At 43.1% G+C, this 288358-nt stretch overlaps 4 protein-coding genes and 1 long non-coding RNA gene across 17 annotated transcripts; 3 read left to right on the forward strand and 2 right to left on the reverse strand.

The window, feature by feature from the left end:
• The first annotated feature begins 11199 nt into the window (after positions 1–11199).
• On the forward strand, positions 11200–12195 carry LOC113983278. The gene is made up of 2 exons (XR_005562794.1): positions 11200–11581; positions 11844–12195. It is a non-coding gene; the product is annotated as an uncharacterized LOC113983278 (long non-coding RNA).
• Positions 12196–30615: 18420 nt separating this feature from the next.
• On the reverse strand, positions 30616–70004 carry HMG20A (high mobility group 20A). Of its 5 annotated transcripts, XM_027712267.2 has the most exons (12): positions 69264–69381; positions 67824–67933; positions 50024–50162; positions 48168–48260; positions 45970–46117; positions 44597–44812; positions 42354–42486; positions 41957–41988; positions 37514–37589; positions 36435–36650; positions 35658–35801; positions 30616–33395 (listed from the first exon to the last, which is right to left on the reverse strand). In XM_027712267.2, the coding sequence occupies exons 4-11, from the start codon at positions 48254–48256 to the stop codon at positions 35665–35667; spliced, it is 1047 nt and encodes a 348-aa protein (XP_027568068.1). In that variant the 5' UTR covers positions 48257–48260; positions 50024–50162; positions 67824–67933; positions 69264–69381; the 3' UTR covers positions 30616–33395; positions 35658–35664. The 5 variants fall into 5 exon arrangements, with proteins under 5 accessions (XP_027568068.1, XP_027568070.1, XP_027568066.1 ...); XM_027712269.2 differs by lacking the exon at positions 50024–50162 and having other exon boundaries at positions 44597–44809; XM_027712265.2 differs by lacking the exon at positions 50024–50162.
• Positions 70005–70260: 256 nt separating this feature from the next.
• Positions 70261–182970, forward strand: PEAK1 (pseudopodium enriched atypical kinase 1). Of its 9 annotated transcripts, none has more exons than XM_027712278.2 (9): positions 70269–70356; positions 76637–76780; positions 119083–119253; positions 136779–136864; positions 146369–149641; positions 156324–156440; positions 158227–158423; positions 165562–166310; positions 175671–182970. In XM_027712278.2, exons 5-9 carry the CDS (start codon positions 146481–146483, stop codon positions 176829–176831), a joined length of 5385 nt encoding a protein of 1794 aa, XP_027568079.2. In that variant the 5' UTR covers positions 70269–70356; positions 76637–76780; positions 119083–119253; positions 136779–136864; positions 146369–146480; the 3' UTR covers positions 176832–182970. The 9 variants fall into 9 exon arrangements, with proteins under 9 accessions (XP_027568075.2, XP_027568083.2, XP_027568082.2 ...); XM_039379265.1 differs by lacking the exon at positions 76637–76780 and adding an exon at positions 90350–90555 and having other exon boundaries at positions 70276–70356; XM_039379264.1 differs by lacking the exon at positions 76637–76780 and adding an exon at positions 101222–101364 and having other exon boundaries at positions 70278–70356.
• A 17272-nt stretch (positions 182971–200242) lies between these two features.
• TSPAN3 (tetraspanin 3) lies at positions 200243–222441 on the forward strand. The gene is made up of 7 exons (XM_027712284.2): positions 200243–200397; positions 211387–211578; positions 212613–212687; positions 216286–216387; positions 216718–216870; positions 217142–217225; positions 221462–222441. The coding sequence occupies exons 1-7, from the start codon at positions 200335–200337 to the stop codon at positions 221552–221554; spliced, it is 762 nt and encodes a 253-aa protein (XP_027568085.1). The 5' UTR covers positions 200243–200334; the 3' UTR covers positions 221555–222441.
• A 10052-nt stretch (positions 222442–232493) lies between these two features.
• On the reverse strand, positions 232494–283059 carry PSTPIP1 (proline-serine-threonine phosphatase interacting protein 1). Its single transcript, XM_027712315.2, has 15 exons — positions 282870–283059; positions 264977–265077; positions 261479–261553; positions 252045–252079; positions 250891–250997; positions 248980–249042; positions 247891–247989; positions 246182–246227; positions 245277–245356; positions 243142–243240; positions 241696–241792; positions 238578–238662; positions 237006–237076; positions 235705–235805; positions 232494–234164 (listed from the first exon to the last, which is right to left on the reverse strand). Exons 1-15 carry the CDS (start codon positions 282900–282902, stop codon positions 234033–234035), a joined length of 1224 nt encoding a protein of 407 aa, XP_027568116.2. The 5' UTR covers positions 282903–283059; the 3' UTR covers positions 232494–234032.
• Positions 283060–288358: the final 5299 nt, after the last annotated feature.

Raw genomic sequence — 288358 nt, forward strand, 5'->3', positions numbered from 1 at the left:
CCAGTAAGAAGATAGAACTACCTCCAGTGGCTTCACCTCCATAGCAAAATCACAAAAAACACCTCTGTTGAAATGATTTGTTCTCAGATTTGAGATTGTTCTTACCTGAGAGATCAGCCTCTTTACCAAAGTGTGTCCACTCCACGAGGAGGTTTAATTATTTCTTTTCTGCCTGGAACAGAGTAAATGCTCTTTCTTTCTCAGCAAATCCTCTTCTTGGGAATGCTCTGCCCATGGACGCAGATTGATTTTTTTTTAAAATTATGTTTTATTTTTCAAGTCTGTGCCACATTCTCTAGCCTCTGGAATAGGTGCTTTCTCCTAAGAAGCACTGAACACAATGGGAACGTCCTGTATGACACCTCCATCACATATCCTAGTCACATTATTGTCATTTTCCAAAATGAGCTTTATGCACCCAACCTATTGGGTTGAAGAAAGAAGGAGAGAGAGGACCTCAGAGTCTGTGAAAGTCTCAGGAGTTCTGCTCCTTGGTGGTGGCATCAGAACCAACAAAGAGATACTTCCCTGCCATTCATGAGCACGAAGCTCAGCATAGCTTTACCTACCTGTAATTTGGAAGAAATCGTTAGCCTGACTACCAGAGATCCTAATATTTTTATTGCAAATCTCACATGCATGATGTTTTCTGAGGGCAGCAAGGCTCAAGCAAGCTGGGAGGAAACTAGATGGAGGATGGCCTAGGCCAGAAAGGTTGCTTAGGGACAAAGTAAGGCAGAGAGAGAGCATGTGGTGAGGCCAGGTTTGAGATGGAAGCTGGAGGGGCAGCAAGGAGCCTGGCATTAGCATCTCACTGAAATTCCTGAGACATATCCCCTGCAGGGAACCCAGAGCTTCACACCAGCACAATGGACTCCTGTGACGCAAATGGGAAGAAAGCCTGGCAGGTGTGAAGTGCAATTCCCAGGTGAGGTTCCTCCCATCCCTTGCCAAATAGTCCTTTCCAGCTGCCACGTCCATTTGCCTGAGCAGTGGAACAAAGCTGGTTACGCTCTCACCAGTAGAGAATTAGCAATTCCTCTACTTGCCCTCTGCCCAGAGCATCTACGGAGTCTTTTCTGAATTTCTGTTAAAAATAATAATGCATTTTGTTCTGCTTCACAAGGCCCATTGCTCACCTGCCTGCATCTCTTTCAGACTCCACTAGTTCCTCTTTTCTTTCACTAGCGTAATCATTTTATGCTCTCATCTTTTCCTTACATTATTTGGGTGATTGTGGACACATTTTTATTGCTGAGATTTACAAAAGAACTCAGTCAACCCTTACACAGCAGAGCTGATCCTGCTCTAGAAGTGGGAAGGAATGACTCTGTGAGTTGGTCCCCACACCACACACATGGCTCTGGAGATGCAGCCAATCAGCCTCAAACCTGGGGCTCCTTGAGCCCCACCACACCACAGAGCCCAGGGCTGGTGTGCACAGTGCTACACACACTCCTGGCAGGGCTGGGAGGGAGTTTGTTCTGGTGCGTTGCTTCCTCTGCAAGGTTTGATGTCCTCATACAAAATTAGCACACAGTAAACCCAGTCTTTTCAAACCAAGGAGGAAACAAATGCCCTCTGAAGGACCATGACAAAACTAAGCAAAATTAGGAGATTCCCTGAGGCATCAGCTCCCGGTGCCTAGAGACCAGCTGAGCAGTGAAACTCCCTCTGGAGGCTGCTAATGCCTTCCTCTGCTCTTCGAAAACGATGAGAGAGGCAGGCTCGCTCTTTCTTCCTTTTCCTCTTTATTCATTCACCGGCATCTGCATTGCGTGCTAACACAGCCTGCACTGTCCCTGAGCATCCAAGGGAAGGCGGGAGGAGCTCCAGCCAAACCCACGGTCTCGGCAGAGGCTGCACTCACAGCCTCGGTGAAAGCTGCCGGCGGGCAGGAGCTGATGGAAAGAGCTGCCAGAGGAAACCCTTTTTCTTGGCAGAGCAACTTCTAACACTGCCATAAATTTAAGAAATGAGTCTGCATATATTGTAACATGCATTGTAATCTGCTAATAATATGGATAATGTACATTATACGAGCACGTGCAACAGATATCACATACAGAGATGTTGTTAAGACAAAAGATGATAAAGTGTGTCACACATACCTAATTACTAGTCATTACTCCAGATAAAGCTGGTTTTGCCTATGCCTTTTTCTTCAGCATTCACATACTGTGCCTTAGGGGTCCCAATTTTCCTAATCCTAATCCTAAATGTAATCTTTAACTTTCCTTTTAACCCTCCAAAATTGCTGCCCCGAATGCCTCCTGTGATGCTGTTACTTATTCACAGTTAAAGAGAGCATTATTTCAGCAGCCCATCTACCTCTTGCTCTCCTGATTCTCTCTATTCACAGGCAGCTTTGCTTCTTTCCTTTTTCTGTTCATCTGGAATAGTCCATAATGGCTCCCCCATGGATCCTCACTACCCACCTGTCTTGGTCCAAGCAGGACAGCTGGAATCAAGTGCCTTGCTGAGACCAGGGACTGGTGGTTTTTATGAGCTGAACTGTGCACAAGGCAGGTGGTGGCTTCACCAATTTTTGCCTTTTTTTTCTCTTCTGCTCCTACAAGACCAGTCCTATAAAAAATGAGGGAGGCCCAAGCACAGGTACCTTTAAAACCACACCAGATCCTACACCTCAGCAACCAAACGCCTCTTCAATCAGACAAAATAGAAGGAAAGAAAGAGAATGAAAAACAAGTAGCAGTTAGCAGAACTGGGCTACAGAGAGAGACCAGCAAGACAGGAATTTCATTTTCCAAGGAAGAACTTAAACTGATTGGCTTCTAGTAGCCTGGAATAAATGTTGACACCAATTTGACTTAAAAGCTGCCGTTATTTTTTCAAAGCCATTTTCCCCAGCTGCCAGAAAATACAGCCACATTCAAAAGCTACAAGCAAGCATATCAAGTTTCAAGCAACTGAACTGCAGCCAGGTTCCCATGATGGCACCTGGCATGGACCACATCAGAACAAAGTCATGGCACTGAGCAAAGCCCAAGTCACAGAGCAAAAATGCTTCTTGAGTTGGATCTCTGTAGCACCAGCCATGCCCATACCAAGTCCATATTGCCCTCAGGCCACATCCATAACTCAGCCTCCTGCAGATAAAAAAAAAATAAATTTGGGTGTCTCAGCACCAACTCAGACCATTTGTGTCTGGGCAGGGACTGATGATGGAGTCTGCACAAAGCAGCCAGTGGAACAGACCCAAGTGTATAGAGGGCCATGTGGACAGACCAAACCCTCCTGGACCAAGCACTGGGCACTGTTATACTCTCCCAGCTCCCACTGATGGCAGGGAGGTTACACAAACCTGACCATGAGAGATGGTTTAGGATTTGGGGGTTGGTATTGCATTTCTGAAAGGCTATTTCTGACAGTCCCTGTCTAACCCATTCAAAGACCATCAGCTTGTGTAACAGAAACAGAGTTGAGACAAGTCCCACGATGCACAGATACTGTTTTCTGGCCATAATGTCATGTTTTCCTTGCAAAAAGTCAGTTTCAGAAAACAGGAAAAAGCAAGAGAATGGTTATTACAATATCACTGTATCAGATAGAACAGATACAACTCCCTGAAAGGAGGTTGTAGCCAGGTGTGGGTCGGTCTCTTCTCCCAGGTAACAAGTGACAAGAGGAAAACGCCTCAAGTTGCATCAGGGAAGGTTTAGATTGGATATTAGGGAAAATTTCTTCACCAAAAGGATTGTCAAGCCCTAGCAGAGGCCGCCCAGGGCAGTGGTGGAGTCACCATCCCTGAAAGGATTTAAAAACCACGTGGATCTGGCACTCAGGGACACAGTTTAGTGGTAGACCTGGCACTACAGGGCTAATGGATGGACTTGGTGATTGTAGGGGTCTTTTCCAAGCTAAATGATTCTATGACTGGGAAAAAATAAGACAGACTATCATGCTACATGAAGTCTGCCCAGCATGGAGGGAACACTTTGGCTGTCTCCTCTGCATCAGGCTGTAGTGAACACAAAAGGGCAGCAGTTTCTAGCAGAGCCCTGGAAGAGATGTTAATGTCTCCCAGCAAGGCAGACACAGCTCCACCAAAGCATCCCTGATGGCAAGTTTATTAGAGCCAGACAAAGACTCGACCTTGGCAATGGCTGAAACAGCCTTTCCAGAAGGTGAGACACTCAGCCTTTTTCTGGACACCAAATTGCAAGGAAATGAAAGCACAGGGAGTTGGCATGACCTCAAACAGCAGCTGGCATTAAAGCTTCTTTTACTTATATCTACACAAATGTAAGAGCAGAGGAGCTTTCTAGGTTGCTGTCCCTTCAGTCAGTGGTACATTCCTGAGAACATTCCTAAAATTGGCATTCTTTTGCCAGTCCCACATTTTGCCAGGAACTGTCTGGGAGGGGAAACGTGCTGGGGCAGAGAAACCCTAGCTGAGGCAGCTACTCCGGGAGGCACTGGGGTCTGTGTCCCACAGGGGTGAACACAGCAGGCATCTCTATCAGTGACTCTGCAGCCTTCTGGTGGCACGCTGTCATGGGAGGGAAACCTGTCAGAACAACCAGGGCTGTAATTAAAACGTCGTTTTTACACGTGGGGGGGGGGGGGAAATGTACTCACAGACGGGGAACACGGGAAAATCCGACGCGACTTGGAGCTAATGGAAGGAAACAGGATTGTTTTAACAGCAGCAGCCACTGGGTGGTAGAGTCTGCTACCAAGAGAGGTGGCCAAGGAGGCGCTGCTGCCAGGGGCCACGGTTGCCTGGGTAGAGTAGTCACTGCTAATGCAGGGATGCCCTGAAAATCCTGGGGTCAGCTACCCCCCACTGGTCCTCTCAGCCCCGCTCTCACAGTTCACGTCAAATCAAAGCAGAAAGAGCGTGTCCTTGGTTACACTGAACCCCCCAATTACACTGATGCAAGATGGGTAACAGAAAAATCAGCTCCAAGATCAATATTTCTATTAATTTACAAGCATAACAGGGTTAGAGAGGTGAACAGAGTAAATAATTAACTCATTTACAGGTGGTGGTTTGGTTTTTTTAAACAGAAAGAGTCGTTTTATTCTCCTGGGCAATTAGCTATGCAGCTGACATTAATCACAACTACAGCAATTATTTGAAGTATTTGATTAATCAATCCAGAGAAAAAACAGAGCTAGGCCAAACTACCCTTGCTGCACAGCCCTGTTGGTCAATCAGTCAATACACAGGTGCTGGCTTTCAGAAAGGTGACACGTTTCCTGCTGGGTACAACAAGTCCTCTGGCTGGCTGGATACAGCAGTAAGATGGATATAACCCTTCAGATGGGGAAGATGCAGCCCCATGATGCTTTCCAGCTGAATTAAAGAGTATTTATTAATGCCAGACTTGCTGAATTGGGACTCTCAGCACTTGTGGCCCTCCAGCAACCAAAGCACAAATACAATCAAATGCTTGCCTGGACCTGATGCTACGCATGAAAAATACCATTACAGAGCAGTGTGTGTCAGCCAACACTGGCAGTGGGCTAAAAGTCCTAATTATTTCCTTCTCATCTATAATATGAGAAGTTATTTCAATCAAGGAAGAATGATGAGCATAGAAGGTGGTCTGAACGTTATTATTATTAAAAAATTAGGTTAGAAAAGCTCAGAGGTATGGGGGTTTTTTTCTTGCTATTTTTTTCTTCTAATAATCATGCTGTAGTGGAATTCCAGTTTACAATTCCTGCTACTCATAGCAGTGATCTTCAGGCTTAATTGGACAAAACTGCAGACTCTTGGAAAACCACCCAAATCAAATTTCAGCACTTTTTTGACAATTCTCACACATACCAGTAGACAGCTGGTAATGGGCTGTATTAAAGTACATTCTCATCTGGTTTTGCTCTGGATTAGGCTGCTGCTTTAAAAATGTAAATGTTAACTCCCAGAACAAACTTGGCTTGATGATGTTAAGCTTATGTGTAAACTGAAATGCAGCAGACTTTCATTACAAGAACTCAACCATTTAAAAAGATGAAAATTACAAGATGGGGCACATTTTTTAAACAAATATTGGAACATTCAACCTGCATTTTTTTATTATGTTTCCCCATCTAACACTTCTATTGCTGCATATAAATGAAAACTAATGCTTCTTTAACACAAAAACTGTAACGGATCAAAAACCTTCTGGACTGCTACAACTCCTGCAGGGAATCTGCCTCATGGTTATGGCAAAGCAAACTTCTGATGTGTGGCAGCTGATTGCACTCTCTTCTGAGCACCACCCAGGAGAAAAGCAGGCTCTCCTGCATACACACAGGGCACCAGAGTGCCACATTCCCAAAGCTTTTGTACACAGCTCCTCCACACACAAAGCCAGGAGACTCCATCCCAGCGTAGAGGACGCGCTGCAGGAAGAGAGGCAGGGTCTAGAATAAGGCACCACGTACGTGCTTTTGGTAAGATCAACCACTCCAAGTTTTTTGTCAGCTCCTCAAGCAGCATATTTCTTACATCTGGCATGCAAAATACTGTAATAGTGAAGAACGTCCCATTTTGATTTAAATGAATGCATTTATTTCCAAATGGGAGACCGTAAGTTAAACAAACACATTTCTCTCTTTGCACATGAAAGCATTGTTTTGTCACAGATGTACAGTATAATACATTTATTTTCTCAATTGTTTTGTATTTGTAAGGCACTGCCAGTTATTTGGATGGGTTTGTAAGGATGAAGCAAATTGCTCTGTGGGGCTCTATTCAGGGAACATAATATTCCCACAAAAGCACCATAATTCTGCATGCAGCAACACAAACTGCCACCACATTGCAGCAGCTGGCAGGGTGGATAGAGTTAGCATTATCAAAACCAGCATGACAACTCCCCTCCAAAACCCCCTTACATGCATAAATTAATGATGAATGTACATTGATTAGCCCCCACCCAGACTCCAAGGAACCCTGCCTTCCCTGCAATATAACTTGGAACCTCACCACAGTTAGTTTGGCCATTCACAAGGCCTGGGGAGCACTTCAGCTTGTACTTGAATTGCACTGGCCTTGCCCAACCCCCTTGAGCCCCACTTGAATATGTTCACTGGGAAGATTAGGGACTGTGGAACAGCCCCCGAGCCACGGGCAAGAGCCAAGAACACAGAATATCATCAGCCACATGCCAGGAGGTGCATTTTGGGAGGTTTCCCACACAGAAAGCTGAGAGGAAGAAGATCCTGACAGGGACTCTGTCTTTGTTCTAGAAGTTAGATATAAATTCAGCTGCACCTGTCCTTCTGACCAACTGCCTCCCTGCTCCAGGCAAAACAACCTGTCACAGAAACACTTCACAAGACTTTGTTTTTCATCACAACTATAACAAGCTGGAAGTATGCACAGGCTCAGTGGACATTGCTGCCCTCAAACTCTCAGGGTTTTCCATCCATTTGCCAGCTTCCTCCACAGCTCTGTCAAACCAGTTCCCACCTGGCACACTCTGGTTTCCTGAAACTTGACCAGAAAGCTCTTCCTATCCATTTCTAAGTCCTTCTGGTTACACAAAAAAGGGTTTAAAAAAAAAAAGGAAAGAAAATCTGTGTTCTTAATGCAGGCTGACTAACCCATGTTAGCTAACCCAGGTTAAAGCAGTGAAGAGCAGACAGCTTGTCCTGGAGGCTCAAGCAGAACATAACAAGGTAATTCACATTCCAAGTCAGCTTGTCTTGTGTGATATTGAATTTGAGTGCAATGCCTTTAGCATGCATAGGTAGATAGGTAGGCTTGTACTGAGTATATAAGACAATAATAATGATACACAGGCAGAGTGAATACCTAGATCTGATAGGAAAGCCTCCTGTTCTACTGCTATCTCTCTAAAATATTGCTGCAGTTTCCTATCAGGTGACTTGACCTTTAAATGCACATCTTCACTTTGTGATTAGTTTCTGTGGGTCATCTATGGAGCTGCTTAAGCCAGGCTTCACCTTGCATACCAATGACTCCTCTCAGCCTAGGAATATGGTCTTGGGTGCTGCTTCTGTTACCATACCCAAACTCAGCTTGAGAAAACCTTGCACAGCCTAGTTTATATGAGCAGGTGCACTGAAATTCAGCAAGAGAGGAAAATCTGTGTCAGCAGGAATATCAAGAGAGGAGCAGTGCAAGGAGGCCTTAAAGAAACAACCACCCCTTGCTTTATACACGTTGTCTCCTACAGACATGAGAGCTGGAACTTCCATGAAGAGGTCTAACAGGGATTGAGACACTAACTTAAAGGTCTAGTCTCTAATGGAATCCTTTTTCCAGCTATAGAGAAGTTGTTTGGGATCCCATTGCTCCTTTAAGCCCATCTTTCCATCACCTCTTTGTATGCAGCATCATTTAGCAGCTTGTCTTCAAGCAGTAACAGCTCATGACCTCAGAAAATTTACTACTTATAGCACTAACAGATAAAAATAAAAACAATGCAGAAGGGAATTTGGGCAGAAAAGAAATCTCAGCTTTCTAGATTTTTTTGCAGGATTGTTTTAGCTTTGATCAGTCAGCTCTACTGTGGAAGCCAGGGAAGAGCTGACTCAGTGAACACACTAAGTGGTGATTACACACAGCAACCTAATGACGGCAAGATGATGTTGTGGTCACTTGTGTACAACTGCTGAGCATCACTGGGAGAGACAAAAGAATAAGGAAGAGCCCTGCAATTTATTGCTGTGCTTCCTAATAGACCAGTAAAATTCCTGTTGGCAGAGTCCTGAGGGAGGTCTTGAACCTTTGCTGGAGCTGGTGGCCGGCAGAAAAAGGCAGTGTCAGATGAGTTCTCTAAGCTCTTTGCAAAGGTGAGCCAGACCATTATCCTTGTTTTGCACATCTCCATGTGATCAGCCCAAAGTGACTTAATCAAAATAGCCACCCCTCAAGATGTCCAGCCCATCTTTTCTGATTCCCAGGCTGTCATTCATCAAGCTGCAACAACAGATCCCTGGAAGACTACAGTCTCTGACCACTGAAACGGCAGTGAGCAAATCCCATAAAGAGCACGAGAGCCGGGATGATTTTCCTGCTGCTGGTTGTTACCTGAGAAACTTCTAGAGAGGCTGTTCTCACAAACAGGACAGGAAGGCAGTGCTGTTACAGAGTCCACTGCATGGGTGGGTTGATCTCACTGCCAGCCACAGCAAAGAGAATAATTACACAGAAACAACTCCATAGGAGAAGCAGATTATCTGTGCATTTGCTACCAAGGTGGATGAGGGTGTTGCAGAATCGTAGAACAGTTTGGGTTGGAAAAGACCTCAAAGACCATCTAGTTCCAAACCTCTGCCATAGGTAAGAACACCTTCCACTAGACGAGGTTGCTCCATGCCCTGTCCAACCTGGCCTTGAACACTTCCAGGGATGGGGCATCCACAGATGCAGAGTCTGTGAGACCCCCATGCCAGGGTCTCACCATCCCCACAGCAAAGAATCAGATCAATTAAAGGTGTTTACCAATTCAATTACACTTAGACACTGAGGAGCAACAGAAAAGAGGTAGATAGTGTGGCTGGCTGAGAGCATAAGGGCAGGTCAAACAGATTTAAAAAGAAGATTTGAATTATGAACTTCTCAGCCTAAGGCAGCAGTTGCAATGAAATACACCAGTATCACATGGCAACCAATACAGACTGAAAATGGGTCAGTTTTACAAAACACCTCCCCGTTTCCAAGTGGATCGTTAAGGAACAAAAAAAAAAGGGGGGAACTATTCACTGCAGTTACCACAGCTGACACTGTCTAGAGCTGAAGTCATTACATGACTTCATGTCTGAAAGGAACAAAAAGAAAACAGATCCCTTTTTTTGGAGCCCTGCGTTGAAACTGCCAGTCTGACTCCCAAAACAGGAGAAGCAGATTATCTGTGCATTTGCTAGCAAGGTGGATGAGGGTGCTGCAGAATCCTAGAATAGTTTAGGTTGGAAGACACCTCAAAGACCACTTAGTTCGAAACCTCTGCCATAGGTAAGAACACCTTCCACTAGACGAGGTTGCTCCATGCCCTGTCCAACCTGGCCTTGAACACTTCCAGGGATGGGGCATCCACAGATGCAGAGTCTGTGAGACCCCCATGCCAGGGTCTCACCATCCCCACAGCAAAGAATCAGAAGTGTTTACCAATTCATTTACACCTAGACACTGAGGAGGACAACAGAGAAGGGGCAGATGGTGTGGCTGGATCAGAGCACAAGAGCAGGTCAAAGAGATTTAAAAGAAGATTTGAAGTATGAACTTCTCAGCCTAAGGCAGCAGTTGCAACGAGATACACCAATATCACGTGGCAATCAATACAGATCGAAAATGTGTCAGCTTTACAAAACACCTCCCCGTTTCCAAGTGGATCATTAAGAAACGGGGAAAAAAGTGGAACTATTCACTGCAGTTAACACAGCTGGCACTGTCTAGAGCTGAAGTCATTACATGACTTCATGTCTGAGAGGAACGACTGGAAAAGGAAACAGGTCCCTGTGCGCGGGGCTGAGCCGCCGCTTCCCCGGGTGACCGCGAGGGGTCTCCCCCGCTCAATCCCACCGCGGGGAATCTTCTCCCTATCCCGATGGTTTGTCATCCCAATCCACCCCTGCCCCCGCCCCAGGACACCTAACCATCGTCCCCGAGCACCAGGCCACTAACACCTCACAGCTCCTCCCCAGGCTGAAACCGAGGGGTTGATGACACGTCTCTCTGTGGTTTTACAAGCGTGTAATCCCACACGCAACCATTCCCGGGCGAGCAGAACAGACAGAGCCCCAGCAATGAAGCCACAACCTGTCTGCATGGGCACAACATCTGTAGCTGCCTGAGACGTGCACACATCACGAGTGTGCCTCATGTTAGAGGCAAAGACATCGTTGCTTCTTGGAGGCTGCAAGCACCAGTGAGGCACCAGATTTCACGGTATGGATTGGAGCCTCACGACTCCAGGTGCAAGGACAACAAAGGGGAATGCCAGTGGTTACAAAACATGGGCTGTAAGTAACTGGTAGGTAATTATGGAGGGACGTGTCTGTGTGGCTCAGCTCCAACATCAACAGAGGGAAGAGCCTTGCCTATTGAGTCATCAGCAGCATTTCCTTCCAGCCCCTGGGTTTTCCGACAGGTCCCCTCTGAGTTGCTATCCCAACCCACAGTGGTTGAGCTCATAAAGGCTGCTGAGCTCACATCCCCAGGGAACAGGGCGCCAGTCCCCCACGGCCAGGAGAGGTTTCCTGGCCACAGCCATGCTTCAAGGACATGGTGCCTCACCAGCCTCTTTATTACAGCAACTGAACTGAATACCAACAACATTCCAGTTCCAGCCATCACAGAAGCTTTCAAGACACCCTGTCATAACCAGCCCTGTCATAGCCAAACAAGGGCTGCTGGAGTCACACAAGAGTTTTGGTGCCCCACCCCTTTGGTTATCCATGAGTCCCAAACTGTCCACAGCCCGATTGCCCCCATGTAGGAACTAGGTCAGCACTTCCTCTGCAGGATGAGAATTTGGCTAATGAGAGGTTGTTAAATGAGAGGAAGATGTTTCTTAATCAGGGACCAGATACCACCTAAAAACTGCAGAAGTGTGCCAGACCTTTGCATTATCACAAGGGGAGTGAATACACGGTGGGGCATTTTTACTGTACCTTCTTGGTTTGCAAGGCCACCTGAATTCTTCTACACTTTCTTCATTTCTGCTATTTAATATGGACTTTTCATTCATTTTCCAGTTTGTCCTACTCTTTCCTTCTGTTTTTCTTTTCTATTCTTTTCTCAGTTCCATGTTCTGTTTCTACTGCTGTCCCCAACCCTTCCAACAGAGCTGAACAGTGAAAACATACTGATCTGTCTGTTCCATATAGTTCCCACTGTAATTTTCTCTCAACAGATTTGTTACCTCATAAAAAAATCACTGAAGGGCTTCAATGACATGCAGGACCTTAGGACTCTCAAAACCTCATCTCACTGGATCAGGTGCCAGGTCACATGAACAAAGCATCAGGTTTGATGGGGACCAGAGGGTATCTGCCAGGGTTCTGCAGAAAAGCACCTGCTCAGCTGCCTGTGGGCTTTTCTATACTACTGCAACAGCACCTTTACATCTCTACCAGAGCAGAGTAATTCCCTAGGTCTGCAGGACATCTGAAGACATTTCTGAAGACCAGATAAGAGGAAGCTGAAAAATTCAGCTTCAGAACCGCACGTGTCTCTGAAACAATAAATGTTTTGAGTGATCAGCATTTCTAGGCAGTGAAACAAATCAGTGTTTCCATTCCCGGGGGAAGTGGGAAGCAAGCAAACTCCATTCCTCTATTCCATAGCATACAGGAAACCTAAGTGATTGATAGCAGCAGTAGGGAAATGCACATTCAGCTTCTATTTCCAATGTAAATGACTTGCCAGCTCACCCCTCTGCTTCCTGTTCCTTCTCAGCACGCCCCCCCCCACACACTCCCACTGATCGATGTAGTGTGTGTGAAGCTGGGAGGAAGAAAGGAAGAAGGACTTGTTAGACTGCTTCCCCCCACCCCAATTTAAATGAGAGATAACATGCAAAACCAAAAGGCAAACAGCTGTTCAGGATTGAGCTCTTTTTGCCCACAGACCCGGGGTGTTGACATGGGGAGGGACTAAGGAATCCTCCAGCACTGCTCCCAGACCCCATCCTGTGTCAGGTGCAGAAGGCCCCTGCTCTTACAAAACATCTCCTTGTATTACAAAGGTCAAAGCAGTAAGCAAAGAGGCTTTTTAGAATGCTGCACACCGTTTGTGGGACCTGCCTGGCTCACAGGGACGCCGAGACACAGCGATTGCCAAGGCAAGAGAAGGAACGCGGCGAACATCCGCTCGCAGGAGGCGTGCCCCTGTTCTTTCCCAGGCAGCTCACTGAGAGGTGCTTATTTTTACAAAGCAGGCTCTGAGATCTTAAAGAACCAATGTTGTCGTGGTGCCCTAAACCAATGAGTATGTGACCTACTCGTTCCCACTCTGTCCCTTGACCTTTTCCCATAGCATTCTCCAAAAGCATCACGTGAAAAATAGCCCTTTCTCAGCTCTCCAGAGGCTTTGGAGACAGCATCAAAGCTCTGTGCTTATAAACAACTCCAGCTAGGCCAAAATGCCATTCCAGCATCAGGGGTCCCAGGATTTGTAAGCCTGTCACAAGGAACTGGAGGGAGAGGGGGCAGGGGAGAGGCAGCATGTGTTGCCAAGAGAAGGGGGAAGCAAGAGCCAGGCAGCTGGAGTGAGAGCTGAGCTCCATGAAAGCCCCATGGGCTGAGACAGGGTTTGCCCACACACCTCAGGGATCTTTTTACCTCCTTCCTTATTACAAATAGCTCTCTGAGCATAGGCTGAAGGATCATTTACCTCATTGACCCCTCAACCTAATTTTCCCATTCTTACACCCTTCTCTCACCTTGCACATCCACTAACACTCCAGCATCCACTCTGGAGGAGAATTTACAGCCCAAGTGAAGACAGAATTCAACAGACTGCAGAGCAGCAGTCCTTGGGCACCAAGATTAGCTATTTGTTGACTCTTCAGGATTTAATAGCAGTTGGCCAACAAATACCTACAGGAATCCCTGTCAACTCCCCTGGTGTCTCACACCATCCCTAGCACACTGCTCCTGCCTTTTGCTGAGAAAATTTCAACTGTTCCCAGTTTTTGTGTTTCCTCATAGCTCCAGATCTAGCTTCCCTTGGCAATGTCTGCACACACTCCTTGAATACCTCCTGGAAAGCAAATGCCTCAGAAGGCACTCCGTAACCGAGTGAGACTTCTCCTCAACCATCACTCTCTTCCTCTGCCTTCAACCCATTCTTCATTTTCCCCTTTATTTGTCCTCCTATTCCTACCACAGGCTACAGGCAAGGCCTCCAGTCGGGCAATCCATAGCAAAGGCTGTTCGATGATTAATTACAGTTCAGGGACCACAGTCCCTTGTTTCAGTGTACCACTGTTACCATGAAAACAGCAACATGCAGGAAAGAAAGGAGATAAGTCCCTTGTAACCACCTACCAGCACGTCACCACTGTGCCTGGAGCTCCAGCACTCCATGGTCACATATTCCGTGGTACAGCCCAGCAGCCAAGGAAAGTCATTTTTATGTCTGGATACGTGAACCAGTGGCAGCGGCAGCCAAGCAGGCTGGTGTTTGTGTAGCTCTTACGTGGCAATAGGGACAATTATTGCCCTCTTGCAGGGCAATAATCTCAGTCCCAACAAGGAAACTGGATAATTAGAGAGAAAAGCAGCAGGCGCTTCAATCATTCCGACCGCGTCAGGTCTTTTTTCAAATGTCACGAAAAGAAATGGTGGGATAATGAAGGCCTGGACTCACTTTCAAAGCACCTGATAGGACAGCCAAGAGGAAGTAACAAGGTTAGGAGGGCTCCATCATCCTTCCTGCTTCCTGGGGACTGACCCTCGAGGGTGGGAGATCTGAGACAGGATGGTGTGATCATAGGATGGCATAAAATAGAAATACAGCCATGTGAGTTCTTTTGCTGTAGATGTTTCCAGTTTAAGAACAAACCTCCTGACTTAACTCTGGTTGATCTTTTTCATTTTGTATTTTACCTGTAGCTCTTCTTCACCATTTTCCCTTTTATATAGCATCAGAAAAGCATTAACTCATGACTTTGTTTCATTCCATTGACATAACTGCTTAAATATCCTTCCTGATGTTTTGACATATATCACTTGGACAGACACTTAGAAATTTAAACCATGGAAGCGGGAGGACATTTTAAAAAATTAGAAAATATGTGGACAATTCCTCTGTTATTTTAACAGTATGAAGACTCAACACTTGTGTAACTCTGCCAGCAAATGCAGGGAAATATGTGCTCACATGGCACAAATATAAAACTGAGCACATGGATTTTTAGACATAAGCCACACTTTTGCTACACACCCTGCACACACGTTGTAAGCCCCATGTTCACAAACACACATTTACAGCACATAAGGCAGGCACAGATTATTTTCAGTGCAAAGCACCTTTTTCTATAGACAACAGGAGCATGTGTACCAAGGGAGCACACATACACTGAGCATGCAAACAAGACATCCATTCATTCCATGTAACAAAATTTAGGTCTACTGAATGAAGAATTGCACCTGTGTATCCATTTAGAATAAATCTGACATTAGCAAATGTACAATTGCTGTGAAAGGAAATAATATATCTGATGCACTCAACAAAACACCCATAATTGTTCAGCCCAGAAAACAGGAAAACAGAACAATCAAACGAAATGACACACACACATAGGCACTGCATGTGTACAGAATGTACACTGGTGAAAGCACACCATCATAAACAAACACACTACTCCCAAAAGACTTATCCATACCCTAATGCTGTGCTAAAATGCACACAGGCAAATCCTTAACCATATGCTCACCTGCACAAATATATATCAGAAGAACAAAATCCCATTGCACGTAATAAGGAGTCCAAAATGCACACTTTAAGAATGAGGAACACACTACACAAATACACAAATACCCAACTGGTGCATAAAAGTGTTATATATGTGCTCCATAGGAGATAATTCATATGTCTTAAGTACAAGCTGGAGATAACAAGCCTAATGCACTGGGGGCTGCATTTTGCCCTGTAGTTCACAGCACAGCACACAGACGTGGGGCTGAGGTCACATCTGGCCCCACACAGGTTCAGTGACTATAGTTCACATGTAGAATCAGATTTTCTCCCAGAAGAAGCACCTGCAATGCTGCTGTAATTGCCCAGAGCCAGCCTAGAACTATATAAGCTACTATGTCTGGACTGCCATTCTGCTGCACCAGCCAATAAGCCTTTTGGAGATTCATTGGCAATTCTGCCATTTTTCCCCCTGTCTAGGGTACTCAAGAATTCAAGTTTAAGGGGAGTAAACTACTGCAACCCTTACATGGGGTGCCCTCCCACCTTACTGCCTCTACACCTGCAGTGGAGGGCAGTCCCTAGCTCCACTACAGCTTGAGTCAGCATCTGAGCAACAAAGCAACTGCTGGAGGTGGGGGATAAAGGCATTTAACTCCCCTATATTGCCCAGATAAGACCTCTGATAATTTTACAGTGAGACTATCGAGTACCTAAACAGGAACAAATGCACCTGATCAAACGCATCGCTGGGCAATGCCAGACCAGCCAGGCAGGACTCCAGCATTCATCAGAAGCATGAGGAAGAACACACTGCTGCATGCCTGAGGCCTAGAGACAGTCTTCCACTTCAGAAAGGTTTGCATACAGAGAAAGCACTCCTATTCCACAGCTTCTGTCCACTACAGGCTAAATGTGAAATCCCAGTGACCAGCCTGCAGCTTGAACACCAGACTCTGCTTCAGCTGCTTCACTTTCCACACCCACTCCAGACACCCAAAAAATCCCGTGGTATGTGATCATGTCATCTATTGCAGCTTGTTAAGAATGCCTGAGCTAAACTCACCATAAAGGCTTAGAAACAGCATGTTTGCTCCTGCTTCCAGAAATGTCCATTTCTCTCTACTGTGATGAAATCTAGACTTGCTTAGATACAGCTGTCCACGTTAAGTGACACAAAAGGCCATCCACGTCTCTCCTTTGGTCCTCCATCAGGGAAATGGGACTCAACATCGCTCCATTAGCTCTGCCAAAACTTACAGTCTCTCTAAACACTGTGAACTGCACAGCACCACACGTGGAAAAGGATCTCATCCTGCTATCACAGCCCAGCCTGATGGCAGAGCAACAGGGTAGACAGCACTTGGGTTCTGCCTCATCCCTCCCAAATGCCTCTGACCAAGCAAAAGCTGTGGAAATCCAGAAAAACAGGAAGTATCTTTTTTTCTCCAGGTGCTCTATATGGTGAGTAGAGGTAACCGAAAGAAAAACAAAACAAATCAGGAGAGACTAATGAATAAAAATAACAGACTCTCTGCTTTTCTTCTTGTAATTTCCCCACCCCAGACAGCTGTAATGTGGAAAGTATTGAAATTTAAATCACACCTCAGCCTAACCTCAGCTGACAGGCTGCCGATGCAATAATCTCAGCCTGGCTATCTTCTCTCAGGGAGAACGACAAACCAACTAAAACAAAGTGATAAATTTTCAATTTTATTTTAAAATATACCAGATGGGAGATTTTATTTGAGTCATAAATATGTCAAAAGCAATGTTGGCATATGATTGGAGATTGCCCCCACCAAGGGAACAGCTCTCCTTGTTTAGAAGTGCTATCAGATTCTTAATAAGAGGCTCCAGTTACACTGCAGCAAAATAGTCTGTATATTAAGCCAATTGAATATCTATTTGCTAGACATCTTTTTTCTCCTCTTTGCCAACCTCACGTTCCAAAATGCAGGAGAAATGAGGGTGTTGAGGTCAGACCTAAGCATCACCAGTCTGGGTTCTCATTTTGTTGTTGGAACATGGCTGAAAAGCATTTGATTTCTCGCCAGTATTTGAAAACTGAATTTCACATCAGTCAATGAAGCTTCCTTTGATTTCCTAGAATCCCAACCAGTAGATGTCAACCGAGTTCAGCCTCAGATTTAAAGTAAATCAAATTCAAGCCCTTAATCCCAGCCATGGGTCAAACGCAAATTCCGGAAACAGTGCTTGGCCTCAGTCCCAAAATTTCATGTGAGCTAAAACCAGTTCTAAATCCCACCAGCCATTTGAAGAAATATGAGCTGTCTTTTGTAGCCTCTGCACCTCTCCTCCTTCTACCACTGGTGCTGTGACAGATCACAGTAGTCTAACAGGAAGAAGTCTGATATTTTTGCCTTTTCATCATTTCAAAGGTTATAGACTGGCTCTACCAGCTACGTCTCTGAGAATGTTTCCAGCCCTCCAGCTTACTCAGGAAATCCTCATACCATTAAATTCAAATCAATCAACTCTACCACCATTGATTCCCATCACCATAGAATGTAGCTCACTGAACTCTTGACACTGAAAACTGAATGCAAAGCAAGTGAAAAAACCCAACAATCTGTTATTTTATGGTTTTTTCATATAAATGCTTTGCAGATTTAATCTTTCAGCCACAAAACTGTAAAGAGGGGTTAGAGAATTAGTAAGAGATCTGGTACATAACATACTACAGAATAATATTCTGCAGTTATAGCCAATGTAACAGAAACAGCACCACAGAGGGGAAAGCAAGAAAGAGGCATAAGCAAAATATGGCCTAACTTTGCATTGGTTAGAGGTGTGTGGTCTTTTTAGACTTTGCTTGTTCCTCAGAGTCAAAGCAGCCCTAAATGCTCTTTCAGCAATCTCTCTACCAGATTGATCATTTGCTGTGGAAGGCTTTTAAAAAACTTTCTGAACATAAAACACCATCAGATACATTTATCACAAAATATCATCCTCCCACCCGCAGCCTCCAGTCCTGGACATGCCATTCATTGGCCATGAAGCAGCAGATGCATCAAGACAAAGCTGAAGCTTTTTAGCAGCTTTTTAATCTGAAGGAGCAGATTGAAATAGAAGAATCATACCCATCCGTTTTAGGCTTAAAATATTTGACTTAATGTAGTACACAGTAAAGCTGGCATTCCTCTGGCTTCTGCAGTGGTTTTGATGGGGGCTTGTACAATCCATCATTGATTGGCACAAGGTCAAGGGAATCGGGCGAAGTACAAAACAGCTGGGAAAGAATTCAGCTCACAGTAAAATGCCTTTGACAAAAGAGAACCCCATGCTGAGGACATGAAAGAGGATGGCCTGGCTCTACCCTTCTACCCTCAGGAGGACTCACTGAGAAAGCAGAATTGACCAGTTCCAACCACACTTGAAACTAAGATTTCTTAAAATTCTGTCTAACAAGCCTCAGCACTAATAATGCTGGCAGAGCACGGACAGAGCTGAATTCAGGAACACTGCTGCCTTCACAGGTTAAAAGGTCTGTGAGGCCATTTCCATTACGGAACCATGCAACTATTTTGGGCACTAATGCCTAATAAGGTTGCTCTAATGGGTCATTGCCCAGTACAGTGAAGCTGTAACCTGTCCAGGACAGAGACTGCAGGTTACTGTACGTCTGTACAACATCCAGCACAATGGAGCTCCAGCTCTAATAACAGCCTCTAAGTGTTATTGCACTACAACAATAGGCAGTGATAACTCAGATAGTAAAAATAACATATGCATCAGGAGTATCTATGGCATAATTACACAGTTTATTCAAAGCACCTAATCAAATTGTTCAGCAACTTAACATAAACACAGGCACAGAGGCAGATACTCCCAGATGAAGGAGCAAATTATGATTAGTGCAGGTATAATTGCCTTGAAACTCCCCACATTTTCAGTCAGGCCAAGGACCAAGCAGCAACATGTTCAGGCAAGCATGTATTTCTCCTTGGGGAACATGAGTCCCACCACTTGTTTAAGAGCAGTCTGAAAATGCAGGGATCTGTGAGCACTTCATCTTGGATCCCAGGAGAAAGTAACCTCAGGCAGCTTGGTAAGCTTCAAACTAAGATGTCTTCAGGGCAGTCTCTAGTTAATATGCTGCACTAATAAAGTCTAATTATTTGGATAAGTTTTACTGTTTAATAAATCGCTTAACAAAGGAGGGGACTCATTTAGGTATTGGCTGGTTAACCAACCTGGCAAACAAGTAACATCCAGGCAAGTAAGAATGTTACTTCACCAGGTCCCACAGTTCCCACTCCCTCCCTGCTGTCTCACTAGAAAGCTGTCCCATTAAATCCTTGCAGCACATACTATCCATAAAGGTCTCAGAAGGCTTTACTACTTTCCTATTTGGTAGCCACATGACATCAGCCCATGCTGACATCCAACATCACATATCCCATCCAGCACAGGATGCCCTCCTTTCCAGCACACTGCTGAACACCCTTCCAGTGCTGTCAGATGTCACACAAACTCACTTGTGCTCCTGCTGCATGTCTGTCTGCCTTCAGGAAAAATATAAGCATCAATTCACATGTAGAGCTGGAGGCCTGAAAACACACATCCACCTCTTCATGAATTAGCAGCACCAGGAACAATCCACAAGGGTGGAGAACCAGCAAAAAATGGTCTGCAACCAGGTCAGCTCCCATAGTCCTGCTCCAGACCCCTCCTTTTTGTTTCCCTGATAGTCTCTTCCCTCTCTAGCACCAAGCCAGGACCTGGACACATGAGCAGGTACAGGCTTCCCTCTGATGCAGGAGCTACCTTATAAATTATACAGCAAATTAAAATTACTTTATCACAGTGATAACACCATCATCTGTAGTGTTTATGAGTTAATAAATTGCATCCATGAATGAATACGTGCTGACTCACTAACTAAGCTGCAAGTGAGAGCTGTTCATCTCCTCTGCAGTACCCTGAAAACCAGTGTCCCTCCTCTGCCAGGGAATTCATTTTCCCTGCTTTGGACAGGGGAGCAGGAGAAGGAGGGAATTATTTCCTCTTGCTGGCTTCCCGCATTAGTAAAGCCCTGGAGGTTATTTAAATGGGAACTTCAAAGGAGGTATATGATGGGCTGTTTACTGCTGGAGGAGGCTCATTTTACACTCAGATTTAAAAGCCTCTCTGACTCAGAGGCAAACAGCATCACTTACAGGCTTGGGAGCCTCTCAGATACAGCCAGCTCAGGTGCAGGGGACCAGGAGGAATGGGATGGACAGAGAAAAATTTATTTTTTTTTTTAATGTTGGACAGGAAGGATTTTCAGGCTCTGTGGGGAGTGAAAGGGAATCGTTCTGTATGAATAGAGAGCCTAAATGCTCCAAGTGGGGAGGAAGAGGCTGTTTGGTCTTTAGGACAGTAAGGGAAGGGAATTATGAAAAGCTGTTCTGAAGCACAGGGACAGTTATAGAGGGAAGAAAATCAGAGATTCTCATGTACTGAGCCTCCTGCACATTTATCCACCATGTCTTTTCATCAGGTCTTGAGGCTACTCTGTATTAGCTGCAATTCATTCCTTCCATCACCCTTTTCCTCCTGGGGATGGCTGTGGGTCAGGCAATGACTTACCCTGGGAAGCCTTGTTAAGTGGATTCACTAATACAGGAGGAAGATTAAAAAAAAAAATGCTCCTGGCACTTGGGAGTGGAAGCTGCATTTGTGATGAGTCTTTGTTCTCCTAAGCAGTGATTTCTCAGGCTGACACTACTGGTGGATTTGGAAGGGAGATGAGGTTTAGAGATAAGGTAATTCCCCTCCCACCAGATTAGATCCAGCTGGTACAACGAGCAGTCCATATCACAGCAGTGCAGCACAGTTCCTTAAATACACCCTTCCCACTGCCTCCACAGCCCCACTTAGCTTTGGTCCCAGAGAACCTACCACACATGTGAAATTTAACTGGTTAATCATGATGTTCATAGGTGTGGAGTTTTGTTTTCTTCCTGAAGGCAGAGATATACTAGGAAAAGCTCCTCGTGTCCATCTGCTTAAGCAACCAAGCACACAGAAGAGGCAAGATCAAAGAAACTGTCTCCCTGGAGAACCTGTGGGTACAATTTGTAAATACAGAAGCTTCTGCAGTTTGGGCATATGGACCTGCCCCTAGAACTCATGCTGGTCAAACCTGAGAACTATGAATTTTCAAGTAAATTATGCTCCCCCCCCCGCCAAAGGCATAACTAAAACAGAATTTTCTGACAGAAAGGCATTTTGACAAATTTTCTGACACATTCTCCCTAATACTGCCTACAGCAGGAAGCAGCAAGATTACATGGTAGAAATATCACCTTGTGGGATAAATAAGCTTCAGGTAGTGCCAGCACTTACATGTGGTTGAATATAACTGCTCCAAGCATATTTCGACTTCTGTCTCCATCAGGCTGGCAAATTACTGCATATATATTCATCTGATACAAAGAAAGTGGGCTCTGGGAAGGACATTTTTTTTCTCCTCTGAAAAATAAAAAAGGGTTGCTTTAATTAGAACCTAGTGACTAAAAGCCTTTTTTTTTTCCTTTGGAGCAATTGCATCAATTTTGTTCCATTAGCCACCATATGAAGCTGGGTTAGGAAATAACTTGATACGTAGTTGAGAAAAGAAAGGAAATGAGACCAGAATAACAAACCCCACTGCCTAGAAGCAATCACGCATCCAAGAGTATTAGGGGGGGTTGTGATGAATGCACACCCTTATTTATGCATTTCATTCCTTTTCCCAGGATTGCAATGCATATGAAAGCAGAGGTCCCAGAAGAGGTCACAACCACAGCATGTCTGTCCAGAGAAGGCAGGTACATCTGATAATCCTCCACCCCAGCAGATCCCTGCAGTTCCCAGGCAGCCACTCCAAATGCCCTACGAGCACGTGACAGATGTGTTTGCTCTCTCCCAAGTTCATCAAGAACCTCCTGTACTGAGAACACTGCCCAGTCAACTTTACTCTCGAGGCAAAATTGCAGTATTATTGGTTCCACCTGCACTTCCACTGCTTGCAGTCAGCACATTCAAGGGTGCACAGGAGATCAAAATTCTGCTCGGGTTCCAGATTGTTCAGGCTTGCATGTGACAATGGCTGGATCTTCAAAGTGTTCTCAAAGAAAGCAGCTGAAGAGCATGGACATGTTAAACAAGGCACTGCTGCTGCAGAAAGTTTCTGCAGAGTTGATTCAGACAGATGGGAGGGCTGTCCTCTGTGCAAGGCCACGTTCTAGGAGCTCGGAGATGAAAAACAAAATGTAAATTCAACAAGTGAATATTCATAAGATGAAAACTTCACAAGACTATTTTATATTTAGAAGGCTTTGCTTGAGAACATACCTCCCCAAACCAGACATTTAAACTACTGAACCATCCAGACTGACACTAGCTCTGAACCTTCTCATCACACCAGCTCAGCAAATGTCTCTTGGGAGATGCAGAGCTGACAGGAAACTTTCCCTATAGGGCAGCAATCAAGTCAGCTCTAGATCTACCAGTGAAGCCTAAATCTGATTTGTTTACTCCTGTTCTCTTCTTCAAACTTCAGATGGAGTTAATGAAACAAGATTTCTCATCTGTGACTTGCCCCTTGTGTGGGAAAGAAAAAGTGACTTTGACTGACTAGTTTTCTCTTACATGCAGCTCCATCCTCTGAGCAGGATGACCAACTCCAAACCACAACACACATTTCCTGGCAGTGCCACTCTTTCTTTAGCTGAAACAGCACCCAGTGTCCTTCCCTCCCTAGTTAAACCCCTTGGTTTAAGCCTGTCATTTGTTCTAAATCTTAAAAAAAAAAAACCAAACCAAAACACCAAACAGTGGAAACACGTTTCATCCTGACCCAAGTGAGGAGCAAGACTGAAATTCAGAAGAAATTAGGTAGCCCGGTAAAGAGAAGATATAGATTGTGGAGAGCAGTGAATTTAGGATCCCAAGAAATTATTTTTTTGCAATGGTTATTATTTACTATGCACAGTCTTGTCTGTAGACAACGAACCCAGACAGGGCTCATTGGTATGCTAAAAAAAATCAGCTTTTAGACTGATACAGTTATATTATGTAAGACTATGTGGATACTGGTTTTAATATTGGATCATTTTATTAATGCATCCCCACCAAAATTGAGAATTTTGACATAAATGTACATCTAAGCAAGCTACACCTTTATGCTTAAAGATGGTATAAAATCACACTTCCATTACATTGATAATTTCTGTCTAGGTGAACAAGCCCAGTCAGGAGGTTATTTCTGGCTGCTGCACTCAGTCATGTCATTCCTTTTCTTTTATCCTTTATTCTTTCCTGATACATTTTCTGACTACTATGTCTTGCAAACAAAACAGGATTGTTTTCAAAAGGCTACACAAGACCTTTGCAACCTCCTTGTATAGATATCAGTTCTGCTTGTGTTCTTAAAAGGTCAGAGCTTGCAAAAGAATAATGAAAATAAGATTTAGCTGCAATATTTGCACTATTTCAGGCAGCACAGCTCAAACAGAAAAAAAGATACCACAAGTCTACCTTAAACAATAATTAAAAAGCCAACAAGAAATTACCATTTCCAATCCCAAATCCTCTTAACCATATCCAAAACTACCATTGTAGGTAAATGAATTAACAGAGCAAAACCTATAGATTGCAGTTCAGATCACAGTGGTATTTCCTGAACACACAGCCTAAAACACAGCCCCTTTTTCAGGCAGCTCTGTCTAAATGGATGATGTTTACTCTTCATTTGCACAATGAAGAAGTGAAGCAGAGAAAAACAAACCCCACTGCCCAGGAACTCTGTCTACATCAGTTCTTTTATCATCTCCATTACTGAACTCTCTGAGTATCTTTCATTAATATGTTGACTAGGCCACAAAGCAGAACTAGTACGTGTCACACACAGGAAGTCTGTCTCAGAGCCTGGAAAACAAACCTCTGGGATGCAGGCTCAGCCTTCCCACCTCACCCTCAGGGCACCTTCTTTGCATTGGCCCTGGGTAGTGAAACAGTGGATTCAGGGAATTTACCAGTAAAGAACTTGAAAATCCAACTGAAATTTCCCATCATTAAGAAAAAGGGGCAGCAGTGACAGGAAACAACAGAAGTGTTTCTTTAAGTGACAGGACTGACATTTTGGTGATGTGAAGCCCTCTCACTGCTAGGATCTGAAGTGCTGAAATTTTATCATCAAATTGGAACCCAGCTAGAAAGTATCAATAACATGAGGAACTCGGCAGAGAAACAGTGACCCCATTACACGTGAGAGAGCACTGCTGCTTGAGCTGAGGAAATGTTCGCTTTGTCAGCCGGGCAACACATGGCAGGAATTCCTCTTGGATTTTCCTTAGGGTAACCCCCCGTGCATATTCCTCAGGGAATCTGCAGGATTAGAGACATTGGATGAGCCCAGGAAAAGCTGTAGATCCAGTTTCAGCTTCCTTATGGGCTCATAATCCATAACCACACATAGAACTGCTGGAGACTGCAGGTGAAATCCTGGCTCCAGCAAAGTCAGTGATTAAATTTTCATGAATTTAGTCCACTGAAATTCCACTGAAGCTTTGGCTCCACAAAACAGTTGATCTAATGGTGAAGTATTTCTTACTAGATCAAAAATGTCAAACCCCCATGACAACAAACTGAACTGAGACACACAAACCTGGTACACTTGGTATTAGTTCAGGCCATAGGTGTGCTCCAGAAGTTTCTGGTGAAGTGAGTGAAGTCTGCCCTCCAAAATACCACATACAAGTGACACTGTGTGTCTCATTCACACTGAACACATACTGCCCAGTAATGTAACATCCAAACGGTTTTTTAATGTTCACAAAACTGTTATCTGTGCTTTTATGACAAAGAAGTTGTAAGACCACCTATGTAAGAGGACTGAACAATTGAGCTTTGTGTCCAAAGGCATCGATGCTGATCCACACCATCCTCCCTCACAGAACAGCCACACCCAAGAAGTCTTAATAAGAAAGTCTGTCACACTGCACAGCCTGCCCACTTCAAGTTAATTTTTGATCTCTGTCTTTGATTTTCCCTCTGTCTTTGTTCTGTTAGTGCTTCAGCATTCAAGGAACCCATTTCTCTGACATTATAATAGTTTTGGACTGTAATTCCCTTCAGGTTCTGCTGCAGCATCACTGAACTCTTACCAAACAGCCTCATTTGTAAAATCTGACTTCAGAATCCATTATTCTAATGCCTGTCTGCACTGCCAAGAACATTTGACACAGCTTTGGGAACAGACCAGATGCAATACCTATGGATCCATCTCCTCAAGGAAGGGAGATAACCCTCAAGCTCAAAGCAGGACTACCAGGAAAATAGATGCAAGAGTTGTGATGAGAATATAAACACCAGAAGTGTATCCAGGCAGCATTGCCAAGCTCAGCAGGTATGTTACAGAGCATACCTACACTTCATCTGGCTTCAAATTGCTCCTTTTGCAGGCAATAAAATTACTGCAGAAATCCCAGAGAATAAACTGAGTTAACACCCCATTAAATACAACAGACTTCCAATTGAAGGTAAGGACGTGCCCAGATTAAGCTACCCCTGTACAAACTGGCCCAGGGGTAAAATACATCACTTCTACTGACTTACAGGCTGAAAGAAAGCAAAGAAAAAACTGACATGAATTTCTACAAGGTAAGAAAGGATTTGTTCTTTGAAGCATGCTTAAACAGCACAATGTATTCTTCCATAAACATTCCTTCTGCAGTTGGTCGCACACCCGAAGGGAGAAAGCCAGGAATTTGTTATTTTGTGTATTTTCTTTTATCAGTAACGTGATCTTGGCCCTCACCCCCCTCCCCCAGATTAAGCAGTCTTGATTTTATCCCTTCAGTTTGTTTTGTCAGCATCTGGTTTGGAAAGTGGTACCAGAGAGAATGGGTGCTGTTGCTGGGTTCATTTGTTGCCCCTGTTTCACAGAAAAAAAAACAATTTAAAACACTTACTTCCATAGTTTTGCCTTTTCTAAACACTTCAATTGCAGTAGTTGTGGGCCCCTTCCAAATTCACTACTCCTCCAGTGACATTTGTAAAAAATAAAACTTTCTTTATAAGAAAAGTCTTTGCTGGCAGAGGCACTCAGTTTTAGCTGGGTTTAAGTTGAGACAGCTCAGCACAAAGGAATAGGGCAAGGGAGGGAAATAAAGGCAGGACAGGAAAACATACAGATAAGGGCAACAGCATGTAGTCAGGAGTTAGATTTTGATTGTCATGTATTTACTGACAGCCCTGGGTGCTGAAAAGGAGATAATTCTCTAGTCTGTGCTCCCACATCATTTCAGTGTGCAGTTTCATGAAATGGTGAACCAAAATGCAAGCAAGATACCTCCAGAAAGGAGTTCCTGCTTCTCTTCTTCTATCCTCTACTTACTTCACACAAACCCAAGTGCTTGCCAGACCTCAACAGGGGCTCAGCCAGTTCACAAAACACAGAAGATTTTCACACACACAAGAAGCTGGGTAGTTTTCTATTATTTTGATGTGTTAGTGAAGCTCAGAGTTGGGCAGGGGTGTTCCTGGCTGGAGTTAGACCATAGGGAAACAGCTCCCACCACGCTGTACATGCTCTAGCTCCAGAGAGCTGGCAGTGCTGGTGAGGTGTGAAGCTGCTGCAGGCTCCCAACTCAAAAACCAGCTCTGCAAAGACACGGTACTATGTAAATACCAACAGTTGCAAAGCTTCCATGACATGGATTTATGTATCCACAGCTCCTGCTGGTTCGGAAGCAGGAGAGGTCAGCTGTGCCAACTGCGCATTTCAGTCAACACACAGAGTCAGCCTTAGCCAACCAAAAACCTTCATCACAGCCCTTCCTGGCTGTCAGAACGACAACTTCAAACACAAGCAAGCTCAGTCCATGTTTTAGACGCTGTACCAGCGTTCCCTTGTAACACAGGAATACTTGCTGTACCACTTCCACCCTGACCAGCTCCCAAAGTGTGGTAGGAAAACAGTAACATATCCACATGAAACAAAGCTAGGAAGTTATTAAGAAAACCCCAAACACCAAAACCCCAAGAAACTGCCATCTGCCTAGAACCAAATCAGGGAGTTGACTTAAGCAGACATGCAGAAGCTCTGGCCCACACTGCCAGGCTTTCTCACTCTCACTCCGAGATACCATGGAGATACCAAGATGGATCATCAGAGGGCACTGCTCTCCCCAGCAGAAAATGGGTTCTTTTCCTTACATGGATAGAGATTTCAGACATCTGGAAACGCACATTTACCATGTAACTGTGAAGTCCTGAAACTAGGGTGCAGCTGGAATTCCATTTTCACATTTGCTATTTTTCCTCCTCGAAAGCACTTCAAGAATGTATGGAATTTGCAGGCCTGAAATCAAACTTACTGAAGCTGAAAACTCAATCATTTCTGCACTGGCATTAGGTGAATATGAACCTCAAGAATAAAGGCAAACTCTATTCCTGTATCCTCTTATTCCTTCTGCCTTTACCCTACAAAGTCCCTTAACAGATTTTTAATGGGGTGAAGGTGGAATGTAATTCTTAACCACCTCTTTCAGGAAAAAAATTGGTTGTAAACAGAATCTGTGCATTTACATATGCCAGAACTACTCACTATTAATGACAGTAAGCAAAAGAAAACTTAAGCCCTTCCACCTGCACATCAAGTCCATAGCTTGTGTTTGAAAGCCACGTGCCAGTACACAGCAATATTTCTTTTACAGGAGCAGTAAAAGTGCTTTAAGAGAAGGGTAAAAGTGTTTTAAGAGAACAACCCCTGGGAGGACCACATGAATCCCCTCCATAATCCCTCTTTAAACACAAGGAACACAGCCTGTGTACTGCTGTTTCAAGGCATATACACCATTTATGGTGAAAGCACCTCAGTCCTTTCCAGGGAAGGTGTTAAGATTAATTTTCCAGAGGTTTTCACTCTCCTGGACTCAGCCATCCTGTGCTCCTGATAAACTTCCTGCATTTCTGCCCCCAGCCCAAGCAGTTGACTTCTCCTCCTCCAATATTCAAGAAACAAAAGTAACTTGGGCAGAAATTTGAAGTGTCACTGAGGAAAAGAAACTTCCTCTGAGAGGAATTATAATACTGATACAGTTGTTAACATCCATTTTGAAGGGCGAGCGGTTGAAACTGTATTTATAAGGCCTCATATTGCAGCAAGGGATTTCTCTGCAAGTATCCTGGGCTTAAGCAGTTTTTCAAATAAATTAGATGAGGGAATTCTCTCTTGATTAACACTAGAACAGATTTAATAAAACTAAAACCGCCAATATAAGACAGAAAGAGAAATCCCATGGGACTATTATTCCAGAATTAAAACTAGAACTCTCTCTGTTCCCACCCATCCATGTATTTGGTTGATGTAACATTTTTCTACTCAATTCAAGGAAACCAGATGGATATCTAGCAGCCAAAAATTTGGACAGGCAAAACTCTTCATACCTAAGTATTTAGAATCCAAATTTATAAAAACAATTAGATGGATTTCAATGCACATACTTCCAGGGAAAAGTAAGAATGCCTTTCACCTTCCAGAGGATAAGTGACCAAAGTTAAACAAACCTGTAAACAGAATATTTAGCAACTTTAGGAGAGGAACCATTTCATCAACGACAAAAAAAACAGCAGGTTGCCTCAGAATCACCCTGTATCTTAGAATAAGTTGCATTTTTATATCTTCAGACACACAAACCATCAGTGTCTACACAGTTAGTTGTTAAAAAAAGCCAAACCCCCGCATCACAAGAATTACAGGTTTATTAATATAACCCATAAATCAGTTTGTATAAATGCTATTCCTTGTATTACACATAATGGATGTGGCTACTTCACCACACACCAAAATGAATACACACACGTATTCATTTTGTACAGTACATACAAAATCCAGAGATTTTGCAGTTAGGATGGCAAATCATGAGTATATTTTAAAAAAGTTAAAAAAGCTTTAAAAACCTCAATACTACTAGCAATGAGGAAGAAAGAAGCAGCAAAACTATTCATGGTTCACAAGCAGAAAGATTCTATGGTAGGAGTAGAGGATAGGCCTCAATGTGCTCCTGACTGAAGGATACAAATGAACTGAAGCAGAAGATTAAAAGGACCTAATTTCAGCTTCCAAATACATTATCAACAGGAACCTGCCTGAGAAAAGAGGAAGTGATCTCTTCCTCTTAAGAGCCCAAAGGCCTCAGATCCCCCTAACTTCCCTGGCACGATTATTAATCATCGGGCCAATTGACCAGCTGCAGAGTAAACAGGGGGGAACAAACAGGAACAAACAGCGGAAATATTACACCACATTGCCTCAAATTGAGCATGAGTTACCACCATCTGCTCCTGGTGCCACGCACAGGACCACAGGTTAGAAAGGAATTACGTCTTTCTCTTATTATGAGCTCATTGCTGCTTTGCACTTATTTTTTCCTCTGGGTATGCACCTGTTTTGCTGTTACTTTCTCCAACTCTGGACCAGCCAGTGTCACACAGCAGCTATTCTCCAATATAAGCTTTCCCTAATTTCCTTCTGCTTTTAGTATCTTTATCATTACATAATTAGTGTTTTAAAAACAACTCCAAGGCATTGTAAATCTAAAGGTATAGTCTGTCCCAGGTAGCAGGCAGTACTAAGCCTGTTGGTATAAACAGACCAGGCATTAATTTGGCAATCAAAATAACAAGATGTGAACACAAAAGTAACAAAGACACGGCTGTTTACAGCACTGTGACCTCACAAGGAGCACCAGTGCAGGCAGAAGTCATCTAAACTCCCCTACAGAGGGCCTACATCAAGTGCAAATGTCATGAGGCTACAGTTTTGCTTCATTCTCAGTGAGCAGCAGGAAAGAGATAATTAAAAATTCAGTAGGGGAAAAGAAAACCAAGTAGAGAGGAAGAGGTATGATACAGAAGGTTCTTACAGGAAAACAAAATCAATATGGTGGTGGGAAATTGGGGAGGACAAAGGAAGACAAGGATGTCAAAAGAGGGCTCAGCAAGAGATATGATGAATTTGAAGTTACACAAGTTGGGGAAGGACCCTGACAACCATTAGCTAAAACCAAAGATCTGAGGTTTTCATGATTATAAATAATAACCTAAATTCCTTTGGTTTTTTCAGAAGGAGACACTTCAGATGGAGAGGGGGAGGGGGTACATCATTTCCTTTCAAAGGTTAACATGCAGGTGCCAAAATCTCTGACAAGAGATCGATGCTAGTAATAGTTCTTTCGGAAAATGCAGTTAAAAGTGAATCAGAATGGATTCAACGTTGAACAATTTTAATGAAGCAAGTGTCAAACAACAACATCAACTTCTTAAAAACAAAGGAGCTCCAAAATTTAATTACAAAAACATTGTACAGAAAACTTGGCATCTCAACAATTCCGAACACATTAATCCAGCAAATGGATTCTGTTTTCATATATTTCTCTTAACATTTCTTTAAGTGACAAAAGCATTTTATTCCACTCTTCTCCTTGACACACACTTCATTTTTTACTTCCTTTTTCTAATCAGTCAACACTGAAAACTGTAAACTGAAGTGACACTCTGAAAACACTGGAAAGAAAATCCATTTTATAGGGTTAATCAATGTAAATAAGAAGCTTCTTGATGAGACAAAACATCATCTGTCACATCACCAGAGAACAAGAACTTAGTCTTCCCCCAGATGCCTCAGGATGGATAATCCAACTCCCTTCCTTCCTTGTGGGAAAAAGCAAGAGGTTTGTCAGCCCCAGCTAATATCACCTTAAATTTTCTATCCCGTAACACTTGCATGCTGCTCAGCAGAGTGATGGCTGAGCAATGTGCCACGAGCCAAGAGCTGCCCTGGGCTTCTGCAGCCACCACCCCTTATTGACAGCATGGATGTGTTACAGCCTGGAATTGCATCCTTCCGTCACCTCACATGGAATTTCTGGAGTCTTTATGGGATACGACTCCAGGAATTAGGGAGGAAGCCACAGACCTCAGGGTTTTGTAAATCAGCTTTTGGCTATGCAGTGCACTTTGGCCACTTTCTACAACAGTCAAACATCACCAGTTCTAAAAAAAACAAGATACACACAGGAGATTAAGGTATTGGTGCTTCTTCTGGAGACATTAACAACCTGTAGGATTTACAACATTCATTAGAGAACCCACTCATGTCAACATCAGCTGGTCTCATCTATGTTACAGAAAGCAGAGGTCAATGCAACAAACTGAGGCTCCTTTTTGTGAAGTCTTGAAAGCAAACAGAAGACACAGAAAGGAGTTTCCTCCCTGAAGGAAGACTTGAATTTACCTGGAAAATCCCTGCTGCTTGGCTACAGCAATAAGCCCAGGAGTCAGCAGAGACCAGGGTATACAATATGTTGACCTGGAGATGGCTTCAGGCCAGCATGAAGTCCATGTGTACAGCACAGGAAGAGAAGAAACTGCTTTTTAATCTTCACAATATTTGTGTCACAGATACATTAAAGTGATGGTGTCTGCAACACACTCCAGTAATGAAAGCAACCTCCAATTTACAAAGGGAATTTTAAAAGACATCTTATGCAGAAGCAAAGAGATTGTCACGTGGAAGAAAGAGCATTTCAACCACTACCATAAAGCCCAGAGATGTCCCACAAGTGCTGAGCCAAACCAACAGTTTGACAGGAACCAAAGGGCAGCAAATGTTTTGCATAAGTCAGTGCAGACAGTGGGTGCCTTCAACTTTCACAGGAGGTGTGGTGTAGCTCAGCAAGGTTCCAGACTCAGGCATGCAGAGCTCTACTTGATGCAACTCAAAGGCCATTTAGGTCACACTGGAACATGAAATGCTGAATGCTGCAGGCTCCACGGGCTGTACTTGAACTGTACAAAAGGTGAGAGCACATACAGGCTGGAATGCAGAATTCTGTGGGCTGCTATGTGGACCTAGCTGCTAACAGCTTTCTCTGCTCTAATAATTCATGCAAAAATATATGTGCTGCTTCCAGGCACCTGGCTTCCCAGCACTGATTTCAGGAGGGCAGAGAAATAAAAAAAAAAAATGCAATCCACCTGCTCATTTCTCTTTTTAGAGAGAACTGTTCTCCCCATGAGATCACCCTCTCAAGAACAAGGCAGTAACATTAAATTAGAGTGAGCCATGTATCAGAGGAAGGGCAAGCTTTGTGGTTTTAGACTAAAACAGAGAATCCTATTTATCCCTGCTGAGAAGAACTAACATTGCACTTTCTATCTTGATTTCCACTGACCTTTGTGATAGTAAAATGCTCTGCAAACATTTTCAAGAGATAACAGGAGACTTTCACAGAAGAGCAGGATGCTATGTGCAAGAGAGGTGCTCAGAGAGAAGGAGGAGAGAGGAAGTCTGTCTCATAGTAGAATCAAGTCACAAAGCATCAGCCACAGCCAGTCCCTAGCAGGGAGCAAACTCACTTGGTAGAAATTGCAGGCTAACACAAAAAAACCCCCAGGATTCTGCTTAGGAAAAGCTTATATAAACATAGCAGGCAGCATAGGACAAGACAGTGTACCAAGGAAGACTCCCTGTTACAGCAGAGAGCACAAGTGCTGCTATCCAGGACTGCAAGAATCAGTGAACCAGATCAAAAGAAGAAAACAAGTGAAGGAAGGTAACCCCACAGGATAAACATGAAAACAAAAAGACACTAGAAGACATCAGGCAATATAACACATCGAAGTTATCACTACAACACGTACGCTGACTTCATTTCACGAGCTGAGATTCCATCTCCACAGCCAGCCAGTCCACAGAACGCAGGCACCCTCACACCCAGCAAAACTCAGCAAAAATGTAGATTGCACAAAAGTTGCATGCTCGTAAATGTTCACACAGAGGACAGTTCCAAGTGTTTAGTGGGCGGTGTCCGTGGCTTCTTAAGACCTTTTAATGCATTGATCTGTTTGTCTCCCTGACAAACCACATGGGAAGGGCCCAGGACAATCCTGCCATCCTCCCTCCCACCCTCGTCTTTCCCTCATGGCTTCTTATTCCACACTGGCCAAAAAAAATTTGTAAAGCTTCCCCGGGTCACGAGACCTGCAGACAAAACAGAAAATAAGTGTTAGAAGACTACAATCTGCCAGGACTAAACAGGCACTGTGGCGTCATTTTCTGGATGTTTTATCCGAAAACACAACGTTAAGTATAGCAAAGCAGCCTATAGAGACAAAACTGAACTGAGTTTCTGTTTCCATCCAGATTCTAAATAACAAAACCCTTCCTCTTCTCCCCTTCTTCTTTGCACAAAGAAGTTTTTACCATGCAGTACAGAAAAACCAAAGTACTCACCAGTTTAGTCATTTATTCCCTAAATACAATGCACTAAGCCACCAAAAAACACCTCAGATCTGTGAAATACAGTTGTTTTCAGGAGTATCATAACAGTTTTCTATGGTATTGATTTGTAATGTGTCTCAGCCTCAAAGAGATCATTTGGTTGACAGAGATGACATTCAGAATTAATATACTTCATATGCATGTTAACAAAGGCACACTGATGATGACAGTTTGTTGATATGGTTTATCATGTACCAGGTGAACCTTTCTACACAAAGCTTCCTTGCTTTCTAGGGAATCTCTACCATTTTCTAGGTCTGTATCCAACAAAACCCAAACTTCTTCCTTCCAAAATTGTCAGAGAATATAATCATTGCCAAGTGCAAGTCAGTGTGACTAACAGTCCCAATGAATTACTAGACCATTATATTTAGTTACATGTGTGTCTTTATATAGTGAAACTAGGTGACTATAAATCACATTTTTAATTACTTCACACTGTTTTGCTACTGAAAAGAGGAAAGGTCTTGGTGGGAAGGGGAAAGTGAAAGGAGTACTATTTTTCAAATTGAAAGTAGAAACAGGAATTACGATTACAGCCCAATCCAGTTTATCCAAGAAAATTATACTTGCATTTTTAGGAACACAGAAAGTGTCCAACATTTAGGAAATATGAAGCCATCTGACAAGAGAATGAAAGTCTAGATTTTAGTAGCCTTGAGATACAATTTCTCTGGCAAGGTGCTTAGAGGACAAATACCCATTTCAGGGCCTGGCACGCCCTTCTAATAACTGATGGATGAGAAACTGCTTTCCCTCTTATCCTTTCTGTAAAACCTCCCCTCCCCCAGTTCTTCTGAGCTTGAGTGCTAATTGAAAACAGTATACGAAAATGAGGAGGTTGATGAGCTGCTGAAAAATCCCAGACCTGGATCGACAAGCTGTTCCCTTCACAAATAGCAGCAGTAAAGGCACTTCTTTATTCTGCTGGGAGCTCAGTCATCTCTTAGAACTACAGTCCGTTCCATCTGGCTACCCTCTGGAAGGACAATGATCTTCCAGCTCAAGCCACACTATAATGGGAAATGTGTAATTAACTGTTCTACACAGTATCACAAAAGGTCAGAACCAGAAAGGATGAAAAGCCCTGTCTTCATATTTGCAGATGGTACAAGGCAGCTGTATTTGCATTTCTAAACACTATTCAAGACATGTGCAGTAGATCTCTACATAATAAGTGCCCGAAGAATGCAGGTATGTACTTTGTTACAACAGAAATGGGCAAACTCCTCGTGGCTGCCTGGTGCTGTGCACCATGGGGAAGTGGGGGAGTAGGAGGTGTGGGAAATGCAAAGCAGCACAGTAATGCAGAAAGACTGGTATTTATGTCTTTGTAGATTTTCTACTCTGTTCTCTATTACACTTTCCTAAGCTGTTGAACAGGAGCAAAAATACAGAATCGTGAGCGCAATAATAATCTATGCAAAAGCCACATGAAATTAGAGTCTCAGCAAATGCTATGTATAGCCCAAACCATACATCACTGCTTCATTTACATGTAAACCTTCATAAACAGAAGAGCTGTGGTACAGGTGCTACAGAGCAGGTAGTTGTAGAGTATTTTCAGTTTATAAGAGTTGAGCTCCCCTGTAACCTCTTGAGACAAATAAAATTTCCCTGTAGCCACCAGATTCTACAATTAATGCTGCATTTTTCTGGTTTACTTCACTCAAGAAAGGAATCTCCCTCTAAATTAGTCACCCTGTTACCATTCTGTCAGTACTTTTACTCACCTCATACAAATACAAAAAGATTTTGGAGCTAAGGGGAATTTCAGAACCCTTTAATGCCGTTGGATACTTTCAACCCAATTTGACTTTCATTAAGACAACTTGCTCCCGCGGCTTTGAGGAAGAAACCTTTTTGACTGTACAATATGGTGATCAGCACAAGAATCAGCGTCAGAACAGGTGCCAGAGGTACAGAGGAGCTGCCAGGAGCAGCCTAGGAGGGAACACTTACCCAGTCACTAGCGCTCCAGCCTGTTCACCACGTCCCGGACGGTGGCAATGAGGTTCTCGTTCTCCTGTGGGTTTGCCAGAATAATACTGTGCAGTCTGTTCATATAGGAGTCAATAGTTTCCATCGTGGGTGTTTCCCCGCTACCTGTAGTTAAGGCAGTTAAAATGAGCCACAGGGTATTTCCATGACCACAGCAATTCCAAAAAGTTCACACTAAGGGTGATTTGTGCCAACGCGCGAACTGCTGTAGGAGGTGATTTTGCCATGCACCACCTCTTGTGACAGATTCTGTAAAACAATGTCCCCCTAACTCCACAAAGTGAGTAATCCCAAGGATATGAGGACTAATGAAGCATGGTTCTCTTTGATTTGGGTCTCACAGTTGATTATAACAAACTCTCTCAGCTGGGCATTCATAGTACCTAAGTGGATTCCCTGGCAGCTGACAATACAGACACAGCCTTTCTTTTAATCAAAGAACTTGCAGGTCCTGTCTTCTCCATCTAGTAACATTTTCATAAGTCAAGTAGAGCAAGGACTGAATGCGCGTCTCACTTTATTAGGAAGAGTAAGAGCACTAAGAAAATAAATGTCATGTTGAAATAAAGCACTGACACTACACTTCCCCCTGCCTGCATTTTAAATATTTCATCATCTACTACAACAAAAGCTCAGAAACAGCCAAGAGCACAGAACTATCACAGCAGGCCACGTGCTCTGAGTTCACAACATGGTATACACGCAAGCAGTTAAATTTAACACGCCAGACAGTCTTACCTGGCAGTGGGACCCCAGCGAAGCTGGTGGTGAGTGCCTGGCGCAGGGTCTCGAGGTGCTGCTGCAGCACCGTGTTGCGGCTGCGCTCCTGGATCACATCCACCTCCAGTTTCTCCACGGCAGTTCTCATGCTCTCCACGTGCTTCTGCAGGGCAGCGTTCCTCTCCTCGAACTCCATGTTGGACTTGCGCAGCTGCCGCAGTTCAGCCTCCCGGGCTGTGAACATCGACCCATTCCCAGGGAGTCAAAAAACTATTACAAACATACCTAGGATGAATGTTCTAGAGTGCTCAACTAACGACTGTAAACAGTGCAGCTTTGGTTTATAGATGAAAAGCATCATATCACAGAGTGTCAATAGTGCCTACAGTAGCACTGAAGCAGACTTAAATTTCTAGAGAGACAGACAAACTAGAAAACATTCAAAGCATCAGAATGGAAGTGAATAGGGGAATTGCTTAGGGAGGAAGATGGCAAGACTAATTTCAAATGCATTCAGAATGACAGAGCTTAGCAGCAAACAAGATATCAGTTACAAAAATACTTTTCTACAGATCATCACGAAAAGTAACTGAATCTGAATTCTGTTCCATCAAAAAAATCTCCAGGTAAAAAATACTAAGCTCTTGGGACACACAGCTATGAAAAAAAAGAGTAACAGAAAAAGTATCAGTGGATTCTTCCACATAGTGGTGGTGGTGGGGATAAAATACTGCTAACCAGCTTGAATCATCATCATGCTACATCTTAGGTGTTTCTTGGAGCTAGCTGATCTTTAAGGTCCCTTCTAATCAAGGCTGCTCTGTAGAACAGTAGATCCAGCTTGGACTGCCTGGAATAACAGCAAAGGGAGCTTAAACATCAGAAACATTCTCTAAGTAGATTAATTAGGGAAGACAAAGCAAAAAAAAAAACTGCTTTGCAGCTACTGTGTTCATACAGAGGTAAGATAAAAGCAGAAACTGTACCCAAGTCATTACCTGAGCTGAGATGGGAGAGTGCAAGGACTCTCCAGCCAGGCAGCATCTGGCAAGAACTCTAGAAAAGCAAGGAAAGGATCCTGCAAGAGTCTGACTTACCTTTACTATGATTCAGGAACTCTTCTGTGAAGATTGGAATGTCAAAGACAGATCTCTCCTTTGTATCTGCTTCTTTCTGCAAAAGGAAGAATAATAACACAGCTCAACGCTTTGTTTTCAGCAATTCATTTAACTGTTTTGATCATGAAAACAGAAGAGCAGGGAGACCAAAAACTGAGGCAGCTAAAAAGCTGTATGGATAAAAGACACTTCCAGCTTCTACCAAGACAAGTCAAAGGGTATATCTCAGCTAAAGATACAGGTTTAATCACAGCCAAATACCATTATCAAGAAATATCGTGTAACATACTAAAATACACCCTTTCACTCTAACAACATTACACACAAGAATGATTCAGTTTTAAAGCTATGTGAATGTATTTATATTTTCCACCATCAACGACACATTCTGAAATAGTCTGTACAGAAATGTCAACAAACAGGAGACAGAGTAAGGAAAATGCACAGCAAGTTTCATGATTCTTGGCCTTTCACCACCAATGCAAAAAACCCAAAACACACTTTTAAATCAGGAAATGCTCTATAACTCAGTCAAAAAAGCCCTAAAAAACTCGATTTGACTCAAGGCAAAAAACCCCCTACTATAATATACTTCAGTCACCACTTCTGCGTGTCAAAGGGCAATTAATCCTTACTTTAGCTCCTGCACTGTTATTGGCAAAGCCAAAGAAAATTTGGTTTGATAAACTGCAGCAACTACAATCAATCTGTACCTTAACACAGAAACAAAGTTAAGCATGCAAGAATGTCTGTGGAGAACAAAAGCTTTTCAAAACTCTCCAACACCGTGATTGACAATGAACCACAAACTCATGGCCCAGAACTGCAGTGTTACACATGATTTGGTGTCCAGCAGGCAACCTAAATGTTTAACAGCTGAGAAGGGAATTCTGGCCCCTGAGCTCAGAGTATCATATTGGTGTCTGCCACATAAAGGGGCTAGAGGGGGTGAGCTGAAGGCCATTTGGCAGTCAACCAACCAGGTACTCTGTCTTTACCTGAAGAGACAGACTGTCAATTGATTGCTTTTAAAGATAAGCTGACTTTTATTGTCTGGTAGAATTACAGCTGAGGAGCTCTGTATTTATTGAGTGAGAACTCAAATCTCACTTGGCATGGATCAACTGAAGACACAACACACTAGAAACAGGCAAGACTAGAGGAAGGGGTAACAAACCTCCCCAGCTCTCAGAGGCACAGCAGGGCTTCAGTTTGGGTTCCTGATCACACGTGCTTTTCACTGAAGATTTTATACATGCTGCTACAGGGAAAATGTCTCAAGAGTACATATTTAGAAATGAGAAGTCATGTACAGAAATGTGAAGAACTTACTCATTTTCTCTGAACGCTCCCTAGATAGCTAGGAATTAATTTCACCCCAAAATCTAGGATCTCAACATTAATATGCACTAAATGTTGGCAGTTAGAACACCTACAGGATATCCATCTGAAACATTCTAATTCATGCTTGCCATTGCTACCTGGATGCAAAGAGGCACGGGCTTGGATCATCACTGGTTCCTAGAGAACAGATGGTGGAGGAGAGAGTACTACAAAGAGAAGAGGGTATTCTATTGGCAGCCCTAGGATACAGGTTCTTCAGGTAAAAAGCAGGAAATGTTAAGGCCATTAGATGAAATTGTTCAGCTTCCAAAAGGCAACCAAGAAATTCTACTAAACAGAAGCGTGATAATGAAAACCATCAGCACTCTCCCACTGCAGAACACACTACCCAGCATGTAAAAGATTCTCCTGAGAACTCTCAAGTGCCTAAGCCACTCTGAGGTTCACTGAAGATTAAAATCACAAGGCTTTGATTACCTCCTATTGAAAAAGCTCCAGCCTGTTCAGGTTATGTGTCTTTCAGCCATCCCCTCAAACCAAAAGAGAACCAAAACTGTTTCTATCGTTTGCCTTAAACAAGACTGATATACTTCCAGATTGTCAACAAATGGTTATTAAACCTGAGGTTGAACTTGGAAGGTTCTGGAACAAATCAGACTTGAAGTTCTCAGAGACATGGTGAAGTATGGTAAAGAGAAAGCTGAGATTTGGGGGGTTTAAGGTCACCCTTCCTGGTATGGTCAGGCTACAGACAATGGAAGGAACAGATACAATAATCATACTACTTCATTAAGTGTTCTCAGAGAAGATGGTTTTCCTATGTGCTCCTACTACAGCAGCCATTTCCCTGTCTTCAAAGGCTGTGGATACCACCAGGAAACACCTGATCTCCTTGACATGTGCATAAATCTTAGAAATCTTACCACTAAGAAGTGTAACAGTCTGCATGAAGATAGACCTACTTGGAATCGAGCAGCTTGAGGAAATAAAAAACACCAGAACAATGGAGAACAATTATCAAGGATTTCAGTCACTGCTGATGACAACAGTTCCAGTGTATACTGCCATATGTTATATGTATGAAACTAGAATTTGGAGGAAGAAAAATGTTCTATTTCATGCCCACAGATGAGCTCATGAGACAGCACATCCATGTTTTTCAAGTCTATATCGATTAAATGTTCTCTCTCATCCTTTGGTTATATTATAATTCATATCTGAATTGCCCATTGCAATACTTTTTAGAGGTCATCTCTATATATACAATGTTTAGAATGACTTCAACAGTGACTCACAGAAACTAAATCATGAACACTGAAGTGGAGCAAGGGGAGGAAAGAGGTTTCCTTGACCTTATTTTCTTATATTCTCTCAAGACATAATTTAATCAGCTCGTACCTACTAATCACAAACACAGGAACAATAGTCAATGTGGACAGGAGAAAGCAGCAAGACAACAAAAAGCTCTAGTCTCACTTCCAGCAACAACTTGAGTACATATTTCAAAAGCAATCCGAGATTTTTCTGCTTATTCCTGTACAGGACTATAATACTTGACTTCCCTGCACAAAGGATATGAAAGCATATTAGGTGATAAGTACATGGGATTTTATATTATAAAGGTGAAAACCACCAAGTAGTCAAAGGCACAGTTTCAGAGAAGGATGTCTAACATGCTGTTAGTTCAACTATGTCATGGTGTTCAACTGTATCTGAGGAAGCTTAAAAGTCCCACAGAGTGAAGAGGACTCCATTTTAACTACATTTATGATGTGAGATAGCAGCAATGATGGCTTAAGTGAGAAGGATAAAAGAGATAAGACTCTGAATTTGTAGTTTGCCACCTGTATAATTTAAAGGTTATGCAATAGTCACAGTCAACCTAGAACTTGAAGCCTTCAGTAACGTGTTTTTATACAATTAAAGAGAAACTTTGATTCAGTGACTGTAGAATCAGAAAACTTGGGGACCACGTATTTCTAAAAGTTCATCTTACCACAATTTCCTTTAAAAGTTAATACAAGGCATATCAAAAACATCCTACCAAAGCATTTTCCTGAAAGTGAAACTTATTTTCCTTCAGGTTGACAAGACCAGTAGCTGCCTCTCAGCAGTGCACAGCCTTGTCACCATTGTAATAAACACATTAGAAACCAACTGGATTGCTTTCCCAAGGCAAAAAGCCTCACCAAGAAAAACAGATCTTTCAGAAAGCCCTACTGCTTACAAGTGAAGAGGCTGTGTATAAACAAGATTTTTCATTGCTCTTAGTTTGCAATTTATTGGTAACCATGAAAGAAGCTCTGTGGCCCCAGGTAATACAACTGGAGAAAGCTGCAGCATTTCGAGGGGAGAGAGACCACAGTCAACCAGGATGCACAAAATTTGTTACATGTGTCATCAACTTAAGCAAGGGCATTTTATCTCCAGAGATTATCACTCTTTTCCAATATTTACATATGCAGAAGGAGGGGGAGGGCAGGAGGAGGTTTAAGCCAAATGTTTTCCAGTTATTGGTTGCTTTACCCATTTTCCTCTCAAGGAAGACACGAGCATTTGTGTTGCTGCAGAAAATCAGTACCTCAAAATAGCCACCTCAAGGTGCTAACCTGGCAGATTTATCAGGGTCTCAAGCTATCTGGTAGTTTTATCTCGATATTTACTTACCAAATAATAAAAATTCTGTGCTTCAAAAAATTTTTAAATAAAAATTCTGCAAGTTGAACCTCTAAAACACCAGGTAAAGGTTCAATTATACTGACTTGCACCCAGTGACTGACTTAACATCACAAACAGACCCTTAACAAAACAGACCTATGTTTTATGTGTACCCTGTTTCACTTCATCTTAGATCATTCACACCTGCCCAAGACTTACGAGATTTAGTTTTCATCACACTAATGAGTATAAGAGTACTCAGTTGTTTCTAAACTTTTGATCAAAACCTGCATAGAAAGAAAAATTCACACTCTTCTGATTAGGGTTTCAACTGGCATAAACTGGGGGTTGACTTCACTAGAAGTTTTTGTCACCTGAAAATCTACCCGCTGATGTTAAGTGTAGAATGAAGGAGTTTACCTCATGATCATGAGCTGGCTGTCTTGCTCCATCTGAAAAAGAAAACAAACAACCAGTCTCCCAAAATACACAAGATTTGAGAAAACAAGAACCAAAGAATGAAAGCAGTTACACAACCATAATCACACAACAATTCTAGACAAGGCAACTTGTGCAGCTTTCCTGGAAAGCCAACAGAAGCTGTGTCTAACTTTGATGCTTTCGGTGCACATCCTCCAACACAATCTAGACACAGCTAAATTTACATCAATCTAATCACTTTACACACAGCTGATGTAAATGCCATGGAAAGAACACATTCACTTTTATTACAAAAGCTTTAAATGAGTGTCAGGGCACATGACCAGCTGGGAACCTTCTGCTCTAGCTCGGCACATTTTTCTGTCCCATTCGATACCTTGTCTGTGGGATTTGCCTTTTTGTCTGTCCTGTGCTTTCCTGCTGAAGACTTTGTAGGCTTCAGTCTTCTGGTACTGCTCCAGCTCCCGCATGTAACGCTCCTTATCTCGGTCTGCTTCGTCCAGGTAGCGCTGAAACAAAAAAGTCCAAGAGTTTCAGGGAGTTTCCTCCCCTTTGGGAAGAAGGAAAGAAAAACAACTTGTCAGATGAAGTTCTGATCCATGTCACCTCTGCAAACAGGAAAGGAGTGAAGAGACAATGAGAACGTATCTGAGATGCAAAGACATAAATTTTCTGGATAAAATGACTGTATGCTGGTGTCCTATTTTCTCTTTTTTTTTAAGGCAACTAACTATTCTGTTAACCCTATTTTTGTTAGAGCTAGGAGTAATTTGCCACTAAGCTACTCTATTTAACTGAATGCTACCTATACATTATAGACCAAACATTTCAGAATTCCTTTTCTGTGGCCAGGATTAAGTGCTGCCAAACGAGAACACCTTATCAGATGATGCTTTATGGTTCAGACCTGTGACAGTGGGGTTCCAAATATACTCTTGTTTTTCATGCCTCACAGACAAAAAGCATCACCATGCACTTGGCACATCTGAGAGGTGAACAAAACATGATGGCTATTGCCAAGAGTAGCATAAAGTAAGAGCCTGGCTTTAAGTGATATAACCTGTCCTCATTTGGGTTGATAGAAACCTTTCTTATTGGGCTGAGGGTATTTCACACATCTGCATGACAGAATGAGCTTCCCTGGAGACTTCTTTAAGGGAACTAATGAACTGAGAAACATTTAATGAATGGTCACAATGCTTATTAATGGTATCCTTTCAAGAAAAAAGATGCCTTCCCATTTCTTCCTCCTAAGGAGTTTAAAATTCAGTGGATGTAAGTATTAAATCAGACTGAACCTTAGTCAGCCTGGTATGACTTACTTTCATTAAGTCATCACAACAGTACATATAAGTTATAAATTCCATGCATTTGCAACAGTGTTTTGACCCTGCTGAGGACAGTGTTAACATTCTGGATTGGAGTGCAAATTTGGTGATGCTGGGCTGGCATTGCTTTTGGACATGGTATTCTTCCACGAGATATTCTTTTTTTCCATCTCCAGCAATGTGTTGCTGAAAGGGCTCAGCAGTCTTCCTCTGACCTGCTCTAAGTTAGAGACTTACAGCTTTACTCAAGGACAGATTCCCTGGGGATTTAAAAAGCAGTACACAGAATAGAGATCTGAACTCAATTTCCTTTTTCCTGGGTTAAAAATCTGCCTCAGGCACGATAAGAATATGTTAAAGGCAAGGGACTGAGGGGCAGAATGTCTTTTTCCCTTCTCTCCCAGCAGACATTTCCATCAGGAGTATGTTGCTGCAACACATCCTCTCCACGGATCTAAGTTTCAAACCTTACTTTAGGGCAATCCTGATTTTCCTCCAAGGAACATCATTCTCACTGTCTGTTACCAAATCAACTGCTTTGCCTTGCCACACATTTTCCATTATGGTTAAATCACTATCCCTATGCACCATTTTATATCATCTCTGCATACCTTGTACTCTACAAGCTTAGTAAAAAGCAACAAAAGAAAATTTTGTTTTTTGAAGCATCTCATTTTTCATTCATAAAAACTTTAAAGTATTACCTTACCCTTGAAGTACTTTTGAGAGTTCAAATATCCTGATCAATTCATATAAGAGCATCAAGCTGCATTGTGATTTAAGAACTGCTTTGCTGTAATATCCGACTGGCAATCAGGTGTGGATAGTAAGACATCCATTAGCAATTAACCCAATTAACAAGGTCCAGTCCAGATGGCCTTGGTCTTCATTCACTTATCAGACAGTGCAGAAGGCCACAGTAGTCTCAATTAGAAAACACCACATCCCAAGGCTTTGACCTTACAGGTCTCAGCTGTATCTGAGTTGAGCACAGCAGTTACTCCAGATGGATCCCATAAACTGTGGGATGTCTCGTTAGAGCAATCCCCCCCATCCCGACTGTATTCTGGCATTACCTAGAGGATACAGTTCTCAAGTCACACCTGGATGAGATGCTATGGCCCTACCAAGGTTCACCATTGGAACTCAGGAAAGACTTGTGCCCCTTATTTTGAAACATCCTCCCAAACACAACTTCAGTCAAAAGCCTATGTTAACTTCCTCACTGAACAACAATATTCCCATTTAAGAGTAATCATAATCCAAGAAGGAAAAGGGAGTTGAATGGTACCCGTTTCTCCTCAGGAGGCAGTTTACTCCATTCATTGCCCAGCATCCTGGTGATCTCTGGGAAAGGCACCTCAGGCCTCTTGGCTCGAAGCTGCTCCCGACGCTCGTTCATGAACCGCACGTACCCTGTGAGGGGGGATTTGGGGGCATTGCTGTCCCTGAGGGGTTTCTTCCTCTTCCTCCCTTTGGCCCAGCCTCCTCGTTTGGTCCTTTGCTGCTGCAAAATGAAAACACAAGACAATTCAGACTGGATGAAAACAACCACCTCTGGAAGGAATAAACATCCGTGTCTCAAACAACTTCATCAGGAATACGCTGCTGCAACACATCCTCTCCATGGATGTAGGCTTTAAACCTTGCTTTAGAGGAATCAGGACTTTTCCCTAAGCAAACCCAAAGAAGTCTCATTATGAAAAGTTCTTTACAGTATTCCCTGATCCAAAGGGACAACAAAATATCATTGGCATTAACTTGATTGTAAAATCAAAAGAATTGATAATCCGTGACATGATCATCTTAGCTAAGGCAACCGCAAATATTTTTATTACTTGTTTGCTTGTTTGATTTAAATTTACTTTGGTTTTTAATTATTCTCATCCTCCCAGTCATTTACTTCAGTATCACTTTTGGAGAGATTTTGGGTAATTAGTTAGCAGTTGATAACTAGTTATTTTGCCCCTTCCAAATCGTTCTCCTTCATGTATAATGTGCCCAAAATGTGGGGGTGAGGACAGCATACAGGCTTTTCTATTCTCATCTGTTCTGTAGGCTCTCTTTCCCACTAATCACCTCCAATGGAGCAACCAACAAACTCCAAAGGAGGGAATATTGTAAGATTTGCCTGGGGCACACCGTGAGCTCACAGGAATAGTATCATTATCATTCATCCTCTTGGCTTCATACTATTTCTACAGCAATCTCTGGACAACACTATTTTCTAATGCTGTGTACACACAACTATTTTCAGTACTTCTAATCTTTCCCCAGACCAACATGTTCCTGCCATCATGTTAGTTTTAGTTTCCCTCCTGGAATTTTACTACATAATTAAAAAAGGACCTCACAGCTGAAAACAATCTACAAGGAGGAATATCAAATGCATCTATCAAAAGAAAAAAAACCCCAAACCACTTTCTTGTCAAACTTCAGCTCCTTCTCAATTTAGTCACCAAAAAATCAGTGCTGTTCTCTGCACATTCTAATTGCCAGCTCTGCTTGGCTATCTGTGTGCAGCTGGGCAGCACAGGAGAATGAAAATGGCACACAGTGAAGATATGTGATCCTGTAAAAAAAATTCTGAGTAGGTAAGACAAACCAGAATGAGAAAACTCCACATCTTTGCTTCCTTGAGAAGTCACTATTATTTCATCTCACCTCCTCCTCAGGCTTCTGCTCAGTGGTTTCAGCAGCATTAGAGGACTCATTTTGCAGCTGCTGAGCCTGTGACAAGTCCTCCACCAAATCTGGGTTATTCACAGGCTGTGAAGTTCCACCACTGAATGAACTCTCCGAATTAGCTAATCTGAAAAAGCACATAAGAGCAGAACAAAAAATTTAATCATCATATTGCTAAATCACTTCCTCCCTAATCTTCTAAAACATGCAAAAACGTTGCAAATATATTCATTCTCACACTAGCAAGAAAAAAGGAATTTTAAAGTGATTTTTGAAGAACTGGCTGTTCCATCCAAGCAACTGCTATAACTACCAGAGCTACCATAGGCTTTCAAAGACAATTTGATTTTTGAAGTGTTATTTTGTTTCATTTTTAGTGAAGTATTTCATTATACAAATAACTGTCAGTCAAATATATGTTTGGATCAGACACCAGAGAGCATGAATCTACCCTTCTTCAAAAATACCATAAAGAATTTGAAATGAATAGTTTCATCATCAACCAATATACACCTTTTGGGATGTGTTTAATATATTTCTCCACGAATACATTTACAGGTCTGTGGTCGTGTATGATTTTGGATTGAACTTTATTCCACGTAATCTCCTGCTGATACATGTGGGTATTTAAAACACAAACACGACGAGCTCCCAACAGGCTCTGGAATGGCCATTATTTGATTTTGCTGCAAGAGCTGTATCAATCTACCTTCCTCCAGGAAAGGACAAGCTGTCTGGAGGCAAAAACAAAAGCAAGCCCACAGAAGTATTCCTGAAAGTAGACTGAGAAATGAGCACACATTTTGGGACATTCCCCCCTGGACATTCTCACCACTGTGCTCAGTGGGCAAATTAATAGAAGATTTTTGACTCATCTCAGGTTCTAAACTCTTCTTGAGCCAGGCTAAAGGTAACTCAGCTTTACCCAGTTACATTCATGAAAATTCCTTTATAGCACTCTGTGCTTCAAGCCTCCTTTGTTCATTTACTCCAGTCTACAGCTCCTTGTGTCTATGGGAAATTTTAAATATTCAAAATAACTGTTCCTGTTAATGTAGAGTACATCCACAGAAATTTGAGCTACATTAACACAACTGTTAGTTGAATGCCCATGGGAAAATTTGTCTTTGGAGAGAAAAGCATATTTTTATTACTACCATCAGCAATTGTGGCATAATTACTGGTAAAGACACAAGGGCTGGGGAGATCCACACCTGACTTTCAGACACCAGGGTGAGTTCATATTACTGGCAGTTAGAGAGGGAGAAGGGAACAGGGCACACACCCTCCTGTAAGTGAATTACATTTGCTATGTGTCAAACTGAATGATACAGTTCTGGATTCACTTTTATGGTTTGAAGAACATTTCAGCTTTCCTATGTGTTCCCCCTTGGCAGGGAAGCTCTAAACGACACATCCAGCAAAAACTTCCATGTGATGCAGCCATTTGCAGCAAACACTGATGAAACCTCAGCTGACACATCTTAAACACAAGCCTAATCTGGACATGGGTCTCATTTGGCACCAGAAAGTTTGAAATCCCAGATATATAAATCCAAATTCAGACCCTCTTGAAGCAAATGTGTCCATGTTCGTTTTTACAGCTCTTTACCTGCCTAGAAAGTCTGAATTTTATTGCTTGGTGCTTTGCAAAATGGAAAAGAAGTTTCAAGTACACAGCAAGAATCTCGAGTATTCTTAAAAGACAACTTCTTCTGGCATTGTAATTTTAAGAGGCCATTGTTGCAGTCTGTAAAAGCAGAGTCAGTCTGGCAAAAATGAAAGTCATGAGACTCAGTGATTTTCAGAGATCAGTGATGAACAGTGTATCTTTAATGGAAATAAACTGAAATTACTACAGCCCACAGATACATCCTCCCTCTCTGCTCCCATCATGTCCCTTGTCTTAGACTAAAATCCTAGAGATTTACCTTTTAAAGGTAAGAGATATTAAAAAAAAAGTTTGTGACCACTTCCATCAGTTCAGAAGAGTCCTGGTTTCTCCTAAACAGAGTCCTGTGATGTTCTATCAAGACCAAGGAAATGTCAAAAGATTGATTTTTGTTGGGTTTCTTTTTTGTTAAAAAATTACTTACAATGCCCTCCTTCCACTGAAACAGTTTCCCTGGCAAGTCCAGACATAGTATCTACCAGCTGAAGGTGAAAGAGTTGCTTACCCAGTTACATTGATTTCACCACCTTCCTTGGATCCATCCTCATCTGTAAAAAGTGGAGGAAGATTGGAGCCAGCTACCAAGTTCTCCATACCTCTGGGGGAAAAAAAAAATAAAGGTAAGAAAGGTTAAAGTATCTCATTGTTTCTCTTGAGCAGCACTTCAGTTCAAACATCTTAACACAGCACAGATCTCTTTACCCCGTAAGCCAATTGGCAAGTCATGGCTGGTTGGCTTCAGGACAGATCCTGTGGGCAGCTGTGCTTAAGGTCAGAGAAGAAACATCATAAATGATGCTTCAGTTCAGAGTTCCCCTTTTAACAGAGCCCTGTGCCAAAGCCACAGTGTTGCTGGAAATCACTGCAGCATTCTGTTTTATCCCTCCGGATAAATTTTCATTCATCAAACTGAGCACACAGGTACATAGATCCTGCTCTTCCAGTCCACCTGCCTGTTTATTCTCAAGTGTGCCCCCTCACCAGAGGTTTGTGTGAGCCCAGAAGAAAACTGAAACCAAGTCCCCCTTCGAAGTTTCAAATTAAGGTTGTACTTGATAATTCCTTGTGCACATTTTCACAATTAATCCATGCACACTGTTACTGCTGAGTAAGAGAACATAGCTATGTTAAGACTATTTTGACCTTTGAGTCCTACAGAACAGTTACAGAATCAAGTGCTTTAAGGCACTATATACTTCTCATTCAATACAAACTGCCCCCCAAGTTACAATCAGTTCCTTTTGTAACCTTGCTTCCTGCCATTGGAATTTAAGGTGCGATATGAAATCCAAAGCATCACTAAATTTATTCATCCTCTTTCTTACTAAAACACAAAACTGTTGTATTTTAGTGAGGAAAAAAAAAATCCCAGAAGACTTAAACTCACTTTAAGATTATGAGTTGCCCATTTTGAAGGGCCATACTAGGTAAACTGCTGTTCCTTCAATTTAGGAGTCACTTTTGAGTACTGCTATCCCTTTCAGCTTGAGTACTGCTATCCCTTTCAGCTTGAGTACTGCTATCCCTTTCAGCTTGAGTACTGCTATCCCTTTCAGCTTGAGTACTGCTATCCCTTTCAGCTTGTACACTTGGGCTTGGAGGGACTGATGAGAGCTATAATCTTATATGGCTTTCCCACGGATTGGTGTGCTTTCCACTCAGTATTGAAATCTAAGTGATCTGAGACATAAAATCCTGCTCTGTGTTTTTAATATTATATATTTTCCCACATCCCGCCCCAGTTCCAGAGATAAAGGTTTTCTACAGACAAAAGTAGTGATACTGCTTCTTGCATCTTACAGACTTTGCAGATCTCTGTCACAAGTACTACATTCACCCTTTTCTCTTCTGCTTCTCCAACTGCCAAGATCCTTAGACCATCCTTAAGAATGGTCATTCTTAGTCCTTATCTAGAAAATAATTAAAGCTAAGCAGACTGGTTCAAGGTGCTACAGACATTGACCCCTGGCAGAGAAACTCCCTTTACTCCTGTACAGGAAAGGGTCAGCAAGAAACGAGGAAATCCAATTCCTGCCCTACCATTACAAACCACGGGCTGAGGACAGTTTTGGGGGCTCAGCCTCAGAGCTGTGGCACAGCTGGAGACTGACCAGCAAAAGGCTTCCAAGGTGCTCAGGGATCAAGAGCACCTGCCTGAATAAGGGGTGCTGAGGAAAGCAGGCTTGCTCAGGCTGGCAGAGGGAGCCGAGGGCAAATCTAACAGGTGCCTAAAACTGCCGGGTGGCAGAGCAGAGATGGCAGAACCAAACTCCTTAGATTGGCTGGGCTGGTTGTGTTTCCCAGGGAGGTGCTGATGGAGTCTATCCTGGCAGATCCCAAATGCTAAAAGCTGGAACTGACCTCAGCTAGTGTTGGCAACAGTCCTGCTCTGAGTGGGAGGCTGGACTAAGATGACCTCCCACCAGATGTCCCTTCCAAGCAACATCTGCAGTTCTCTGAATCACAACTCCACATCATGTTTTCTTTCAAATACTGGCATCTTTGACACAAAAAGGAAGAAAACTCAAATAATATAATACTTTTAGGTAACGTGGTGAGATATTCTGATGGAACAAAGAAGATTTTAATCCTTAAAGGAGGCAGCACAAACAATACTCCCCTACATATAGAAAAGAACCTACATCAAGGCTGGGACTTGATACATCACAAGAAATCTGAACATTCCCACTGGTTTGAAAAATGAGCTCTTCACTGATGCCCAGAAAGCTGTTTAAGGACAGCTACTAAATATATACAACACAAATTGCTTCATGAAGTTGTCAACTAAGAGAGAAATGAAGTTCTGCTTTATGTTACACAGGCTTTGTTTTGTCAGTCAAAAGTTCTAAACGAATATTTTCAAAAAAGGAAGCTTAAGCATGACCTTCTCACCAGGTCCTGGTATGTCTGCTCACATCTGGCCCTAGGCAGCAGCTGTAGAGCCTAAGCTCACTTTCAAACTGCAGGGAGGCAGATGGACACCAACTTTAACAACACAGAAACAGAACACAAACACAGGAAGCTGGGAGAACACACACTTATTTTTTTTTATTTAACCCATATGTTTTAGATATTAACTCTCTCAGATGACTGAGCCACATCCTCAAGAAAATGTAACATCACTGAAGTTACAACGGCTTCTAATAAGTTCCAGAGAGCAAGAAAACAACAGTTCCCCTAAAGCTCACTGAGAACAGATGGGAACCTACACAAGTCTTTCAGTCCCATTTCTCAGGGACAACTCCCTCATACCTTTGCTCCAAAGTCACTATGCACTAGTTTCAACCCCATGGCAGAGCCACATATTTATTTCAGGGATCACACAAAATGGCCAAAACAATAACCTGAGGAAAAGAACAGTAGTGGGGAAGAAAAGAGATCACTGCTTCTCTAACTGGAGCCTTTATGGAATTCAGAGGGCTTGAAAAGGACAGTTGGCAAGTCCCATCTAGATCTGTTCTGAATATTTGTGTGGCTTTGTCAATGTAAACTCTGCCCAAAGCATCTCGTGTGACACAACCAGCTAAATTCAAGGCACAAGAAACAACATACACTTAGTTTTTTAATGGTTCACACATATACTCTATTTTCATTTTTTAACTATGTCCACCCAAATGCAAAAATAAAATTGAAATTCATGTTAAACTCTAAACTTTATCAGCTCTACAATTCAGTGCAAGGAAGCATCTCTTCCAAATAAAACTAATTCAAACTAGAGCAGCTCTGAGTTCACTGTACTGCTACACTACTAAGTGTGTTGCAACCACCTAAGCAGGAATAAAGAGACTGATTTATTTCTTAACAGCAGCATTTGATGATTTAAAAGGTTCAACCAACACACACACTAACATTAGTTAAATCTCTTTAGGAGCCTAGAGAACATCCTATATTATCAAAAACGTGGCTTAATTTATCTTTTTCTTTCCCTCTCTTCCCTCATTAATCCAGGAAACGAAGACTTCATGATCCAGAAAACATACAACAGTATTTTGCAACTTCCAGTTTAAATTTTTTAGCTGGACACTTTGGTTGCATGCCATAAGAGATAACACTTGTACATAATTGTACAGAGTGTACCAACACAGCCTGAAAGAACTACTCAGGAGATGAAAGAAAAAATCTTCTACAACATAAATATCTAAGTGCTACTACACACACCAATGCACAGGGGAGAATGAAACCGTGAGTAATTAAACACCATTCAAAACCACAAGTATGTTTAAGCTTTCTTAATTTCTTCTCACATTACCTTTTGTAGGCCCTGACATAACTTATGTTATTCTACCAGGAAATAAAATAGCTGAGTTGTGTTTTGAGTAGACTGAAAGCTACTGTTGGATTGAATTTCTAGTCACAGCTGTACAGTAGAAAGGAACAATTAAAAGAAGGTAGTTGAAGAATCAGGATGAGAACAAATCCATAATTGGAGCTAGACAGAATGACTGGCTTTTCCATAACATCATTACTATGGCTGCACTATTAACAACACTACTAGAGGGCAGCAGAAATAAGCACAGGGGTGATGAATAATCTAAAGTTCAAGAGCCTTTTATGCATGCAATGAATGAAAGGTCACAATCAACCTCTTGAAAGAATCAGATCATTTTACTCCAATAGCAAGACTGTATTAAAAATGTGCAAATAATTTCATCTGGCAAACCAACTCAGCACAGCACACCTGCATTCTTATTTTTCAGGAGACAAGCAGAGTCAGAGCAGGATGTGTTCATGGCCACACTGTTACACCACCAGCCCCAGGTTCTAACACTTCTTAGTTAGTTCTTCTCTAACACTGAGCACTCCTGCCTCGTGACTCACCCCAGATGAACAGTCTCTTCCAGACCCGAAGCAAAACAATCACTGTACTCTCCAAAATGTTCATGGCTTCCACAAAACACAACCTGCTTCGTTTGTGTGAAGTCATTCACAAGGTAAGTGAAATAAAGCTGGACTCTATATATAGTCTGCACAGGTCTGGTCATGGAATGAGTCCCTGTCAAATCCAGACTGACTTTCTTCTCATCCCAAGGCCATGCCAAGTCTTAACATGGCCCTAAACACTGGGAAAAGAGCAAACGTTGTCTTTTCAATGACTACATTGCAATAGATTGAAGGTTGAAAAAAAAAATAAATCACAAATTTCTAAACTATTTAGCCCTCCCAAGGTAAGGTTATAAATACGTATTATTTATTACAGCTAAGCATATTTAAATATGAAGTCAGTCAGAAATCCAACTTACAGTCTGATTATAAAACACTGCAGGAGTCCCAATTACCTCATTGCCAGCTCTAGTTTTAGAAACGTTACTGCTGAGTGGAGGATTTTTCTCCTCAAGTCTTTCATCCTTCTTTGCCAGAATAAATAGCTCCAAACTTTGCCATTCAGAGGATCCCAGATTAAATTAAAAAAAATATATATCATCTGCTGTGTCACAGAAGAGCCACAGTATTCCTTATCTAAGCATCAGAACCCAAACGCTTCATCCTGTAAACAATCTAAACTCAGATGATTTATTGAGGAAAAAACCCCACAGGACCATCACTTTCCCTGTCCATCCACATGTAGCCAGAACATCAGAAAGAAAACTGAAGCAAGTCCATCTCCAATTAAAACCAGAACACTTTTGGAGTTGTCAGAGGAAGTTCAGATTCCTTCTGACAGCAGCATTTTCTTCCATCAAGCTGGAGCAGAAGCATGTTATCCAACATACTTGACTGCAAAAAGTCAGATTTGATTTTTTCCCCTACAGGCAACTCATTAGACAAAGGTTTTTGTGACTTTAGGAAAATTGCAAGCCAAACCTAATGGGACAGAGGTTTTTCTGTCAAACTAGAAAATATATACCAGAGAACAGCCAACTGCTTTTAGTTTTACTTCTTGCCAGTAAAAACAAAGCAACACTAGAGACCAAAACAAAGACTTGCAACCAAAAAGTCCAGAGTTCCACTGCATTTCCAGGCAGCTTAAGGAAAGAAAGGAAAGAGGTAAAGCTGAGGTTTAGGCTTAGTTTGTCTGAGTCTCTGCAGCAAACACTAACAAAGCTATTTGTACTCAGACCTTGGAAACAGCTGCCAAACATCTGCAAAAATGTATTTTTAAAAAACATGTACAATTCTGTATTCTACTCTTACTTGTATAAATGCTTTAGGATGAGACACATCTAAGACATTTCATATATATTAAATCCTCCTGTTCTCTGGAATTTAAGCCCACAGGAAAGGTATATATTCAACTCTGTAGACAAAGGCAAGAACAGCTCCCCGTTGATTCCCTTCAAACTCATGAAAGAAATTATTCAACTTTTTACATCAATTGAGAGGAAAGAAAACCCCACCATGAGACAACTGTACAAATAATTGTGCTATTTGCCCCTGGACAGCTAAAACCAGTAACTGTGGTTACCTCTGGTACCCAGAGGGAAAGCTTTGCTACCTACCCCTTCATTGCAGGTATTAAGCACCTGTAGATTAGGACAGTTCATTTTATTCTGAGTTAACTTTCTTCGTGATAGCATCAGCTGCCATTTAAACTAACACCACTAACAAATACAACCCTGCAAAATTCATTGAATTCCCATGTTACAGATCTCACATGAGAAAATATAAACCATTCAGATCACAAAAAATAAGTCTCAAAATAAATCTTGAGAATACTTTATTTTTATTAATACTCTACCTAAGGTAAGTCCAGTATTTGACTACCAGGGATAGCACTGGTTTTTGTAATCTATCCATAAAAATCTCTTCTGAATTGCCAGTTACTACAGGCAATTTAGTCTACCTCTTCACCTGCTCTGCCAGTTGAAAATTCCTCTGGGATCTGAGGACCTCATTTCACAGGACAGTTTTCCAACAGCTACTTTCACATTAACAAGGCAAAGGGGATACCCCATAAAAACCCACAACCAGCAGCTACATTAAGAGACACAAACCACCCCTGGAGCACAGACACTTCTCAAACCACAACCACTATAAATCATCCAGGACCTCACCAGATCCTGTTCACAGTTACTTTCCTGCAAAATTAAAGTTCCATTCCTCTGATCATTTCTGTCTGTAAAACTCAATCACTCGCTGTTTGTGGAATGCAAACATAAAAGTGCCACGAGCAAAGCAGTTTATTAAAAAATGTAAATGTACAGACTGAAGTTTTTCATGGTGCTTGCCCAGGTCAAACATTTACCAGCACCACACAAGTGAAACAAGAAACAGTATTAATTAATGTTCGAGGAGTACTTTGATTTAAAATACCAAATGAGTATTCTGAACTAGAGAGAACTTAATGTTAGGGAATCCTGATCGTGACTGGCCAGTGAAATGCAAAGTTACATATTCAAAAGTAAAATAATTGAAGAGTGGATACACCTGATGAGATTGAAAGGTTGGCTTCAAGCTATTTTAGCACTTTTGCTCTCTCTCAAAGCCTTATTCATCAAGAAAGTTGTCAAGGAAGTACAGCATATACTCCAAGCTCACTTAAATTCTGGGACAGGAAACTCGAGCTGCTGCCACAGAAGAACACAGACTGGAATTTTTCATGCACATACCCACCAAAACAAGCCATTTTACAGAATATGGGGTCAAATACTTTGGATGTGAGAATACACTCAAAAAGGGATTGAGTATATGGTTTAAAAGTGACTCACCACAGGCTTCATGACCCAACACAAAAGCATCTCCTCTGACCTCAAGAGCCACAAAGACAGCATGGAACTGGATATTTTAAATGCACTGATATGAGTACAGGGACAAAGGTTAGAGGAAATGAAGTGTGGGAAGAGTCAGTGATTCTCACACAAAACAAGCAACTCTTTCTGCCTGTTTTCAGAGATGATCCATCTTTAGAAAAAAAGTATGACATGCCAGCTTCCATACATTTTTGCTCTTTTCTTGCTATTGCCTTGTGTATTATAAAACAAAGGAGTTTGAGCACTCAAACCCCTGTCATGTAGAAGAAATCTCAATTTTTAGATAGCCTTACTTGTGCAAAACAACAGGCATATAAACCTTCACTTTGATAGGCTATTTCTTTCCCTTTATAAAAACAACAGAACTGCTACTAGGAAACTCTTTCTCACAGCAAGAATAGTGAGGAACTGGGTTGGGTTGTTCATTTCTAATCTGTTCTTAAAGCTCTCTGGTAATAGTTTAATATGCACCAGAAATGAAAGTTTGGAGATATATTGCCTGAAGTGCACAGAAATCCCTTTTCAGCCAAGGCTCCTCTAAGAGTCACACAGTACCATTGGCACCCTAGGACAGAAATTGTAAAGACCTTGGGAGCACACTGAGGGAAAAACTAACAAGGAAAAGAAGCACAAAAGACCAGACAAAAGGGTCAAGTAAGTACCAATGTCAATGGACACTGCTTACAATACCTTGTCTGGAGTCCTGAAAAGAAGAGAAACAGAAAAGATCCCCCATTCCTGCCAAAGCATCCTCTCCAGGAGCAGCAGACAGCTCCTTTGACCAGGGCTAACAAGATTTGAAAGCTGTCTGAGGCCACAGTGTTAAAATAAATACTATAGGGAACGACTACACCAAAGAAAAAGAAATGAGAGAAATTTTAAAAGACTGAAACTTTATGCTCTAAACTAGGCATATACCAGGATCCCCCCCTCAGCACAAAAAGAGAGAGCACACAGAAAGTTTCAAGTCATGTGGGAACTCAGGTACTTCCATGGCTCCATAAAAGTAACTTAAATCAACATCAGAATGTAGAGAAGTTAAAATAAAGCTTTACCTACCCTTATCTTCACCTAAAGGCAACAGGAAATGATACTGTTTAGCATCATGAACAGAAAACAAGGGGAAAACCCAATGGCATAAGCCCAGTGGAGTGGTCTGCCTGCTCTCCAGTGTCAGGCAATACACAGGACACCCAGAGATGTGTGAGAGGGATGGGAAAGGGCAGGCAGGGAGCACATTCCTGGAACACCTGTAGCACATGGAATGAAAATAGGTAATGTTGGAGCTGAAGTAGGATTGAGAGGAAAGCATCCATGCCAGCAGCACGCCCAAATATCCCGGGCTGAGTGTTCAAAACAACAGCTAAACTTCTGCAATATTGCATCTGATCCCCAAACCATTTCCACTAGCCCAACTGAACTGCTGTGAGGGCAGTGGCTCACTTCTTTCACTGTGTTCCTTACTGATTCTGCAATCTCCTCTTTGTGCCTCTGTCATGTCATAGGTGAGAAGTCAAAAGAAGGAAGGAAAAAATGTTGACTAAGAGCAGAGCATCACAGCCTAGAGGTTGGAGCCAAACAGCAAACAAGAACCTGGGAAAAGGATGTGCAGGACTTGTATTAATCTGCTCTTCCAACTTCCCCCTTCCACAGCTGCTCCTCAGATGGGAAACGGGTACAAGCTTTGCACACCAGAGTTGATCTATGTACACAATAAATTTAGCCCTAAAAGAGAATGTAAATCTTTTCAAATAGGTCGATGACTAAACAGAGGTGAGGATGGAGGTCTTGCACAACACAAAGCCTGAAGCATTTACATTTGAAAAGATTCCTAATTCGTGTCTAGTTACAAGTGTTCTGAAAGATACTTGGCATTCAGGTTTGAGTATTTACCATATTTAGCAAACAGCAAAGACTTATACTGCTTTTACATTTCTTTTGGATGATTTCATTTCTATATATATTTGTTCAGTAAACATGGTTCCTCTGAGCTAAAGCACAAATATTATCCCAACACCTCTATATATGGGTAAAGATACATAGCTGGTTTGAAGGTCATAAAGGAAATCTCCAGGAGCTAAGAATACAACCAAACTTCAGAAATAGACTTTAAAACACTACCAATCTTAACCTTTTTATTCTGGACATCTCAACTAATTGTTAGTCTTTGCTTGATTTCAGACAACCAGAAGTCGCTCTGAGACTCTGACCTGAATACACATCATGCAATTCTTACTGCAAGGAGAAATAAGAACTACAGCCTTCATGATCTGTGACAAAAGGTCAGCAGCTCTCTGCTTTACACAGCGTTAAACAGTATGGAAAGTGGAAAAACACTGCTATTTTCAAAAGGACTACAGCATAGACTTCACCTCAGTACAACCTCGTAATCAGAAGTTCATTGCCTCGATCAGAAACAGGCCAAGTCAGCTGGGGGAAACAAGAATTCAGGCACCACAGCCTTTTTTCATTTGTGGAGTCTAAACATTTTACAGCAGAAGTGCCAACAGGGGAAACTTACTTTCTTTGGTTACCTTTTGCAGTCTGTTAGAAGCAAGCACACAGATTACCTGAGGATCCACCACCACATTTAATCCCCGAAGTTAGCTCGAGGGCTTGTTGAGTTAAACAACTGCCTTCTTAGTCACCAGCACTCCCTTTTTATTTAAAAAGACTCCTCTGAAAAAGCACTTATCTGTATTTTGCTCCCCCCCCCAACATTTCCCAAAACAAAGGCAAAAAAGCATGGCATTGCTTTTTAAACATTACATTTTTAAAAGCAGAATGTATTCAGCTTTTATGAAAACTTCAACAATCATATTTGAGCTTACAGACTTCCCAAGAAAAAACATTTATTACAGTAATGGAAGCTTGTCCTTCCAGGATTTTAAGAGTCTCCCAAAACAGCTTATTCCCACCCTAGAAAGGGTCATCTATGTATAACTCTAGACAAAATATGCTCATAGCATTCCAAAGCTCCGTGGTAAGATCACCAAAATAACCCAGCAGGTTCAATTCACATCTCAGTGTACTTTGTTTTCTGTGACAAGATGTACACTCAGAAGAAATAGTTAAGTCAGCCTTGAGTAAACCCTCACCTGGCTGCCCAAAACAGCACACACCCATCCTTCAGCAACGAGGACACTTCTCAAAACACTCCAGTCACCTCTCCTACTGCTGCCTGATGAGTGACAGCAAGGAGTAAACCTCGAGCAGGTTGCACTCCTGAGAGACCAGAGAGTACTCCAGCAATCACCACTTAACATCCCCCAGCCACAGCACAAGGAGCCCAGATCTTGGAGTTTAACATGTAAAAAAAACAAGTAAGAAGTTTACTATTTGAAACTATGCCAAGTAACCAAGCTGAACAGGAATGCCTGATTGAAATTTCAGCTTGTAAAAGCTGTGGGGTTTGACAACTGAAGTATATCTCACTTAGAGCTAACAGCTCAAGTAACAAGAAGCAAAAACATTCATCCACTTGACAATGAAATTTTCTTCTACTCAAGTATCCATGTCTTAGTCATCATGAACTTTTCTGTATTTCTATTTAAAATGCCTTTCTCAGTAGCAATTGCTAACATCACCTGATAGTCACGCATTTTATGCATAAGTATCTTATAAGCATATAAAAAAATCTGCAGATTCCAACTAGTTTTGCTGATTAAGATCCACCCAGCAAAGCATTAATGAGCAAGGCAAATGTCTTGTCACCACAGTTTCTTTGTTGGTTGTTCCTGCCTGGCTGTGGGGAAAGAAAAAAGGAAACAATGTAAGACATGTCCACATTTTCTGCTATACTGAATTAATCCTACTCCCATAAATCAAGAAATACACCTCTTGCATCATTCACATTTAATGACTCAAAATTTAGACCAGAAGTGACTTCTAGAGGTCAGCTGGTCCCAATACCTACTCAAAACTAAAGTGAAGTTCATCCTCATGGCAGACACCATGTTAGACTGTCTGGCTCAAAGCTTCTGGTCAACACTGACATAAACCAGCAAATACCCTCAACTGCTTTGGTTTTTTGACAGGAAGGTTTCCAATTGTTGAAGAAATAACCACTGTTTGTTTTCAGGTCACAGTGATGGATGGAAGACAGGACATAAAAGCAGTTGAAACAACACTAAGGATGGCCACAGGAACACAGATATATCAGACAATACCTCTCTCAGTCCTGACAAAGCTGGAGAGACAGAAGAATAAAAAGACACCAGAAGAGAGATGGAAAGTGTTCACCTTACTCATCTATTAACCAGAAAAAAAAACCCATCAGGAACAACCTTATCAAGGAATCCAGGATCTGCTCTCCAATTAGTGAAGCTAGAGCTGGACTTCCAATATATGATATTGCCCCTAACCAAAGATTCCCTCACGCTTTGTATTAATCTCATTTACTCTCAATTCTGAATACAACAAGCAGTATTTACCCAAATCCAAATAAACAATGACAAGTTGCCATTTCCAAGAGGAGTTGTGTGTTAGGCTCACTACAGAGAACACAACTTCCAGCAGTTTCAAGGAGGTTTAATTCAGTAGCAGTTTTAAGCAGGTTTTTCTTTTCTTTAAATGGAAAGCTTAGCTCAGGGTTGCTGTGTTTGCCACTCCACTAACTAGCCCACTTGTTCAATACATTCTGTCCTTCAAGTGGAGGACACAGCAAAATGAACTGCATACACTTTCACAAGATTATAGGGGCAGATGACTGAGGGACCAAGAAGATTCTGTAACATCAAGCCCTTCATGCCATATAAGCAAAAGAAGTTCTCATTTTTAGCCTCACAGAGGATATACTGTTATTTGCATGACAATAGGGCATTAAATCTGAAAAGAAAGTCTCCACTATATAAAAAATTGAAAAGACATTCTGTGCCAAAGCTGGATTATGATTCACCAACTAATACTCCTGCCACTGGCAACGTGGAACCATCTCCACAGTGATCCTCAAGCCCTACCTGAATAACCACTGCAGTACTTAGCACTATACACCTGCAACCCTTCCTCTATGTTCAGCATCCAAACAGCAACTGATTTGTCAACTATCTCATTGATTTGTCATCTCAATTCTTCCAGTAAACTGCCATTCTAATTCTTTGTCTGTTTTTGCTGATGCTGTCTTGCATCTTTGGAGTGATTGCTTTGCATTTCATTTACCTTTTAAACACCAAATTATTTAACGGTAGGAGGAAGTCACAGCAAATGCCAGGAAACTTGTTCATCTGATCTGCAAAACCTCCCGCTGGTCAGATTTCTGTATTTTTAATTACAGTGGTATACAAATACATCAACAGAACTGAGAGGCTACCAAGCAAGTTCAGAACCAGAGACACTCAAGTGTCAAAACTGGAAGACAGATACACTTCTTTTTATGCACTGACAACTGATTTGAGTAAAATTTGTCTACATGACAGACCCTGTTCATGATAACTTTCAGTTAACACGTTGCTGCATTACCACAATTCTGACTCATCACTTGCCCAGAGTATTCCACTGGTCAGGCACTGATCCACCTTCACACAAGCTGGAAGGAAGGAACACAACCATGCAACAGAGCTACAGACCACTGAGTTCCTACGTTAATACAGCATCACTTAAATGTCTCCATGAAAAGTAAATTACAGACATTTAGCTGACAAACATTACTGACTCAGACTCAGAATAAGGAATTGTGCATCAGTAAAGGAAAACCACTTTTCTCAGTGTAATTCCCACAAGTCACTAAGTGGGAACTAAAGTGTCACTAAAGACACTAAGATAAAAAGCTGAAGTTTTTTTAAGTTTCCAGCCCTTACTGTGCATTTGAAATCTCCTGCCTTCCCACTCTTTCTCACTATAAAAATTTAAACCTTCTGTCTGTGCTTATTTGAATATCAATCCTTAAAAACACTCTTCCATGTAATAGCAGTGCGAGAACACAAACTTGAGGAACATGTGAAAAGTTCCTTGTGATCTGTTATTTTCTGCATGCCTTGCAAACCCCTCCTGATAAATGTCTGTTCTACAATTCCCTTGAGAAATACTTTGTTGAAATGGCATTGGGACAGAATGTGTGTTTTTACAAGTGGCAACAAAATTATTCAAGTAGCTTGCCTAAAAAAATCCAAACATATAAAGCATTTTTCTATAGAGAAAATGCAAGTAAGCCATTTATAACAGAGTGCACATTCTTTCATACTTGTAATGAACTGTAAGTTTTCTAAGGTTAAAACAATATTAACAGAAAAGATTTCTCAAGTAAGAAAAATATCTTTGATATTAGGACAATTTTCACAGCACTACACGTTCAAAACAATTCATGTAAAGTCTCACAGTCTAAATTTAACACACAGTTAATAATTCTACAGCTCCTTATATCCAAATGCAAACAGATGAACATTCAAATCTTATATCTAGACAAAGACCACTTTGCTTAGTCTAATACAAATACTTGTAAAAATTCTGTACTTTTTACAGTACAAATTTTTATACTTTTATAATTAGAAAATTTCCTGGGCTAGAACCAGAAAAGCTCATTTCCTGCCTGCAAAGCTGCAGTGCACCACCCACATGCACAGGCCAGAGGGGATGAGTGTGATCACTGTGACCCATTTTGCATCAGGCACCTGCCCTCTGCTAAGAAACAGAAACAAAGAGGATCTCAAACCCACATCACGGTTACCCAAACTTTTTGAGAAGACTGACAGTACCAACATCACCCCACCAGCTGTCCCACGTGGCACTTACACACACATTATATCTGCACAACTCCCCATTGCAGCAGTCACTTAGATTTTGTTACACTTCTGTAGGTTAGACCCTAAAGCTAAGAACCTGTATCAGTAAATTGATTGGTTTTGAATAAATGTACCATTTCAAGAAGTTAAACAAATGCTGCACCTGCCTTTATTTTTAGGACTGAAAATATGGCTTTAACTCATGTTCAAACTGATCTTTCAGCAACCCTTTCTGAATTCCAAAGCAGCTGTAGCAGTGCCAGCTGCAGTAGACACATATTTTACCTTTCCTGGTAAGACTCCTGCTCTCATTTATACCTAAGGCTTAACTGCTCAAGCTTCACTAAATGCTAATGTTCCCAAGCTGGATTATCCAGTCACCTCCAACACTTCTTCATGTCACTGCTTTCCAAGGAAGTCTTCCCAAGCCTACACCTGTCCCGAGGTATGTTAGTTTTATTGTGATCAAATATAAAGTCTGGTTTGCTTGAATCCAGCCTTTAAAAACAAAAAGCTAAACCAGGTTAGTCAAGCACAAGTACTGAAAAAGCAGTTGTCACGTTGCATCTCCCTAAATAACCAAGAAGTTTTAAATTGATGTCATTTTCTTCAAAAACATAAAATTTCAGAAAGCAGCATGAATCACGCACTATTTGTGACTTTAAATTGACATTTAAAAAGCCAGGGATCAAACTGATATGATTCAGAAGCTTTTTTCCTCACTTTCTTTTTCCTATACTAAGGTATCTAAAAAGAAAAAAATATCTGTGCTTCTACATTTTGATCAAGTGTGTGGTGTTAGTGGACAGTTTACAGCACCCTGGTGATGTCACACAATGATTTATGAATTACTGTCAAACTGGTACAGCAGAATGGGAAAACAGCAAAATATTGGTGGCCTAAGATGAGCATTAGACAAATAAAATTTTCGTGCCTCTTTCAAGTTCTGCATATTGTGATACCACCTGGATTTAAGGAGAGCTTACAAAGTAGTAGCTTCTTGCTGCTAAGAAGGGAAGGTCTTACTCCCTTCTCCTTTCACAGCTGGTTACAGCAATCTCCACAGCTTATTGGGCATTTTATAGAGCTGCTTAACTTCCTAACTCTTCCCTTTGGGAAGCTGGGTATCTTCTACCAGCTCAAATACATAGTTGAAAGGACTCAAGGGGCTGAAATAAATACCAGAGCTTATCAAAAAAGGAATGTGTATGGAAACTCCCACTTCCATGCAGGGTAAAACCGGTCATATTAAGCTGTATGAGCCACCCCCAATCACCCAAGATAACTTTTTGGACTCTTTCTGCTAGTAGTGGGCTGTAGTTTTCACAGGATGTTAAAAGAAGCATCCAGAAAGGTCCTCTGGCTGCATGAAGACAAGCCAGAGGTGCAGACAACAGTTCTCCACTGCCTAGGGCTACAGTTTCCTGGCAGCATAAGCCTGCTGAACTACAGCTACTCCTACAGCAGCATCTTCAGCCTGGCACTTGTGCACTGGACCAGCCACATGGTGTTTCAGCATGCTAAAGAAACACAAGAGCTTTTAGTTCATTTATCAAATTAGTTTATGCCAAATTAGAGGGTGAAATGGCTCAGCAAAGGATCCAGCTTTGCAGCTGGCAGCAGAAAAAAGGAGGCAAGTAGCACAGCCAGGAGCGAGCAATGCACATTACTGTGACTCCACAGCTCGCAATTCAACTCTCCCTAAGATTCCAGTGGTGCCAGAAACGAACATTTGAAGCTATTCCAGAAACAGAGGGCCCCAAAATAGTCTTAAGTGGGACAAAATATGATTACCAGAAAAAATTAGGATTATATCATAAGCTGACTTGACATTTTCAGGTTTTCTCTTTCCAATCTAAAGCAAAACATTTATTCTCTTGATGAAAGATAAGACTCTTCTACATAAGTCTGGAAAAAGAACTTGAATTCCATAAATTTTGATTCCTTTACTCTTATTACTTATTACACTGGCTTGTCATATCTTACAGGAATTGCAGCAATTCCTCATCCTAACTCAGTAATGAGTAGCTGGGAGTCTGTTCTGTCATGCTTCCCACATATTCAAACAGTGAGGATTTAGTCAAGTCTTGGTTATCTTGATTTCATTTCACCAGCAACGTGAGTTATGTGCAGCAGCAGCTCAAACACACTGCAGTAAATGCACCCCAAGCCAGAAATCTCCTCCAAAAGACTTTAGTATGGTTACCTATGATAATCACTGACTAAATGTCAGGGCTGAAAAAACCTGCATTCTAATATGCTTACACAGTTCAGGACTTTTGGAGGCTCTGAAGATTTGCTCATCTGCTCTAGAAATCCTATTAGAATTTGTGATTAATGAGATATTTCAACAAGATGCTTGTATTTTTGAAGACATGGTAGCTTAAAATGAAATATCCTTCTTCAGTAAGTCTTACTTTTTATCCTTTAGGTATCAGAAAATGTCTTTGCCAATGTGCTGGATAAGTGAAAATGCAAACAAGGCAGACTTCTTACTTCTTAAAGTAAGCTGGAAAAAGTGAGAGATGAAAGGAGCACTGTACCAAGGGAAAAGGTTTAGAATGCAAGTAAAAAACCAACACCCTGAAAACTAAACTGTACACAAAGCCTTCTCTTACCTTTATGTGCCACTTATCCTGCACTGGGAACACTCCCCCTTGCTCCCCAGTTTTCTTGGCAGAAATGCAATGTTAGCAAACTCCAGATTTCCAAGTGTGAAAGAAGATTCACAGTTTGCTGTTTTCAGTGCTTTGCTGGGTGCTGATCTGCTTTCTCTGCTTTATCCTCTCATACCATTACCAGAACTTGTCTTGCCACAGCTCCACTGCTGTTCCAGCTATGGAGACTGACACCTTCCCTTTCCATACACTGTCAGGCACAGCATATCCTGAATACTAGGATGGGCCACTAACTCCATTATACCAGAAATGCAACCTTTGATGAACATCTAATTACGGCCCACAGGCACAAGCCTGAGATTACTCAGCCTATTCTTACACACACAGCAAAGTCCGTTCTTCCAAAAACATCTTTCATTTCCACTACTGATGTTTTGTTAATTACTAGATTTCAGCAAACAGTACTCCAAAATTAGGAAACAATACACCACCTTATGCCCAAGGCTTTGAAACAGCAGCCAAGGGAATTCCAAGAAAAACAAATGGTTCGTTTCTTGAGTAACAAACACAAAAGCTCACAAAAAACCCCACTAATTCATGCCATACCACTTACCTGAAATAAAAGGAATTACAGAACAGACATAGCTAAGTCAGACCTGCTTTAACAACCACTGGTTAAGACTGAGAACCCATCCAAATAAAGCCTAGCAAGTTCTAGAGATGACAGGTATTTTGAAGTTAAAAACAGTTTGTTGAGTTTCTTCTGGCTGCAAACAATCCTTAAGACACCACTGTATAATTAAAGCTTTGAATTTATCTTTTCATATTTGAACACAACCATAAAACAAAAGCAGACTTTCCCCTGGCAACTCACTAAACTGCTGAGAAATCCTCTGTGCTTTGCACTTGTTACCAGAAGAAAAAAGTGGAGGAAAGATTCAGAAATAAATTCTGTCAGTCTTAAGTCCCTTGAATTCAACTAACAACCAACACTTTCACTATCCTCATTCTCTTAAGGCACTTCACAGTTTCATCAGCAGTGACAAGACTTTATGCCATTTGATCTTTTGACTAAAACACTCCTTCCTAGTTTCATGCTATAGCAGTATTTTCAAGTACAGGCTAAGGGTGTCAACTGCTCACCTCATTGCTTATCCCAGCCACGAGGCACAAAAAACACATTCCAATGTCTTACATGCCCTTTTACCTGAAGAAACAGTATAAGCAATCCAAGTCATAAGAACTGCAGAAACAGTGAAGTGTAAGGTTTATTTTTTTTATTCATTGTATGCCATGCAAGGGGTATGGTCCAAAACACTACATCAGTCAGCCAAAGTCAGTTCCTGCCATTGTCTCCTGCAAAGCAGAGCAGGATTATTTGTTTCTAGAATCAAAATCATCAATAGGCCTTTTCTGAAGACAACTTAGCACAGCTTCCTTTTAACATATTTACTATTAAAAAACTGTAGTCAGTAATTTTCTTAACGTCATTTCTGAAAGACAGGTTTTCTTCCAAGTGCATCAGCACTTGCAAGAGCAAGGCCAAGGAACAAGGAAGATTTCCTAATAAATTTAGAACTTGGAAGTATTCAGGTAATCTACAGTGATTGGTTTTATTTCCCTGTAATACAGAAAGAAGATTTCCAGATAAACAGTCACTAAAAACTACCTGTAGCTGCAACTCAGCTGTCCAAAATCTGTCCTTATCAAACAGATATCGAGTAGCCCTTCAGAAATCAGGTGCCTGTCTCACCTCTGCCCCTACCAGGTATGAACAAGGCAAGTTATTCCTTTAATAAGAATTAACCCTCTGTGGGATTAACCTGCATACAAAAAGCTTTAGCAGATACATCCCAACAATCCAATTATGCAAGAGATTATTATAAGGCTGGTCTGTTTTAAAGTGCTTATCAGCTGACCTGTCCCACTGACAGTAACACTGGCAGTCCATGGACAAACTCACATCCAGCTGTTTTGCTCTCAAAAATCAAGGACCAGTACCAGACTACAAAACTAACAGCCAAGGGCTCTGCTGTGGGTGCTACTGAAGCAGGAACAAGCCAATCCTGGAGCAAGACAACAACACATGGCCAGCATTGCAGATCTTGCCAATGGAGCCTGACTTACATCACTAATAAACCACTTGACTCTGTATTTCAAATAGCCACCAACTAGCCTTAGCTGCTTTCATGAACAAATCCACTGAAAAAACAGTGTTTTCTGAAAACAAAGTGTTCTTAGTAATTCATACATAGTAATTCATACCTGCTGAACACCTGGCATTGAAGTCTTTTATCCAACCACTCTTCATGTCTTAAAAAAATAACTGTTTATCAGTTCCCTGAACATAAACATCCCCTCTCTCTTTCTAAGGGAAAACATGGAAGAAAAAAAAAAAAAAAGCTAGAAGGAATGCAGAAAGCAACCTAGTTTGGGGATCTCTCCCAAGCCAATCACATTACAGATGGAAAGAGCATTTTATTAAGGGTATATGAACAACTGGCAAAAAAGAAAAAAGACAACCTTTCTGCATTCACCTACTGTCCTGGAAACTGGAAAGGCATGTTCCCTTGAGTTACCCCTCTCCCCCACAGGTCATTACCAAAAGAGTGCAGCCTCTTCACCTGTGCCCTAACGATTTCTCACAGCACTGTGAGTGCCACAACACTCATAAAAACCAGCACAGCTCTGTGAGCACTTCAGTAACAGTGAGTGGGAATACTGAAATTTTTCAACCACAACCTGGAGAGGGCAGGACGTACAGCAAGAATTTAGAAACTTGTATCAGCCTGTTTTAGGGAGACGTGCTCTGAATTCACCTGCAACTTTGCCACAGTCAATGGTAAGCTTAAGAAAAATCTCATCCAAGAACTAGTCCTAAAACAAACCCTATTTAAGCAAGGAGAAATATTTACTATGGAAGGCTGAGCTTGCTTTGGCAGGTGAGAAGATTCACACCTTGCTAATTGCACACACCTGGATGCTGAGGGACCCTTTATTTAAATACATTGTGAACAGACACAGTAACAAAGCAAGATTACAAAGTTAATTTGAACACGTCCATTTACTATTTTCTCCATTCCTGTTGCTCTGATACTGAGAACAAGGTGATGTAAGACAAAGCAAAACCCCAGCTCACAGTCAGTGCTTGCATTCAGCAGCCCAGCAGGGAAGTCAGCAGGTCTCCTCAGGTCTCCAGGCAGCCCTGGCCATCAGACAGAACACCTGAGCTTGGCCAGGGCAGATGTCCTGCAGGAATAGAAGGTGGAAGACAGTAAAAATCTCTGTCCTTGTGGCTGCTTTATTGCAAAGTACTAGAACTTGTTATTACAGTCACCTTCTAACAGCCAGGTGCACACAGAAGAGTCGAACCCCACTCTCAGGTGCTGAGGAAACATCACTGTAATAAACACAATCCTCTTCTCCCTTTTCTAAGGTGCACCTGTCACCTTACCCTCTATGTGTCACACCAGGAGGAACCAAAGGAAAAAAAATTCAATTTACAATCAGGACAGTGGGGGTGGATCACACAATCTCCAATTTTCTATTTTGAAAAGTCCTGGGTATCCCATACAAGAGCTAACTTGGGAATTTTGAGACCAACCCAAATACTCTGCTTTAACCACCATTTCTAAGACCAAATCTCCTTCAAATTTGTAATCTCAGCTTCTATTTCAGGACATGCCAGATTTCTAAGGACAGGAAAAAAATTTTATCACTTTCTCTCAACTTCCTAAACTCTAAAGTTACATTATTTGCCAGCAAGTGATGTGGTTCTAGCAATGCTGAGATCTCATCCCTTCTAACATGTATATAATGTAAGGGTGAGAGAAAACAAGAGATGATAAACCAGTATTTCACTACCATTTCACTACCTTCAAATAAATTGTGCCCCTGGATTATGGACTGAATGAAAAAAAAAAAAACAGGCTATGAAAACAAATTGTTTTCAACAGCTGATTATGTTTGCATTCTTACAAAAATAAGAATGATCACTTCAGAATAACATACATGTGCTATAAAAGTGGTCTCTCTAGTAGGTCACACATGCAAGGCTGAGGAGTGGGAAAAACCCACACCTTTCCACTCGGGGTGGGAAAAAACATTTTTTTTTGTAGCATTGAGAAACGTTTTTAAATAGTGTTTATTTCATCTTTATCTTATCCTTTCTCAATTTCCGTTCAAGCATACTTTCTAACACATGCATCCGTAGAGCAATACCTGCATACAATCGATAAATCAATAAATATACACAAGCGGGAGGTGCACACTAAGAGCTGTTTCTACGATAGGCACGTGCAGCCAAAAAAGCTGGAGGCCACTCCTCTAGGAAGCAGCTCTTCTTCTCCGAGAACAGGATTTTCCCCTCTTTTCCACTGAGTAAAAAGCCCTCCCTCGTTTTTTTTTTATACATGACTAAGTTATCAACAAGTTACACCAATTTTTCTAGCTCAGAAGGTGATTTTGGGGGATGTTTTTCTTAGAGTATCTCCCACGGGCAGCTCCACGCCTCCTCCCAGCTGCCCTCGAAGGACACCCCTGCCCAGTTCCCAGTTTCCCGGGGCAGGGAGGGCCGTACCGGTTTCACTCCGGCGCTGGTGTTCCAGAGGATCGCAATGAATGGCGCCTCGCAAGGCACGTGGCTCCGGTGTTTTCAACCCTGCGCTCGGGGCTTTTTTTTTTTTTTTTTTTTTTTTTTTTCCACCTCAAGGATAAGAGACTTCAGTTCCTCGGGGACAGGCAACAGAATGTAAAGACCTGGACAGAAGTATCAAAAAAAAAAAAAACCACCACGCTATTGGTGGTTGACAAGGGAACGTCAAGTGGACGTGATGAAAGGATAAATAAATACAATTAAGGAGCCATTAAATATTATGGCTTTGCAGGGACCAAGGGAAGACGTGTAAGGGAGAATACTGAAGCCAAGCGCTCAGACCCTCACCCAGCTTTTCCCCCTCGCCCCCCCGAGCTCCGGCGGCTCCCCCAGGCCCCCTCACCGGTGGCCCACAGCACCCACAGCCGCCCGCCCTCCGCGGACGAGGAAAGGCGGCGGGCCCGCGGTCCTCGCCACTGACCTGCCGGCGGCGGCTCCCACGCAGGGCCGGGGCGGCCGCGTCCCCTCAGCCCGCGCAGCCGCCGCGCTCCCGCACGCGCAGGGCCGCCTCACCCCCCCGCAACCCCGGCCGCTCGGATCCCTCCGCTCCCACCTCACAGCAGCCCTCCATTCTCCTCAGGAGGAGCCTAACGGGAGAACGCCCGGCTGGGTCGGGAGCGCCCAAAGACCACCGCCCGCCATCGCAGTTCCCTCAGCGACCCAGTGCGGGGCCGAAGCGCAAACAACACACCGGGACTACTTCACGTCCGCGGACGAAAACACGCTAGTTCCAAACGCGCGGAGGCCGACGGGACGCTTTTAAAGGGCCGCGCGGGGCACGCCGGGAGCTGTAGTCTTCCCGCAGAGGCGCCACGCCCCCTCACGGCCGCAGCCAATGGGCGGGCGGCGGGCGGGGCTCCCCCGCGGTGCGCGCGCGAGGGGCGGCGCCTGGAGTTGGTTGTTGCGCGGGCGCGGCGCTCGCAGCCCCGTCCCGGGAGCCGCGTCCTCGGCGGGGCCCGGCGGGAGCGGGACCGGGACCCCGCACGGAGCCGCCGCGGGACTGGGGAGCCCCTGCCAGGTGAGGGGTGGCAGGGGGGTGGCAGCCCCTCGCGCCGCCGGGGGAGGCCGGGGGGCGGCGGCGGCGGCGGTCGGGTTCCCTCGGCGGGGCCCCGGCGGGATGCGGGGGGAGCCGCGGGCGCAGTTGCCGCCCGCCCGCCCGCCCGCCCCTTCGCGGGGGTCCCGCCGGCGCCCCTCGCCGCGGCCCCGCCGGTCGGAGCGGCGCCCGCAGAGCCCGCCTGGCGCCGGCACAGCCGCGCCGGGGCCCCCGCGGGGCCGCGCAGCGCCCTCGCCCCCGGCGGGGTCTGGGGCCCCGGCTGTGTCCGCCCGGCTGTCCGCCCGCAGCCCCGGGCGCTCCCCGTGCCCGCCCCGCCATCCCCCGCCCTGCCGGGGAGCGCCCGCCGCCGCCGGGCTGACACCTTCGAGGAATTCCCCGGGATGGAGCCGCTGTGGGTGCCGGGTGGATGCTGTCCCTGCCGGGGCTCTGCCCCTGCTCTGTTATTACCGAGAATTCCTGACTTGAAAGGCTTTGCGCGTTGCTGTGTACGTGTGTAGCCGCATTCCATCCTCCCTTCGGTGCTTCCCTTCCTCTCCAGGGTTATTTTGGACTTGCAGGTGGGTCGATCTGTTCGCCAGTTTTTACAGCGGGTGAAGTTGACGCTAGCCCGGGAAGGCTGGGATTTGCCCTGGGACAGCAAGGGAAGCGATGTAAGCACTTTGCGATGGTCAGTTAGTTATGGAGCAGCTGGTACCTGACACAGAATGTCCAGGCTGCCCCTCCGTGAGCACAAGGAGGAGCAGGAGCGTTGTGTGGTGGGTCTCTGACCTCGAATTTAATAGGGGTCCCTTCTTAGAGAACGTGATTTCTGTTTATTTTAGGTCTTTGCCGTTTAATTTTGTAGGGCTTGGCTTTCGTTCTTTAATTGCTTCTTAAGTGCCTCCAAAGTTTTTCCCCTTGCTCTTTGTGGCTTCATGGCTGTCTCATGTCTGCTAAAGTACTTTATTCTCGGATATTTAGAGAAAAAATAATACACGGAGATGTATGGGCAGGAAGGAAAGAACATGGAGTTGTTTTAGGAGCCAAGAACTTTATGGAATTCCTGTGATTAGGTTCTATAGTTAGAGAGTTAAGTTGAACTTGTTTAAAATTGCTGGCTGAGTGAGTACCTTTATTGCAAACTAGATGTGCTTAATTCTGTGTGACTTTTGACTTACAGTTTCATCTAGACAGTTTGATTCCAGTGGTGTAGCAGAGCAGCAAATACTTTTGGAGATTTTCTTTGGTCGTTTTGACCAGTTAGAGCTCGTAATCTAGTTTCACAGTGGTTTAAAAGGTTTTGTCTGGAAAGTAGCTAAGATGATTTATCCAGATGAAGCATCTTCCTGGCAAAGTTACTGCTCTGTGTGTTTTCAGGCAAATCTCATTTTAGTCTCTAAAATGTAGAACTGTGCAAGAAGTGAGTTACCAGTTTTTCCATGAGTAACTTTCCATGATTAATCATCTGTGTTCATTTCTTGATGGCTTTACCTTCTTGTTAGGATATCTCATGTAGATAACCTAATTCGCAGACTTCTTAAATGACATTTTTTGGGCAGTTCTGTTTGCCTCAAGTGCCTCACCTGAACAGTAGTGGCAGGTAGGGGGTGATTCCTGAGCTTGGGCAGGAGGCACCAGCTACAGAGCAAGGAGCCAGCAGACTTTCCTGCCTGGCCTTGCTGCTGGTAGGCACTTCTACCCAGCTGCAGTTGATAATGGATGCAATGTCTGCATTTCCTTCTATTTTAGAACACGCATTAACTATGTAAATAAATATACAGTTATTTTGAAGCAACAGCATTCCCTATGTATGGGTAAGAGTTATGGCTGCTTCTGTGAAAGAGAGAGCAAGGAGGCAAAGTACCATTTCAACTTCTTGGGTAATTTGTGTTTCTGACTTTTCAGCTCCTTAGAAAATCCACTTGCAGGCATGTTTACCAAAATACATATTCTTTTCTGTTTACTCTCCAAGTGAAGGAATTGGTTGGAATCAGTCATTTAAAGAAAAGTAAAGGGCAGATGCTGTTTGTCTAAATACCTCCTAAATATTGATTTCTTTTGCCTAAACGGGATAGTAAAATATAATGATAACTATTGTAAGTTATTGGTTAGGGTCACAGACATTCACTGTTAACCTTCTGTATCAACGCTAGGAAAAATATGTATGCGAAAAGCTTACTCTAAGTTAACAAGTTGTAACATGTTTTTCTCTACTTTGTTTCTGAATTTACACTCCTGTGTCTCTCCTTTCCTTTTCCCTTTTCCTGTTTAGTCTTTGCTCTTAAACTGCCCTTTTCCCTCCAGCTGCCCCTCATCCCAGTTTAGGATTGGCCCCTCCCATCCCTGCTGGTTGCCCAGGTTTCCTTTGCCCTTTTCTCTGTAGGGATCTGCAGCTTTACTCCTCGCCACTGCTCTTCTTGTTCTGGTTGCTTTCTGATGAGCTCGGGTTTCAGGTGGTGTTAATAGCCCTTTCTCTTTTTCTTGGACCTTCTCTTCCCCAGCCCCTGAAAACAGAGCCCCAGAGGTCCACTGTGGGATTGCCAGGTAGGGATCTGGGATGAGGGCTGTCTCCTGCCAGCTTCCACAGTGTTCCCACTTCCCGTGCTGCTGCAGCTCCCCAGGAATCCTGCCGGGCTGCTCCCTCCCGTGTAGTCGGTGTGTCAGAGCTGACAGTCGGGTATGGGGAGAATATTGAAATGCAAATGACAGTGAGGAGAGGGTGCTGTGCTGGTGAACAGCAGCGAGAAGGTGGTGGAGCGAGTACCTTGTGACGTGAAAAGAGCTCGCAGAGAAAGCACCTGACACGGGGAAGCTGAAATGAAAACCTTCTTATCTTTCTGCTATTAGTACCTCCAGATGTTTTTAACCTACTTAGAGTACAAAAATAATAATCTGTAAAACATGTTTGGGTTTATTGGTTGAAGCAAAGTGCAAAGAAATAATGTAAAGCTATTTGGGAGCCATATGCAGCATTTACTGGCTGCTACTGGCAGCCAAAAATCACCAGTGAGGCAAAATCCACTCTCTGTGCCTGTAGAGTAGCATGGATTTTGGAGGAGGAGATGTGGGGCTCCAGTCCCAAGAGGAAAAAGCTGTGGGTTCTCCATGCTGATACCCAAAGGAGCTTGGTGCCAGGTTCTCTGAGTGCATTACCTGTGACAGGCGGGTGTGGGGACCTTGTACAGAGCCTTTATTGGCATCACCAGTCCTCCCACCCTCCTGTGCTCCCACATGACTGCTGTGTAAGGACTGAGTATTGCTCTGGGATTTACACTGGCCTGAGGCTGAAATGCCTGCATTGTTTCATATGTATCAGCACAATAATATACCATTGCCATTACCATACAGTTTTAAATCTAGGGTGGAAAAATACAGGCTGCAAACTGGAATAAGACTTGCTAGTTGACTTTCACTGTTTTAAAGCAGGGTAAAGTGGAGCAAGTCAACAGTATACACTGAGGTGTAAGTGACAACTTTAGAATTTCTGCAGTGTTAGCAGCAAGGAGAAATGACTTGGTTTTACTTGGTAACAGTTCTAGTTAGTTGTCCAATATTTGAGCTCAAATTTCCATAAACTGTGGTTTAGTATTGCGGGCTCTGTATTTTCTTCTGTGTTTTCCAGATCATAAGCAGAAATTATCAACCATGTAAGAAGTTTTCAGGCTTCCTTTTTCCTAAGATAAGTGCCTGAGTCACTAGAGCAATTTCTTTCCCAATATCTCCTCAAGTGGACTGAGTTAACTTGAGATTGCCTGATAGTTGAAAATATGGATAGAGGAAAACTACTTGGTGGGTGTGACTCTGAGGTCACCTTCTGCAAATTGAATTTCTTTTGGGACCCCATCAGCTATTACAAAAGTTACCCTGTTAGCTCACCAAGTTACAAAATGGCTTTATACCACATATGTTTTTGGGGTTCTTCAGGTGATAACGATAACAGCAGAATTTCAGAACCCCTCAAAGCCTCATTCATCATTTCTCTCCTCCCAGTAATCACATATTGCTGGGCAGGATGAGGATAAAATCAGTTTTAAACCACACCACTTGGAGAAGTATTTCGTAATCAATCTCTAATGGATTTTCTTTGTTAAGTCTTTGATTCTGGGGAAAATTGTCACCCTGACTAGTTTCCTTTCTGTGTGAGTACTTGGAAAAAATCTCCAAATAGGTCCCTTAGGCTCACTGCCCATACCTGCTATGTATGGGCCTGCCCTTAACTGAGATGCTTTTGCATAAATTATAGTCACAGTAACCAGGATTATAATGACCTTTATTGAACATCTGCACTTTGATCACCAAATAGTTATGTTTATGTTTAAAAGATGGGCAAATATGGTGTGTAAAAAGTATTTAAGAGCATTAGTTTGTTATCTGAATCTCAAAATGCCTTCAGAGTTCTTGCTTAGGAATATTTTTCTTGGTTGGCAGGTTTTAGAGCAGAGGATGGATAATTTCCCCATGAAATGCTCAACATGGAAGGGAATGAGTATTTCATCCCTTTAAAGTGCAAAAAATTATAAATATTAACTGGGAAAGACATTTTAAAATCTTCCCATTTGTAGACTTTACCCCACATTTTACTTGAGAGTAATATTTCGGTTTAAAAAAAAACCCTTACATGCACTGAAACATAAATGCTCAACTGTCTTAATACACTCCCTGTTGACTGCAGGAGGTGTTTTTAGCAAAGTTTTTGAAATCACAGTAAATAAATGGATAAAAACCCTGCCAGGCTAAACATTGTAGGCTTCTAGCAATACTTGTTTTAGCAACATCTTGTCTGAGACACCAGTTCGGTGCGGTGCTAAAAAGTAAGATCCCTGACTTGATAAAGTCAGTGCTATTTCAGAAAATACTGCTACTAGCACACAGTTTGCCAAGTGCAACGTCCTGGGTGTTTTAGCAGATTTGGATTATTGCATTGTTGGATAGAGGTTCTGTAGGAAGCTGTTCAGTGAAACATTCGCCGTTTGACCTTTTGTGTTTTTGTAAAACTGATGTCAATCCTAAAATGTTCCTTCTTGGATACGTGCCTGTATTTATACAGGCCTCTCTGCAAAGCTCACCAAAGGAGGAAGACTGTATATAATACAGAAGATGTAAATTTTGCATATATATATTTAGATATATATACACATCTTTCACCTCTGAGGGTCTTACTGTCAGGAAAACCTTCATTCACATTAAAAAGACATTTAAATCTAGGTTATAAACACGAACAAATATAGACATCATTCCACACTGACTTCACATCTATTCCCTCTTGGTAAGTCTCTGTGTATATCACAGATGCTCTTGCTGCCAAGTTGCCTCTTACTGTCATTGTTTTGCTTTTATACTTGTTGATGTCCTTTCTGTGGACTTTTTTAATGCAGCAAGAGGAAGGAGAATGGTTTTAAAAATATGTAATCTCCCCCCAAATTGGCCAGTAAATTCAGAAACATGCATGTCTGAAGGTAATAGAGACACTCAAAATTACCACAGTTCTTGAGTTGAAACTGTCCTTGGGTAACTCTTAAGTCTTTTAGCACCTCCTTTTTTATTTCAAGCAAGTACTGCCTTTCTCTCTACCTTGTTTTATATCCTAGTAGTCTTCTGCAGAGTGACCCCTGAGCCTGTTTGGAACCCCGTTAAAATCACTGACTCCCTCTGTAAAGGTTCACAATTACATCAACATAGCTTTAATAAACTTTGAAGTTAAATGCAAATATATACCAGCTGAGAGAGAATAAATATTAGTATAGGAGTTTTCCATGGGGGAGTAACTCATGTTGTGTAATTGTTTTTCCATTTGCTTTGAGCCTTGCTAATTGTCCTGCTCTGCCTCCCTCGTCCAGATTGGGTGGTTTTGCTTAAAAACAGGTTGCACAATATTGCCCAGTCTCAGACTTTTGAGTCTGTAACTTATATGGTTAAGGAGGGTGACTCCTGCTGTTTGGAATGATCTTTGGAGAAGACAGTTTATTTAATGACTTTGGTACTGTAAACTGTAGACATTCTCAGTTTTTAGAAGCAGGGAGACAGCTCACAGTAAGGATGTAGGGAGTGAGGGGCACATGAAAGATCTCTGTATCATCAGTGACACAGGCTGTGATTGTGCAACACTTTGCTGTTGGTTGTAGTCAGTGGAACAGTTCACTGAACTTGCTGTTAAACATACATGCTGTTAAACAGCCATAAATGTTGGCTATTCTAGAGCTTTATAGACATGAAATTGTGTTTTCATACTGTGATTTATTTTTTTTTTTTAATTTAACATACCAAGGAAGGAAGCCAACCTGCAAGGAAGGAAGGCTCAAACCTGCTCTGCTGCTAATGAAGCTGTCGATAACGTACCTTTCAACTACAACAACCAAATTTTGGAAGTGCCATTGCAGGCCTTAACGTGAGACAGATCCATTGTTTAAAGGTCAGTGTTTTTGGCTAGAAAAGATTGCTTGGGAAGTGCAGAAAACGGAGGCGTGTTAGGACAAAGCTTGCTGAAGCTCCAAGGGCCCCTGTGCCTGTGAATTTTGCCTTGTAAGTATTCCTTGTGCAGCGAGGGCAGCATCCCTGTGAGAAAAAAACGTCAGTACAAGCAGAGCTCAGAGCTTAACATGTGTTTCGTTTACCCTGTGAGCTGTATCAGTCCCAGCTGCCATATCCCAACTGGCATCTTGCTCCATGAACCTGCTGGCAGGCAGGATGCTGGTTCACGGGCCCTTACAAGTTAACCCACTTATCTTCTTAGAGCGAAAGCAAATCCCTTCCAAAGGTGGTTCTTTTAGAGGAGTTGTTCAGTAACTGGTACATCACAGGAGTGTTGCACTCTGGTATATAAAGTACCTGTTTTTAGCAGTTGATAAGAGAGACACTGTTAGTAACAGTTGCCATGAAAAACCTCCTGCGACAGCTTTGCAGGTTTAAGGTGAGATTGCAGAGTGGTTTAGATGGAGATTCCTCAGCTGCACTGGAGCTTTAGTCGTGGTGAGTTCTCCTGTGTTCTGCATAATTGTCTCTGTTGTTCTGCTTGTTGGAATGTGAAAGTGTCTGATTGTTTGTTGCTTGCAAAGAGAGAAGCTGAATCAGGTCCCTTTCTGAGGGGAATTGCCACTCAGCAGGGTTCAGCAAATACATTCTTTAAATACACTATTGCAAATAATACTGGATTGCTTGGTGTTGGAAATAGCAAGAGGTGGTTCATTAAAAAAAAGACATCCAATTCTCACTCCCCACCTTTTTTTATTTCCCCCCAAGGCTGTAATTTTTCTTTGTAGTACATAATGGTGATAAAATTGCAGGCTTTTTTCCTGCTCTGTCCTTTGCAGATTGACTTCATTGCCTATGGTTGTACATTATCTTTGTTTATCAGTGTAAATCAACACAGCTATTCCTGAACAATGGAGATAGCAACACACAGACCTTTTGAAGCCAAATTTGCAGAGTGAGAAACAGTGCTGTATAGAAACATGTTGAAAAAGATAACCAGCATGGATTATCGGGGCAAGGGGGGGTTCCTGCTCAACCTCCCCAGAGGGGATTATGGAAAAGGCTGTGGAATTAATAGTATTTTCTAAAACATTCCTACACAACTGCCAGGGCACCTGATGGAAGGTTCGTGCATACACTAATAATTCTTAGGGGAAAAAACAGTAAACAGGTGATATACCAAAGCAACAGCATTTAAATCATTGGGAATTAGATTTAAGATATCAAATGTTACATAATTGGGTTTTTTCCCTGGAGTTCAGTGCCTGCAATTCTTTGCATATTAAGTGTTGTTCTGTGTGCATAGAAAGCTGACTTGGGGTGCTTTCGTGAAAAAGTTGTTACAGAGCCAAACAAAATGAAATCTATAGAATGCAGGAGGAAATATTAATCCATATAATGAATATTGTCTTCAGTGGTAAGCCCCCCTGCTGACTCAGGGGTTATAAGTTCAGCCAATAGTCCCTGCAACTGTGTTGCATGGGTAATTCACTGAACATTTTTTTTTGTCGTGCTGACGAAAAGAGTTGATGTACTTTTTCCATCAAGTAATCTCAATAAAAGATTGAAAATGTACTGGAAAAATAAGCAGCCGGGTTTGGTTCATAGTTGCTGTTGATTGTGCTGGATGCAAATAGCTGAGCTGTGGTTAAAAAATTACTGAACAAGTGAAATAATTGAAAATCAGTATCAGTTTCTAAACAAATGAAAGCTCTGCTTTCCCAAAAAGGATGGCACTGTCATTAGTGTACACAACGTAGAGGAGCCATCTCTTATCAACATCAGTCTCTCTACAGCAGGTGGATGTGGCTTCTTGGGTCTTTCTTGCTTGTAATAAGCCAGACACTTATGCATTCAGGCTTGTATTCAAGGGATATGGGAACAGTTATGATTATAATTTAAAAGCTCTGTTTCTTTCCTTTTGTGAACATAAGGCAAAATGGGGGGGGGGTTGTAATTTTTGGCTTTCTCCTGCCAGTTTACGAGTGTCTGTGACTTAGGTATTTTAGATCTGTAGATTCCAACTCCTTGTAATTGGTTTTGTCACATGGGTCAAGGTTTCATTCCCATCACTCTTTTCCCTTGGCTTCCTCCAGAAGTTGCAGAGGTAACTGTTCTGCAGGGAAGGCAAATGTGTATCAGATATATAAATGTTCACTGGATGATGCCCAGTCAAATATTTGCCCTGCCTGCATAATCTGTTACAAGAGTTCTGAAAAATTCTATCCAGGGGACAGCTAAAAGCCTGAGCAGGTCCTGGATCCTTCCTGGGACTCATCAGTACAGGACTTGCTGTCTCAGAGGTGCTTTTGCAGTCATCAGTCTGCACCTATAACAGTTTTTCTTGAACACACTTGTTTTTTTTCTTGGCAGTGGTTTTATGATCTAGTTTAGATGGGAGGGCTGTCACACCACAAAAAAGAAACTCTGTTCATTAATTTGAGAGATGAACTAGACTCAATTTGTATTCTGAGAGCTTAAAAAAGCAGGAGAATGGACAATCATGTCTTCCTGAGGTGCTTTTCTCAGGCTTGAGAAAAGCATCCTTGAGTGCACAAAACAGTGCCAGGTAAAACCAGAATATGCAGAGAGCAAAAGGGATATGGTTCTTGAAGTTAATTGCAAAGCACCTGAAAAATCAGAAATCTGACCGTTGGATAAGGAAAAAATGTTGAAATATAGGTCTGTCTTCTTTATTTTCCCCATGAGAGAGAAAAATGAAGACTTCTTGTGATGAAGATGACTTGTCTCTCTGGATGCTGCTTTGCTAATTGGTGTGACCCTGCTGTGTCTGCACTATTTCACAGGGTCTGCCAGGGGCTGTGATAAGCATTTCCTTTTGGAAAAGCTGTACACAATGTGCAGATAGAGGGGACCTGGTCTCTTCAGCCTGTTTAAGATGTGTTGGAATAAATATGTTGTTTGGAAAGGTGTTTTTTTGGGTTTTTTTTTCATATTTTTCAGATGAACAATTCTCTTGAGCTTTGTGCTTTTTGTTACATAACACTGAAGTTTTTTAAAGTTTTGAGCATGACCTCAAGGTTTTGTCTTGGCTTTGCTAAAGTATTTACTGCTTGTAGCCATGTAAAAATGGATATATTTTCCTGTATTCTTGATCTTTAAGACCAATAGGCCCCTATAGTTCGTAGGGGAGGCTTAAATTTTCTTTAGTGCTTACAGAATTCAAAATCATTAGAATTTTCTCTGTATAAAGTTATAACTTCCTGAGGAAATATTGGCACAAACTGTGGAAGCCGTTAGGTTTTGGAAATTTTGCTCAAGTTACTCATTTTCTCTGCATTATTTCTTCTTTCTCTTCATAATTAGAGGCTGGTGGACAAAGCAGACTTGGGGCTGAAGGGCCTTCTTTGGAATCTGGCAAAAAGGCAGATACTTGGAAAAGAGAATGTCTTTTGAGTGGAGGGAAAAAAATGTACTTGGAGAAATAATTTTAGGTGCTGTGGCTTATTTTGTTGTTTGGCTCTGCAGACTAGTCAGTCAGTTCTGGCATTTCCATGCAGCCACTTCTGCTGGTTCATATCTTACATATGTTAATGTGTTTATAGTTTCATAGAAAATACTGACAGGTCCATTCTAGTAACAGTAAAAGCTGAGCTATATGATTTCAGTCAATAGCTCAAGAGGAGTGATTGTGATTATCTTTGGCCATGAAGATTTGGACAAAAATGATTATTCTACACTGTGTTGCTCTGAAATCCACAGGTTAAGAAAGTATTTATATCCCCAAATCAACTTTTTTTGTATTATTGGGGAAAAAAATATATTCTGCAAACTTTCATTCAAAGAAGAGACATTTTCTATTTTCATACTGAGAATTATGTGTGTCTGAGCTCAAATTTATGTGTATGTGTATATCTTAGAGATATATTTGTTTCAAGTGGCTATTAATGCTGTTTTAGGAAGTGGTGTTGAATCTCCAGCTATATTCATATTTTGGGAAGAGTCCATTTATATCTGCAGAGTAGTGCAGGAGAAGGTAGTGGTGATTTAAAACCTCCTCATGGCAGCACAGGGACCCAGCGTTTCACTGTGGGGAGAGTGGCTGAAATTCCCACCTTTCCAGAAATTTGCTGGGACTTGGGTTTGCTGAAGTTTTTTTTCCTTTAAGGTGCTGGTTGAGGAGCCATTTAATGAGCATCCCAGTTGCCTGTGTGTTGGAAGCAGATAGGCAGTGGAGTGAAATGGCTTTTTAACTCCACTCCTATCAAAACCCAGAACTCCATAATTTTACTGATTTTACAAATAAGAGAACTAAAAGCTTGGCTTGCCTGAAGTCAATTATTCCAGTGTTTAAAAGAGGATCCAGAACACTCTCGTGGTCTTAGTCACTTTGCTAACCCAGCCTTCTGAAAACAGCCATGGTAAATATTTATTTAGTTGCCATAATACATTACGGGTATGTCTTTTAACCTCAGCAGTTAGGCTGAGTTAGGCTGCTGCTTCTAAAACCTTCCAGTCTTTAGTCTGAATGTTAAAGATTTATGGCTTTACATCACAAATTGTGTTTCTAAAGGCTTATCCTGGCGCTGCTGTGTTTTGGTTTTCTAACTCTGTTGTATTGTCATCTTTCTTGAATGACTTGCTGTCAAAGCACATGCCAGGTCATGTGTTACAGTCAGTCCAGAGAAACTGTACATTTTGCTAGTTAAATATTTCTCCCTGTGAGCTGGAAGGGCTGCCTTGCATATCAGAAGCTTGGGGTCAAACCTGCTGATGAGTATTTACTTTTCTCATGGCTGAATACTTGAAGTTAGCATGTGATTTGGGGGTAATCTTTGGAATTAATTTCTGTATGGTTCAGAAACAGGAAAAACTTGGAAACTGGGATAATGCTTAGTTTGTTGCTCGGTTTTTCAGATAGTTTTAATAAGAAATTTAAATTTTTAGATAGGGGAAGAGCACCTAGATAAAAATAGATTTGTGCTATTTTTAGAGCATGGCTTTATACTGCAAGTCAGAGACCAAAAAGATACTTTTAAAGTAAGGAAACACTTATTTTACAAGTCTTATTGTTGACCTCAAGACCATATTTTCCATCATTTGGGACAAGGGATCAAACAATCTGTCTGTAAAACAGTAAAATGCCTTCAAGTCCTTTGGTATTGTCAGGTCATGACAAAAGCTTGGTAAGATGAGAATGATTGGCAGAATGATGTGCACCCATAATTTTTTTAACTCTTGTGTAAAATATACTGAAATCTAAAATAGGGCATAGTCTTCCCCACAAAATGACAAAAAAATTTGCCAGTGCAAGCATTCCAACTCATGGAGCTGAATCAGTTGAAAAGAGCAGCCAAAAAGGCAATGTGGAAATACCAGTAAGTTGCCTGAGACGTTTAGCAGCAATGATCTTCCTTAAAATAACTTGGTACAATTAATTGGTGCTTTTTGTCCTTTCTTTTGCACAGCAGTCTTATCACAGCCTTATCTTAAAGCGAGGAAATGAAGCTCTTTCTGCACCGAGGTTCTGAAGCAGGCTGAGCTGGCTGATACTTTACTGCAGAGATTTATTTCTTAATCTGCACTGGAGACTTTGAAGCCTGGTTTTTTAGCAGGCTGATTGAGTTCTTGTTTGATTGAGGAATATACAGAGTAGGACTGCCGTAATTAGAGCTTGGTGGTAGCTTTTGGCAAGCCCTGAGTTATTTGTGCAGTAGCACTGTAGCGAGGACACGATGCATTTTGAGGGAGGGGAAATCAGAACAATGTGCTGATTTGCTTGTGTGGGCTAACATGACTCTTTTAGAACGAACTCCTTTAAAACTTGGGGTTTTTTTTTTTAGGAAAAACTGACAGGCTAACCTGGGGTTTCAAATCAATTTAAATTGTCTTGCAAGCTGGAAGTCTCCATTCGATCTGCAAGGCCCTCGCAATTCCCCCTGGTTTGGGGTCAGCAGTTTACAAACAGTGCCTACACCAATGATGTGTGAAATCAATCTTTCAGTCCTGCTGCTGCTGCCTTTGAACAGGTTCATTGCTGACAAAGTGTCAGCCTCGGGATGAGAGTATAAAAATTCTAAAGCTTAAAAAATAGAGAAGATGAAATGTTGATGCTTGGAAGGTTTCTCTGTTCTTGGAATGAGAAAGTTTTGGTCCTGATGTTTTCTGGAGGTGTGTTGCAAGATCCTGAACGTGATTATGTTGGTAGTGTGGTGCTATTGCATAAATATATTGAAGACATTTTGCCCATCTTTCAAACTGAAGCTACTGAATGAATCAGTCTCCTGGCTGGCTAGTTGCTTGTTAAAGCTCATATTTTGTGGGTTCAGAAATACTTAACATCTTTTATTTTGTGAGTGAATGAGCTGGATTAATTTATATACAACACTTCCTAGTTAGTGAAAAGTCAGTGGCATTAAAGATGTAAGTCCAATGAAGTAGTGGTTATACCTGCCACACAATCTGCTCCTCTTGTTGAAAACAGTTCTTTAAAGCTGAACTATCATGTTTTTTTCACATCCAACTTCTTACCTCCATTCGTAAAACATGCTTTCTGTTGTTGCTTCAAACATCTGCGACAACTGGTTTATTTTTCCCATCCAGTGTCCAGTTGTGTTTCATATTAAATACTTTTTTTTTTCAAAAACAGTTGTTTTGGGTGGAGTTTCTTGCATACTGACTCCAGCTACCACGCTTCAGTCCGGCTGTGTATTCAGATATCCCTGCAAAGAGTCGATAATCTCCGAGCCATCTCTCATATTTTGCACTTTTCTCCCAACGCGGCGTGGTCTGAAATATCTATAAGATATTGCGTATTCTGGCTTGTAGGATTCACTTCCCTGTGGGTGAAGAGCTGGCGTTATGAAAAGTTCTCTCCACGCGGGCCGAAAAATTGCGGGAACCTGTTACAAACTTGGGAAGCGCCGGGGAGCTGATGCTCGCGGGCCTCGGGAGGCACACACAGGACGCCTCCCGCAAAAAAATCAAGCTGGGGGAAAGAATAAGAGCAGCTGTTGGAAGTGTCCCAGCGGGCCTGGGACGTGGCCATACAAGGAGCCCTCTCTGCACAAAGCTGCTCTGTCTGGTTCGTGTGTTGCATGTGTGTTAAAGTTCACCGGGCTCTTTGTCTTGGGGGTCCTCTCTGGGTGCCTTCCATCCCCGAGGTGCCCGAAAGCATCCCTAGATATTATTAGAGCGGCAGAAAGGAAGTGGAAAAGAGGGGGGGAAAACAGGCTTACTGAATATTTCAGCGGTTCTTTGCCAAATCGCATTTTGGGATTCGTTTCTATTTTAAATACTCCAGCGGCTGCCAAGGCTGGCAAACTGCGATCCCCTTCGGAAGGGGGAGGAGACCTCGGTACTTCTCTGCGGAGGAGGAACATCATTTTCCTGCTGCTTTGTTTTTACTTTTGGAGCGAACAAAGAAAATCTGCGGGAGAAAAAGTAGAAAAAGCCCCGTTTTTCAAAGCTTTATCCAGAAATTTTACTAAACAATGGGTTTGATTTGCACTTTAAGTGTGGTTTCCTGTCTTCTCTCACGTCATTTGCATACCTTTAAAAATTGTTTGGTTTAACTTTATTTTATAGAAATGTGTCCTTTCCTCAGCTAGTACTGGTTAGGGTATTGTTTCCTTGATTGTTTCCAAGTGCGTGTAGGCAAGAAATGATCAAATTTAATCACCAAACAATTGGTCACGTTTGCAAAAAGAAAAGCCGATTAGAATCGCCAAAAAACCAGGCTGAACATAGAATAATATCTATGCTTAAATAACTAAATCCCAGAGTTTAGGAAGATAAGATGACTGAACAGCAAAAAAGAAAAAACTGAGAGCCAAAAATATGAGTTTTCTTCCTGCCTTTGTCATGCCTCACTTGTAGCCTTGGAAACTGAGACAAAGAGGTTAAGAAACTTGCTCATTCTTAAAATGGAGATAAGATACAGTGTGCAGCTTATTTTAGTCTCACTTATTCCTCTGCAGAGTGCTGTAAGTGAGCAGTGCTGGGTTTTTAACTGTATAATCTGTACAATGAACTTGTTTATTTAGGATTTGAGCCAATGAACCCAAGTTGAGTTGTATCCCTGTGCCTACCTGTGGGGCTGATGCCTTGTTTTGATCTGTCAGTCTTTGCAGGTTATTTCTTCATCTCTTCTGTCAGTCTTTGCAGGTTATTTCTTCATCTCTCCTGTCAGGAGGGTGGTGGATGTTTTGGTCAAACCAGATGACTCTGGAAGGTGGGATGCTCAGTACCTGCAGGCCATGAGCACAGTGCAGAGGGGATGGTTGGCTCCTTGCTTTTCAAACAAGCTCTTGTTTTCCCTCCAGGCATCTAAACCAGGAATTCAAGATTGAGGGATCAAAACACTGGAAAGGGTTCTTGGCAAATTGATCAACTGTGAAATAGTTACGAGCTCTTATTTTTTAAATCCGAAGGTGCCACTTTTTAGTTAAGGTCTGTTCTTAGGGCTTTTGTTTTATAGCCTCTCTGGACATTCCTGCACTGTTTATATTAATGCAGCTCATTTGTAGGCAGTGCAGACACTTTTAGAAATTGTAAGACTGTGGAGACATTTAATGGCTGAGGATAAATTGCACAGCTGTGGACACTATTTATACTTTCCTCTATAGAAAAGAGTCTGTATCATGAAATAGGCATAGCTCAATGTTGTGAGTTATTTTTCATGTTTTTCTAGTCTTGGGAGGGGGATTGCCAGCTCTTAGTTTTACATGTTAAAAAGTCCATAGCATTTCCAATATTCTAAGAAGATAAAGTTCATGCTTTACCCATTAAGGAAATAGATATTGAAGAAAGGAGAGACAAGATAGATGGGCTGAAGTGTTTCAAAATGTTAGTAAGGAATTCTAGGAACACTGCAGAAGATTTCTGGGCTGAGAGTAGTTCCTAAGTGTGCAAAGGGAAACTGTAAGAATTTAAATATGATAAAAAATAACCAGGACTTGATAGAAGGTAAACAGTAACTCATGCAACAAGTTAGTTTAAAGGTTAAACATCTGAAACCTCTGCAAAGCACACATCCCTTCCACAAGAAAGAAGTGTCCAAGCCCACAGCTTGAAAGAGAAATTTAAAGCAATTTCCAAGTTATTAAAATATATAAGAAAAAATAATTATAACTTTAATAATTAGATCTCAACCAAGGGACCCAGAAAGGGAGCAAGTTGTTTGTTCTTTGTAGATCTGTTAATGATGGGAATCTTTTAGAAGTCAACTTTAAAGGACAAAAGGACAAACACAATTATAGGATGTGTAAAATGGAAATTAGGCACTGAGACAGAAACTGAATTGCTTCAAAGATGAGAGGCTAGGATAAATTAAGAACTAGCAGATACCATCTTCGAAATACTGGAATCTAATATCTTTGACAATTACTTTGAAAAAAGTTTGCTGAGAGAAACCATAGGAAATTGCAGGCACTCTGTAGTTCTGTGCTCCTGGGTTTTCTGTCTTGCACGTAGACTGTGGATAACTTTGAGTTGCCCCTCAAGATTCCATAAAATTATTCTGTTGTTTAAAATACCTCTGAATGCTTCTACATCCTCCAGAGATTTGGTTGCAACACTGTAGTTTGTTCCCTTTTCTCCCTTAATGCTCTAAAATCCGCAGGCTTGTTCTGTCTCAGATTGTTGTCTGCTATGGGAACCAGGGGATAGGGTTAGTGGGTGAATTATGAAGTAATTTGATCAAGGACTCAGGAGATACGATCTTTCCTCTCTTTTCCTCCCTTGTAATGTCAACACTGTGGTTTTTAGAAAATAATAACTTGCACGTATGCTCTAAAATTCCAACTTTGGCTCCGACTTGTCCTGAGCTGTTGCCACTTTGCTGGGGTTGATCTGATATGGGTTACTGTTTGACAGCTCTTGTCCCTCTAAGAAACTCATTTCCAACTTATGTATTACAGAAGTTTGATCAAAAGATAAAGCTTGAACTAATAAGATTAATAAGTTACTGACATCAAAGAGAAAATGGAATGGTGCAAAGCAAATGAGAGCCTGGAGCACTGATGTATTCACAAAATATTTCTGGTGGATCACTGTTACTGACCATTGTGTGTGTCTCCTTGCCACTGCTATTTTTAAAACTTTGACCACTTACTACCAAAAAAAAATCATTTGGTTAATAAAATTTTTTTTCAGAATATTTCATATGTTTATACTTTTATTTTTAATTCAGATACTTATGAAGTTCTTAGACCTGCCAGCAACGTTCCTTCAATTCTGTTCAGCTCTGTTAACGCAGACTGATAAATTCTTTCTATATCCAGTTGGAATCCATGAAAAGGACATTATCCCTTACCTGTCAGTCATCCCTCAGCTCCAGGTTACTGCCCTGAATCCAAGGTGCAGAGTGGAGCTGCAATGCCTCTTAGTTGAATTCAGCACACAGTGAAGCAGATCACTTTACTTAGGGATTTAAACATCTGAAATCTAACTTGCTTTACTGTGCCCTGAAATGAGCTTGTACAGTCACTCACTGTATTCCTGCAGAGAGACAGTAGCTTGAGAAATCACTCATCTGACAAGAGCAAGTTTTTACTTCTTGCCTGGTACCTTCAGCCCACTCGCAAGTGAGGTGGTTTTTTTCCCATTCTTCAGATGACTGGTTATGTAAGAAAAGAATATGTGGATGCAGTGGGGAAATCAGTCAACCTGCTTCTTTAGGACAGCAGTTGTCGGGCTGAGTGAGCAGCTGGGCTGTGCCCCGTGTTTGAATGAACCCACAAGGGGCTTCTGGCCTGGGCTTCTGCGGCTGGTTGAGAAGAATCCCTTTAATTTGTTGCCATCATTTGAATGACACTTTTAAGCGATATTTCCCTGAAACATTTCGATGTGTTTATACACGCATGTCTCTTTCTTTGCATATTTAGCTTTTCCACACTGTGGGTTTCGGTCCAAGAACGCGTGTTTGGGGAGATCCTGGCAGATTGCTTGGCTGGCTCCACAGCCTGATGGGGCCCTGCTATGGAAAACCTGCAGCCTCTAGATCCTTCTTAAATTGCACAGTGCTAAGTGATTTGTGATTCCAGTCTGAAAAGCCCTACTGCTACCTTAGACTGCTTGAAAGTGAGACAAACTAATGTTTTTCTTATTGCTGCTGTGTTAGAGAACCACTGTAGGAAACGTGCTGCAAATTTAGCTCGTGACTGAACAGCAACAGCTCCTTAAGCCTCACTGTGCTTCAGATACGAGCACAAAGGTAACTGCATCAGGTCAGGTCCTAGTGCAGCAGCAGTTTGCTTCTGCTTCTGGGGCGATGGGAGAGATAAGATGCACAAGTGGCAGAGCACGAGCTAATTAAATGTTCTCTAGATGTCTTTGAGTACATAAATGGTCAGCACTGCCCCAGTGACTGTACAAATGCACCAACAGAATAATGCAGCTGCAGCTGTGAGGTTCTGGGCTATCACGTTGCAGAACCTTTCGATGATGAGCCCCTTGGTGTTTCTTGGTTTGCTTGCTCTGAAACAATAAGTAGGAATATTTGTTTCACTTGTAGGTTTTGAAAACAGTCCTTTTTATTGAATGTACTGAAAGTTGCTCACTTTGTTAAAGGGCTAATATCAAGTGTGCAAAAACCGAAGTGGCAAAATTTAATAAAACTTGGAACTTGCTGGCAAAGGAAGGGATAACACCTCATACTACAGTGGTTTCCCAAGCATAATGAAGTTGTGTGTGATGTAGCACTAGTTAAATGTGGACTGCAACGTTTCAAATGCAACCATAGCCTGGGCAGTCAGGCTTTTACGTTCCAAAAACTCTTCATCAAAGTAATAAGGTTTTGCAGATCACTTCGTGTAGCCTTGGCTGGTCGATATCTGTGGGGACAAAATAACTTAAATGGACGTGTGTGGGAGGAAATAAGTTCTTAATAAATTTTTTTCATAACTTTTTATTAAATTAAGGAAAATAGAGGTATAATTCTCAAGGGGTTTTTTTAATGGGAATTTTTAAATAAATTTGAATTGAGCGGATATCTCTAATTATATAAAAGTGTAATTAAATATTTGTGATACTGCGAAATCACGCTTTCCATATGCTTACCACAAAGCCAAGCATACTTTCTGTTTTCCTCTTGTGTATTTCTGTTCAGAGATTTGTGGTCAGGAGTAGATGGATGACTTTTGTGTGTGTCCAAGCTCTTGAGCCCTGTTTTACCCTCTTCCTGTTGTGCAATCCGTTTTCCCAGGATTTTGTCAGTCACAGCAGAGTAATGTGTATTTACTCCCTTAGCTGGGTTAACATTTACTCCCAGGACTCTTGGGGTATTTTATGATTCCCTTCTGGAAGGCACTTGTAGTGTCATTATGTATAGTCCATCAATATTCTCTGGAACTTCTTTTACCCAAGGTAGAAGGCAATGTGAGAATCGTTTTGAAGAACACATCATGTGGAGAAAACATATTTTTCTCCAGAAGGATTGTGTGGGCGTTTAATACCATCTCAACTCCATGACTTTCATAGGAAAAATTTTAAAGCTGAAGGAATGAGATCTATGCTTTGATTATTACAGTAATATTTGCTGTTAGGGACCCAGACTGGCTAAATCTAGATTAGGAGCCAAGCCCTTCACCAGGGTTTGATAATCCTGATACACTGGTGTTCTGTGATACTGTGGTGGGAATGAAAACCCCCCCAAAGTCTGACCAACCTTTTGCCTGTATCTAAAAGGAATAAATTATGTTAGGAGTCAGAAACAGATTAAGAAGAGCTTCAATGTGTTACAGTCTGAAGGATCCATAAAAATCAATGTTGCAAGATGGCAGTAAAATTTTCTTACTGCCTTGATGCTGAGCTCCTGCAAGCAGACACAAAATCAAAGAGGAGGAGGAGGAGGATTGTTTTTATGACATGCAACTGTTGCCATGAGATTCTTGGTTGCCATCAGAAAGGTAATTTCACTTAATGGCTCTGATAAGCTACCGATTCAGACATACCAAAGCATTGCATTAAAACAGAATTCTGTCCGTTCCTGTGCACCTCTCATCTTTTATCCCAAATAGCTGTTTAGCTATCCAAAGAATCAGAAGCAAGAAAGCAGGTCCTTTCAAGGTTATAGCTCGTCATGCTTGGATAACACGATTCAGAAGTGCCTAAACACAACAAATCAGAAGCTGTGAAACGATGCATGGCTTCACGCTCCTGTAGGTTTGAAAAAGTGCATATAGATTTCTTCCATTCCAAAGAGCCCTTGAAGTATGTCAAGTATTTATAGCTTTGGATGTCTCACTTGTGCATGCTACATGCAGGAGTTAATGACTCACACCTTTCCCAAACAATTGAAGTGCTTCCTGAATAGTAGAGAAAACATTCCCTCCTCTGCTCAAGCACTGATTCATGTTCTGATTCACATTTGTTTGTTGTCATGTGGCAAACACCATTTGGCATGTTTACTCCCAGGTCTTAATTACCCTGCAGCAGTACTTTTCTCTTTATAGATCTTATTTCCCTTCCTTCTCTCAGCTGTAGCATGAAACAGCACCTAAATTAATCCAAAAATAATAGCTTAGTTCTTCCTCCCTTCACTCCCCAGCTGCAGGCTTCTGCTTCTTCCCGTGACACCAGCACCTGTGGGCCCTCCACTGAACTGCAGTCGAGTTGTTAAAGCAACAGAAAGTTAATCCAGTGAAGAAAAGACACTTTTAGCACTAGGTTTGCAATTCACGTTGGCTCGGATAGGAGGCTTATAAACATCAAAACCAGCACAAAGGAGGGAGTCACACTGGCACCAGGAACAGGGTAAGGTGAAGGAATCTGTGCAGTAGCTCTATGTTTAACATAATTAAAAACAGTAAGCTGTTAATTCTGCTTAACCATAACTTTTGTTAAAGATTTGTGCTGCTTTTTCTCCCTGAAAGAGCTTCTCTGAGTCAGGTGAACACAGGACTGAGGCGTGTGAGAAGGTAACAGAACGTGCTTTGGGGCCAGAAGGGAAGGAAATGGCACTCTGGGTTCTGGCTGTGCCCAGACAGCCTTTCTTTAGCTGTTACCCAGATCTGCACCCTCACACTCCTGAGTAGTGTTTTAGCAGACATCTGGCATAAGCCAGCACATGTACTCACGTAGCTCTGTCAAGAAATGGATCCCAGAAGAACTGGGAATGAGGTGAGTGCTTCTTTAGCTGAGTTTGTGTTGACCCCACGAGCTCAACCCGTGGCCGTGCAGAGGGATGGCAGCATCCAAGGATGGCTTAGGGCACGCTTTTTTTTTTTTTTTTTCCATCTGCTTATCCCAGATTTGTTGCCCTCTCATTTGTGCTGGAAACAGGTTCATAGGACTGTGCTGGAAAGCAGGCCATGGAAACCTTGTGGGCTTAAAACCTGGAGCGGGGAGCTGTCTGTGGAGCAGCAGGTCTGCAGAAGGGTAGCAGCAGGAAGAGCTGGGTGGGGAGATGACAATGTCCCGAGCTGAGTTTGTCACAGAAGAAAATATTCATTTACCCGTACTCTCAGATTGTTTGTCTGCATTTCTGATGCTTTTATTTGAATTAAAAGAAAAGTTGGAGGCGTAGCCAGTAGTTGGTTGTTGAAAAATGCAACGGAACATTTATAGGCTAAACATAGCCTATAGGATGTGGTTAAAATCAAGTTATTTGCAGGACTTGGGCTTAGTGAAGCAGCATGCTTTGAATTTTAAGTCCTGTGTGCTGTTGTAAATGCTGTCTGTTCTTTGCAGAAGAATTTCTAGCAGCTAGATCAGATCTCTCCAAGATGGTCCTCTTTGCATGGGTTGTGTTACTCAATCACCCTTCATTCTATTCATTCCTCTGCCCTTTATTTAAGCCTCTTCCTGTTTTTCCTCCTCCCTCCTATATGCTTGAATGCATATGTATTTCCCTTAATGTACCTCTTCTATTTAAATTTACTGGTGGTACTTATTTGTTTTTCTCCCACACCCAAACAACACAGATTTGCTTCCCCTTTTTGATAATTTTTGCTGTTGATCGATTGCATTGATGTGTTATTTCTGCTTCATTAATTTCACAAGTTAAATATTTTAACAGGTAATCAATACTATAGACAGTTTTGCAAAGCAATTTAGCAAAAACACTGGTAGGAAACCAGCAATCTTCCTCTGCCCAAGTAAACTAATATACAAACCCCAAGTTTCCCCTCCACATCCCGCACACACGTCTGTCTTCACACACAAATAAAAATATTTGAAATACGATGAGATTCCTGTGGGTTCTTTAAATGAAATGACCTTCTCTCGCTATCCCAGGTTTTAAAAAAATAACCATTCGAAATCCAAACTGCTTTCCCTGAATTATTCTGACTAGACCACACAGATTGCAGCTTGCATGTCCTAAGGACAGGGAAGGGTTGTGCTGCAGTGGAGCTTATTGGGGAAATCTGGAGTGAAGGCATCCCCAGACTAGATGGATTAGGAGCCTGATGGCTGGGAGCTGTTTCTTTCTGTTATCCTTCTCTACAACATTTGAAAAAGAATTTGAACTAATATCCCTCATACCTCGAAGCTGTGCCTTCAGGGAGCCATTATGTTCACTGCTCTCGTTGCACAGAGGCTACATTTATTTTATAATCAAGTGTTGTTAATGCAAGGAAAAACATCTGCTTTTTAATGCTGGAAAATGAGCAGAATTTGTCTTGTGAGTGCATTGCGAGTGGTGCTGCAGTTCTGGAAAAATCATTAGGTTTTGGGAGTTTAAAATAATTCAAAATTTTAGGAGTTTCATCTTCGTGGAATTAAGAATTTAACAGAAAAGGTTGGTTTATTTTTAGAAACTGAGAAGGCTGCTTGTTGGGGTACCTTTTGACTTGTTCTTTGCTGCTGCCTACAAACAAATGTAAAACTTATCAAGGTGTAATTGCTGTCTCCAAAACCAGTCTTTCTCACAGGCTGCATTGTCCATCAGATATCTTGGATTATCTTTGTAATCCTTGGAATGGCTCATTTTTCACAAGTGAGGTTGTAACTCCTTGCAGTCCGTGGTTGTTCTTGCTGGGTTTGCATTATTAATGAAAATCAGAATGAAAAGCCTGTCTGCCACTTCCAGGTTTTCATAGAAGGAGCTTTGCCTCCAAAACACTTTGGCAGGATTATTTAGTGATTTCATTCTGATGTGTCAAATATATTCACATATTAACAAACAAAATTGGCTATGATAGTAAATATTTGTTTATATAATGCATTGCAGTGGTGGTTGTATTTTGGTGACTTGCTGTTCTTTTCCTTCCCTTCCTTGGTTGTTAGATATGCAGAAATAGAAATGGATTGTCCTTTATCCATATACTGAGAACTTCAAGTTACCACCTCCCTCCAGGTGCTAAATTGTCATTTTCCAACAATTCAGCTTGGCTAATATGGGAGGTGGACTCGGTGGATCTGTTATCCTAATGACTCAGTCCAAACTCAGAGCCACAATAAAAATGACCCTCCTGGTATTCTGTGTCTCTGCATCCTTTTTGTGAGAGGCTGGGAAAAAAGGGGAAAATTTCTCCCCAGAAGAGTTTCTTTAGGAACTAGCTGCTGGTTTTGGATTTTGTCCAGAGAACTATTCAAACCTGACCTTCAAAACTGAAAGCCAACTATTAACATGTATTCAAGAGACTGGCTGTTGCCAGGCTAGGAAAATTACTTCAGTTTTTCTATTCAGGGTGAAAAAAACACAAACCCAAAACTGAAGTGACCAATTTAAAACAATATGAGCATTTTTTCTTGTGACTTTCACTGTGTATGTGTAAGAAGGAGGAATTAATGAGGTGATTTGGTGAGAATTTTTCAGTTAAGTGATCTGTAAATTAACCAATTATTCTTCTGCAGATTGATTATATTCTAAATAAACTGCAGTGATTCAAAATATACCCCAACTTCTTGTGAAATCTTGAAATAATTCTTGCAAGAAATGTGCTGTTGCTGTTGGACCAGACTGCCTAATTGACTTGGTGTTTGATAGCCACATATCAAATGTAAATAAATATTTTATAGTTATGGATCAGTTATTCAATGCATTCTACAGTAATGGATCTGGTATCTGTTCACATGGAGCTTTTATGCTGTTGATTTTGTTTTGGGGACTTACAGGGAAATGGAAGCACTTGAGGTCACTGGAAAATTTTCAATGTTAGGGTGGAAAGTTAAGACTTAGGGGGAGATGCAGGTCTGTTCATGTTGGGAAAAGGTGGATAGAATGAAGTGAAAGTGTCAGTTTTATGACCAAAACGATTGACAAAAGTGCATTAATTTTCCTGAGCTACTTTACACTTCACTTACACTTCATTCCTCCTTTTTTTTTTCCAGAAGAGTTGAAATATGTTTTGTTGACCCTGTTAACTTTGAACTGTTTAGTGTGATGGTATCACTCAGTGTAAGCACAACACTGAAAAAAGCTGGAATATCTAATTTATTAGAAAATAAGCTTTTACTCCTCTCAGTTTGGGCAGAAAACAAGTTCTTGGGAAACTGGGATTTATGGGGATTTTAACCATCTCTGAGTAGAGGAGGGAGCTTAGTTTCCAATACACTTTACGTTTGGTTCCTCATTTCTTCTCTGCCAAAGACAGGACTTGAACTCCATCAAACCTTCCTCAGCTGCCTTTTTTCTTTCTGCTTTACTAGACAGTACATTTACTTTTTTTCAAAATTTGCAGATTTTTAAGACATATTTGTAGTTCTAACCCTCCTTTTATTTGGTTGGCAGTTGTTAAGGGAGGACACGTAGCAACAAACTTCATTTTCTTAGAATACCAGTATGGACATGTGGTTTATAAGAAATTAGTACAACGAAGCAAGTCTTAGAATTTGTTGAGAATATGTTGTTATACCATGCCCAACTCGAGTTTTTACCTAAGAATTATTGTAATTTCGGAGGAGTGTTTCTCTAAATGTGTTTCCACGATCAGAAATAACTTTAAAAAAAAAAAAAGAAAGATTCAATTACATGCTAGGAAATCAGAGTTGCCTCTTGTATATAATAATAAGTAATATTAGAAGCATGAAGCTGTTTACAAGTGGCCTCCCAGAGGTCCTGAGCTGTGGCTCAGCACATGCAGGCCCCTGACAGCTCCAAGCTGATCTTTGGCAGGATTGCCCAGGGGAGGGATCTGAGCAGCATCAGCACTTGTGCAGATGTGACCAAGCTGAACCAAGTTCCCAATCTGTCTGGAAATTTCCTTGGGTGGGGGATTAGTTTCCAGCCAGATTAGGAAGCACATCTACCCAGCTGATTATACAACCCAGGAGCACTTTCGTCAGCTACAGCTGCCAAAGAAGTGGCAGGATAGTCCCTTTGACCAAAAGTGCAGATTTTTATCTTCTTACACAGATTGTAAATCTGCACCTTAAGAAATATTTTGTTAACGTGCTCACAGGCTTAGCTGCTTCTGTGCAGTTTAAAGAGGAAAACAAAGCTCCAAAAGCTTGGCTTTAAACATTTTGTAAGTAAATTTATTACTGAATAACTTTGGATGTTTTGGAGCAGAATAGCTTGAAACGTGTTTTGTACCTCAGCAAGCTAAAAAAGGCTCTATTGCTCATAATGTTTTTACACTGCTGCATTCATACTGCATAACTTTTGCCCAATTTTTAACTTCAGTTTACAAGTTTGATACAGATGTAAAGATGTGTAAAATACCGGAATTAGAGGTGTCGGTGTATCACAGTGAGCTGAAATACGGTGGATTAAACTGTGGTTTTGTTTTATTTTTTTTTTTAGTTAGATAGTTATACCTTAAGATCTGATCTGTCGTTCTAGATTCTTCACTTCCATTTCAGTTGATTTCTCAGGTTCATCTTGGAGGACTTATCTTAGAGAGGGCATGGGAAGGGAGGTGACGAGATGCTGGTGATAGTGGCACCACTCCAGGAGCTGCGAGGCTGTTTTCCTGGTTTGTAAATTTTCAAGCTCAGTTGGTTGTTTTTTTTTTTAAATGGCATTGGTTTCTGTTCCTCGTTCCTTTGGGAAGTGCTGCTTAGGCTGGGCTGGCACAGGGTGGGTTTGGCTCAGCTCTTTCCACTGCCTGGCATTTCTTCCTGCCATGGCACGCTCAGGTCCCAGCATTCGCTCGCTGCACTAAATAACTGAGATGATGAAGGTGCTGAGCACTGGCTCCATCAGGAAGTGTATTAGATATTCCAGTATGCTTTGGGGCAGGGCTGTAGGCATATTGCTGTGTGCCTGATTAAAAAAAAAAAAAAAGGTTTCTTGCCACCAAGACACACTAGAAACTTTGACAGGTTGGGTCCTTTTGTTTCTCAGTTTCTTGCTTATTGTTCCCTTGTATAGTTTCAATGTGCAAAACACTGTCTTGTCCTGTTGAATGTCATTCGGTGTTTTTCACCAAATGGAGGTTACTACAAAGACATTTTTAAAATGTTTAAGCTACAGCAGGTAATGAATCTTTTCTTAATAATACTGTTTGTATTCTCAGGGCCCTTTGAGAAAAGCTATCTCAGGGGTGTTCAGTAGATGATACAACTGTGATAATGAGGAATTTGCTTTGATGGACCTGATTGTGAAATAATTTTTGCCTTCTGACGCCCAGTACATTTTCCCTCTGAAGTAGTTGTTCTTCAGGATGATTTGTTTGTTCTTTGGTTGAGATACTCTTAGTCAAAAGTGTCCTGTGGTCCATGTCCACCTGCAGTCTGCTTTGCCATCAGCTGCTGTCCTCAGCAGCCAGCAAGTCACACTTGAGGGAGCACACTTCAGGTATTTTCTCATGCACAGAGTCTCCAGCCTGTGCTCAGGCAGGAGCTTGAACACAGTAATTACACACTTGTTTTGGGCCTCAAGTGAGCATTTGCACTAGGAAAGGAGCAGATCAAAACTGAGCATCTTTCTTAGGTACAGTACTTTTTTAATTTTAATATTTTAGCAGAATAATCATTTAGGTTAATGTTTGACCATTGATGGTTTGAATGCTCAGGAAAGGTGTGTGTGGCTTCATGTTGTGCAGGAGGGTGAGGGATGTGGTGTAGTTCTCCTTCCCTTAAAAATACCTGTACAGGATTTCCCTTTGTGCAAATTCCATATCCACAGAGAAATAAATGACTGCTGTGTGGAGAGATGAGGATTTAAACAAAATATTGGTAGCTTATTAAAAATCTCCTCTGCAGAGGGGTAGCAGTTTTGTGTTTCAGTAAGATTTTTAGGTTGTTGGCTGCTGCAGTACTTCTTATTCTTACTGTGAAAGTGTGGAGAAAATGATGCTGAATTGTGACAGTGTAGCCCAGTTTTTTTAAGGATGCCCTGCTTAAGGGAATATTCATAGGGCTTAATAATGTATTATTCAGCTTTAAGGTTTATTTGTGGAGATTTGAATTCAGGAAATGGCATTGTTATGCAAGAACTGGAGCAGCTAAAAGGAAAGGAGATTAATATGCTAAGATTTGGAAGGAGAAGCTGGGGTTGGAGGATTATGTTAGCTCAGGCACTGATTTTCATATTTAACTAAGAAACTTTCTGTAAAACTTTTTTTTTTTTTCCCCCTTTGGAGCAGAGTAGGTATTCAGGATCGAAAAGATGTTATTGCTGTATAGAAACTGAAGATGTTTCTAATCCTTGTGCAGAACTTTTCCCCCTGATTCAGGAGATCTGGGCATGCTTCACTGGAGGCGTTTCTTTCCAGGGACTCATTAAAATGAGCACACAAGTAGCACCAGATCATTTTTATTCAGCTATGTTATTAACAAAATAGAAAGCTGGAGTGATTAAGCCATGAAACTGTAACTGTCCCTCGGGAACAGCTCAACAATTGTGCCTCAGAATGTTTCCTACTTGATTTCCGTGCTTACTTTCACCAGAGGACAGAGGTAGAAGTCCAGAGGTGAGCTCGTGTGTGTCTACAGATAAAAAGAGTGGCATTTGCAGAGGAGCTTACATTGTGTTATGTTTAAAATGGAGAATTTAACATCAGGGGTTTTTTTATAAAGATGATATATATTTTAGAGATTTCATTTTGATGGTATATACAGTAACTGCAAATCATAAAAAATGTCAAAGTAAGGTTTCATGCCATAAATTATATCACAAAATACTGTACAAAATTCCAGTATAAAAAACCCTGGTATCTCCTATATAATTTTCTCTTCCTATGGAAAAAAGCATAGCATTACAGCTTTGATATTATGTTAGTTTTTCACTGGGGGAGAAAAATCTCTTTGAACAGAAGAATGAGTTGTAAAGGAGTAAGACTGGAGAAAATTAATCTATAGTGATGAAGTAACTTAAGATCCTCAGGGAATACCTACCTTGCCCTGTTAAAAAAAAATAAATAAAATCCCTGTGGTTTCAGAAAGGGAAATAAAGATGGTCAATGTCTTAATGAAGGAAGTACCTAATAAAATGTTAGTATTGAAAAATACTGGCCTGAAAGCCAGTTAAAAGATTAGTTTGTACATGTAATCTTTCTTACCTGTCCGTGACAAAACCTGGGGCTCTTCATGGATAACTTATGTCCTGTATTCTGTGTGTGCACCTTGTGAGTTAATGTCTCTGTGCTGTAACTTCCAGGAAAAGAAATGTGCATTGTGAATGCTGTGTCCCACTGCAGTTGGGCTGAAAGGGCTTTTCTGGCACTCTCAGCTGGGCAGGTCCTGGAGACCTTTGTAATTTATCCAGCACGTCTTGGAGCCTTCAAAACACCCGAGATGTCGAGCTGTGCATTTTGTGTGTGGTCTAGAGGCAAAATGTTCTGACTCTTATGAATGAGAAAGTTGTTGTAAAACTTTGAGTGCCTGGGGAGAGGAGCACATGTGAAAAACGAGGTTCCCAACTGCACAAATTCCTGCTGAGCAGTGTCAGGCTGGGAAGGGGAAAGGTGAGATACTCTGGAGCACAGTTACACTCCATTCTGTATAAGCATATGTGGTATTTGTGTTTCTTGACTGCACATACCACAAAATACCTAATGTTTGTGGCCCATCATTGTGTGTTAGGAAGTGCCTGACAGGAGTGTGTTGTCTTTTAAGACTTTAAATTCAAAACTTGATAATGGAACGTGCAAATAAAATTGACTGAGGACTGAGACTTCGAGGCAGAAACCTCAAAACTTTGGGAAATACTGATGTAGAAAATTCTGAATAGCATTCACAGGCACAAATGTGAATCTTTAAAGTGTTAACACAGATAATCTCTAACTTGCAGGTAGCAAATCTTTAAAGATCTGTGGAAAAAACAAATGGGGAAAGGCAGCTCATCTTAGTAGTCTAATTTAAAAAAGGAACATTTCTGTGCCATACCTTGGACAATTGTCATTCCAGAAAAAGCAACAGTAATTTTCACTCATTCAAACTTTGCTGCCATTAAAGAATACTTCTTGGTTTTCTGCTGTTCCTCCTTTAGAAGTGTTTGTTGCTTTTGGCAGGTGAGTACACTAGAAAGCTCAGGATGGTTTGGTTATTTTGGAGGAGCTGGAGATGTTTGAGAAGATAGGAATTTCTGTTTAGAATGGAAAAGTGATCCTAATGGTCTCTTTGGAGACTGAATGGTCTCTCAAAAATTCTTTTGCTTCTGTATATTAGAAAAGCACTTTTCTGTGGAAAAAAAAAGGTTTGTATGTTGGAACTGAAATATGGAGCCAGTGAATACGTGTCCAGATAAATTCCACTAGTACTGTTTTCAGTTTTGATTAAAAGTAACCTTAAAGATTTCTTAGTGTTCACAATGCCAGGGTTAATCTGGCAATACCTGCTTTTCTCACAGTGTTTATACTCCATCCACTGTACACCCTAATTCTGTATATCCATCTGTCCATGAGGTGGGACAGGGTGAGCGTCCCTGAGCATCAGCAGCACTGTCAGGACACTGATCCCAGTCTCTGTCACCCTGCAAATCATCCAGAGCTGGATCAGGGCAGGAGGCACTTTAAACTAGCAGCTACACTTCAGCTTTTCCATCCAAATTGTTGCTTTTAAAGACAATGAGGAATGGAGGTTAGTAACCTTTTCTTTTATAATAGGAATAATGTTTAATTAGACAGGACTGGTTGGGTCAGGGAGTGATATTTATAGGCTGAGGTATTGTTGTGTTGGTCTGACAAATGAATATGTGAAAATTTTTATTTTTAAGTTTTTATGCATAATGAACTTGATATAACCTCACGAAAGCCAGAAGGAAAACCTGTATTTCTTAACATGACTTCTTTTGATTTTCCTTCCATGGACATATGCTACTAATATTTAATCTTCAACATGTCCTAGATCATACCCTGAAATAATAATTTTACCCCATCAGATCACCTTTCTTTTAAGATGTGGGGTTTTTTTGACTGCCTGGAATTAGTTGGTCTGAATTTAGTTAGGTTTAAGCATTAAGGATACACTCTAGTTGCAAAACAAAATCTGAAAAGATACCACGTATTTCTTAAACTTTGTGTGCTGTTTCAAAAGAATATGCAATCCAAAACCTCAGTACAAACTCTGGTTACGGGAAGATAACAATTTCTCATTTGATTATCTATATCAGTACTGCCTATTTATGGAATTTATAGTTATCCCTTGTTTTAATTCATGGTTCTTCTGGTTTTTAATTTTAAGTAATGTTTTTTCTCCTTGTAGTCCCAAAATGTTATCAAATAGCCTGATCAGTTGAACACTCCCTGTATTATGGCACACTGTGTAAAAGCCTTAAGTGGAAGGTAAATCTGAGTGTGGTAAGAGAGAACTTTAGGGAAGAACAAGTATCAGACACACTTAGCTTTGACAAGGCAGCGCAGTGCTGCGGTTCACTGCTTGTAATAGGAACTGGTGTGAGTAAAGGGACATTTTATAAAAAGGAAATTGTAATTAAGGAAATAGCATGTTCCTTAATTACTGTCATTTCAGCATGATCTACAGTGAAATGGTAGTTTATGTCCTGCTTTTTGTAGGATTGTGACAGGCATGGGCTCCAGGGCACATCTGTTTTTTAAGCATTTTTAACATGTAGTAGTTCTGCCTCTTGGTTTCACAGGTGGAAGGCAGAGCTCCCTAGTCATGTAGATAAGGAAGGGAAGATACAATAGCTCATATGCAGCATCTGGGGAAAAAAAAAATCTCTTCCAAGACCCATATGATTAATGTAAATGGAGTGAGAAATGAGGTGGAGCACCTAAAGCTCCCCGGCTCCTTTTCCTGCTTAAAAAAGCTGGGGAAGAGCACAGGACATTCTCCTTTCCCACAGAGCATGACTACTCCAGCATTTAGATTATCTCCTTTAGGAGGACTTCAAAACCAAGGATGGGATGAGATACAAGTGGAGATCTAATTAGATCACTTCCCTCTGCAGGCAGACCCTCGTTGCCAGTGAGTGTTTGTGCAGAGAGAAAGGCAGTTTCGTAGCAGGAGGCACCAAGAAAACCAAGCAACTTGTGTGTTAGGGTTGTTTTTGTTGGTTGTTTTGTTGGCAAATCTGGCCATCACAAGTAGACCTAAGTATTGCATAATAATAATAATTCCTTTCCAGATACTCTTACCAATCAATCCCAGTGTGCCTGGTGGGAATATGGATCACCCGCTTGGCCAAGTACAGAACTGAGTGTTTAGTCCCAGGACAAGACCACAGGCTGTCTTTCCCTCTCTTCTGGTTCTCTGTGTTGTGCTGCCAAAGTGAGTATTTGATGTTGGATGTGAATTCTGTCCCTGGGCACACTTGACATTTGCAGAGGGCTGGTATTTTATTCGATGCACAACCAGACCGGACTGGTTTTGTCTACTTAAAATAGCAAATTCTAAAGATCTTTAGCCTTTGCCATATTAAATAATTTTCAAACCTTTTTGATCTAATTTTTAGCAGTACCTCAGTTCCTTGAGGTTCCTGATGTTTTGTCTCTAATAATGTGGGCTTTTTAAGATGGATGGTTCTTTGGCTGACAGGTTATTCCACGGAAGAACATTTGGAGAGTATTTATTGACCGATAGATCCTAATGGCTTCTGAAATGCTGTACCTCAGTTTAGTTTGGAAATCTGAGTAGATATCATATTCTTCTCGTTTGTCTTTTGGGAAAAGATTAATGAGCCTTGTAAATTATTAAGGGCTGTGCTCTCATCTTCCAGACCTGATTTCTCTGAATAGGCGCTGTGTGCTCAAGCTGCTCATTAGTGGGTGGACTGATGGCTGACTGTATGTATTATTGATGACTTGGTGGGAATTTCCTGTCTGGAGAAGGGTGGCAGGCTGATAGAAATGCTTTGCATGGAAAGGTGATGTTAAAAGGTTTGGCATGCTGTGCATTTGTTTTTGAAAGTGTGGGTGTTTGGGCTTATGCCTTGGGGTCCCCAGCATGAAAAGTTGTCACTGGGAAGTAGATGGAATCTTGTCTTGTACCCCTCTCACTGCTCTTACAGACCCGTGAGATATTTTACTATAACTGATGTTATCTGAAGCATATTCTTGTAAAAGCAATACACATTTTATTTAGCATGTCTTCATAAATATATTGCAATTTCTACCACTGTTTTACCACACAAAAATGGGCTGTTAAGCAAAGCTAAAGCAATGAAGCAGAAAAGAGTCCTGGAGTTGAGTTTGGCTACTGTAGTATCCTAGATATTATCAAAACCAGCTTCAAAGTGTTACTGCCAGCCATCAGGCTGTTATCCTGCCTGAACTCACCATCCTTGAAGTTTGAATCTGCTCTTAAAGATCTAGGGAGACAAAATTTCATTATTCTGTATCCCATTAAGAGAATATATTACTAATATATGTAGGATAACTTTTCTGCTAATGTACAGATTTAAAATGTTTCAGGGACATAAATCAATACCTTAAAATGAAACCCGAAGCTCAGAGTGCCCATTTCCTTTAAGACACGGCTCGTTCAGATTGATTAATGACTCTTGGGGGTATAAATATATAAATATATAAATCTCCACTTAGGCCTATCTAAATCTGGATTGCCACAACCTTATCGTGTGACATCTCCTGTATCACTCCTGCTCCTTGTGGTGGCACTTGCATGGTTTCCAGCTCAATCAGCTCCCTGAGCTGCTCTGCACGGGATTGTGGGACTATCCATGTGCATACACAGGATGGGGCAGAGGCTCAGCAGCCAGTGACAAGGGCAGGGCCGTGCCAGCCCAGGTTTAGATTGATTTAAAGGGCTGTAGATACAACACCCTTTTGAAACATCACTCGTTTGGAATATATTATCTTCAACTTTCCGCTGAGCCTGGAAGTTTCTAGTTGAAATGGATTTTAGATTAAGCAGCGAATTTGCAAAACAATAGGAGAGAGAAAAATGGTAGCATGAGTCATAAGCATGGGACCTTCCCCCACTGTCTGCTTAGAAGTGCTGAGATTCCGAGGATTAGTTAACAGCAGAACTGTAGTTTCCAGCATGCAATCAGCTGTTATGTCCATTGTGCTTTCAGTTTGTTGGAATAAAAGAACCACATTAGTCATCAAAACTTAGTGTTAGCATAAAACTCTGTAGTTTATGACAACTACTTTTGGACAGCACAGTTTGGATGGTGTGTTAAACGCTGACGTTTGTTAAAAGTTTATTGGTTTTATATGTTGGCAAAGGGGCCATAGGAGTCTAATAGTGGCCTGTTGTAGCACTAACCCAAATGTGGCATTTGGGTTGGTCTGTCTCTGTTTTTTTTTTGTCAGGATATTTATCATTGAGAAGCACAGCAGTCAGATGTGTTCTGCAAAGCTTCGAGATTGTGATGATGGACAAATATCTTACTGGAGTAATTTTAGTCGAACTTTAAATGGGACTGTAAAGGATTTCTGCCTAGATTTATTGCTGGATCACTTCCTAAGCCTACAGTAACTTGTATGTGTTCCCTGTGGGCACACAGGGGCAGTTGGCCACAGCCTTTCTCAGAAGCAGGGAGCTGTGGGAATGTTCACCTTCCGAGCTAACGGGCTCCGGAGGATTGGGAAGGGTTTTTGTGCTGGGGTTCCAGGTGTCTGTCTGTCCCCACCCCCCTGCCTGGTGGACTGCAGCAGTCACTGGGAACTTGGAAAACCCTTCCATTCATGGGCCTTGACGCCTGCTGGTGTGGAACAGCCTCAGATCACAAGTTCTGTGCTTGCTGGAGCAACTGCCAAGATGTTACTCGGCTCCTCTGTAGCTCATCCAGAAGCACTTTGGCATCCTCGAGAACATACTTGCAAACACCAAAGCATATTGTCTTCAGAAATGAAATACTGAATTCCACATCCATCCCCATCTTTTTCCAAAGCCACTTTTTATTCTAAACTAAGGCATTTTCTTAACTCTTGTGTTTAACCAAATTGGTGTTTCTTTTCATGAATTTGCTGAATGATACCATTCAATAATGGCATTATTGACAAACAAGATATTTCTTTCTGTATGGTTGGGAGGATAATATGGCCAAACTTGGAATTTAACAAAATCTGGAAATGTTTTTCAGCATTCAGTAGTAAATCATTAGTTTGGGCAACTTTACATGGCACTGTTCTGAAGGTTTTGATAGGAAATACTGTATTTGCATTGGCAAAATGAAGTGTGTTGAAATTTTTCTATGGAACTTGGAATTTTTGTGACTTGTGGAATGCTTAAAAGCTGCCATCTCGAGTTTGAACCACTTAAATGCTACTCTGAACCCGCTCCCTACTCATCATTGCCATATCCTTCCCTCATTTTTAGGTTAAGGCTCCTCTTTCCCATCTCTTAATGTTTCTGTAGCTTATCTCATGTGGAGAACAGAAAGCAAGTTAAAGCTGGGATTTGCATCTACAGTGGCACTGCAGTCCAGGAAAGCTCCACTTCTGTTCTTTCCTGGCCATTCATTCCCACTCTGTGCTGCCTCCTGTGCCGTGCCAGCACACACCCACGTGGGGAACCCAACCAGGGAAGTGATTCAGCTGGAGAAGCAAAGCCCTGCAAAAATACCAACTGCCAGCATAAAGCCATGAGGTCTTGAGTGGTTGTGCTGGCTTGGGAACAAACAGCTGGGGGGGGGGAAGGTAGGAGTTGTTTAAGTTTGTTCTTCTTCTGGAAAAAGTTATAATGGAGCCACAGCCTAAAAATCAGGGTTTTACCTAAAAGTAACTGATATGTAAATGGGGCACACAAAATAAGACAGACCACAAACATGATCAGGGTGTTTGTTTCAGATCTTTGTGTTGACTTAGCCCAGGTCAGGTTAAATTAGGTTAAATTAAATCAACACAGTATTCTTGGGTAAAGAAAGCCTTCCCATGCTAGCGATGCTGATGGGGCTCAGGCAAACTCCTTGATTGCTGAAGTTCACTGCAGTGAGGCTTCCTGGTGCAGTTCCTGTGAGCCAGTGGGTTTGCAGGTTGCAGCCTCTTCGAGGGGCACTGCAGGAGGTGATACTTGAACTGCAGGTGTTGGTCACTTTGTGCAGCCCATGTGTGGGGGGACCGGCCCGCTGAGCCACACCAGCAGTTTCTCAGTGTTCACGTGCACATTGCTCCACTGACTCAGCTTTGGGTCTGTCAGGGCAAGTGAGGAGGAGAAGGATTCCTCATGGGTCAAGTATTCCACTTGGTTTCATACTTATTTTTCTTTAATGCTAGAGACAAACACACAACTAAACTGTGTGTGTGTGTACTACTGTGGCTTGAAGATAGCAGTGATCCAGTTGGAACAGAGTATCCTCAAAGTGAAGTTCTCTACAAAGACAATCCAGTCTAGAACTTGCTGCTGCTACAGAAGTTCCTGAGCACTCTGCCCTGCCCCTTCCTCCCCACCCACCTTGGTGCTGCCACCTCAGATCTTTGTCAGCTGGTTTAACTCAGCAGAACACTGAACCTGGCGAGAATAGAGTGTTCTGTTGTGTTAGGGAGTGGATGGGCACAGCAGAGAGGAAGCAAAAGGGCATGGCTGACAGCAAAGGCAGGGAAAGGAGTGAATCCTGTCTTTCATCTCCAGGGACAGCCTTGTGTAACTTCACTCTTAATGACAGAGGTGATGCAGATAAGGAGCACTGCCTGTAGCATTAACACTGTGTACGTGTGCAGTGCTCACTGCAGTGCCCTGGTGTAGGCCTTGCTGCAAAGGCTGACTTCTGTGCTGTCACCTGTGACAAGCCTGAAGTTACTGGAATTAAGTAATTTTCATATGATAATTAATGGTGAGAACTAGAAAAAAGTTATTAGGGAGTATATTGCGCTGAGGAGGAACCCAATTAAGGTTGCATTCAACTTGTCAGAGGAGAGAAAGCAAGCCAAGATGCACAGTTACATTGGAAACCCTCTGAAATCCAGATAACCAGTGAAATCCAGAAGAAGGATGCTCAGTTTGAGTTTTTGCTGAATACCAGGATAGAGGAAGAAGATGAGAATACTCCTTTTCCCTTCTTTCTGCTTGTCTGATGATTCAGTTCACTGTTGGGCAGGCTGCTCTAGCACAGGAGAGGAAGAAGACTCCTCATGGTTATCTTATAGAGCAACTTCAGTTCAATATGCATACACAGATTTTTAATTCATAATTACTGTCTTCCTCAAAGATAAGGGAATAATCAGTTTGAATCCCTTACATAAGGAAAATCACCTCCAAATTTCTCCTATTATAAAGGGAAAGAGGATTTATGTTTACCTTAGTGTACATTTCTAAACATTTTTGCATGTTAAACAGCTATTTTCACAAAGGTATGTGCTTTTTTGTCTGTAGAAACTTTGTGTAATGCTCAAAATTCTGTGTGGAAACAGGTCTGAATCTAAAAGGGAATAATGGAAATGACTCTCTGAGCCATATTTGGGCAGCCAGGAAGGTAATGCCTGTGTCAGAGAAGATAAAGGGAAGGGAGATTGCATGAAACCCATCAGGACTGTTAAGCTGCAGTGATGCAAAGCCATTGGTGTTTTAAATAATGGTTAAAATAAATTCCTGTTGGGTAGTGCTGGACTATTTGAAATTCCCCTAGGTTTAAATAAAAAGGGAGAGGGAATTTTAACCAGCTCATTTGATAGAAAAATGACCTGCAGATGGGGTTTGAGAGAATAATAGGCAGCAGATTACAGTGGGAAAATTGTGGCAGAGCATCAGACTTTGATCGGTTTATGCAGAATGGGCAGTGGGGAGATGGGAAGAATCCCCACTGCAAACTGCCATTATACACTCCTTTTATTTCCACTGGCTGCCCAGGGACTGTAGCTGTTCATAGCAGCATTAAGTTTATGCTGAAAAGTTTTAAAATATTAGAAGTGCTATATGATGTGCAAATATAAGTGGGTTTTCTTCTGTTTATGTGCCTGTTTTCAAGAACAGTTGTATGTGGGAAAGCTTATATTTCTTCCAGTCTTGACCTGCTTTGATCTAGGGCAAATACCTTTTCCCTGGTTCCCAGTGTCCTGAAATGTCATTAGTAAATATTGGGTTTTATCAACACTTCGAATAGTCCACTGAAAATGCAAACATGGATTTCCCCCCCCCCCCCAAAACCTTCATAACTGTGCCAGATTAGAAGGATTTTATGAAGGCAAAAATTTTACAGCCACCAAAATTCAATTATAAAGTGAACTTCTAAGCAGGAAAGCTTACATATATATATATATGTATATAAGCAGTATTTTTCCCTCTGTTCTGTCTTACTCTTGGGAAAATCTGAAATACGCTTGGTGTAACTTAACAACAACAAAAAAATTGAGATTGCTTGGGCAGACTACAAAAATTAAAATATTCTCATGAACGACATCTGCAGGTTTGTTTTTTTTTTTTTAATTAAATAATGGAAGCCAACATTTTTTATGCCATTTACGGCATTTTTGAGCACAGTCGTGATCTGAAGAAATATAGTGTAAAATTCCTCTGTGGGCTCCCACAGCCTAGGGATGCAATGGCATGGAATGTGTTTCATGTGTGCCTCCTGTGGGATTTTTCTTTTTGCCTTTTTTTTAATTTTTTTTTTTTTTTTAAAGAATAGACTTCGGTGTTCGAGATAGGTGCTGGGGGTGAGAAGTGGGCTGTTTCTCGAAGCTGTGAATTCTGTGGCAGCAGATGAACAATTCCCACCTGTGGAAGGACCAGGCTGGTTGTTCTGCCCTTGCCCCTGGGTCGCAGCTTCCCCAGAGGAGCAGAGCCGGGAATGTGAGTGCAGGGCCTTCCAAACCTTTCCGAAGTACGAGGGGAATGAACTTGCAGCGGCCTTACCTGACCTCAGCTGGAATTCCTTGGCTACTCCTTTAGTAAAGAAACATTCCCACAAGCTGTTTCCTGCTCTACCACCAGGGTACAACCAGCAGTAAGGTGAGAAAAGCAACTTTTACCTGTTCCAGGTGGCTCCATTGGGCCTCAGCTCTGGCAGCGGTGGCCTGAGGGGAGCCTGTTTTCACAGACTGACCCCTGTACTTGCTCCAGTGTTTCAGGAATAATCTGTGCTTCTGGAATTGGATGATAAAAGATCCCAGTTGGCTTTTAATACTGGAAAATTAAAGTGGGATCCAGGTATTGCACTTGCAACTTTAAAAGTATAAGATGACTAATAATCATTCTTCAGCCTCCGTCACCACCACCCACTGTCCCATTTATTTGCAATCTGTTTTCACTGCCTTTGCTTCTTTTTTCTTTTTTCCCCTGCTAAATATCAATGCAGTTGGAATACAAAGTCTCATTAGTGCCTGCCTCTAGCATGGTTGTCCCTTTATAGATGGGGTAGAAAAGTTACAAACTGTAGTAAAGTGCTCATTTGAGGGGGAAACAGAGCGCACAGAAATTATTTCAGCTCTGTAAAGCGTGAAGGCACAGGAAAAAAAGCTGATTTCTACTACAAATCTTAAAGTTTGTTCCCTATTTTAAATCTTCTTTTAATAATGCTTGAACAGTTCTGCTGCTTGTAAATACATGGAATTACAGTGAACCTTCTTTTATTGTCTTGTGTTTTTTCCTCAAATTTTCTCTACCTTTAAACGTGCCTCTTTGTTCTCACTGCTCGAGAATTCTTTAATCCACTTCTCAAAAGCTTCTGAATATGGCACAGTCTAACTTGAAAAGAATGCAGAAGAAGAATGTAGGGCAGAAAGCTGGAGGTATGGAGCAGCATCCACTGGCATGATTACAATTTCCCATGGTAAGACAGGTCGAGGGGGCCTGTAGAAGAAATCACAGATCATAATGGCATAGGAAAAAGTAAATAGAGGTGAAACAAAGGAGCAAGTTTTTCTGCTTTCTGTTTGTTTTTTTTTCTTAGGAGAACCTGGCAGCTCAAAACAAACACACAAAGGTGCTTGAGACAAAGCCGTTAAGCTGTGGAATGTCCTTCCACAGGATGTTGTGGATGTAAAATGGGTTCAAAAGGCAATGGGATAAATTTATGAAGGAAAATTCCATGCAATTCCATTATGAAGTAGAGGGACCCCAGTTCTTTTACAGGAAGTCTCTAGGATGCAAATTGCTGGAGATGGGAGAGGGTTTGGAGGAATTGGTGCCTTTATGCTCTGGGTGGCTGCCAGGAGCAGGCTAATGGACGAGCTGGGCTGTGGGGCTGATCTGCCAGGCTGCTGTCAACCTGGAAACACTTTGTCCTCTCTGGGGCTTTCCTTGTGGTATTTATGATCCTTCTGATCTTCTTCTCAACAGCTTTGATATTTGGCAACTTTGCTTAATCTGCAGTTTGGTACCTCTGTTGTTTCAAATGTCATCAGCTGAATCGCATCCTCCCTTCTCAGATGAAGTCTATTATGGTAAATTAATACTGTGAGGGAATAATTTATCCTGCACAAATGGAGCACTCCTGCTTTTTCCATGACAGTGGATTCCTCTGTCCCTAAATTTGTGCTTAGCAGTAAAACGTTTGAAAAAGTAACTTGTTACTTCAGCTTTTCCAGTTTGGAGTTTTATTCTGAACTAACATATAAAATCATTTTCCAAAGAAGCATTTAACTGATTTCTCTGTAGCTTTGGTAACTGTTTTATTGAATTATAACATTCACTGAGGTCATTGCACCCTGGACAGTTGCTTTATGTGACTGAGCCATGTTCCTTTGGCCCTGTGGTCTGCACCGACCCAGCAAATTGTTCCTGTCCAGCAGCAGTTCTTTTGATCCAGAATTCCCCCATTTCTGCTGTTAGACTTTTCCTCTTTTCTGTGTATTCCCAGTGAACTGTTTCTCAGCCATGGGTTTTCAGCTGTGCATGTTATCAAGTGTCTCCTTTTGCATTACTCCTTTGGTAGTAATTTACTACCCTATTTTGACTTCATCTTCCTTTAACTGCAGGTTTCAAATAACCATCTTTCTCTGGCAAGAGAGTTTAGAATTAAAGCTGCTCAGATTCTCCCTTTTCATACAAGTACTTTTATCAATGCAGGTGCACAACTCTTACATTAACCTTGCTACTAAATTTCGGTCTCATCCTTTAAATACTTTTTTTTGTTGTTCAGAAGCTGCTCTGCCCTGGTAGAGGTGAGGCTGCAGTCAGCTCTGTTATGTGTCTATTGACAAACCAGAACTGGAGCAATACTTGCAGTGCATTGTCCTCTGTCCTTGCCTGTTTCCCATTGCTCAGTACCAATTGTTTCCAGCTCGAAGCTGTTTAATACAGCTGCCAAAACCACTAATGCCCAACCTGTCTCTAGTAAGAGAGAGCTTAAAGAAATAATCTTCTTTTCCTTCAGTGTTTTGCAAGGTGGAAATGCTTCAGGTAATCATGCAAAGTTTGCCTGGTGAAGTGGTTAAATGGCTGGTGTCAAACAGTGCAGTGCTGTGTGTGCAGGTCACAGGCCAAGAGGATTTCAGATAACTTTGGGGGGAAAAAAAATCTTGAACCATTGAACACTTTGCTGAATTTTGTGCCATTTAAATGCATACTCTGTATCTTAATACTTCAGAAATATTAAGTGCTACTTGCAGTTTCCTGTTACAGCTCTAGCTGATTTCCATCACTATTTTTAAACTGCAGTGAGAACAAGGAGAGAAGTACCTTTAAATAGTTGGGAGAGAGAAATAGCATAGCAGGGAATCACAGAGCCTTTTTCCTGTGCCCTCAGGCCCTTGCTGTGGGGCGTTACTGTCACCCCACGTGCTGTTTGCCTTCAGGTGGCTTTTCAGCAAATACTCCTGGTTTTGTCAAGTTTGTCAGTGTTCAGTCAGATTTTATATTCAGAGCACTGTACGTTTTGACCTGTCTTCAAGTTCTGCTTATTCTCTTGGCCGACCCTACAGTTCTGGTCATTTAACTGAGCTGATGCTCATTTTCTGACCTTCTCTCTTACCTTCACCATTTGTTGCATTTCTTTGCCTTCTGGCTATTTCAACCAATTCAGTTTGTTTTCTGATGTAGTTTCTTGCTTTAGATTTGTGTATTACATTAGTGCCTTTTTCAGTGCAAGGTCAAATGGTACTTCATTGAGAAGTCAAAATGTGTGAATTGGCTCTTGTCACAAGCTTAATTTAACCATCATTTATGTTCTTGGAAGTATTCCATTTTTTATCCATTTCATTTATCTTAATACCTGCTTTTAAGTAAAACTGACAAATGATAGCAATATATGAAAGATATTTTAGCACAGTCTTTTGAAAATCATTTTCCTAATGTGTGAATTCTAGTCCAGACCAGACTTGAAATAATAGTACTAGAAAACGTCAAAGCTGGTAAAACTATTAAAAAAGAGAAAAGGAACTTTGACTAATGGCCCATGTGTATGGCTTAACATTTAAGTAAAGATTGCATTCCTGACTGAGTGATGAGAAAACTTCAGCTAAAGCATTTCTCTGTAGCTTCCTGCTGAAGTAAGTTTTCTTTGTGTGGCTTGAGCTGTGGGAAGAGCTCAGTGCCACACCTCTCTGGAATTTTCCAGCATTGTCTGGGATGCTGTTGACACTCTCGGAGCCCTCTCTCTGGGGGCACACTGGCTCTGGGCTCCAGGGGTGGTTTGTGTTCAAGCTGAGTTGGCTTTCTGGGCTGGATACTTCTGTATGGAGAAGGGTGAGTGAGCTGGGAAGCTGTGTTTGACAAGCCAGGGAAACGGCAGGATCGCTGACAGAGCCACTGAGGTAGTTGCTAATAATTCAGGACATGTAAGTGAGGATCAGGAGGTGGATCCTCTCCCTTAGCCGAAGGGAGGAACAGGCTGCAGGGTGAATCCTGGTCGTGGGGCAGCCTAAAGACAGGGGGTGCCCACAAATGCTGTGGATTGCAGAGGGCTGCATTGATCTGCTGTCCTTTGGGAAGGGGTGTGCCCGAGGAGGTGCTGGGATTCCTGCTGTGTCTGTCCTGGGACTCACTGCGGCTGCACAGGAGTTCTCTCAGTCCCACTGATCCACTGACTGTGGATTTGCTGCTGTGGGTGGCATTAAGCTCACAGCAGCCTCTGCTCCCGGGGAATTCTTTCATTCCTGTGACCACATTTCAGGAGGAGAATGCCAGGCACCCATTCAATCTGCCACTTTCTGCTCTAATCACAATTCAGGAAGATTTTCTGATAACCCCCATCATACATCCGTGAGTGTTCCTGTGGGGGAGAGGGTTGGAAGCTGACAGCCACAGTTTTAGTGTTTGCTTGTTTGGATACAGGCCTAGAGTGGGAGCAGGAAATCCACTGCCATTTCACAGCTTTATTTGTTGAATGGAAAGCAGGGAATTGACATCATGTATTCAAGAGCAAGAAAAATGGCATTTATGGCAGGGTGTAATTTTTTTTTTTATGGTCCCAAGCGTTCCTTTGTTTGCAATTTTGGCTTAATATATTCATGATACTTTGAAATAGGGCTGTGTGTGGAGATGGGGGTTTTAAATTGCTTTTGTTGTTGTTTCTGGCTTATATAAATGTATATATTCTGCAAAGATCAAAGGTGACCTGGAAAGAGGGTTTGTAAGAGATTATTCATCCAAATGATATTTTTTTCCATTACAATGGGGGCAGGGGTGGAGGGAAGAGAAATTTTAAGCTTATTCTCTCAGACTTTGGTTTTGTTCAGCTTTCTTACTTTCACAACATATTTTATTTTTACCAAAATCTCTAATAAGCCACTGGAGTGAAGTATTTGCTAACAAAAGTAATGTTAAGTATTTCAATAAAATCTCTCCTCCTCGTTGATCACAGACACACACACTCTGTGGTTATTCCTTTAATTCTCCTGAGAGATTCCAGGACATACTTCAAGACCAGATCTACTTTTTTTTATGCTATTATTTGAAATATATGGATTTTCCTTAAGTCTTTTCAGGTCTACTTTATTTTTAATTTTTTATTTGCATATAAAAATTATGAAGTTACATTATGATAATGCCATTTCCAGTGCTTCTGAAAATACCTTTAAAGTCTTACTTGCATGATCTGTCAACTCAAATTATTACATTTGCATCTTTTTTTGTAGAGCCTTTACAATTAGAATCACTGTGTTTTGTGATAAAGTTTAAGGGAGAAGATAAGCCAGTTTGTTCATGGCCATTTGGAAATCCTGCTTAATACTTCTACTAAAAAACCAAAAACGTTCTATTAGGATTGAAAGGAAAGTGTGGGAAGAAAATGGCAAATTCCAGTGTATGAAGCCGTGGAAGTTTTGTCAAAGTCAGAGTGCTTGAGAAACTTTAAAAGGCCTTGTTTAGTTGAAGGAGGAACCAGGAATTTGCTTAGGGAAGGCGTGGGCTGCAAGTTGCATAAAACAGACTCAGAAAGGTCGTGGGAGACGACAGCAAGGTGCATGTCATGGATGTGATTTGTGGTTAAAGGCAATTCCTGTGCTTATGTGGAGAAAGTTATTTCCAGTGCTGTGGTAACTCTGGGGAAATTTCAGAAGGTTCTGTTAGTGTCACAGATTCTTCAAATTTATACACACACAGACATTTGATGACAGTCGAATGTTGTCCATAGTTGTTACCTTCGAAATAGCAACGACAGAAAGAAAGATGTTTGTAATATTATAAACCAAAAAGTAGAAGTGTTCCTGAAATGTTAAAAATGTGAGCGTTTTGTGTTCATACTTGAAGTGAGTTTTCTTTCTTAAAGGATGTTTTATGAATGACATGGAGAATCTGGAAGAAAATTTTCTGTTAATCCCACAAAAATGAAGGTTGTGCCATTCTTGTGCAAGGAGGCCAACACTTCGGCAGAAACAATTTGGAGAAGAAAAATATCAGAATAAATTAAAGCCACAGGGATTTGTGCCATTTTTCAGCAGTGCTGCTGTGCCCTGCCCTGTGCTGGGGGTAGAATCTGTCCCATCAGGATGGAGAGCACGGTGTTAATGTGGATATCTGCACACAGAAGTGTGTGAACAAGGGTGTTTTAGGAGGGTTATACAGAAGGATAGACACTTAAGCAGCACCACACACAGGGTAATTAAGAGGATTGCACAGCATGTGGTATTCAAAAACTCGTAGTTGTATCATTTATACAGAAAATCACTCAAACTCTGCTACTTCATGAACATTCCTCCTTCCCTTAGCACTCCTCCCACTTACCTTTTGCCGGGAGCTGCTGTAAGGAAATACTTCTCTGCATTTCTTCTGCTTCTGTCAGTCTGTGATAATGATGAACCTGAAACTCTTCTGCAGTGGCAATTTGCAGTACTTCAGTAAATTGTGGCTTTTGTCAGATAAATTGCATTGGTAAAATTTTCCTTGATCCCCAAAACCTTCATTTATCTTCCCATTAAAGATATATATATTCTCCAACTTCCATTCTTCCCCTTTAATCTGTGAAGTACAGAATATGATGTGGTTTCTGCATTGATTTTCAAGATAATTTTTAGCCTGTCAAAGACCTTCTGTCTCAACAACTTTGAAACAAAGATTTCTAAATAGATGAGAAAGTGCAGCTGCCACATTAACAGACACAAGAAGCTGGAAGGGAAGGATCTCGCAGATGGTTCTAATAAAACTCAGCACACAGCAAAGGAGTGTGGTGGGGGAGTGGGTTGAAATTCAAATTGTAATCCCAGTGCAAGTTTGGGGGTTAGTTTGTGAAAGAAAGCTGCAGAAAAGATCATTTGAGGGTTTGGGGTTGGGGGAGGGTTATTGCTGGTTTCAGTTTTTCCTGTTGCTGCAGCGCTGCCTTTTCCTTCTCCCCGTATCCCTGTGTCCATGATGCTGCCTGAGCTTGTGTTGCTGTGCCCAGAACCCTCCTCTGGAAAATAGATATTCATAGGATTTCTGTGAATGTAAAACCACCAGTAAGGGCTGTTGAGGGAGGAAAATTTTCTTGTTACAGCGCAGAGCAGTAAAAATGGTGCAGAGGGAGGCTTCTGTTGCTTCATTGACAGGTGCTGCTCCTGCAGCCACAGAGCCAACAGTTCCTTTTGGCCAAGCTTTGATAAACCAGGTTTTCCCTTGTAAGAAGTTTGTACTACACGATTCATTCATAAGGATGGGTGACTTGTACTACTTTGTCTTCTTTCTGCTTTTTCCTCTCTGATTCAATGCTATTAGGGCTGTAATATTAGGCCAAAAATTAATCAATAAAAGTTGCAGTAGGAGAGGTGCAGCTGAGGGCCTGGTGATCTCAAACTCAACCACCAGTTCTTCCTGATGTGACAGTTTGGGGGTCATTGGTTCTTGTGACCAGAAAACCTCACTTTCACCTTATCTCCAGAACCAAAGCAATCAAGTTTTTATTTCTTCTTCCTCCTCATGCTAATCTTTCTGTTCTTCAGTGAAAGGAAGAGTGTTTGAGAGCACACAGGCTTTCAGCTTACATGGCAGCCCTTGGGGATGTGTCTTCATCTTGCTGTGTCAAAAGCTTTTCAAATCAGTAGCTCAGGAGTAGCAAATCCTTCAAACGCATGAGTAACAGATACTTGGTTTTGAGAGTCCTTAAGCATGAGCAAGTCATTAAGTACTTCCTTTCTCCCTGTGAATCAGTTCTATTTTAAACAGTATGTTCATCATGTATTTAATATTTTAAAAAGTAAAAGAAGTTTTAAACTCTTTTCCTGAGTCTCCTGTGTACACCCATGACTTTGTATTAAAAACATATCTGCAAAGGACTGCACGTTCCCTCTGTTGATGCATTCCCTTTCCTAATCTCCTTTAGGAGTGGATATATTCTGTCTGAAGCAGTTCTTTGCCCAAGGAGACCATTTTGAAGTGAAGAAGTTATTACTCTGAAAACAGAGTATTACCTGATCAGCAGCGGGGTGATGCCACTTAAAAATGCAGCCTCTCTAGTGTTCAGCAACAACTGACAGCAGTATCCCCTCTGGAAATCCTGGTCTGCAGTATTTTCTGTGCCAGGTGACCCTTTGGCAAAGCTGTCACACACCCATTGTGTGAGGGAGGCCTGTGGAATTCCACTGAAGGAAATCCCATGGTTTAATGAAAGGCTTTGGCTGTGGATATTGACCCTGAGATGTTGTTATGCTCTGCTTATACAGTCAATTTGGAAAGAATCTGTTTCCCCTCTCTTTACTGTGTCATTCAAAAAGGATAACTAATACGAATATTTATAATTAGGTATTTTTACAGGGGGCTGTGTCCAAGATACAACACGCTGAGACATTAAACAGCACCAATGTTGCCAGAATTCCACCAGCTTGGCAAATCTGACAGCCAGCTGAAGGCAAAGACTGGTTTTTGTGATAAAAATCAGGCCATGTACTGAATGCTAAAGCACTGCTAGTTGTTCACAGCCCGGGAAGAGTTCACTTGCAATCAACATGAATAGGAAAAACATTTCCCAAATGATGTTTTGTTTCCTAGTGGATTTGCTTCCGTTTCTGCCTCCTTACACAGTCAGCAATCATAATTCAGATGGTGGGGTTTGAAACATAGTCTTCGTGTTACTAATCTTGTAATGAGGTGCCCCTTCCTCCCGGGCTGTCACTCGGATTGACAAGACAGAGGGAGCTGCTCCCAGCCTTGGCAGTTGCTAGAAAGTCGGGATGTTTTGCAGCAATGGCTTGTGATTCATTTGTTTAGCATTCCTCGCTCTTTGTTTTGTGAGGACAGCTTGAAGGGGACTGAGTCACATGGCAGCTCTTTTCATACTGGGCTTCTACTGCCTTCAGTCTCTGCAGAAAGCCAAGGGAAAAATGGAGGGATTTACCTACATCTTCATTTAATGTTAATTGTCTAATCAGAGCAGCAGCTAAAAGGAAGGATTTCATGTCACATTCATCAATTAACTTAAAATGTTGTAAATTAATCTGTAGTACTGGGCACTGGAACAGAAGTGAATGTAGAGTGGTTTAGTTCTTTTCATTTTGAGTGGTAAGTTGCATTTTTTAAGTCAGTGTGCTGCTTGTGAATACAATGACACCCATATATATGATCTCTGTACCACCTGTTGCCTTAGCTACCATTTAACATGCAATATGCTTATGTTGGAGATAAAATGTTTTCTGTGTCACCTATAAAATATAATGTGATGGCAGTTTTAAAGAACACCTCAGTGATCCTCACAAGCCGTAGGAACACCAGATTTATATAACACTGTGGCAGTGAATCTCTGCCATCCCCAGCTGTGCCAGAGCTGTTGGAGTCCAGCTCTGCAAGGAAAGGCAAATGGCAAGCAGACACCTTTGCTCCTGCTGGGCAGAGCCTGCAGAATTCTGGGACAGAAGTACAAATGCCTGCGTGCAGCCAAAATTAAAAAATGTGCATAAGTGTTGATATTTTATTCTATGGATGCAGCTCTGTCAGTGTTTCCCTGTTTTGGTGTTCTCTAGGGACGTGCCCAGAGGTGCCCATGATTTGGGAGCAGATGGGGCCACCTCAAGCACTAAAGGAGGAGAAATCCAGCCCCTTTCCCAGGCAGCTGCTTTAGCTGGAGCCTGCTGCCTGAATCCACAAAGGTCCCAGCCCCCTGCTCTTCTAGCCAGGCAAAAAGGCAGTTTGGAAGGGGTTAAAATTTTACACAAACGTGTCACCTTATGGAGGGACTTTAAATAATCTTTAAATGCAGATGTTCCCTGCTGTGAAACGTTTGCTCATTTCTTTGTTCTTCAGGGCTGTTTTTTCTTATTTCAAAAAATTCAATAATAGGCAAAAAAATTCTGCTGCCGAGTGAGGTTCACAAGGCTGCTAAGGACTGTGGTGTTCTCCCTCCATTCCTTCTGGAGGATTTGCAGGGCCCTGTTCTCCTTCCTTTTCTTCCCCTACCTTGTATTTCTAGCTAATCCTATCTGCAAAAACAAACTCTTTGGTAATATTTAGGTTGGGAGAAGATGATTCAATTTTCTCCATCCAAAGTAAGCTTTTGACTCATCTCTAATATCTCCATTTAGATGATGAACCATAAGTTCAAGTTTAAGGCTAATTTATTGGCTCTTGCTTTATCTACCTCCAGTAGGAGGGCATTTACCCTTCTCCTTAAGTACACTTTCAAGCACATAATGTGTGTTTTCTGTTAGGATGGTTCATATTCATCTCACCTGTTGCTACTCATCTGCAGAGCTATTTTCAGTATCTTCCTTTCAGAGGTCCTAAAAAATGTTTTTGTTATGGTAATCGTTGTCAGGGCATTTTGCTTATGCTGCTCAGCAGTTGATGGCTTTGCTTGTCATGGTGCTCAGTCTGTGCAGGCTCACCAAGCTGTGGTTGCTTTGCACAGAAGTCTGAGTGCTTTGCTCCTTGTTATCTGTGGCTTTCATAATATGAATAATTTGAGTTTGCTTTTCTTTCTGCCAAATTTGTCATACACAAATGTGTTCACACTTGAAGTCGCAGAAGCAGAATACCAGAGGGGAAGAGATGAGGAGGAGGGGAAAAAAAAAAACCACCCCACAAATAAAAGCCCAAAAGAACTAGACAGTGCTGTCTCCTTGCATAACTCCAGACAGCTCTGGGAGCTTTCAGGCACAGCCTTGACACTCTCAGAAAAACAGCAAATGCTGCTCTGCTGGGAGAGGAGCCTGGAAATGTCTCTGCCTGTTCAGGAGTGCTGGGTTAAGGTGAAGATGATTTGAGTACCTTACTGGCCTAACCACCATAACCTGCTAATGTGTGAACAGAAGTAACATAAACCTGTGCTTCTGTTCTGTTAAAACAGGTAATGTACAGAGCTAGTTGTCAGGTTATTTCCTAGCTCATTCTTTATATTTTGTTTCGAAGGTGTAATTAAAAATTAAGAAAATTAGTAAGATTAGCTGCTCCTTTTCTTAGGAAAAGTCCCTGATTATTCCAGCTGGCTTCTACAGGCTGTTCCTCAGCGTGTGCCTCCAACCTGTGCTTCCATTGCAGAGCTGCAGTGTGGCTGCTGAGCAGATAAAATTAAAGGCAGACTGCAGCAGTATGCTCCTGGGGGACAGCAAACAAACGGGAATGTTAAGGGAGAAGACAAAAGTCTGGTGTGCCAGCTATGCAGCCAGAATTCTGAAAAGAATTCAAGTGTCCTTTGACATGGCTCTTGCAGCATTTCAGAGATCAGGAAGTCACCGAAGAAGGAAAATTAACAACAAATCAGATTTGAAATTTGTTGGAAATAACCTTATTTTCTGTCCTTCACAGAAAATGTTGCTGTCCTGACCAGCAGTCATGAAGAGAAGGGGGTGAAGCGAATTTGTCTGGAGAAATAGGAAGTTTTGAAGTTTTCAGTGGGATTTATTACCAGTGGCTGCAGGAGGTGTTGCCAAGCCAACCGTTGACACTGGAATGGATGAAAAGCCTCAGACTTGAGCGGTAACCCATCTTCCTGACATCTTTTTATTTCCCTAATACAGAACCATTTGTGTGGATTATAAAGGATTTTGTTCTACTACTACCAGAGTTTAAATAGAGCAATCTTACAGGGGTCAAACATTGGCTGAGCATGTGAATGTCTAAGCTTTGTTCGTTAGCAAAAAGTCTGAATTTTAGGATCTGGTGGTTTACTCCGTAGTTGTAATTTTTTCCTGAGGGTTCATCCCATCTCTTCACTGGAAAAACAAAATCAGATTTTGTAGATTTGGATTTTTCTCCATTGGTAACTGTCTTTCCACCCAATGCCCAGCAAAACTGCAGTTTGGAACAGGTTGTAGAAGCAGCTCTGTCCCTGATTTTAGTTATAAGGTAAGTACTTCATGTGACTTCTGCACTGTATGGAAAGACACATATGGTACAGTAGGAAGGTTGCTCGTTTCTGCTAGACATCAATAGTTCCTCAAAAAACTCTTCTTTTGCCATTTGCTTCTTTTCTTTGCTTATCAAGTTCTTGCTTATATTGTTCCCTGTCTATCGTTCATAAGTGGTGTTAAACATCTGAAATACCTCTGTACTTGAGACCTGCCCTCCCCAGGTCAATGTACTAGTCAGAAATACAGAACTGTGCCACTTTTTAAAGTCAAAGTGGTAGTAAAAAGACCCCCAGCTCCTCATCACTATCCTGATGTAGGCTCTGTCCCTTTGCAACAGTAGGTGAAGTGGAGCCAACCACTAAAACCAAAAGGTTTAGGAAGGATAGAGGGGAATTGCCACACCTTTAATACTCCACTGAGATGATGTTTCAATATCTTTTGAGACAAAAGAGTGAAAGAAGGTGTTTGTACCCTTCTCAAAGCCTGACTGACCCTGTGTACCATAGAATTTGCCTCAGTTTGGCTACACTGATGGGAAACAGTAACAGGTGTCAAAAATGACACATCACCGTGTTTCTTTCAGTTGGCATGAATAAAACAAAGGTAAATGTGTGGTGGTTTTGTTCAAATTGGTTCTTTCATATTCTGTTCTTGAGAGGAGAGCAAACAGATCTGACAGTAGTTTTATGTGACTTTTGGTAGAAGAATTAATCCTGCATTTCTGAACCTTGTAAATATACCTGTTCTCCTTTGTCAGTCCAGGTCAGGTAGTTATTCCACCCACGTATCATAGGCTGTGTTAAAACTTCAGTGTGAGAACAGTCAGTGCCCTAGAAGGATTCCCTCCTAATTTCTGTGAGGTTAAGGGCAAGATTTTAGAAAATGATCAGCATTAATGTAGCAGTTCCTATCTGAGATCCACACTAAGGCTCCTGTGTCTCTTGTGAGAGGACAGTCAGGCCAGCCCTTAGGAGCCTCCCAACCACTTTCAGCTCAGCCAGTGCATCCATCAGACAGTCAGTAGGCTGTTGGGGTTCTTCCCTAATTGACTTCCCAGCTCCAGGAGTTGTCTGGTTTGTTGCCAGAGTTGCTTGTATGCCGTGGTAGTGTCTCCTGCTGCACTGGCAGGAAGGGAGGGCTTGCAGATTCCATCTGTCTGCAGTGGTGACAAATGAAGCTCAAAAAGGGCTTATAAGAAAAATGTTTTTCTTCTTTGAGGTTTTCAGGTTTACTGTGCTCTTGTTAATGTTTTTTCTGTTGTTCTCTGTGCCCTTGCACTCCTTTCCCTTTGAACGTGTGCACATTTCCTTACAGATCTCTGATTCGTTGACGTGTCTAACGAGAACAAGAAAAAGACAGTTCCAGTTTGTTTTGCAAAAGCTGTGGAGCTGGGGCACTTCAATGGGATTTTAGGTTTCTCTAGGGCACTTTGGAGCCAGAAATATGAGCAGCACAAGTTAAAAAGCAATACTAGTCACAAACTCTTACCCATCCTTACTAAGGAAAATGCACCACCTTGGCTTGTCGTTGTGCAGCAGGTCAGGAGAAGACACAAACAGGTTGCAACCACCATCATTTGTGAGGAAACAGTTTTAGAAAGCTGGAAGGTGATGTTTTCTTTGTTCCCTTGTATATCACTGCCTGGCAGAGCAGCTTCTGTATGCATCCAGCCTTTGTCCAAAGAGCACTAACTGTAAATCTGCTGGGGCTAATGGCTTCTGCTGAGGAAAAAGGTTCCCATAATTGTTTCTACATCCAAATTACTATTATTTAGCTGATAAAAGTGACAATCAGAGGCCCAGGAACAGGGATAACAATGCTACTTGATAGATTTCTCTGTTGGCACAGGAAGATCTTAATCTGCTGAACATCAAGAGGTCTGTGTGGTTGAGGGAAGTGCTGGGTGAGCCGAGTGGGAGGAGGCCTGGGAAGAGCCAGGGGTTGCTGTTTTGGGCAGATAGATGTCCTTCCTGCTGGAGATGCTCCAGAGTGGCCTAGGTGGGAACTGAGAGGGTGAACATACTCCTTCTGTCCCTGAGAACAGCTGGAGGATGTTGCCTGGGAGGTGCTCTTGGCTGAGGGATTTTAAATGGGAGGGTTGTCTCTCAGCTTGAGAGCACATTTTTTCCGCCTGACTCACTGGGTGAAATCTAAATGAGTGATAAAATTTCTAAAAGTAATGTTGAATTGGTCGGAATAATAAAAGGTGGATTTATCATCAGGAAGGAAGAGCAAAATAAGGGCAAAGATTCAATGCAGAGGAAGTCACCACCTTCCCAGTAACAATGGAAGGCCGTGGGCAGCTCACACACCTCTGTGCAGCAGAGTCCTCCTGGCTCTGCAGCCACACAGCAAGTTACCATTGGAGGGGATTCTTCTGAAACCCTTCCCAGCCTCCTTTCCCATGTGCAGAACCCACACACGTTCTGTGGGATGCTTTCCATTGAAAAGACAGTGCACTACAACGTGTTTGCATAGGTTAACTTGCCGTGTAGAACACAAGCCTGTGTGTGCATGAAAGGAAACTGCCCACTATTCCTCCAGAACTCATTTTTTCCCAGGAACAACACCAGCCTTTGTTGGCTTCTTTTTGACTTGTGTGCTGGTTTAAAAGTAAACTGGCAGGAGAAATGAAGCCAACTCGAGAGAGATTACAAATCAGTTACAATTTACTAAAAAGATTACAATAAATGCAATGATACAGATAAAAAACTGGTTTTAACCCCCAGAGACAGATGTATAACCCCACAGCCTGGGACAAGAACAGAAGGGTGTTCATTAGCCCCTGTGCTGAGCACCACGTGGCCCCCCTGGGTGCAAAGTAACAGGAAAGGAAACCTGTTGGTCCAGATGATGGTCACAGTCCTGTTGGAGTGATGATCATAGTCTTGTCCAGAGTGGCAGTCCTGGTGGAGTTCTGGTCCTCCTCTGGATCCAAGGAGTGGTGCCAGAAGCCCCAAAACCCAAAGTTTATATACGCTCAAGTTCAGGTGGGGATGTCCAGCACCTCCCCTGGGACAGGGAGTTCCATGGTGGGTGATTTAACTGTGAATCATGGGATATTTTCGGAATCTTTGATGGTCTAGCTGTTGCAGCTGCCTATTGTGCCAGTCCAAGGTGGCCCATGAGCAGAGATGACCCCTCAGGCTGGGTGTGAAGGTGCTGATGCTTCCCTGGAGGGGAGTTATCACAGCTGAAACATTGGTGTGAAAACAAAAGAACACTGCCCTGCCTCACAGGGTTCTTTAACACCCAGCTTGTAGCCTGAGGTGTCAGGTGTGCCCTGGGCAGCTGCTGCAAACAATGCATTTATTAACAGTCCATCAGAAATGACATAGAGGGTGTAGAATACACAGTTTTGGTTATACCCACATAGTGATAAACTGGTCCCAGCCCCTGTAACTAGAACAACTTGGCAGGTAGAACAAGGAAGGAACAGAAAATGCTGGCACTGAAGAGGAGTCTGGTGGGATCCATGTGTGCTGTAGATCAAGTGAGGTACCTGCAGGGAGGGGCTGTTGGCTTAAATGCATTTTTAAGATAATAACCATAATAACATTCTTTTAATGATTTTACATTTCTGTACTGTGTTTCCTCTGTGCATTCCTGAACAGCTTTGCCAAACTTCAACTGCTGTACCAATTTATTTGTATTTACAGTTTGGAGAAGCACTGGGGACAGAGGCACTGGGCTGTGTGTGCTCTCAGCTGCCTTCTCCATCAGGGTTGCAGGAATCATGGAATTATAGTGCTAAAACAAGGAAGAGGTAGGGGAACAGGGTAACTGCAATTACATATAAACAATAGAAAGATTCAAAATCCAAGATTTTTAGCTCTATCTCAAAAGAAGCTGAAGATACTGAACTCAGGATGTGTTTGGGTTGGGGTGTAAGGAAATGAGACTCTTCTTGACCCAAGACCTGGCTTGCTTGTTTGTCAGGTCCAACCAGGCTTTCCCATCTGAGGTTTAAAGGACTGAAGGCTGATTCAAAATGGAACCACTGACAGACTAAGAAACAATAACATAAAAGTATTTATTCCATGTCCCTTGTATGCAGTTCTTTCCAGAGGGCAATTCCCATTTTTCACTAGCTTGCAATAGTCTCTTCCACTTATGCTTGTCTCTGAAATCTGCCCATCACAGGTGTGTTAAAAATACTGTCCTTGTCAGTTTAGCTCACAAAAGGCTGTGTTTGCTGAATTCATGCTGGTGTGATGGCTGTCCTTGGGAACTTCAAATAAGTGGGACAACATGGAAACATCATCCCATAAGTGTGTGAAGCTCCAAACCAGTGCTGCTCTTCATTTTGGACACGCTCCTCTCCGTTACATCCAAACAACTCTGCTGCTGCATATTGGCTGTTGTAGCTCTTTGTGATGGGATGGCAGATGGATTATGGTGGGAGCAGGGAACTTTCAGTGGTGGGGAGATGAGAGGCTTTGCTTGTGGTGAGGTCTCTGCTTTTCATTTGTTCAAAATTCGTAACGAATTCACCTTCTCTGAACTTTCTGTCATGTGATACTCCTGTATTTCACTCTGACATTTCATTTATCAGCTGTTCAGTTGGTGATAATTACATTCTATTTTTCATGCTGGGTCCTTTCATTCTTCTCTAGTCTATTATTATGTGTTGTGGCCTTGGCAGGAAACACATTCCCATTCTTTAAAACAAAACAAAACAAAAAAAAAAAAACACCAAAAAAAACCCCGAACAAAGCTCAGATCCTGCTGATTAAGAAAATTATTAACTTCCAGTGTTGAAAAAGATAATGAACACACCTGAGCCTGCTTCAAGCAATAACCATGCAATGCAGGTAGTCCCACCTGTCCCCACTTTATGGGCAGTGTTGGATACCCTCAGACACTGCAGCACCCACCTCATACAGAGGGTTGCAGCAGCAACATCCCTTATCTCACATTTAACACAAAATAATTGGAATTTTAGAGGCTTCTCAGATTCCAAGTGTTTCTTTTCAATGTATCTGGAATACGACTTTTCCTCTCAACCATCCATTTCCATAGGGTGGGACTAGACCTCCAGAGGTCCCTTCCAATAATGATTCTGTGATTCCTTAACTCTCCTCAGGGTAACTCTCTGAAAATGCCCACAGAACCAAGTGCTGCTGATGCACAGTCTTCCTTCCTTTGTTCTTCCAAAGCAGGAGTTTTCTCAGCCCAATCATCTCTATCTTAAGTAGGAACATTAGCATATACGTATTTTTAAGCAAAAATACTTCACAAGCAAATAGGCAGGGCTTGAAAGAGACTTCAAAATAGTTCCAAAAATACCTGCCTTGCTTTCTTTTTCAGCCTTGTCTTATATGTCATTCTTTATGTGAGTTAACCTATTTTTTTTCCGCTAAGCTCTTATTTTTGTTCCATTACTTTTCCATTTCTGGTAGTAAAAATTCTGTGTATTCTCTTGGGGAAAACTGTAGATTACACTTTAACTTGCACCGTGGTGATTTACATTACAGTGACATTCCAGAGATATTTCACAAAATTCAGACTTTTCCTACAGAACTTAGGCTGTGTGCAAACATAACTGGGATTCTTTATTTTTCCATACTAGATAGGAAGGTGTGAGGAGAAATAAAATACAAAATAGAAAAGAATCCCTAATCCGGATTCTTTAGATTCCTGCCTCCCCACCCACATTTTTGGAGAACACTGCAGGCATGCTGCTGAGACATTGGTTTTCTGCTGTACAGCTCCACCCCAGATCTGTGCCTTTGCTGTGCTGTATTGCTGTTCTTACAAATATCTTTACCAGGTTGAAAGATTTCCGATTTTTCACAGTCATTTCTTGAATTCATAACTAGAAATAAAAGTTCCCGGAGCTGCCACTTGCTAACAAGCAGTGACACAACATTCCCCCCTGATCAGTGCATCTCTGACTGGCTGTATAACCATCAGAGGGATTGAATCTGTCCAAAACCACCTGTTTTCAGGAAAAGCACTGCTGAAAATAGAATTGAGAAAGACTTCCTCTTTCAGGTGTTTTTTTTTCCTGCAAATACGGTTCAGGTGGCTCACAATTTAAACATATATTGTGTTACATGCAGGAGCCAGGAGTGTATTAACAGTTCTGACTTCCAAATGTGTCAGACTTCTTTCGGTTTGTTTAAGTTTAGGGCTTTAAGTGAGTGAATTTACAGTTATTAAATGAATCAAAACTTAAGAGTTTGCCTTTTTAATGGAAAAGTCACTTCTTCTGCAGCTAAAGAAGGATGGCACCGAGCTCACTGAAGGAAAAATAATCCTTGCCTGACTATGACTGTATGTTAATGATTTTCAAGACTTGAGTTGATGATGTCCATTAAGCTTGATGTTGGTGATGGATACAAAAATTAACCTTGAATATCTGAATGGTAGTGACGTGCTTGAGTCTTGCATCAGTCAGTAGTTGGTTAATTATCTGAGTATCAGTGCAAAGAGAGCAGGCTCCAGCTGGCTGTAATTAGGGCTGAATTGTTCCATTCCTTCAAGACAATTTTTACATTCATGGGATCTGCAGCTTTCTGTTGTCCTCATTTCCTGCAACATAAAAGCACTTGTATCTCAAAGAATTAAAGGGGGCAGATAGTGAGAGACTCTGTGGATAAATCTCATTAACATCCTTAGCAGTCTGGCTGAGAAATATGCATTGCAAGTTCTAAATAAATTTTTAAAAAATAAAATAAAAGGGAAAACAGCCCACAGGAGTCATAGCCAGAAAGTGTTATTTCAGTTGACTAGAAGAAAAGGTGGATCTTTAGAAAGCACAGTGGGTTCTATAAAAGCTGAAATCTGCTCTGTAAATTTTGGTCTTAATGAGGGACCAGCAGCCTGTGTGGGAAGAAACTTGGATGGCAAATCAGGAGTGCATGTGACATAACAGTGGATGAGGAGTCAGTAATTCAGCACTGGAAGTGCCATAGATCACAGCCCATTAGTTGAAGAAAGGCTCCCTGGTTTCTGCCCTTGTGCTGCTGAATTCCCCTGCTGGCATTGGGGTGTCCTGGCTGTGGGAGACTCCTCAGCTCCCTTCAGTTCTAGGGTCATCATGACCTGGGCAGCTTCTCGTTGCCAGCCTTTATTTCAACTCCTGAGCAAGACTGGCAAGCTTTCAAATTGTTACTCTGTTTGGGAAAGAAACAGCCTTATGTTTAGTTTGCATATTAAAATTCCATGTTGGTATCTCTGTGCAGAAGGGATATGCAGGAACTGGGGCTGGGGGGGAAGGCAGGGGGGGCCAGTGGGTGTGAGCCTGAGAGGGTCAGAGCAGGATCTGTCTAGGCCATGATGCTGCAGAAAACTTGTTGCTCTTCACCTGCCGAAATCCCCTGACACTACTTGAGGTGCAGGGGGTGACAGAGCTACAGCAGCTGCCTGGTGCTGGTAGGAAAAATTCTGTGTATTCTGGATGTTGGTGCTCACTGCTGATGGTCAGCAGCCCGTTCTGTTGCTGAGCTGACAGAAATCAACTCCTCCTCCCCATCCACAGGTGGATTTGCTGCAGTTTGAAAGCTGAGGCTGTTCAGAGGTGACAAGTGGGGAGGGTACATGGAGGTGAGCATCTTCATCTAATTTTAGTTTAAATTGTCTTATAAAGGAAGTTAGTGAGTACACTAGTGGGTAGGGAAAGATGTACAAGTTAAATTCCTTCTTCTTTATTAAAAGCAAATTAAATATTTTCATAGGTGGTAATAGTTGCACGTGTCTGTATTTGCTGTTCAGATTGGCTCTATTCAGACAGGCATCCCCAGCAGTGAATGTGCAGATACCTGAGCTGCATTTAGAAAATGCTTTTGCCATGTGGTCACAGAACTCTTAGTGCTGAGCTGTCTGTGTGTGAGCAATCACCCTGCAGTGCCCTGGCACCAGCACTGGATGAACACAGACAATTCTTGTGTAAGAGCACTTTAGTGGTCCAGGTCTGAAGTGTAGAATATACACCCAAGGAAATAATTTTATTTTGTGTGCTGAAATAAACTTTTCCAGGTTTTTTTTGTGTACTTGATTATTAATAGAGAATTATTGTTTTGCTGTTTAGACAAAAATACTGTACTTACTGACCTGCTGCTGTGGAAGTTTATATTCTCTGAGTATAGAATTTTTAATCACAGATTCTGTTTATTGACTGAAAGTAAGTCTGTTAATCCTCAGTATCTTGCTAATTTCCTGGAAACTTTACTATGAAAAACCAGCTGAAAAAAGTAACTGATACCTGATCTGTATGTACAGACCTGTGTCAGCTCTAGTCATAGGTGAATCACTTAAACATGGCTTGATGTTAGTTATTCAGACCAGTGAGTAGTTTTGAGTAGGGAGAATTGATGAACTGTTCTCCCCCACTATAGAATCAGAGATCATTAAGGTTAAAAAAGACCCCAGTGATCACAGAGTCCAACCACTAACCCAGCACTGCCAGGTCCACCACGAAGTGCCACAGTTACACAGCTTTTAAACCCCCCCAGGGATGGTGACTCCACCACCGCTCTGGACAGCCTGTGCCAACAGGGCTGGGCAATCCTTTCAAGGAAGAAAGTTTCCCTAATATTCAACCTGACCCTCCCCTGGCACAGCCTGAGGCCGTTCCCTCTCCTCCTGTCCCTTGTTCCCTGGGAGCAGAGCCCGACCCATCCTGGCTCCCCCCTCCTGTCAGGGAGTTGCAGAGCCAGAAGATCCCCCCTGAGCCTCCTTTTCTCCAGGCTCCCTTGGTTCCTCCTCATCAGACCTGTGCTCCAGACCCCTCCCAAGCTCTGTTGCCCTTCTCTGGACATGCTCCAGCCCCTCAGTGTCTTTCTTGTCGTGAGGGGCCAAAACTGACCCCAGGATTGGAGGTGCAGCCTCAGCAGTGCCCAGCACAGGAGGACAGTCACTGCCTTGGTCCTGCTGCCACGCTGATGCTGGCACAGGCTGGGTGCTATTGGCCTTCTTGCCCACCTGGGCACACGCCAGCTCCTGTTCAGCTGCTGTCAGCAGCACCCCCAGGTCCTTTTCCAGCTTTCCAGCCACTCTGCCCCCAGCCTGGAGCTGCAGGGGGTTGTTGTGACCCAAGTGCAGGACCCAGTGCTGAGTCTTGTTGAACCTCGCAGGCCTTGGCCCCTGGATCCAGCCTGTCCAGATCCCTGTGCAGAGCCCTCCTGCCCTCCAGCAGATCAACACTCCTGTCCAACGTGGTCTCGTCTGTGAACTGACTGAGGGTGCACTCAATCCCTCTCATGCACATCATTCTCACAGGCCAATCCTTCTCCTTCCCTTTAGCCTGGGTTAGCACTTAGCAAAAGGAAAAGAAGGCAGAGGGGAAGTAATTAAGGCCTTTCCCACCCCACATAAGTTCCCTTTCCTCAGTTTTGATTTCCAGCAGGGGAATTTGCTGCAGGGCCCCATAAGCACCAGTGTTGGTGGCACAGCTGTGCCACAGCTCTAACACTGAACACACAAACTGTGGGACTGTGACAGGTTCCACTGTGTTTGTAGGCCACACAGCCATAGTCTGCATTCTGCATGTCTGTATTTCAGTGGTTCCCAGCAATCTAAAGATGATAGGTTTTCCATAAATAATTGAGAGAATTCAATTATCACGACAAAATGTTAAAGGTACAACTTGAAACAAAACCCAGGAGCTCTTCAGAATCTCCTCTGCATTGTGGTTCATGAGGTGATTATTCCCACCGTGGCCCTGCATTCCCAACTACCCCACCTCATCCAGAAGTTTAAGCCTGTATCTGTGTTGTAACTTCAGCGTGAGGGATAATGTTTCCTAATTGTTGAGTTGCACATTTAGTGCAATAACTGCTGACCTCTCTCTGCAGTGCTGTGTCACAGAAGGAATGGCTTTCGTGTTGCAGCCTGATTGGAGTGCGCTGTAATGCTTCATGCATCATTTTAATGGCTCTCTCAAAAAGCCTGGTATCTCGGTATGTCATTATCTCAGACTCTGCAGTTGTTGTTTCTTATTTAAATGTCCTATCTCACTAGAGATTTAATGTAATTAGAACCAGCCTGTGGAAAAATCTTTTTCTATTATGTCTTAGCTATTGTTCCAGTCAAGATGGTAAAGCAAATCAAACAGGATATAATGAAAATGATAAAGCCATTTGCAAGAGGCAGTTTTCTCAAGGGAAGTAAAAGGCAGCACCACTTTTCATTTTGCTTTGTGTTTCTCAACATGGCATGAGCCTGGAGTAGCTCTACTGAGAGTTGTCCAATTCACCTGAGAGCAGAGACAGGTACAGCTGACAGCAATCTGAGTTGGCTGATCCAACAGGGAACCACAAGTACCACAGCAATCAGCTTCTTCCCCTGTTATTATTGCTGTACCAACCTGTTCAGACAGCACCAGGTCTGCTTGCCAGCAAAGGTGTGTGTGAAGGAACTGGGTCTGTGGGAATAAGCATCTTAGATGGGTGTTTTTTCCTCCAGATGTAGCATCCTGAGTGGGGAGGGACATGCAGAGTGTGGTGTCTGAAAAGGTACTGCAAAGGTACTCGTACCCAAAGCCTCAGTGTAACGTGTGTCCAGCCAGAAGTGATGTTCCTGGGGTAAAAGGTTAAGGAAAACAATGTCAGAGGCTTTCTTGGTCTGATTTGGAGGCAGGATCTCAGCAAGGCAGGAGGCCTCCTCTGCTGGGTGATTTCTGAGCAGCTCAGATGTTATTACTCTATGTCTCTTTGCTTTTCAATTAGGTTTATAATTTTATGTCAGAGCTGTTTTGCAATATCTTTTCTCTTTTGTGCACAAGCCGCTTGTGAACAGGCTTTTGTATTGTCAGCATGTGTTACAGAAATCTATATTAATTCACAGCAGTATTGATAAACTTTAAGTCTGAGAGGCTTGATCAAGAGGCTGAGTGCCGTGGAATAAAGCTACACATGCAGTGCCTGCAGGGGGTGATGGCAGGGCTTTCAGTCTTGCTATTTTAGCTCCCAACAGCTGTGAATAGATGGATCAAGTGTCCAAGGGGGACAATGCCTCACCAGCAGCTGAGTTTGTCTTCTGTTGGGTTTACCTGGGACAATGGGGTTTGGAAGTGCAGAGTACAGCCAGCTCAGTCTGTCCTCACAGGAATGTGAAGCAACAGAAGCAACAGATCAATCTTGTTTTTCAAAAGCCAACGACAGGGCAACTCAAATGATCAACATACCAGTCATCCAAATTATAAAAAAATCATTAGTTTGATACCTACAAACTATTGTAAAACTTCAGATGTAATGGAGAAAAAAAATCTCCCCGAAAGAATTCTCCTGTTTGTACTTTTCTGGGCTCGGTGATGACTAATTTTTAGATCACCTGTGCACGTTCATCTTTTCTGTTGCCTTGAACCCTGTGGAATTGAAGAAACAATAATTTCTTCTTCTTCCCTTCCCCCTCTTCCTTTCTTGTAAAGAAATGATTAAATACTCAGAGCACAAATGCTGCACATGAATATTTATAAGAACTTTTATAACATTTAGCAAGGCAATGCTTCATGGCTGTCTCTTTCTGAATGCTCATAAGAAAGTACCGTAATTTCTTCGAAGCTGCACTGGCTCTTTATTATTTGCTGCTGGGTTGGCAGGAATTGGAGGCACCTCGGGGCTGCATGATGACAAAACACAGAGATCATTGGGGTGTTTCCTACTTTTCTGATAAAACACTTGGCTTGTGTTTAACATCTCATAAGAATACGTTTTTCGCGCATCATTTACATTTAAGTTGCAGAAAATTGCCAGGTAGAAATCTTGTTACCAGCATTGGATAAATACCTGATTCCTGTGTTGGTACTTTGGTCCCAGAGAAAGGGAGTTAAATGTCTTCTGCTTGGAATACTGACATTGTGGGACCATTAAGTGGGCCTGGAGCACACTCTGAGAGCCACTTGGAGGGTCCTCCTGTTAATGCAAAAACGTTTTAGCCTCCACTTCTCTGCATATTGTCTCTTTATGGCAGGGTATCCTGTGCATACCTAAGAGCATGTGCAATGCCCCAGAGTGTCACACACCCATTTCTAAAAAGCAAATGGAAACTGGTAGCTCCTAATAGCAGTATTTATCCCCTTGACATCCTGAGAGAATTTAGATCAGATTAAGCACTAGAGGAGAAGGAAGAAAGGCTTTAGGAATAAGCAAAAGGGAGAGGGGGGGATAGAGGTTTGGTTTGTCAAAGCTGAAGATAATTTTAGAACTGGGTTTGGAAGTTCCTTGCTCATAACATTATTATAACCTCTCCCCTTCTCCCCTATAAAGTAATTGCCAGAAATGCATGTGCTCCTGTCCACGAGGTCACTCTATGAATTGAAGACTTTTATTTCTTTAAAAGAGGGACTGTATTTTCTGTATTGGAAGTTGTCTGTTGGAACTTTGTACGTGATGTGTAGGTCTGTGTGACATGGTGAGCCTTTCAAATGGGGTGGTGGTGAAATGTTCCCCTTGTTGGGGTTGGTACAACAGACCCACTGTGAGGGCAGAGTGGGAATCATTCCAAAAACCATTGCTGTGGGCAGAGCTCCCCTGGAGTCAGCAGGGATCCACAAGGGTCCAGCTGGGTGTTGGTGCATCCTTGCTGCCTGTGTTCTGACAGGCTGCTTTCTACAGTGGTCTGTAGTTTTACAGCTTTCACTGGACAAGCTGGCTAAGTTAATTCTTCCAGGAGTTCGTTATTAATGTAGGTTTTTCTCTTTTGTAATCGTATTTTCTCAGTTTTAAGTCCTCTTTTATTCTGCTTGTGTTGAGTATGCCTTGTGTGGATCTCGATCTGAAGATCTCGCAATGTACCAATATATTTAATGCTTGGGAATTTCTTTCCCTTTGTGTGTGTGTTTATAAATATGTATAATACATACTTCTCTGCTACTGCAATATGCAAACTATACAGGTGTATTTTTAAAGAAGGCACTATTTATGTGATTTTTAACCCTGAACTGCTACTGTGATACTGTAACTTTCAGATAGTGATTTCAGTCTCTTCCCCACATGTTTTGGGCACAGCAGTTAATAGAATTACTTTCATAATTATCAAAGGAGAACCGAGGGAGACTATCAACAAACAGTTTACTTTACATTTCAATTAAAGCTGTACACTTGTGGCATTACATTTACCCCTATATGTTACAATAATAATACTGAAAGAAAATAATGCTCTCGGTTGTGCTTTAGTTGTGCAAAACTTTCAAGCCAAATACCTGATGCATGACCTCTATGAGAGTCACAACTTGGTTACCACTGTAAGGAAAGTGTGTATTCACCTGAGAACTCTTCCAGTATGTTTAGCAGCAGGAGTAATGCTGGATCTTGGGATAATGGTCCCTTGTTTACATCTATAAGGAAACAAAGATATTGTCCACATTGGTGTGGAGTAGCTCATCAAATCCATCCATAAAAAAAGCTGTTGGATGATAATAACTAGAAGAGTTTTTGAATCACATTCTTCGCAGGAAAGACTAAAATCAGACTTCAAAAAAATTAATTTGCCAGCTCTTCCTAATTTATTTCTTTAGGCTTTGTTTTTAGAGTGTAAAAATGAAGTGTGCACCGGGAAACACAGAAAGCAGTAAGATTCCAGGGACCTTTAGAGACTTTTACTTGTCTCTGGATCCTGGCATATTAAAGGTTAATGGAGATTTGAGGCAGAATGTATTTTATTACATCTCCAGAGCCTCAGACTAGTTCTTCCATCACAGGCTATAAAACCAAACCCCTCACTCAGGTAGTGAACTTGCTGCTCGAGCTTCATGTCTTACTTAAAATGAGGGACTGCAGAGCCCCGGTTGGTGCTGGGCAGGGAGAGGGACCCGCCTGTGCCTCCTGCAGCTCAGGCACTAACGGTGCTGCTGCCTCAGCTCAGCAAGCACCCATCTCATTATCTCTGGCAAGTCTCTTCTGCCCTTTCCCTTCCCGGTTCTTCTTTCTCCAAGTTTAGCAGGTAATTAAAGGAGTGCAGTGGCTGAGGAGCAAGAAGGGAATTTTTCCAAATGCCGTCCCTTGTAGGATGTGATACATCGCCCACACGTCCCAGGGCCGGCATTGAGGAGCTCGGCCCATTTGTCTTACTTGAGGTTTAAGCGAAATCATCTGCTGAGCGTTTCAGTCTATCCCCGTGCATTGCAATTCAGCCAGCTCCTCTGAAGAGAAAAATGGGAAAGTAAGACATGGTTAATGTACCAGTCTTTTATGTGGAGAGAACAAATTTGACATAGGACATTAGAGATAGAGGCTACAGTCTATCTTCTGGCTGTACAATGCTAATTAGCGCTATGAACCCATCCTTTTGTTCAGCCTGGTGGGTTGTATCAGCCTTGGAAGGATTCTGGGCTGGAACAGCAGCGCAGTGTGTTGGGACTGCCTGGCTTTTGGCACCGGAGCGGGGTTGGCAGCGGAGCAGGAGCAGCTCTGGGCTGGTCGTGCACCTGCTTTCCAACAGCACTGGGGCACAGGGAGGGACAGGGAGCGGGCTCTGGGACACGGGAACACTGCGGGGTTTGTGCCACAGGGCCTGGCATTGGGGGCACAGGGAGGGACAGGGAGCGGGCTCTGGGACACGGGAACACTGCGGGGTTTGTGCCCTGTGGGGCACAGGGAGGGACAGGGAGCAGGCTCTGGGACACGGGAACACTGCGGGGTTTGTGCCCTGTGGGGCACAGGGAGGGACAGGGAGCGGGCTCTGGGACACGGGAACACTGCGGGGTTTGTGCCCCAGGGCCCGGTGTTGGCACGGCCGGAGGGGAGCGGAAGGAGCACTGTGGTGAAGCTGCTCCTTGGAACCAGCGTGTTCCAGGAAATGCTCTCAGCTCTTCCTCTCTTCCCACTTTCCTCTTTAGTCTTCCTGTTCCTGCCACACCATATGGAAGTTAGGGAATTACTTTGCTCTCTACTGAGAGAAAAAACGAGAAATGAGTATTTTTATGTAGCGAAAATCTTTGTATTAACACGTGTTTTGAGAACCTGCACAGCACAGAGCAAATCTGCTGCCATTCCTCAGCAACCAGGGGCCAAGTCCTACACCTGCACCCAGGCATGATAAGCAACTGATAAATATTCTATTATTCAACTTAAGCATTTTTTTTTTTTTACATACTGTATTCTGGCATCCAGACATGAGTCTGCTGCCTTTATTGAGCTTGACATACTGCAGTTTCTATCAAAATTAAGTCTTTGGGATCCCTGTTAACATACCTCGTTTCAACAAAAGGCTTTATAAAACAGCTGACTTTAAGAAGATGACATTTGCACAATGAGAAATGATTTTTACTTAAAACAGCCATAGAGGGTGAAGTTAGTAGTGACTAATTTTCTGGTTATGCCAAAAAAATATTTTTGCAAATCACTGAAAACCAAAAAATTAAACTTTTGAATCTTTATTTGAATTACTCAGACTGGTTTCTCTGTTGAAAGCCTGATACTGTTGCAAACCAAAAAAATATCTTGAAAATAAACCACAAATTCATTGTATTTGCAAAACCCCACATGTCCTGTCTTCCTCATGCCTCTCTGTGTCTTCTTTGCAAATGCTAGAGTTTAGTGACCTAGCAATAGCTACCTTGGTTAACAAGTATACAAAAGGCTAAATTAACTTTTAAATCTAATATATTTTAATTTCGTTTTTCTATGTTGTTATTAAGAAACAACATAGAAAATGCCATGTATATTCTGTGGGTTAGGCCTGGATAGAGGTGACAAGTCTGAAACTGGTTTAGGTAGGAGGCTCTGTATTAATCTTTGTCCTAAAATTAGTCAGGGTTTATTTATGAGTAGCCTAAAAAAAAATGTAAATAGGGAGAGCAGGAAATTTGAAAGCAAAGATATTCCCTGGGTATATTGGGAAAAAAAGATGGAGCAAATACGTTGTATTTATCATGTACAACTGTAAACTGGGAATAAAAGAGTTTGGGCAGGGCTTGCCTGACTCCACTGAGAGAAGTGAAGATCCTCAGAAGCTTGTGGAAGGCATGAGCACACCCTTATCGTGAGTTCTGGGTGCCAGTCTGGATTTAAAAGGACAATGCCTGGACACCACGTGTGGAGGGATCTGTTTGAGGAGTGGAAGGGTTTGTTTCCAGCAGGTTTGTCACTGGTATGAAGCTCCAGGAACACCGTGTTGTGTTTGGAGAGCAACAGTCCGAGGGTGCTAATAACAATTCACAGGAGTGCTTGGAGGTTTGGGCAGCTCCCTTTAGAGGGAAGACTTGAGAGCTGAATTTATTTATATTTTTATTTAAAAATAGCAATGTAGAACCGGTAGCGCTTGTTAAGTACGGAGCAAAAGCAAGGAGCTAACACTGCAGTGAGAGCTGTTGGGATTGCTGTGGCAGCTCCCCTTTGACAACAGCCAGGATCCCATTCCCTGTCTGTGTAACCACAACCTGCCACCGTGGCTAATTAAGCCAAGGCTGAGCCCATAACCTCAAAACCTGCAGTACAGACTTACTTTGTGTCTGAATTGCAAGGTTAATGCTACAGAGAGCACGGGGGCTCTTCTGTGGCCCCTCCGTGGGAGACCTGGCATCACCTTCCTGGGCAGTGTTGGTGGAGCAGTGGTGAGGAGGCCTGATTTGGATTCCTGAGCCATTTTCTTCATATTGGTGTTGTCTCCTAAGTATATAGGGACTGAGCCCAGGACCTCAGCAGAGGGCAGTGGGAAGAGTTTTGCTGCTGCCCTGCAACTTGGTGCTGCTTATTCTCTTAGACTCCTTCTTGTTAGAGACAATTTAGTTCCAAATGGCACAGTGTTGCCTAGGGCAGGAATAAACCTCCCTCAAGACCCTCCAAGAGGGCAAGTAATTGCAGCCTTTCCTATTTCACTGGGGCTGGCAGTGACAAAAGATAATTGCCCTGGGCTTGGTGTGGTTCCTGGTGTGGACTCGTAGCAGCCCTGTTTGCTAATAAAGTATTCTGTCATAAAAACCTCGTCTGAAAGGTGAGGAATTCAGAGTGTGAGTCTGCTTTTACTTTCAGATCCCTGTGGATTGGTATTGAGTTATCTCAGCAGTACAAAAGTAGAAAATTCACGCTGTGTTTTTTCTGGATTAGAAAAAGCTTTGCATTCTCAGGATTCTGTCAAGCCCAAGTAGCAAAATTTATGTTTGGCCATCAGCTCCTTTAGGAAAACATTTCAATCTGTAAAAAAAAAGAACTAAAGAAAGAGAATTGAATATGGGTGTTGATTTTCTTTGTCTTTCCTTTGCTACAGCTTGTTTGCTATGCTTCAGCCTTGTTTCCTGCTGTGTCCTGACCCTGGAGTGAGCACTGGCTGGGCTGCAAGTTTGGCATTTCCAGGTATGATCTGCAGCTCCTTAATTAGTACTGGAGTGCTTGGACAGCAGGGCTGGCCAGGGGTGGGAGGAACAGCTGCTGGGGCTGTGCCAGGCTCCACTCCAGCTGCTGGGGCTGGCTGTGAGAAGACACCTCTTCCTTTTAGGTGGCTGCTCCTGCTGCCCACAGAGCAGATGGGTTCCTAGGGCAGGTTTTTCCTGCCTGAAGTCAACCTTCTTGGGAGCAGCAAATGATTCCTCCTTCCCCTTTCCTCCTCTTACAGCACTGGCTAAAAATTACAGTGGTTTCCATACTTGATAGGTTTAAGCCATCTGTCTATGAAAATGGAGGGTATTTCTTCTCTCATGGAGTAAATCAAGCAAATTCCCAAGCTGCAAAAAACCAGTCATTGGCTGTAAGGATAAAAACTAATACAGAATTTCTATTACATTTCCTTTCTTATTCTGTCCTTGATGATATTTAATGATGCTTTCACTGCATAGCTCTTCCATGTATGGATTCTTTTATTAAAGTATGGAATCAGATGTTATGGTCTAAAATAAATTACTGGAGTTTCGTGTGATTGGTTGGTTTTTTCCCCTGCCCTACATCATGTCTCTTTTGGTAGCCTGAAAAGCTAATTACTGACTGTTGGGTGCCCTGGGTTTGGCTGTTTGTCCTTTTCTGTCACCATGGAGGGAAACAGCTGCATCACAGAGCCCCCCGTGGTGTGCCTGGAACACTGGTGTGTTGTGGCAGGTTTTTGTGACTGTCAGACACAACACTTAAATCATAAGAACAAGTGAAAAATCAATTCTTATTATGAATGCTAAAAGCATACAATTCCAGTACCTGCTAATGCCTTTTCTGAATTTCATCTATGATGGTGCTTTTTACTCCTATTAACATTCTTATCAGTGGTGGCTTCCCATTTTACAGGGATGGATTCAGGGCAAAGCATAAGGAGCACCAAAGAATGTCTGTTGTTACTGCTGAACACTTAAGAATATCTGTTATTGTTATTAACTTCAACACTAGTAAACATTAATATCTTTAACCTTGTGACTGAGAGCTCATCACTCATTTCACTGCTGTGGCTTATGGCTGCAGATTAAAATTTCTTACATCCATCGTGCCTGGTGAAGTAGCTTATTGGGATGAATAAATGACATACTAATTAGGAGAGTAGCCTGAGAGAGAGCAAGCTGCTTGAACCAGCTTTGATGACCAAAAAATTACCTGTAGCTCGTTTCTCAAGATTATCAAAGAGGTCCTCAAATTAGAATGGCTGTCTTTGATCATGGATGTGAGGAACAAGGCAAAGTGAGTGCTCCAAGCAGATGGCAGTGGGAGGAGATGGTTGCTGTGGAATGGGAAAATGAAGGAGCTTTTACAAAGATTCAGGCCCCTTCCAGGCACTTGCTCCACGTAGTGAATGAGGTATCAGTATCAGGCTTATTTTTATTTATATTTTCCACCATAAAATAGCAATGTATGTGTTTTCAAAAGTTAAATTGTTTAGGTTAGTTGTAGAGGAAAAATGCCTTTTTTTTCTCTTTCTTCTGTAACCTTATTCTGATGTTTCTATCCTGTAGCATGAAAACATTCAAACAGTACTGATCTTTAGTAAGACTTCCAGGTGGCTTCCTTACCTTGGGAATGACCATGGCCTGTCTCAGGTATTGCTTTGGATTTGTTTGGATCACTGAAGGATGTGTTGGGGTGACACAGTCCCTTGGCCCAGGTAGCTCAAAGCTGAGGCCCCAGTTGCCCAATATCAAACCTGGTTGTGCAGTCACAAAAAGCAGAAATGAGCAGAAGGAATGTTCCAGGGCTGAGCTGTAAGTCTGGGACAAGAGTGACAAAGGGTGAGAGGAGGAGGAGAGGAAGGCCTGACCTTACTGCTGGGAGATAATGGGATGTCAGTGTTATTGCACCATTTAGTTATTTTGCTGTATGAAACTAAAACCACTGAAAGTAAAGAGCAGGATGTGGGAAAAGGAAGAACAGAATCATGCCCAGACTCCAGCGTGGAGTGGCCCTGCCCTTAGTGCTGCCCAGACTTCCTAAATGGTCAACACTGGAATAATCTAGTGAGTGAATTTTGTTCTCAGCTGAAATGGTTAATGCTTTGTTTAAGCACTGAAACTGGGAGCTGTGGGTTTACCCCACCTAATACAACTGTCCGTGGCTCATCCCAAGTATAAATGTGTAATTGTTCCTCTGAATCCATCAACCTCTTGATCTCAGTGCCAGCTTGTTTCAGGATGTGTTTTATGTGGAATAATTTTCTTCTTGCAGATGTAAATATGCTGCATTGAGTTTATTGTTCTTTTTCTGAGATAGATACTAAATGGGAACACCCAGTCTGTCTGCTTTATGTGACGGATCATTTAATATAATATCATTTTATTTGTCTCATTCTGAACTAAACTATCCTAATCTGAAGGGATTTCACTGAAAGGATGAAAAACTTCCCATATTAAAATAGTTTTGTGGCTGTTTTATGCAGCATTTCTTCCTGAGATGTCATAAATAGAACTGAACACAATACTCGGTAAATCATGTCATTGATTTTCTCACACAGAAAATGTGCAATCTGCTGGTTCCCTTGCATATTCTGTTGCACCATTTGCATGTCCTGCGGTTAGGAATGGGTGAGAACTTCTTAAAAGCTTAAAATAAAATTGTGCCATTTCTCTTTTGCCCGTGGTTTGGTAGGAAGAGCGAGTTTCCTTCACAGAAGTCATGATCAAAAAGCTGTGCCGTTCACCCTGTGCTCAGCTCCTGGCTGTACCAGTGCCTGGTTCAGAGGGACTTCAGGACTCTGTGTAGCTCAGCCACCTGGTTCCCAAATTTCTGCCCAGTTCTTGGCTCTGCACAGTCCAGCCCTGCTGTGCTATTGCTCATAATTTATCGGTTATTTTTAATATCTCGGGGTTTTTTAAAATGGCTCATAGTGGGGTTTATTTTTAAACTTAATTCTCTCCAGTTCTATATTTAATAACTGCTAAGGCTCTCCCAGGGGGATTGAGACCTCTGGAGGGTTCCCAGCTGGCAGTGCTGTGTTGGAGCTGCCTCTCACACTGGCTGTGATCCACCAGCTCTCTCCTGAGTTACCTGCCCTGACACCACAGCGGGTGTTTGGCTGCTTTTTGGTAACTTCTTTCCTATCCTTTCAAATACTGTTTTGTATTTCACTATCCACGAGTTAATTGCTAAACTGCAATGGGTAAATTTTTTTGGCAATTGTGGGTTTTGCTGCATCAGCACAAAGGGTTTTGGAGCCAGAGGTTGCAGCAGTGCAAGGGAGGGGGGTTTAAATAAATAGAAAGTGCAGAGTGGATGGACCCCCCCCTGCAGTGAGGATCCACACTGCTCTGCTCCCCCCCTGCACTGAGGATCCACACTGCTCTGCTCCCCCCCTGCACTGAGGATCCACACTGCTCTGCTCCCCAGGCTGGGCTCAGCACAAGGGTGACCACAGCTGGCACTGCCTCTCTGCCCGCAGAACCACCATCACGTTTTTCAGGTATTGCTTTTTTTGGGTCGTTGTGAGCACGTTCTGGAGAGTTTGGGTAAAGTTTGTTCTTCTGAATGTTTTCATGCTGCTTAAAAACCAGGAAAAAAGATCAAAGGGCGGAACTGCAAGTGAGCCCAGGAAGGGTAAATCAAAGATAATTAGATTGCTCAAGGTATAGTCATACAGGTGCAATTTTGATATACTGTGAGGGGCTTAATTCTCATAATTTTCCTTAAATGGAGTTGAGAGAAACTTTAATGCACTGGAATTGAGGATATTTTTTAAAAATTATTATTATTACTGTGCTTTTTACTTCCAGCTGATGCACTTAACCTTAATTTGCTGCTACGTTGTAAAGCCCTTTTTAGGAAGCAAAGTAAACAATTTGTAGTCTGGTTTATCTCACTGGGGTTTTCTTTTTAAAAAGTAAAAAACAAAAACTAATTTTCCATGTAAATATAAAAGTATTCCTAAAGAACATACTTTGCAGCATTGTTTGAATGATCATTATAATATGAATATATAAATGTCTGGTCATTATAAATTTAAGTTGTGTTGATGCTAAATGGTGATTTTTCCAAAAGGAAAAGAAATATTTTTAGTAGTTTTCTCCAGTTCAGAATGCCAAGGATTCTTATCACCGAGGCTCAGAAGAGTTCATATCCAAATACATGCCCTGGCTGGCCTGCTGGGCCTCAACACCAGAGGGGAGAGCTTGTCCTTATTACTGCTTTGTGTGCTCCCAAAGTGATGATGCAGAATCTGATCAGATTACCTGGGCAGATCCCGAGGATATTTCTTGCCTTTTCCTTGCTCTCTGGCATTATCTCTTTGGGTTAGGTAAACTGCAGAGAAATGCCTGTTTTCTTCTGAAGCATCACAGATTGTCTAGCCCTAGGCAGGCTTTTGCCCCAGTTCGTTGGTCATTTCTATCTTGTTTTATCCTTGCAAGTTTTAGGGAGGGGAAAAAAAAAAAACATGTTTTAAAGGGTTTCCTTCACTTACTCAGGATTATGAAATATTTATGTCATTTAAACTCCCTTTAAATGAGAGAAAATACAGCGTGACACTTTAAAACTGGGAAAAAAAAAAACTATCTGCAACAAAATAGAACTTTTTAAACAAAAATGGTAATGCCCAGCATTTATGGAAGTGCCCATCTGTGCTTTGCCAGTCACAGCTCTGGCTTGGTACAACGATGAGCTGATATTTAGCAAATATCCTTCACTTTGGGAATAAAGTTGCAGCAGTCCATAGTGCTGCTTCCCATCCCTTGGTTTCACATTTTTCCCTTGAGTGGGGCGAGTCCCATTCCTTGACAGTCCCTGGGAGCGTTTCTACGGCCCATTGCCCCCCAGAGGGACCTGCAGGTGTGAATTTGGAGAGTTTCAGCTTTTTTAAAAAAAAAAAAGTCTCTTAAAGTGTTTACAATTACATTAAAATTTCGAAGACACAGAAATCAGACACTGGCAAAGAGTCCCCATCCCTCCATTCCTGCCGTGTGAGGGTTGCACTGTGGTTGGTGACGATCAGGGACTGTCCAGGTGCCTGTAAGTGCTTCAGACAAACCACAAGGCTGTGGTCGTTTTGTGGCCTTTGGGCACTCCCATATAGGAAACCCAGGCTGGGTTTTCAGTCTGAGGACGTGTCTGACAGTGGTGAGAGGTTTGTGGGCTGTGCAGGAGCACTTCACTGGGCCGTTGCTGACAGAGGCTGATCAGGGCAGTTCATTCTGCAGCATAAAAATTGCATTAAACTGTTCTCAGGGACAGCAGTGCTAAAGGTAAATGGCTTTTCCCTGGAGGAGAACAAACCAAAGGAAACCTGTCCCAGTACCTGGTGATCTCAGAAGAGCCCACAGAGTGCTCAGGAATATCACACACCGTCATTTGGGGGGAGCTGTTTGGTGTTGCAGCCCCGTCTGAGAGGTGCATTCGTTTCCATGTGCTCACTCACTGAGCAGGCCTGATTAATTAGTGCGTGTCACCATCTGGTACTTACTGAGACTATTCATTTTTAAAATGTTGAAATTGTAGGGAATGTTGCACGCCAATTAAGTTCCTTTTAATTGGATTATTTTAGTATAAAGTATTACTGGAGAAGGCCTTCATTGTGATTCAGGCAGCACACGTCCAAAGGAGACCTGACAGCCTGAAATTACCTAGAACAAAGGGAAAATGCCTGAAATGCATGTTTGTTACTATCTTCATGCACTCAGCAAAGATGATGTCAACAAACAAGAGCCACAGAAATGCTTCTGCATTGCTGAGCCGGGTTCAGTTTCCTGACACGAGGGTATCTCAGCTGATCCCTGCTTCATCTTTGCACTGCAGCTCCGAATCTGTCATCTCCCTCTGACCTGCAAAGTGAGATATGCTTTTATGTTCCTGTCTGTTTGATATCAACTCAACAGGGCCAGGCTGAGCCCTGCTGTGTGCAGTTGTGTACCTGCTGAAACGAGGAGCATTAGTCTCATTTACACACAGAACGAGCTGGCCTTTAAAGCTGATAAATTATCTGTGCTGACTCAACCATTTAGTGGATGAATGAAGTGTCACAATCTGCTGTTGGGAGCAGAACTTGTCTGTCTGTACTTGTTCCTGACACTGACTCACTTGGTGAATTTTAGTTCCCCAGCGTCACTGCACTGCAGTGCTTCCCTGTATAAATTGTGAAGAGTTCTGTTTATCAACTTATGTAAAAGACTGAGATACAAGGGTGAAATGCTCACTGTTGATATTATGTGTTTGCTATTAATACTTTCTTTAGAAGTGTAATGCTGGTTTTTAATGTAACATCTGTGTTTGTTATTGCCTTGATTTTGTGGAGATTGTCTTCAAATAAGTTTTGTCATCTGAAATACTCATTGCAGAAGAGCCAGGAGCTCTGCAGAGTGCACATTCCTATTCCATTGGTTCATAGGCTGCCATGGAAGCAGGAAAGTTATGGAAGAAAAGATACCTGATCAGTAGCAGCTGAAGAGATCTGAGGTGTGAGTGCCTGGATCTCTTGTTGACCTGCTTTGTTTTGGAGAGTAGCGTAGGAATCCAGCAATGAACAGTGTCAGGGCGATTGTTTCCATGTATTTGTGTACATTTTCATTCCCTTCGATGGCCTCTGCTGCCCCCTGCCAAGCTGCAGCTGCCGGTGACAGCCATGGAAGCAACAGCCTGCTGAAAGAAGGTTTCATTTCTGTTATCACTCCTAATCACTCTTACCATAATTATCACTCGTAATAGGGAATCTGCAGATGAAAAAGCAAATGTATTATCTCTAAAGAGATAGGAAAGCAGCCGAAAGATCACTTTTAGTTGTACACAAAGGAAGAAACTGTCTCAGTTTGTTTTAGCATGCAAATGCTTGTTTTGACTTATAAAGGTCACTATGGATTTGATTTGAAATAGCGTAGGAGTGCTGCTGCTTTCCAAGTGCAAAAGTAGCACAATGTTTGAATTGTTTTGGTTGTTTTCTTAAGATCCATTTCCTCTGGTTGGAAGGTGCCTGTTTCCTCTCTGCTGCAGCTGCAGGCAGCGTCAGGGCGTGCGGCAGGAACTGCTCGTCCTGCGGGTGCCTGAGCCAGTTGGAAACCCAGCTGGGCTTCACAGACCCAGGAACTCAGTGGCTCTTCTGTCTCAGACTGTGTCACAAATCATCTTGGGCATCGTGGTTGTGTTTAAACCAGTTCTGTTGGCTGTTGGAGAGCAAAAGATCTGAAATAGCTACGCATGGCTTATGGATTTTCCGTGTACCAGTCACCCATCTGCATTTCCACAGTCCCCAGGTATCTGTGCTGGGACGTGGGGTGAATGTTTGCACAGAGCTGTCACCCTGCTGGAGTTGTTATTCCCACTGGGGTGCTGTGGTTCTGCTGAGGTTCCTGCAGTTCCCATTCACGTGTGGGGTGAGCTCTCCTTTGGCTTAGAGGGAAACTGCTCAGCATCCGTGTGTCTGAGGCAGTGAGAGGGAATAGGGTCACAGCACAGCCAGTGGTACCACAAATGTGCAGCAGAGAGCTTTCCCATTGCTCCCCTGGCTTTCCTTAGCCTGGAACACCATAAAGCTCTCTGACTTTTGATGGGGTTCCAGAGCAAGTGCAGCTTATGCACTTTCAGAGAAATAATATCACAGGGTGAAATCTTAAAGCACACACACATGCACAAAGCCTGTTGTTTAAATTGTTTGTTCAGAGCTTTTATGTATATTTTCAAAAAAACCCCATTTAGTTTAGATTCCCATTAATGTAACTTTACTCCTTTTATTTGTTAAACACATGAAAGGAAGGAGCTAACCAGAGTATAAAATTGTAGTATGTGTGCTCTCTCTCTGGTTTTAGGGGAATTGTTTCTTAATGTAATTTGTCTGCTTACAATACATGGGCTTGCAAAGTGTTGAAGCAACAAATCTTGAGAGAGAGATCGAAAAACATACAAAGGCATTTTACTCTGTATATATAAAATAAAGGCAGATCTCAGCCTGGCAGGCTTTCTATCTCTTAGGTCATACAGAGAAAGCTTTTGGCACCGACTTTTTGGCAAAAAGCTTTGTCTGGAAACATATTTAGTCAGCATATGAAATATGATAGCCCTGGTAGCACGGCTGTGTCTGAAGGCACTAATAGAGTTAGGCTTCAGCCCCATCTGCTGTTGGATCGGGATGGCTCTGTTGGTTTGCCAGCACAGGACAGCCCCTTGCCAAAACCCAGAGCAGGACGTGAGGAGACTGACAAATCCCTGCACAAATCCCTGCTCGTGTCAGCTCTGCTAATGAGGCTGTTGTTTGCCACGCTGATGAAAGCCAGTTGTGCCTGTGGTGAATTCCAGCACAGCTGTCCATGGAGAGCTGCATCTGGGGCCACAGGGCTTTATCAATGCCCTTTCAGTGCACCTGGGGGAGCAGCAAGGATATTTCCTCCTGAAGGTCTGTGGGAATAGAAGATTATTGATTTCCAGTGCCTGTCTTTACAGAAGTAGCAGTGGACATACAGATTCTTTCACCTCAGTAAAATCTCTCCAATAATTTGAGTTATGCAACAGTGACGAAGAGAACAGACTGGCGGATTTGGCTCAGGAGGCTTAAAATCTTCAGGCATTAATTCATGAAACTCTCAAATCCTGCATACTCCAATGTCTATAAAGCACAGCAGATTCGTGTTTGATTTTTACTTAGGGCTGATCATTTCAGGAAATAAAAAGATTCACTTTGAAAGAGATTTTCAATTCTTCTTCAATTGTTATTTCTGGAGGGGTTAGGTAGAAAAGCTACATGTGAAACAAATCAGGGACTAAAAATCCATAGCTTTGTTTTGAGGATATCAGAATGGTTTATGGCCACTGTGGTAAGCAAAAGGAGAAAAAACAGTGACTTTCTAGAAAGATTTCCACAGTATTTTTATCTCACTTTTCCAGGACATCAGTCCAGCCTGTCCCTTCAGCCAAAATACCTCTCCAGTTATCATTTGACTCTGATGAAAGGAGTGCTAAAATGGCAGAGTTTGGAATTGCTTGAACATATTTTCTCACTTAAGCTGAGCTTGTTCACATTCAAAGCTAAAACAAATTATCTCAATTGCATTTAGGAGAGTAAACATGCTCTTAGTTTTCTGTCTCATGTTTAAGTAGTTCTGGTGAAAGCAATGTGCACTAATCTTCGGGTTTATATCCTCTTCCTGCATTTTTTTTATTGGACAAAATTAAAGGTCAATGGTCCTGAACTAGTCAAGAGAATTACTCTAAAGTCTCAGTCATTGGCATTTCTCTCTCTCTCTCTCTCTCTCTGCTTTCAGTAACACAGGGCTTAGCTGCCAAAGTTTTAATTCTTTATGTATGAGAAGAATGATATTTGCAACTTGCTTTTACATTTCAGTTACATGGTTTCATAAATTTATGTAAGAAGAGAGAAGCATCAGCAAAGGGCTGCTTCCAAGTTGTCCATAGTGTAGAAAATATAAGTATAGTGATCAAGCAGATTTTTCCCTGTTCTCATCCTCATTGTCTTTTGTATTCCAGCATGATCAGTGCTCGAAGGAGTGGCCGTACTACGTGAGCAGAGTGGAAACACATGGATGAAATGCTTACCATGCACTGAGCAGCACGGCACCAGGCACAGAGCTCCGGGAAAATGTCTGCTTGCAACACTTTCACTGAGCACGTCTGGAAACCCGGTGAATGTAAGAACTGCTTCAAGCCCAAAAGCTTGCACCAGTTACCCCCCGTGTCAGAAAAGAAGCCGCTCTCGCATGGAAACCTGAAACCCAATGCAAACCAAAGCAACAGCCAGCGGGGGAGAAACAGCGGGAACTTCCGACCGCCCGTGGCCAAGAAACCCACCATAGCTGTGAAACCCACCATGATGGTGGTGGATGGGCAGGGCGTGTGTGCCGAGATCAGCACCCTGGAGCAGGGGGAGAACAAACCCCTGCCCGCGGGGTGGAACCGAAACAAAGCGGCCTTGAACAAAAAACCACTGAACAACAACAACGAAGAGGAAATCGAAGGTTACAGCCACGTCTCCAGGCCTTACGGCAACAACGAGGGGGGGGGGAAGATACCAAATAACAATAATAACGGACTGACAGAAGTTTTGAAGGAGATTGCAGGTTTGGACACCGCACCTCAGCTCACCGGCAATGAAACGAACTCAAGAGAAACCTTCTTGGGGAGGATAAATAATTGCTATAAAAGGTCATTAGAAAGAAAGATCCCTCCGAGCTGCATGGTGGGTGGAATGAAGGATTCACAGAGTAAGCACGTCATTCTGAGTGGAAGCACTGAAGTAATAAGTAATGAAGGTGGACGTTTCTGTTATCCAGAGTTCTCTAGCGGAGATGAGAGTGAGGATGACACGTTTTTTGGCAGCATGCAGGAAGAGCATGAGAGCTGGGACGAGAGTGATGAAGAGTTGCTAGCGATGGAAATTCGCATGAGGGGCCAGCCCCGCTTTGCCAACTTCAGAGCTAACACCCTGTCTCCTGTGCCGTTCTGTGTGGACAAAAAATGGAACACTGTGCCCCTTCGGAACAAGTCTCTGCAGCGGATCTGTGCAGTAGATTATGACGACAGTTATGATGAAATTTTAAATGGTTATGGGGAAGAGACTGTGATTCTCTACGGGCAAGAGAGCATGCAGAGCATGGTATCGTCCGATTCCACGTCTCCTGATTCTTCTCTGACAGAAGAGTCTCGCTCCGGGACAACGAGCAGTTCTTCACAGAAGCTCTGTAATGGAGGGTTGTCTCCCAGCACTCCTCAGGACCTCAAATTGATTGAACCGGAATATGAAAGTCTTTGTGACGATCAGCAAGTGAAGGATGTGTCAAAAGCGCCCAGAAATGCTCCAAAAAGTCTAGAAACTCACAAGGCAGTCCTTGCGCTTCGACTGGAGGAGAAGGATGGCAAAATTGCTGTGCAGACTGATAAGCAAGAGAATAAAAGTTCTTCAGATGTTGCTGGTCAAGCAGTAACTATTAATTTGGTGCCCGTGGAGGAGCAAGCTAAACCTTACAGGGTGGTGAACATGGAACAGCCGGTGTGCAAGCCATATACTGTAGTGGATGTATCAGCTGCCATGACCAATGAATGTAAGGAGAATCAGTCTGAAACCTCAGAAACCAAAAATGCATCATCTAACCCAAGCTCACCGGTAACTCCAGGCACACCTGTTGCATCCTCTGCAGCATCACCTGTACGTGTAAATGCTAACCTGAAAAAATCCAGTGCAATCAGATACCAGGAAGTGTGGACTTCTAGTACTAGTCCAAGACAGAAGATACCTAAGGTGGAGCTGATTGCAAACAGCTCAGGACCTTCCGTTCCTCCCAGGAAGACAAGCCACAAGTCAGCTCCTACTTCACCTACAGCTACAAACATTTCTTCAAAAACTATCCCCGTTAAGTCTCCCAATTTATCTGAGATAAAATTCAACAGCTACAACAATGCTGGCATGCCACCTTTTCCTATTATCATTCATGATGAGCCCACTTATGCCAAGAGTTCCAAAAATGCTATTAAAGTTCCTATTGTAATCAATCCGAACGCTTACGATAACCTGGCTATCTATAAAAGTTTTCTAGGGACCAGTGGGGAGCTGTCCATCAAAGATAAAACTACCAGTGTGATAAGCCATACATATGAGGAAATAGAAACAGAAAGTACAATAACTGAAGCCATAGGCAGTAAACCCGCTGAGTTGTCCCAACCAAAGGGGGTGACGAATAGCTCTGAGTGCAGGCTGGGTTCTGTGGCTCAAAAGGTCCAAGAGTTCAACAGCTGTCTCAGTAAAAGCCAGATATCCCCACAGAGATGTCACAGTGCTGACCACAGCTCCCCATCAAAAGCTCAAAAGGCAACACAAGAGCCTGCAGCAAAAACAGACGTAACGCCGGAGGGTTCTGTTGGCAGCAGTGGTGGCAGAGAGAATGCAAGCACGGTGCTCTCACAGATTGTGGCTTCTATCCAGCCTCCACAATCTCCTCCAGAAACACCTCAGTCTGGACCCAAGTCCTGTAGTGTACAAGAACTGTATTCCTTACCTCCGGAGGGAGACACTCCTAAAAACACCCTGGTACGACCCAAATCTCTGTTTACGTCACAGCCTGAAATAGAGTCCTCCAAGACGGCGGAAAACACTGCTGGGAAAGTGCCGAAAGATCCGCTGTCCCAGCTGGCTGCCGCTCCCTCTCCAAAGCCAGCGCGAGCCACCCCCAATGCCACGAGTCCTCAGGCAGAGCAGGCACCGCCGTTCCCGCCCCCACGCTCCACCTCCTCGCCCTACCACGCCAGTAACTTGCTGCAAAGACATTTCAGCAACTGGACCAAACCCACCAGCCCCACCAGGTCCACGGAGGCCGAGTCGATCCTGCACTCGGAGGGGCGTCGCGCCGACGCGAAACCCAAACGCTGGATATCGTTCAAGAGCTTCTTCCGCCGCAGGAAACCCGACGATGAGGAAGACAAAGAGAAGGAGAGAGAGAGAGGGAAGCTGGTGGGTCTGGATGGAACTGTTATACACATGCTCCCCCCTCCCCCAGTTCAGCGGCATCACTGGTTCAGCGAGGCCAAGTCGGACTCCAGCGAGAAGCCCTCCATCGTTTTCATGTACCGGTGCGAGCCGGCGCCGGCCGAGCCGAAGGCTGACCTCCCACCCAAGGGGGGAGTGGAGTCTGCCATCGCAGAGGCACTGGCAAAAGACAAAGGAGAAGCGCAGGAGAAGCCTCCCGAGAGCTCTGACCAGAACCCAGCGAGCCATTCCTCACCACCTCAGATTCCCAAGAAAATCCCCAGGTACTCCGCTCGGCTCTTTCAGTCGCTTACTCAGTTGTGAACTGTCCTGTATTTACTGCTGAAAAGGGGGGAACTGAGGAGTTTTGCTACATTAAGTGTAATTTTTTCAAAGGATATTTGTTTTAGGTAACTTAGAGCATGTTTTAAGAATCTCTCCATTATGTTGGATATCAGAAAAGTTCTTAAAAATTTTTTAGAAGCAGTAGCTGATATTTGCAGTTTGTCTTGGAGGTTCACTAATGTGTCACAATAGTGTTCCACTGAATCAGATCCATTCTCCTGAATTTTTACTTTAAGAAAGTGCTTGTATGTTATGGGAAACCAGAGAATTTCTCTGCAGAAGGAGAAGGCAACTATTGAAAAGTACAACAGAAATTAAAAATCTGTGGCTCTTGAAAGGTGCAGTGCTCAGCTTGATGCTGCACTGCAACATCACTGCAGCATCCCAAAATAAACCATGGAAAAAATTAGAGTACCTATAAAATAATCTTACCTCTGTCTTGCAAGGCCTTTAGCAGTGGACATGCTTTGTCCCCCAGCAGGATTAGGTGCAGTAGAGCTGGTCACAGCATCATTTGCAGCCAGTCACATGGGCACAGTGTGCATTTCCCTGAGTGCTGACCACAGCTGGGGATCTGTTAGAATATTTCTTCCAGTGTTATTACACAAACCAATCCCGAGGTACCTTCAAACTTGCATTATCTAATTCATTATAACAATAACCTAATGGTAGGAAATTTAAAATGTTGTAAAGTGTGAGCTAAGTGTGAGCCCCAGAAAATGCATCATGGCAGTGCTCTTTGGTTTTCTTCCTCCATATTTTGTATAAGAAAGCTGCAGTGTTTTTTAGTTAAGGTGGTTTTAAAGTTGACTTAAGCTAACAGAAATCACTGGGTGAGCACAGTTAGAGTTGACCATAAACGGATTGCCACTTGTCCTAAAGTAAAATAACTTGGTTTTCTTTCTCCACTCTCTATACAAGAAAATTACTAGCAACCCTTGGTCAGAGTGCAGTCTCTCTAGACTTGCCCCAAATTAAATGGGGAGAAGTAGGCAGCTTTAGGGCAGGTTAAAGAATTGGAGGAGTTTGTGCTTTCGACCCCCTTTACAGGAACCCATTTTTTTCCCATGTATCCAGGGGAAGCTGGAGAAAGTGAGGTTGATTTTGATTGCGTTGCCATCAGGAGATTCTCTTGCTCCCAGCTCCCCAGGGCCCCCTCTTGTGCTGCCAAGACAGTCCCTGTGGTCACCTGTGCTGAACCAGACTGGGGAAGGGATCCAAGAGGGAAATAACTTTGCAGGCATTTTTCAGCCAGATCAACTCCCTGGTGTGCCAGGGGACAGGCAGGGAGGAGCAGCTGCTTCTGCCAGTGGTGAGAGGGCAGGAAGAGTTCCTGATTCTTGCACTGCCCTGGAGATGGTGCTGTTGGAATGTGTGATATTCTTGCCCTGTGACTGGAGCACCTTCTGCCCTCCCTTTTGAAGGCAATTTGTCACTGCTCTGTCTTATTCACTTACTCCAAAAAGTATGTTTGCTCTTTAGTTTTCTGCAGGTTACAATGATACTGGTTAAAACCACGTCTGAGTTTTTCCTGGTGAAAATGGGAGTCTCCCAAATGTTAGAACGGGAATTTCTCCTTTCTGACAATATTGTCCTATTGTTTCTACACATTTCAAAGGACATACACTGAGATGCTCAGAAATACATTGTGGGAACACTGGACAGTCAGTAGCTTCATCCTTTAGTTTTTAAATTCAGGTACTTTGATGCCTTGAGTTATTTGGGGTTTTTTAATTAATTTTTAATAGTCTTAAAAAGACCAAGTGAAACCTTATAGTGCCAAAAAAATGAGGAGTTTTTTTGTTGATTTTTAAGGGGTTTGGCTTTCGTTTTTAATATCCCAGTAGGTGAGAATCAGGATTGCCAAATTCCATTTTGGCACAAGCAGGAGACATAACTGATGAGATGCTATGCTTGGTTTGTGTGAGCTCTTCAGGTATTACTGTGAGGTTGGTGATAATTCGGGCTAAAATAAGTGCATGACAAAGATGTTGAAAATCTTGGGTTAAGCTTGCAGAGGCTTAGAGGAGAATGGAAGAGCTGAAGATACTGATCAGTGAACAGGACACTTCCCTAACTCAGGATGCCAAGAACAGTAAACTCACTGAAAAAAAAACCAAACTGATGACCTGGAAAATAAGATAAGCTTTAAAAATGGCAGATTACTGGGAGGTCTTGAAAGCAAATTAAATAAGATGCAGTATTTACTTACTTTGCAATGTCTTACAAAGCTGCTGAAGATTGATAACCACAAAAGGACTGAAGGTATTTGAAGTTATCACTAGAAAGGGCAGTTTTTCCTTTGAACAGCACTTGCAAAATACTCAGTTCTTTGGAAAGCTGAAAATTATCTCTCTGTTATCCAAAGGAACTTGGTTTTGGTTTATCCATGTGATTGTTTCCTTCTGTTTGATGCCAGGACACACATATGCTGGTTCAAAAGGAGCTAGCAAATGATATATTAAATTTGCCAAAAATTTGTAGATGGATTAATTTGTGCTAAAAATCAGCAGTCACGTCAGCTTTGTCACTAATTGGAAGAAAAATCAGGTGTTCTCAGAACACCTGTAGTTCATGAAGCAGCAGTTGTTCTCAGGCAAAACCTAAAATTGACCTCTAAAAGGATAACATGATGATATTTCTGGCCCGAGTCACTGTAATTGATGGAGGTGGTACAGCACAGTGTGCAATCCACTCATCACAAGTTTAATAAAAAGATTCTTCAAAGGCTTTGTTATCTCATAGATCAGAGCGTTGCCATTGGAGTTTCACGAGATTAAGGCTTCTCCTCTCCTTCACTGAGACATCTCTGCTCACCCCCAGCAGCAGCTTTTTAGATTGAGACATTTCCCAAAAGCAAAGTGCAGCTCAGTGTCCTGCTGCTCCCTTGGCTGTCTGCAGGAAGGGCTCAACTGAATCACCCTCAGAGCCCAACTCCCCTCACTGCTTTAGGTGGCAGAGCTTTGCCAATCCTGAATTTCCCTCACTGCTTTAGGTGGCGGAGCTTTGCCAATCCTGAATTTCCCTCACTGCTTTAGGTGGCAGAGCTTTGCTAATCCTGAATTTCCCTCACTGCTTTAGGTGGCAGAGCTTTGCTAATCCTGAATTTCCCTCACTGCTTTAGGTGGCAGAGCTTTGCTAATCCTGAATTTCCCTCACTGCTTTAGGTGGCAGAGCTTTGCTAATCCTGAATTTCCCTCACTGCTTTAGGTGGCAGAGCTTTGCTAATCCTGAATTTCCCTCACTGCTTTAGGTGGCAGAGCTTTGCTAATCCCAGTGCAAGTGCCCTGTACACGGCCACCCCCATTGCAGTTACACCTCAAACAAAGAGTTTCCTTTCACAGATACAAGTCAGCCATAACTTTCCTTTATGGGATCTTTGGCCCAGACTTGGATGAAGTAAAGATCAAACTGTGTGTTTCCTGAAATACTCCCTTCAGGTAGTGAAGTCTGTATATTCATTTTGTTCTGGTTCAGGTAAGGAAGCATTTTTTCCTAGCTAAAGTTGGGATTACCAATCTGATTCCTAAAATTATGTTAACTTTTGCGAAAGGCTTTGAGTTCGTAACCAGCAGATCTGAGCTCTGTGTCTAGAGGAACAGGAATGTTGTGACAGATCACTCAGTAAAAACATTGGGAATCGTTGTTCTTCAAAAATGTGGCCATATAAGATCAGGGTTACATCCAGAGATAGGCAGGAATAACCACCACTGCCACATTCCACTTCAGCACTGTCACTGATCCAGTCCTGCAGATTCCACAGCTGCTTCAGAAACTCCTTGGGAAGATAACAAAATTTGTCAAATCACAGAAGGGCTCCGTTTAAAACAAAGTCCCTCCCAGTCTGGAGGAGCTCTGGTCTAATTCTTAGGGTGAGGTTCTCACCTGAATCCCAAACCTTTCAAGTACAGCTTGCACAAATTGATGAGGAGAATGCAAGGATGTTATAGATGAAAAGAAATTTCTTGCTTGAGCAACTCTACTGAAATGGGAGAAATTTTAGGTGGATCAACTCTCCCTTCTTGTCAAATCTCGGTTGGTTTGCTTTTATCTAGATATCAGCAAGCTTTATCTACCTTACTCAGCAGTGCTTTTAAAAGCATTAACCATTTCTCTTACACTATTTCATCAATTAAAAACTTGTGAGATTTTTCTCTAGAACATCTCCATGCTGACAGAACTGGAAATGCTGTGTGTGCATTAAGCAATAAGTTTGGTAACGTTTTATGTGGGAACTCGTAAACACCAAGGACTGCTAAGGAACCAAGTAGAAGGGATTTTACCATTTATTATTTTATAAATTTAGATTAAGAAATGGTAAATCTGGTATTATTGTTCTTAACTCCTCTAATACAGTTTGTAAAATGGAAAGAGCGAGAACTTAAAATGGATAAAGAAAAATATATTTTTTATAACGCACAGTTAATCTGTGGAACTCATTGCCATTAAGTTTCAGTGACACTAAAGAGCTTAGCAGGATGTCTTTACTGGATTATCAAATGTATACCCTTTATCCATGCAAACATCACATTATACAAGACTTGGGGGGGGGAAAAATAATATAAATTCTCATACTTCAGGACTAAGCCAGCTTCTAAATAATCAGAATTAGGAACTTTATGGCTTAGCTGTTTCAGGTTGTCATTTTTAGAAGTTTGTTTCACTTTCCTCTTGGGTGACTGTTCCTGGCTAATGGTGGTGATGAGGAACTGAACTGCAGGAGCCACTGGAATGTTTTCTGTACCCAGAGTGCACCCTGGAACCTGGGCACTGATGGGCTCTGCTCGGTGTTTTGCAGGAATAAAGTGGTCTGTGTTCTGAGGAGAAGTTGCTGGGTAAGGTGGCCTTTGACCTCCTTCCACTCATTAACCTCTCTGCATTTTTTCTCCAGCATTATTCAGTCAGTTGAGGCTTTAGATTGGCTTTATTACCTTACAAGTGTAGGGCCTGAGGGGATCTCAAAGTGCTCTCTTTGACACTAAATATACGTACAAATTACACAGTTGGTGCTGTGTGTGTGTAAAACTGAGTCATCTTCCTTGTCACCCCCAACTGTCCTGCTGCCAGTGGCTGCTGCTGTGCTGGTGCACGCTCGGGGAGGGGATCAGATCTCTGCTGGGTCCAAGGCCACATCAGCTTTTCTCCGTGTTTGTCACTAATTCCTGCCACTGGGATTTATCTGCTGTCTTGCACAGAACTGTGCTCCCTCAGCCTGGCCTCCAGACCTGACCCTCGATGAGGAATACACTCTCACAGTCACTTCTTATAAGCATTGCACATTATCTCCCTCCTATTCCTTGCTGTAATTGAGTGGGTGTGCTCTGAATAGAGGAAAACACAGGTCACACAATAGCTGTGATTCCAGTGTCCTCACCAGAATTAACACACTACACAGGCAGCTTTCTGGATTCTGCTGTTCCCAAAAGACTGAGACAAGTTAGACCACACCATCCTTTGGCAATCCTCCAAGAGCTGTGAAGGAGGAGAGCCTGAAGGAAGGAGTTAGGGGCATTTGTCCCTGCAGAAAAATAACACTTTTAAAACAGTTTTGAGCTTGTGCACATGTGAATGACAAGTATGTGAATTCAGTGGGGTGTTATCTGAAGGACAGTCATTTTTATGGCAAGTTTTTTTGCTGCACATAATCTCAGCTTCTTAGGAAAACAAACGTGTTCTCTGCGTGCAGAGGGCTGCTTCCTCCAGTAACTGAGTAGTTGTTTAGTGTCAGCCTCTTGTGCCCAAAGGAGCAGAGTTCTCTAAGATAATTAATTTCCTATGAAGTTTGTTTTTGAAATAAGAAAGGGAAAAAAAAAAGACTTGGACAGAGGAGGCTGCGCCCACTATGGTAGAAGCTAAATATGTGCTCTTATGCAAGGCATCAAAGAATCCATCCTGGCAAAATAGCTATAAATATCCCAAATAAGGAGATAGCTTTAAGTATCACTTGCTACCAACAAGCAGATAGAAAGTAATAGAAAATCAGGCTTTAATGGTTCTAATCTCAGAGAACTGCTCGTTTATCAGCTGCTCTTCTCTTCTGGAAAACTGGTTGTTTTAACTGTTTCGTTCATGAAGCAAAAGCGACTGGGAATTTGGTTCTTGTAGCTCCCAGAGTGAGGATGGTTTCCCCTTCTGTTCCTCCTGTGTCCTGCCAGCTCTGATGGAGGGTTGCTGGGTCTCTGCACTGTGTCCATGAGCTGGGTCGCTCAGTCTTGGTGTTAACATCCTGGAAAGCATTTCCCCATGGATTTCATGGCTTGCCATCGAACTGCTGGGCTTTAAAATGTATTCTTTTGAGGCATGGACTACAGATCTGAGATACTCACTTACTTTTAACAGTAGGTTAGTCTTAGTTCCTAAAACTCCTCTTGAAACTTGAACGTGCTTTTCCTTAAGTAATACCATGACTAAGGCCATAGCTGTCATTCCAGAGCAGTGATGTAGCAGCCTGTGCACTGGATTTCCTTCAGGGAGGCAGGGGAAGAGTTAAGGAGGCAGGGCTGGGGCTGCCTGGCTTCCTGGGGCGCTTTGGCAGGGCCCAGCCCCAAGGTAAACAGAAGGTGCAGTAGGTGTATCACTGTGCAGAGTTCAGCCCTTGCTCACAGCTTGCACAACTTGTAGCACACCAGAACACTGTGGAATCAATGGCTCGCCAGAGTTTCAAGACATGATTAAAAGACTCAAGAAGGCCCTGAAAGAATTTCCTTTAATGGGGAATTGTGTGAGTGAGTACAGTGGGTGAGTTGGTATTTTTTTTCTCTTTCTTCCTTTCTAGCTGTTGGTTTACTTTGGCAAATGGCTTCTGAGCTTAGGTTTAGTGTATGTGCTTGCATGTGACTGGTTTGGAGAATGAGTATGTTCTGTACCTCACCAAGCAATACTAAAAAAGTTACTCTGAGATGTGATAACTTCTGGTTTGTGGCAATGACAGAACTGTAAAGCTGTTAGAACCTATTTCTTCTTAAAGAAAACATTCCTGTCGAGGAATGCAGGTATGTATATTATTTACAGCATTTACAAGTCTGTAGTTAAATTTCTCCTCATCTTGAGAGCCTCGTTACTGCTTTAATTTTATGTCTGCTTTACTCTGAAATTACAGTAGGTTAACTCTTTAATGTGGATATATTTATGGCACATGGAATGTTCCTCACACCATTCCTATGCATGGTACTAAAATGGAACAAAAAAAGGTTTCGCTGATTAAAGATTACATCTTTTTGAACTTATGCCATTTTTTTCTCTTTTACTAACAAGTTCTAATGAGTTTGGTTTGTGTCAGCCTGCAGTTCAAATTCATGAGTCTGAGCAGAAACAGCATGTGCTCACTGCACTGTCCTGGGGCTCGTGTCATGCAAAGGACTGGCATGTTTTAACCTCTGCAGTCAGGGATTGCTAGAAGATTGTGTACCATGATTTCCAGGATTTTGGCTTTGCCATAGAGAGAAATATGCCTGTAATTTATGTTAACTCTTTCCAGAAGTTTTAAATGTTTAACACAAAAAATAAGTATCTGTACAGATACATGATGTGGTGATCATCTCCTGATGGAAGTGTGTTACTCCTGCCCCTTATGGAAGTCACAAGTAGTTAAAATTCTTGCTGTTGAATTTGATCAGGCTATAGGAATGAGAACTAGAGAACAGCACATTTGGCTGTAATGAGTATTTGTTTCTGTGAGTGAGAGAATGTAAAGGCATGGAGATATTTTTGCTCTAACATGTTTTTGTGGCATATTACTGATAATTGCTGCTATATTTTCAATAGGATTAGGGGGTTTTTATGAAATCTCGACCATTTTTTCATACATATAATGCATAATTTTTAAATTATACTGCAATAAATACATCCGTGGAAACTGGTTAAATCCACAATTTTCAGAGCTTTGTGCTATAAGTCATCACAATTTGATTGAAACTTCCTAGCTAAGAGCAGGCACAGAGGAATGTGTTCATGGCCTTTTGCAGCTGGCCTAATGCAGGTGGATTTTAATCATGGCTTAGATGAGATTGTGTTGCCCAAAGTGTCGGTTCCCAAAACCCTACCAGTATATGAAAATCTGTCATTAAAGTTTTATTTTTTGAGACTTAACCCCCCTTGCTATACCTTGTTATCTTTGGTTAAAGCCCAATTGTTCCAATTGGTAAAAAGCACCTCAAACTCTGCTGCTGTCCTGAGTCCCACACGTTTTCCCCGGGGTCACGCCTGCATATGTATGTGCACGGATGCTGATTGTAGCCAAGCTGTAAAACGTTTTATTATGCCTTGCTATCAAAGGCATTAATTATTATATTCCATGGATTATTATAATTAGTGTAATAGTAACTAACACGTTACTGTTTCACTCACAAGTTGTTTCTTCTCATGAAGGAAAACTGTAGAAAATTGTCCTTAAAAAAGGAGGGCGAAAGAACTTGTTTCTTTACCGGTTCATTCCCCCTCCTGGAAATGCCTCACCTGGTATTTTGCCAGGAGGATCTCCTGCCCAGCTTTGACCTCCAGGTGATTTTTGTCCTCTTTGTTTCAGTCAAGTGCCCGATGACACGACCCTGGAGGACTTGTCCCCTCGTGTCCCCAGAGCCGTGTTTGTGAAGCAGGACAATGGTGGCAGCGCCTCCGTCATTCCCGTGTCCTCGGCGCGTCCTCCGCAGGGGGAGGAGGAGAAAGAAGAAGCTCCACGTTCTCCCAACTTAAATGCCTGCAGTGCCACGTACAGCAATTTAGGTAAGTGTGCTCTCACGGAAGAAAATATCAGTTGGATCTGATTTTGGATACCTCTTCTTCTGAACAGCTCAACGCACCTTCGTAAGGGGAGCTTTTAAAGGCTGACTTTTTAATATTGATTTGTAGAAAATAAAGTTATGTTGTCTCCTTCTGTGATCACAACAAGAAAGTGAAGATTCAACAAACTCAGAGGTTTGTTTTCCTGTAATTTAAAACAGCCTTTTAATTGGTCCTAGTGATAAACACCTCAAATGATTTTAAAAGACACATAGTTTTACCTTTTTTTGAGAAATTTTGTCAAAGAGGTTTAAAATACAGAGCAAATGACCTAATTTCTTTAGAAACAGTAAGTAGATTTCAATATTTTTCCAAACTTCAACAAAAGATAGGACTTTTTATTTTAGAGCATCAGTAGCTGCTACAATATTTGTAACCATCTTTTGTTGACTGAAACCTTTTTTATCCTAGTCTGAATGCTCCTTCATAATAAGATATGAATGTCCTGTCATTACTAAATTCCTGACTCCTATTAAAAAGATACATGGATGCAGTGCCTCTCTGGAAGATAAGGGAGCAACACAAATAAGCATCTCCTGATATCCAGTATCACTATTATCAGCCTAACTTTCTGAAGCATTTTGATCTGAAGTTCAGTGAATTTAGGGATACCTCCAGCCAGATTTCCTAGAAGAACAAAATCTCTCATTTATTTACGTTCCAGGATATCTGAATACATGTTTTTCAGTAACACCCCAGCCCTGTAAACACACCAACTTCTTAAGTGCTTGGCCAAGAGTAAACTGAGTGCGTTGAGGTGGCTCACGAGTGCAGGGGGTTTGGCATGTCCACACGTGTTTCAGGGATCAAGGGCTAAATTTTAAACCCTCAGGTGCCTGCATTCCTTAGACAGACAGTGATAGTGTTGCATTTTTTTGCTTGAATGTGAATTAGCGGTGAACTTACGAGTGTATTCTGCTATTAAAACATTCATTAGATATCGTTTGTAAAGCATAAAGTAGAAAAATACCCCGCCCAAGAGCGACAGTAACACCTACCAAGAAACTCTTCCTCTGAGGAGGAGAACTAAAATTTATATTTTTATGGTGAATTACTCAAAGGTCTGATGAACTGCTTTCATTTTAGTGAGTATTTTCGTTTTATCTGTGTCTGTATTTTCTGTATTTAGGAGATAGCTCCATGCAGGCAGAATCCAGGCAGTAGATGTAGCTCCCTCAGAGCTGCTTACAGCACGTTTAGCCCATGCAGTAAAATACCATTAAACACTGGAAGGGGTCGCCCAAAGTGGTTGTCAGTCAAAACCTGACTGGACATGATCCTGGGCAACCCACTCCAGCTGACCCTGCCCGAGCATCTCAAGGGGTCCCTTCCATCAGCCCTGGCTTGTGTTAGTGCTGTTCCAGAGTTTGAATGTTCCCTCTTAAAACCACATAAAACTGAACCCCTTGGCATTTTATTCAAAATCTTCTCATCCTTGGGTCACTTTGAGCTTTGCTGTCAGCGAAGGAAATTTTAGGTATGAAAGAGTTAAGTCAGCTTTAAGGCTTGCCTGGGTCTGGCTCAGCCTGGCTGCCTGTTGTTAGGAGCAATGCTTCCCTAAATGGCACTGAGTTCTCTGGCTGCCATTCAAAGCTCTTCTGGTTTACTCAAGCAACCTCACTTTCTAGTTCTGATGGCAACAGAGAGATTCCTAGGTAGGCACAGAGAATAATTCCTACTTGTTTTCACATCTTGCATCACCTAGGCAGCAAAGTCTTATCTTTTGTAGAATTAGCAAATACTGGTATGTGAAACTGGAAGAAAGGATAATATGAGAAGTTACACCACATTTGACTCTTGCTCCAGCTGCAATTGGAGCTGCAATAGTGCAGTTTGGAGTTTGTAAAATACATCATGTGAACATCTCAATTTGCAGCATAATGCACAATATTCATTTTAAATACTAATCTGATGCATATTCTATGTTTTTTATTTAAAAGCAGATAATATGTTACTACTTTGATAAATGTCTAATCTTCAGTTCTGATGTGTCATGTGAAAGTTCATGAACAGAAATAACTGCAAGCTTTGGTAAATTGTCCTCTGCAGTCAGGTAATAGTTTATATCAGGTACTGCCCTCAAATATATTTGGTTTGGCCTTCCAAGAGACAAATCTTACAAAGCAGAAGATTCTCCTCTGGGAATCAGGTACAATATAAAAGACTTGGGGCTTTTAAGAGATCTCAGCATGATGATAGAAATAAAGACTGTTCCTGGCTGTACAAATAGAAGAAAACTTCAATAGGAGGAGAGAGGTTCTGTCTCATTTTTTCCCTGCAACTGCTGTGGCCACAATTTGAGAGGAATGTTTAAAGAAACTGTACAGGCTCTAAAGAACAGCTTTGCAAATGCCTTGTATTGTGGCAGGCACTTCATGGGGACTAATTCAGGAAACTCAGTGTGTTCAGCTTATCAAAGCACGAGTCTGCTTGTGGGGTGAGCAGAACTGTCATGAGGGATACCTCTGGTATCAACTGATTTCACAAACTCCAGGGGCTGCCAGCTGAATCGAGATGCAGAAACAAATGTTCAAATGTGTAAGATAGGGCCTGGATGTTTCTTTTTATAATGGGTGCTTTTATTGTAACACAAGTTAATTCAGGTAAGCCCTGTAGCTGATGATAAGGAAGACAATAGACTAGATAATTAAAAGCCTTTCCTTTACAAACCTTTAAATTGTTCTGTCTTTGTCTGAATTTGTTGGGGAAATTGAGTTGATTGAATTAGCGTCGCTGTAAGTAGATTAAGGTATTCTCAATATGCTCAGGATAGTATTTCTGTCATTGAAAAAAAAATAGGTTATTTCGTTATCAGCAACTTTCCTCTTTACACTTAGAGAAGTGGGCAAAAAGGAGGATAAGTTTCTAGGTTTTGTGATTGCTGACACTGGAAAAAATCCCAGATCACAGCATCTGCCACGGAGCACTGCCCCAGTCAGTAACTTAGACCAGGGCAGTGTGCTTTAGCCAGGCTGTAAATAAGGTGCTGAAATCATTGCTGACTAAAACTGACAGCTCAGTGACAGACAGTGATTATAGCACCAGTCTGGTGCATTCTGTGTAATGTATGATTAGCACAGGTAATGCCTTCAGCGTGGTGTGATGGAGGGTGGGCAGCAGGACCTGCCAAATCACCCAGCAGGCAAGCTGAAGCTTCTGGGATCTGCAGCCCAGTCTCAAATTATTGCTGAGAAACTGGAGGTGCATCCCAAATGTTACTTAACAAATGTCAGCTTTCCTCTCTGTTACATCTCTCAGCGTTTCGGTGAGATTTTTATCTACTAAATTAACACTAAATGAGTAAACAACTGAGTGTAATGCAGGATTTCATGGAAACCTCTGTACTGAACAATGTTATGGAATAGTGGTGTACGTGTGCAGCATTTGTTGGATTTGGGGCTGTGAAGTGTGCTGGGAGCTTTTGCAGTGGTTGGAAGGCACCTTATGCCCTTGTGGGGTTTTTTCATGGTTTGGTTTTATTTATCAGTCAGGGTAAGAGTTTTATTAAGGAGTGATGTCAGATTTGATAGGTTCACCCACTCACATCAACAGGCTGCAATGCAAAGTCTGATGATAAATCAGTTACCCAGAAAAATAACATTTAAATGCCTTTTTCAGAGCTCTTTTAGAGTTTCAGACCTCTGCATGGTGTCTAGAGACTTCAGCATTAATATTTAAATAGTGTAGTGAGATTCTGTAATGGAAGATGTTATTGAACTGTAGAATTACTTAAAGCTCTCTAGAAAGCTGCTGTCTATAAAGAGTTAAATTTTTTTCTGTCATTGAGCAGTCTGGAATCCACTTCAAAGCTCTCTGTAACTGGTAGCCCAATATTGTGCCTTTTCACTTGCCTCCCAAGAGTGTTGTGGCTCAGGCTGAACCTTGCAATGCTGGTGAGCCTGTGCAGTAGGTAAGGAAACAATGGTTTTAGGCATGCAAGGGGAGAAGGAAAGGATAGGCAAGAAAAAGAAATAAATGCATTGCTGGTACTTCTGTGCAGCAGAATATTATTGTGCCTTTGACAGGGACAACATTTAAGACAGCTTTTTTCTTGCTAGGCAGTGAATTTATAAAAATGTGGGACATGACGTTTCCTGCCTCAGGAAAGCTGAGCTGGAAAGACTGGCCCAGTGGGTATGAAACAAATGTACAGTGTTAAGAACTCAGCACAGCAACAGCACAGACATGAAGCTTTTCAACTGTGTAATACAGATGGGTAGATTTCAATATGGAAAACTTGTTCTTGTGGGGAGAAACAACAACTGTAACGTGGCGTGTTTGACAAACTCATTTTCCTCAGCTGAGAATACTTGAAACAGTGGCTACAGATCGACTCGTACGTGCAGTTCTCTGGATCCTGCCACCCCCTCCTTACTCCTGCAGAAAATCGCTTCTGGCTATGAAAACCTTCCCCAATTCTGTTTGGATGTCACAGTTCCAATGCAAAAGCAGCACTGGTTGCAGTCTCAGGGCCCTCCTCTGTATGAAATGGCTTTTGGAGGGCAGGGCCAGTAAAGCAGAAAGAAAACAAGAGAATGGAGCAGTAACTGTTATAAATCTTACCTTTCTTGGAGAGGGCTCCTGCTGCTGCTGCTTCACATGTGCATCTTGCTCTCATTTGTTTTCTTGTTGTTTCTCTCTGGCATCTGTGCAGTCCTTGGATCAGCAGATCCTCCTGCAGTAGTGTCCTCTCTCCCACCCCAGCAGTCAGGCTGTCCCAGCATAGTGGGGAAGAGGGGAAGGATAAAAAAACAGGCAAGTGATCTTTAACACAGTGCTGCTGGGGAGAAGTACATAGGTCACAGATGTGGTAAGAGTAAGTAGTTGTGGAAGAGGGCACGTGTTTGGATGAGTAAGAAAACTGGATATGAAGTAGAAATGAACTCGTCTCAGGACTAAGGAAAAAGCTGTGGCATCTGGGTGCATGTCTGGCATGCAGACATCAATTCTGCTTTTGACTCTGCACCTCTGCAAAGGGGAGATTTCTGACAGAGTTCCTGTGCTGCCCGACTGGCCCCAGGGTCAGAGGCTGCAGCACAGCAGTGAGAGGCAGAGCTGCCACAGTAGAGCTCTCTGGCTGCAGTACCACGATCCCAAAGGAGCAGTGGAGTCCCCTCAGTCTCTGAGTGTTAAATTTCTTTTAGCAACCTTGAAAATGATTTGCAATCTTCCCTGAAGATCGGGTATGTACAAAGCTGATAGAGTTTCCTGCTCCAAATTCGGTTTTTTAAACACTGGAAGAGCCAGGCTTATCATTAAATCCATAAGGCTCTTCTGAGGGTTTCTGGAGCTTAAACAAAAGATAGAGATAGAACTTCCATTTGTGATGTTGTCTCCTTGAAATGACTGAAAAGAGAATGATTGTTAAAAATGTAGGATGCAAGGCTGCTGTGTTTGTGGATACATATAAAAATACTGTCCTCTTTGATCTTGTGAAATCATTTCAGCATTCTAACCCAGCATTCCAGGTTTTTGTGCATCCTGGCCAAGTGGATCTAGGATTCTTTCATATTCAGAAAAACTATAACAACGTATCTTAAAAAGTAAAAGAGGTTATCTTTTATTTTTAATAGACTGCAAAGTCATTTATTATTAACAATGGACTGAAGTGATGTGATTCACATCTGAATCTGAGATCCCCCAGTTTGGTTCAGCATTCCAGCTCAGTCCTCTCTTTACAAGGATTGGTGGGCTTGGCAGTGGTAGGTTAACAGTTGAACTCAGTGATCTTAAAGGTCTTTTCCAGCCTAAACAATTTTATGATTCAGCACGTTATAAACAGTCAAATAGTCAAGGTGTCTGTTCCCTTATTAGAAAAGGTGCTCCACTGCAATTATTGTTTTCATGTCTGCTGTGTTGCAACTGTAAAAATTGGCTTCCTACCTTACCGTGATAGTGAACCTCCCAGGAGCAGTAGAAAGCTTATAAAATAATTTCTCTGAAAGTAGCAGTTGATTATTAAGAGTGGAAAGATCTCATTTTGATATGAGTAACAACTGTTTAATTGTCCCGGAGCAGCAAGTTGGTCATTTGTATTGTCTGTTTATTAGTTTCTGTTCTCCATTATATTATTGTCATTTATTTGTTCTTCATTTCCAAGGACTCTGGCACTTATAAAAGATAATTGCCCTCCATAAAAGCCATTCAGAGCACATGACAGGAAGTTTATCTTCCCTGGATTCACACAGATGTCTGAAAGCAGTCTGTCAGTGGAAATTCTGTGCTTGTGTGTACGTAACCTGCTGTTTGGAGTTTCCTGACTGAAGCTGGGTCAGATTATCTATGAACACAATATTGCCAACAAAGGTACCCATGGCAAGAGAGGAAGGGAAATGCATTAGAGAAGTTACAGTTGGGGGAAGGGATGTGAGTTTTAAATTGTAGGGTAAAAAATATTTCTGTCAAAACATGACTCTATTCTCAATGGGAACACACTTGTCAACCTGAGTGAAAATAGGCTTAATTTCCTTGTTTCCAGCTGGTGAATCTGCTGGGGCAATCCTAACTTCCCAATGTGACCACAGAAGTATCTAAACTCCATTATTTGTGTCTGAAGGTTTCTGGTTTCCATTCTGAAATAAGATTTTCAGCCTCTCTGGCAGATTTCCCAATTTATGGAAATTTATGGACTGCTGTCTACCCATAGTTTTGGCACATCTGAATAGGAAGTCAGGAATAATATTATAGTTGAGTGCAGAAGAAATTATGGGTGGCTGGGTGGAATTGCTGAAACTGGACTTTGGCCAAAGTGCCAAATTGATGTTTGGTTTTTCCTTGCACTTCTTGTCATTAATCAGGTGGGAGGTAAAGTGGCAGCACTGCTGGCACTGACACTGATGTTAATATATATGCCAGGGTCAAACCAGGAGTGGCTGGATGTAATGACATGTATGGGATGCTGATTTGGCCATTTTGCTTAGTAATTAGCTCATCTTTTCATATATGTATTTAGGGGTTTTTTAAACATTGGGAGGGTCCCAGTCAGCTTTATTTTTTTGCCTTAAACTTCTTTGCAGAGCACAAATATGAGCAGCAGATGCAAAGTACTTTAATCTTCTGTTACTATTATCTTATTCCACAGGACAGTCCAGAGCAACCATGATCCCTCCAAAACAGCCGAGGCAACCCAAGGGAGCTCTGGATGATGCCATTGCCTTCGGAGGGCTGGTAGACCAGGAGACAGTGAACAACTTGCAGCCAACCCCACCTCCACTGCCAAAGAAAACAATCCTGAGAGCCAACACGGAGCCGACTCCCAGAGATCTCCAGAAGCAGGCTCTGGAGAACAACCTGTGCATCATGGCCAATCCCACCTACGACATCGACACCAACTGGGAAGCGAGCAGCGCCTGCTCCTCCGTCAGCCTGGAGCTCAAGGTACTGGACAACGAGTCCGGAGATTCCTTGGACAGGCCTGCGGAAAAACTGAGGGCAACCACGTCGGCCACGAACAGCGTTTCCAGCCTAACCACTATCAGTATTAAGGACCGGTGCTCCAACAGCATGGAGTCTCTGACGGGGAGACACCTCTCGCAGGCCAGGCAGGGCAGGGGGGTGCAGAAGCCGCAGAGACAAGCACTTTATCGCGGGATCGAAAACCGGGAGGAGGTGGTGGGGAAGATCCGAGGCCTCCACGCCGACTCCCTGAAGAAGCTGGCGCTGAAATGCGAGGATCTGTTCATGGCCGGGCAGAAGGACCAGCTGCGCTTCGGGGTGGACAGCTGGTCCGACTTCCGCCTGACCAGCGACAAGCCCTGCTGCGAGGCCGGCGACGCCGTCTACTACCCGGCCTCCTACGCCAAGGATCCGCTCAACAACTACGCAGTCAAGGTAAGAGGGGCCTGAACAATGGTAACCCCGGGCAGCAGCGACCAAATGTGACAACCACCACGCTCTGCACCACATCCAGCAGTGACGGGGCCTGCGGATACATGTGGGTGCTGCTGGCAGCAGCGCTGGGTGAGAAGTAGGTTGCCCAAAATACAGGCTCTTACTTCTTGGGGTTGGTCTCTTTTCCCAGGCAACTCTCAGCAAGGCAAGAGGGCTCGGTCTTAAGCTGTGCCAGGGGAGGTTTAGGTTGGACATTAGAAAGAATTTCTTTCCAGAGAGGGTGATCAGACACTGTAATGGGCTGCCCAGGGAAATGGTGGATTCTCCGTCCCTGGAGGTTTTTAAGATAAGACTGGATGTGGCATCAGTGCCATGGGCTGGGAACTGCAGCGGGGTTGGATCAAGGGTTGGACTTGATGATCTCAGAGGTCCCTTCCAACCCAGCTGATTCTCTGATTCTGTGATTCTGTCAAGAGCCATGTGTGGCATTGGTATCTGCTGTTTAATTTCATGGTTTTACTGCGGTTCCAAAATTGCTGGAACAAAATAAACACATCTCAGTCTTTACCATTGTTCAATGACATTTTGAAAGAAAAGCTGAATTATTTTAACATGGGTCAAACTCACAGTGAAAAAATCCTTTTGATTCATCTGCATGGGGATGAACTTAAGTCATCATTCTTAGTTAAGAAAGATTTCCTAAAAAACTGAAACATTTCCATTTTCAGAACTGTGTAATTCTAAGTGTAAATTCTAGGCTAATATATCTCATGTTCCCATACAGGGTCTTACAGTTTCACCAGTTTTCCTTACCAGCCTTTCAAAAGCTCTGTCTACAGCCATCAGTGTTGCCTTATAAATTCTTCAGCTAACACATTAAAGAAATAAAATTTACTAGATTTACTGCTAATATATTAATGCTTAGTTGGCAGCTGTCTCACTAGATGTTGTTACTTTATGGACTTTTATATAGGTAGTTCTTCCTGAGCACTGTATCTCTGCATTTCTCAATGCTTATCTGGTAGGAAGATAGTGAGAAGGACAGCTGAGACTCATAGCTCTGTCAGGCTTCCTGGATGACCTTGAGTAAATCACCGAACTTCTGACTCCTCCTTGTTGAAACTGAGATAAAACATTTATTACCCGACAGGGATGTGTGAGGCCTGATGAGTTATTCCTTACAGAGCACACTGACATTCTCACAAGGGTGGTGCTTTACAGGAACAAAATGTTGTTACCACTCCTGCGTGATTGTTTGCAAGTAAGATATGAGAAAATAAAAGGTAGGATTGGTGCAACTGATACGTTTTTCTGAAACTTGAAAAGGCATCTTTTTAAGGCAGATTTCTGGGCATAACCAGTTATATTTTGGTAATTATTAAGGACCTCAAAAGATGTGAAATGAAACACGGATGTCTTGTGGATGCCACTTGGTACAAAGTGGCCAAGAAAGAACCAGGCCGTGAATGTGTCTCTGGCCATCAGCTCTGGCTGCAGAATCAGCACCCTGGCGTTACTCATTACTGGCTTGGATTGTTTTGTTTTAGTTCCAAATGGTTGCTTCTGGGGCCCAAGGTGGTATTTTTCTCTAAAGGCAGGTTTGAGCTGTCACTAAGGTGACTCTTCTTTGCACATCACATTTGTGCCTTTAAAGCATTCCCTGACTGGCAAGACCTGTTGTTGTTTTTGTTATCTGCTGTCCTCCTAAATACAATTCCCCTGTAGAAAGCCAGTGAGAAGAAAGAACAGCAATGTAACATGGTCAAATAGGTGCTAAATTTTCCTTTTCATAATTCAGGTGTCTTAAAAATAGTTCTCAGACTAACAACATTTATTGCATGTGAGTAGATGTGAGTGAAGTGTCCACAGAATATCCTTGAGCTCCAGGTCACCGTGAGCTGTTGTGCTGTTACAAGGAGAGGAAAAGTGACTCTTGAAAATACCCTCCCAGGCACTTAATGTGATAGGGGAAGATGTTTGCCCCAGGTTGATCTTTTACTTACAAGCCATCAGTCCAGGCTCAGGTTTGTCCAAAAGTTCATAAGAACAGATTGCTGTGACATTACACAGAGATTTGGGGAATTTAGCTTTAACAAATACGCCAGTTTTTACTACCGTGGGTGTTTTTTTGTGTGAGCCAAATTACATCATAATCTACCTTCAGTAAATCAGCTGTGTCTTCCTGCCATTTGAAATCCCTCGTCCCCAAAATAGGATGGAAAAAGAGTGAGATGAAAATTACCAATGTGCCTATTGAATCCAAAATATGGTCTTCCTGTTGTTTTGGATCAAGTCTTAGAAATGCATTTTGAAAGTGTACATGGAGCCACATCTTCAGGCTGTGTGAATTTATGTAGCTCTTTTGAGTTTTGCAGAACTACCCAAACAACACTGGCTAACAGTTCAGACAGTTCTTAAGTTCTGTGATTTTAATATTAGATCTGAGAAAAAATGTGATAATGAGATTTTATAATTATTATTCTCTTCATAGAAAACAAGAGATTGACCCCCAAACGGTGTTAATGGTCTTAATGCACAAATTTAAAAAAAATTTAATATTCTAGCTCCAAAAATAGAGCTACAAAAGCACTGTTAAAAATTCAGCTTTAACCATTTGACTACTGCTGAGTTAAATTTAGAAGAATGAACATTTTGTGCAGATGAACTTTTATGTTCTGATGGCTTCACCAGCAAAAGAAGCTCTGATAAATTTGATGGAGAATGAACACAACTTGTTCTTTTGGGGTGGATATTAGAGGAAATGTTTATAGGGGTGTGTTGTTTCACAACATTGCATTATGCTTTTTGCTTCACTCTCACGTAATCTTCTCGTAAACACCCTGTGCAAAAAAGTTGCAGGAGGCCATGTGGAAATTATTTTGACTGAAACATTATAAATAAAACCAGTACATAAGTTGTGATCAGAAAACTACTTTCTCAAACGGAAAAATAAAAGCTTCCTTACAAGGAAGGTTTCCAAAAAGTTCCAGACCCCGAGGTGGTTTTTTTTCACTAAGTGCAGTACCACCTCCTAAGTAGGTGGTGGATCTGGGACAATATGGATAAACATTCCCCTGAAACCACAGTCTTACCAGTAATTCCAAATATGTGGTGAAAAGGTTACACTGAAGTGAAAGCAGAGGGCAGCAGCTCTTTGCACACAGGAGACTGGGTGAGTTCAGCTCTCAGTGTCCCAACGGGGACTGAGTAAGGCAGTGATGTCACAGGGAGCTTTTTTATTAAAAAAAAAAATATGACTCAGAATGAGTAATAGACAAGGTTATTATGTCAGTGAGGTAAACTACTTCCACTTTCAATATGAAACTCTCAGGGAAAACACTGTCCAGCATCCCAGCCCAACACGTGATCCGAGTCCCCAGGGAACAGCAGAGCTGTAAAACCCGCTGGGCTCGCCCTGGCCACGGGCACGTGGTGCAGTGCTGTTCATGGGGATGGCAGGGACTGCAAGGGTGCCAACAGCTCAAAGGAGCAGTTAAAATTTATTGCTTTGATTGCTGCAGGGCAGGCAGAAGTTTTTCTAGCAGTAAAACCTGAGGGTTTCTTGTAAGGCTCCTGTCCCAGCTGTAAAACAGAGCAGTGCAGAAGTGAACAGTGCTGGGCTGAGCCTGGCTGACAGTTTCCTGGTTGCAGCTGAGAATTATTTTCTAGTTCTGTTTAGTTTGTCACAGCGTGATGAGGTGTTTTTTTTGGTGATTTAGTTTCCTAGTGGAGCTTCTTGACAGAAGTGTTATTTAAGGTCGTCCCAGAACTTCATGCCTCAGATCAAAATAAAATGTACATTCAACTTCGAGCCCATTCTGAGTTCAGTCACGGCAGAACAGAATTCTGTATTTTGGCACATCGTTAAAAAGTCAAAGCTCTATTCCAAGGCCAGATCAAGAAAATGAGGTCAATCAGATATCAAACTGGCCTCCTTGGAAAACAAGGTTGTGCCAAGAATAAGCTATCAATTTGGGATTAGCAAGCTTTCATTCTACACAGAATTTCATTTGCAGTTGTCCCTCTGTGCAATACAACAAAGTAGCACAGATGGTGCAGTCTTTGTGATCTTCTGTGTTTCTCATTTTCAGCACTTGTAAATTCATTTCCCACAATATTCATCGTGTTTTAAGTTCACTGATGCCCTGTAAAATGCATAGGACAGAGTGGAAATGAGATTCCCTGCTGGGGAAGTGAAAGTCAGCTGATGGCACAGTAGGCTACAGGACTCATAAAGGAAAAATAAAAGCTAATGCAGAACAGTTTGTAGAAGCTCTGAAACATCCAAATCCTACTTCTTGGGCTGGGAGCAGGGGGGAAAATTGAAATGGCAGGATGTAAAGAAACCTGCCCTGTCCCTGTAAACGTGACAGAAGTTTAGTTCCTGTGGATACATTAAAGATGCATGATGACAGTGCATTCCAGAGAAAAGGAAGGTGGATACTTTCCATTCCTTCCTACTTGTACTTCTTTTTTCTCATGGCTTTCTTGCATCATAAGGAAGGGCTTTTTACCAGCATTGCTTCATCTTTGGAACAACCAGCTCTTTATCAGCTCTAGAAATAAGACTGGCCAAGCCCTTATCAACAGCTTCCTCTCAGCTGTTATCACATACCATATCTCCACAGCTCAGCTGGAGGGAGCTCATTAAAGCAAAGGGTAAAGGACTGATTGATCCTACTTTCTGTGGGTGTTAGATATTTTCACCTTTTTTTCCTCTGCCAAAAAATAGGTGTTCAAAATATATTATGTATGTAAAAGGCAACAGGATTTCCATATTTTTTGAGTAGACAACTGGCACAGACAAAAGCTTTAAAAATGCAAAGGAAGCTGAGCTGTACATTTATTCACAGCTTTGACACAGCATTTAACCATCACAAACAGAAAAGCAGCTCTGTGTGCACTCTTTAGCAATGCATCACAAGCAGTCGAAAGCACTTGTTAGGAAGGCCATCAAATGTCACAACTTGTTCCCTAAATCTTTTCAAATGTAAGTCCAGACTTTGGTCCCATAACTTCCTTTAACTCAAACCATTTTGAAACTTATAAATCTTGGTCATTCAGGTGATAGTTTGAGGTGATAGTGGCGTTATTCCAATACAAAATGGTTGGGTGAGAATGATTAGCCATTGATAGTATCAAACACTAGTATTCACTACTCCATTCCAAAATGGTAATATAAAATAGAGTTCCAAGTAAAAACTGCAACTCAGAAAATGATAGCATAGTACAGGAAATAAATAAAATTTGAATTCTATAAACTGTCTTTGAACAGATCAATAAGGAAAACTAAGTTTGTCTCCACTGCTTTCAGTACATTTTCCCCATTCTAACAAGATATTTGTAAATCAGAATGTGAACACTGCAGTATAAAACCCCAGGATGTACCTGAAGAGTACCCTCTTACAGGGACATCAGATTACTGCAGGTGTGTCTTCTAGAAACTGCTTTATGAATTCAGGCAGGTGTCTGATTTGTTATTACAGCCCAGGTTTGGGTGCTGCCTCCAGACAGCCCAGCTTTCCCTTCCCCTTGGATTACAGAGTGCCTGCTGTACCAATTTTGGTGTTTGTGTAGTCAGCAGTTTAATCAGCCTGAAATAACCCAGCTGCCTCCTCCGCTTCTCACTTCATGGTGTTTGTAAACAAAAGGCAAGAAGCAGAAAATACATCTCTCATCACATCTCAGCTCTCTTTGGAGATACTGCATCCACGTTTGTGCACCCATCTACTTCTCTGTATGAAACAAGAGAAGGAAAAGCATCCAAAAGCCATCACCATTGGGCATTTGTGGGATTAGATTCCCCCCCCCCCCCATATTGGTTATATTCCTTAACAGCAGAATAAGGAGGGAAAAACTCTTTTCATGAATGCAGTCATTTTAGTATTGGTTTTAATAATAATATTATTTAGTATTTAATTTCTGGTTTGTTGATAATTTAAATTGTGTTTTATTGATATAAAGAGAAGAGTCTGAAACAAAAACATCTTTAAGAACTGATATTGGGGAAAGTTTGGCCCTGCTATGGCTTCAGACTGCAGAGTGGACACTGCTCGTGAACAGTGGAGTTAATGGAACTTCTTGTCCTGGGAAGTGTTCCAAGGATCATTATATACAGAGCTCAGCTCTGCTTGATGCTGGAAAGGTCTTAACTCAGAATATTATATTCATTATACCACTCTTCAGAAAGATGTAATAAATGGGGAGAATCCAGAAAAGAGCACCAATAATCAGAGGATTAGGAATAAAAGCAGGAGAAGTAAGGGCTGGGTTTTCTCAAAAAGAAAGCAAAGAGGAGGGGGAAAGTTCCACCTTCCCCAGCTGTAAAGGTGTAACATTCAAGGGTGGGATTTGGGGGATTAGTTTTTATTCAGTCAGCAGGGAGAAGGGCTGTGACTTTAATGTGAAGTTGGGGTTGAATAGCAGGGAGAAAGGCAAAGAAGACAGAAAAGCATAACTCTGTTTGGGGTGGGTTTAGTAGACTGGAGAGGCATTTCTTAGGAATGATGCAGCTGACAACACAGAGCTGGGGTTTGCCTTGCAGGCCAGTGGGAGTGGCTCAGGAACAGGGAATGGGCCCAGCAGAGGCATCAGGAACAGGGAATGGGCCCAGCAGAGGCATCAGGAACAGGGAATGGGCCCAGCAGAGGCATCAAGGAACAGGGAATGGGCCCAGCAGAGGCATCAGGAACAGGGAATGGGCCCAGCAGAGGCATCAGGAACAGGGAATGGGCCCAGCAGAGGCAGCACCCTCTGCCCCAGTGCTGAGTGCCTTTGGAGCAGAGGGCACAGCCAGGCAGTGCCACACGGGAGGGAAGTGTCACCACAGCCCCAGAGGGTGGGTGCAGGTTCCTTGCCTCTCTCACAATTCTGGGATTGGCCATATTTTCCGAAATGAGCGATCCAAGGCTGACTTTGGGAGGTGCAGAGCCCATCCCCAACTTTAACTGAAATGCCAGGAGTAAATCTGAGAACCTCCTCTGAAGGAAGCGGGAAAGAGAGGCTGACTGGGCCTAAAATTAGACACTAGGAAAAAGTCTCGATTCCTTTGCTTTTCTTTTTCTGTAGGCAAGGAGAAATCCTTTCCATAAGCTTTAAAAAAGGCCTTGTATTCACCAAATTGAGAAGTGTATGTTGTTTTCAGAGCAAATACTTTTGTGGATTATATTCCTAATAGAATATTAGTTTTAGCTGGCAGGTGGCATTAGAAATCCTCTGTGGATCAAATATAGTGCAGTAGCCAAGTGTGGTTTTCAACTGTTTTTATCAGCAAGTAAGCTTGACCTTAAAATTAAACTCTTTCAGAACAAGTTTATTTTTTTTATTAGGTCAGTTAAGTATTTTTAAAAACTATAGGTTGGATTACAACCCACTGAACCCTTTCTGCTGTGGGAATTGATTGTCTCCATGGCTGGCTACAAGAAAAAGGCCATGGACTTGAAGGGCATAGAAGATAAAACTTTTTGTTTTCCTTAATAGCTCTTCTTGCAGATTTGATGTACACAATGTGTGTATATACAACACATATATATGGGTCTGTGCAACTTTTCTAGTTCTGTTTTCTGTGCAGTATTAAGTATTTAATCAATCAGGGGCCTTCAGTCTCAAACACAATCAGTTGGCATTTTCTTTTCATATATAATTCAAAGGTTATTGTTTTATTAAAGGTTATTGCTATATCTTTGCTGTATTTTTTTAAGCTTTTGTAACCCTCGAGAGAGGGGGGGCAGGAGCAAATGCATTCCATTGACAACTCACTTCACCTCTAACAGGATAAAATACATTTGAAAATTTAAATGAGCAAGAGCCACTGTATAAACAGGGTAACTGTCAACATTTCCAGAAAATTGCTTTCCTCTCTTAAATAAAATTGACTAGAAAATGCATTTTTCAAGCCTGCTTTGCTTGTGCATGGAAGTTATAAACAGGCAGTTTAAGTTATATTTGCATAATAGGGAAATGTAAATGCTTGTGAGGTATGGAAATATGCACAGTATCAAAGACAGGAGGACAATCAAAATGCTGGTACAGCTTGTGTCCACTTCCATATGATCTGACAATGCACTTTTCTGATCAACAAGCATAAAAGATTAAATCCCTAATTTAATTATGTTTCTTAGCATATAGTTGTTCTAATTATGTTTCTTAACTCCATAACCATATCAAAGATAAAAAATTTGTGTTAGTGAAAGGCAAGTTTATAACTTACCCTGCCGAAGTTCTGACTTTTACTAACCTTAGTTATCTCAGCTTTCAGAGGAGAGCTGAGGGAAGCTGTAACTTCATCTGGACACAGATGTCTTCTCTCTTGTCTGAGCTTTGCAGTTAAGACCTGTACATTATGTAGCAAGTGAATATTTGGACACTTAACCGTGTAAAGATTAAAACATACACTTAACCTTGCATGCTTTGAATGATCTCTCTGAATTCAGTAGAACTAAGGTTAATATGCAAATATCAGCATGCCTGAGTCTTTGTCATTTTAATCAGTAAATGCCTTAGAACACAGGCCCTAATAGGGCTTGTCCAGTGACTGTTGTCAGGGGGCTGGAACTGCCAGTTGTTATGGCAGTGCAGACAATTAATAAGGATAATTATTATGGTGATAATGTGTATATCAACAAGATATTACTGGGCATAAATTAAATACAGCTCTACATGGCACAAAACCCCCAAACATATACTTGGGATCTTGACAGATGATTGAAAGCAGTTAAGGTCCCATGTTCTAACGAGTGTCCATCCCTCACCTGAGCCACAGCCAAGCACAGCTGCCAGCAGCCTGTGCCATGACACACCCTCCCCTCGCTGCAGACATGGCACTGCTGCAGCTCATGGGTTGAATTTCCAGTATCCAGTCCCGGAGCTGACAGGCTGTAACTTGTCATGCCATGCTGACTGGGCCACTTGCAAGCGTTTGGTCACACACTCTGTGCATGTTTCTTTGCCTCTTCTATTGCTGTTGATTATTTTGGTCTTGTTCAAGCTTCAGTTAAAGCTGAGAGAAGAACGTGCAAGAAAATGATATGGATAATCGAGTAACTGTGAATAAGCTTCACTGTGCATTGGCCATATATTGCTGCTACTCTGATTAAAAACCAACCTGCCTGAACTGTATTTTCCATTGGATAATCTATGCAGAGGGAGAGGTGCCTGCATGTATTGCTCTGCAGTTGCTTACTAGCCAATGGAAACAGTTTGGGTACCTTAAGATTGTCTGCCAAGGTCGGCTCAGTAAGGAATTTTTTATTGCTTGTGTTTAGGTCTAGTCTGTAGATCCCATCAACAAAATACATATTTATAAAAAGGATGCAGAATTTAGAAATCTAAGAGTTATGTCTGTTTACTTTCCTCCCCCAGATTTGTAAGAGCAAAGCAAAGGAGTCCCAGCAGTATTATCACAGCCTGTCTATCCGGCAGAGCCTGGCCATCAACTTCAACATCCAGCAGGACTGTGGCCATTTCCTGGCTGAAGTGCCAGTTCGACTCCTGCCGTGGGAGGACGATGAGGCGCCGGACGTGGAAGAAGAAGAAGACCGGGAGGAAGAGGAGAAAGAACCTGAGCAGAAGAACAGAGACACGGCTTCCAGTGCGGAGGCTGCAGCCAAAGAGGGCTCCAGCAGGCCGGGGACCATGAGCCGGCCCCGCAGCCGTGTGGTGGTGATCACGCGGGAGGTGCCGCACCTGACTGTGGCCGACTTCGTGCGCGAGTCCGAGCCCCGCCACGCCAAGAGCCCCGACCTGTACGAGAGGCAGGTCTGTCTGCTCCTCCTGCAGCTGTGTTTGGGCCTGGAGCACCTGAAGCCATATCACATCACACACTGTGATCTGCGCTTGGAGAACCTGCTGCTGGTTCACTCCAGACCGGGAGGCAGCCCCCTGAGCCCCGAGTCCATGGAGCACGGTCCCAACACCGCCTGCCCAGCCAGGCTCATAGTGAGCAATTTCTCCCAGGCCAAGCAGAAGAGTCACATGGTGGATCCAGAGGTCCTACGGGATCAGTCCCGCCTGGCTCCAGAAATCATCACTGCGACACAGTACAAAAAGTGTGATGAGTTCCAGACTGGCATCCTCATCTATGAAATGCTGCACTTACCCAACCCCTTCGATGAGAATCCAGAGCTGAAAGAGAAGGAGTACACTCGTGCTGACCTCCCGAAGATTCCTTGCCGTTCCCTTTACTCTCAAGGGCTTCAACAACTTGCCAGCTGCCTGCTGAATCCCAACCCTTCAGAGAGGATCCTCATATCAGAAGCCAAGGGAATCCTTCAGTGTTTGCTTTGGGGTCCACGTGAGGACTTGTTCCATGCTCTGAGTACCTCCTCCAACCCCTCGCGGAGAGATGCTATACTTCAGAACTGGCTGGACATAAAAAGGACGCTGCTGATGATCAAGTTTGCAGAGAAGTCCTTGGAGAGGGACAGTGGAATTATTCTGGAAGACTGGCTTTGTTGTCAGTATCTGGCTTTTGCCACTACGGACTCACTTCATCGCATTGTGAGAATCATGAAGCAGCACTAGTTTGTAGAGCCTGTTGCTTTTCATGAAGCACCCTCACCTCTGCCCCTGCCCTCACTCCAGCCTGCACTAGGGCTCACATTTTGTACAAGTGTTAAAAACAGCCTAGATATCAAAGCCAGCAACTCTGAGCAAATAGGTTCTCCTTGGAGAAATTGCATCCTGTACCCAGTCTGACGGAAACTTTACTTTTTTTGCCGGGCCCGTTAGGGATTGATTATATATGTATGACTGCATTCGGATCAGACAGTACGTGACTTGATTCATATCTGGCAGAAAAGGAGAGCAAGCTTTGATACCACTATTTCTACCACTGCAGTAAACAAATTGCCCTCCTGTTCTGGGTAGTTTCTGTCATTTCCTGTGTAGCACTGGTTAGTGAATAGCAGTGACCATCAGCAGAGATGGATTAGTTGTAAATGTGAGATGAATGATCCACCGTGCCACAAAACACTCATTTGCTTCCATTCCACATACCACACAAAATTTCTTCTCAGCTTAATCGGTCCCCCACAGGTGGGCTGTGCTCCTCTTTCCTTTGGTCTCAGCCACAGACTTTGCTGTATTTTCCTCCCCAGCTGTGTTTTTCTTGCTGACTGTGGCAAGTGTCAGTGAGCATCTGTGTTCAGTCCCCTTCCCTCCTTCTCTGCCTCACTGCCTACCCATTTCCTCTCTACCCATGGATCCATGAGTTCAACAACGCTGCCTTAACCAGACCATTACCCTTAGCTTATGACCTCTGCATTAAAAAGCAGAATATGCACACTTTGTCTATCCCGTTTCCCAGGTGCCGTTCACCAGTCTGGACTGTTGATGTACTGTAGCCATAACTGCATTTCTACAAGAACAAGACAATGGTGGGCCACTGAAATTCCCCCTCCATCACTAAAGCTTGACTTGAAATGGATAGGACATACATAACCTTCTCTGACAATCACTGCTACAAATCAAGGATGAAAATAACAGCCACCTCTTCTGTTTTATTTTGGTCTGCTCTTGTCACTTGGGCCATACTGCAAAATGGGACTGAAATTGGCTCTGCTGGTTTGTTGGCAGGAGATAGAAATGTTTAAAGCTTGTCTGTGTGTAGCTAACAGGCCACATGGAGACACTTCTACTGCAGACGTAGTTCTCTGAGGGGTAAAAACAAGGGGACAAAAACACTGTTGTTTAATTATTGAGAGAGCTGTTAAGTTTGGCAGCCACAGCTGACAGTATCGTGGTCCATGTTCCCCACAGGGGTGTCTGGCTGCCTGTCTCTGTCTGTTGTAACTATTGTTTTCTAGTGTTGCAACAGACAACACCCGAAAAATGGAATGTTGTCAGAAGAGCTCAAAGAGCACCACAGACAGAGTTTTGGATGAGAGGAGGAATTAGTGGGGATTAAAGAGTCAGAATTTCTAAAAACTCAACCTGAAGGAGCTTTTTCACTTTTAAAGGCCACTGCTGACTCCCTTCCATGCCCTGACAGCCATTTCCCATGGAACCTATGCAGTTGTACAGACAATACCTTTGCTCAGTATTGCCAGGCTATGAGTTGTTTCGTGAATCACTCTGAAGAACTGATCTGGATGCAGGGAAAAAAGTGATCCTGAATATTCTGACCCAGGTGATGGAAAGCAGACAGCCCTAGTTATGAGCCTGTGCTTCTCTCCTATGGATCTATGTGCAATTCTTGTATTATTTTTTAAAGCTGTACATTACAGTGTTCACTTTACACACCAGCCTTTACCTGATGCTAGATCTGCAGCCCCTTCCTTTACTTTCCTGGCACATAAATGCACAGATATCCATGTGTTCTATTTTTTATGGATTGATGTTTCATTTTAATTGTTAAAACTGTGAGGAATCCATTCACTTCAGCCTTGAAACAAATAGCCACTTTATACAGCATATGCATGCTTGGACCAGAGGCATGGAAACCGAACAAACAGTCCTGCAGGCTCAAAGTCAGCAAAACTAGCTCTGGATCCACACAGTACCTTGGAGGGGCTGACATGTCTATCTTGCTCTTCTCTGGCATCTCTCAGAGCTCAGCTGAAGCGCGTGTGGAAGCCTACATCGATTGTGCTGTAGTATAGACTGTGACCTTCCTGAAGATTTTTTGAAACTTCTGATGATTATTCTGTTGTTTGATTCACCTGTATCAGTGAAGGATCAGGCAAGGATAAGGATAATATATTTTAGTGTGATATATTTTTTGTTTCTTTCTCTTTTTTTGCAAAGAGGTTAGGATGGCGGCATTGATGCAGAAAAAACAGGACAGTGCATTAAAAGCCCAAGTGCAATGTGTGTAGTTGAGGTACCTCCACTACATCAGGAAAGAAAGTTTCTACACTACTGCTGAGCAGCTCGTAGAAGAACCTTTACAAAGAATCCCACGCTGGGTGCGGCCCTGCTTGCTCTGGACACAGGAGGGCAGCGCTCTCGTAGGTTAAGAGGCGCTCGTGTGCTCTCTGGTCGCCGTTAGTCAGCGTGCGAGCTGCGAGTAGGGCTTCTGTTCCCTGTGCTCTGTGTTGTGTTTGTTCCGTGGTGTGTGTGTGTGTGCCCTCCCAGCCCCCCTGGACAGGAGCCTGGCCCCACTCGCCCCCGCAGCGATTCCCCGGGGCCGGTGGGTGCTCCCGTGTTTACGGCCCCGCGTTCCCGGTGTCCCTCCCGTGTCGACGTGCACATGCAAAGCTGAATTCTGAGTGTTCTCCGCCCGTCGGTGTTAATGCAGCTGGTCCGATGCCTCCGTATCTCTAGCTCTCGAATTTCAGTTTGTATCTGTTGTGATGAACCAGTACTCATTTTAGCTCTGCAGTATAATCAAGCATGGATAGATGTTCACTACCAATCTCTTTCTTGTGCAGCACTGGGTAAACTTTAGCAATTTGTAATGTTGTGTGGTCTTTTTCTTTAAAAAAGAAAGAATGGTCAATGTAGTCAAACCTGATCTGGCCTGAGCTCTTCCTCGAGGAGCCTGAGGCTGACTTTGCAGATCTGCCCATAACTGATGATTGTAACTTGTGTTTGTGGTGGTTCTCCATCCTGGCACCAGACTGTGCCACGTAAATATACAGGAATGTATGCATTAAACTGATTGTAAGCAAATCCTAAGAATGCTACAGCATAATTGCTAAGCAAAAGGAAAAAAACCCGCTCTGTTTGCAACAGGATCCTGTGTATGACAGGAACAAAACCCCTGGCTGTGCATGTTAGAACTTACTTGAATATGTGCACAGATCTTGAATTTTTTTTTAGCAATGTCGCACTTTCAGTTGAGCTCAAGAAATAGGAAGAGCTGCAAATCTAAGATAACAGTATTGACTGTAAATATATATTTTTCTATTAATAAAAGCTGTCATTCAAATATTTTTAACATGAACTCTAAAGATTTTTCCAGTGCAAACTAATTTCTGGGAAAATCAAATGCTTGTTTGAAGAATTATGATGAGTGGTTTCTGATCCTGTTAGAGCCATTAAAACCCTCTCTAATGTTACAGAGAGAGCACAGTGATTGGATTCACAATGTTTAGTGCCTTGTCAAAAACCTGAAATGTAGCTGGTCAGTTGGTGGGAATCTTACTCTTTTCATAACAGCCCTAGAAATAATCCTGCCCACATAAAGATGCAAAATACTTTACCAAATTAAATGCTGTACTTCATAAGAGACTGGGTTGATCTGTTCCATGAGATTTGTGTTCGGGGTTTATGTGACTGGGTCCCTTTAGGTTGCTGGTAGTACAGCATAAACCTGAAGTAACAAAACTGTGGGCTTTCAAATTTGGGATCTGCACAGGGAGAATAATAGTGGATAACAAGTCAGTTGGTCTGGACTGACCAGGCATTGAGAGAAGCCTTTTGCTTTGACAATCTGCTGCAGACACTCTGCTGTGGGAAGGTGAGGAATTAGTGTGGGAGAAGCGGGGAAGGTGAGATGTGCTGCTCCTGCTGTAGGCAGGGGAGGTGCTGCACACAACCTCTGTTCCAACAGGAGTGCTGAAAAAACTACTCTGAGATGTTATGGAAAATGGGTTAGGTTTGTATTCCTTAAGTGGGAGTGACTTATTCACTAATTACCTGTCAAACCTCAGATCTGATCTGGTCAATATGCATAACCAGGTGAATATAAAGAGAATCTACTAGTAAAAACTTGCCTACAAATTTTCAGGAATGAGGGAATCCAGAAGTTTCTTCTGGAGCCCCTGGAATGTCCAAACATAGAAGCCTGGTCTCACTTCCACATTCAGACCTGATGAAAGCAGTAACTCCAGCTGGGATACCATGTTACTGGTGCACAGATGAAAATGCACGGGAGCGTTTACAGGAATGTTCCACCTGAAATCTCTTCTGCTCCACACATCCCAGCAGCACCCACGAGGTAGGAATGGATCCCCTTGACATGTTAACACAAGGGAATTCCCACGTGTTACAGAGAAAAATATACTATTTAAGTAAGTTATGTGTTAGGGTTCAGCTATGTAGAGAATTTATTCAGCAGCTTCACACTGTAGGTCCTTAATTTTAACATGTATTTGCTGCTGAAATAAAATGTAACTGTTTCTCATGTCCCATCTAAATTAACTTTTTTTTGTTTGTAATAGCAAGTAAATCCATATGTAAATATATATGAAATAGTCCTATTTTTATTTAAATCAATTTTAACTTTTCTGAGGGATACAGTAGAAACTGAGTCAGCGCTTTTAATGCACTTTCTTTTCCCCCTTTCCCCAAATTGGCTGTTTGTTCCTCTGTACAAACAGTACTTGGCCATTATTCCCTGCCTGACTAGACCATCAGTTTTACTCTGATTCTGCAGAGGTGGTGTTGGTTCTGCTAAAACTCCTGTAAAACCCCGAGCACAGTCAGAGCCCTTCAGTCAGCGCAGAGAGGGACGTGAGGATGATTCAGTTGTTCAGTGAGGTAAGAAGTGCAGAACAGAATTTTAAATACCTCTTTAAAATACACCTGTGGAAATCACTCTGTAAACAATCATCTGGATTCCAAACACTTCAACAGAAGAATACACAAAAACTACTTTCCAAAAGAAACACTGGAGAGAAATTTCTTTAGGGCACCCTCAGCTCCAAAAGGAGGAGCAAGTCTTTTTCCCTGCTGTGTTGCAGAGAATTTCTAGTAGACGTTTGTATGGATTTTATTATTCACCTGGATGCAGTATTAGAACGATGGGGATTTGGAGTGGGTGTAGAATGTAATTTAAATAACTTCCTAAAGGTCTCCTTGCATTGGTGCTCCACTCAGCATTTACTTGGAAACCACAGAATGCTCTCAGATCAAGCAGAGTTGCCAGTGAGAAATGAAATATTTCACTTACCTGTACATAAGCATTTTACCACTCTACAGAATTTGAGAATTTGGTTTGTACTTCAGACTATAAAGATATTTTTTTTCCATAAATCCAAGGGGAAGATTTCAGGGATTTAGAAGAGGTTGGAGCTTTTTTATATGGAGGGAATATTTGTTCATAAATATATATATATATACATACATATATATATGAGTGCATGTGGGCATGTTTTAATATATATATGTATGTATATAAATTTTGTATCCCAGAAGTATTCTTTGCCCCTTTTTGCTTGAAAATATATATATTATATATTGTATATATAATATATATTTAAGAGTGTGTAAATTTTTAAATAGTCATTTCATAAATAACACCTCTTCAAAAATGACTCAAAACTTCTGTTTCCTTGTCCTTTGGCTTGTTGGTATGAGAAGGTTTTGCAGTTGAAATCCTTGGGTTTTTTTCTTTTAAAACTTAATTATGCTGAGCATTTAAGATTGTGTTCTTGTTTTTAATAAAAGGGGGAAATTTATTTTTAAATTAGGGATTCCAAAATCAATGGACTTTTTTAAATGGGATTTCTTTAAATGCCTTGAATAAGGGAATTTTTTTTTTCAGTTTCAACTCAATTCTTGTGGGTAATTTGTATTTGGAATTCCTGGTTGCATTGCTTTATCTGGTGCTTCATATTGATATTTACACATTTTTATATCAATAAGTATATAAACTTCAAGCCTTCCTTTGTGATCAGGGGCAGTTACACTCTGGTTTGCTGTGGTACTTTGCTGTGTACTCTGTGGCATTCATGTTACTGTGTATATAAACTAGTTTTATTACACTCAAATCAAACTTGCAGTTGTCTAATTTTTCTCTCTTCCTAGACAGAATGTGTATTTCTGAGGAAATTGCACGTGGCAAGTCCAGCAAAGGATTTTATTTTGAGAATAGCTGGGAGGGGGGTGTGGGTGCAACAGCACCAGCGTGCGGGCGTGGCAGGGACACACTTGGCTTGGTGAGGCTGATGCTCAGCACTCCAGCCCTGCCACCACAGAGCTCGGGTATCCCAGCCACAGGAATTCCAGTGCTTGGGACACTGTGCCACCTCCCACCGCTGGTGTGTTCCCCCAGCAGTCCCACCACAGCTGGCTCCATCTGGACAAGTGGCAGCAGCAGCAGCCCAAAACTAAACTGGCCACCAGCAGCTGCTGGTGACTGAACCGGTGCCTTGCAAGGCCTTCCTGGAGAGGAGTGACCTGGAGATGAAAACGGCCACTCTGGGACAGCCCTGAGCACGAAGGGAGCTGGGCCAAAGTCAGCCATTTCCCTAGTGTGGACAGGGCTTAAATGACCTGCTGTGAAGGAATAAAATTGCTCTTCAGTCAGATTTTTCTGTGCCATGACAAAGCAGGATGTCTCTAAGGCAGTCAGTCGTCTGCTGTGGAATTCATTGCATCTGATCTGTTACCTTGAAGCATCCAACCTGATGGAGGGTCTGTGGGAAACAGATGGGATAATGTGCATCTTCCACAGTCGTGCAGACACACTTCAGTGGCACCGAGATCAAACAGCTCAATTTTGTCCCCGGCTCTGACAGGCAGCACTGGTGGCTGCAGATGCTAATTTATTAGCATGGAACAGATGACACGTGTACATCGCAGCAGCACTGTGCTCCTGCAAGACAGACAGTCCCACTGCTCACAAACACTCTTGAAAAAAAACCAAGCTGAGAAAACACCCTGCGGGCTCTGTTCTTTGCACAGTTGCAGTGGCTTTGCACAGGTATGTCATCGGTGGCAATGATCAGAATCAGTCTCAAGTGTAACTACTACAGGCCATTCATATTTATTCCTTAGACACTGTTTCAAAGCCTTTCAAGAACAGTTTAAGCTATTGTCTTCATCCCTTCGAAAAAAACAAAGCTAGCTGACTCCAGAGGTGCCAGTAAATATGCAACGTGTTTAACAGCCTGACAGATATTTTGGCTTTGCCAGAGTAATCCCTCTTGACTTCAACAAAGTGCCACGGACTTAACTAAGCAAGAGTTGGATTATGCCATTTGTCAGTGGCAATCACCACTCTGCAGGGAAAAGATACGCAAAAATAAGCTGAAACCTTGTCAAGACATGATAATTATACTAGTTTAACTAAAATCTGTTTGAAATTAATTTAGTTACGTTAGCACAAACTCTCTTGTGGGTGTCCTTAAGCGGTCGCAGTCTGGCGTTCTCATTTCATCGTGCCAGACATGAAGGCAGGTGGAGCAGATGCCTGGGTTTGGGTGATGCAGGAATGTCTGTATCCATTTGTCACCAGCTCAGAAATTCACCCTGTGGTAGAGAGGCCCTAAGAAACTGTGTTCCTCTATGTGATAAACCTCCATGTGTCCCCTGAGCTCTGCAGGCCACTGGTTTTGCCCAAGTTGATGAGCTTCCTGTATGAATCACACCGTCCTCCTCACCCAGCGGTGCTTTAACCAGGCTCAGAGGGGAGCAGCTCACAAGGCAGATTCTTCAAGTGAAATGTTTGCCACAACCTGTTCCTCAGAGGGAGGCTGAGGCTTTCAATTCTGAGCTAAGACAGCTCTGTGGAGAAAGACGCTCATTAAAACACCACGTTGGGCCTTCAAATCCACTTCACTTGGTGCTGCTGCTGCAGTCTCAGGAGACAGCACCAGAGCCTCGTGCCCAGGCCACCCCTGTGCAAGATGGGGGAAGGCTTCTTGCTATCAGTTCAGTGCTTTCAGATGAGCAGAAAGTCCCTGTCTGGCAAACAGATGCTGGGGGAGCCAAAGGAGGGCAGCCTGGAGGCCCTGAAGCAGAGAACTTGAAAGAATAGCTACTGAAGCTGCATTTTCTGTTACATCTCCTGCTCTCTGTTACACCTCTCCTGACCCTTTGTTTTGGTGTCATTAAGGTGTTATTTTTGTTAAATTGCAGCTGGCAGAGTCAGGACATGCACAGAAGCAAGCATTGGACGTAATAGGCAGTAATTCAAGGAAAAATCACAAAACTCTACTTCTTATCCTGCAAAAGGAGAAGGAATGGGAATGGGGAGGCTTATTGAGAAGGTTTGCTCTTTTTGGTACGAGCCAGGAGCCTTTGTTCAACAAATACATGGAAAGCTGCTTTCTCCAGCTGTTGCCTGGTGTTTTACAGGTGCCAGGATGACCCCGTACTCCCCTGCACACAGGACAGCCCCAGGGACAGCACCTGTGTGCAGCAGGGCTGGGGACAGTTACAGATCTGATGTCAGATGCCAGGTTTTGCCTGATTTCATTGGAGTCTTAATGGTCCAGATAAACTGCAGTGAATAGCAGATTAACCTTGAAAAAAATGAAATCCCTGCAGTCTATCTGTAAGAAGCAATCTATTAACTTTGCACCTCTCCAAAGTGCAAAAGGACATAAAAGTTCTTTCTAAAGAAAATGAAGAATTAAATCAAGATAATAAAATTCTCCTGGTTCCCATGTGGGCACTAAATTTAAATCAAGTTACTGCTGGAAATGGGCCAATAGTTTGCCCAGGTACAGCCACCACCACAACCACCAAAAGAAAAGGAACACCCCATAACCTGTGAGCCAGTCATGCAGCTGCACTTGGCCAGGGAAGAAAGTCTCCTTCCAAACTTCTTTCCACTTATATTACTGGAAAAGAAAGTTTAATACTCTGCCATATTAATACTCCATCTTCTGTATTTGTGTTTGTGTGGGGTTACTGCTGAGGCTGTGACCACAGGATGCCAGGGCGTGTTCCAGCCTCAAGAAAGAGCAACAGGATGTCAGATGATGTTGTGGGATACCACATGACCAATGTTTTAATGACATTAGTTAGGAATGTTTTAATACCATCCCCTGCTTCCTAAAACCCAGGCCCAGAGCGTCACCATCCCCAGCCCTTTGGCAGCAGTGAACTGCTCCCACCATTTCCCTGGGGCTGGAAGCATTTCCCACCTTGGAGGCTTCAACATCCCCTTCCCCAGGAACTGCAGCACAGTCCTGCTCTCTTCCTTGCTGTAAGGCCTTTTTTGTGGTGTGTTTTTGAGGTGATGTGGCTCAAATTGAGGGACTAGAAGCAAGGGTATCAGTATTCTGTAGAAATGTCAGAAGGTATTTCATCTCCAGCCCATAAGCACCCTATTTGCTTGTCCTGGGTAGGCACCTCCATGCCTGGACTCTTGACTTTTGAAAATTCTGGATTTTCCATTAGACTACTTAGGTTTGGTTGGGTTTTTTTTAGGAATTAGTCCATGTTCATCCAACTCAACATTTCCTTTGCTGGGTTTTTTTCTGGGATTTTTTAAATAATTCAAATCCATCTGGAGTCTTTTACAACCTTCTGCAATTTATGCTAGTCTTGAATAGATTTCACTTTGTGAGTAATCACTTCTTCCTGCAAATCAGGAAGACTGGAAACATTGAACTAAGACTTGTTCTTGGACACAGCTGTCTTGTCTTCCCTAAAGAATCTGTACTTGCTACATTAGTTTTGTCCTATGTTCACAATTAAAAGGGTTTTCTTTTTCTCCACTCACCAGAAGTAAAATAAAAATACAGTATGAGTTTTGTGCTGATCCTAAAGCACTTTACAAGGAGAGCATAATTCCTGTGTTACAGATCCAGGAACTGATGGACAGCATGGCAAAGGAATGTGGAAGAAGGACACAGGAAGCCATTTGAGGGGAATAGTATGCAAGGATCCAGGGCCCATTCAACTAAACCATCTCCTACAGTACTTCTACTTACATGCTACTCCCCACTGACTCACAACTATTCACCATGTCTTGAGAGCCTCCATCAATTAAATCTATTGCAGCAGGATTTTTATAGAATTATAAATTTGTTTTGTCAATTTTAGCAATAGTTGCTGGAACACAAAAGTAACAAGATTACAGTCTCAAAAGAAAGGAATTCAAAGCTGTAGCACTGGAGTACCAGGTCAAGCCACTCTGACATCCATTTCAGCTCCAGTATACATTTGAGATTCGTATCCTCTGTCGCTTCACCATCCTCTTTTGTCTCCAGTGAGGCTTCAATACCTCTGTTTTGCAAGAGGCAACTCTGTCTTGGAGCATCTTTCCCACCTGGACCAGGTAGTTCCTGGGCATTGCTGAGCAGCCTTTCTTATGAGGAGGTCATGGGCAATGAGCCTCATTAACATGAACAGGAGTCCAGTGGTCAACTGCCTGGGCACCCCATCAGAAATGTATCAGTTATTTCTTAACTCCCAAATTATGCTGATAATTTCAAACAGTCTCTGCTGGAAGCTTCAAAGGCCCTCATGTGATTAGCACATCCAGTTCAACACACCCCAGAGGAGTGTGGTCCCTTCTGAGATGGTGTGACCTTTCATGACCATATCAGTGTAAAATACACTGAGCAGAGCTCCAGTGAGAGCACTGGGAACTTGGGCACAGAATTATGGCATATTGGAACGTGTCAGGACTCTGTGTAAATCTCCTGTTTGCTCCCAGGTATCTTGGAAAACAGCAAATTGTCAAGGCTCTTTCTCCTGCTGTAGCCAGAAGGTGCTCCCTTGAACAGCTTGGGATCCCTCATGCTGTGGGTGCCATTCCAGTACTGATGTACTGGAAAATGCCATCTGCTGGGCAGCAGAGCACGGGCTCCATTCAGCCTCATCACTCAGGCATCAGGAGCAGTCACAGGGGAGGCAGGTGGAAAATAACAGTCCAAGTCTCCTCCAGAGCTACTGGCTGACCAGAAGGGCTGTCATTGCAGCAGCACTGCAAATTTGACAAGAAAGGATAGTGGACAGTAAACTACCTACTTCAGATGCAGTCCCAAGGTGGTATTAGTAAGAAAATGAGAGATGCAGCACAGTCCCCTCAAAGTAATTCCCTGTCAGCCTGTGTCCAGCACTGCCAGATCTGGCAGCTCTCAGTCTCCAGAGAACTGGGGGCCTGGTGACATAAATCAGAGGACTGGCCAGCGAGCCTGACTGGTGCCTTCCCCACCAGCTGCTCGGAAGCAATTGCAGAGCTCTCCCCAGTGCTCCATGTACAACCTGGATTTAGCTGCACAGCAGAAGTTCTCTTGCCAGCCCTGACTCCTGCCCTGGCCCAGGACTCTGCCAGGTGGTCCATTCTGTCAGACAACACACTGGACAATGAGGAGAGTGGCTTTCCCATAGAAAGGGAACATGGCAGGCAAATGGTGTCTACCTACAATCAGAGAGAGAGAGAGGGCTGTGAAGGATGCAGGCAGAGTTCAGTGGAGCTATGCCCACTTAATACTGCTGAGCATCAACCTCTAAATCCCATTAGTAAGTTTAAATAAGTCTGAGAGGAAATGATGTTGGATTTACCATAGACCTCACTCCTTTTGGAGTTCTGTCAGTAATTTTCCTGCTGGGCTGCCCATGGCTGACACCACTGGCTGTGCACCTTAGAGGCTTGTTCCAGTAACAATCACCAGAAAAAATAACTCTTCCATAATATTTTCTTTAATATTGCATGTCTTTGTAAGCCTCTCTTCTCTTATCCCTCTTTCTATTTTTTTTCCTTTGATTCTTTTCCAAGTTTTCCCTTTTAGTTATTAACTAAATGCCAACTCACTGTGTATTTAGTAATCAGATTATCTACTAATACCTGCCTAAAGCAGTCACCATTGATTAAAAAAGAGAGTGGTCATTATGTTATTTTTAATACAAGTGATTTACGTCCTCAGGCTGAGATTGAATTAAAAGAGAGATCAAATTAATGAGGGATTGAATTAAATTAGAAACATCTGATTGCAGTATTCCCTACATTTCCAAACTGCCAAAAGAAGACAGTGGTATGGCTGTGAATTTATGTTATCCTATGAAAAGGTACAAAGAACACCTTGTTTTAGCTGCGTCTGGGAAGTGGGCCTTACCAGGGATATTGCTGGGTAAGTGCTCAAAATCCACAGCAATTTTGGAAGGAGATATAATGTAACAGCAGAAGATTTAATCAGAACACCAGGCACAGAGTGAGTCACTGCTAATTCCTTATTTCACACAATGTAGGGCAGGTTTCTGGAGCGCTCTCTGCTCACCCACCTCCTCCCACACACACGTGGGGAACCATCACCACGGGAGGGAAGGGCAGCCGGGGGTGCCCACGAGCCCTGCAAGCAAAGCTCTGGGACACATTTGGGATGCAGGCAAATTTATGACATTCATCTAGTTATTAAGATTGCTTTTGAATAATTTTATCTTTTCCACCCTCCCCAAAGTGTCTTAATGAGGTATATGATGTGAAAACACTTCACTAGCTTCTAATTTGGATGCATTTATTAGTTCTAAATAGCACAGGGAATGAAGATTTCAAGCTTGCTCTCTACAGGGAGCAATCAGTGGGCTCAGGATGTTGTCTGGACTGAACTGAGCTCCTCAGTTTTAAAAGTGGTCTTTCTAATCCTACTTCTTATCTGACTAATCATCAACAATCCCATTGCTATTCCTGCCCTTCATCACAGCAGTGCTTGTGTTGCCCTGCATTTCAGTCATTTTAGTGAGACTCTAAACTGCTTGTGAGAAATGCTTTAACTGACTTTGACTGTTTATTACCTCCTGATCATAAATGCTGATTACAGAGCTGGGAAGACTGGTTTGTCTTTATTGTGAAACTTCCACATAGAAATACAGAAAATTATTTTTTTTTTTTATTATGTCAACGAGTTTCCTTTGTTTTTTGATCCAGTGAGTGCAGAGAAAAGATCATTCCTTCCAGGGTGAGAAGCTGCCTTACAAAAGCAATAAGCAAATCAAGAGAAAAATCTTGGCAGTATGAAGTTGTGACCTAATTCTATCCTTCACTGCATTTCCTCCTCTCTCCAAAACATCCAAAGTTCAAAACAGCTGCCCTTATACAGAGCAGAGCTACTCAAATAGGTCACTTACAGAATAAAGGCCATAACTGCACATAATCCCCTGAAACACAAACTAGTCAGAGTGCTTACCCAAGCCATGCATGGCTGGATTCTGGAATGCTCCACATCTCTGGAAAAGGCCTTCCCTGGGGTAAATGCAGCTTGTTTTACATCAAAGACAGAATGGCTTTTCCCTCCTGATTTGAAAAATCAATTGCAATTACAGTCAGAACAAATGCCGAAGTTCAGCGTGCAGCTCCCTGGGCTCCAAACTCAGAGAATTCCCTGCACGTGGCAGATCCCTGCCTTGGCATGCACAAGGAGGCTCCATTTGGGATGGAGATGTGCATTTTGCAAAGGTGCATCCTCAGTCTGTGGAGGTGTGAAGGTAAATTAAGATGACCCCACTGCAGGCCGCAGAGCTGGGCTGGCTCAGGACAGCTCAGAGCCCAGTTTGTGCAGGTAGGAGAGGAGCAGCTGTAGGATGTTCTTACGTATGTGCTGTGTGTGAAGCACTGGAACAGCGTGGCCATGAGCCTTGGAACAGCAGACAGGTAAATGACAGCTAGGAAAACTCCCAAGTTAGGAGCTCTTAATAAAAAGGCAGCAGATCCCTGGCAGAGCTCTCCTGTGGTGGGACCCACAGCTGGAGGCACCGAGGGTCGGGGGCTGGGCCCTGCAACCATTTGCCTCAGCAACTGCCCCACACAAACCCAGCGTGGCCAGGGCTGCCCCTCTAAGTGGATTTGGAAGGGACTGTTAGTGCAGGTTATTACAGTTAGAAATTTCCAAATTCAGTCTTTTGCCTCTGTTTTCGCTCTGTTTTATTGTTGGGCTTTTTTTAACCAAAATGAATCAATAACAGTAGTATAGCACATGTTCTCCCTATTGCTTACATATAAATATAATTTAAAGGCCTACACTAATATATGCTGTGTTCTTTCTCTACAGAGAATTCCCAAGGGATTAAGAAAACCAAAAATTAAGATTAAAATATGAGCTTTCAAATGATGAAATATGTATTTCCTCGATGGTTACACAGTTACTGCCTTCTGTATTTATGGGGGGGTTCACCCCTTATCGAATTAAATCTCAGTACAAAGCTATATTTGAACACTGATCAAGTTCTCCACCCTTCCAGAATCCCCTCACAGCCTCCTTGCAGGTTGCACAGCCATGAAGATGGACATAGGTGTCACACCAGGTTTTGCATCAGAAAGCAAAGGCCTTTGGACACGCTGGGAAGGAGATTTGAAACAATGTGGTATCACTGGCACACGTGTGATCTCTGCCCCCCAGCCTTCCCCTGCTTCACACAACAGCTCATCAGCTAAACTGCTTCCACTCCTCCACTGCTCACCTACTGTACTGACTGATTCTGTAACCAGCTCAGTCCACTGTGCCAGACCATAAGAAACTGGTCTCTAATGAATTAAGAAAGCTGCTACATGAGCCTTGGTAACAGCATTTCATTCCTGAAGTATTTGTGTCATTACTGCTGGAGGAAGCATATCTTATGCTGTGTCTAGACTCAGACACATGATGTTTTTCTAAGTCCACGGGCTATTCTACTGAAACAAAGGAGATGCATTTTTTCAGTGGTAAGAAAAGAAAACTCATGAAAGGGATTCAGAAATACGCAGCTGCTGAGGTGATTGCCTGAGATATGTGGGATAGAGAGGATTATGGGTTGAAAACATGATATTCCAGTCCATTACTTTGACTTGAAGACGAAATAGAACTGTACAGAAATCTATGGTACTATGGTGTAATGTAGTGGAGAATTAAGCTCCAAATCTTTTTACTTGCTCTTTGCTTACAGGAAGAGTAAAACCTCTCCAAGTCTGTTTCAGTGCTCAAAATCCATGTACCCACAAAGAGCTAAGGCACCCAAGGATGATGCTCACAGCTGGATCATCCAGTTCATTGGTTTTGTGGAAGTGAACACCACCCACCACCACCCTGCACCACCCACACCCTACGGCCAAGTGGCCACCAAAACACATTCCTCCTGGGTTTGTTCTGTGGCAAAGTGACTGTGGCATTCCCAGGGACAGACTGGAACAGTGGGCAGCAGGAGAGAAGGGCACAGCCTGAGTGGATGTCTCAGGCAGGCAGGAGGAGGGGCAGCCAGGAGGGGCTGGGTGCCAGACAGTGTCCCTGTGCTTGCTGCCTGCTCCTAAGGCTGGCACGGTAACAGTGTGCCTTTCCTGGGGAAAAGGAAAGCCTGCCCACATTCTAAGGCATGGAGAGGAGGCCACCAGCACCAGCAAACCCCCTGCTCCTCTGCAGAGAGAACGATGACAGCAGCCAAAGCCTGGAAACAGGACTGGAAGCACGTTTTTGTGCTTGTGAGGAAGTTGTATCTGGCAGTGAGAACATAAGGAGCAGGTCTGCTGGGGGACATCGACTGACTCGCTGTCTGCGACACGGCAAGGTACATAAATCCCTGCTTTGGGCTCCTGCTGTGCAGGAGTCACCAGATGGTGCTCTACATACAGGCTTGAAAGTTCTTATCTTAGCGTGGGAACTTCTGTGGCCTTGGAGGAAATAACGCTGTTATTTTTGTGAAGCCTTTCCTTTAAAGTTTAACTGGCGTCTCAGTCTCTCCATCTCAAATCGGGTTTTGGTTAAGCTGTTTTTCAGAACAGTTTTGGCGCTGGGATTTATGAAAAGGAATTTACAGGCATTAAAGCTGTAGCCAGGTCTACAGGAAATATGGGAGAAATGCATAAGCTGCACTAAGATATTTAGTCATATAATTTTTACATCACTTATTTTTCCTGCAATGGGTAACACACATACAAAGCCTGAAAATCTGCCTCACGGTGGATATGACATCAGAGAACTAGGACCACGTAATAAAAGAAATCTTCTGAGGATGTGATGAAGATGAAATAATACTGGTAAGGTAGTAGGCTTTTCAGATTAAATAGCTACAGTGTAGCAGAGCATTCTTATCAAATATCAATGCACTACCAACTGTATCCATCTCCACATTTTCCCTCTGAAACTCTGTAGTCATCCTACTTCAACTAAACAAAATTTTAAGACAATCAACAGAAATATTCAGAATATGGATCCCTCTTTTTCTTCATCACCTTTTAAAAGAGGATTCATCTCACTAAAACATATTAGAAGTCACACACACTACGGCTCTGAACATCAGGACAACAGCAATTTATCAGAGCGTGGATTTGATCGTCTCCTTGAAATTTTGGGAAGCGCCCAGGAGATGGCAGCAAATTGCACTCCAGGGTAGGAGACTCCAGGTGAGCCTGTGGGCTGCTCAAACCACCTCCGGGTGGGCAGTCACACAGGGTTTGTCTTCTACACAGTACGAACTAAATTCATTTATTTTCTTATTTGCGAGAGGCAGAAAGAACGTGAGACTTCCAGTGTTGCACTCAATCAGTGTGTAACATTGCAAAACTATAGTAGCACTTTAAAGTTGTCATTTTCATAACATTTATCATTACTTGAAGCATTTATTTCCCCACGTGAAGGCTACTGCCATAGGTTCCTTTGCATAAATTAAGGAGGCCATTAAAAATAGTTTCAGGAGGAGAGCGATTTGTTATGAAATGAAGGTCAATCTCATTAGATCACTGTAGCAGGGATCCTAATCACACCCTGGCAGAAACAAGGCATCTCATTACAGAAGCTGTATTTTGTTTGAAATATTAGGCTGTCATTAACTGAGCACTAAAATACACATAATATTGGACAACATAAATTATTCCCCTGAAAAACTGCCCTGCACAGAGGTGGTAAAACAATAATGGGGATACTACACAATTGCTTCTGGATTCTGAGCCACAGTTGGGTTGATAGAATTATACAGAGAGCTGGTTTCAGACTGGGATGCAGCAAACTACAACTGGTAAGAAAGATGCTTAATTTTCCCTGGAACAGTTGGGGAGATCTAAGTAACTGCCAGCTGAGAAATACAAACATTTGAAAGGGAAAAAAGCCCTAAACATAGAGTCCAGAAGTAAACATTGCTTTTACAAATACAAGAGAAGGAGTTGCTTTTCCTTTCGTTATCCTTACCCATTTGGAAAGTACCAAGTGGTTTTTTCCAGACCTTTCACTCTACTTGGAACTGCAGCTGAATGTATGGATGTGTTTAAATCCTTCCCTGGAGCTGTGTCACAGCACTTAGCACCTGGCAGGATTATGCTGAGCATCTGCTCCAAGCCAGTCAATAGGAACCAGAAAGGTACCTGATCAGGGGATCATTCCCAACAGGATACAGATTATCCATGGGGAGAGAGCTCAGCAGTCACAGGAGTCCTGCTCTCCACAAGCTGCAGACCTCCTAGGTGTCAGCTAAGGACTGTGAGGTGCACCAACAGCCTAGGGGAATTGTGAGGAAATCAAAACAAGAGGTGACATGGATTTCCTAGTGCCATGACATTAATCCAGGGCGGGTTCTTCATCCACAGAGTGTGTGCTTTAATTGCAATGCCCTCTTTCCTTCCAGTGGAACAGGGTTAACCATCAGTCTCCTGCAGAGATCGTGGGGAGAAGGCGGGTGTACAAAGGGAGCAGCTCGAAGCAGCTACAGATGGCACCAAGAGAACACTCTGGCAGAGCTGTTTTGCAGAAGCAAAGGCAGCCCCACTAACTGGTTTGTGAAAATTGCTTGGGCTTTTTAGAGAATTGGGATTTTTAAAAAAAAAATAAATGTTTATCAGTTTTCCAAACGTGACGGAGAAACAGCAGTTACAAAAATGAGATATTTTAATTTATATTATCAGCTGCAGATTATGTAATGAACTCTGACAACAGTGCTTAGAGTCTGAGGCACCTTGCAGAGACACCCCAAGTCGCTGTGCCCCTCAAGCCATGTCCCCAGTGAGTCAGTGGATGTGTCACAGCCATCATGTAACAGGGACACTGGGACACACATGTTGCATGACGAGCCCATGAAGTGCTTAACACAGGCCAAAACATAAGAAAGTCTTATTTTTTTCTTTGTCTTTCTGCCTGTCACTGTCTTCATATCTTTACACCAGCTTTAAAGTTTGCTTTCTGGGTGAAACACTTTCTTAGCAGGTAAAACACAAATATAAATATAGCTAGGGTGAGAGAGCTGGGAATTGGCTTCAATGGGTGCTGTAAAAAGGAAAGGGCAATACAGACACACAGAGGATGTGCAAGGAACATCATGGCACTGTCCAAAGGGCACAAAAGCTTACAGAAGGTGACCTTAACAGCTGAATTCTGAACAAAAAAAAAAAACCAAACAAACAGCAAGAAATGATCAGGTAAGGTGAAATATTTTCCAGGTTCTTGGAGGGTGAAGTCTCAGGAGCATTTCTGCTGAAAGCAAATAAACAACCCACACCTGCCCACGGTTCATTTCTGCCTATGTGTGGCCCTGACTTGGTGCACATTCTCTTGGGGACCATCCAGTGAACAGACTGGGTAAAAATCCAGGTTAAAAATACAACTTTCTTTTCCCTGAGTTATTTTTTACCATAATCTGCTTCCTCCTCCCGGTCTCCATGGTTACCTAAATACTTTGAGTGGTACCTTTGTTACTGCCATGTGAAGAAGTGGTATGGAGGGTGGAGAAGCCAGCAGAAGGCTGCTGAAGCTGACACTGCTGCAGAAAGGGAAATCTCATCAAAGGGTGCTCTGAGACTGCATAAACCTTCCCTTTAGAGGAAGCCATTTTGCAGGATATAAGATCCTGGAAACGGAGCTGACTGGAGCTGGCAGAGAGCTCAGGCAGAAAATGCAGTGATGGGGGAGTGAGGAGGGAGCAGGTGCTATTTGTAGTCCGGTGTAAAAGACTCCAAAGAACAGAATGGGCAATGCCACCATTTCTCACTTTTTCCTACAGCATGAAATGGGTGAACTACAGGGATTCAGTTGCTCTCCAGCATCAGAGTGGACTTTGAGGCCAACCTACACTTAATTCTTAAAAAAAACAATGTTAATGTACCTGTGGGGAAGCTGCCAATGCCAGTGACGTATCTGTAAACAGAACTTTTCATATCTTGTTTTTTGAACTATTGTATCAATCCTTTGGATGTATATACAGAATTGTTTCAGATTCTAACATCAGGCTTTTAGCTTCAAACTGGTTTTCTGTGGTGCTTCTCAAACCTGAAATGTCTCCCTCCAGCAAGCCAACCCTTAGCATGACACAATGACAGCTATCAAACATAAATATAGAAATAAATATCAAATAAATTAGTTTAGAGCACACAAACATGCCTGCATGCCATCCAGTGTATTTGAACAAAGATGTATTATTACATAAGTTCATGAAAATCATATTTAAATGCAGTGTCTTTATGACTGAAAATTATAGTTCATGTAAGTTAAATCAGATGATAGAGAGAAAACATAAAGAAAGTATAATAAACGAATCTCAACCTCTATTTCTGCCCTTCCTCAGTCATGAGCAGTGCTCCCAGTTCCTTCTACACCCCTTCACTGGCCATAAAACAGACCTTGCTTCCAACATTTGATCATTACCTATAAGCTCACCGTGTACAAGTCCATTAAAAAGTGAAGAAATGCATGGAATGACTCCTATGAGATCATTTACTTGCAGAGAAGGGCAATTAGTGGATTGCAAGTCATGACTGGCATTCTTGGGAGGCACAAAATCAGATGGGTAGGAATGAAAGTGGTAAGAGATTTCTCCTGCCCCAGAACACTTGAAAGACTGGATTTCATCATTGCTGCCCTCCCTACTTAACACTGACAGTCCCTGTTCCCAGCCCTGGTCACTGGTTTACAATACTCTGACATGGATACTCTCATTTGCTAACTGTACTTAATGATGAAAAGATTGATTAGGAAAATGTTTGTCAGGTAATCAGTCATTTTTACTATGCACTCATCGATGTTCATGGACTTTTCCAGGCTATTATACACTTCAAAGAAGCTCATGATTATCTCCTCAGGAGCTGGTGAAAAAGCATTGGAGTATTCTTTACATTATTCATTCAAGTGGAGTTAACTCATTTCTATAACATTTTGTAAACTGTTTGTCCCAAAAGCAAGAATACACTTTTACTTTTCTAATGCATGCCTGCAAATGGAAATTACCTCTGCTGTGCAATTGTCTACAGGTCTGTCTAGGTGAGTGATTTATGACAGTCCAGACTCAATTCCATCAATGCAAAGTGCACTGTGTCCACAGAATTTAACTCCTGGTGTTTATATAAAAAAATGGAGAGTAGAATCAAGCATAATTAAACTGAAGGGCAAATTGCATCATTATTGGATCTGCTTGCACATTTGTCTGGGCACTTCTGGGTCTGCAAAACAGCTTCTCAAGCCACTTACCTTAACCAGCCCTTCAGCCAACCCGTCCAGCCTGTGCCATGCTGCACTTGGAGACTCGGGGAGGTCCCCAGTCATGCAGTTAATGTTTTGCTGGCACACTTGCATTCTGCATTTGAGAACTTCAGGCTGCTCTTGCCCCGTGCCCACCCCAGCCTTTGATGCCCTCACTCTCTCAGAGCCCATGGAAGCCCATAACCTCCTTGTACACGTTTCTGGTACACCTTTCTGAAAATACTGCTGTGGTGACACTCGGGAGCTCAGTGCTGTGTAATGCTGAATAAGCATTCTCTGAGGAGTTTCAAAGAGGCTTAAACTGTATTAAAGACAAAAGCACATCTCAGCAGTCAAGCTAGTGTGCACATCAAGCAAGAGATCTAAGCACCAAAGCTGTGCTGGAGACAGTTCAGTCCAACTCAGTCAAGGCAGCTACTGAAATTACAGGCAGTGTTCAAAGTGCTTGTTACAACCTGCTTTCCAGCAAACCTTTCTCTCTGCTCTCCTGGGAACTGCACTGCCTTGCCTCACTCCAGCAGGACGTCCATCCCTCCTCCTCTCTGTGCTGGCAGAGAGCTAGAATTTCCTGCCTACATTTCCACGTAAGGGGGAGGGCAATTTTTGATGGCATCTTACTGTTCATCCCATTTTTCCCCTAAATGTCACTTGACTGGTATGCTGTGCTTGGTATGAGACCCCAGCACAGGCCCACACCTTATTCCAGACAGAGTCCGTGAATTTGAAGACTGGTGATACCCAAAAGTTCTGGATGTGTTCTCCAAAGAACCAAGAGTATTTCACTGCACAAGAGTCTGCAAAGACCCCACACTGGCACCCACCATCAGCCCGTGGATGAGAGCAGCAAAACAGCACTGCAAAGTAGAATGCCAGGCACTGTTATATTTATGGGTTTGGGGGAGTCATGCTTAGAGGAACACTTGGCACTTATCTTTATCTCAGGCAAGTGTGAGTCCAGCCCACACAAACCCTGTGCCAATTCAAAAGGCTGACTGCAGTCCCCCCATTGCTCCTCTCTCCCCATGAGCCCCTTTGGTTCCCTGCACTTATAAACCTGCAACCCCATCATAGGCCCTTGTCTCTTCTCCAAGCTTGAAGTCCTGGCCTGCAAGAAGTCCTTTCTTGCATTCTTTTCATTTTCAGTTATCAATGTTAGATGCTAAAAAGAACACCAAGAGTCTCTACTGAACACCAGTTCCTGTGAATCTATAAAAAAATATGTGAAATACATTATGTGACATAGAAGTGAACTATTTCTCTACCTGTGAAAGCAGAGAAAATTAATACAGCAAATCATATCAGACCATTATGTCTGTTAAGATCAACATTGAAATGGCATAACAGCATCGTACTAAAATCTTTCTATGAGTTTTTAAAGATCATTGATCCTTTTTCTATCAAATTCCTTTTAGAAAGGCTTTTTTCCTGTCAGCCCTTAGTGGCATTTTTGATAGTACCATCTATATACACTTTTAAAAATATCATCTGTCACATAATTGTAATATAAAACACAAACAGCACATTAAGAAGCAGAAATTACAAGACACATTCACACCCTAAAAGCCATAAATTCAGTGCAAAACCTCACTAATAGTGCAACTAACTTTGAGCATATCTTCTGGGTATATAGATTCATTTTTAGTGTCAGAAAATGGTCTGATAACACTTGCAAGATTGGGAAGTTTCACCCATGAGCATATAAGGACTTGAAAGCTGAAAAAAGACTTAGTATCTCCATGGTATCCAGGAACTGGTTCTGGATATAACTTCCCAAAATTGTAGGAGGAAAAAGAACTAACTTTGCTACCATGGAAACAGAACAGTGGAATATAACTGATTGTTACTTGTCCACCTTTACAAGACTGATCCCTAAAATGTTAAGGCCCTCAATAACATGGGTAGTTTTGTTTCCACCTGAGAAGTAAATCTGCTAGAAAAAGAACAAGGACAAGTATTAATCAAGCTCACCAAGCAGAGGAGAGCAGCCTGGGAATGACAGGTATTTCCAGGAAAAGTAGAGGATTAGAGAGGAGAAAAAGCGAAATATCAAGAAGGAAGATACCCTGATGCCAGAAGAGAGAGGGGAGGAAGGGTTTGGTGTGACTAGTGAGGGAGCAAACGGGGCCTTTACAATGAAGGGCTGGATCCCGGCCGTGCTAAAATGAATCTTACGGATATAATGGGCAGCAAATCCTGCATTGGTGTTACCTCCAGAGCGCACCTGCACAGCTTCTGGAAACCACGTGTGTCTTGTAATTTCTTAACGTGCTATTTCTTTGCTCTTCACTGGCAAATACCACTCTCTTCGGATGTGTCCAAAATGTCCTAACAATTGCCAGCGCTTGCACTTCCCTCACCGTTTGTCGGGTTGTGCAACACGAGTGATGGTGTTTTACTTCGCTGGAAGCATTCCTTCCTCCCGCTAGACAAAGGTCCGGATTGTAAAACGCGGGATGTTCTCCCCCTTAAACACTTGCTTTCCCTGCTGGTGCTCAGCTCAGCCCCCAGCGCTGCCACAGCCCCTCAGCCCACACAGGGCACCGAGCCCCGCCACCAAAACACTCCTCAGGCGGCAATCGGGCGGGTTTTTACTTCTCCCGTGATCCGAACGTCTCCTGAGGACGCTGTTACTGGCTGTGTAGTGCAGCTATTTGCGGGAGCATGTTAACGTTTAGAGCGCTCTGGTATCTGTCTTAACGACTGTGCGATGTTCGGAAAATTATCGCTTCGTCGTGCTGAACGAGAAGCAGAGATGTGTTTGTTAAAAGTCAGAGGACGGGGAAGGCGGGCACAGCTGACACATCAGGCTCAGCCACCACCGGGACGGTCGAGCCGCGGCCCCTCATGAGGGCGGGACCCTTTTAAGGGGGGGGGGGTCGCCATCTTAGACGCCTCCACCCCCTCCCGCCACGTGACGCGGGCGGCCGCCATCTTAGGCTGCCCGCGCGCCGGGCGGTCACGTGCGGCGGCGCTGAGGGGGCGGCGGGGCCGGGCCGGGCTGAGCGGCCGCGGGGCTGAGCGGCGGCGGAGCCTTCACCATGGGGCAGTGCGGCATCACCTCCTCCAAAACCGTCCTGGTCTTCCTCAATCTCATCTTCTGGGTGAGTCCGCCGCCGGCTCGCGAGGGCCGGGGGCTCCGGGGTTCCGGGTCGCAGCCTGGCGCTGAGGGCGCTGCGGGCCGCGCTCAGCAGCCGGGAGCTCCCCCCTCCCGCCCCGCACGGGCTCGGTTTGTGTTTAAACGAACAGGCGTCCTGAGCCCCTGCGCGGGGCCCGGGTTTCAGCCGTGGGCGCAGTCCCTTCCCTCCCAGCCGCCCTCCGAGTCCCAGGGTGGATGGAGCTGCCTTAGTAGCCTGGCAGGGAAGGTTTAACGGGCATTAGGGATCTTGAGGTAGAGACTTGTGTAAGTGAGTACAGCTGCGTTATTGAGCTTCTCCAGTCTCTGGCAGTTTAATTTCTGTAGCCACTTTAATTTCTGTAGCCCTTTTATGGCCATCTCGGGTCTGGCCTTCCACTTTAAGGCCATGCCAAAGACTTAGCGGTAAGTATAGGCCACCGTTTCCTTCCTGGTATTTGTAACATAAAGTTAGGACGTGTGTGTATGTGTATTTATATATATATATACACGCACATACATGTTTTACGTGTTCCACTAGCCGCTGTAGTACTTCTGCATCGCTGAAACCTCCCACAGCCACAGTCATGCTGACAGTAAGACAAAAGCTTACAAAAGTGGAACAGTAGGTTGCTGTAAATGACCTTTCTCAGGATGGATGTACAGGCTGTAACTTGGCATGGTGTTCACTGTAATAATTGGCCTGTCAGAGCAGCATAACTCTTAAATAAATGAAATCAAATTAAAGAATATTCTGTAGGCTTTTAAGAATTCCTTTTGTGCATTTTGGTACTGCATTTCTCATCCTCTAATCCCAGCTCCAGGAACAGAATATCCGTTGTTCCAGCTGCTCAAGGATTTCTTATGTGAAAAAGTAATAGCGGGTAACAAGACATTTGAACATAGAAGTGTAGCTCTATATAGCTACATCGTTTAATATTGGAAGCTGTATGAAATATTAAAAGTGTTACAGATGGATGTTCTCGTCTGAATTTTTACAAAGGAATGCCTCTCACGGGTGCCTGGAAATGAATCATCGTCAGGGAAAATGCATATCTCTGCATTCTCACCGGCATTTGTCCGCCCAGCTGTTCAGGGACGGGAGCAGTGAATGTGAGGCATATCTGGCATTAAGTGGTGCAGAATGGGAGACTGTAATTTTGGCTGAGGTGTGTAGGCTCCGTTCTTTATCTCCGAAGTGTGAAGTAGTGACATCAACCTCTTAGTGCAGTCGTTTGGTTGGAATCTGCTTTGTTGGGTGTGGCTTTTTGTTACATGCATAGTTGCAAATGGCATTTAAAAAGGTCTTCAATAGCTCCTACGTCATACTGAAAGTTTTGACTGGACACAATTTTTTTTTGAGTTGCATTCTTGATGGCACCTTGAAGTAGATTTTTCTTTAGTTGCTGATATAAATTAAGCTCTGTGGTGAGTAAATGGGCACAAATTCTGGATGGAGTTTCTTCCCCACTCCAAAAGCTTAGCAATAGTTTTTTTATTTATTAGAAAGGTATTGCTCGTTATTTGCTGCATTTAGTAATTTCATTGCATGTTGGAGTTTGCGATTATTCAGCTTAAACAGTGGTGGGATCAAAGTTATTTTGTGTAATGCTAAATCTAGTACTTTACAATTTTGGATGACTTTTCTTTTGAGACAAACTTGGCTTAATCTAAAGTGGACAGATTGTGTTTAGATAAGATGTACTTCATGTCAAATTAAAATGTCATCAATCTCTTATTCTGTAAACCACCCCCAGCCTAAGAAGTCAACTAGTGCTGATAGCTTTTTGGCAGATAAGTGACTGGGTTGCCTGTGCTGGAACAACCTCACAGCTCATCAGCTGCATGTAGAATGACACAGACTTTCTAAAAGTGAGAGTGACAAAAATCAGTGGTTTTCCTTTCTTTAGCAAGTCACAAAAATTTCCTCAAAATAGGAAATCTACCTACTTTCATCAAAAGCAGTAAAACTTCATTATTAAATGGCAAAAGAGAAAGAATTCCAGCTCTTGGTCGAGCACATGTCATTTGTTGACTGAGCTGTGTATGTTAACATTTGGTGCCCATCTAGTTGATGCTTCTGTGCTGTTATAGAAATCTTTTGCTTGTCATTCATGTGTAGTTTCAGTTTTCACAATTAGATCATCCATATTTCCCCTGAGACTTGACAGTAGACAAATGCTTATAATTGGTCAAGTAACTATGAAATCTCCTTTAAATGCTTTTGTAAATTTACTGTGTCTCTCTAAGGTGTCCTGTACAAGTCTTATGGATTATCATCATCTTTTTGGTCGTCTGTAGGAATAGCAAGTTGTTACTACATAGTTTGCTATCAGAGGTTCTGCAAGAGTAATAATTCACTGATTACAGTGAATTATAATTTCCCCCATGCCCTCCCCCCACCCAATGGGTCTTATATTTGCAGGAGGATGGGAATGTTCAGAGAACTTTTGATTTTTATCTTGTAACTGTGACCTATTCAGAAAATTGTCACTGCTGCTGAAGAAAAGGCAGAGGTGTGTTTGTTATACTCTGTAGTCCAGGTTCTAACTTCCTTTTTTACAGATTTCTTTCAAGCCATCTGAAGAAGGTAGATCAGACCTTGCTGACAGATCGCAGCCACACACTTACCATCTACAGCTACTACTTTCAATTCCACAAGTTCATCTCCTTTTGCTATGTGTTAAATTTTCTAGTTGACACTACATAAAAGTCACCTTGTTCATGGTTTTGTGAAAACTTCTTTCATGCCTTGTGAAATTCTTAGATTAAGTGTACTTTCCTACGTGTTAATAATTACTACAGGATTTTATTTTATTTTTTTGAAGCAAATGGGCTGTGGAAGCTGTCTTCTTGTCATAGCTGGGCTGGTGCTAGTTTATCATAGAAATCTGGATGGGCTTTATGCTCCTTTACAGGTTTTTGGTGTGGTACTTTGGACAATTTAGCAGAGTTGTATTTGCAGGGATGTCAAGCATCGAGTGCATCTTCTGTAGGTGCCCATATTGCCTTAGAACTACAGTTCTGTAAGAAAACAGTATCCTGACAGTCAGCAAGAGTAGCAGAATATAGATCTTGCATGGAACATTATTTGAATTTTGGGTACTTTGTCAAAGAGTGCTTAAGCTCTAAAGTATTTTACCAAGAAATGCATTGATAAGAAGCATCAGTTAAAACTTGCCCTTCTTAGAAAGTCCAGAGGAATACAGATCAGATTAATATGTTTCTTAGTGGTTTGTTGCTGTGAGTTAATTTTGTAGCAGATAGGATAAATGACAGAGGAAAAGCAACCCTTCAGTTGACCTTTATCTTGCCTTAAGTTTGCACAAGATCTCTCTGGTCAGCTGGTTATTTTCATTTAGGGGATGCCAAGTCCTTTCCTTTAAGGAAGGGTATTGCATAGGAAGCAATTGTGATGTGAAAGACAATACAACTTAGAAATAAAGTCATGAAACTTCTAGTACATATATCCTCATAATCAGCAATACTTTTGATATCCTGATGAAATTGGTAATTACAATAAAGTATTTCAGAATAGCGTGTTTTTCAGAAAAACTTCTGTTAAATTACAAGTCTGCATCGTTTTGAAAGAGGAAGGAATAAATTTTCCTGGAACAAATATTTAAAAACTGCTGTCAAATGTGTTTATTTTGTGCACTCTTTGTTTAAGGCTTCAGGGTGTGACTTGCATAATTCAGTTTGAAAGCACTTTGAAGAAATGAGATGAAGACACAAATGCTAAGGAAATGTTTTCAGTCTTAGTTTAGGATATAGTGTAGCAGGATAAATATATTCAGAGTTCCATGTAGTCTTGCTTCAGAAAAGGGACTTTGCCTATTTTATATTCCCAGAGAATCTGTGTGCTTTGACAGCCTGCCCTGCTAAAACAGTACCTCATATCCTGTGCTTGCTCTGAGGTTTTTAACTTCGCCTCTGGGTCCTCCTCCTTGAGAAGAGGAATGAACTCTGCTTCTGCAGTACTTCCAACTCAGTAGTTGCAGACTCTTTAGGTTGTTCTTGCAATTACTCAACTGACTTGAAATCATTATTTTTCAGTTGACTAAGCTATTATTAAACATTCTTTGATATGGCTGTTTAGAGATCTCTCAAGGCTTCAGTTGTGTACAGCAAGAATCGCTTCTACAAATCTGTGCTCACTTTACAACTTGGGTATTCTCACCCCAGTTCAGTAACCAGAGTTTTGGAAATGGTGCAGTATTATCTTAGAGGAATCTGTGCTCTCTCTAGAAGGAGCTGGAGCTATCAGTGTGTGTCTAGTGTGTTTTGGTTCTGCTAGAAAAGAAGAGAGAAAAGGCAGCAATGGGAAAATCCATTGACATTTAGTAGGAGAAAGGAAAAGTAGAGCTCACTTTTCTCTTAGGTGTAGCAATAAGCCCTGTAATTTCTCTGGTTTACTGTGAGCTTGAGAATAGTTTCTGCTCTGGACTTTAAAAACAAACTTCTCGTGAGTTTTTTGGTGCTCAAAGACTGTAACTGACAGATGAACCCAGAGGCTGCTTGTCAGGGATTACTTGCCTGAGGCCTTTTTTGTGGTGAAGGATAGTCATTTCTTGATGTCATAGCTGAATGGTTTGTGCTTCTGCTGCTATGGTAGTGAAGTGGGTGTACCTGCAGGATTGTGTAATGGTTTGGAATCCTGGGCATTAAAAAAAATTAAATTTTTTTATTAAAAATTGGAATTTAACAGTCCTCAAGTGTTACGCCCTCCAAGAGATTTTTCTTACAGTGTTTGGACATGAATTTTCAGGTAGCAAACGTGGGCCATGTGCTGGTTTTTAGTAATAAATACTTCAGTTTGCTTTTAAGTAACATAGTATCATTTATGTTTCTTGACAGGATGAGTTTCAAGTCTTTGCTTGGGACTTTTCAGAATTTTTGGCATCTGGTCTTGAGCTTAAAGGTAGAGCTGAAACCTAACAAAAACAAGTTGCAAAGCTAAATGTGATAGCTTTGAGTAGTCCATGGAATCTGCAGTATCACTTTACCTGGTGAACTCTGTGGCACAGAGTGCTGAGCATTGTTCTTGTGCAGAGCGAGGAACCTGGAAATAGTGGAGCACCAGCTCAAGTTACAACCCTCAGGACTAAATAGTGTACAAGAATGGCTATATTGTTAACATCTAGTTTAAAAAAAGTAAAATGCTATCTGCAGGTGCACTGCATCTTGCAGTTAGTGACAGTTAAAGTATATAGTGCCAAATGCAGAAGCAGCCTGGCTCAGCCTTTTGCTTTGGCCTAAAAAGCCATTGAATTTGGGCCTGGCATTACAGAACTGAGTGTGGCTGGTCTAGACAGAGCAGTCTGGCTTACTTGAATTTCACATGGCTTTGTTTTGTAAGCCTTTAAGATAGGTTTAACTGTGTTACAAAATTGAATGGAACTGCTAATTTTCTCCTCCCAAAGGATTTTGTAGGACAGTTATAGCTCAGTGTTCCAGTTATATTATTATTGATGAGAACAAACAGAAGAGTGTCAGGAAACCACTGGGTTCGAGGCTGGATGTGCATCAATTTTAGCAGCAGAGAAAATGTCAAGTAGCAGTGTGGATTTGTTTGGGAGGGGAGTGGAAAGAGAGATACCTTCTTTTCAGCACTTCACTACTGTCTAAGAGAAATAAACAGCAGAGAGATCCCGTGGGACCTTTGAGGTTTAACCTGGGGAGATAGATTTTGAAGGTCAGAAGGCTAAAAGGAAAACTTAAAGAAGGTATGAGGGAAAACTCACTCTCTATCAGACAGTAGTGAGTACTCTATTGTTAGAACCAAAAATGTCAGAGAAATACAGTGGAAGTCAAATAATGGAGAAGTGTGGGGTGAAAAAAAACCCCACTTGTTACTGTACTGTTCTAAGAAGCCCAGGAATTGGGTGGCAAACCACAGTGGGTAGGAAATGTTCAGGAGCTGGTATGCATGGATAAAAGTAACTGCTACAAAGAATGAAACTGATAGCACCGAGTCCCTCAGAAATCTCTCCTGGAGTGTATGTGTGCTTTATTTAAAACAAAAACATGTTACAAAGGCAGTGAGAACAAAGATACACTTAAGGTAAACATAAGGAAAGGGAAGATGGGCCTGGGACTGGATCCAGGCAGAAAAGCTGACTATGTGTTAGTGTAGAAGGCTTTTTTCTTACTTTTTCCCTCGGTTCTTTTTATCAAAGATGATGTAGATGGTCAATCATAATATGACATAGGTTTATATAACAATCTCATGCTTAAAAGAGAGGGAATTAGCAATAATTGGGTTTAGAGTGGTATCTGTGTTACTGCCAACATTTGCCAGTCAGCACTGGTAAATTGGCAGAAGTAGGAATTTATAAGTAGGTGTACTTACCAAAAATGTGAAATATTCCTCTTGCCTAATTGACTGTCAGGTGTGTTTTCTCCTACAATACTTTGCTGCTACCTTCATTTTCTTGTTCAGAGAATGTGTATTTTTCTTAAAACAGGGAATAAAATGTAGATGCTAAAGGTACAAATACTATTCTTGGGCCTAGTTAATTAAAATAGTACCAAAAATAAATTCAAAATCGCTTTGTTATGGGTTCTGTTGTGGTCCCAAAGTGAAGAAAATTCCATAGCAAGGTGAAGAGTAAAAGTAACACGAAGGACAAGGCTTTGTAAACCTACAAAGTCTTTGGACAAGTGGTCATCAGATCTCTTCAGCAGCAAAATTAGTAGGGTAGTGTAAGGAAGCATTGGTTTGTAAATGAAGCTGTGGTGGCCGTGGCTGATAAATAAATGATCAACAGAACAAGTACTTTAAATATCTTACTTAGTCATCCTCTTAGGTAGCCACAGTTTTGGCTTTCAAACTGCTGCAGGTGTGAGCATTACTGAAAACATGAAAACAGTTCCTGGTGTGTGTTTGCAGTCTGCCTGGAAAACAAGCAAACAAGCAGAGAAACCCTGTGGCTGTTTCAAGGTGCACCGAGACAGTGCAGCCTTGTACACCTCAGGGCATGGGAGAGGTGAAAGCTGACTTAGTGCCATAGGCAGGAGTTTAAGAGGCTGTATTTTACCAGCCCAAAGATGGGAGAAGGTTTCCTCAAAGAACATCAAATTATATGTATTTTTTCCTATATATATGTACGCTTTCCTATAATGTATTGAATGATAATTTATCATTATGTCATTAGATCTTCCAGTTTTCCCCCCCGTTCTTTGCGTAATTGCTCAGCTTTAAATAACTCCTTAGAGGTTCCTGCCAAAGGAGTAATATCAACCTTTTTCTGATCTGTGAGAGGTCTGTGTTTCTTTAAAACTTGCCTCTGATGAAAAGGATGTCAAATTGTTCGAGCCTTTCGCAACAAACTGTCTTCATTGACTGTACTTTTATATGAGTGTTTTTAAAGGTTAATTCATCATAAAATAGGAGTATCCCACTCCAGGTTCAGAACTGCAAGTTAGATGCAAACAACTGTAAAAGGATGTGTGAATGCTGAATAACCAGTCATCTCCCTAGAGCTTGCATGTGACCTGGCACAGACTCAGGAGCTGCTGCCATCTCTATTCAGAGCTTTGAGCAGATTAAGTTAGAGAATTCCTCCTTCAAACCCTGTCCATCGAACACTTGTTTGAATTGTGTGCAGTTCATATATTTGGCTTCCATTTAATGATAAGAAATACATGATTGTATTTCCTATCATGGTAGCTTTTTATTCAAATATCTTTGACTTGATCAGGTTTGGACTTTGCGGATTTACCATTTACTCTGCAGGGTAATTAACACTGGGATTTGGGTTATTTTGATTTATTTTAAAGTTATCCTTGTGTCATTGTATCTGTACTCGTGATACAGATCTGAGTTTCCCTAGATGATTCCTTGAGATGTGGATGTTTTAAGTACGTGGTACTGTTTTGGGGGTCTGGTTTTGTTCAGGTTTTGGGGGGTGGGGTGGTTGGTTTTTCCTTTAAAAAGCACATATTTAACTTTATTCTTGGTTTGCAACAGGTAATAAATGTGCATTTAACTGGTGCAGCACTGGTCAGTGTAGACTGCATACTTCATATGGGTAAAACTGGCTCTTTGTCTTGTCTGTTGCCATAGTGTTTGTGCATTACTGACATGAACATACACATGGTACTGTGTGCTGAGTAGTTGAAACTACTGAGCTGTGAAGAGGGAGGAAAGGCCCTCAGGCTGCTCTGGTCCCACAGACTGAACACCTATGAGCAGGTAGCACAGGAAGTGTACTCGGCTTCTGGCTTAGCTTCACCCAAAGTGAGTCTTGTTACACACTCCTAAGGCTATTCAGTGATGCAGAGCAGAAGGTAGTAAGTAAAGATCATCAGAGGATGAGCAAAAAGGATTGCTTCAAAAGCACTTTTCTCATCCCAGCGCTGCTTTAGAGACCTCCCCAATTCCTGGTTTAGAGCAGGCTGAAAAAAACACCATCCCTGGCTGTGATGTGAAAGGAGAAGGGAAGGCATCTGAAACTTGTTTACATGTAAACTAGCTGGGTGGTGGTGCTGTTTTCATTGTTCTGTGAAAGACTATTGTACCTGTTCAGAAACAGTGTAAACTGTGATACTTGGGGAAGGAGCTCTTAAACCTTGTGCAAGCTCCAGCAGGCACCTTTGCTCTCAAGACTTCCTGCCCCTGCAGATGATTTGTTGAAGAAGTAGCAGTAATTTGTAAGGGTATGGTCACTTCATCAAATAGGAGCTGTGTCTGTTCCAGGAACACCAGTTGCTCCACATTGTTCAGAAGCTCAGTGCTGTCAGGGATGACTTAGTTGTTACAGCACCATATGTGGAAGGGATTTAATGAAGTCTTCAAACCCGGCTGCTTTTAATCTGAGCAGTCTAAAGACTGGAAAAGCAAAGTTTTTTTAATATGCATATGCTTCTTCAAGTAGGGAAGGAAAGCTAACACCTGTAGACCTTTTTTTTTTTTTAAAAGGTTAAACTTTTTTTTTCTAATACATTCTTCAAATTTATGTGCTCAGTTTATGAACCAGATTTTTCTTAGAAAAGGAGGAAGCCACTTAAATTACACACAAGAGAAGGACAAAGGAGTTCACAAATGGTTCTGATTTCAGCTTTGTGGTGTATATTCTGTGCCAGCCACAGCTGTGGGGCTTTATCTGCCACCTTGCAATATACCATATTTCTAACAAGCATTTTAGTTCTTAGAAATAGGAGATTACATCACTCTCCTGCCATTCACACGCTCCATTGCTAGGCAACAGTTAATGTAATTCCATTGTTCACTGACACTACTTTGAAGCTTTGCTTTGTGTACAGAAAGTGTGTGTCTGCATTTTGCCATGTTGTACCTAATATGGCAGGATTTGTACAGCTGGATTAGCATTTCAACATCTTTTGTGCAAAGGGGTGATTTTTGTAACAGCTTGTTCACTCGTGTCTGGAGAAGATGTCTTGCTGTTGGTCTTTGTTACTGAATTTCCGGTTTCACTCCCCTTGTATCTACACAGCACCTTTTATTGGATGAATCTGAGCCTCCTGGATGCTTTTAAGACTCCTGCAGAGCACACAATTACCTCTGCAGAAAGAGAGGCAGAGAGGTGAAATGTATTGCTCAAATTGATGCAAAACTGATGATACTCTTGAGCTGGCTCTTAATATCTTTTTCTTTCACAGTGTTTCTGTAACAAAGTGCTGCAGGGAATATTCCATACCAGCATTGTTTTCTAGGAGGGAGTTGCAGTAACATTGCTGTACTTGTGCTCTGTGGTGGCAAACAGGCCTGAGATACCAGGTGCCTTATGGCCAGTCTGGTTCTGTGCCACACTGAACGGGCTTCCTGGGGAGCATTGGGAAGACTTTGGACAAAGACTTGACCAACCTGGTCTGAATTCATCACTGACCCTGCTATAAGCAGGAAATTGGACTAAATGATCTCCTGAGGTCCCTCCTGGACTGAATTATTAATTCATTCTTTGATTCTACACTAACATGATCCAGCCTTGTAGTATTACAGCTACTGGAATGAGGTGTAGGTGTGTCTGTCTGTCCTCTCACAGTGCAGGGCTGGGGTAGTTACAAGGCCATTGAGTGGGAAAGGTGGCTGGAGGAGCTTGCAGCGTTCTCCCTCAGATCAGAGCTCAAGTGTGTAGCACTCCAGTTGAGTGAACTCTTGGATCCAGGTACGGATTGGATTGAAATGGGGATACTGTCCTTTACAGAAAGTGAAATTCCCCTCATCAGAGCTCAGTCCTTGCATCTTCTGAGTGGATTGTTTTAGCTTAGGCTTGTATTGGGACACTAGAAAAGCATGTCACAAAGTAGTTAAATTATATTGTCTGTCATTTCAGATCAATGTTCATTCTGCAGCCAGTGTGAGGACAGTTACAAAAGACATTTGTAAAGCAAAAATTGATAAGGCCCTTTTATTTTGAAATAAATGTGTGTTCGTTTGCTCCTCAAGCAACAACTGTCTGTCCTTCACTAGGTTGGCTCAGCTTAGAGTTAATGAAGGTATTGATGTGTTGGGATCCTTGTAACTGTAAGGGAGGTGAGGTCAGAGCAGACTGATGCAAGAGCTTTGTCTCAGTGTTTTAAATCTATATATTACAGATACATCCTACAGGACTTGCAGTAACCTGAAGTTGATTTTTTTTGTTTAATAAGGACCTTTTGTACAACAATCCTTCTGAGAACATCTGTTTTACAAGCTTGTGGTACATGTTTCTAGGTATTTGGTTCTGTCTTAATAATTGATGTTTTATATTTGTTCCTGCCTGCTTTGTTGATTAGAATCAGGTTTTCCAGTGCTGCAAACACTTCAGAATTGCTGTTTCTAACAGTTCATCTTTCCCTAGCAGAGGTTAAAGTTTCCAATGTGTATATCTGTTCTGTTCTAACAGTAGACCATAGACAGTAATGGGCAGAATTTCTGAGGAAGACTGCTTTCTGGTGTTTGATAAAACAGTTGTTCCCTTGCTGCAGGAAGGGTTTGGTGTTGAAGGACTGACGTGGTTTGTGTCTGTTGCAGGCAGCAGCAGGCATCCTGTGCTACGTGGGAGCCTATGTGTTCATCACATATGATGACTATGATCACTTCTTTGAAGATGTCTATACACTAATCCCAGCAGTTATTATCATAGCTGTGGGAACGCTGCTTTTTATTATTGGACTTATTGGCTGCTGTGCTACAATTAGAGAAAGTCGCTGCGGGCTCGCTACGGTAAGTTGCAGAGTTCTTATATAGTGTTCACCTGATGTGTGTTTGGCTACCTTCCCTTTTTAACAAACTTCTAAAATATTATTGAAAGTTTTTTCTAATCTTATTTTATGGCCTTAAATGTTTTCCCCTTCTATTTTGTTCGGAACATCTTGTTTCAATTTTCTGTTCCGAATAAAGGTGTTAAGTTAGGCAGTTCTAGCAGCAGAAGGCTTCTCAGTTTTACCTTTTTTAGAACTGTGGTAATGTCATTAAAAAATGTAAAACCATATGACTAAGTCACAACAGTTTTTAAATATCCCTTTTATCTGTTGTAGTTGAAAAGCTGAAATTGGAGAGAGAGAGAGAAAGATGATCCAGGAGCCTTCTTGTTTTAAGTGTCTGGTATCAGGGTTAACTGAGAGTTGTCATAGGGCCTAATTGTTTTTAATTTGGACACTTTCTTTGCAGTATTTTATGTAGAGTGTTCCCAAGCATTTTAACTGTAATTTCACCTTGAAAACTAGGTAGGAAAGAAGATAGGCCAGTATTTAAACTGTCCCCACAGAGTTTCTGGGGAGTTCCTTTGTTGAGTGCTCTGTAGACTTCTTTAATGCTTTATTTTACACGTGTTCTTAAATATAGCAAGACAAGTGCATGGCTTGCTATCTTTGCCAGTTGTTACAGAGCTTAATCTGAAGAAACATTCCCTTAGTCCATCTACCACTCTTAGTAACAGCCTGGGTAGCTCCTTTGTGACATTCCTGTTTATCTAATAAAGAAGAGTGAAGGAAACACTTGATTAAAGCATTCCAGTATGGTATTTTTGGTAGCACTTGCCTAACTGGGCAGCTTCTTATAACTTGGTGAAGTTATGAACACTAAAGCTTCTTGAACAAATTCTAGGCTCGTTGGTCAATTTAAGTTCCTGCTTTAAATTATCTGTTTAGTCAAAACCTCACCTGAAAAATTACTTTAAATAGAGAAATCTATGTGGAGACTTTAGAAAGTAAATGAATAAAATTATTTGCCCAAACACTCTTGATTGTCTTTTACAGTTTGTGATCATCTTGCTCTTGGTTTTTATCACTGAAGTTGTGGTGGTGGTTCTTGGATACATTTACAGAGCAAAGGTAATAACTTCTCAGTTTCAGTAAATGTTTTGTTGTGAGATGTGACCAGAATACAGAGAGCAGTCTTTATACTGTGTTTGATTCTGTAGAACTGTTAATGGGTATTTGTTAGGGGAATAAACCCAAACCTCTAAGTGGGTTAATATGTGATATCAGTATCTTAAAATTTGTAGGCAAAAAGTAGCTGGAAGAAATCATTGAGTTGAACAGTAGAGGGAGGAGTAATTGGTACCTCTGCATTTTCCAGATGGTCTTCTAATATATTTATGCTTTGACTTTGTAAATGATTTGGCTACACAATATTTGAACATAGGGCATATTGTTTTAATATGCAATAACTTAATGTTGTCCTGTGTTTTGGTGTGCAAAGTAACACTACATAATAATGAAACAGATTGAATGTGTTAGTGTGTACTTTCTAGCTTTATACAGGTTATGGACAGGGGTTATAGCTAAATAAATTGTGACTTCTTTCACTGTTTGTTTAATGGAATTAAGAAACAGGACCAGAAAAATAAAATTAAATGTTTCTACCAGCATAACGTATGGCAGAAATATACTACATGGTATTAGAGATAACACAGTGTAGCTTGAGGAGGTTTCTGAGTTGCACAGTTTACTGGCTTTTGATGTGTCCATATCTTAAATTTTTTTTTTAAATTCCCAGAGAAAGCATTTTAGCTGTGACATACAGTATGTGAGCAGTGCAGGACACTCAGTGCTATCTTAATAGCAAGCTGAACTACAGTACCATTTACCTTTCTTTGGCCTTTCATGTCCATATAAACAGCACAGGTCTTACTTCTTCAGCGTTCTCCTTGCTTTCTCCTGCTGCCCTGGGAGAGATGGTGAGACAGAAATTAAGGAAAAGTCTGGTGGCTTTGCTTGGCTTACAGGGGAGGCTGCCTTGAGTGAGCAGCCAACAACACGACCTTGAAGTGCAGACTGTAAATAAGCTGCATAACAGGATAAGTTGTTTCAACAGGAAGTGCTCTGTGGGCAATGCTTAAATTCGGAATATTTTTTTCTCATGGTCTTCATTTGATTTCTGGTATCTTGGCAGTGAACTGAGATGATCTTTTGGGATTCTGAAGTTTGTAGTGGAAGTAGTCCTTCGAAGCAACTGAGGAAAGCACTGCAATTCCAGGGGAATGGGAAACATGTTGATTGGAATGATTTCCTTCTGTGTTAGTCCTTGGAGGCAATGCTGTATTCCAGTGTAGCTGTGCAGGAATTACTGTGGATCTGGTCGGGATGAGCTGTGCTCATCTTATTCTCCTCTGTGCTCCCATCTCAGAGTGACTTGCTCCTTTTCAGTTAGCAGTATTCACAGCAGATAAAAGCAGAGGCATGGCTCTCCCTTGCCTAGCCCATCTGAAATTACACACTTGAAAATTGGATTGGTCCCAGCTCTGTGTTCCTGTCTCCTCTTTTTTTTGTGTCTTGCTACCATACAGTTTTCACTGCAGTAGGTAATGCAGGGCCAGAGCTTGGAAGGAGAGGGAAGGTAATCTTCTCTTTGGTGGCACTGTGAGCTTGTGTTAAACTGTTTGAGGGAGTCAGTATTTGAAAACTGAATCTTTCATCTTTTGAAAGGACAGACGGGTTTTGTTAGTAAAAATGGCAGTTTTCTAGTATCCTGCAGTACTTAGCATCTTAAACTATTGTTTCAAGTGCAATAGGAGTGTCAGAAATAAATTTATTACCAGTGAACTGACAGGGGAAATTTTTTGCCAGGATAAATAAAGCAGTTCTGTGCTTTGCTAATTTTGCTCTCTTGTTTCTGCCATGGCATGTGTACATCTGTGGGAGTTTTGTTTTGGTACCTGAATCACGTTAGAAATACGTTGTGTTAACTCTGCAAACTTCCAAAGGAAAGGCAAGGTCAAAGTCAAGGCAGTTGTTCATGAAAACTGGAGCATAATGTCTCAAAGTGGCATCGTGCCCTTTTAAGTTAAAATACAGTTACTGATCTTAGAATCACTTAATTTTCCGGGGTGCCTCTGTGACCCTGTGTGTGCTGATCCAGTTCAGCCCCACGTGAAGCATGCCCAGGTCATGCTGAGATGGACTGGCCTGCTGCAGTCTGTTACCCTGCTCCTAACCTGCAAGAGGAAGGCTTTTTGCAAGTGGCAGTAGGGATTAAAGTGGCTGTCCCTGTTGAGGACCTGCTGACTTATTTCCTCTGGGTGGATTGATTTGCTCTCTTCAGTTTTCGTAAAACCTGCCAGTTAGCTGGAGCTAGTGATTTCTGTTTGCACTGGATGGAATTTGAATTTGCATGGATTTCAGGCACAATGTTGCCATAATTGAACTATAAGCCAAATGATACACAAGGAAGCACTGAAATAAAAGATTTAAAAACCTATATGACAAATTGAATAGCTGTTTTGTTACGAGTCAGAGTTGTAAATCACATTAGTTAAATCATCAAACAGGTGATTTTAAGCTGGTCTGAAACAAGTTGCCTGTGCAGGCTAAATTGACTTTTATGCATACCTATCTTGATACAGATTTGCTTGTTAAGATAGGCAGCATTCTTGAGGAGGGGGTGGTGGTGGAATGCACTTTGTGCTATTGCTGCAGAAAATTCTTCCATTAAAGCATTTCAGCATGTGTTGACAAGACCTTCCTACTATAGCTTGCAAATCTGAAGAATATGCAGGCTTAGTGCTCAGTCCTAAAATTACATTCCTTGCACAGAATTTCTGTTGAATGTGGTAGAAAAAAAATCGATTCAGAGCTAATCTTAATATTGCACAAAGGTTTGTCTACACTAAAATTTCTGTGCATTTAAATAATAGTTTACAGTGAACATATTACTTAAAAGTTCTAGTAAGGTGGGGGTTTTTTTCCAAACTATAAAAAGCCTTTTGTAGGGACAAGAGGTGGTTCTTGGGTGGCATCCATTTCTAACACATGTACTTGACAGCATCTTCAGCAATTTGACTCATCTGCAGTAGTTTTAAGAGCTATTCCAATAACTGTTGCTGTGTACCATGTACTGCCTCTGGGGTTCCTCAGGAAGTGTGGGGACACTGGGACTGAACAGAGAGCTTGGTCCCTGTAGGGTCAGCAAAAGGCATCAGCTTTGAGAATTTACCTGTGCTTCAGCCAGAATGGGAAGAGCAGGTGGTATGACTTAAAACCTTGTCATCCCAATATCCTTGCTGGTCCCAAGGGGAGTGTGTTAGTCTGGATGGTTATACCAGTTTGGGTTTGGAACTTGGAAGGAAGAGTAGAAAGATGAGTGCATGCTCTGCTCTTAGGGAGAGCCCTTAACTCCATGGGATGTCTGCCACAGTGTGATAGGAAAAGCATGTTCCTTTCTGAGAGACATTGCAAAGCTACTTTGCCTAAAATCTTATGGAAGATAACCTGCTTGGATTTTATTTCTCCCTTAGCTGCAAGATAGGAGCATCTTTGCAAAAGTCAAGTTAGAATTTTAGGGAGCTGTACCGCTGCAGGATGCTGATTTCAGATGATGGGGAGTTACCTTGGTTTCCTGAACTGCCATAATGGGAAGTGAAATAACTTTACATAACCTGTAGTGCTTCCGTTGGTGAGCTAATGCAGATGCTCTCCTGCCACTTGCCAGGTGGAGGATGAAGTGGATCACAGCATTCGGAAAGTGTACAATGGGTACAACGGGACAAACCCCGACGCAGCCAGCCGGGCCATTGACTATGTACAGAGGCAGGTGAGGTGACAGTCCTTTCTGTCCTTAGGACACAGATGCTCTGTTGCTCTGCTACTTGTGTACGTGGTCTTCCTCCATTCTGACAAATCTAGGAAAGAGCTGAATGGACAATAAAGAGCTTAACTTGCTTAAAATTAATATAATTATTGCATTGGTGATGGGGAGATACATTTTTGTGTAATTAGCTATCTGTCAATCTGTGTTTGGATTCAAATATTTAGTACTTAAGTATTTTTCAGCAGTGGAATATAATCTTAATATACTTGTCCTCTTGCTGTTGCCATTGGAATTTCTGTCATATTGTCTCTTTACCTGTGTGATTTTTTCCAGCTGCGCTGCTGTGGGATCCATAACTACTCAGACTGGGAGAATACTGTCTGGTTCAAACAAACTAAAAATAACAGTGTGCCACTCAGCTGTTGCAAAGCAGCCCTCAGCAATTGCACTGGCAGCTTGACCCACCCAATGGACCTTTATTCGGAGGTGAGGCAGCCAAAGCATGAACCTACACAGCCACAGAGCCACGTGCATTTTCTGACAGTCATTTACTTTTCTGTTTGGGAACATCAAATCTCGGGTGTATTTGCTTCAACAGAAAATAGATGTGGTTTCTCCTTTTTTTCATTTGTGATGCATTAATTTTTTTTTTTTAGTGTTTGCATTATCCTTTTGCCCTGTTTGATGCTTTTGGGGTTTTTGGTGTGTGCCTAAATATGATTGACAGATTGATAAATACGAAGCCTACTTGTTTCAGGGGTGTGAGGCTCTGGTTGTAAAGAAGCTTCAGGAGATCATGATGTACGTCATCTGGGCAGCACTAGCATTTGCTGCTATTCAGGTAAGAGAATGTCCCTGGTTTGTTAACTTCTTTCAAATTAAATTCTAAACTGCTCTACAGGTGTGTACTTAACAGGTATTGCATTTTAACACAGAACTTCCCAGCCCATGCATGGTCTCAAAACTGCTGCTATGTGGATGTGTGTTCTGTTAAGAGTTGAAGAGAGCTGAACAGTCAGTGTTACATACATTAACCTACTATAATGTAAATGGCACACTATTTCTTGAAAACTAATTATCTAGGTATTTAAGTATCATGAATGTCCTCTGATGGCATTTAACACTTGAAGAATTCGCATAGTATTTGAGTTTCAACTTTTAAACCAGGTAGCTCATACTTCATGCCATTTTAGAGGTACATCAGCTTAACTGTTCTTCATGGCATACAAATAATGTCAGGACCACCCAGGAGATACCCCAAGGATTTGATAGTGTACTCTGTTCTTGTGCAGCTGAGCTTTGCATTGTGTCTCAAAGATTTCTTGGTTTCTGGACCTAAGCAAAGAGGTTCTAAACTGAAGACCTTTATTACAGTTACCCTGGTCATAAAAAAGTAACTGGGGAAATAGATTAATGTATATTTTAGTATTTATTAAATTTAAAAGAAAATTAATTAGGACTGTCTTTTAAACACATTTGTAAAGTTGGAATTTTAAATGCTCATCAGTCTGGCAGACTTAGTACACTAGTGACATTTATTTTCAGACTGTGCCAGTGTTATGGTCTGTGAGCAGTGTCTTACATACACTGAATCCCAGGAGACTGGAGAGCTAATTTCAAAGTTACTTTTGCACCCCTAATAGTGCTTGGATTTAAACAACATTGTGCCTTTTGAGTCTGAAAATTCAGGTACTTCTGTTTTCAAAAGCTTTTGAGCTGGACTGTATGTTTGAAGGTAAACAATCTTTTGCAAACAGTCTTGTGAAAATATGGTTACACTTATATTTCAGTGCTGCAAGGATATACTCATAGGTAACACTATATAAAGTAATGTTGAACTGTTCAGACCCAGACTACTTCAGCTGTGAAACTTCAGATTTGGTGAGATCTGTGCTCAGTCTCCTGAAGGGAAAGTATTTTTTTAATTGCCATTCTTAAAACTTTAAAGCAGTATTTGGTCTGCTTGAACAGTGAAATATATTTGTGTAGCATAAATGAATGTATTTATCACAACCATGGCTACTGTGACAGATTTTTTTTTATGTAATGGTTGTTATGAGACTGAGTGAGCTGCATCCCAAGAGGAGGCATTCTTCCTAATTTTGGAGTTTGCAGGTTGATAAACAGGTCTGCCCCAAAATGCAGCACATTTTATAATCCTCTCTGGGACTGGGCCAGAGTTTCTGACACATACTTGCAGTGGCAGTGTGGCTGCTTGCATCCTGTTCAAACTGTTCCATTATTTACTTCCTGGAACTTGAGACATAACTTCTGACATCCTTGTCTTTGTAATACAGAGTTTAAATATGTCCTTAGCCTGGTTCTCAGCAAAATGGTCTGAGTGCTAACTGCAAGAATGGAAACTTCAGCACATGCCCTGTAAACTTAGAGGAGCAATTACATTTTTCTTACCTCTGGGTGAATTTTCCCACCTTTCCTATACTTGCTGCCCAGAGTCCCCATGTTTCATGTTATGCAATAAGGCTGCCCAAAGTTCTCTACCTCTCCCAGCCTACAGTCAAAAGACTGAGAAGAGTATTTTGGCAAGGCTTGGAATTTGCAGAAAAACTTAGTCTTTTCAGCACAGAATTAATTTTTGGTATGTTCCTGTTTCTGTAACCATGGGGACCCTCCAGTGTGCAGTAAGTCCCAGCCACAGTGACAGCACAGAACTGCTCATAAACAGGAGGCAAACTGAAGGGAACAAAGATACAGCTTTTGTAGCTGGTGACCATTTACAAATGGCACATGTATATACAGCCAGTGAACTTTCTTGTACAAAATTGGTTTGATGAAAGATTGGGAATACTGCTAGCAAGCAAATTAAAAAAAATAATAAAAAAGCAAACTGAACAAACCTTCTGAATGTGAGAGATGTCTAAACTTCGAGAAAAGTTGTTGAAGAGGGGGATGTATGGATCCTCCTTCAACATGGACTTCTAAAATATCTTTGTTCACAGTATTAAATAGCAACCAAAGAGAAACAAAATCAAATGCCTTAAAAAGGGGGTTTAGAGGCGTTGGCATGTTTTTTAATGACATAATAAATAATTTCTGTAGCAGAAGCTGAAATATGGGAGTTACTTCTATGTTTACAGTGAATTCTAGGAATATGCTCAGAGGCCTAAAGGATAGAAATTGTTTAAATAGTAACTCAGAAGTTAATTGAATGAGGTTTTATTGTAGTACCTGATTGTTACAGATTCTGCACAAGTGTATAAATTGAATCTCTTGAGTGGGTCGTTGAACAGGGTTATCTGTGTGCAAATAACTAAACGTGATGGAACTACTTTTATTCAGTCAGTGTACAAGGCCAGAATGAATTCTAGCAGAAGACTAAAGGAGGTGTTTCTCTGTAGCACACTCTTTCATTTTAGCCTTGTTTTGAACAGCAAAAAAAGGTGAAGTTTTTGTACTGGCAAGCTGTGAGCCTGCTTGAGAGTTCTGTAGCCACTGGCAACTACAATAAACTCTCCATTTAACATCTCTAACTTAAGTGGTTTGTAACTGTGGATATTCCCTCCTCGTTTAGAAGGGCTGTGTCCATGAAGAGTTGTTCTCATGTAACTTGTTTTCTCTAACTCTGACATGACTATAACAACCTGAGCACCCTGCTCTAGTTGATGTCCCTGCTCATTGCAGGAGGGTTTGACTAGATGGCCTCTAAAGGTCTGTCCCAACCAAACCATTCCAAGATTCTGTGATATTTGGGAGTTCATATGTGGAGAGAAACCACCTGGCTGAAGAAAGATCCTGGTTTAATAAGTTGCAGTGCCATACTCTAGGTTACTCTCCATAAACCTGAGCTGGTTTCTGCTATAGATCCCAAGCAGATAATGCACTCCAGACAGAGTATTGATCTTTACAGCTTGTTCCTTTTCAGGAAATTAAAAGCTTATACTGGAATTTCATCATGCCTCTTCCTAATCACTGCTTATTTAGATTTAGGATTTTTAAAACATTGTCTCCAGTCTTTCAGCAGACTGAAGTACTGTGTTGTGTGTGCCATCACTTAGTTTTAAAACTTGTTATACCTGTGATGCTTTTGCATCAGCCTGTCTTAAAAAAGTGAGTAATTCTCTTTTTGTCCCAGTTCTATTATTACTGGGCTTTTGTTGTATCAGTGAGGCAGATTTACACTTGATTATCTGCTCACCCAGCTCATTCTTGTTTGCTTTCTGTCCAAGGGGTTTTTTGGGGTTATTTCTGGGGTGGTTTCATTTTTTTTTTTTTGAAGAAACCATCACCTTCTGAGTGATGCTGTTTGATCCAGGGCTATGACAGGAGCCTCTTGAAGTATTTGCATCTGTGAATAAACTTAATACACTTCTATGCATGTGACCAAATCAATACAATCTCTTACTTTACTAGAAGCTATTGCTAATTACTGTAGGCCACAGAACACAACACTATACCTGGTATATTTTTAGTAGCTACCTTTAGTAGCCTTTCTCTACCTTCAGTAAACATGCAACTTCTTTAAAATATCATGCCCTATATCCCTGATTATTCTAGTGATTTAAGTCTTGTAAAGGGTAATCATACCCTGAATTCCTGACAAACATGCATCACAGTTGTTGGTACTGTGAATTTTAACATGTCTAAAAGTGAATTACTCACACTGGATTTTAAGCTTTTTAATATGTCATATTAAAAGAGATCGAGCATTGGAAAGAGGTTTCATAAAACTCTATAAAGCTTTGTTCTTTCTCATCATGGCATTTAGAGGCTGATACATTGGAATTTCACTTGGATTTTTCATTCCAGATACAGTATCGAAAAATCTGTACCTGTCATAAAATTCAGAATTTCTTCCATTTGAACTATTGAGGCAGAATACAAGTGGCCGACCAAAAAAGTTCTCTTAAAGGTGTTCAGAAAAATCTTGGAAGAAAATGGGGCTGGAGTTTTGTGGCCCCTGCTTTTTGCAGCAGGAACCAAAAACCCATTTGTTCCCATTTGCCATTTCCCTCGTGGACAGTTCCAGTTTTAGCAAGCATGCTGGCAATGTCTTTGCTGAGGTTGTCTCTTGAAGTGCTGCCTTTGTTCTCAAGCCTGTTCTGTTTTCTCTCCATAGCTTCTGGGCATGTTGTGTGCCTGTGTAGTTCTATGTAGGAGGAGTCGGGATCCTGCCTACGAGCTTCTCATCACGGGCGGGACCTACGCCTAGAAGAGCATTCAGAGGTGCAGCTCCATGTGACCCCACTTGTGTGGAAGGTGACTGGGCCAGCTCTACTCCCATAGCTTTCTTGCCCCACGCTTAGTCCAAGCACACCTTTCAGAGCCGAGGGCAGCGGTACCGTGCACTGGTGACGGGCAAAACAACTCAGCTTTACACAGACCCGTATGGTTACCTGTGACTTTCACTGTTTTAGCCAGCTATTCATGTATCTCAATGTTTTAGTATACTAGTAAACTTTCTAATTTCAGAGCCATTTGCGAGTTCAGTGTAATTTGGTTGCTATGAAAGTCAAAGGATGTGTGCCTACTTTGGTGGATTACCTCTAAGCATTAACTGGCTGGTTCTTGCATATAGAGAGAGGATGTCTTAAACCTTCACTACATGGAACTTTTTTTTGGCCAAAGTTGTACAAAGGAAGCCAGCTGTATTTAATTTGAGAAGAAAAAATATTTTAATCTTGCCCCTCACCAGTGTCACTTTTAGGAGAAAAAAAATTAAAAAAGGAAAACTCTTAAGTGAAGTCCAGTACACTTTATATATAAAAGAAATCGTAAAAAAAAAAAAAAGGACTAACCGATTTTAGGATTATGTTACTGCAGTTTTGACCTTCAGAGATCCAGTCTTTCAAACATTAGTAGTTTAAAATACAAGCTGGCTTTTCAGGAGTATAATGTATGCACTACTGTTCTATAATGAAATATTTCATTTTTCTATGAAGAGCGGTTTTATGTGTTGAGTGAACCTGTTAGACTGTAGACCTTAAATTGGTTTGGAAACGATGTAGCCATGTAGAGTAGAAAAATAGTATGTGAAAGTGATCTCAACTGTAAATAGTAAACCTGATTAAATAAATCTCTGTATATCCTCCCTGTAAACATGTCTTGTGTTCCTTTTAAGATTCCGGTGTATTTGGTCAAATGAAGTCCTGGTGTGCTAAACACACAAGCTTTAGTGTGAAAACACCAGTTTTAAGTGGCTTCACTTCATAGAACGTATTTACAGGTTGGTGGAAGCTTGACTGTGTAATATTTGTTCATTTTATTTGAAACAATACTTGAGAAACAAGGCATAACAAACTTGGTTGAACTTGATGGAAAGTTAACATTTTGTGCATACAATTAAGGAAGAATCTGTTGCCTCTCAACAGCAGGTAATGAATAGCCTTTACTATAAGTGCTGTATGTTAATTGTGTTTTAATGTGTCTTACATTATTCAGATGCTTAGTCACTGCTCTGTTTGCTGTGGCTGCAGAAGCCAGGAATGTTAAGAATTTCCAGCAGTTGCTTATGTGCTTTTTCCTGCAAAGCAGACGTGCTCAGCTAAACTGACATCAACATAATATTCTCAAATACCTAAAGAACATCTCCCAGGAGAAGATGATTCTAATATGCACAGTCTGTTTTTTAGGCCAGTATATCTTGGGGGGGATTTAAGTTTCTCAGAGCTGTTACACTGCTATAGAAGTGTACTTGTGGAATTCTATACTAACTTCTAGAGGTGGGTTTCAAATGACGTACCCTTGGGGTTTAGATTTTCATTCTTTGTTCAGTATGTGGCTTAATAACCTGAAAGGCTTCCTGACAGTAGCAAGCCTGCCAACAGAATCTACTCTCAGGATTTTTGATGAATTGATTATCTTCATGTTGTATTGCATATTGTAAATGTGGAATTAATAAGATTGAGAAGACCCTGGCTTGAAAAAGTCAGAAAGCAGGGTGTTTAAAACAGACCTGTGTTGCACAAAATAAAGCTGAGGATGCTTCAAAAAGTAGTCAGCTCTTAGTAGCTATAAAGCAGAAAGAAGCTCTGCAGTCAAGAGCCTGCACAAAGCTCTTTGGAGTGAGGGTAGTTAGGGAGAGATACAGTACTTGTTCATCTTGCTGGAAGACATGGATTTGAAATAGAGATGACTTGACAGTCTAGCACCAAGTACTCGATGTAAATCAGGGAAGTCTCTGCTTCCTCCTAAAAATGCAGAGAATTCATGCTGGACTGGGGAAACTTTTTCTGAATCTACTAAAATATTTTACATCATTTTGGCATAAAACTCAATCTTAACAAAGCCCAACTGAACTTTTAACTGTTATTAGTTTTTTGTAGGAACCAGGGACTTTTTGCATTGCACAATTGTCAGTAGGTCTTCAACGTGCAGATAAAGTTATGGTGGTGTTTTGTTTGGATTTTTTAAAATGCAAAACCAAACTCATCCCCCCCCAAGAAAAGCCAACTGAACACAAACTTGCAAGGATCTAATACACCACATTTTGTATGACTCACTGCAGCTGGGAACAAGTCATGTAGGTCCACCTTGCAGTGCCGACTGGCCTGGTTGCTCAGTAGTGCTCTGGTTTGCAGTGTAGGCTCTGTCCAAGCCATCTGTTAATTTGACTTGCTCAGTATCCCTGGCCTGCACTTCAGTTCTTTACCTTTCTCATTGCCCCTTTCCCCGTCCTTCCTACCTGGTTTACAGTCCTGAAACTTCAGTTTGAACACCATTCTCCTTAATACTTTAAATGTGAATTCTTCATTTCTCTGCCAACTTTAGCATCACTGATTAATGGCCTTTTTTCTTCTTTAGTCAGAATCCACATATATTTACAATTTTTAATGTCATCATTCTAGCAAAGGGAATATTACATTTCTTCCCTTCTTTGTGGAAATCTTGCATATATTTGAAAATTAATTTTTTTCTGTGACTGTCGAAAGAAAAAAATCACGTGTTTAAATTCTAGCAAGTGAAATACAGTTGATTCATCAGGAAGTACTTATTTTTCCTTTACTAAAAAAATGAATAAACTTTGGATTGCATTAGACAGTGTTGGTGTGGCTGTAATTTGGCCTTTCTAATACATTCGTATCTCCCAGTGTATTTTAGGGGACGTGGGGTGACTTCGTTTCATTGTAGCTCTTTTTTCAGTGATTCCTGTGTCTGATATTTTACGTTCCTGTTTGAATTTCTTGGCTGTCTTGCAGCTGAAGAGGCCGAGAGGGCTCAGTGCAGACTGCACACAGAATTATTCAAAGAGTGATTGAATACGTGTGTGCTGTTTGGAGCACACAAGCAGGTAGCTTGCCTGCAGCAGGAAGTCTTACCTGATCCAGAGGGTTTTAATACATGGGATTGGAATTACCTTAAGGGTTCTTTTTAATTGAGTTTGTTTTTCTCACTGCTATTAGAATGACTTAAGTACGTTGCAGTGCAAGTGCTGTGCTTTACTGCCTTTCAGCAGCCTAATATGAGGCTCATGAGAATTGCAGAATCTCATTCAGACTCTAGGTCTGGTAAGGCATGATTAGGTGTGTTTGTTTTACTAAACAGGGAGGGGGGGCATGGTCTAACAAGCTCAGTTTTCTGGGGATTCTCCAGTACTCGGAGTTTCAGAGAAGATTTGAGATAAGTACTTGAGCTAACAGTGTTAGTGATAGCCTTCACAGTACAGAGCTAGTGGATCTTGTCACTGACTTAATCTTGGGCCCGAGATAAATCCCACTGGAATGCAATGGAAGTCGCCAAACTGTCTTGGTTTTCCCGTGTGCTGCATCCTGTAACACAAGCACACACCCCCCACACACGTGGGTCACAGCAACGTTCAGCACACTGACACCTGAGCCTCTGAATTGCTTCTTTCAGTTTTTGCTCTTCGGTGCCACTTGCACTGTTTGGAGCAGCTGCTCTTTCTGCACATAATAAGCTTATTTCTACTCCCACAGCCTCATTCAAAACTCATCTTGCTAATCTTTTCCTTGCTGGTCTCTGCACCCTCTGATAGCTGCTCTGTTTCCTCTGGAGCTGGATGGAGTAGTTAGAAAGACACTTGGGGGGGGCAGCATCTTTTAAAACATGATGCATGCTTGGGATATTGCTAAAAGGCAAGAGAGCAGACTGCCAGCTGTGCTACATCTGCACTGGTGCTGGCACAAAGCTGCCCCTGCCAAACTGCTCCACTTGATGTGGTGACCTGTAAAGTGGCAGCAGTAGGTTGCTACAGGCCATGCCTGGCTGTGGGATGAGGTGCTGGGACTCAGCCTGTTTCCCACTGTCTCACATATCATTCTCATTTCTGGACTGTTTCAGTACTGATCTCTCATGTCTTGTGATAACTGGGTATGCAATTTGTCCATCTCAGTTGTGGTGATACTGGGACTGATTAGGAGAGGGCAAAATCAGTGGCAGGTACCGGAATTGTGTTGCTGCTGATTTCTTGGAAGTCTGGGTATGAACTGATTTTGATAGGGCATTGTCGTAGTTTGCCTGTGCCCTACATAGCAGTAGGTGTAAACTTTGCCCTTCTACCTCCCTATGAAAAGAGTCTGCAAAAAAACCCACAAGGTAGACCTGAGGTAGTCCTACAAGTCACGTTTCCTTCTGTACACCATAGCATGAGGTTTAGTGCTCAAAAATAAGGCTAATTGTAGGCTGCCTGTTATTAGGTGAAGGAGGTGGTGCTGGGGAAGCACAGCTGTACAGCTGCTCCTGGTTCATGTGTTGCACCCCAGGCATGTTTCCCAGCCTGGCAGCTGTCTGGGGTAGCAGAGGGGAAACATCAGCTACAGAGCTGGCCCACCTGTTTCTTTACTTTCTCACTGTGGCAGTTGCCTTCACAGTACAGGTTTTGTGCTCTCGATACGTATTTAGTCCAGGCATATACCTCTGATTTAGCCCTTGCTGTGACTGCAGTAATCCCTGCTGGATCTGTGCCTGGTGACAGATGTTGCTTCCCTCCATGTCTGGCCTCCAGGGCAGGAGTTCAGCTGTGTTCTGTGGGGGGTATTTACACTGCACATGAACATCAGGTACAGTTCACCCATCGTCTGTAGGCAGGGCCAGGTTTTGCAGACCATGAACTTCAGCTGCATAAATGAGAGACCATTGGAGCTCAAGTCTGGGGACCTGATTCTCAGTGATCCTTCTGGAGCAAGCAGAGAAGCACTTCTGCCAACCTTCACCTTCCTGGTTTTACACACTGGACCACACGTTTTCTCTCACCTGCTTCTCTTGACCCTGAATGCTAAAGCAACGTGTCAAAGCTTTTCAGTTGAAACCTTTCTTTGCCAGAGGGGAGCCTGCAAACTGGGTTGCTACTGGTAACTGGTGAGCCACAGCACTGTGTGGCCGTGGAGCTGTTCCTGTTGACACTCCAGAGAATGGACAGCTTTGCTGTCATTTGGATGTGTGGTGCTTTAGGCACAGCTCCTTTCACTAAATGGGCTCCTGCCCCATTTCACAGAATAAATGAAGCGTTTTCCAGGCTAGCATCAGGCTGTGACTGAAGAACTAGAATGCCTTTTTCCTCATGCAAATAGAATGCTTAAGCAAACCACTGACAGTTGTGGGGCTTGGCAGTATCTAGGGTACCTTGCATGCAAAAGCAGTCTGGTCTAGAAAACAGCTTTTGAACAGAGTTCTGAGGTTTTTCTCCCACCTGGCCAGAGGAAGCAGCAAGATCTGGTCTTGCTTACCATTGAATGAGTTTGCCACCACACCAGGTGCACAGGGGTAGTGTTCATTCATTCTCAGCTGAGAGTAAGAGATGGATAAGTCATCTGTGGCAAAGGTGGCACTGAGGAGTCCTGTGCCAGCCTCTACCAGGTACCTCGCAGGCAATTAGACAAGATTTTATTTCCCAGTACATACTGCAGAAGAACCAGGCACAGGACTTAGAGAATGCCCCATCCTTGGGAAGCATATTTGGTGCTAGTAGCCTGGCACTCTGCGAAGTGGTTTTTGCCTTTGAGTACAATATCCACTTTAAAAGCTTAAAACCACCATTTACCCCCGTACACTAACACTGAGGGTACATTACAGACACTGAGCTAACCTAAGTTTAGAGCTTCACAGCTGATAGGTGGTGTGGTTACAAAGGTGCTACAGGACCCTGCAGAGCAGGGAGGATGCATTTCTCTAGATGCCTTCTATCCCTCTTTGTTTTTGAATCCCCCCATGGCTGCTGAATGGAGCAGTGACCTAGTAAACCTTTAGCTGCCACTTAGCAGAACAAAGTCACTGTCGCTTAAGTCTCCCTTTCCTCACCCAGGGCTCAGACACAAGAAGGGCTGTGCAGCCCTTCTCTAAAGACAAAGCATTTCTCATGTCTATCAGTGCATTGAAAGCTTTCCCATTCACACTTATGTTAGCATTCTTATCCTGGGAAGGTTAAAGTTCACCAGTTTCCCAAGAAGTTCCTCCATGGGCTGTTTTTGGCTTAAAATTTGAGAACAATTCTTCTTTAAATGCAGCTGTTGAGCGTTTGTGCCCTTGCAGAGTGGAAGGGAATGCACTGTACCCCCCCCACCCGCTCCCTGCATTGAGTGTGAGTGTTATCTCATGTCTGCAACCCCCTGCCCACGAGCCATCCAGTCCTATTGCAAAACAAGCCCTGTGTACACAACATAATTTGTCCTTTTGTACAAGATCTTCCATTGCAAATATTGATCTGACCACCACCCAATGGGAGCTTGTTTAGACGGCGTCTGGGATTGAACAATCACCAAAATGCTTGGTGTGCCAGGAGAATTTTCAGCTCCTGACATCAGAGTGCATTACAAGCTCCCCATGATGAAAAGTGAGGTGTGAGGTGTGACTTCTCCAGTCATACCTTCACTTCACAAAGTCATTTATTTATTCGAGAGTTTAGCCTGCGCTGTTTGGACAATCCAAGTGTGTAATCCCTCACTCAGGAAATTTCATTCAAGATTAGGCTGGAATGTCTTCAGCTGCTGTGAGTCCATTTACCCTCAGGCAGAGGCTGCAGGAAATGCCCCAATTTCAGTCAGAGAGTTCAAGTCAAAGCACCACTGCTGCAGCTGTAGTTCATTCAGTATTACACCCATTAACACACAGGTTACTTCTCTTTATGTCTGCCTTGATTTGGTGGTTTAGTTGAATCCTGGTCAGGCCACCGAAGCTGGGATATGTGTGCTGGTTTGTTTTTTCCAATCTGTTCGACGCTGGCTCTTTTAGATCTGGTAAATAAAATTCCTCCTCATTTCAAAGATCCGTAGATACTTTAGGATATCTGTTCCCAATTCACCCACACCCCGCAGTTGTTTTTTACTCTCTTTATCCTCAAGGTGATGTCTGGAAACCCTGGCTGTAAATTGGTAGCTGTGTTCCAAGTCGTGTTCTGTTCACCTGGTGGGTTCAGATGATTTTGTCCTTCCCCTTAGAAATTTCAGGGATGTCAAGTCTGATTTCTACCGATTTTGCTGGGAGGTCTCAGTGATTTCTGTTAGAGTTTCATATCTAAAAGCAAGATTTAATCTGTGCTCTCAGTCAGAATAGAACAACACAGTAACTCTGCCTTTGGGGCCAGCGTGTGGGACCAGAGCCACGTGGCACTGATAGGCTGTAACTGTGCTCTGAGCGGTGCCCCGGCAGCTTTGTGCCAGATCAGGTGTCAGCCGTCCTTCAGCAGCTGGGAGAAGGACAAGTTGAGCACTGTACCCATGTGCACTGGCTAATTTGATGGAAATATGATTATCCAGCCATTCTAGGAACAGATCAAATTTGCACTCTGCGGGATCCAGGAGTGAACAAATCTGGAGATAACGGTGGCTCTGAGCTTCCCTCATCCAAAATGAGCTGGCTGCTGAAATTAGGTAATTGCTAACAAAGAACAGATAATGGCTAACAGTTTGACTAGAAGTTCTTTGCTTCCTCTGCTTTCTCTCAGTGGATGGGTCATTGTCATTTTGTTGATAACCTAGTCATAGGCAGGGCACTAATTCCTGTTCCTCTTCCAAAATCTAATTTCTCCACATAAGTATCCTTTTCCCTACAAAACCCAGCCCATCAGCCCTTGCAGCCCCTTAGCAGCCATTTACTTTCCAGAAGCTCAGTGTGACTCAGCATCACAACTTTGTCTCCTTCCTCTTCCTGGGGAGCAAAACCCCAGCTGTTCTCTCTCTTTTACCCTCAGCTCCAGTGAGCGTGCCCAACACATCACAGCTGCACTGCAGAAACACTTGTCATGGGTACTGGCATTAATTTAGGAAGCTGGTGAAGGGTAGTGACTGCTCCTAATGCTGCTTTTAGTTTAGTTTTTTAACGCTCTGCTTTCCTTTAAGGAAGGCTTGGCCGCTTGGTTGTGCCCATAACCCATGGCAGCAGGGAGACGTGGATCTTCAGGTGAAGATCAAGCTAAGGGGGTCCTCCTGCTCTCCTTGCTCACTAGCTCTGAGTGTAGTTTCCTTTTGAGGACATGACAAGTACTGGTACCTATGTGGCTGGCAACTGCTCTTGCCTTCAGTGCCCCAGCCCTGCAAGCTGGAGAACAAGAAAGCCAGGGAAAAGAGATGGTGTTGAGCAGCCAAGGCAGCTTTTCAGGCCTTCGCAGTTTGTCTTGTGCTGTGCAGAGTTGTTGCTGCTCCACACTGAAGGGTAACAGTGACTCTCCAGTGCAGACTGTTTGTACAGCAGTGATGTGGAGTCCCCTGGGCTTTCTACTCCTGCACAGCTAAGTCATGTTGCAGCAGTACTGCCAAGAGGCTGCATTGTACCAGAAAGTGTGTGAGTTACCCACCAGTGTTCAGGGGAGATGTTTCTTAATGCCCAACCAAGCTCCTGTTAGACACCACCTGATGCCCAGCTTGTAATGCATCTCCTGTTAGCATCCATGTGCTTCCACTTAAACTGCATTCAGCAATCAGTGAGGTATGAGCTGCAACTGGGAGAAAATTACCTCTGTGTCCTGGAAGTAATCAGCTCCAGGGGGGGAAAAACCACATAAACCCACGGCAGTCTGGAAGGGAGACTCACACCTTGAATGCACCTCTTGAAGAAGCAAGACGAGAAGGAATCCAAGGTAAGAGTTGCTACTGTTTGTGTCTTATGTACATGAGCTGTGACCACTCTGGCTGACGTATGTTGGGGTTATTCACACTACAGAGCTCGAGCCAGGGTCCTCAGGGCAGTGACAAACACTCCAAACCTTGAACAGTCACTGTGCTCCTGCTTTGCTGACTGCTCAGCTGGGAAGGGGCTGATTTCTTCCTTTTAGTTGCCTAGTTGTCAGAAATGCTGGAAGCTGGATGGCTCTACAGACCTGTGAGCTTGGCAGGAGCCCTTTCTTTGTGGTTGAGCACTGACTCTGTTGGCTGTCCTAGAGTTGGATCTTTTGGATCTCTGTTTCTTGTCTGATACTACTGTGTTGCTACTGGCTTGTGGGCTCTTAATGCCACAAGCAGCTGAAATTTGTTCTGTGCAGAGATGGGCCTCACACTGCACTTGCAGACATTTCCTAATTACGTGTGGTTGTCATTGGTTAAATGTTATTTTACACAGATTTTCCTGTTCCTCTCATTAATGAACAGTGATGCTCATACACGTCTGAGTGTGGTTTAAGGTACTGTTGGGCTGGACTGCCTACTTCAATCTTTGCATTGTTGTTATGGTTAAAGGAATAATAGAATAGATTACCACTACAGTGTCTTGTATCACTCTCACAACCATATTCCTCAAATCCAAAGTCCATCTAATTATCTGTATTTAATGGATAGATGATGCTTATTTCTTACAGCCCAGTCAAAATTTCTAGAGTTAACAAACTGAAGGCCTGCAGTGCCAAGTCATAAACAGCTCACTTACTTCCTTGTAGCTTCTCTTTAATTAGTTTGTCTGTCTGTACATTCTAGTCACAGGCTGTAGGTAATTCACACGACAGGCAAACCTTTGCCACTCTTTTGTCCTCCATGCTGCTTGGCACCTCCTTGCCAAAAAAATGGTAGTCAAAATGAAAGTGGAGACTTACCTGAAGTGTTTGTGCAAAGAGAATTTTAACCACAAATGTTGGAATTTAGTATAAGAATGCCTCCCACTCGAGAGGGCTCATTTCAGTTTCCCATCCTAGCTGAAAATTGAATGATAACTTGATTGTGTCGGTTTTGTCGCCCGAATTTTACCAAACTGGAGAGGAAATGTTAGTAAGGCAATATTATTACAGCATTAACCTACAGCTGTCCTTCCTGCATTTCCTGCTGATGGGGGTAGGTGGATGGCACCTAAAATGTGGATGTACTGAGAGGGTGTGGGTATTTCTTGATATCTCTGTTCTGTTTGTGACAAGTGCTGCCACACTGATAGGGCAAACAGAAGAATTTGGGGTGATAAGTAGTTACCAGGCCTTATCTGGACGAGGAGAGGATCCATGAGAAAGCATTGCTGCTGTGTTTTTGTTTCCTGAACAGTCTGCAGTCAGCATGTGGCACCCAAATGCTATGGCACCGGGTAGATTTTGAAACACCTACAGCCTCTTCTTGCCTTTTAACAGTATTTATCTGACAGAAGAAGAGAGAGGTAGAAAGGAAAACCATTTCCTGACCTTAACAGCAAAAATATGGAACGACTTGATGGGATAGAAACAGCAGTCACTGTTCCACTGTCAGTCTGTCAGTGATGTGGACCATGTGGTGCATGGAAGCAAAGATAATCTGTAATAGGATTTCAGGGTAATCAGGACTGGGCACTGCAGTGTCTTGTGTGAGGTTGTCTGGGCCCCCAGAGAGGTGAGGAATCCCTGCAAAATCCACGTGTCACACAGAATTGGAGGAGATGCATCTCAGTGGTTTATTTTTTCTGTTTAATTAAGATAATCTGCAAAATACCTACCTAAATTCATTTCTTGCTTTATTACAGTTCTCTTTTGAGTGTTCAAGAAGTCAATATATTAAATCTGCCATGTTTTAGGTTTCCTCTCCTGCTGCAGCTAAGGAGTGATGCTGCAGTTGTCTGGCAGCCCCCACTGGCAGGGCCCTGGCCAAGCTGAAGGTTACTGTGCACCTTCTATCACTGCTCAATTCAGCCAAAGCTGTCGTTACCTCCTCAGCCTGGGCAAGCACTGCTGTTCTGCCACTGCTGCCTCAATTGCCATTCCAGCTCCTCCTGTGCCTCCGAGCCTGAGCTAGTGCCAGGTTCTGGGAGCCCTTCAGCACTGATGTGGATGTGCTGCATTATAACTTTGGGAAGTGAGGGAAGGACAAGTGCAAAGGACTGTAGGGAGCTAAAGAAAGGGCCTGCAGCAACTGCTATTCCATTCTTGAAGGAAGACTTAGAATAAGGTACTGCAAGTGCCTCTGACCTTCACTGTGCTTCATTTAAGGAATAATTGCATTGACCATTGCAGCTTTTTTCTTTTGTTGAAATTTCTCTTTGTCGTTCCTGCTGTGTCTTAGCTAACAGTTCCTCCCTGCTCCATGCCTTTTGGGTAGCAATTTGATTAATTTTCATTGTCTTTGTTCAGTTTTAAGACCTGAAACCTTGGCAAAGAGGGTCATTCTGCCCCCAGAAACAGTTCACTCTGATTCAGTCACCGACTTTTATTTTTTTTTTTGAAAAGGGAAGAGTGGCAGAAACCATCCATCAATCCCTTGGTAAGCACAGTGACATTCTTAAATACTGAACTAGAAAGACTGATAGAGCTGAAATCTGTGAAATACAGTGAACCTGCACAGTGTGACTTCTGGGAAGAGGGATTGTTGAAGAACAAAGTGCCTGGAAAGGAGCCAGGATGTGACTGTGCCAGCAATCCCAGAGGTGCAGAGGCTGTAGACAGCAGTAGGAGACAAAGAAGCCTGTGAGCAGGAGAGGAGAGGCTGAGCCAGGTGGAAGGGAGGATGCCCTGGTGACACTGGGCTGCAGATTGTGTGAGGATGTGACTGGCAATCCCCTGGTGCTCAGAGGGGGATCAGAGCAGCACTGCTGGAGGCTTGGCTTATCTGTTGTGTTGTTGGGTTTTTAAACTTGAAAATCCCAGAGAGGTGTTAGGGAAACTTTCAACCGAGGCCTTGGGCTTATCATCTGTCCAGAATCCAGTGCAAAGCAGAGCCATGGGTAGTGTGGATTTCATTGTATTAGGAGATGGTTGTGGTGGGGAGTGCCTGAACTTTCCTTACTACAGATGTGTCTCTGTCCTTCAGGTGTTCCTCTCTAGCTGCATTCACTGATTTTCTTCTGTTCATCAGTGACCCTGATGAAGAAGTCAGTCCACTGTCAAAAATACCAGCATGACCTGTGCAGGGAGAGAAGGGGATCCATGGCTGCAGTGACCATGAGGGTGGCTCACGGGCTGGCTGGAGGCAGTCCTCCATCCTGCAGAAACTGCACTTGCTTCCGTGACCTTTTTCCTTCAGTGCAGTGAAGGTCTGAGCAGGATTTCCCTCCCAGGTTCGCTGAGCTTTGTGACACTGCTGGCAGGACAGTGTGCTGAGGGTGGGAGAACAGGGCTAAGAAAAGCAAGTCCTGATCTCTCAGGGCTGAAGATGGATTTTGCAGACAGTGTAGGCCAGGAGATGCTGGAACAGGGTAGGAGCAAGGAAGAGGAGAGCACGGTCAGTTGGTTATTTCCTGACTGGTAGTTGCAGAAAACAGTATTATGGGATGCCCTTGGTCATCCCTGAAGCAGACCTTGTGTGCAGGTTGTTTTCAGTAATAGAATATTTTTAAAGTCTGAGGGCTGGGGCTTCTTTTCATCAAAGCTTTTCAAGATAAGACCCTGGCACGAAGCCTCGCTGCCCATTCCTTTCTGCTGTCCACCAGCCATCCTCGTTTTCTTCAATGACAACTACGATGTCTCCTTCACTGATGTCCAGTTCATCCGTGCTCTGAAAGGAGACAGGGAAAAGCAATGTGGTTAGCCTGAGAGCACAGGAGGGCCCAAGCATCTATGTGGTGGGATTTTTTTAATCCTGCCCTTCATCAACTGTCTGCTTGGAATGAGCCTGAAATACCAGACAGTGAGGGATTAAGCATTTTGGCTATTTCCTTGAGACCTTCACATTTGCCCAGCCTCCGTGGTGTCTCCTCCTGTGCAACTTGACAACATTGGGGAAGGCCACAAGGGGTTAAATACAACTGTCCTAAACCAGCTAACCGTGACCTGCATAGTCTGCAGGTGTTGCTAAATAAAACAGAGCACAGCTTAATTCCCAAGGGAGATAACAGTGTCTCTGTTAATCCATGCCTTAAATAGGTCTCCCAGTTCTTTTAGCAGGGAGCAGCAGTGACCAGTGGAGGTACAGCGACTCTTCCCGACAGCAGTGCCTTCCATCCCCGACACAACTGCAGAGGCTGCAGGGAAGCTCTCCCTGAGCTCACAGGCAGCTATCAGCCCATGCTGGCCTATTTTCCATAGGAAACCACTTTGCTGCCTGCAGCGTAGTAAAATAGAAAACAGGGTAAGAGAGGCTTCCAGAGATGTTTGATGTGTCAGCTGAAACTAAATTTAATGTACCTGAGTGGGTAAGAATGGACTCAAAAGATGAGAGGTTTCAATGTACAATATACTAAAGGTAGTAACAGGCTCTTTTCTCAGCAGGGAAAATCCGTGTGTGTCATAGTTTTAAGGCAGCTCTCAGAGTAAGGATCTCACAAAGTGATCCAGTAGTCTCCTCAGGGGAACTGCCTTTAGCAGTGAGGTACTTTCAGCTGTGCTTAGATGAAATTTCAGTAAATAATAATAAAAGAGTGTTTAAAACAAAGCAAAAAAAATATAATCTAATAAAAGGAGTTGGAATACTGCTGTACCTAAGAGAAAGTGCTCCTTTTGAGCCCTTTCTCTGTTTTCATTATTTATCTGGCTCTCTATTTTGTCACCTGTCAGCATTTCTTCACTGTTGGCTATTGATGGCAAGTCCCTTGGTGTGATGCTCTCTCTGCACTGTAACATAAGACCTCCTGGATGCTGTTCCTTCTGTTAAGCTAATAAAGGGACCCTTAAACTGACAAGCAAAGCAGCAGGCTGGAGTCCAGGTTCTGGAGTCCATCTGAATAAGTAAATACTCACAACTGGTCCATTCACCTTTTACTGCAGGTATCCTGCCTAGTTAGGACTGAAGTCAGAGAGAGTTCAATTCCCAGTTAAGGATGCAGGGTGCTCTTTGTAACAATCCTTCGATAGAGGAACCACATCCACTGTGATTCTGCAACTTGCAACAGGGGAGTGTAGGGAAAGAGTGTCATTTATAGGGAGTCAGCCCTCTCCAGCATGGAGAGCCAGCAGAGCAGGACCAGTCGTGGCTGTAAAGTGACAATAACATCTCCTGCACAGAATTAACACTTTCAAGATGTTTGAATCAGCATAATTTTTTTTTTTTTTTTTTAAATCTGATGCTATGAAATATTTATTTTGAAGCCTTGTTTTACCTGGGCTGTGTAGTCATAAAGTACTCTGTAGTCCTGTGATGATGTGATCCCAGCTTCTTCATTTACAAAAATGGATGCATAGACTCCATCTGTTCTCTCTGCTAGGGGGGAAAAATGAGGAAAAAATACCCACCACAGAAACAAAGAGTTCAGTTGCTTATAAATGCGTGGGATCATATGCAAGACTTCACAAATACAAGGGTTTCTGTTCTCTCTCTGCCTGGAGATGTACATGTATAGAAAAGCTGCTGTGAACTGTAGGTAAAGTCTTGCACAAAAACTGTCCCCCATTGATTAGATGACAATGCACCCACTGAACTTTGTGGGAGGTCAGAAAGTAGCTTTAGCCTCATCCAGGTTGGGAAAAATGTTTACCATGGTAAAAAACAGTCCAAGGAGGGCAATGCTGTGATTAAAATGGTTGCTACTGGGGGCATAAAATTCTAGCAGTCCAGTGACTCACACAGTTCCCTTGAGAAAAATGGAAAATACTCTGCCAGTGGGTCACCAGACAATTTTCCAATGGTTGATATAGTTCTCAAATAGCTATTTGTCATGGACATAACTTCTTTGCAGATGTTTTGTTTTAATCCAGCTTGTTGTAATCAGGGCAAACTCTTATTCCTTCTCAGCATCTGTCCGGGAGCTTCCCCTGCTGAGCACCAAACGCAGTAAGTGAGATAGTCTGGGCTTTGGTTTTGGGTGCCCAAGCAGGCAGGCCTGACAGAGGCAGTTGATTTTAAAGCTGTTGTTTTAAAACAACTTTTTATTTTCTTCCTGCTGCATGAATCACAGTTAAAATGGTTTTATTTACTATCAAACCAATAAAAATGCCATAAGCCGTTACTTTCTACGAAGTCAAAATACAGTGTTTTAAATATCATCTGGTAAATTTCTAGTTGTAAGGGTTACAAGACAACAGCGTAGGTGTTAGATGAGATGGATATTTGCATTCATAAAGCATGAACCTGGTCTGTTAAAAGCTTTATGTATTCCCTCGGGCTTTTTAGAGGCAGTGTATTCCACACAAAGAGAAAACTAATATCTAAGTCAGACTGTGCTGCTCTGAATGTACAGTCCCCCCTTCCCTAGATGGAGGTTTTGAAGATTCTGTGGATTATTTGGCACTTGAAACTGAGAAATTTATTTAGTACACATCCACACGAAATTCATTTCCAGACTATTTTGACTACCAACATGTGAATATCTGCTGTACAATGTCTGCCACATGTCAGAGCCTGATTTAGCAACGTGATCTAAACCAAACACATCTGGTAAACTGATTTCCTGCGGAGTCATACCAAGAGGAGGGGCTGAAGGAGTGGCAATTTCCGTGTGGTTTTTGCTGCTCCCATGCAGGAGTCCAGAGAATCTGCAGAACCAAGAGAAGCCAATGACAAAATGAGTGAACAGGCCTGGGGATGAGCATTCCTTCATCTCAGCTCTCTGACTCAGCCTTTCCTCCATCTGCTTCACACTGAGTAGATGTCACCTCTTCCCATGGCCTTCTATTTTCATTTATGCTGTAGATATATTTATCTGCAGTTAGAAATACATTTTTTAAAGTGCAGCAGAATACTGAACCATCAGCCATCACTAAACTGTGCATAACATGCAGCAGGATGGTATTTTGTTGTGGATCCAAAGACTCATAGTGTGAAACTCCAATTATTTCATAATGTTAATACCAGGAGAATTGTCAGTTGTTTATAGGAGGTTAACATATATTTGTGTTTAAGGAAAACTGATACAATTTAAAATACAGAGCTTGTATAACGAGCCTTTCTAAAAACTGTGAGTTTAAGTGAATTTTTATTTTAATCTATCCCTAGTTATTTCCTCTATCACAGCTGGGTACTGGAGACTAAGTAAAGTGAGAAAATGGGTTAGGATTCTCAAGCAGAGATGGAAATAGCATTGCATGCTTAAGGCACATTTAAACAGTATAATTTTTTCAGCTAGTGAACACTCGATGTGTCTGGAAAATGGATATCCTAACTCCACAGTTCCTGAAAAACTCAGACTGAGTCTCTCTAGGCTCCTCGCCCATGCAGAGCACAGTTGTGTTCGAAATGGCAATACAGTTGTCTTATGTAACTGCATAGGATGCAGCATTGAATTCGTTATTGTAGAAGATCTGGTTTTCAACAGAAAAACAAAGTATAGTGTGTAGCCCTGATCAGCTCCCTGACAAGCCTGCACCACACTTCAAATGGGAGATCACAGCCTGCTTCCTGTCTTTGCCATGTCATAAGGCTTGTCACGACGTAAATCTCTTGTGCTTTAACTATGATGCCACTCCCACTGTGAATTAGCCATTTCAGTAGAAAGTATTTAAACCAATAGATCTACCATGCCCAACATTTACCAGCAGAAATGGATCAGAAAAAAAAAAAAAGCCTCCCTAATGATCACAGTTATTATTTTTCCCCTTTGGTCGAGATGCAGAGAGCAGCTCTTTGTTCCGCTCAGCTGAGCAGTGCAGGAATCCAGGAGGGAATGCCCCAGAGGACAGCTCTGCCCAGCCTTTGCTCCTGGCCAGATTCACCTTTGCCTCCCTTGAGCAAGGTGGGTTTGTTGCTACGTGCCCTGACTCACTGGGAAAGAGGAAACCAGTGACTGCTCTCCACCCCTGGCCGACTAATTGTGTGATGAACTCATCCTGTGTCACTCTTCCCACTGGGCCACGGCAAAACTGCTCTGACTCCGGTTTTAATAGATTTACTTCTTCTGTCAAGTTACCCTTATTGATACGTAGCTGCCTCTTGCTACAATGAAGGGAGTAATGACTTTCCAGGTGCTGTTTTCTGTCTTCATACCTTGCTGTTCATGCTGAGAAATACCCGTGCTGGGAACTGAAGGTTGCCACTCACCTCTTCATCATCCCACAGGACTGGGTTGGGCTGCTGTTGCGTCTGTTGGGCTCTCTGCTGTAGTAGTTCTCATACCCTATGGCATCTGCAACAGGGCAAGAAAAATGAGATGTTCAAACAGGCAGAACTGTTTTTTTTCCCCGCCGCAAAGCAACCTGGGGCTGGTGGAGCAAACAGCAATCCAGTTTGCAAACCTCTCTGCCCACACCTGGAATGTGGCTGGAGCAGCTCAGGGGCACCTGGGGACTTGACAAAAGCCATTCCAGTGACTGTGAGCAGCCGTGTCCTTGCTTGGTTTGACCTGAGCTGAGCACAGTGGTGGTCCTGCAGCACCAATTTAAGAGCTGTGGCCAGCCCGAATTAAAACAGCCTTTCCTCCATGGCTGTTTCTTCTGTTGTGTTAAAGCTCAGGATTTTGGGGAGCAGAGTGTGGCCATTGCGAGCCTTGGACTGTGTTCGTGATAGAATTGGCTGCAGCATGTTTTGTTTCTTTTTTTTCCCAGTGTATGGAGTCAGGCATTTTTGTCAGAGCTGGGGAGATTTCGGAATGTTCCTGCCAGCAGCATTAATGAGCAATTTCCTGCTCTGTGCCTATGCTTGTGCTTGTTTCCCTACCTATCTCCCCCAGCCACCTCCTGAGAGCTGATTTGCTGTTTACCCAGAGATATTTGGGTTTTGTTCTCTCAAACACAGTTATGTTACATTTCCTTCACTCTCCCCTATGGTGTCCTTAAGGGTGAAATTGAGACCATTTCCAACTCTAACTTTACAGATGGATTTATTTATTTTTCATCTCAGAGCTCCCAGTGTAGTTGCCTGCAGCTGGTGGCCACACGCTCCGCCTGCCTGCTGGGTGTTAGAGCTGAACAAACACGAGTGAAGTCTGGGATACTGTGTTATCTCAGACCTGATAGCAGCAAGTTAACAGAGACATTGGACTTGGGCTAAAGGTTGTGTTGACATTCTTGCACTGGGTCAGCCAAGATAATAAGCAGGGCAGGCACATACAGCTAATGAGTGTGAAGAATCCCTACAAATAAGACTCACAGTAATTAACAAGTTTTCTGACTAATTTAAGGGTCTCCCGTTGCCCTTCTCGATTGTTACCATGGTGCAATTTCCAGTCTATAGGGCATTGTAAGATTAGGTAGAAGGGAATGAGCAATAGCATCCAAGTATTGGTCAAAATGAAGCTCTTCAGCCACACAACACAAAACAACACGTGGGTTTCCTCCTGCATTTTGCAAATAATAACACAGATCGACAGCTCACCGTGTGCTACTGTGCAAACTCATTAGCCAGAGCTGTGGAGGTAACAGGATACTCCTTCCAGAACATGTCACCCTCTCGAAGGTGGCAAAATAAAAACAACAAAAAAGAGCAGATCAGGTTTTTCTTTGCTTTTCATAAAGCTCTCAAGGGTTTTCCCCACCTATTTCTCATTTGAAATGACTTCTGACATAGCCAAGAACTGTTTGCAGAAAATTGCCTGGGCGACTGGAGAATGAGAAATCTTACACAGGGGAAAAAAACCCAAAAAACAACTAGCTAAGAATTACAAATTTCTTGGTGTACAGAAGTTGTTTCACACTGTTGCAAGACACAGTTCTCCCTTCTGCCACTGAAAATGTAATTTTCCCTGGGTAAATGCTCCTATATTGGTGAATTTAAATCCTGTGCGTGAAGAAGAATAAACTATAGTAGCAAAATGGCATCCAGTGCAACAGTGTCAATGTTTTAGTTTAAAAAAATTCCCCAAATCTCATTTTTTAATCATCATAAGACTAGTGTCAGAAAGGCTGAGTGAGAAACAGGCCTCAGACAGCTCGGTGCTGAGTTAGTGGCAGCATTCAGCTCTGCCGTGGAGGGTCCTGAGGTGGGATTGCTCTGCAATGAAATCAGAGGGGTGTGAGCTGTTCTTGTATGACATAATTACCCCTCGGAATGGGCCTTCATAGTGCTGATGTTTGTACCTGTGCAACTCCTAGCACGGAAGGGTTTTATCAGGATGAAAGTTTTTTGGGCCAGTGTAGCTTATTGGCCACTCTGGCTGGCAGGAACTAACCCCTGTGGGCACTGCTGAGGGCTCCTGAGGGGAGTTTGTGGTGTTAGAGCAGGCACTGGAACTGAAACAGGATCTGTGCACAGATCTGGCAAAAATGGAGGAGGAGATCTTCCCAGCTAGACACATGTCATCAGCTAATGAAGAGATGAAATGGGGATTTTTCTCTCCTTTTACAACTGCGGAGTCTTTGTTTACTGCAGCAGCTGCACAGGAGTGGAGCAGTTTGTAACTATCTTGTATTTCTTTTTTAAGTACGTGGGTGTGGTGGGTGTTTGGCCACGTGAAACACTAGATAGGCCCCTTTCCCGGGGTGTGTTTGGAGAACTCCTACCCTGGAGCAGCACGTTTTCACTTTACAATTGCTACAGCCCCTTGCTGGGTCAGTCTGCATCCAGCCCAGAGGTTTTGATCATTGAAGTCAAGGAAAAGGCTGCTCTGGTTTGAATGGGCAGAGCCTGTGAACCTTACAGCACTTCTCTGCAGCACTCTACAGCACTTCTCTGTGCTGGGGCAAAGCCAATTCCATTCCCCCAGCCAGTCTTGGCTTGTTCTAACAACTTCCTGAGAGGACAAAAGTTTTTTATTTCCCATTGGACACATGGAACAGACGAGAAAGTTGGGTCTTCTCTGTGCTGCAAATGAGGAGGTGACACCTCTGTCAAGGGGACACGGGGGTGCAGTTACATCATAAGTTGTCTCTGACTTGTCACCGCTGCAGGAGACTGAAGTTGCCATCTCTGCACAGCAATTTGCCACCTCCTTAGAGGTGTCACTTCAGCTGTACTGTGAAATGAGCCTGGTTGCAAAGCCAAAATGACTTTTTTTTTTTCTTCTTTGGAGGGTTATTTTTAACCTGGATCATTCCAACATCCCACTTAGTGCAGCACAGGCAGCAAGGCAGCACAGCGAGGGGGAAGTGAGCCCGGCAAGTGGGAACAAAGAGCCGGAGCAGAAACTCCTCCAGCTGGCTTCACCTCCACAGGAACTGCACTGCACAACTCCAGCCTCAGCCTGGTGTGTAACTCATCTGGCAAGAGCAATAAGAATAATTACCTGGAGGTTGTGTTCCTGTCATTTTTGTCTTAATGAAGTAGTCTATGTCCGACTCTACAACGCAGTTCTCCAGGCTGACCCGAACCTCTTCATACAGCTACAAAACAGAATCCAAGATTCTAATTTAACATTTAACATTTCACATTGAATTAACAATTAGTGCTCTTCTAACAATTTTCCCCTTAAGAGGCACTTTATATTCGGTACATGTCTGACCTGGATGATCTTTGGCCTGTCCCCCATACAAATATTCTTGTAAACACACTTGTTTATTTGTGCTCTGGATATTCTTTTAAGAGAGGAGGCCAAAATCCAGAGCTTTTCAATGCAGTAAAAAAATTAATAGCAGGAAACAACCATTCAGAGTCAAATCTAGTGTATTCTTTGTCTTCCAGTCTTGAGACCATGACTGGATGCCTTTTTGAAAGCTGTGTCAGAGCCCAAACATACTCGACGGTTGAGGTTCAACCATGCCCAGGGCCAGGTCCTGCAGCCCCATGGGCTGGGGCCAGAGTGGCTGGAGAGCAGCCAGGCAGAGAGGGAGCTGGGAGTGGGGATGGACAGGAAGCTGAACAGGAGCCAGAGTGTGCCCAGGTGGCCAGGAAGGCCAATGGATCCTGGCCTGGCTCAGGAACAGGGTGGCAGCAGGAGCAGGGAAGTGATTCTGCCCCTGGACTCAGCATTGGTGAGGCCACCCCTGGAGTGCTGTGTCCAGTTCTGGGCCCTCAGCTCAGGAAGGACACTGAGGTCCTGGAGCAGGTGCAGAGGAGAGCAACGAGGCTGGGGAAGGGCCTGGAGCACAAGTGCTGTGAGGAGAGGCTGAGGGAGCTGGGGTTGTCCAGCCTGGAGAAGAGGAGGCTCAGGGGAGACCTCCTCACTCTCTGCAACTCCCTGCCAGGAGGGGGGAGCCAGGGGGGGTTGGTCTCGTCTCCCAGGAACCAGCAGTAGGACAAGAGGACATGGTCTTGAGCTGTGCCAGGGGAGGTTTAGGTTAGATATTAGGAAGAAATGTTTACAGAGAGAGTGATCAACCATTGGAATGGGCTGCCCAGGGAGGGGGTGAATTCACCATCCCTGGAGATGTTTAAGGTGAGACTGGATGTGGCATCAGTGCCATGGGCTGGGAACCACAGACCATGTGGTTGGATCAAGGGTTGGACTTGATGATCTCAGGGGTCTTTTCCAACCTAGTTGATTCTGTGATCGTATGATTCTATGACTGAGTGTTCTGGTAGCTGAGAGAGAGACATGTAGGTGTCACTAAGTGTGGCACAGACTGGTTTATATCTAGGGAGAACAAGCTGCACTGAAAATATTCCCCTGGAGACAGCACGTGCAGAGAAGGGCAAGCCAGTGCTGTTGTTGGAGCACTCTGACTCCTCCTCTTCCTCCAGTGCCCGTGGCTCTCCTGGGCAGTGCCCGTGGCTCTCCTGGGCAGTGCCCTACCTCGTCGTCCTTGACGCACTGCAGGGAGAGCTGGTTGCAGTGCACCCACAGCGAGTTCCGCAGGATGGTGATGCGGTCGCACTCCTGGAGCTGGAACACCTGCAGCCAAGGAGGAGACGTGACATGGTGACATAGCCTCGTGGTACTCAGTGACCTGCACTGCAAACCATTCTGAAGGCTCCTATTTCAGCTACTGGAGAAACTGCATCTGCTTGTTCAGGCTCAAGAATTTGTTTTAATTGATTGCACCAAAGTAAAGTTATGTTTTATAGACAAAAACAAAGCAGGGGAGAGGAATCCAGGTCTGGATTTCACTGCTACCTCTACTGCAAGGATTTCAGTCAGGGTCCTGTCTGCCTATCACACTGAAATCTTGATGTTTAACAGACCAGTAGAGTAGTGGCATGAAAGGGCTGTATTTATGTTAGAGGTAGAGCCACCTCTGCCATCGAAAATATCTTTCTAAACTTTTCTCTTTTGAAACTATTTGAGGCTCTCTGGAGTCGCCTCTATGAATTTCTAATGTTATTTTTGTCATAAAGGGAAGGCATTTTTCTTTCTTCAGAATTTACTCCCTTCCTGCATCCATCTAATTTTCTCGTGTTGTTGCACCTCTTGGGAAGAATGAAGGGGGAAGAGAGAAGTGTGAACTGAGCTGGGGGAAGAGGTAGATAAATGCTTTCTTTAAAAACTTTAAAAAACAACAAAAAAACCCCCCTCCCACCCTGATCTCTAAGCTTTTCTGTTAAAAGTAGAACATCAGTTTTTGATTTTTCTAGGAGGTGTGAAAAGCTCGGATGCTTCCAGCCATCTGTTTCCATCTCCATTTGCTAGTAATTATGTCCAGAACACCACAAACATATACGATATTCAGCAGAACACTCAGTTGGGTACACTGCCTGCCATCTAATAACTTACCAACCGAAAAAGAATCTTGGTGAGGGAGTAAGCTGGTGTGGGGACCAGTTTCTGAGAGCAAAAGCTTTTTAAAGAGAGCCTGCAGGGTGGAGAATGAGTATTTCAATATCCCTTGTGAACAGAAAGCCTGTGGCTGCAGCCAAACCCTTCAGGGCTGTGGAAACAGCACCAGAGCCAGCCGGGAATTTTCCAGGGAAATGGTGTCCTGTTGGGAAGTGCAGCTGCTCAAAGAGGGAACTGTGGTGACTCTGGGCTTGTCAACACCCAGCAAAGTCCAGCTGGGTGGTGTTTGACACATCCAAAAACAGTATCATTTTTGTCTCTGAACAAGCACTTTTAAAAGAAGGTGTTAAAGGTGCCCCTCCTTTACCAATGGTTGTTTGGATTAAGCAGTGGGCAGGCCACAAGCTCCGTGGGCACATCAGGATTTAGCCATATGAGACAAAAGAGACTGTGAGGTTTTGGAATGCTTTGCTTGTTGGCTTTTTAAGAAGGAGAAAATATTCGTCTTGGGAAAGCTAAGGCTTGGCATAATTTCTGTGGAAGTCTCTGTGCCAGTCGTGGACTTTTCAGCCCTCCTAGATAGGGAATATTTAAGAGGAAGCAGAGAGTTGGAAAGCTATATCCTGGCATTTTATTTTACGTGGCAATAAAGCCTGCAACAAGTAAACACAGCAAAATCAGACTTTAGCAGATGGGCAAAGGTACTTTAAGGATTACTGTGACCAAATGTGTGGCTGATTTGGATGCCAACCAGTTCCTGGAAATTGTTGTGCAAAACTTACTAGCCAAGTGCAAATCTCCTGTCCATCCTTGGCATAATGTAAATAGAGACTTTTCCACCAGCACCACCTTTCATTTGAAAGATTACTCCATGGCAGAGGACTAATGTTCTTGCAGGTGAATATAAAGTGCTATGAAAAAGAAAGTTTCTGAGTGGCTTGGGTATGTACCAGTTCATATATTGCTCCACTTCTCCCACCTCTGCACCTATTCCCCTCCTTTATATCTACAGTTATGCTGACCAAGCAGGGAGAGTGTCAGTGAGACAGCAGCAGCTACGTCTAAATCAGCTCTAGCTTTTGCAGTAATTTTGCAAAGGCATCTCCTGAGACTCCACATAAAGCAAACAGTAAAACCCTTGGGATGATGTGTCAGGTCTCGGACTGATATCTGCAAGTGGGATAAAACACATCGCTGTAAAAGTCAATGTTTACCTCGCAGGTTTTGATATGTTCCTGTTCCCACTCTGTCCTGACCTTATCCAGCTGCTCGATGTTCTGTTTGTACACGTTCTCTGTAAATACAGACACACAGAAGAGAAACATAACAGTTAGGGGGAAAAAAGAGACACAGCCTTTCTCTTTTTCCTGCTGTTGGGCCTTTGCTTTGGTTCTTATACTTGGGGCCTGTGGTTTGCTTGAGTATCACAGGAATGTGTGAGCTTGAAACTGGTGGGGCAAAAGGATCTTTGGGGTTTTTTCTTTGCAACTTTATACTGCAGTAAGGATTCTTCTCTTTATGGTTTGCAGATCATTTATAAACTTTACAGTAGGGATGATGCACTTCAGAGCCTGGACCATGCTTGGGCACTGAGCATCCTTAGGCTCCTTCCATGCCAAGCCAGCCAGTTAAGCCATGTGATTCAGTATAAACTATTCCATGAGCAGGGAGGGACAAGCCTGAACTCCTGAGCCAGCTCAGATGTGTGCTGGCCTGTCCTGGACTTCCAGTGTGTTTGTGGCTGGAGAATGCTCCATGCTCATGTACATGGGGATGATAAATCTGGTTTGGGCTGGCTGGGGGCAATTTGAGTGTCCTCTGTGCTTTCAAACTTGCTTCAAGGAGAACTTTTCTTTCCTGGGTGAAGTCCCTAAAGGACATCTTCTATAATTTCTTTAATGAAAGCGGGACAGTTGCGTTTCCACAAAGGTTAGAGAAAGCAGATGACTGTCGGGTTGCTGTTCTTTAGAGGTTTTTTCATTAATCTTTGGGTGAGTGACTTTGGGAACCTTGACTTCAGAGACAGCCTGGGTGATTTGGATGGTGCTCTATCCAGACCCTGTGCTGGTAGATCCCTGCTGAGAAGAACCATAATGTTCAGTTGCAAATAGAGCATCACCTGCTTCATTTGCTGCGTCTCTGCACTGCTTGGCTTTGTTCTGACTCTGAAATAGGAAAAGAAATACCCCAAATTAATTCCTGACAATATTTTTTGCTTCAGCCCCGTTTTTTTTTTTGCTGCCTGCTCTCTTTTCCCTTCTGGGGGAAAGGCTCTAAGTTGCAAACACTTCCTGGCTCTCCTGCCTTTATGCCTGGTTCTGTTGAAAATGTGCTATGGAGAAGAAGGGACCAGAATTTTCCAGGTGCAGCCATAGGCCCACTGACTTCAAGGGAAATCTTTCCATTCAGACATCCCTGCCACAGGAGCTCAGAGCCAGCATGATCCAGCCTGAAGCTGTGTCTGCTGGCTGAGTTGTTTTTTCTCAAGTGTTTGATGTGCTTTTCTAATAGATATTTATAAGCAGAAATAAATGGCAGTTAAAATTCTTCATCTTTCAAGCTCCTCATGTAATACACAGATGAAAAGAGCACAGCTTCTAAAATACTTTGCAAATGCCAGATTATTTCTCATAACACCTCAGAAGCCTAAAAGCAAAATTCACTCTAAGTAGAACTTTTCTTTTTTTAAAAACTTGCAGCTTTTAACAAATGAAAATGCAGCCATTATTGACAGCTCATTACTCCCAGGTCTTCCTGCCCAGATGGTGATGGTTTCACGTTCATGCACAGCTCTAGACATCAGGGTAATACATTCTCCCACTCTGCCCTTGAAGGCAAGGCTCAGGTAGGGGTCCCTACGACCATATTCCTCCTCACAGCTGGTTGGAAAACGTGTAGTAAGCTGGCAACAGAAGCTTCATTCTTACTTGCTTCCTGCCCCAAACTGTTTGTGAATGCTGAGCAGAATTAAACAGCTTGTGAGCTGCCTCTGTGCATTCCAAACATGCTGGCTTGTGTGGGGAGGGAACACCCTGGGATCCTTCTGGGAAAGGAGCTGCATCAGGTTGAGCTGCCATTGAAGCTGCTGAGTGTTCTGGTGTAATTGCAGCAGAGCCAGGATTCCATCCCCTCTTTACAGCTTAACTGGAGGGGTTCGTTCATCAAAGATTAGTGAATGCTGGAAATAAAATGTACAGTTCTGATGCTGGTTTTAGAGTCCCCACCCACCCCACTCCTTGAGATGATTTTTGATCCTTTTTGCTTACACTGCACTGATTTTTATCGAGCCAAAGGGAGTTCATTTATTTTGTTTTCTCCATCTGTTCCGCTGTAAAATGTTCCCATTAAAAGTTAGTGAATTGTCAGCTACAAGTATCAAGATGATGCAAGGAAGGACTGCAGTGCCTTAATTTCCAACGATTTATTTTTGAGTCTGTAAATTTAGCTGAAATTAAACTAACCATAAGGAGGAAGATGTTGAGGGAAAATATGCATTTTAATGTAAGATTCTCTGCCTACTAAATGTAAGAGACCAAAAAGCAAAACTAAATGCATGACATCCTTCTGACTTGTCTCTCTTTTTTTTTTTTTAATGAATAATTTCAGAGAAAAATCTCATTCAGTTTCCTTTCAGGATTCATAGAGCAATTGGATCATAGCCTGGGATAAATTAATTAGATGACTTAGTTCTTTCCCAGGGGATTCCAAGGGGTTAATTAGAAGAGAAAGCAGCCCCTGGCATCCTGCAGAACGGGTTGGTTGACTGTATTCTCTTGAAAAGGTAAACCCCCCAGTTTTCTCTCTGGGCAGCACAGTCATCTGAGGTACCTTTTCTGTTTGCTTTTGGTTGCCTGAAGCGCTGGTCCGTTCGAAGGACTGCTCTGCCTCGTCCGCCTCCCGGCACTTCTGCTCGTAGGTCTTCTTGGACTGGGGGGAAACGAAACCAAACGTGAGGGAACAGGGCTGGGCTCCCTCCAGCCTGATGTTCTACACAAGGTCTGGTTTGCAGCCTGGGGGAGCAGATCAGTGCCCAGAAAAAACTCCCAACGATGCCACAAGGAGATAGAAAAGTAGAACTGAAAAATTGGGATGAGGGGCTGAGAGCATAAATTGTGTTCTTTTCTCGCAGCCCTGAAATTGTCTGCTTTGTACAACTGCAGCTGCCTCCAGGGGTGCTCAGGAGTACACAGGCAGCTCTGCCACCATTGGGGCAGCAGGTCCCAGCGACTGTGTAGAGACAAAATTAGGAGCCCCCGTTCCCAGGGTGCCCGTGGGCTGGGTTGTCATTTCTGCACCGTGACTTGGAGCATCAGGTGGCCAAAGTCAGTGTGCTCCTTGCCCACTGCTCCAGTGGTGGAGTTCTCACAAGCAAGAGAAATCCTTATTTGCACCAAAAGATCTCTTAGATCTCTTAGAGATTCACTTGAAATAACCACATTTCAATAAAAATTGTTAGTACAGTACCAGCTGTAGCACTGACAGGTCTGCAACTACTTTCCTTTAGAGGCAGTTGCCCACTGGAAACCAAAACCAGCTGCCTACAGTTCCTGTACCTGCATGCTGTCCAGCTGGAGAGGATTCCTCCTACTTGTGAGATTCCCTCACCATTTTTAAAGTTGTATTTACACAGACTGAAAAATTACATTCACTCCTGTAAGTACTCTTGCCTAGAAAGAATGAAATCCTGTTCGACCTGGGGCATCGATCCCATATTAATTAACTTTCTGAGGACTCTTCAGTGGATGCAGCAGGGAAGATTGGCTTTCTCCTCAGAGCAGGAGTCACAACCTCTCTCTCACACACACACTCCTGCACACTCACACAGCCTCGACCTTTCTTTAAATGTAGGTACATGTGATACAGGTTATCCTGGAGCCAGTTTGCATCAGGAAACCTGCCCAAGCCCTCCTTGCTCACCTCCATTGTTTTCTTATAGTGGGACAGTTTGCTCTTTTGCACGCGCTCCATCGCAGCCTCGTACTGTAAGAAACACACACAGGTCAGCATTTCTTGCTTTGGACTTCTTCCCTCCCTTTCCAGTGGCAGGATTAGGAAAGCCATTGTCAGGGTCTCTCTATAAACCACCTGTCTGTGGGGAAAATTACTTCACTCTGCTTTTGTAAATGGCAGGTTTCTAAGTGATACAGAGAGCATCAAAGTGCCAGGTAAAAACTAATCCAAGATCATTCTGCTTCAGTGGTTTCCATTAATAGCAGAGAGGATGTAGATCTTCATTTTCTTCCTCCTTTTTTTTTCTTAAGGAGATGAAATAGTGCAACACCCAGTCACAGTGCCCGTGGGCTCTGCCAGCAGAGTTCCTTTGCTGGTGCCAGAGCTTGATCCTGCATCTCTGCAGACCAAACCACTGTCTCACACATGAGCACAGGTACTTGTCCATTTTAAACACAAACAATCCCTGTTTTTATATTCCATTGCTTCTGCCAAATTTATGCTCAGTACAATTTGATTTCCATGCTGTCATCTGGTCAGTGTTGGAAGGACAGTGCTGGATTATCTTCCATGGCTTTAGTTGTGATATGCCCAGCTTTATGTGACAGTGAGATACTCTCTTACTTGGCAGGGGATGGGTTTCCTCAGTGGGACTTTTGGTTCCTTTAATTTTTATATTCTCCTCAAGCAAAACTCTCTCCAGGGTTACCCAGAGGCTTCATACTGGGCACAGTCCTGAGAGCAGCTACAGTAAAACACAAATCACAGCATTTTGGGAGGTTACCAGAAATGCTGACACCATCCAGCATATCTAATGCTGGCTTCCTCACAGCCACGTGCTGGACAGAGAAAAAAGCTTCTCTAAGATTCCAGAGCAGTTTTTCTTTGTTTTCCGGGCCCCTCTAAGTGTTCCCAGGTGAGGTAAAGGCTTGCTGTTCTCAACAGGAGAAACAGCCCTTCTGCACATCCTAGTGGCCAAGGGAGGGAAGATACAAACACTCGTGAACCTGGTGCCTGCCCAATTTGTGTGCCCTGTGTGCCTCATCAGATTGCTGCACACCTCAAATCTCAGTAGTAGCACTGGTTTCACCTACTTTCATATTCAGAGTTCTTTGCTATCGCAAGTTCCTGTGTGTCAGGGCCTTGTAGACACAAGATTTTTGTGACATCAGATGCTGGTCATCTGCATTTTCATTTGTTTCAAATCAGCAAAGAACTGAATATTTCATTTTACTCCTCCATCACTCAGTGTTGTCAGGGTTAAGTGACTCTCCCATCTTGGTCTTCAACGCCACAGAAGTGTGAGAGTGACCACTGTTGTCTCTATTGAGAACTGTTTTTTAAGGGACTTAGACCTTGATAAGATCACAGGGGATGAAATGGCCTTAAATACACTCAAATTTTTATTAGATGACATCAACTAGATGCTACTTATTCCATGTATTTGTAATTCAGCATATATTGGTGTTGCATTAAGCATGATATTCGTTTGCTTTTATGTTTTTAAATGTTGCTGTTACCTCTTTATTTAGTGCATGTTGGAGATCATGCAGGATCAGAGCAAAGAAACCCATTAGCAAGGGTATCAAAAAGAGAAAAGGAAGGATTAAGTTCTTACAGGAATAACAATAACAGTATCTGCAGTTACACCAGAGAGAGTAAAAGGGACTAAAGCCTCTGGCTCCTGTGTTCAGAGCACTACTTTATTTCCAGCTGGGATCAGAAAGATATTTTTGTTCCACAGTCTGGTCTATAGAGTGAACAGGGCACACTGGGAATGCCTTATCATCTTTTGCAGAATTCCAGCCTGTGGCTGGAGACAGGTCATCAGCATGGACCATTTACCCAATTTGTTTCAACATTTCTCTAGTTCCTCACCTTTTTTCTTTGCTCCTTCTGTCTTTCTCGGAATTCCTCTATTCCTTTCAGTTCATCCTTCAGCATTATTGCCAGTTGGATATGAGAGTTTCCAACACTTTCAATTTCTAAAGCAAATCAGAATTCATGTACAGTCAGTGGAAATCCTTTAAATACCAAGTCCTACTTTTTAGGAGATGTTTCTGCGATGTGGCTGCCCCGTGTCACTTGTTATGAACAGGGTGGCCTTAAAAAAGGTCTTCCTGTCTTTCTGCAGGCACTGCCATTGCTGAGGGTTCACCCAACCTGAATGATGCTTATTGCAGGTCCTCCCAGTGCCTGCACAGTGCAGGGGCAAGAGCCCTCCCTGCACAACTGGAGCAGCACTCGGAGCAGCCTGGGCTAGAGCAGAGCTGGCTGCATTTCTTCCTGGTCCCATTTCCCCCATGTATCCCCTTCCTCTGGGGCTGGAGATCAGGTTTAGTGCTGCAGAGGGAGGGAGAGAGCTCTGACCTCCATCTTGACCCCGTGTCTGCTGGACTGTCACTGCTCCGGGAGCTGCTTGCCAGTGGTGCCCAGTCATTAGACGAGGCTGCACACTGAGAATTCCCAAGGGTCAGCACAGATGGATTGAATTTCACAGCACCTGGCTGATGCTGTTTGAAATGGCTGGGAAATTCTCTGCATTTGTCAGCTTTGGTGCCTCTGAAATGGAATCCCACATTTTCCAGAAACGCTGAGCTCCCCTATCCAGGCTCTACAAACACCTCAGTTCACCAACTGCTTCTCAAGGGGGTGTTTTGGGCTAAACTGCAGGTGCCAGTGGCCAGGTCCGGTGTCCCACTGGCTACAGTGGTGCTGCATTTTGTGTTTTGAGTCTTGGGCACATTTAGAAAGGCGCTGGTCTGGTGTCACTAGTTTGTGGAAGAGGGAATAGAGCTCATATTTGTGACTTGATCCAGGTGTAACTTACTCGAGGAACAAGCCATTTTCTTTGCCACCAGTGAGTGGATTGGGTGCCCAGCCTTGGAGAATGCACAGTGAGCATCCTTTCCCTCCACACTACAGACTGGGATAGAAAAGCTGGGAATAGAGGGGGGAAGAGGATGAAGGAGGGAATGAACACGTTGGGTGCCCATGTTTCCCAGGTCAGAAGGGAAGATGTAAATACTTACGTTGCTTGAGCATCTCGAATGCTGCCTTCAGTGTGCTGTGGGGCAGAAACAAGGCACTTTGTTAGTATTGGCTTCTAGGGGTGGATTGTGAATCTAGGGGAAAAACCTTCCCTCAGAATCTCAGAGATCCACATAGAGATAAAAACCCTTAATAGACTCTTAATAGAAGTCGATCAGGCCAAAGAGCACAATCGCATCAATCTGCTACTGTCAGGAACCGCAGTAAAATGCTCCATGAAACAAGGAATGGCACTGCTCCTTCTGTGCACCCTCCTTTTGAATCCCACTGTGTTTGTGACCGCGGATGTTAACAGCCATTCCTCTCTGGCCCCTTGGCAGTAGATCCGAGTCAGCCGTAGGAAATGCAGTGGGCCGAGGGGAATTGGGGTTTGGAGCGGAGGTGTGAAGGGCAGGACCGGTCCCCGCTCGGCGCGGGATGCAGCCCCGGCCGGTTCCTCCCCGGCTCCGGCTGCAGCATCCCCGGCTCCGGCTGCAGCATCCCCGGCTCCGGCTGCAGCATCCCCGGCTCCGGCTGCAGCATCCCCGGCTCCGGCTGCAGCATCCCCGGCCGGCGCTGTCCGAGCACCCCCGTGTGGCTCCTCCGCTCGCTCTCCTCCCAGACACAGGCGGTGCCGAGCCCTCCGAGGCTCTGAAACCCCCACGCTCCCGGGCGTTTCGACATCCCGAAGGCACGGCGTGAATAAATGATGCACGGAGAGGAGCGGGAAGCTCCTCCCGATGGGCTCACATCGCTGGGTGCTGGGGTGGCAGAAGGGCATGAAAAAGGAACCACAGGCTGCCTGGTGTTCTGTCTTTTGGCTAGCCAGAGTCCACTTTGAGAAGGCACCAGAGATACCAGCATAGATGTGATGGGAGAGCAAAAGGTCTGGAAAAGGCATTTTCAACTTAATAAATTCCTCTAGCTCTGAATTTGCAGGCCCGCAGAGCATTTGCAGACACGCAGGCCAGGGCTGTGGTGTGATTTGGAGGTTTATCGGGTTTAGAAGTCATCTCTTCGAGCCCCAGAGTGTCTTGTTCCCTAAAGAGAGCAGTTCTGGGCTCCCCACAGAGCTCTGGTCTGCCCCAGGCAGAGCCCAGGGGGAAAGCTGGGTAGGGAAGAGCCTGAGGTCTCCCTGGCTGGAGCCTTCACCAGGAGAGGATCCATATCCCTTCCCAGCCATGTGTGACCACAGATGAGCAGGGAAATCTGCATCTCTTGGGCCATTTCAGGAGCCTTAAGAGGCACATGACAGCTCCTAATTGCCCTGTGTTAATTTAGGCTGGACATCTGTTCCCTAATCAAAGCTTGCTCTCCCTGCACTGCGGCTGCCTTGCCAGGCATAAGAAAAATGCATGGGCAAGGGCAAAGGCTGGGCCTGTCCTCAGCACCAACTGCCTTGAAATCCACTTCCAGATCTAAGTAGAAATATAAGGAAAAGACTTTCAGCCAGAAAAGAAGGGCTGTTGGATTTTTTTTCAGATTTCGATTAGATTGGTTGTGGTCAATCTCCTGAGATAAGTCAGGAAGAACATGCTAGATTGAGTATTTTTAACTATTTTCCTAACAATACTTAAACATTTGAAGGTTTATTTTGAAAAAAAAAAATATTCTGGTGTGAAATTTGGATGGAAACTAAGTTGTTATACCAGAAAAGAAACAAAGTGTATTCTTTCCAGCTAATTAAAAGCTTGACATTTAAAGACAAGTTGAATATCAGCAGCAGAGATAACTTTTTCTCACCTAAACGCTCTTAATGAATTATTTTGAAAAATTAAAAATATACAAGGAATAAAATTTGCTTTTTTAGTGTGTAATTTCCAATAGGAGGGGGGGAATGTGCAAACAACTTCATGCCTGAAATGTGTAAATACTGGAATTTAAAAAATAGAGAACGCTTGCAAACTGCACATACTGTTTGCACTCTGTGTTGATCTATTGTTCCCAGAGATCTTTTTCCTTTGCTGTTGGTGACTCGAGTTATGCAAAAACTGGCAAAATTGCTATAGTGGATACTGAAAAATGGCACTTTCTCAGTATATATCAAGGAGAAAAGCAATTTGCTGCTCTTTTGGTTTCCAGGCACCTGAGCTACCAGAGCAGCTCATGATGATAAGCCATCCACAGAGCTGTTCTCCTTTGTGCTGGCTCTCTGAGAGGCTGAGGGGGTCTCTGGTATAATAATGCAGCTGGCAAAGAGAGACCAATTTGTCCCTTGCATGGTCTCTAATGGCCTTTTCAGAAATCCCTGGCCTTTTCTTCCTTGTATGAAGGATTTGTCCAGCCAATTCCCCAGCTGCTGACTGGAGCAAGGCCACAGGCCATCAGTGGGTTGGAACAGCCTTAAGCCATTTCCTTCCTTATTTTTATAATAATTTTCTAAAATCAGTGAATCGGACCCCACATCCTTATGGGGCTTAAGGGGGTAGAAAATATGTCATGGTGCCAAGTTATGCATGTGGGAGAGAACAAATAAATCAAATTTTGACCTGTGGATCCATCAGGACTCCCTTTATGACCCCTGGGCTGCAGCAGCAGTGCCATAGATTAGCTGCTCATTGCAGCGGGATGCTCTGATTATATCAGTGAAATATTTCAGTGCTTCACAGGGTTTAGTGGAAGCAACTCCTGTAGCTGATGTACAAGTGGGTTTTAATTCTGTCTGTGCTGGTTTGGATGTACCTATTAACAGCACCTATTACCCATTGCCTTGGGTGGGTTTGGCTCTCTAATGGGATTGATACAGGCTTTACCCTGAGGCGTCCAGAGTGAGAATGCCTCACTCTCATGGACACTCTGAAGTGTTTTACCCTCAGTATATGATGCTGCTTAACATTCTGGCAGTAATTGGATTTTTTGTTTGTTTGTTCTGCGGCTAAATTAGAAAACCTGCAGTTGAAAACAATTCAAGCAAAACTGAAAATTTGCCGTTTGCCTTTTTTTCTATTTTTTTTTATTGCTTGCTTCTGAAAATTCCGTGTAAATTCTGGAAGACTGTTAAACCACTCCAGCTAAACACAGAGCTCCAGCCTTCCCTTTGGGCACCCCTACATGGAGGCTCCTGCAGATGTCTCATTGAAAATAAGGCTGGACAACAAATTTACTGTGCATGTCTGTTAAATGACTTCCCGTTGTACATTTAAAAACTGGATTTGTCAAAAAACAGGATTGCCTGAACCTGGAATAACAGGGAACAGACAGAGCCTGTGCACCAGCCACTGCAGCAACTTCAGGTAGTTTTTGCCATCTAGTGGCTACAATAATCTTATCGGGTTGGTTTGGGGTTTTTTTTGCTTTCTCCCTCTTTGTTTTGGAGCTTGTTTTTGCTGAAGAGCTGGGCTCTCGCTGGAGAACAGGCTGTGCTGGGCAGCCCTGTGTGACATGAGCACCACCGGGAAATGCCCTGCAGGGAGGGCTCTGGTTCCCTTTGCTCCACAGCCATCCCGAGCTGAATTTCATGGCCCCAGGGGTGCAGTTGGCAGAGCCCTGTCAGTGGCAGTGCTGAGGTGACTGCTGTACTCACTATGTACACTGTCACACCATGCTTTTATGGGTTTGTTTATTTTTTTTTCAACTTTGAGCTTGATAGTTTGGGCCTTTTCCCCCAGTACTTTGCCTTTAGAGACTGGGCTAACTGAGTAATTCAGAGTCCTTTTATATCTCGTGCACAGGAAGGTAACACAGGCTCTTCTAACTGTAAAACCACATCTTTCTTAATTTTCTTTGTTTTCTACCTTTGCTTGGTGAATAGAAGTGTGAAATAACCCCACCTTCCTTTCTGGTAGGTTTCTATTTTCACATCAGCGTGATCTACAATGTTCTGCTCTTATTGTAATTTTTAAAAATATCCTTTCTGAATTTGAGAGAAGTCTCTGCCAGATGAAGTCTCCAGAGCACTTCCCAGCAGTCCTGTTCACCCTCTGCCTCTGGGAACTCAGATCCCAGTCCCACAGTTGTGAAACCACCCCAGTGACAGTCCCCTCTGGGGCCACAATTGACACCTGCCTTTCCTCCTGCCACACAGGGTAGTCCCAGTGGGGTTTTACCAAGAATTCTTTCTGTGCAGCCCAGTCGTGGTGTGGTGAAACAAGTCCGGAATTGTCTGGTCTCAAGCAATTTGCACCTGGGCCTGTGACTGCATTGCAAAAGAGAAGTGAAGAGGGAGGGCAGCAAACAGGATGACAGCTCCATGTGCCTTCTCCTACCCATTAATCTGTGCCCACAGACAACAAATTGTGACTCCAGAATGAACCATGCCATTCAAATCAAAGGCTTAAACAATCAAAACAACTTTGGTACCTTTAAAATAAAACTAAATTTCCTCGTGTCTCTTTAGAAAGAGAGTAGCACTGCTCAAAAATGCCTATCCTGATCACCAGAGAGCTTATTTAGATTGACTTGAATGGGAACTGAGCACAGGCTTAGGTCCCTTTTGCAGAGTCCTGAAAGTTCAAAGAACGAGTGTACAAACTCTGTGTGGGTTCAGAACATTGGAGTGGAGAATAATCAACCATGGAAGGATGTGACCTTCCAAACTGACTTTTAGCTGCAGTTCAAAAATGCCTGCTTTGTGTGGATTAATACAGAGGATTCTGTATATTAAGTGACAGATGCACTATTTTTATACACAGGAAGCAGCAATTGGCATTTGGTTACAGATGCCCTCACCTCACACTCACTGCAATGTTCCATTTCAGGGATTGCAGAGAAAGGCACAGCAGACATAGGCTTGAAGGAACTACCCTTTCTCGAGGTCTGAAGGAGATGGTAGTGGAAAAGAGGGACAGAAAATGTAGGGAATCATATACATGAGAAGAGACAAGCAGAGCAAATGACAAAAATAGATGTTGTCAGACTAGGCAGAACATAACCAGCTACTGCGTGTTTACATCAGTGATTTTACCCAAGAACAGAGTTCCCAGAGGCTCTGGTTTGGCTGCAAACTGGGCTCTGTAGCATATTCTGTTTTCATGTTGCTCTGCTGAAGAGTTGCCCAAAGCCACTACATGGAAATTCCCAGTCACCTTGCAGCCAGAAAGGTGCTTCCTCTTAAAGGCACAAGCTCTGCTGAGAATCATCTTAATGGTGTGTGAGGCACCACCACAGTGTACACTACCAGCAAACACTTGGAAACTCGATCTCAGTTTGTAACTCAGCTGAAAATGCCCAGTTTCTGTACATCCTCTCCCATGTGTGCACCTCGGAATATGGAGAGAGCACAACCATACTGCAGTTTCCACTTCAGAACATGTAGTTCCCTCTCTGCCCCCTGGATGTGGGTATAAGCTGTCATTTGCCAAGAAAACACGGCTGTAGGTTTGTAATAACCCTTCTCACAATTTCTCTTATGATTAGAGACTGTGAAATGGTGATGCAGATGTAATTTTTTTTAATTTAAAAAGTGGGATAACAGGAGCAAATTGCTTTGCCTTAAGACTCAGTGGATGCTAAAAGGTTTCGGGGTTTCAAACAAGAAAGGGAAGAAAACTCCACTGGGGGCTGCTCTGTACGAAGCTGCTGCTGCTGTGGCAGCCCCTGCACTGCCAGTTACTGAGGTTAGGAGATGATTTAGAAGACATATTTTCATATCCTTGCCCTGTTCTTTTACTCTTCCCTCGGGATCCAGTGCTGGGGACAGAATATTAAGCTGAAGGGATTAGTGTGAGCCTGCGTGACCTGTCTTGCAGCCTTGCACTTAGAATCAAGTGTGTGGGCCTTCTGTGCATTAGAATGAACTTGCCAAGGAACTGCTGAGTTAAGGCTGTGCCATGGCTTGGGAAGAGGATCTCTACCTCCCCTGGAGCCAGGAGGTTGTACCAGCTGCAGTGCTTGAGGCAAGGGCAAGCAGCCAGAACGCCTCAATCTGCCTGAATCGGGCTGGACCATTGAATGATGGTGTCCTTTGGCTGTTAGACAGCACTCAGAGGGAACTTTTATTTCTTGAGCTGGAAGCTGGAGTGTTTGTTTGCTACGTCCACGGTAACCAGCACCAGCTTCTTTTGGAAAGCCCTTCTTGGCTTTTTTTAAAAATAAGAAATGGGATAAAAAGTGGTTGCAGGACGTCTCCCTCACTGCAGCGTGTCTGCCTCGCTGGTGTGAGAGCTGTTAGAAGCCTTCTGACCCCTGGGGGCTCCCCATGGCCAGTTGTGACACTGCTGGGAAAGGCACAGCGAGGGCCTCCCTGAACTCAGTCCCACCTCCAGGGGCAGAGCTACAACCCTGTTCCCTGCTGGCTCTTGGGTCCAAGCCATCCTCACGTTTCTGGTGCACAGCTGGAGACACAACTCGAGCCTCTTTTCCTGGGTCCCGGTGTTGTATCCCTGCTGACACAGTGGAGTGCCCTGGGCTGCAGCTGTCCCTGCCAGGCACCAGCAGTGCTGGGCCCTCAGGGGTCAGCTCTCCATCACAGGAGCTGCAAGGATGGTGAGGGAACAGCCCTGGACAGCACATGGGATGGGATCCTGATGACTGCTGTCCCCTAGAGCTTCCTCAAAGCAATGGAAAGTGGTCCCAGAGTTGTTGTTACATTCCAGTGACCCTTCCCTAATATCTTCCTTTTGAGTCAGCAGCTTATTTCTTCATCTGTGTCTTTCAGTAAATAAAACAGGGCAGTTGACTCTATTTATACTTTAAGCTGAGTTCAGCAATTCACTCCAAGGCAAAATTTTGGGGGAGAAGGGACAAACCTGAATAAATGTTGAAATTGTTCTTTAATTTGATTCAAAACTAAAAGTTTTTAAAATATGGAGGAGGCTTGAGGGAGAACTGTTTTCTGCAGCGATAGCCGCTACCTCGTGCAGCATTCCATGGAATTCCCTGGGCTTCTCCCTGTATTTACTCATCATGCTTGTTCTCTGTGCCTTGTTGTGCCTGCCCTGACTGGGCTGAAGTGTCAACCTGGGCATTACAGTTGTTCCTGTTGAGGTCTTCTGGGTATTTTCTCGTACTGGAAGGGTTTGGGTGGTTGTTGTGCATGGATTTTTTATGTTCCCTTTATCGACTTTTCAAAAGAGTATCAGGTGCCTTCCCGATATGGAGGACTGCTGGGGTGCGAAATAATTTCTCAGGAGAAGTGACAGAACACCTTAGTATCTGAGATGTTTAAAAGATGGCTGAATTTAAGACCAGAGGATAATAATTTTGCATTAGAAAGAAAGTGACTGAGTGTTCTAAAATTAGTAATTCCTGCTTCTGTGCCATACATAGGAAGGTCTGTAAAACATTCTGCAAAAAAACCCTGGAAGCTGCTTTTGTTTCTGGTGGTTGTCAATGGGAAGTTTTAGGTACAAATACATTAGACTTTATTTGAGAAATACTGCTACTCAAAGCTGCTTTTAAAGATGTGAACAGCCCTGTTCAGCCTGTCAAGTACTTGTATTACAATTAGGACTCAGTGTGCTAGGTGATAATAGGAAGTCCTATAAAGAGGAAGCACTTGGAAAAATGCACTGGGACAGTTGTAGCATAGTCCTTTCAAGCTTTTCTTATTATAGGTAGTGCATAGATTCCCTCCCTCAAGTCTCCCTGAAGGACTGACCTTGGGAGCAGAACTGCTGCCAGTAATCAGTGTCATATAAACAAACACAAACTTCACATGGTGTCAACAGCATTAAACCCAAACATTTCATTTTCTTGAGTTGTTCCAACCCTGAACAGACTTTAGTTTTCTCTGATTTTAAGTCTTTGCTCTGGACAAAAGCCCTTCATTGTCCATGTGTGTAATTCCTTAAACGACCAGAGGATGCTGGATGAGAGAAAGCCAAGTATCCTCTCTGCTTCAGGACAGCTAAAGTGAGACACTTGCTCTGACAAAAACATCAGTGCAAAGCTGGTCACTCCCCAGACCAGGCTGGGTTATGGAAACACAGTGAATCAGCTCTGCACTGTGCTTGGTTGGTATATTCAGCCTTCCCTCTATGCCAAGCTATAAAATTGCTAGATCAAAGTGGAGCTGGGCCCAAGGCCAAACTTCCTCCAACTTGAGGGGAACGTGGATCCATATCCCAACTCCGGGACTTGGCTCTGCCTCTAAATCAAACTTTCACAATCTCTTAGGAAAGGCCAGACCAATGAATTATCCACTAAGTCACGAAGAGCAGCCAACCCTGGCTGTTGCTGAACACGTTTGCTCTGCCTGCCCTGCATTGCCAGTAAAGTGTTTAGGTGGAGCCTTCCTTTAATCCTGGAACTCTGATCTTTGGTTTGGGAAGAAGCCATCCATCCTTAATCTGATGTTTTAATTCTGGAATATTTCTTCTCCTCCTTCTTTTTCTTTGGTTAAGTCAGTGAGTTGAGACAGCAGGAAGGCAGAAGCTGTGTCCCAGGAACCTGGTTATCCCTGAGCACTGCTCGGGGGCAAGGCAGAGATGGACCCCTGGGAGGGGGAGAGCTTTGCACGTCCTCTGGAGAGAGCCTTAGTGTCCAGCTTCCCTGTCAGCCTGGAGGGACCACCACCAAACCCACAGTCAGTGCTACAGGTGATTCCCTGGCACTTCCCTGCCGTGGCCATACACGGCTTTGGGGTCAAGTTTTCCCATAAAACATGAACAGGAAACCAGGCTTGCACTGAGAGTGATGAATGGACACGGGAAGGAGACTGCAATTAAGGAATGAGATATGGGAGGGATGAGGGCAGCAGGCCCCAGGGATCAATAGAGCTGGGTTGTGTTTAGATTGAGGTCTTCTCTTTCAGGCTTGTCTTCTGTGACCTCACATCTTCATCCTCTGCCACCTTATTACTGTATTATTACTTGTTACAATAATGGCAAAATGTCTCATTATTGCTGCTGCCACCAATAATAGCAGCAGTTTATCAGCAGTGTTTATTAAGTTAAATTCCATGCCAACATATATCTTTCCCTCCCAACACAATTTATATGTGATTTAAGATCGTAGTGGAGGAGACAGAGAAAAATATATGTCATCTTAGTGCATTTCAGTAGCTCCATTGATTTATTTCATATTGAGTCCCTACAAAGAGATTTAAGTTTTGTATTCCTAAGATAAGCATTTTTTCCTGCTGCAGAAACTGATTTTTGGGGTCTTTGCACTTGGCACCGGTTCTGTCACAGTCTCTCAGGGTCCACCAGCTTCCCAGAATTGCCAAGCCACCATCCTAAACATTTCACCACCGTTTCCTTTCCCTTTCCCTTTTTTCCCCATCATTTAGTTTGCTTTTGGAAGCAAATATTAAACATTAAGAATCTTGAAATGAAAAAAAATCTCAGGAAAGGACCTACTGGAGGTTTCCAAATAGAGATTTTATGAATCCTTTTGTGAAGGACAATGGTGTCCCCCCACTTTTCCTGTACATTGGGAAGTGCTGTGTAACACACTGAAGTGAGCAGCTTGTGATCCCATTCATAGGCAAAACACAGGAGTCTGATATTTCTTCCAAAATCATTTTGTTTGCATGAATAATGAAAGAGTTCCTTACTTGATTTCTGTTTGTCCCCCTGCTTTTCGGGCGATTTGAATCAGCTCTTTCCCGTATCTCTCTTCTGCTTGTGCTCTGTTAAAAGAAAAACTTGCTCAATTCCTCTTAGTGGTATCAGGATCACATTTACACAAATCCTGTAATTGTATCTGAGGTACAAAGCCACAAGGAACACAATTTATTTTATTTCTCCAGTCCTGGTGCTGTTAGTTAACCTCTTAAATATTCAGGGTAAGCTATTTCCAGAAAAAATGAGGGGGAAATGAAGCCCATTGTTGTGGCTTTGATTCCCGTGGAGTGCTCCATACAACTCTGCCCCCCAAATGTGGATTCAGTTAGAACAAGAGGTGCACAGAGCTGAGGTGAGGATGCTCAGAACACAGGACCTCCTTTGCAAAAGGAGCCTAAAACTGATGGCTGACCCGACCCAGTAAAATACCGGCTAGGAGGGGAGCAAAGAGTAGGTTCCACAGCATCCATTTAGGAGAGGTTTAGGAGAATACATGGGAGCCAGGAGTAGCAGGAATATATATAGAAACCTGAGGTGCTGCTTGAAGAGCTGCAGTGGGGGTGGAGGGGAAGGAGCCTTGCTGGTTGTTGGGTGAGGCCAGGGCAGTTCAGTGGAAGGGACAGTACAATGTGGTGTCTCACCTAAGGGGGAACTGTAACTGGTGACTCAGGACAGTGGTTCTGTTTCTATGGTTAATAAAGAAATACAAATATTTTCTTTTCTCTTTTCCCCTCCCCCAGCTCTGGAGGACATTTCTATTTTCTGTTCAAAAGAAGTATTTGTACTAAATATGTTACTTCCTTCCTCCTGGGTGTAAGACCAGGGCGGAACCAAGTTTTCAGTCTTTGAGTAACTGCTAAAAACTACTGAATGGTCAGTAATTAATAATGAACAGATAGCCTGGTGCTAGCATTTGGGGGAGGGATGATTTTCCCCCAGTCCAAGGAGATCAGTCAGGCTGGTGGACCAGCAACCCACACTCACCACAGCCCAGAGTGGAGGGTGTTCCTGGCCTCTGTCCTTGGCTCTCTTGTGTCTAACATTGCATGTGCTCTCACACTAGGAATTGCTGTGTTTTAGTGGGGTGTTCCTCCATCACTGCTTTGGGATTCCTTCCAGAGGAACAGGGTGCAAACTGCAGTGGCAGGCCACACCAGTCCATTGTCATGTTCGATGAATGAAATGTCATCAAAATGGAAATATACTCCAGAGACACATAACAATGTAGAATAGATTAGTTTGCTTCTGATCTTAGTAACGAGAAACACTTTCATGTCAGAGACTTTGCTTAATGCCAGTGCCTATACAGGAATGAGAATGACTCCAGTGCTGCAGTCCCAGTTTGTTTGCTCAGTAAATAATATATGATGGGAAAAAAGCATGGCCAGCTTTTAAGCCAGTCCCAGCTCCTGTAAAACCCTTGGGTCAAAAATTCCTGAAACCCCAGGCACAGGACTGGACTATCCCAGAGTCAGAGGAATTTGGCAGGAGGCTGACACCATCTCTTCACATCTTGGTGCTGCCTTTCCCACCTTTAGGTACACTTACACACAGCTTCTGGGTTTCCCTGCAGCCATCCACAGCTGGAATGTATTTTGTGTTTTAAATCCAGGCTTTTGTTCTGGAATACAGCTGCCTTCTCACTCCCACACCACCTAGTCCCTTCTCCAGGCCAGGCAGGGGGATTTGTGGGTGGAAAATTGATCCCATGTTAGTGTGGGCAGGGCAGCTGGTTTCAGGACTCGGGGCAGCTGCTGCAGGAGTCCTTGTTGCAATTCCAGCATGAAGCCAGTGGTATGGGCAGCCTCTAGGAACAGAGATTCATCCCATCCTTTGATCTGCTCCCAGGTCATTCCCATGAATGACGTGAGGACAGGCTGAGACAAATGTCCAGCAGAAATAAACTGGAAATCATACCTTTCTCCTTAACTCAGTGCCCGCTTCTCCTTTCCCTCCTCCCTCAACGTGCACGTACACACACATACACCCACTCACTGGAATGTTTTGGGGGTGTAAAAAATCTCATGGAAACATCAAGGGTTGGACTTGATGATCTCAGAGGTCCCTTCCAATCTGGCTGATTCTATGATTTGCAAAATGACTGTACATGTATTTTTTATTTCTTTGTGGAAAGTCCGCCACAAACCAGGGAAAACCTTATCCTGCAAATTGCAGAAGCCTCTGTAATGTTTTGGAAAGAAACACGGGCATGTGCAGCATCCAATGCAGAGTTCCACTGCCTGAAGCCTGCAGTGTAGTTCTGATCCCTGTAAGTTATGAGGCACAGAGGAGCTATTTTAAACATTTGCAGCTAAGCTGCAGAGTTCCACTGCCTGAAGCCTGCAGTGTAGTTCTGATCCCTGTAAGTTATGAGGCACAGAGGAGCTATTTTAAACATTTGCAGCTAAGCTGCCATCAGGCAGATGTGACTTCAGGACTGTGATGTGCACCAGTATAAAAGGCTTCCACTGGTGGTCAAGAAAAGCAATTCAAATAGCTTCAGGTTTCGAAGGGAGACTCTTCACAAGCTGTGAAACACTCACCTGTCAGTCTTAGAGCTCACACCCCTTGAAAGTGCCAGGGCTTGAAAAACAGCCTTCAGAAAAAAACCCCTGAACCAAAAAAACTACGTGGGGACAGCACAGAGAGAAAAAGCAGGTTGTGACTGAGGAAGGCAGAGCAATATTCCTGAGGAGACAGTGCTGAGCTGCTGTGTATATAATCCATATTGTGTGGCCTTTCCTGCATGTCATGCCTGAGCATGTGTGTGCCTCATGCTACACGTTGAAACTGTTTTGAAGCCACTTAAGAACAGAAACAAATTTCAGATTTATTTTCCTAAGTCAGAAGTACAGAAATGAATGGCAAAGGAGCCCGAGCAGCAGTGTAACATGTTTTCTCACCCACAAAATTGTCAGCTGTCCATAGCTGCTGCTGAGCAGCACCACAAGAAGCAGGTGAGGAGGGACACAAACTACAACATTGTTATTCAAAGCCTGGTAAGGTTGGCAAATGATGTGGGTTGGCTTGGGTGTCTGGGGAAGGCTTTAGGCAGCATTTTATGTAGCTCTGTATTTGAAAAATGGCTCGTTTTTGGTAGTGGCAGGAAACTGAAACAGTGCTTGTGGCAATAGCACGTTCAAAGAGAAACAGAAATGTGCAAGTCATTTTTTCCTGTAGAAGGGGAAACTTAGAAATGCCACTTGTGGATGTGTGTGCTGCCGTGGGATCGGGAGCGGTGATGACCGGGGCCTTAACGGAGCTCTGGGTTTCTGGCTCCTTCAACCTCCTCTTCCCTTCTCAAATCTGTGAGATTTCTATTTGTTATCTACCTTCACAAAGCACATCACAAGGCTGGGGTTTCCATCAGGCTTTTCTATGTAAACTCGTATCACTACCTAATCAGAACCAGGTTACCATTCCTTTCCAGTCGCCAAAGAGGAAAGAAAAAGGAGCCTGTTCACATTTTTTCACTCTGTTTTTCATACCTCTGCTTGAGCAAATCCTCCACATCTTTGCACATCTTCTTCCCCTCCAGCAGGCGCTGTACGAGCACCTCGTAGCCAGTGTGGAAGGTGAATTCCTTGCACTGAGGACAGAAAGGAAAAGAGTTGAGCTGATTTGGGCACAACAGTTTGCAGGTTTAACAGATACCGACTGTCTGTCATATGGAGCAAATTAACTTTCTGGAAAATCCAAATGGACCTTTAGATTAGCCCAGGGCTAAGGGCACAGGTAGGGGTGAGGTTTCTCCAAAGTGGAAATCTGTAAAAGTTTTTATCAAATCAACTTTATTTTTTAACACTGAAAAAAGATTTGTGAAGTGGGTCACAAGCCTTGCTGTGTGGAAAGTGGCACTAGCTGTCTTTTTGGGGAAGTCATGTTTAGCCTTGGGTGTGGAACCCCTGCAGAGCAGAGATGTATTGTAGCTGTTAAGATCAACAGCTCCTCTTACCATATGTTTTCTGAAAAGAATAGTCAGAGACAACTCAGTACAAGTATGGATCCGTGGGGTGGTGACTGTGCCACCCAGACAGTGGAGTGTGTTCAGATGAGGATTTCTAACACAGGGAGAAAGAATTTCTCCTGTACTCCTGGTCCTCCCTCTGCCTCACAAGAGGACTGGGACAAGCCATATTTCCTTAGAGTGCCTCAGTTAAGCAGTCCAGAGTGATAATGTTATTGAAAATGCAGTGGTGAATGTTGCCTGAGCTTTATGTTACGGCATTATGGCAAAATCACAGGCTGTGTAACCATAAAGGGAGTGAGTGTGTTCCTTCCCTCAAGCACTTTATCTACAATACAAATGCTTATATATGAACTGAATGCAGTTTATACATCCATCCACTGTCCCCTAAGTAGTTATCATTTAACAAATGGGTTACTTTATTGCTTTCCACCATGACTGTGAAGAAGGCAGCTGCTTAAGTTTTGGGACTTGGAAAAGATCCTCTGGCAAGCAACTGTTGGGCACTCGAGCTTTGCTTCCCTATTGCTGGGACTGGAGAGGACAGGGGGACACTGAGGAGGGATGGTGCTGGTTGAGGGCAGCCTTGGTGCTGCTCACCTGGCCCTGGGGCTTCTGTGGAGATTTGCAGACCTGGGAGTGGGGGTTTTTTTGCTTCTTCAAGAGCCAGGATAAATTTCTGCAGATAATCTCTGTAAAACCTACAGGTTGTAGTAACATTTCCAGTGCTACAGTTTCTTGACAGCAGTAATTCCTTCTTCCCTAATGGACATTTTTATCAGGAGCAGAGGGGAGAAAGGAAAGGCAGTTGGATAATGGTCCAGAGGAGACAGACAAATGGCTCTACCAGAGCCAGGAGAGATAATGATGTAGATAAAAGCATATGGAGAGGGTGCAATGGACCCACTGTTATCATTGTTGCAACCACAGGACAATGATAGGATCACCCCTTAAGAAACAGGATCTCAAACCCAAAACATTAGTTTTCCTAATGTTTCCAAGGGCAAGTTACACACATACATCCCAGGGAGGGATCCTGCTGTGGAATAAATGAGAAGCAGCAAGCTTTGCCATTCACAGAGGAACGTAGGAGAGGTTCTTGATAATATCCTGGCAATGGACTCATCACTTCCCCCCCTCTCTCTTTTTTTTGAGAACATTCCAATGGCAGAAGGCATCACTGCTGTAAAAAAAAGGAAATTCTTATAAATGGCTCCCTCTGCCTGGCAGAAACTCTGCTCAGATGCTCCACAACCAGCTCACAGTCCCAGCATTTTGATTATATATTTCCAGATGCAATTAGCTACCTCCCATAGCTGAGTACACAGCTTCCTTGTCCCAGAAATGCTGCCCAGAGGAAAATGAAAACATCATATGGGTTGGTATCAGCCCAGCAGTCAGCCACTGCCACAGGCAGCAAAGTGAGAGCAATAACCACTCTGTGAAGTTCCTCTGCTCTTTCTGTTCAACATCTCTTTTTTTCAGCAAATGCTAAAACTCACTTGGTGTCTCCCCCAGCTCTTTTAAACTGGCACAGTTGTTATAGTGAAAGGATGGCAAATTCTGTACAGCTTACTAAGTTCTCTAACCACGGAATGCAGCACCAGCTCGTTATCAACCCAGAGCCACCCCCACAAACAGAGCAGTGTGCTGGGGGTCAGCCTGCTGAGCATGACCCTCCCAGGGCCTGACAAAACCACCTCATGGACCCGACCCAGCCTTCTGCACATCCTGCTCTAAGCCCAGAAATGCCAGGGGAAGAAGCAATGCCATATTCAAGACAGCCAGCACCTCACTCCACAGTTTTGCTTTCTGTCCCTTGCCTGCTAACAGGAGCAAGACTTGAACGTGTTAAAAATGGAGCCACTGCAGCCGCCTCCGAAGGGGAGCTGGAATCTCCTCCGACAGAGGCACCAGTTCCTGCCTGCCAGATTCATCTGGGTGTTGCCCCTCTGGCTAGCCCTTGGAGAGAGATTTGGCTCCAGCTAAACACAGGGCTAAAAAGGACTTCCTACCACAGGCACTCATTTAATCTACCTTCATTTTGGAGGGGGATCCATCTCAAAATCTGCTTTATTGTCCTCGCTATGTGTTCCTGAAGAATGTGGAAGCCCTGTTTCAGAAACCAAAGGATCTGAAATCTAAACCAGGCCTCCCAGGCAGCAGATCTGGCTGTGGTCTGAGCAGCACATGCCACTGGCATGTCACAGGCTGCAGAGGGGGGGAGAGGAAATGCCAACAGCCCAGGTCTAGATAAGTGTGAGCTGCTACGGTCGCTCCTCCTGCAACATTGCTTCTGAATTTCCAACCACAACGGAGTCACAAATCATTTAGGTCTAAGTTTACTTACACAAACATTTCACAGAATCACAGAATCAACTAGGTTGGAAAAGACCTCTGAGATCATCAAGTCCAATCTTTGATCCAACACCACCTTGTCAACTGGACCATGGCACTGATGCCACATCCAGGCTCAGGACGGTGACTCCACCCTCTCCCTGGGCAGCCCATTCCAATGGCTGAGCACTCTCTCTGTAAAGAATTTCTTCCTGATGTTCAACCTTAACCTCTCCTGGCACAGCTCAAGACTGTGCCCTCTTGTCCTACTGCTGGTTCCTGGGAGAAGAGACCAACCCCCACCTGGCTCCCCCCTCCTGTCAGGGAGTTGTAGAGAGTGAGGAGGTCTCCCCTCAGCCTCCTCTTCTCCAGGCTGAACAGCCCCAGCTCCCTCAGCCTCTCCTCACAGCACTTGTGCTCCAGTCCCTTCCCCAGCCTCGCTGCTCTTCCCTGCACCTGCTCCAGCCCCTCCATGTCCTTCCTGAGCTGAGGGCCCAGAACTGGACACAGCACTCCAGGGGTGGCCTCACCAGCGCTGAGTCCAGGGGCAGAATCACTTCCCTGCTCCTGCTGCCACACTGTTCCTGAGACATTTCAACAGCTCTATTTCTTCTTTCACGTGTTGTACAACTGCATCCCCTCTCAAACTCTTCTTGCATTCAAACAAACCTCCTTTGCCCTTTCCTGACGTACTATTTTTTCCTTTCATTGATTCCCATGTGTCATTATAGCCCCTATTCAAGGCTGAATAAATCCCTGTTGAACAAGGACGATGCTTTACCCCTCCAGTAAAGACTAACTGATGCTTTGTACCATGGCATTAATGTCTGCTCTCTGAGAAACACTTCTGGTACATCAGAGGATTGCATTTGCCTTCTTCCACTATCAAATCATAGCAGTGACACCTAACTGAGCTATGATCTATGGATATGCCTGCAATTCTCTCCTCTCCTGCTGTTTTATTTAACAAGGTCCCAGAGTGTATTGGACTTTTTTTGCTACTGATCTCTTACTCTCACTCGGCACTTTGAAACTTCGATTTTTATCTGCTTTCTGTTACCCCAGGCCTGAAGGTTATCAGATACCTCTTGTACAGTACTTCATTCTACCTGTTTGTATCAACCACAGCTATTTCCAGCTTGTTCTTCCTGTCTTAGCCAGTATCCAATGAATATATTGAATAACAATGATCCCGAGACCAGCTCTGGAGATTCTTTCTTCCAGCTCCAGCATTTCCATTTTGGCACAAGCCTCCAGCATCTCCCCCAGATTAGTGTCTTTGCACTTTATGGTTCTCCTTCTCCTGCTCTGTTCAGTCCTCTTTTGTTTTTCTTCTCTACTTTCTTGAGGATTTCCTGTGTAGCACCATAACAGACCCACACTTTCTTTGTCAAGACAATCAGACAGCAAGATTGTATCTCATTAAACAACCATCTAGTCTTGCTAAGCTGTCTCGCCTCTATTCTATTTTCCACTTACCATTTTGTGTTATAATTAGCACCCACACTGAATGGTTTTGCAAAGGCTGTTAAGCTGCACTACACAGACAGTGCTTGGTACCTCTCAGCTGGGACTTTCTGATAATTGTAACAACTAACGAACAGTCAAAGAACTATTTTATTTTTTTTAGAAATCAGAAAAGTGCTATAATTAGATAGTAAATGTAGTCATTGAATGCGTAAAACATCATTTGCTTATACAAAAATCTAGGTGGTTGCTTGGAAGAGGGTGATTTGACTCACCACCAGTAATTTCTCTCATTGCCAAGAAAGGGATTCCACTCAGTCAAAGCGTGTGTGGCTGTGAAAGAGGATTTAATCTTTGTTACTTTAATTAAAGAGATTAGTTGTTCCTTGTTGTCCAACAGACCTATAATCACTGGTAAGACAGTGCTTGACACAGGGATTTCAGTGTTGTCCTGAGGTTCATCCATTAGTGCTGTACATGTGTCTCTGTACCTGAGCCCGGGGTTTTCCTTCTCCTGGGGAAAATCCCAGCTAATGGAGAGGCAGCATCTCCTCTCTCCTGCCCTCAGTGCAATGAGCAGCACTGTTCCTCCAGAGACAAAAGGAATATCAAAGAGGGTAACACAACTTCCATGCTCTGGTTTAACCAGAACAGCTTTTCCTGGAATACTTGACAGGAGGTATGGGAGACTGCAAGCAGAGGTGTTGACAGTAAGCACACTGGGATAGCTTCCTTCTTTCCACTTCCTTTTCCCTTAGAGGCCTAACGATGCTGCTCCCTCCCATCAGCACTCTTCTAAGAGATCTGTGCCTTGGGACTGCCTGGTGGGAGTTTCTGCATAGGTAATGACACAGGTAAACAACGGGATTTAACTGGGGGAGAGACTCTTCCTGGCTGGCTCTGAGCTGGATCCTGCAGCCATCAGGGAGAGGCTCCAAGGATTGTGATTTGGTGAGGAATGTGCAAGGGAAGGCTGATGGGGTCAGTTCCCTGTCCAGAGGGTAGAAAGTTCAGCACTGACATTGCTGGGGTGACACAGTTTCACTAAGAACCAGCCTCACTCCAGAGCATATTCCTCTGAGCCTTGTGCTGCCGGGTGCCCAGAGGGGACCGAAAGGCTTTTGGAAGAGCCAGTGTCTACATTTGGAAGTGGCAAGGTTCCTGTTGCAATAATATCAAGGAAGAGAGATTGAAATGCTGGCTTGGTCACTGAAGCACAGTTTTAGAACGTGGCTTTTACAATGGACTGAACTGCAGCAAAACTACCCAAGCCTGTGTGCAAAGCACTTGCACGTCCAGCTGGGAATGGTCAGAAGGGGACATGAACTGCTCGAGTCCTTGTGGCTGTGCTGTAGGAACTGTGGCTTTTCTGTTGTGGCTGGACTTCTTGGAGCATTTCTAACCATCCTGGGACCTGGCTCGCCCATCCAGGACTTTATTTGGAGGCAGTCTACATACCACAACTCAAAGCTCTGCCTGCTCCTGCAGGACAAGCCAGCCTGGCAGGATCTCAGCAGTCCTGGCAGCTCTGCAGCCGTGGGTGCTGTCTGGGCAGTGCCCCCAGCTGCACCTTGGCTCTCTGCAGAGCTCTGGGGGCTGCAGCTCTGGCTGGCAGCAGGAAAGGCCTCGGCCCAGCACCTCCACTGCAAAACCTGCCAGGAACTGGGGCCGGGTGGTACCTGGGGAGAGGCAGTGCCCCCACCCTGATGGGGAAGAAGGGCTGGAAAAGAAATAACTACTCTGGGTGCATTGCTCGGTATGTGGTAGGACAGTGCTGAGCTACTGTGGTGGTAAAAACAGCATCAAAATCCACAGTTCCCTGCTTTGCACCTCTCAGATGGGCCGGGCTGCAGTGCTGCTGCCACGAGCACTGACAGTCATAGCACAGCTACCAGGGGTTATTTTAGACTAATGAGCCTTCATTTAGGAATTATTTTAAATGTCCTATCTGCTCATACTAAAAAAAAATATTTAAAACCCTCCACACTTTCTCTTAAATATGAAAGTATTTAGCTGTAAAAATTCATTCCTTGTCTTTGCTCTTAATATTTTTCCAAGGCTTAGATCAGAATTGTTCTCAAGTGGTTTTGGAATAAAAATGCTAAATGTTGCTAACTCATTCAAATAAAGGGTCCATACAAATTTTCAAAAGAGAAAAATAATCAAAACTAAATCTGTTATGGGTATCTTTGGAATTTTTCTCTAAATCAAACTTCTTTTGCATCATATCTTGTTTAGTTTTGGTAAGCTCATAACAGTTTTAGTAAGGTAAGAAATTAAGCTTCACTTTTCCAGAGTCAAAAAGGAAATAACTACCGATGAGAGGAGGAAGTTTAGAGAGAACAGGGAACAGTGAGTTTTGAACAAGCATCATTCTGCCAATATATTTTCCAACTGTCTGTAAGAAATCCTTTCTATGCACAGTGGTATCAAACATGATACCTCAGTCCTGGACTGAAAGTAAGTTGTTCTGAGTGAGTGGTACCAATTAATTATATCATTGCATCATACCACTGTGTAGTGGCCCTGCTTAGAAAGAGTGTTTCTAGGTCTTGTTCTCTTGATCTGCCACTCTCCTTGTCAAGTGCTCTACCAAGGGCTTAGTATGTACTGTAGGTGAACAGCAAACAGATCTAATATCCAACAGTCAAACATGATTTATAATCTCAAAGTACACGCTAGGATATTTCCTACCATGCCGTGGCCTTTCGCTGGAATTGAATCACTTGCTTTACATTTTATGTTTTGTGTTTTTTCCCCTGGTATACTTTAAAATCTCCCAGTATTTCAAGAAATATATTCATGAGATGAAGTGTCTCAGGAATTTTACTGCTCTCTTTCTGTGCCGTTCAAGCTGTCCTGAAACAAGCAGGGAAATAAAAAGGGATAGCAGTAAGAGCAGCTATTTTATGTCTCTGATGTCCAAGTGACTGTTTAAATCCCATCTCCAGCTCTGCTGTGGTTCAGAGGGGGGTGTGCCTGGTGCAATAAGAAGTGATTTGGTGTTTAGTGCTTCCTGTTCCACGAGAGGCCATCCCAGCTCTGCTCTGCACCCCTGGGATGTGACAGAGCCTTTCTGGGTTCTCAGCCTGACCCTCCACTGCCTTGTCCTGGAAACGTGTCAGCACCTGACAAGGCAGCTGAGCAACCAAATAAAGAGCTGAGCCCACACCTGGGGGAAGGTCATCCTGTCCAGAACAGAACCTCAGCTGAAACATCCTCCCCTGAGCAGTGCTGGGTGTGACACGAGTCCTTTGCTAGAAATGCTCATGTGACAATGAACTGGTTAAGGAGCTTAAAAGCCTTTGACCATGCTGTGTCCTGCTCCACTGTGCAAGAGTTCCTTTCTCCTGCTGGTTGAAACTGGTTGGAGTGGGTGGGAATGTGGTGGCAGCTTGTGCTCTCCAAGATTGAACTGACTACAGAATTTATACCAGCTTAAAAACACAATACTTTTTTTAAAAGTATATGATTTTTTTCCCCATATAAGCAGAAAAAGCAAGGACGAGTAGGTGGTTTGGAGCTGGTTCTATAAAATTTCTGTCACTTCTTGTAAGTTCATTTTGCATCAGAAACAAAAATGTTTGCTCAGGATGTAGGTGGGACTTTCTGTGATAATTTCAGGAGTTGACTTGGGCATTTTCCACATGAGGCTTAGTTTGCAGTTTTACTGCACCCTGTTACCTAAACCTGAGATGCAGTACTTTTCAAGGGGAGCAAATGGTGTTTATTGCCAGACATAGCATAGAATGGGACCTTCAAAAATCAAAGGGAAAAATCATTGCCTCTGTACCATTCCAATTGCTGAGCTGTTTGGTTGCCATCTCCCACTGCCCCTGTAGCAAGACAGGCTTCAACTTCAAATGAAAGCAAAGATCCTCGTCAGACTTCAAACCTGCAGCAGCTGGGATACCCAGAAATAAAACTGAAATTGAGATTTCCCAAACTACACAACAGCATTGCAAAACTGGTAACACTGAGCAAACAAGTAGCTTCCCAGTGGTCTTTTGCTCTTGACATTGCTAATTTTTTTCTGAGAAGGAAATGGTTGTTTTAGAGTTCTGCTGACAGAGGAATTTGCTTCTCAGCTTCCTGAGCCCTTGTCCTCCCCCCTGGCATCCTGGACCGCTCATGTGTTATGTATTAGGCATTCTTATAGTCACAGCATGTTGTTGGGCTCTCTTCACATTTTACTCACCCCATGATTTGCACAGCTACAAAGTGATGGCTGCACAACAGCCTCCTTCACTTCTGCAGGTGAAGTCTGCTGCCTGGCAGACTAATGACACACAGGGAACAGGCTTGGAAAGTCTCAATTCCAGTCTAATAAAAGGACTCTGCTTGTGCTTATAAGCTCCATTTTAGCATCCCTTCTTAATAATTTGATTAAATAATATTCTGAGAATGCACAGTGTTTCCTAAGGAAGAAAAACTGTAGCTTAATTTTTGGTCTCTTTGTCAAGAGTACAAGTGTTCTATTTTTCTTTGCATAGCAGTGTTTTTACATCTCACAGCGTGATTAACCACAAAACCAGTCCTTCAAGCTTTAGCCAGAGCACTGGAGAACGTAATAGTGACCTCTGAACTCTCAGCTTCTTTCAGTCATTTCATAGAAGGAGCTTTGCCTTTTGGAAGGCAGAAATAGAGCTTTGCAGACATGCCAGAGAATCTCCTCCATTCAGCTGCCTGTCTCTCATAATGGCTCAGTTTGGGAACCCTTCACAAAAGGCACGAGCAAAGTCAGGAAATGGAAACCTTGTGCTGTCCTGTTTAGCAAGAACACCTTCTTTGTACTGAGTAGGAGAAGAGCATCTCTTTTAATTTTGAGATGCTGCCATTTATTGTTTCATTCCAAGTATGGTAAAGCAGCCAGAGAAAACAGGGCACTTTCTCTTGAATTGCACATTTTACCAGGTTGAGATCATCCTTTTTTCCCCCCTTTCCATGAGTTTTTGCTGACTTCAGCCTTGACCTGAAGCTCTTGCAGGGAGGGATCTCTGACCACCTTCAGGCCAAGGAATGCTCCTGCTGCACAGCAGTTCACAGCCCTGGTGCTCCTGTCCCAGGAGGAAAAAGGAGCCAGCAGACAGAGATGCATCACAACAAGAAGGGTGACAAAAAGCTAGGAATCCATTCAGGAAATCCGGATAGAACAAACTTCTGGAACACCTTTGTGATGGGGATAGTGGGAAGTGGGACAGGGGGAAGCAGAATCCCTCACCAGTTTTAAATGAGAGCCTGAGGTGGTTTTATGACACAGGCTTGAGGGGGAAGCATCCCTTTATATTTTCTCCATGTGATGACTTCAGACAACAGCCTAACCCATAAAGTAAGGTGGCTTCTTCTTGGGGGCCAACAGAGAGGCCAGAAGCGAGCACTTCCACGTGCCTTTCCCAAGGCACAGCACTGTTTGGCCATGGTCCTTCCAGAACATGAGAGATAAATGTGTCAGTGGTGAAATCAGACATTGCTTCAGTCTCTTATTGAATAACATTAGCAACACAAGAGAAACTGGAAGTAAAATAAGGAGAAATGGATTCTTACAAGTAGAGGATACTTCTGTTCTATACAAAATGATGGTCAGAGATTACTTTTGTTTCTATTCCTCTTTAGTTCATCCACTTCCAGGTCCCTTCTCTGTTACAAGAGAGCTCCTCTCCTGCAAGCACCGTGGGCTCAGTCCCAGACCAGTGTGAGTGAGGCAACCTGCAACAACCCTGACCTGCCCAGGGACAGAGGCAACTGTTCACCAGGTCTTGGAGAGCCACAGGCAACAGACCTGCTTATTAGTTGGTACATTAATTTATAATGTATATATATATATATCTTTCTCCTCCTTGTCTTAAAAAGCTTAGACTTGTTTCCTGTTAGTCCTGAGAAAGGCACTAAATACAGCACACTGCTGCACCCACGGTCCCTGCTTCCCCTGTGAGCCAGACATTTTGTTAGTGGTCTTTCCTGGCACATGGAGAAGGGTATAACTTGAGGAAACATTCCCAGAGTCTTGCTGCACAGGGGGAATGAATTAGAGGTTTACTTCACTTCTTAATGAGGATTATTCCAGTAGCTGCATTACCACTTCCATTTTATGTGAGATCTTCACCACCTCGATCATCACTTTCAACATATCCCATTACTCAATAGGATGCAACATATTCTTACACTCCATGGTGTGTGGTGTATGACAAAGACCCGGGGAATTGTGCAATCCAACAGAACAAAAACAGCTTTAGGTTTTTAGAAACTCTTAAAACAGGAGGGTTTCATGTCAGTAAAGTCAAGCAGTTTGTCCAGGTGGGAGAACCGTGCCAGTATCACACTACACTCAGGCAGGCACTTCTCTGTGTTTGCTCCCACCTGCATAAATGTCTGTCCTGCCTTATAAAAAATAACTAAAAATGGATTAATGCTGGTATGTTGAAGAATTGCTGAATCAATGAGCTGGATGCACCCCCTTTCTGCTGCAAACTCTAGAGGTTTGGGAAATGGGCAGGCTCTACCTAAGTGTGTACACACACCAGCATAGCTACTGCTCAACCCTTTGGGCTGTTAAAACTGTTGCATCAGCCCGACTGTCACACACAAGGTGTCCAATCACAGCTGCCTCGTCCATTAACCAGCAAAATTCATGAGCTTCTCGTGTGAAAGGAACTGTTATCACTTCTAGAGCAGAGTGAGACACAGTTTTCTTGCCCTGCGAATTATTATATAAGATTTTAAAAGTCCACATTTCTCCTCTTGAGAACAGCAGCAACAGAAAACAACAAAAATCCACATTCACATTGATAGAAGGAAGAAATTCCCTGTGGCTCGAGCAGATCTGATTGAGACATCCCCCTGCCTCAGCTGGCACACATCCCCCATCCACTGCCTGTCCAGGGAAGAGGAATGTCATTTTAATCTCTCCTTTCTCCAGCTGTTTAACTTATGGATGAATCTGGTGGCATGAGGGAGGACATGCCTGGACTCCAGGTGCAGGTGGGCAGTGAAAGCTCCAGTTCCTGTTCCTGGCTGTGTCTTCCCTGCAGAGCTCCCAGAACCACAGAGGGTTTTTATGAGTCTGGTCCCCTCCTCTTTGGTTAGAAACTGCACTTAGTCCTCCATCTCCAGACAAAGCTTTTACCAGACATGAACTTTTTCATCCTCACCCAGCTTTATCTTCCAAAACAGCTCCCCAGGAAAACTGGGGGGTTTTGTGTTTTCCCATAAAAAAGGTTTTGTCAAAACCACAAGTCCTAACAGGTGTGCAGCCAGGGCCTTGCAATGGCAGGTGCCCCCTTTCCTTCTCCTGGTGCTCCTGGGGATCCCCATCCTGCTGAGCAGCAGCCCCAGGGCTGTTTGTCTGCCCTGACTCATTAATAACCCTGCAGTAATTACAGCACTGAAGTGATGAGACTCAGACCTCAGGGCTGCTGACCATCTCTTTTCCTCTTTTCTTTGTTCTCCACCCTTTATTGTTTATTTTTCATTTTAGGAATAGATTAGGCCTGGAGAAATTGAGAGCAGCACCAAATAGCTTTTTGTTTTGAAAAGCTTTTCCTTTAAAGAAAAAAAAAGCTTGTCTTTATTTATTTATTTACCTGAATGGAACAACAGGAGCTGGTATCTCTAAGCTAGACTGAGCTGGTATGTTTTCACTTTATTCTCAAGACTGTTACTTTTCATTTCAAGCAAAGATAAAGTTGCAACAAGAACTATGGAACTTTTCAATTCCTCAGTCTTGTTCAGTGACATTTTTCCACCACTTTAAAGAAGTACTAAACTCCATTTATAGTAAGGGAGCAGTTTTTTGGAGAACTGAAAAGCTGTTGGGATCTAGATGCACGTTTTCAACATGATTTTGTTTCTTCACCTTGACACCCTGAGTGATCCCTGTGCAGAGCCCTCCCCTCATCCCAGCCTCAAATCCCCAAACTTTTACTGAACAGCACAGTGAACTCTGTACATTATTGCAGTGTGGCTGCTGAGAAAAGTTTTATTACAAAACCTAGATTAAACTGGAGATGAAAGTAGTGTTTTCTGTGCCATCTGCCTTGCCACATTATGGCGTGAAAATGAAATCAGAAGAAGGGTTTTTTGAGCTAAAAGGAGCTGAAATATAAGTAAGCAGCCTGGCTTGCCTTTCATACAAGCACGCAATGAGTGTAACTGGATTGAAGCTCCAGGTCTTGCCTTGTGCCTGCAAAGCAGCACGAGGTGCCCAGGCAGTGAGTGCAAATTCTGAAGGAAGAGAAGCAGGAGTGTGAGCCTTGTGGGGGGAAAGGGGCGGGCTGGGAATCACCCAGTCCTGCCAGGAAAATGTGTGTGGAAATGAGATTCACAGGGAGACTCTGAGATTCACCCTGGAGAATCTGTCATGGGAGGAGAGGCTGAGAGAGCTGGGACTGCTCAGCCTGCAGGAGAGGTGGCTCAGTGTGTATAAATACCTGCGGGGGGAGGAGGGGAGATGGAGCCAGGGCTTCTCAGGGGGAACCAGGGACAGGGCAAGAGGCAGTGGGCACCTGCTGAAATTCTGAAAGTCCTGTTTAAGCATAAGAAGGTTTTTTTGCTGTAAGGACGGTGAGACACTGCAACAGTTTGCCCAGAGAGGTTGTGGAGTCTCCATCTGTGGAGACACTCAAAGCTTGGTGCTGCACAAGGTGCTGTGACCGGCCCTGTGCTGGCTGGAGATCTCCCCTTCCAACCCTGGCCATTCTGTGACTCTGCCACCAGAAAATGCACCTCAACAGGCTGCTTTAGCAAGCCAGAGGACACCCTCTTTGATCTGTGTTTGAGGCTCCATTTCGAGCTGTGTGACAAGTGCTCGTTTAGGTGCTGTTCTGCTCCTTAGATGTGTCTGTGTACGGTGAAAAGAGAGTCGGTGACTCATCTACTCCATATTTCAAATACATACTCATGGCACAGTTAAAGTTGGCATAAATAAGAATCCTCCATTTCTCTGAGCCCAAGCAAAACCAAACAACTTTTGCAGAGCAGGATGGGTCCAAATGAACCAGATACAACTGTGTAAAAATATTAACAAATTTGTCACAGTGACTTACTTCATTAATCAGCCAATTTAAATAGTCAAAGCCCCTCATCTGCAGCATGGTCATCAGAAGACTGTAATAAAATGTATTTAACTGTCTGATTATTTCAGTCACTGACCTAACATGAACTTGTTGTAAACCCATTCATCTAGTGTTCATTCATTTGAGCTTCATTTTAGCTCTTGTGCTCTGCTCAGCACTGACTTGTGAAGCATTTCCATGGCCACAACGACTAACCAGGTTTTCTACTTGTGATTTCCTCTGGTTTCAATGACTGTCGTGGTTGCCCCCACCTCATGGGTGCCTCTCATTGTCCCAGTGAGCCAAATGTCCTTCCCAGAGCAGGTGGGAGGATGGAGGAAGGAACTACATGCTAAAATAGAGTAGAGCAGCCTCTTCTGTGGTGCTGAAGTGACCTCACAACACACACAGACATCAGCTGGGCAACTGGTTCAACTTTTCCGAGCTGGTTCCCCCTTTATTCCCCATTTCCACACACGTCCCTCAGTGATGCCCTGGCCTGGGTGTGAGCAGGGCTGTGGCCAAACATCTGCCCCTGGCCCCATTCTGGAGCTCAGGGCGATGCAGGACCACGCTGGCAGCAGAGCCTGGCCCACCCACGGGCTGGGGGATTATTTATGGGCATTTGCCTTGTGTCAGTAGGTGCAGATGCAACTGGTGCATTCTAATACAAACAGAACTCGGTGGGAACCCCTTGCAAAGCTGGGATGCCAAGGGGGAAGGTTTGCCAGCCTCCTCCCTGCCTGCCCAAGCTCAGTGCCTCGGTGCCAGGGCTGGCAGGACCCCTCCCCACAAACCTGCCCAGTCTCACTTCCCCCTCACAGACCTGCTGCAAAACAACGGGTCCTGCAAAGCTGAACCTCCCCAGGAGAGCAGGGTAGCTCCCAGTAGGAAAAAACCTTCCTATTTTGAATAAAACAGGTGGTGGTGGGTTTCGTCAGTACATGGCCTAGTGAGTCTAGAAGGTAGTTTTACTGTGACTTTTATCCTCATCTCCACAGTTAAGAGTCTCATTAGAAGTTCAATTATTTGTGAAGCTAATTACATCTTTTTGGCCTATATGATAGACCATTGTGTGGAAAAGCTACAGTAAGAGTTGAGAGGCTCACCTACAAAGTCAGCTTTGCACTGAACCTGAGGCAGAACATAGCCTGAAGCCAAAGCAAGAGAGATTAGGCATCTTTGTAACAGACTCTTTTCCTGAAGCACTTCCATGGCTCCCTCTGCTGCAGTGTCTGACCAGAACCACGGGGGCTGCACAGGCAGGGATGTGGTACAGACCAGCCTGCAGCAGGGCAGGGAGGTGAATCGTGCCAGCTCACGTGTTAAAATTTGCCTTTGCTGGCCCATGTCTCACTCACGCTTTTAAATCTGAGCTGTGAGAATCCAAAGCCCTGAGCTCATCCCACAGCTGAGAAGGAACAAGCCTTTCACACTCCAAGCACCTACTTTGAAATCCAAAGGACCTCAGGAGCCCACAGCATATTTTCAGAATTTACTTGGCCACTTGAGTTGGATTCAAAGCTGTCCAAGGGAATAGATTTGCTCCCACTCAGCTCTGGGCCCTTTGGAGCCTGCCCCAAAAACCAAATGGCTCCTTTGAAAGTGTTCCTTGTTCCCCATTCCCAGGGGGGTACAAAGCCTGGAAGTGGTGCAATGATTTCCTACCTCTTGGCCAGAAATAGCTGCATTTCATAGGTTGCAACTGGAGTGTTGAGCAGCATGTTGGAGGGAAACAAAACAGAAGGAAAAGCCAATGACAGGAATTGCAGAGGAAAAGCAAATGATGAGTGCAAGAATATAGAGAGAGACTGAGAAGGACACCCAGTATTTCTGACTGAGGGGGAAAGATTTTATTGGATAGTGGGTTTTGTAACAAAAAAAATTCCTGTTGCTCAGAACTCGGCCTGTTAACACAACCCTGTTAGCATGGATCTCAGCTGGGATTGCAGACATCCTCCTCATTAACATGGGAATTTCCCTTCCTGTCCCTTATGATGCTGGAGAAGACAGGTAACATCTGTTATGCTTGTACAGCAGCCCAGCAGAATATTAATGTTAGCCCTGCACTGGTTATCAACCCAATCTGAATTTTCATCTCACTAGTATTTTCCAAAAAATATTGTCAGAGGATAGAAGGCTTCTATCCTCTGTGTTAAGAAGCACATTTTAGTGCAGGCTTTGAGCAACTTTCCCTTAAAGCGTTAAGGATCGAGGATACAGAAATAAACATTGTAATTAAAAAGTACACAGGTTTTAGCCCAGGCCTTGCTTCAAAGAAAATAAAATTAAACAAAGACACAAGTGTGAGAGTTTTAGTGTAGTACTATCACTGCTAAATTAAACAGGGGAAAAGAGAGCACAAAACATAAATCTGCTACGAGGAACAATTTACATTTTTCCTGAAAGACAGGACACTTTGTTCTTATGAAATCTGAAGACCATTGGAGAGGAATCAATGGTGTTCCTTCTCTGCTAGATGGGGAAAATCTCCCGATTTTAGGATTTCTTTACATATTTTACACTGAGGTAGGCACTGAAGAAACTCCTGCTTATGCAGAAGTTTACTGATGATAGAGCAGGGGGTTGTTGCTCAGGGATACCCAGTCAGGGTGTAGCACAGGGAGAGGGTGCAGCGGTGTCCTTGGGCAGCAATTAGAGATCAGGGATCTGTGTTGAGTCACCCACCACGGTGCAAACACACTTTTTGGTTTTCAGTCATAAAGACCCTTCCATTCAGGGTACAGATCAAACAGAGGAGATAACTGCTCACTGAAGCAAACCACACAAACACATTTTCCTCTCACTAATGGGCAGAACAGAGCCTCATGAACGCAGAAATAATTGCTGATCTCGTGATTTGGGGGCACCCTGCACGCTTGTGCTGCATTGGGCAATATCCTGGGAGTTTTCATTTTAAAAGACTTATTATTGCGTAGCTAAAGCTGCCATCCTGCAACCGGACATATCCTGCCCTCTTCATCAAGCTGGGGGATAACGACATTTCCAGCCCAAAAACTATTAAAGCCAAAGATGGTTTCCTGTGAGGAAGGTGATCACTTCAAAGCAAAGCAAGGATTTGAGTCACGGTAACATGACTAAGCACAGGAGAGAAGTTTAGGGAAGAAGAGCCGTGAAGAACCGGCCTGGCCAGATTGTCAGCTGGTGTTAATCACCCTCACACTACTCCCATAGCTGGAGTTATTCTCCCTAAAGACCAAGACCTTGAAAAGTAAATATACCAAAGGTACCAGTTCCAAAAGTCACGGGGCGAGTTTTCCAAGTTCATCGATGCAGGAGCAGAAGCTCCCAGGGTGACACTGGCTCACAGCTGTGTCTCCCCACACACACTGGACTGGGCACTTAGTAGATGTATAAAAAAGGGGAATCTCACCTGGGTGTGGTCAAGCACAGTTAGCACTGAAATAACATTGATTTTTGTATTTCCTCATTGCATTTTTATTTTTTTTTTAACTGCTCAGCTCCGGTGCTGGAACGGGGGTGGGGAGGGCTTCCTGGAAGTGCCCAGAGGACAGTGGCTCACTGAAATGCGGTTTTGCCCCTGCCCTTCTGTTTTCTACCAAGAGAGGCTTTACCCTGAAGGGTGGGTGGAGAGGAAGAAAGCACAAGCAGAAAGAACAGCCTTGAAATGGCAGGAAGAATTCATATGCCTTCATGTCTTTCTTTAAAGCAGTCCTAGATGCTGGATAAATGAATGCTCAGACAATAGGCAACCACATAACATCCTGTTAACCCAGCTTCACACTGTTAGAATTTTAGATTTGAGCTTTCAGTTTTCAGTTGCAAGAGAACCTCAGATTACCCTTGAGAGAGAAATGACTCGGGTCTTTCTATCCTGTAACTGCAGGGAGAGAGCTTGGAAACAAGACACCGAAAGGGTTTTCAACCAAAAGTCCAATAACAAGTACAGAGCACGTCCCCCTGTTTTAGTATTCCCTGGTTTTAGATCAGCTGGGGGTGTTTGGGCTTAGCTGTGGAGTCTCTGCTGGTCCTTTCCACCTGAGCTGCTGCAGGACTCCTGGGCACTGCATGCCTGGTGCTGCCCTCCTGCAGCTCTCAGCAGGATGGGCTGTGCAGGGAGCTGAGCAGGAGCATCCTGCTGGCAGCTGCTGGCTTTGCTCTGCACCAAACAGCAGAGAATTCAGCCTGGCATTACCAAGAGCTCACCTGCTCAGGGGAGCCATTCCTAAAGCTGAGGACACTCACTGCACACAGGTCCTCAGGACAGTGAGGCAAACAAATCCATGTCCTTTTCAAGAGAGGTTTCTGGACCTAGCACAGGAACTGGGAATGTCAGTTGTTTTATGGGGATTGGATATATTCTTTACAGTGCATCCCTTCTGCCCAGGGTCAAACACTTATACTACCCAACAATGTGTTTTTGCTTGGGGACAAATTTGGGTTTTTACTGAACTAAATTTAGAACACAGAACAGCATTAAATTAGTTTCAAACTATATATAAAACCAAGCTGTATTTTAAAAAAACTTTAAATACAGATACCCTGAATATAGGAAACACATAGGAAATGTTCACTTACCCAAAAAGCATCTTTAAACTGCAGCTGGGTCATTGTAATTGCTCTGTAGAGGGGTAGGATGGTTCAGCAAGTCTGTTCTGGGCTGAGAGCAGCAGCAGGCACAGCACTGAGCCTTGTCCCTGCACCCCAGCCCGAGCAGAGAGAGCAGCACATCCACAGACCTGGCCCTCCTGAAGTCAGGCTGGTGGCCAGAGCATGGGGCAGTTCCAGGCAGCTCAGCTTAATCACCTGTGGCTGGGAAGGGACAGAGGGCAGAAAAGCTGTTGCTCACACACAGATTCATGCATGCACTCAGCACCCCATCCCCAAACCTGTTTCTCTTCTAGTAAACAGTTAATATTGAAATGAGGAAGCCAGGCAATGTCAAATGGTGTCAGGCTGCTCCGTGCTGTGGGTGCGTGCGAGCGGACAGGAAAAAAAAAAACCAGAGGGGGGGAAAAAAAGCAGTAAATTCAGTGATATGATTTGATCAGCTACAAGAGGAAAGAGAGAAATTAAAATGCAAAGGAAAGCAGTACAATACAAAGAGACAAGCTGTGGAGGAAATTACAGCCGAACTATCATCTACTGCTGGGGTCTCGCAAAGGAAAAGAAGCAAAAGGAAAGTATCTGCCCCGTTTCTGCAGCACCTTCTGGGGCTGGCAGAGGCCCATGCATTTGCACATGGGAAGAGTAGCTCAAAGTTGCATTTTGCAACTGAAAAAGGCTTTTCAAGACTCTGGTTAAATTAAGAACCCTGAGAAGTGTGCAGGTGTCTGCACACATTTAGGTACCTGGATGTCAATACAGAGAACACTCCCGATTTGCATGCCCTCATGTAAATGGCTGTATGAATATGCAAGACATGTGAAATTTAGAAGTAAAATCCAAAGTCTTGAAAAAAAAATAGAGCTAAGGGTTTGTTAGCACCAGGACTTGAGGTGAAGCCTCACAGATGTGTGAAAGGGCAGCACCCAGCACCACACCCAGCACCCTCTGACAGCAGGTATTTCAGGCAGCTCCCCAGATCAGCTCACCCAGCTGTGATAATACAGCAGCAAATATCTGATCCTAGGGTAACACCTCAGATGCTTCCATGATACACTCTCCAAAATACCTGTCCTACAGGTGAGGTTGCCTCTGTTCACCTCCTTAGGATGTTTTAAGCACTCTTAAATATGTGTTTTTAAATACTCACTGACGTTTTTGGAGGGTAGGAAAAAAAAAAAGGAAAGAAAGCATGTGGCTGCCTGTGCAAAAGTGTGTCCTGCCCCACCAAGAACACGGCAGGACTGACTTACTACAACTAGTTGATGTTGCTCCTGGGTGTTGCTGGTTCCCTGCCATCCCTGCAGCAGCAGCCACATCGTTTGGTAGTGGGGAAGTCTCACAACTTCCCCGAGCTCCAGCGGGGCACAGGGATCTGCTCAGAGCTCTGCAGCAGCTGGTGGCTGGAGTTAGCCATCCTCTCTCCATGGGCAATTTGCAGCTGGTGTTTTGGAGAACTGGCAAGTTTCCTTCCTGGTGGTCTGAAGAAGACAGAGAATGTGCAGAGACTTTGAGAGGCAACATGAAGTGCAAGCAGAACAGGGCAACCAAGAGTCTGCAGGGCGAGAGGAGTAGCAGGAGAAAAGCATCATTGCATGGGAGGGGGAGAAGGAGAAACGTGAGGGTTCACTTTCAGACAGTGCTGAGGAGGAAAGAGGGAAGCTTTCTTCCAGAAGGGAAAATTCCCTGAAAAAAAAAGCATTTTGAGGGCATGGGCACTAGTCATACTACTTGATCTGTGTGCAAAAAAAAAAAAAAAAAAAAAGATTTTAAAGTGTTTTATCTCAGTCTTTCTAAAACTAAACGTTTCCTGTTACTATTTCCAAGCTGCAGCTGTGATTTGAAACCAACATCTTTGCTGCTGTTGGGGTTCATAAAAATGCATCGAGTGCATTGTGCTACTTTCTTGTTATTTTTAGTTTGGCCTCCAACCACAAAGCCAGTTATTTGACTGACCCTCACACTGAGCTCTGTGCCTGCATCCATCCCACCCCCCAGCACCAGTGCCACACAGTCACCTCCCCAGGGGTGCTCCCTCATGCCATCAGCGTGGGCTGTTCCCTTTGTGCTCTGGGGGACTCTGTCTCCCACTATAAGAAATAAAAATACAGTTGTTTACATGGGTGTATCACAAAGTTGTAAGATATCCAAGTTCCAAAAGCTGGACTTGAGTATCAGAGTCTTTTTTGGCCAGATAAGGGAAATACAAAAGTTCCTAAAAATTAAAATCTTTTGGGGCCATTTTGTATACAGAGGTTCTTTCCTCTCTTTGGGCTAAGGACAAAGGAAGATCCATCATCTTTGACAGGGGACGCCTTGCAGCCAATTGGAAGAAAGGGAAAGGCCCTTTTCAGAGAAAAGAACCCTTTTTAGGCAAAAATGAATATATTAAACTTATCTGAAAAAGGGTGGGATTTTGTGAAACTATAAAATGTATAAGATTTAAAGCCAAAGGGTCTTTCTCCCCAGAAATTCGGAGAGAGAAAGACCCGGCGCGCCGAATAAATTCTCCCTGGTTTCTTTGTTCCCTGAGTTTATGCCATCTTTCTAAATTTAAAAGAGGGATTTTTCCCACCCCCCCCCGTGGCTGCAGAAGAGCTCAGGCCTCTGGTGCAGGTGTCCTGGTGAGCTGTCAGCAATGAGCTGCTGTGGGTCGTAGCCCTGGCTCTGACGAAGCAGAGCTGCTGGCCAGACCCTTGGGCCACTGCTCACACCTCCCAGCGCTGCTGGGCCATGGCCAGGGGGTGCCACGCCTGGCAGGGATCATCAGGCTTTGCAGGGCTCTAAAAGAGGGAGAAAATTCTCTCTTCCCCTGCCCTCTAAATAGGAACAAGCCAACCCGGCCTCCAGGTCCGAAATGCCGAATGTCGGGACTGGGTTAATATTTCGATGTGAGTGGCCTGAATTTTACAGAGGCTGGAAAGGCTGAGCCTGGCAGAGAGCCCTGTGGGGCTGAGGGAAGGGGGACAAAATCAATGCTGCTAACTGCTGTAATGCCTTCTACTGAAACCACCTGGAACCGCCCGAAATCTCCCCCTGCAAAACAGTGATAGCGAGACCTTTGTGCCAAACAGAAGCATTTTCGGTGGGCAGAGGGTTGACACAGTTTTCAGGATGCTTTGGAAACCTGCAGGGCCTTTCATCCCCACTTCCTCACTCTCTGAACGGGGCTTTTCACCTCACCTTCACCTATGGCTTCACTCAGAAATTTAGCAAAGGCAATAACGAGCCTTAAGTGCAACTGTTCCCCAACAGCTGCTGCAGCTCCTGCTCAGCACTGCTCCGAGAGGTTAAAAATCAGGGTTTCTGTTTGAGAAGGCCAAGAATATGTTTCCACAGAGGGTTTTTATTTTTTTTCCCCCAGTAATTAAATTGTTTGGTAGCAGAATGTACCATTTGGATCTGTTCTGTAGTGGAAAGTGATGAAAAGTCTGATTTTTTTTTTAAAAAGTTTGTATTAAAACCCCTCAAGTTTTGTAGTTGATTAGAATGGAAGTTTCATTTCATTTTTAACTATATACTGCTTTGAGCAAAGCTTTTTATCAGGGATCTGGGTGGCAGGTTTGGACTTGACAGTAGGTAAAGTATGAAAATAGCATCTACAAACGTGTTTATGCTCATCCAGGGCTACAAGAAAGACATTCTTCACAGTGAATGTTTCTGATTTTGGGGAGTCTGAGGGAGTAGGCAGTAAACCTACTTAGATTCTACACAGAAAGAGGATGAAGGCGACTGTGAAAAGCATTAAGGCAGTGTACAAAGAGGTGCTGAACACTCAGATAATCCAGGTGTTAAGCTGGCTGTAATTTGCAAAGCTCCTCAGGTGTATTGTGGTCCCCTCGGAATCATCCTTTGGGAAAAGCAAACGGAGAGCAGAAGGCACTGGTGCCTCTGCAGCCACGACATCTGTGGGACAGAGCTCACAGCCATGGCTGGGAGGCATCACCAGCAAAGCACAACAGTCCAGCCTCTGGTGTCTCTCCAAGCCCTGCAGCCTGGAGACACCAGCACCAAGGAACCACTTCCAGGGGAAAACCAGGGCTACAGCAGCCCCACATTGCAGCTGCTGAGCTGGGCCTGCCGCTCCTATTGCCACACAAATGCATCTCCAAGTTTCCCGGCGACAAATGTTAGGGGCTTGCAAATTATCTACAATCACGCCAATTTAAACATTTCCAAACCACCTGCTGTGGGGAGCCAATCTCTGTTTCCATGGAAACAGAAACAGCAGCCTCTCAGCATCCGGCTGGGTTTGTTCCAGCTCCTCTGGACCATCCATGGCTGGGCTGGAACCTGGTTCAGCATCTCCAGGCCCTGTGACATCGGCCCTGTTGGGCTCTGAAACGCTCTCCTTTGATTGTTTCAGAAGGAACTATTGCAACCCCCTTCCAAAAGCTCTGTTTCACAAAGCAAGACAGCCCTGCTGGCATTTTGCTTCAGTAAAATCAATAATTAACATAAAGACTAATTGCACAGACTACGTTCTTAACCCATATCTAGCATTTCAGAGCTGTTTCTAGCAGAGGCCACCCCTGACAGGTGGAGCTTGTGTTTTACCCAAGACAATCACAGTCTTTGCTGTAATTACAAAGAACTGGATTTCCTCGAAAATTAACACTGTGATACTTTGTGGATCATAAAATTATTGTTTGCATCACGGAAACTTGGGTCTTTTCGTGCTCAGGATGTGTTTAAACATGGCTAATGACCATTTGAACCCCCGAAAATGTTTCAAATACAAAAAAAAATGAGAAGAGGAACTGTGGAAAGTGCAGTGTCACTGGAGGCTTGAATAACACAAGCAGGATCTGGTAGTTCTTGGGAGAAAAGCATAAGTACTTTGTGAAAGAGAAAATGAAAATATTTAGGTTTCCATCTCCCCTTCTGGTCATAACCTGCTGAAATAGGTTTTTTATTTCTCTGCATTTTTGGTATGCTTTCTCCATGCCATTAATTCAAGGGAAATCACTACTTATTTGCAAGTACTGCATATTCATTAGCCAAGCAGGCAGTGCTTGAGGCACTGAAGATGTTTCCACAGCTCAGGAAGGACCCTTTCCATGCTGCTGCTCTCCACAGAAAGCAGGCTCCAGGTTCCAGGCATGGTGGGCAGCAGCTCAGGATACGCTGTGCCAAAAGAAGATTGTTACCTGGTGTTTTGCCACAGTCTCACCTGGAGAGCCACAGAGAGGAACAGGGAACTGGTAAAAGCATTTTGCAGCATTTGTGCTTTCTGTAGACCTGAAATGCCAGAAATTGGGATCAGTTGAATCACCCCAGAGCTCAGAAGTGACTACACTGGTGTTTAACATTGCACAGTCATGGCTTTCTAGCACTGTTCCTATTGAAAGCAGGGCTCATTGGTGGCTTTCTCAAAACAATTCAGCTTTTTCTTTACTTACAGTGAATTACTTGTGGATTGGTTTCTCAGCTTCTTCCTTTTTGCTTTGATAATCTGGTAA

The sequence above is a fragment of the Pipra filicauda genome, unplaced genomic scaffold, assembly GCF_003945595.2.
Source record: "Pipra filicauda isolate LSUMZ 115617 unplaced genomic scaffold, ASM394559v2 scaffold161_size1661140_pilon, whole genome shotgun sequence".
In the NCBI taxonomy this organism is placed as follows: domain Eukaryota; kingdom Metazoa; phylum Chordata; class Aves; order Passeriformes; family Pipridae; genus Pipra; species Pipra filicauda.

Bases quoted from the DNA above. Each gene is read 5' to 3' on its own strand.
- TSPAN3 (XM_027712284.2), top strand. From the start codon at position 200,335: ATGGGGCAGTGCGGCATCACCTCCTCCAAAACCGTCCTGGTCTTCCTC. The intron at 211,579-212,612 runs GTAAGTTGCAGA...TGTCTTTTACAG, and splicing joins GTCGCTGCGGGCTCGCTACG to TTTGTGATCATCTTGCTCTT. The intron at 212,688-216,285 runs GTAATAACTTCT...GCCACTTGCCAG, and splicing joins GATACATTTACAGAGCAAAG to GTGGAGGATGAAGTGGATCA.
- PSTPIP1 (XM_027712315.2), bottom strand. From the start codon at position 282,902: ATGACCCAGCTGCAGTTTAAAGATGCTTTTTGG. The intron at 252,080-261,478 runs GTAAGGAACTCT...TCTGCCCCACAG, and splicing joins GGGGGACAAACAGAAATCAA to CACACTGAAGGCAGCATTCG. The intron at 234,165-235,704 runs GTAAAACAAGGC...GTCTCCTTTCAG, and splicing joins TTTATGACTACACAGCCCAG to AGCACGGATGAACTGGACAT.
- HMG20A (XM_027712268.2), bottom strand. From the start codon at position 48,256: ATGGAGAACTTGGTAGCTGGCTCCAATCTTCCTCCACTTTTTACAGAT. The intron at 37,590-41,956 runs GTAAACTCCTTC...TTCCTTTTGCAG, and splicing joins AGCCAGCTCATGATCATGAG to AAAGAAGCAGATACAAAGGA. The intron at 36,651-37,513 runs GTAAGTCAGACT...CGATGTTCACAG, and splicing joins GTTCCTGAATCATAGTAAAG to CCCGGGAGGCTGAACTGCGG.
- PEAK1 (XM_027712274.2), top strand. From the start codon at position 146,481: ATGTCTGCTTGCAACACTTTCACTGAGCACGTCTGGAAACCCGGTGAA. The intron at 158,424-165,561 runs GTAAGTGTGCTC...CTTATTCCACAG, and splicing joins TGCCACGTACAGCAATTTAG to GACAGTCCAGAGCAACCATG. The intron at 166,311-175,670 runs GTAAGAGGGGCC...TTCCTCCCCCAG, and splicing joins TCAACAACTACGCAGTCAAG to ATTTGTAAGAGCAAAGCAAA.